Raw genomic sequence first — 262,021 nt, forward strand, 5'->3', positions numbered from 1 at the left:
TCAAGAAGGATATTGCTGCTTTAGAGGCAGTTCAGAGGAGAGCAACCAGACTTATTCCAGGTCTGAAGGGAAAGTCCTACTCGGAGAGACTGAGGGAACTGAACCTTTTCACCCTGGAACAGAGGAGATTACGTGGGGACTTGATCCAAGTCTTCAAAATCATGAAAGGTTCCTCAAACCAGAGGAGCTTTTCCAGATCAGCAGGGACACACGAACCAGGGGACACAAATGGAAATTGGGCTTCAAGGCATTCAAGATGGAAAGTGGTAGAAGCTGAAAGTTTGGGAACATTTAAAAATAGACTGGATAGGATCCATGGATCACTTAGATATTAATGGACACCAAACGAGCATGATGGGTCGAATGGCCTCCTCTCGTTTGTAAACTTTCTTATGTTCTTATGTTCTTATGTTCTTATGTTCTTATGAATGTTCCCTAAGCATGTTTCAAATGTTCCCTAATTTATGTTACAAATGTGCCTTAGCACCTCTCTCTCTCTCTCTCTCTCTCTCTCTCTGTAGATGCATCATAGGGAACATATGTAACAATCTCTCTTTTTGTTTACCAAAAATGAGAGTGAACGTATTTCAAGTGGGTGTTGCCTTGGTTGGAAACGTTTTAAGATTATTTACGAAGTGTAAAGTGGATTTGTCTCAGTTCTCCGTAGTTTTCAATGTATGTGCCATTCAGTAGCGTTCATGTTACAGATGTGCCCTATGCAGTGGTAGGGTCAATAAAATGTCAGTAAAACTTTATTTTAGCAATTATGGAGGGGAAGAACTGCAAATAGAGGGTCCCCACTAATTATCTAACTTACCAACAACGTTTCAAATTAGGTCTTGCGAAGCTGCCAAATAATGCTGTATAATCGTATGTGTCTTCATACACCGGCTGCTATAGTCTGATAGCTTTGATTATATATATATATTTTCTCGTGAACCACAAATGCTATTTGCTTGATTTTTACAGAGTATGTTATAAATACCATTCTTATGAAGCCTGACAAATTGTATGCTGTAATTATGAATATTTTCAAATCATTTGTTTGTTTTTCCTAACATGTTACAAATGTTCCCTATGTGAAAGATGCATTATATCTTAATAACGTCTAAACAATTAAAGATATACAGATTATTATTTTCGGTAAAGTTATAACACATTGCTATTAACTATGTGTGTCAGTAAAAGTTTAAAAAATCCTAACAATTTTTTATTGATCCTGCAAAATAAGTGTTTAGGGAACATTTGTAACATAGTTAGGGTTAGCCACTGGGTAAGGGTTACATCTTCAGCAGTAAGTTTATTCATGTTAATTATTCTCATCAATGTTAAAGAACAATAAGTTCTATCATGTGTGTCGATAAAATGCTGATATTCCATAACGTTTGCTTGTGTATTCTGCAAAACACATATTTAGGGAACATTTGTAACATTAGGGTTACGATTTGCCATAGACGCGGAATGAGTTTGATTGTGATGTTAAATGGGGTTTAAAGACGCAGTCGCCTCGGTGCTGAATACTATTGCTGTGTTTCTCCACTTCTACTCCATGCTTGGGAACGCCCACATCCAGTGACGTCAAAACCGGTGGAAAAGCGGGCCGGTTCAAAAAAGATCAGCTGGATCCCAGGCCGAGCAGCAGCTCCGGCACCAGCACCGGCACCATGTCGCTGGAAAAGCGCTAAGTGAGCTCACAGTGAGCTCAGTGTAATGTCTGCTCTGGTGAGCTCACAGTATGACCTAGTCGTGAGTTCACGTCTTCACTGGGTAGTCCTTGACAACTTAATTGACTCAATTCTTGGGCTTAATTGGTCAAAATGACCATTGCAAATCGATTCTGAAAAGCAGAAGTCAGGCCAGCAACACACAGACACAGCCCGGTAAGCTGTACAACCTTAATTAAACATACAGATGGGCTCCAAACAGCACAGAGGAATTTAACAAAGCAATCAGTTCTACAGAAATAACCAACATCATCAACTCTTTCCTCAGCTCACAGTATCAGCCTGACATCTCAGGACTAAATCTGGCCATAAATGATATCAATCAAATATTTCAAATTGCAGCCACAATGGCAAATCTTAAAAAGACAAAGAAAAAGATAAACCAGAATCACACACACACACAGACATGGTTTGATGATGAGTGTAAATCAATACGAACAAATTTAAGGCACCTATCCAATCAAAAACATCCAGTTCTGGGAAATGTGGAACAATTTAAATTCAACAAAACAACAAGAATTGGCAATACAAAATGGAACCATTTGGAAAAAATACTTTGAAAAGCTTTATAAAGATATCCAACAAAATGATCTGACACACAAACAAATTGAACCCAGGGAAAAACTGAAATTACTCGAACAATCAATTAAAAATAATCAAAACCCAACTGATGCTCCAATCACCCTACAGGAAATATCTAAAAAGCTCCAGGCACTTCCACCCAGAAAAGCCTGCATCCCGGACAGCATCAGCACTGAGATGCTCAAACACAGCAGCGCACAACTGCAGGAGGCTGAGCTTAAATTGTTCAACATGGTCCTCAGCACCCCTGACTTTAACCTGGCAGTGAAGGCACTCAAAGACAAAACAAGAAGAGCTTTCTACACAATCAGAAGAAGAACACACCAAACCACGCATGCAGGGCAGAATTAGGCCGCTACCCAACTCTCATTAATATAAAGAAAAGAGCACTGCAATTCTGGTGCACCTGAAGAAAAGTGAGTCAGACTCACTGCAGTACAAGGTCCTCCAAACCCAAGAGTTCAGCCCTGAAAAGAGTCCCCTGAGTCAGCTGGCCCTGAAGCTCACGGCACTGACCCCCGCTAATACTGCGAACAGAGACCAGCTTCAGGTCAGCACTGCTTACCTGCCCCCAATTAGAGTCAACCAAATCATAAAGATAATCAAAACCTCCTATCTGGAACATTGGAACAATGAAACCAAATTCCCAAAGTAAACTGGATTGCTATCGGGCCCTAAACAGAGAAAACACCCTGACAGAGTATCTCTTCACTGTCAGAGATACGAAGCAGAGACGCATCCTGACCAAGTACAGGCTCAGTGACCACAGCCTGGCCATAGAGACAGGCCGACACAGGCAGAGCTGGCTGCCCAGAGAGGAGCGGCGCTGTGGTCACTGCGAGACAGGAGAGGTCCAGACAGAGATGCACTTCCTCCTCCACTGCAATAAATATGCCAAAATAAGGGACACATTCTTTAATAAATTCATAAATATTGTAAAATCATTTTCTGAATTGATACATGAAAAACAAATAGCTATCCTCCTGGGGGAGGGACACACTGCCCCCCTGGCCGCCCAATATGTAGCCGCCTGCCACAGCCTGAGGGGCTCACTGTGAAAACATACAGGAGCACCAGCTGTAAACTTGTTAAGTATAAATAAAGTAAATGTACATGTCTATTAAGATTTTATTTATACATTATTTTTCTTACCTTTTATTATTTTTCAATTTATGTATATAATATTAACTGCTTTGGCAACACTACGAAACTGTTTGTCATGCTAATAAAGCACCCTTGAATTGAATTGAATTGAATTGAGAGAGAGAGAGAGATTGTGTGAACAGAGCACTGCTGTAATACAGCATGAAAAGAGCCGGTGCAGTGAAGCGATGATTACAATAATGATTATTAAAAGAGTTATATATGATATTAATGATTTAATTGAGGTTATAATGGACAAGTCAAAAGGTTAAAATGTTTGGCTCTATGTAGGTTTCGAGCCGCGCTGTTTGGGGGCCCAGTGCTGCTCCGACGCCGCCGCTCTGATGCTCTGGGCGTTTAACCCGCAGCGCAACCGGAGCAGCACCGTAAAACAACTAGAAGACAGATCTTATAAAGTGTTATTTAGTTGTACATATACTGCACAGCACAAGAAACATTGGGAAAACAAGACAGCTATATGAGTGACATGTAATGTTATATGTACCTTGGATATTTTAGACGTTTTATTAAAGCACTGTCCTGTGCTACTGAAATATCATCAACTATTACAATTTGAAAGCTCCCCAAATCCTTTCAGATGCCTCTCCTAATGAAATGTGTGGAATTCAGATCGGGAATATTTGCCCGTTTGTGATCCATTCGCTTGTTCTACGTGCACATGCTATACAAATGAAAAGAATAGAAACCTATTGTGAATCCAAGGTTGTCTATTAGTGAGTAAGATGTTCATTAGATTCACATTTGAGTTGTATTTCATGTCAGGATGTGAGCGCAGTTGTGAAGGATTCAGAAATCAGTTCTTGGAATCGTATCCTAAACTGAGTGAGGGGCTGGATTTGAACTCATGAAGATTTCAGGATCTTGGATGTTATTCCTTGCCCTGATGAGGGGTACTCATGAAATATTGAAGGGACCCAGAAATCCACATTGGCTCTGCCATGATCTATGTAAGGCCACTACAAAGAGATCTTAATATGGATAAGGTACGAGCTTATTGTTTTTTGTTTTCATGTGTTTCCTAGTGCCAGTACATGATTATTCACCAGTCTTCTGTGCTGGGTTTTGAGGGTTTCACATGAAGCTGTATTGTAAAATTTTATTGCTGTGAATCATGTGACTGCTGCAGTGCATGTTTTAGGTTCCTGTACTGTCCTTATCAACTGGGCCCCTGATGACGTGCCTCTTTTGTGATGGAGAGAGAATCACAGTGATGGCTGTAGCAGCGGGTATACAGTACTACATGATCTATTTTTAAAGTCTTACTTGTAGCAAAATGTATAAATGTGTTTAGTTGGTTACAGGAAATATGCATTCTAATTTAGTCTTACCAAAATAAATGTAATGCTCTCATTAAATGATTTTAAAATGAAGAAAAGCTGATTGGCTGCGATTTGATTTAATATCGTTTAAACTGTGATTATATGGTGTAGAACCGTGTGGGAAATAAGTGGAGAAATCATGGAGATAAAGCAAATAGAACTTTAATCGAGCCGCTCGGAAGCCCCACGTCAGGAATAATTCCTTCAGTGAGAACTTAATGTTTACCAACATGAGTGCAGCTTTATAGGAAAATGACGTAACATCTTATGGCCGTTCATCCAATCAGAAGATACAGGTCCGGGTCCGTTTTATGATCTGTCCTCCCGTGAAGAGGTGATGGATCCAAAGCAGATGTCCGTCTTTGAAGATGCGATCCCACGGTCGTCATTTACCTAGTGTCAATCGCTCGTTAACAGAAACAATTCCTGCCTATCTGGAGAAACGATTAAGTCATAAACAAATTCTCAGCAGACATCTGTAGGCTATTTCGGCACTGTGTGATCTTTCATTACTGACAGGAGTTTCTAACAAACCAACCTTGTTGACCCTTTACTTGTGCTGCTAAATCTAATCTGCTCAGTCTGTATACAAACTACTTCTAATGCTAGTATTAATATAAAACATTATATAGTTATCACAAAACACTTTCTTCAACTTCCTATACAGAGTCTTCATTCTCTGCTGTTTGGCAATAGAGCAAAGCAGAAAGAAGCCAAAAAGTTATGTTTGTCAGTTACAAGCAAATCCCCTTAGGGGTTAGGAAGATTTGACGCTGCGTTTTCAGCTCCTTCATCCCAACCCTTCCCCGTGGGGTGTATATGTGTGTACGGCGAGTGTAAGGGTGTCCCTGCTGTCTGGGAGAGCGATAAGTGTGTGTCCCTAAATGTGAATGTACAGAATGTCCTGAAGGTGTCTCATGGAGCAGAGTGACCTTTGTAATAGTATCTTTCCAATGCATCCTTTGGTTTTCCTTGAGTCATGAGGTTTATTGCCTTTGATACTAAATCCATTTGTCCTCAGTCACATGGAGCCTCCAGAACCAAGGGGATAGAATAAGATTTGTGTCAATGGGTGTGTGAGTTTTGCTCCTCCCGAGTGAGGGACGGTGTCGTTTAGTAGAAATTTAGAGAAAGTCTGCCAACGAGGGTGTTTTAATTGCAGCTGTAACCATAGTAGATACATTATGAGGTTTACAAAGTTGTTGAGATGCTCTTTGAACAGTGTATTTAAGACATAAAAAAGAAACATACAGACATAGCAGAATAGTAACTACCGATATCAATCCATGTAACACAATCATACCCAGATTACCAAAGGTATCAGCAAGCCATCCCCAGAGGGTTTTTCCTCCGGAGGACTGGTGTATCTTTGTAGTTGCTTTGATTATTCTGATCCATCTTTGGTCTAAAGTACCATTCTCCTGTGATGCCTAAGGCATAATCATATGCATACCGTACATTAGAGGCAACTCTAAGTTGTGAATAATCAGAAAATCCTGGAATTGGAATGGGGATCATTGGAACCCCTTTCTTAGTGTCGTGTGGAATGTGGGAACAAACCCAACATTTTGTTTTATTAAGGGCATTTGCATAGGTGCGTGTCATTTGGATACATTTGTTATCTGTCCATGATTCAACTAAGGACATACTCATAATTTTTGATTACTTCTCCTGCTGTTGTTATAAACCCTCTACGTTCCCAGGTTGCCATATAGTCGTGTACTACTCCAAATGCATAGTGACTGTCAGTGAAAATGTTAACTTTAATGTCTTTCGCTATTTTTAATGACTCAGTCAGCGCCACGAGTTCTGCCACTTGGAACTATATGTTGATGGATCCAGGAAAATAAAAGATGGAATTCCCCACACTGGGTGGGCGGTGGTATTGGATGATAGCACCGTCGTAAAATCAGGATCCCTGCCAGGACACTGTTCAGCCCAAGTCAGGGTCTGTGAGGGGTTTTTCTAGGAAGCGACTGTGGTCCTCCTGGAGAACCAGCTCAGAGCATGTATGCTCTTCTCCCTCCCCTAACATCCCATCTGCTGGGTTTACTCGTGTGTCTTTTATTATTTGTATGGATTTATCTCTGGGGAGCAAAACAGCTTCCCATCTAGCTCGTCTACTATCGGAGACTGAACGCAATTTGCCGGTGTGTAATAATTCAACTAACGTGTGTCCTGTGTGCAGAATCAACTGTGTGTTCATTACAAACGAATCGCATGCCTGCACTGCCCAAGAGGCGCAGTCTACTGCTGCCATACAGCGATGCATGCCTGCTGCTACCGTAGGTTGCTTTGTGGAGTAATAGGCGACGGGACGTGTCGGAACTGCTGTATAATAGATCCCATCTTGGGAACAGTAGAGGTGAAATGGTTTAGTATGATCTGGTAACCCGAGGGCGGGGGCATTGCTGAGAGCCTGTTTTATTACACGATAGGCTATTTCCTGTTCATGTCCCCAGTCTATGGGGTCCAAGGGAGCCGGGCTCCCTTTGATTAACGCCTGTATCGGACCTGTGGCTTGTGTGAAATTAGGGATGAAAGTGCGGCAATCATTAAGGAGCCCCATAACTTTACGCACAGCCCTAACATTATGTGGTTTTGGCATATTTAGAATGGCTTCTTGCCTATTATGCGTCATAGATTTTTGTCCTTGTGAAATGTTGTGTCCGAGATATTGAACCTTAATTAAGCCTATTTGTGCTTTCTTAGGGCTTGCTTTAAATCCTGCCTTTTGTAAGACACCGAGGACTCATCAGGAGACGCAATCAAAAGATCATCCACGTACTGGATGATTAAACTATTCCAGGGTGTCAGATCCATTCCTTCTAAGGTCTTGGCCATTGCCTGGTGAAAGAGTGTCGGACTGTTGTGAAATCCCTGTGGCACTCTAGTCCATGTGTACTGTTTGTCACATACAGTAAACGCAAATTTATCTTGGGAATCAGAGTGGAGTGGCAGGCTCCAAAATCCATTGCTAATATCCAGGACGGTAAAAATAGAGTGTTCAGGTTTCAAATCATTTAATATAGTGTTGGGATTGGCTACAATCGGGTGTAACCGGGGTGTAACTTTATTCAATTGTGTGTAATCAATTGTGAGTCACCATGAGCCGTCTGGGTTTGCCACTGGCCAGATTGGAGAATTAGTGGTTGAATGCGTTTCGCGTATTATTCCTTCATTTTGCAATGTTTGAATAATTGTCTGAACTGCTGTAAAAGCTTCTGGTTTAATAGGATACTGTTTATGTGCTTTGTGTACTGGACCTGGGATTACTATAGGTTCAATTTGTGCCAGACCACAATCTAGTTTATGTGTTGCCCAAACATCAGGAAATTCCTGACATACGTGTCCAAGTGGTGTGTCTGGCCATATATGAGGTGTTGACGGTGTGAGTGAGATACTAGCACAATTTGTTGCGTATCTTTGTGTATTCTTTTTATTCCCGTGTGTATTGGTCCATATTATGCAATTATTATTAGCATCCACTAGTGCGCCGGCTTCTCTAAGGATATCTATACCTAATATTGTCCCCTTTTATACAGGTAACGAGCTGAGATTAGGAGCACTCCCTTTAAGAGAGTGCTCCTAATCTCAGCTCATTACCTGTATAAAAGACACCTGTCCACAGAAGCAATCAATCAATCAGATGCCAAACTCTCCACCATGGCCAAAGAGCTGTCCAAGGATGTCAGGGACAAGATTGTAGACCTACACAAGGCTGGAATGGGCTACAAGACCATCACCAAGCAGCTTGGTGAGAAGGTGACAACAGTTGGTGCGATTATTCGCAAATGGAAGAAACACAAAATAACTGTCAGTCTCCCTCGGTCTGGAGCTCCATGCAAGATCTCACCTCGTGGAGTTTCAGTGATCATGAGAACGGTGAGGAATCAGCCCAGAACTACACGGGAGGATCTTGTTAATGATCTCAAGGCAGCTGGGACCATAGTCACCAAGAAAACAATTAGTAACACTACGCAGTGAAGGACTGAAATCCTGCAGCGCCTGCAAGGTCCCCCTGCTCAAGAAAGCACATGTAGAGGCCCGTCTGAAGTTTGCCAATGAACATCTGAATGATTCAGAGGAGAACTGGGTGAAAGTGTTGTGGTCAGATGAGATCAAAATCGAGCTCTTTGGCATCAACTCAACTCGCCGTGTTTGGAGGAGGAGGAATGCTGCCTATGACCCCAAGAACACCATCCCCACCGTCAAACATGGAGGTGGAAACATTATGCTTTGGGGGTGTTTTTCTGCTAAGGGGACAGGACAACTGCACCACATCAAAGGAACGATTGACGGGGCCATGTAGCGTCAAATCTTGGGTGAGAACCTCCTTCCCTCAGCCAGGGCATTGAAAATGGGTCATGGATGGGTATTCCAGCATGACAATGACCCAAAACACACAACCAAGGCAACAAAGGAGTGGCTCAAGAAGAAGCACATTAAGGTCCTGGAGTGGTCTAGCCAGTCTCCAGACCTTAATCCCATAGAAAATCTGTGGAGGGAGCTGAAGGTTCGAGTTGCCAAACGTCAGCCTCGAAACCTTAATGACTTGGAGAGGATGTGCAAAGAGGAGTGGGACAAAATCCCTCCTGAGATGTGTGCAAACCTGGTGGCCAACTACAAGAAACGTCTGACCTCTGTGATTGCCAACAAGGGTTTTGCCACCAAGTACTAAGTCGAAGGGGTCAAATACTTATTTCCCTCATTAACATGCAAATCAATGTATAACTTTTTTGAAATTTTGCGTTTTTCTTGATTTTTTTGTTGTTATTCTGTCTCTCACTGTTAAAATACACCTACCATTACAATTATAGACTGATCATTTCTTTGTGAGTGGGCAAACATACTAAATCAGCAGGGGATCAAATACTTTTTTCCCTCACTGTATATATATATATATGTGATTTGATGTGTATTCTTATTTGATTTCCTCCCTCCTCAGGAATCACTGATAAAACATTGTTATTTGAAGGAGAACCTGACCACTTAATTCCCTCCATATCGGAAGTCCTGCAATGATCCATGTGCTGCTTGGAGGTGCACCAGAAACGGCCAGTCTTGATATTTATGATTGTCCAGATATTGATGTCCGTGAAACAATCAAATTAGTAAGTATTTCAATGGTTGAAACTTGTGTTTGCTCTGTATTCTAAGTTTCTGTGCCTTAGGGAACCTTTGTGACATACTAAAAGGACATACTGGTAAGATGTTGGGCACTTTTCAAACAACAAAAATGGCATTTGGTTAGTTATAAGGGACATTTATACCAGTCTGTGCAAATATCTATGCATATTCCAATGTTTGCTGCAGGACTTACAGATTGAGTGAGGGGGTCAATATGTTTGATTCAGAACTAACCACTGCTTCTTCAATTTTGTTTTAAACATAATTTAAAAGAAAAGTGGGCTATACATTGGTCTTGATAAAAGGAGCAGTGGTCCCTGAAGCAATTATTTTAGTTTTTTGGTCACAATTCCTAAAACCCATTTTCTGTAAAATATGTTATCAACTTGCATTAATATATTATCCAAAGTACAATCATACTAATCATGAAGATGTTCGTATTATTATATTCTAAGGGTTCTAGTCTATTGTGTATTGTGTTTATTATTAGGCCCTTCTCTTATGTTTTACAGTTGTTATTATTATTCCATACAATACAGGGATTAAATTAAGTATTTTAACCACAAACTTGAAGACAAAGTCTTTGAGGAAAGCAGGGCCCTGTTCGTTCCAAGGGTCAAGTTTCTTAAGACTCAAATAGCTATTTAAATGACTTTCGTATTCAGTCGACTTAGTCAATTGTCCAGCTGGATGGCTGGGCACAGGTGGGCATGTGCAGTCTGTAAAGTTCTTTATTTAATAAAGTCCTTTAAAAGAATTCTTCCTACGGCTCAATCTCCTTCTCCCAGTTTAACCCTTCTGTTGCTGGCAAAGACTTAGTTGGTTTCTGGTTCCGGTTCTGGCAACAGAGATACAAGTTGAGCTGTGGCAGCGAGTTACTGGTTTAGGTGAGAGAGAGATAGAGATGCCGTGCGTTATCCTTTATAGCCCTGTCAGATCAATAGGTGATTGGTTCTTTAGTTTGTGAGATTGGATTTCGGTTTCAGCCCCCAGTGTCCTATTGGAGGGGGGCTTGATTTATGACTGATGTCAATCCATGCCATCTTTTGGAAATGCCGGTTGGCACGGGTTCGTAGCTCTGTGTCGGGATTTCGGCTCTCGTCCATTTCAAAGAGTTTTTATTTCCTACAGGCCCCCTTCCCCAGACATCTCACAGCAGGGATTCCAAGCTATTTGGCCCATTCTCGGTGCCATCCTCCCAAGACTGTCACTTTGATGTAAACCAGTTCACATGCTGATGAGTTAAGGAAATCTGATAAATTTGGGGGGGAGAGGTCTTCTTTAGATCAGTGCTTCAGCTCAGAGCTAAAATGCTCTTATCAGAATACACCCAACATAACGCTACACTGGTTAATTCTGTTCTGGGAAAACCACAATCCTGCAGGTTTAATAAGTCTCTCTACACATCAGTCCCTGAGTACCTTCAACCAATGGTCATTTTGACCAATTAAGCCCAAGAATTGAGTCAATTAAGTTGTCAAGGACTACCCAGTGAAGACGTGAACTCACGACTAGGTCACACTGTGAGCTCACCAGAGCAGACATTACACTGAGCTCACTGTGAGCTCACTTAGCGCTTTTCCAGCGACATGGTGCCGGTGCTGGAGCCGGAGCTGCTGCTCGGCCTGGGATCCAGCTGATCTTTTTTGAACCGGCCCGCTTTTCCACCGGTTTTGACGTCACTGGATGTGGGCGTTCCCAAGCATGGAGTAGAAGTGGAGAAACACAGCAATAGTAATCAGCACCGAGGCGACTGCGTCTTTAAACCCCATTTAACATCACAATCAAACTCATTCCGCGTCTATGGCAAATCGTAACCCTAATGTTACAAATGTTCCCTAAACACCTATTTTGCAGGATCAATAAAAAATTATTAGGATTTTTTAAACTTTTACTGACACACATAGTTAATAGCAATGTGTTATAACTTTACCGAAAATAATAATCTGTATATCTTTAATTGTTTAGACGTTATTAAGATATAATGCATCTTTCACATAGGGAACATTTGTAACATGTTAGGAAAAACAAACAAATGATTTGAAAATATTCATAATTACAGCATACAATTTGTCAGGCTTCATAACTGGTATTTATAACATACTCTGTAAAAATCAAGCAAATAGCATTTGTGGTTCACGAGAAAATATATATATATAATCAAAGCTATCAGACTATAGCAGCCGGTGTATGAAGACACATACGATTATACAGCATTATTTGGCAGCTTCGCAAGACCTAATTTGAAACGTTGTTGGTAAGTTAGATAATTAGTGGGGACCCTCTATTTGCAGTTCTTCCCCTCCATAATTGCTAAAATAAAGTTTTACTGACATTTTATTGACCCTACCACTGCATAGGGCACATCTGTAACATGAACGCTACTGAATGGCACATACATTGAAAACTACGGAGAACTGAGACAAATCCACTTTACACTTCATAAATAATCTTAAAACGTTTCCAACCAAGGCAACACCCACTTGAAATACGTTCATTCTCATTTTTGGTAAACAAAAAGAGAGATTGTTACATATGTTCCCTATGATGCATCTACAGAGAGAGAGAGACAGACAGACACTAACTCTCTCTCTCTCTCAGCTGGGAGTGTGTGGGAGGGGTCTGCAGTGAGCGGGAGTGCTGCTGAGAGCTCTGTCCTTTGGCTGCGTTTTTTTGTTGCTTTACTTTTTTCAGTTTGTTTATTTTGTCTTCTGTTTTCAGTGCTTTTCTTATTGTGGGGGAACAGGGGAGGGGAGGGGGGAGTACCGGTAGTTCTTCCCGGGTCGGGGGGTCGGACCCCCTGAATGCGTCTTTTGAAAAACTGACCCGACGCCATGGAGTCAAGATCGCTCCGGTGCAGTTCTGCCCCCTAGAGCAGTGTGTGTTAGCGGTTGGGGAGGTAGCAGGGTGTGAAAATATCAAGTCTGCTGCCATTGTTATCTTCTTAAAAACCACTGATCTGCTCAATCAGCTAGTGGCTAATGGCACAGTGTTAGACGACACTTTCACCCCGGTGTTGCCGCTCGCTGCTCCTGCCCGGAAGGTAACGCTGTCTAACGTCCCTCCGTTCATCCGCACCGGCTCGGGCAGCTGATGTCCGGCATTAAGAGGGTCCCGCTGGGCTGCAAAGCCCCGCAACTGAAACACGTCGTGTCCTTCCGAAGGCAGCTGTATATGATCCTCAATAACATCAATGAGGATCTTAATGTCTCCGAAGTTGGATCTCTCTTGCTGCCACCACCACGAAGATTGCTCTTTAGTAATGTTGGAAAGTCAAAGACAGCAACCGTCAGGGTTCTTGCATATGACGTATTCGTGCTGCACCTCTCTGCAAGGATCCAGGACAGTTTGTCAATGTAAACTCCAGTGCCTGGGAACTTTTCCACCTAAAAGACAATGGTAAATAAAAAACAAGTTTATCCCCAAACTATTCTTATATTATGTTAAGTGGAATACATTATCAGTAAGGCTGTGATTTTGTTACAGAAATGTGTTATTAAAGACCACAGTATGTCTCAATTCTAAGTTTATTAATTTACAGACATAATAAAGTCAGTGAATCTGTGACACCCATAATTCAATTACATTCTTATTATCAACTATAACTATGAATATAACTGATAATGTAGCATCATTAGATTGTTTACAACCAATATTTGTTTTCAATATATATATTTTTACCTTGTCTTTGTAATATTGTAGACCAAGAGTGTTATACCTGTTTTGGTGATTCTTTGTCAGATTCAGAACAATTTGCTGTGGGGCTGTCAGAACCACTTGATGGTGACACACTTTTGTCTTCATTGCTGATCAATGTGGCTTTTGTTACAATTTTTTTCAGATTGTCCAAAAGGTCTGGAATCTCTGGAGAAAAAAACCTTAGTATTAAATGATAATCATTTCTAGTAATATATTTAATACAAAGTGAAAACAAAACCACTCTATGTTATTGGCAAACTGACCTTTTTGTGGGTCATTAACATTAGCTACAAAAAAAATAAAAAAGATAAAATACAAGAATTTCCAGGTCTAATGTAATGCATATAGTCATTAATGTAGGATTATGAAGTTATGTTGAAAAACTTTATTTAATAATCAGTATTATTAAACTATTAGACAGTGCACATTAAGAGTCTGTATTGTGGTTCTAGATAACTTCAGTATGATCAACTATAATACATTACTCTGGAATCTAAATTACTGAAGAATAACATTTATCAAGATAAGGAATTATTTGCTATAAATAAAAAAAACTTACCATCAACCATACGGTTTCGAAGACATTGGTTTTCATTTTTAAGTCTTGTGTTTTCCTTTTCGAGCTGCTTAACTTTTTGCTGTAGCTCAACTTCACTGGACTCTTTAAATGTCTGTAGAATATGACGGGATCTAATTCTTGAAGCTCCATCGGTTTTCTTTCTTATTTTGTGCTGTATTCAGAGAGGAAAAGAGTTTAAAATGAAAATATATATATATATGAATATGATTAAAAAAAAACAATCCTGCAATACATTTATTTAATATTTGCAGTAATTATCTCACCGGTAACTGTGGTTCATCAAGGTCACTATCATCTGAAATTTGAAGTTTTTTGTTTGGTTTAGGTACTCTCTTCATTTTAGGACAGGGCATTTTTGTTAGGTCATTAAGTTTTCTTCTTAGTTCGCCTTCTTTTCCTAAAATAAAAATAAAATAAATAAAACCCTGCATTATGTCCACAGATATTTGGGGATTATATTTATTTGTCATAAAAATACTGTGCTTTGACCATACAAATTAAGATGAACAGCCAACACTGAATCAAAACTGAAGTTAAATTATATCTGGTTTAATTTATTTTGTGATTTGGGGGATTTTATTGTATAGCACAACACACAATAAATCATTCTTACAAATGCCAGTCAAGTATGACGAGTTTTAGCGCCCTCACCACCACCTACCATGTTATAAGAGTATGTTAGAAGTACAACACATTAATAACTTAAACATTCATTTCAAATATACTGTGATTGTATATATCAAATAGCATGTAAAGACTTTAATGTTTTTTTTTTAAATAAACATTGTTACCAGTCATAATGATCTGCGCTTCATGGACAGGCCATCCACCTTTTGGAGGTTTGTTCGTGTCTCTCCACTCTGCTCTGAAGTTTCGAGTCGTCTCTTCGTCATCATCAGCAATGCTGAATAAATCAAAATTGCGAAAGCAAGCAGTGGGAATCACGCTGTAAGAGTCTTTGTCGACCCCGCTTTCCCACTTCACCAACGCGTGCATCACCGCCATACTACCTTCACCTTCTCGTCCGTTTTTTCTGCGCCTTTTTCCCCCGACAAGTCACGGCACAAAAAACAGTCCCGCTCTGCATTCTGGTACTTGGCGTTCTTAATAACACCAACAGGGTGTAATCGCATAGACCACTCGAGTATAAAGTACTACATATCCCATCAGTTACAGTTTTTTTTCATCTTCTGAAACTGCAATTTAGCACTTTCAACTGTTTCTTAGTGATTCCTAGAATTACTAACCGGTATTGTAGTCAATGTGTTTATAACCTTTTTTGTTTAACGATTTGTGTGTTATCCTATGGGATCCCATGGTCTTTGATTTGGTCACGGAAGTGATTTGTCTTTGATTTGTTGATCTAGAGTTGAATTTTAATTAGTTTTTCCCTTTTGTATAATTAGTGTAGTGCTACATTTAGTCTTTGTTTTTAAATAAATTTGACAATTTATATCTTTGGAATTGGTGTCTGCGTCCAATTATTACAGAAATTGAGTTCTACAAGACTCCAGGATTCGTGATAAGGTGATACTATGAATTCACTTCTTTAATTGAAATGTATAAGTGTACCTTACGCTACATATATGTATGTATGTATGTATGTATGTCCAATTGCTTTGACAATACAAATGAATTGAATTGAGAGGGAGAGAGAGAGAGAGAGAGAGAGACAGACAGACAGACTGACAAACAGAAAAACAGACAGACACAGACACACACACACACAGAGCCAGCCAGCCAGCCAGCTCAGCGATGACATCACGAGCCTCTCTCAGCTGACTGCTATGACATCACAGAGCACGTACATTCCGTTGCTTGCCGTCTGTCAACCACTCAGTCACTGCCAGCCAGACTGGCTGGCTGGCTGGATGGGGGGGCTGCTTGCTGCTGCTGCGTACCTTAGCAAGCTTATTTGCTTGACCGGCCTTCCTACTCCTCTGCCCACATGACCACCTATGCCCGATCTGCTGTTCACCTGGATCACAGCTCCGCCCCAACAAGTCAGAGCCCCCCAAGAATGGTACAAACTCACCCACGATCCCCTCCACGGAAAGCTTTAGCAAAAGGCAAAAGCGTTATACGTAATGAAGAGGAACCCGAGTCCAAGACGCATCCGACCAGCCATACATATTTGTGTGTATTAAAGATCACATTTTCTTACATTTAGTTTTTCTGTACTTTATTACATCTTATTGTGATTTATAAAAGTATTGTTTCTTTTCCATATGTATGTATGTATGTGTGTGTGTGTGTGTGTGTGTGTGTGTGTGTCTGTCTCTGTGTGAAAGTTAGTGTGTGTGTCTCTACGTGTGTGCCTGTCTCTGTGTGAAAGTGTGTGTGTGTGTGTGTGTGTGTGTGTGTGTGTATATGTCTCTCTGTGAAAGTGTGTGTGGGTGTGACAGTGTGTGTGAGTGTCTGTCTGTCTGTCTGTCATGTAACTCGCACATCTGTGAGGGCACCATTTTTGCAGAAGAGATGTACACATTTTGGAGCAACATATGCTGCCATCCAGACATCATCTTTTCCAGTGACGTCCCTGCATTTTCAAACAGATCACATTTTATTACACTTTGTTTATCTGTACTTTATTACATCTTATTGTGATTTATACTTGTAATGTTTCTTTTCCATATATATGTATGTACAGTGGGGGAAAAAAGTAATTGATCCCCTGCTGATTTTGTACGTTTGCCCACTGACAAAGAAATGATCAGTCTATAATTTTAATGGTAGGTGTATTTTAGCAGTGAGAGACAGAATAACAACAAGAAAATCCAGAAAAATGCATTTCAAAAAAGTTATAAATTGATTTGCATGTTAATTAGGGAAATAAGTATTTGACCCATTTTCAATGCCCTGGCTTAGGGAAGGAGGTTCTCACCCATGATTTGACGGTACATGGCCCCGTCCATCGTCCCTTTGATGCGGTGCAGTTGTCCTGTCCCCTTAGCAGAAAAACAGCCCCAAAGCATAATGTTTCCACCTCCATGTTTGATGGTGGGAATGGTGTTCTTGGGGTCATTCCTCCTCCTCCAAACACGGCGAGTTGAGTTGATGGCAAAGAGCTTGATTTTGGTCTCATCTGAGACCACTTTCACCCAGTTCTCCTCTGAATCATTCAGATGTTCATTGGCAAACTTCAGACAGGTCTGTACATGTGCTTTCTTGAGCAGGGGGACCTTGCGGGCGCTGCAGGATTTCAGTCCTTCACGGCATAGTGTGTTACCAATTGTTTTCTTGGTGACTATGGTCCCAGCTACCTTGAGATCATTAACAAGATCCTCCCATGTAGTTCTGGGCTGATTCCTCACCGTTCTCATGATCATTGAAACTCCACGAGGTGAGATCTTGCATGGAGCCCCAGACTGAGGGAGACTGACAGTTATTTTGTGTTTCTTCCATTTGCGAATAATCGCACCAACTGTTGTCACCCTCTCACCAAGCTGCTTGGTGATGGTCTTGTAGCCCATTCCAGCCTTGTGTAGGTCTACAATCTTGTCCCTGACATCCTTGGACAGCTCTTTGGCCATGGTGGAGAGTTTGGAATCTGATTGATTGATTGCTTCTGTGGACAGGTGTCTTTTATACAGGTAACGAGCTGAGATTAGGAGCACTCCCTTTAAGAGAGTGCTCCTAATCTCAGCTCGTTACCTGTATGAAAGACACCTGGGAGCCAGAAATCTTGCTGATTGATAGGGGATCAAATACTTATTTCCCTCATTAACATGCAAATCAATTTATAACTTTTTTGAAATGCGTTTTTCTGGATTTTCTTGTTGTTATTCTGTCTCTCACTGCTAAAATACACCTACCATTAAAATTATAGACTGATCATTTCTTTGTCAGTGGGCAAATGTACAAAATCAGCAGGGGATCAAATACTTTTTTCCCTCACTGTATGTATGTATGTATGTATGTATGTAAGTGTGTGTGTGTCTGTCTCTGTGTGAAAGTGTGTGTGTGTGTCTGTCTGTGAAAGTGATTGTGTGTGAAAGTGTGTGTGTCTGTCTGTCTGTCTGTGAAAGTGTGTGTGTGTGTGTGTGTGTGTGTGCGTGTGTCTGTCTGTCTGTGAAAGTGTGTGTTTGTGTGTGTATGGGTGTGACAGTGTGTATGAGTGTCTGTCATGTAACTCGCACATCTGTGAGGGCACCATTTTTGCAGAAAGAGATGTACACATTTTGGAGCAACATATGCTGCCATCCAGACATCGTCTTTTCCAGGGACGTACCTGCATTTTTCAGCAGGATAACGCCAAACCACATTCTGCCCAGATTTCAAGCGCATGGTTGCATAGGCAGAGAGTGCGGGTGCTAGCATGGCCTGCCTGCAGTCCTGACCTGTCTCCGAATTGAGAATGTGTGGCGCACTATGAAGTGCAAATTAAGACAACGAAGGCCCTGTGCAGTTGCGCAGCTGAGGAAATGCATAATGGATGAATGGGGGAAAATCCCGTTTGCTAAACTTAACCAAGTGGTGTCTTCAGTGCCCAAGTGCTTAATAAGTGTTATTAAAAGAAAAGGTGATGTTACATAGTGGTAAACAGTCGACTGTCCCAACTTTCTTGGTTTCTTTTCACTGCTAATGAGATGCTGTAGAGTGAGTTAGTTATATTGCTTTCAGGAGCTCTAATCGTATTGATGAGTTCATGCAGCATTTGTAATTGAATTTCAAAAATAAATCTTTGCTGTCTGGCCTGTGTGTATGAGATGTACTCTGTCAATCTTTGGCTAACAACTGAAACATTGGTAGAACAGAAATGGCAACATAAAAAAGAAAAGTACATTTTAAAAGAGCACATTAAATAGGATGAATATACAGTTTTTTACAATCACTTTGTCACTCATTTCAGAACCTTGATGTCATTTTTCAAAACTAGACACAAAACTCAAAACGGTCATCACTTGTAACACAGGCTGTCCAATGTTCAAAACATTGCATTGTGCATTCATATCTTTAAAGAAACCTAGCACTTGCAGACTTGTTGGTTCAAATAACTCATTTATCATGAAATACCATAGTAACATAGTAACACAGAAGATACCGATAGTTTCACTGTGTAGTTGTTCGTACAATCATTAAATATTGTAGTACAAAATATGTGATACATGTTTCATTATGGTACTACACATAAATACATCACTGTAAAAGGACTAGTAGAGAGAATACTACAGACACAGTGGAATCATTGAACAAAATCTGAAATGTATTGATGCAATACAATCAAATCACACCATAGGTTTCTTTGAATCCATGCAACAATAATTAGCTACAAAAACGAACAAAACTACAGTAAAATGTCAACTGCAGTGTTCCTCACCTGGCTTAGTGTAAAAAGCAAAACAAAGGATTGATTACTGTACTTCTAAATTTCCATCAGCCCTGTGTTCAGGTTCAGGTTCTCACAACCATTTTTCACAAGAGGCATCTTGAAACTGAACATACCTGAACATACTCAGTCATCAGCTGCTTCACTCTGTCTGCATTTCTTCAAAAGGCACACTATACTCTGTGCTACACATTGGTATGCAGTATACAGTCATTTGACAATTGAGAGTAGCCTAATGTTTAGTGCATGCTGAAGACTTGCCGCTTCTCAGTACGGACATTTCTGATGATTGAGGCCACAGTTGATCCTGAGTTGATTCTGAGGTTTGATTGAATCATTGTAGCTGCCTCAGTCATGGTCATGCCATGATTTACAACATGTTCTACAACTATTTCTCGGATTTCACTGGACACTATTTGCTGTTGCTGCCGCTGTCTGGTCCGTGGCCTTGTCCTCTACCACGTTCCCCCAACACCTCTCAAATGAGGCCCATGGCTGCCTCTCTGGTGAGGCCTAAGCCCTCCTCTATGACGAGGCCCACGACCACCTCTCAGAAGGGGTGCATGTCCCCTTCCATTCCTTTGACCTCCACGTCTTCCTCCTCCCACTGCTTGACCTCTATTGTGACCTGGATGACCTGCCGGCTCCATGTTATCACTGTGTTGCTCGGGTGGATAGCACTCATTTCACTCGATACTCGTACCACAATGTGAAATCAATCATCAATAACCAGTTGGCAGTATTGGAAAAGCAATTACAAGGGCCTGCATACATACAGTAATGTCAAATCTGATGTGGAAGAACAATCATCTTCAACCAGGTTGGAGCGTTAGTTGCAATGCCTTTAATACACGCAGCGTGGAGAGGAACAGTGATTCAAGAAGATCCCAAAGTCGCTCTGCCTTCATTTTAACAGTCAGAGCTTTTATACACAAAAATCAAAGAGCTGGTTATAATCAAGTCATTACTATGTTATCTTAAAAGTTAGCTAAGCAGAATTTATATCATTATAGGACAGAGTTCATAGATCAACACATGGATTAGGGAGCAGGCACTTCAATCATACTGTTTGACATTGTCTCCAAGATTCTCATCGTAAATAACAAGCAGAAATCAAACTACCTTCTGGCCTGACCTTCTAGCTTGACCTTATCTTTCTTAAGTATACAAGAGAGAAAAACAGGTATTAGAGAAAGAATTTCTAACTTTCCTTCCACACTGAAAACATGGTGTGGAAAAGTGCTACATGATGATGAATGATGATGAAATATTACATCCATAGATAATGTAGTCCAACTGGTTCATGCTCCTCGGTTATTGGTGTCAATGGATCTCATTATCCTGAAACTTTCATGATCGAAACATGGAATACTGTTCGTCAGTTTCCATAAAACTATGAATTAAGAGTAATGCAACAGTCACTTATCATTTTGAGCAGCTGTATCAATTGATAGTTAGATCTTTGTAATGAAATGAATAGACAGTGATCTCAGATGTAATGTGTGAATTGCATTTTGAAATGGTAATACTTTGACGTTAAGTTGTATCATTTTAGTTCAATGAACAAATGATCTGAGGTTGATGTGTATTGTATCCAAGCAATTGAAAAATGTGCATTTTGATCATCGGGTGTGAGTTTAGTGTCTAGAGTTTTGAAAAATGACATCAAGGTTCTGAAATGAGTGCCAAAGTGATTGTAAAAAAGTGTAATATCAGGGGACAGTGGCTATTACTGATCTGGCCTTCCGTGGCCTCTGTATTAATGTAACAGGTCACATTGTATGTGTACACTGATACTTGATAGTATAATATAGTACAAGTAAAAAACATACATAGGTATCATAGAAGTATTTTGCAGAAATGATTAAGGATAGTTATCAAAATGGAGAGGAAATGCTAAATCCAGTCTCCCCAGGCTGAGCTTCTATTGCTACACCTGCTAAGTGGCTGCTGGCCCCACTATATGGATAGAGCCACACCAAGTACAAGAGTCTCCCCATTGCTATTTATATCTCCCTATCCAGTCTTCTATACGTGTCAGGTATACAAGTGTGTGTGTGTGTGTGTGTGTGTGTGTCTGTCTGTCTGTCTGTGAAAGTGTGTGTGTGTGTGTGTGTGAAAGTGTGTGTGAGTGTCTGTCTGTCTGTCTGTCATGTAACTTGCACATCTGTTAGGGCACCATTAATGCAGAGATGTACACATATTGTTTATTTTCCATATATATGTATGTATGTATGTATGCATGTCCAATTGCTTTGACAATACAAATGCACTGAATTGAGACAGAGAGAGAGAGAGAGAGAGAGAGAGAGAGAGAGAGAGGTGCTAAGGCACATTTGTAACATAAATTAGGGAACATTTGAAACATGCTTAGGGAACATTCATAAGAACATAAGAACATAAGAAAGTTTACAAACGAGAGGAGGCCATTCGACCCATCATGCTCGTTTGGTGTCCATTAATATCTAAGTGATCCATGGATCCTATCCAGTCTATTTTTAAATGTTCCCAAACTTTCAGCTTCTACCACTTTCCATCTTGAATGCCTTGAAGCCCAATTTCCATTTGTTGTCCCCTGGTGCGTGTGTCCCTGCTGATCTGGAAAAGCTCCTCTAGTTTGAGGAACCTTTCATGATTTTGAAGACTTGGATCAAGTCCCCACGTAATCTCCTCTGTTCCAGGGTGAAAAGGTTCAGTTCCCTCAGTCTCTCCGAGTAGGACTTTCCCTTCAGACCTGGAATAAGTCTGGTTGCTCTCCTCTGAACTGTCTCTAAAGCAGCAATATCCTTCTTGAAGTGTGGTGCCCAGAACTGTACACAGTATTCCAGATGAGGTCTAGCGCATTGTACAGTCTTAACATTACTTCCCTTGTTTTAAATTCTACACTTTTGACGATATACCCTAGCATTCTGTATGCCTTTTGTATTGCTTCCCCACATTGTTTGGATGGAGAAAGTGAATCCACATAGATTCCTAGGTCTTTCTCATGCATTACTTCATCTATATCTGTACCTCCCATAGTGTAATTATAGTGGACATTTTTGTTTTACTGCATGTATTACCTTGCACTTGTCCACATTGAATTTCATTTGCCAGGTGTCAGCCCACAACTGAATTTATCTAAGTTCCTCTGAATAGCATGTGCTGCCAAGATTGTATCTGCTAAGCCACCTATTTTAGTATCATCTGCAAATTTGACAAGGTTGCTAAGTATCCCAGAGTCCAGATCATTAATATAGATTAGAAAAAGCAAAGGCCCTAGTACTGATCCCTGTGGAACTCCACTAACAACCTCACTCCAGTTAGAAGTGACTCCTCTAATCTGTTTCCTATACATCAACCAGTTCATAATCCATCTACTTACATGACCCTGAATGCCTACAGCTTCCAATTTGAGGATCAGTCTTTGGTGTGGAACCTTATCAAAAGCTTTTTGGAAATCTAAGTATATCATATCATATGCTTTCACGTGATCTACAGCTGCAGTTGCATGTTCAAAAAAATGTATTAAGTTAGTAAGACATGATCTGCCTCGTCTAAACCCATGTTGACTATCTCCAAGAATATGGTTTTCATTGAGATGCTCCTCTATTTTCTGTCTAATCATTTTTTCCAACATTTTACAGGTGATGCAGGTGAGACTGATTGGTCTGTAATTTCCTGGCTCAGTTTTGTCCCCTTTCTTGTGGATTGGTATGAAATTTGCTGTCTTCCAGTCAGTGGGAACATCCCCTGTTCTAAGTGTCATTTGAAATAATCGAGTTAACGGCCTATACATAATTTCCCTCATTTCTTTAAGTACTGTTTGAAATATCCCATCTGGCCCAGGTGATTTGTTTGATTTTAATTCTGCTAGTCCCTTTAGTACCTCCTCCTCATTTATCCTGATCTCTCTTAGGGTTTGACTGGATTGATTGTCAACCTGTGGCATGTCATCTGTTTTTTCTTTTGTAAAAACCTCTGTGAAATACTCATTTAGAATATTTGCCACATCTTGTTCGTTTTCCAAGATACCTCAATTTTTGCCCTTTATCTGTTTCACCTCCTCCTTAATTGACCGCTTGCTGTTGTAATTTTGAAAAAAGCTCATTGCATTGGTTGTAGCTCCAAGAGCTATGTTTCTTTCTATTTCCCTCTTTGCTTTCCTGATCCCTTTCTTAAGATCTCTTTGCAGCTCAACATATTCTATGTATTTTGTTTCATCACCATCCCTTTTGTATGTGCTATACAACATTTTCTTCCTCTTTATATTTTTTTGCATGCCTCTGGTTTGTATGTATGTATGTATTTATGTATGTATGTATGTATGTATGTATGTATGTGTGGAAGGAAAGTTAGAAATTCTTTTCTCACAACTGTTTTTCTCTCTTGTATACTTAAGAAAGATAAGGTCAAGCTAGAAGGTCAGGAGGCCATAAGGTATTTTGATTTCTCTTTGTTATTTACAATGAGAACCTTGGAGACAATGTCAAACAGAATGACCTACGTGCCTGTTCCCTAATACCATGTATAGACCTATGAACTCTGTTCGATAATGATATATGTTCTGCTTAGTTAGCCTTTAAGATAACATAGTAATGACTTTCTAGCATGTATGTATGTATGTATATATATATATATATATATATATATATGTATGAATGTATGTATGTCCAATTGCTTTTGACAATACAAATGAATTGAGAGGGAGAGAGAGAGAGAGAGAGACAGACAGACAGACAGACTGACAAACAGAAAAACAGACACACACACAAACACACACACACACAGAGCCAGCCAGCCCGCCAGCCAGCCAGTCAGCCAGCCAGCTCAGCGATGACATCACGAGCCTCTCTCAGCTGACTGCTATGACATCACAGAGCACGTACATTCCGTTGCTTGCCGTCTGTCAACCACTCAGTCACTGCCAGCCAGACTGGCTGGCTGGCTGGATGTGGGGGCTGCTTGCTGCTGCTGCGTACCTTAGCAAGCTTATTTGCTTGACCGGCCTTCCTACTCCTCTGCCCACATGCCCACCTATGCCTCTACTCCAAGATACTTATACAATAGAAAAACTATGGTAATAATAATATAGCCCAAGACAAAAAATATTAATCTTTCTAGACTGTATTAAAGTTCAGCACTTCGGAAAAATAGAATTATTTTGTATTTCAATAAAACAAAAATTATTACTGGTATCCACACACCCAACCAATGTAAATGTCACGGACGGTGTTAATTAGCTCCTTAATCACCATTACTTATTATATTTATATTTCACTTCACTTTATGCAATATGGCTTGTGTATTTTGTTTGGTTCTATATTGCCATTATTTTGTGTGTTGATTATCTTTCACTTTATTGTTTAATTTGTTATTCACTTAGTATTATTTTGATTGTTTGCACGCGTGCCTTATTATTTTTGTTTCTTCTTTCTTTCACAACTCACCTGGGTCCACCTGCACTCTTCACACGCGTCCCCACTTAATCACCCTGCCCTGGGAGAGGAGAGGATTATCTGCTGTAGTCCACTTTCCAATGTGGGAGGTCTCTGCGGCTCATATCTCATTCAATTATTTATTCATTTATCCTACATCAAGTTTATTTATTTTCCCACGTTTCATTCAATCACCATCAGAAGCTCTCTGTGCTAAAAGTGGCAGCACATTTGTCTCACACACATCAAACTCACCTTTTCCTGCTTCCCAAGCCTTATCAACTTACTCAGACCCTCGTCAACTTACTCAAACCCTCTTCAACTTTGGTTAACATTGCTCTGCATTCTAACAGCTATTCTTTCTCCTATTCTTAATTTCTTACAAGAAATGTATTCAGGTTTTTTTATCAATATGTTTTATTTATATTTATACAGATGTCACTCCATTATTCGTTTATTGAAGTCATATATGTACCTAACAAAATATTAGCCAATAGGCCATTGATCTCAATAATGATTCCCATAATCCTAGGACACCTTCTCTTTTACTCTCCCTTTCCATTCTTACTTTTCTCCTGTAAAGCATTTTATATTACTTGAGCTTACTTATTCTATAGTTGTAATCTTATACTTCTGCGGTATCTTACCCTTTTCCTACATCACTCATCTTAAAACCATGGTCTACTTTGACTTTCATTTCAGGTATTATATGCTAGGCACCAATAACCAAACATTTTCTGAAAGACTGTAACATGTCACCAGACTGTTTACATTCTCCTGCTTTCACAGGCTGTCAGGGCTGCACCAGGCTCTCTTCTAGCCTTTCGTTTCCTTGAATTTGACTTTTGACAGAGCTTGTCCATAACATGATGTTTAACAAACAAATTCTGGTTCTTCTTGTGGAGACACCATGACTATTTATGTATTACTATTATTATCCATCTGTTTATTCAATGTATATTTTGGATTACTTTTCTTATAATAGTCTTTCTTTCTGATTTCTGATGCTTGAGGCACTCTGTATAGAGCCAAAGATCCTCATGAATATGATAAATCTGTTGTTACATTTTTAAATATAATTCTAAAATGATTGCCAAAACATAGACATTTACCTTATATCACCTTCAAACTATACATATACATAAACACACAAAGCACATACACATTGATATCTAAAGATAATTCAGATATCCGATCTGTGGCATGTTTTATTGACCCTGCAGTGTCTCAAACAGCCCTTATAACTTATTATTTAAGCTTATGATTATTTAGAATAAAATGTCAAATAATCCCACTCGATTATTTCATTATTTCACTATCTCAGTTTTCTTGATCCATTGTGAAAAAGTTCTGTTATTTCCTCCTCATCTGTAGAGGCTACATTAGCCCACTCCCCGGTCTGATATTCTCGTAGTAACTGTATCCAAATGTTGGGCGGACATTTAGCCTTCACGATGATGTGTACATCGTGCGGGTGAAGGAGGTGAATAACCATCTTTTCATCTAGAATATCCCAAAAAGTTGTGTTACCCTGGTTTGGTTTTAATTTTGGGAGGGACGCCCATATCATTTATTTTTCTCCTGGGGAGAAGGGGACATGGGTTTTAGTCGTATAGACTATTGATTGACCTTCCTCTTTACTCTGTCTAGTTTTGACTTGCATGGGTGCAGCTGGGACCGTTTTCAGAGCGGTCAGATCTGGATACAATGTATTATTATAACCAAAATCAGTGATTGATTTATATTCCGGATTATATGGGGGAGGAGCGCTAGCAAAACCTCCTTTTTCATATTCCCATGCTTTGCGATCTAAATCATCCCAATCGGGCCTGTCGTCCTTGGAGTGATCTGTGTCGCGACGCGCTCCTAACACGGCAGCACATCGCGCACCTACACCTTCACCTTTTCTGACCACTTTTCTTGCCCTTCTAATTTGCCTTGTAGTTCTATTAATTCTATCGTATTTTTCACAACTTCTTCTCTCAATTCACATTACTGTTTATGATGATCTTCCATTTCTGTTATTTTCTTTTCTTGATTCTCACCAACCTGACACAATATCACAATTCCTTTCTCTGTCTTATCTGGTTGTTGTTGCTTCCACCAGTCCCGGTGCTCCTTCGGAGACCAGACTTTCTCCCAACTTCCTTCCAACATTTTCTTCTCTACATTCTGTTTTTTTATTTCTCAAAAAACCAATAATGCTGGTGTCACTCACTGTGACGATTTATCTGAAATATTACATTATTATATATTATATTATGTATATATATTATAATAAAAACAAACACTCCAGTAAGGTACGGACACCCGTACATGACACTGGCTAAGGTAAGGGAACCCATAAACAACCATAAGCACCCCCGGACCTAGGACAGCCTGTAACTTGCTAACTTGCTAACTGTTTTGTTTGCTTCTCATCGTTTGCTGCTAGTTGCATGCCAAACGAGTTCGTTCTGTCCAAAATATAAGCTTTTTTTCTTCTAATAAACTCAATAAAAATACAGTGCACTAGCAACTATTTCCCTTTCAAAAGTTGTAGTCCCGTTTCAGTTAAAACAAAATGTGTTCTTCAAACAAAGAAAATACTTGTGTTTCTTTTCCCTCTTTACCTGCTCTTATCACAAAGCTTCTCAACACAATCTCAGGTGCAGGTGCACTCTGCGCTATCCTTTGCCCGAGCTTTGTCCAGGAAAACTCACTGTAGCCATCTTAGTTCAACACGGGCTCTCCTTACCTGCGAGTCACACGGGTCCAGTTCACTTTGCAAGTGAACAGTCTCTTCTCAGAAACAATAAGGAAACTTGGAAAGAAACACAATCCCAGGTCGGTGTTAAAAAAAAGTTCTTTGTTTTCATATTAAAAGAAAACATTTGTATTTTCTCTGCACACTTCACAGCTCCAATTAGCACACTCAACTAATCCCTGCCCCCCTCAGAACCGTCACTAAAGAAAGGTACTCACAGTCATTTTAAATATGACATCCTGTAGTGCTTGTTTTCAAAATATGATCTTATTATCACTTGAACCAAATAAATCCTTTGACCCACTAATACCAAATTACAGTTAGGGGGGCCACAGATGTGATTTGAAAATACGATCTTCCATGTCTTTCTGTTGTGTTTTGACCTGGGGATCTGTAATTGTCCAAGTGGCTACTGCACATGTACTTATTTAATATTAAATGTGTTATTTAATTAGGCTTGGTTCTGGTGAGCATGTACAAGACGTCAGCTTTTTAAATAACTGTGTGTATTGGATCATACACATTTTAGAAATACTCTCTCAAACTTCCCGCATTGGTACCTCACCAGGGAGGTAGAAAACAGCAATAGCATTGAAAAAGTGTGATTGTAGTTCTGCTCTTCTGCAATATATTTCTACAATATCTTTAACATCTTCTTTAACATTGTTTTAAAGGCTGGGACCAATATGGTGGAATATCTCCAACACACGGACATTGAGAGACTCGACCCCTTTGTGCTGCTGCTCAGAGACCAACTCTCAGTTGTCTCTGAGTAGGCTATGGATCAACTTCCTTTCCTAATATGAAGGAGACCATGGATACAAAACCTATGAAAAACAGGTGATTATTGTTATTCTTCTCATTATAAACTACTTAATACATCTCTCCCATAAAGTACAACAGGATAGTGGTGACGTCATTCAGGATTGGATTGCCATTGGTCAAAAGCCCTCTGAGAGAAATTGTGTGGCGACACTCCACACTCTTAGAAGAAATTGTTCTGCACAGAACCATAAAGGGTTCCTCGAGTAATCGCTCTGGTGGATCCCTTTATGGTTCTATGTAGAACCCCTTCAAAGGGGTTACATGAAGAACCCCCAAACATAGCGTTCTACACAGAACCATTCGTTTTAAAATGTTATATATAGAACCCATTCAAAAGGGGGACACGTGCTATACCTGAATTTGTTTTCCAAATACAATCTTTAAAAAATGTATGAGTTCATATATACAAACACACATACACAACGTAGAAATCGCACTACTAGTGAAGTAACTTCATTTACATTATATGCCACAACTCCTCAATTTGGAACGCAAAAACAAGACATCTGATGTAAAAGTGTAAACTAGTTACGAACAGCACTTTTGATTTTTATCTTCAATTCAGGGGCTACTTATTCGAACAGTAAACTGTATTCTCTCTTCAGAGTGACTGGAATGTTTTTGCCTACATTCAACTTAAATATGAAAGTTTCCAAAAACGGCATAGTTTTCTTTAAGGCTATTCAATGCCAAACACAAAATTCTCTCTGCTTTCAGTGCTTGTCCTTCAGCACAATTACACAGGTTCATGATGTTCTCATTTCAATACATTGTTTTCTTATTTAAACTATTTGACTTTGAGCTTACATTGAGAATAAAATCACTTTTGCAAGTAAAACCTGGCCAAGAAAGGAAGCAGCACTACAATAAAACAATACACAGAATACAAAGCAGTTCCTTCAAAAGTGAAAGTGATAAAGAGTGATGTCTGTCAGTAAATTACGTTGAGATACATATTGGTTATTTTGAATTAGGAGTCCAACTTCAATAACTTCTATTAACAAGCCAAAATACAGATCAGAATTACGGGTAATTGAAAATAATATGTAGCGCCTAGGTAAGCTTGGATGTGTTCAGAGAAACACTAAAAACGGACCTTCCTCACACCCGTCTTGTTGTGGTGGACGTGGTCATACAGGTGATGTGGCTGGATGTCTCAGTGGTGTGCCAGGTGGACGTTGGGGAGGAGGGCACATCTTCGGGATACTTCTGCGTTGATGGCCTGGATGATGTGCAGGGGCACGTCTGTGCGGGGCAGCAGTGTGGAGATGGTGATTTTGGCAGTTTGGAATTCCTCTGTGGCTTTCTTTGCCACCTGTCTCAGGGCTGAGGCCACATCGCCCCTGCGGGCACTCAGGTCGTTAGTGCCGGTGTGGATGAGGATGTGTTTGACCTGGCACAGCCTCCTCTTGGAGAGCAGCTCCAGGGCTCTCTGTGCTGTCGGGCACCAAAGCTTTTTCACTTTTCGCCCAGGGAAGAGGCGCCTCTCATCCAGGAACTTCCCATTGGAGTCGCTCAGAATGACCACCTCTGTGTTGACCTGCCACTCCGGGTTTTGCGTCGGGAGTGGTGGGGGCAGCGGGTGTGTTTTAGGGGAGTGGCGTTTCAGGGGTTTGTGTATTAGTGGCAGGTCTGGTGATAGTGGGGGTGTCAGGAGTGGTGGGGAGTGTGGGTGGATCAGTGGGTGCATCAGTGGGTGCGTCAGGGGTTGTAGGTGTTGTGGGGTCAGTGCAGTGCAGTCTCTGTGCTCCTCTCTTAGCTTCTCCAGCTGGCTCTGCAGGCTCCTCAGCTGGCTGTGCTGGGGTGTCCTGGTCAGCTCCTCCCTCGCTCTGTGCAGCTCCGTCCTCAGGGTTTGGCTCTGCTCCTCCTGGTCTCTCACTGCTGCTCTCAGCTCATGGATCTCAGCCTTGTGGTGCATCTTTAGTCCCTGAACTCCGCAAACTTCAGCTCCAGCACTGATAGGCATTCCTTTAGTGTTTTAATGTTGCTGGAGAGTTTTGGGGAGACAGGGGGGCAGTCTGTGGGAGATGGGGCACTGTCTGGCTCCGTGTGGCTGGGGGCAGACTGCAGGGTGGCCGGCTCTGGCTCGTGTTTAACTACCTCAGTCTCCTGCTTTGAGGTGTGGAAGCCGAGAGCTAATTGGTCCAGGCTGCTCTCGCTGTCCTGCACCATGATGGTCCCGTTGTGGTATACATTAAAAGTGAGCATCACACTGTCTGTGTCTTTCTCTACCAGCACTGAGATCTGCCTGCCTCTGCTAATGCCCCTCTTGTTGTTATTGGCGTATGTCTGGCACAGGGTTTTGTGAAAGGCGGTGGGGTACTGAGTGTAGAACAGTAGATTGTTCTTGACCCTGTTTTCTCCTTTACCGGTGTAGTCTAGAATGAGGGTCTCAGGAGATGCTCTCATCACAGCTTGTTTGTAGTCCTTCTTAGCCTGTGCAGAGCGAATGTCTTCAGGGTATCGGATTTCAAAAGGCAGCTCTGCAGTCAGACTGCTGTTCGATAGATTTGTATCAGTCTCAGTGGCAGTTGGGCTCTCTCCTACTGTCACTCTATTCAAATTGGAGCTCTGCATTTTCATTGGCTGAGTCAACTACTGAGAATGCTTATTTATTTTATTAATACATATTTTTTTGTTTAATTATTTGTCTCTATAGGTGAAAGGTCTTACCTCCAATTCTTGTCTTCAGCTTTTCTTTTCTGACTTTTCTTCCTGAACTGTCTCTCTGCTTTCTTCTTTTTGTGTTTCTCTTAAAATTATTATTTTTTGAATACTTTTTCTTCTGAATTTCTATTCCATGTCTTCTGTGTATGTTTATAGTGCTATATATTCATTTGTAAATGACAAATTAAATCCGCTTATGTATAAAAACAAATGTTTTTTAGGAGCTCATATTCCTCTCTCTCTCTCTCTCTCTCTCTCTCTCTCTCTCTCTCTCTCTCTCTCTCTCTCTCTCTCTCTTTCTCTCTCTCCCTCTCAATTCAATTCATTTGTATTGTCAAAGCAATTGGACATACATACATATACATACATACATACATACATACATACATACATACATCTACACGGAAAATAAATAATAGAATTATGAATCACAATAAGATGTAATGAAGTACAGAAAATGAAAATGTAAAAAAATCTGATCTTTAATACATACAAATAAAGAAAATAGCTTTACTATTTCCAGATTCCTTTTTTGAAATACAATGACATGCATAACAAACAAGTATTTACATTATATTTACAGCCGGTGCTCGTGTGTCACTGTGTCCCTCAGGCTGTGGTAGGCGCTGACATATTGGGCAGCCAGGGTGGCTGTGTGTCCCTCCCCCAGGAGGACTGGCGTTTTTCTTTTTTCTCAGTTTTGTCACAGGTTGGGTGGGCATCCATTATGTTGTTACAGAATTTGTCCCTTATTTTGGGCTAAAGCTTTCCGTGGAGGGGAACGTGGATCAGTTTGTACCATTTTTGGGAGAATCTGCCTTGTTGGGGCGGAGCTGTGACCAGGTGAACAGCAGATCGGGCATAGGTGGGCATGTGGGCAGAGGAGTTGGAAGGCCGGTCAAGCAAATAAGCTTGCTAAGGTACGCAGCAGCAGCAAGCATCCCCCACATCCAGCCAGCCAGCCAGTCTGGCTGGCAGTGACTGAGTGGTTGTCAGACGGCAAGCAACGGAATGTACGTGCTCTGTGATGTCATAGCAGTCAGCTGAGAGAGGCTCGTGATGTCATCGCTGAGCTGGCTGGCTGGCTGGCTCTGTGTGTGTGTGTGTATGTCTGTGTGTGTGTGTGTGTGTCTGTTTGTCTGTTTTTCAGTCTGTCTGTCTCTCTCTCTCTCTCTCTCTCTCTCTCTCTCTCTCTCCCTCTCAATTCAATTCATTTGTATTGTCATAGCAATTGGACATACATACATTCATACATACATATATATATATATATATATATATATATATACATACATACATGCATACATGCTAGAAAGTCATTACTATGTTATCTTAAAGGCTAACTAAGCAGAACATATATCATTATAGAACAGAGTCCATAGGTCTACACATGGTTTTAGGGAACAGGCACGTAGGTCATACCGTTTGACATTGTTTCCAAGGTTCTCATCGTAAATAACAAACAGAAATCAAACTAGCTTCTGGCCTGACCTTCTAGCTTGACTCTATCTTTCCGCCTTATATACTTGGTGAATAATTGAGGAAGTAGCACCAAGTGACCACATTAGGCTGCCTGAGGGTTTCTGGGGAGTGTAGTTGTCTAGGGTCGGTTTTCTTCCCTAGAGTGCAGACCTTGCAGCAGACCTGGCCTGACATATCTGCCATGTATGACCCTGCCCCTTGGTTGGTCCCACATCCTCCCCCCCAGCTGCGACCCCATAGGTCGAGCGACAGCCGCAAAAAAGCATGCACCCGGGACAGCCCATCAACATTCCCCATGGCCTTCCCTGGCCTGTGCTGCAGGGTGAAATGAAAATGTTGGAGACTCAAAAACCACCTCATCACACGGGCATTCCTGTCTTTCGAACGATGCATCCAAGTGAGGGGGGCATGGTCAGTGATCAGGGTGAAGTGCCTGCCCAACAAATAGTATCGAAGACTGTCCAAAGCCCACTTCACTGCCAAACATTCTTTTTCAACTACCAAATAATTTATTTCATTGGATTCCAACTTTCTGCTAAGGAACAACACCGGGTGTTCGTGATCACCCATTCTTTGGGACAAAACCACTCCGATCCCCACCTCAGAGGCGTCCGTCTGGACTATAAATTCTTTCTGAAAGTCAGGTACCATTAAAACGGGGTTGCGGCAGAGCGCCTCCTGTAGGCTCCGGAAAGCCCGGTTTGCTGTATCACCCCATCTAACCATATTGGGTTCTGTAGCCTTAGTCATATCAGTCAGAGGGGCCGCTAAGGTAGCATAGTTGGGAATAAACCTCCGGTAATACCCAGTTAACCCTAAAAATGCCCTAACCTGCTTTTTATTGACAGGCCTAGGCCAAGAGTTTATGGCTTCAACCTTGGATATTTGGGGTTTCACCATACCCCTCCCTACTGTATAGCCCAAGTATTTGGCCTCTTCCAACCCCAAATTGCATTTGGTTGGATTAGCCATCAGGCCTGCTGCATGTATTGAATCCAATACCGCTTGGAGCTGAGACAAATGTGATTCCCAATCTGGACTGTGAATGACCACATCATCTAAATATGCTGCCGCATACGTCCTGTGTGGTCTAAGTATGTGGTCCATCAACCTTTGAAAGGTGGCAGGAGCACCATGCAGGCCAAAGGGCATCACTGTGTAGTGAAACAGACCATCTGGGGTTGCAAAGGCTGTTTTTTCTTTGGCACCCGGGGTCAAGGGAATCTGCCAGTAGCCCTTGGCTAAGTCAATAGTTGAAATATAGCGAGCATTCCCAATATTCTCTAACAATTCATCTACTCGGGGCATTGGGTATGCATCAAACTTTGAAATTTCATTAACCTTTCTAAAATCATTACAGAATCTCCAGGAGCCATCAGGTTTGGAAACCATGACTATAGGGCTGGACCACTCACTGTGGGATTCTTCAATAACCCCTGCCTCCAGCATTTCCTTAACCTCATTTCTAATAGTGTTCCTGCGAGCTTCTGGTACCCTGTAAGGCCTCATATTTACCTTCTTTCCTGGGAGAGACACAATGTTGTGAGCGACTAAATGGGTACGCCCCGGTATGCCTGAGAAAACTTCCCTATTACGTATTATCAAGTCGTTCACCTCCTTCAACTGGTCAGGTGACAAGGCAGCTGCAATATTCACCTTCGGTGTCCCTAGTGGCTGAGGGGGGTAAGTCAACATCAACACTTCCCTGTCCTTCCAGGCTTTTATTAAGTTGACATGATATATTTGTTCTGGGGGTCGGCGGCCGGGTTGCTGAACCTTATAGTTCACTTCCCGTATTCGCTCTATAATCTCATAAGGTCCCATCCACGTAGCCAGAAATTTACATTCTACAGTGGGAACCAACACCAACACCCTATCACCAGGCTGGAACACCCTCAGTGTAGCCTGACGATTATAGGCGAATTGTTGGTGTTCCTGTGCCTGCCTTAGGTGCTCTCTCACAATGGGAGTGACTGTGGCTATTCTCTCTTGCATAGCATTGATGTGCTCGACTACACTCCGGAAAGGAGTGGACTCGTGTTCCCACGTTTCACGGGCTATGTCTAATATCCCCCTGGGGTGCCTCCCATATAACAGTTCAAAAGGCGAAAAGCCCAGGGAAGCCTGTGGGACTTCCCTAATGGCAGACATCAAGTAGGGCAGCATGAATTCCCAATTTTTCCCATCCTTATCGATTACCTTTCTTAGCATGGACTTCAGGGTCCTATTAAATCTCTCAACCAACCCATCTGTTTGTGGGTGGTAGACTGATGTTCTCAACTGCTTAACCTGCAACAATTTACACAGATCGGTCATAACCTTAGACATAAAGGGTGTGCCCTGATCTGTTAATATCTCCCTCGGTATCCCCACCCTACTACACATCAACATTAGCTCTTTTGCAATACCTTTTGAAGCCATGGTCCGCAGTGGAATGGCTTCTGGGTACCTGGTGGCATAATCCAAAATAACCAGTATATACTGATGCCCTCTGGCTGATTTCGGGAGAGGTCCCACCACATCCATAGCTATCCTAGCAAAGGGGGTCTCTATGATGGGCAAAGGGACCAGTGGGCATCTGAAGGCTGGTTTAGGAGCATGTAGTTGACATTCAGGACATGAGCTACAATGTTCTGTCACGTCTGCATGTACGCCTGGCCAGTAAAACCTCCTCAGGAGTCTATCCTTGGTTTTGTCCATCCCCAGATGTCCCCCCAGGATATGCCCATGTGCCAGATTGAGAACTGTTCGTCTGAATGGGGTGGGAACTAGCAATTGCTCCACAATGTCCACCCCTATCTTATTTACACGGTACAATAGGTCATTTTTTACCATAAAATAAGGATAAGCTGTTGGCGGGTCTGCAGTAGTCATAGGGGTCCCATTTACTACCTTCACATTTTCTTTAGCATAGTGTAGAGTGAGATCTCGCACCTGTGCGCTGCCAAAATCAGTGGGGAGTCCCTCTAACACTGACACTTCTACATTGTCAGCTTCAGGGGTCTCTATGAATGGATTCTCACCCACCCTGCTAGTGCTGGGTTCCTCACCCTCCATAGGGTCATCTACGTCACTACATTCCACCCCTATGTTTTCAGTTTAATTTTCCCCAACCAAAACCTTCACTGTCGACTCAACTGGAACCAGGTCTACTTTTAGCTCTAGTTGTGGGATCGAGGCAACTTCTGGCTTACAGTTTTCAGTGTGCATTTCCAATTTACTATGTTTTCTATCTAGTTTTCCAAAATTAGGAAAATATCGTCCCAGTATCACATCATATGGCATGTTGGGTACCACACCGACTTCGTAATCTAGTTTCCCGGCCTCTGTCTGTATGTTTACAAGGGCTGTGGGATAGGGGCGTGTGTCACCATGTGTGCATGTGATACTGAGCTCCTGATGTCTATCCAGCTTGTTGGTCGCTACTAATTTTTCTGTGACCAGTGTAACCATACTGCCAGAGTCGAGTAGAGCAGCCACTTCTTTCTCATCGACTATCACTGTACACATGTGTTTTGGATTAGGTACTCCGCCTATGAAAACATCCGTCCCAACAGGGCAGGCATAAAATACCGGTTTCTCTTTCCCCATATCACACACATTACATTGCATTGGTTCCTCTCTACCTGGGCAGTGGGCCGCAATATGTCCTACTTTGTCACAATTGTAGCAGACAATTGGTTGTGATGGTGACCCCCTATAACCCTTAGTCTCGGCTTTAGGCCCCACCTTTGCCCCCCCCAGTCTTGCTCTTTTCTTCCAACCCAGCGCGTCATGTTTCCCAGAGTACTTTGGAACCATCTTACCCGGTCCGCTGGTTCGTCATGGCCTGGGGAACGAGTTTTTAACCTCCGGTACATGCTCTGCTGCTCCGGCTGTATAGAACCGCTCTACAATGGCCACCAAGGTGTCAGCGGACAGCACCTCATTCTGGCCAACCCAGCGTCGAACGTCCTTGGGCAAACAGCGTTGGTAGTTGTCAAGGACTATGGCCTCCACCACCTCGGCTGATGAATGGACCTCTGGCTGTAGCCATTTCCTGGCCAGATGGATCAGATCAAACATCTGCGTTCGGATTGGTTGTCCTGGTTGGTAGGCCCACTGCTGAAACCGATGTGCCCTCACTGCGGTGGTCACGCCCAATCGGGTCATTATCTCCGCTTTCAATTTATCATAGTCCTGGGCGTCCTTCAGCTCCAGATCAAAGTACGCTTTCTGTGCATCCCCTGCCAGATAAGGTGCCACAAGCCCTGCCCAGGAATCTTTTGGCCATCCCTCTCTCTGCTGTCCTCTCAAAGGTCATAAGGAAGGCCTCAACATCGTCCTGTTTTGTCATTTTCTGCAGAAAGTGATTGGTGCGGGGAGTGGAATGGGTTGCAGCCCCCTGTGGCCCAATCCTGGTTGCAAGTGCTTCAACACTCTCTTTCAGCTCTTTAGTCACCTTTTCCTGCTCTTCTCTAAACATTTTATTTGTATCATGCTGGACCTGCAGTGCTTCCTGATGCATCCGCATAGCATCCTGGTGAGCCACCTGCTGCACCCTGGTCGCTTCCTGTTGGGCTATTACAGCCTGTAGTTTTATTTTTTTTGGATAAAAAAATTCACTCAGCCAGTCTGGGTTTCATGAGGTGCTGCCCGCATTCTACACCAAATGTGACAAAACGCCTTGGCTGTACACATGTGCGGGTCTTCTCTGTGATCTTCTTAGGAGTAAAAACCAGTCATGACCCAGGGAGGAGGTTGCAAATACAGGGCTGTGCCTGTATGTTTACTTCAAACAAAACAAATCTGAAAACAAAACCTAACTCACACTGGAGTTGTAACTAATCTTACATAATCATTCTATTTTAAACAAAGTCTGGAATAAATAAGTCTTGGCTTTCTCCTTATGAGCTACCTCTGTTTTCCAGATAACTCACCCTATTGTCTCTCACTTTTCTCTCTCTCAGGCCCGCCTTATATACCTGGTGAATAATTGAGGAAGTAACACCAAGTGACCACATTAGGTGCTAGAATGGCTGCCTGAGGGTTTCTGGGGAGTGTAGTTGCCTAGGGTCGGTATTCTACCCTAGAGTACACACCTTGCAGCAGACCTGGCCTGACATATCTGCCATGTATGACCCTGCCCCTTGTTTGTCACAATACATACATACATACATACATATACACGGAAAATAAATAATAGAATTATGAATCACAATAAGATGTAATGACGTACAGAAAAAGAAAATGTAATAAAATGTGATCTTTAATACATACAAATAAAGAAAATAGGTATACCATTTCCAGATTCCTTTTTTGAAATACAATGACATGCATTACAAACGAGTATTTACATTATATTTACAGCCGGTGCTCGTGTGTCACTGTGTCCCTCAGGCTGTGGTTGGCGCTGACATATTGGGCAGAATGTGTCCCTTATTTTGGGCTAAAGCTTTCTGTGGAGGGGAACGTGGATCAGTTTGTACCATTTTTGGGAGGATCTGCCTTGTTGGGGCGGAGCTGTGATCCAGGTGAACAGCAGATCGGGCATAGGTGGGCATGTGGGCAGAGGAGTAGGAAGGCCGGTCAAGCAAATAAGCTTGCTAAGGTACACAGCAGCAGCAAGCAGCCCCCCCATCCAGCCAGCCAGCCAGTCTGGCTGGCAGTGACTGAGTGGTTGACAGACGGCAAGCAACGGAATGTTCATGCTCTGTGATGTCATAGCAGTCAGCTGAGAGAGGCTTGTGATGTCATCGCTGAGCTGGCTGGCTGGCTGGCTGGCTGGCTGTGTGTGTGTCTGTGTGTGTGTGTGTGTGTGTGTGTGTGTGTGTCTGTTTGTGTTTGTCAGTCTGTCTGTCTCTCTCTCTCTCTCTCTCTCTCCCTCTCAATTCAATTCATTTGTATTGTCAAAGCAATTGGACATACATACATACATACATACATGCTAGAAAATCATTACTATGTTATCTTAAAGGCTAACTAAGCAGAACATATTTCATTATAGAACAGAGTTCATAGATCTACACATGGTTTTAAGGAACAGGCACGTAGGTCATACCATTTGACATTGTCTCCAAGGTTCTCATCGTAAATAACAAACAGAAATCAAACTACCTTATGGCCGCCTGACCTTCTAGCTTGACCTTATCTTTCTTAAGTATACAAGAGAGAAAAACAGGTTTGAGAAAATCATTTCTAACTTTCCTTCCATACAATAATACATACATACATACATACGGAAAATAAATAATAGAATTATGAATCTCAATATAATGTAATGAAGTACAGAAAAAGAAAATGTAATAAAATGTGATCTTTAATACATTCAAATAAAGAAAATAGGTTTACTATTTCCAGATTCCTTTTTGAAATACAATGACATGCATTACAAACGAGTATTTACATTATATTTACAGCCGGTGCTCGTGTGTCACTGTGTCCCTCAGGCTGTGGTAGGCGCTGACATATTGGGCAGAATGTGTCCCTTATTTTGGGCTAAAGCTTTCTGTGGAGGGGAACGTGGATCAGTTTGTACCATTTTTGGGAGGATCTGCCTTGTTGGGGCGGAGCTGTGATCCAGGTGAACAGCAGATCGGGCATAGGTGGGCATGTGGGCAGAGGAGTAGGAAGGCCGGTCAAGCAAATAAGCTTGCTAAGTTACACAGCAGCAGCAAGCAGCCCCCCCATCCAGCCAGCCAGCCAGTCTGGCTGGCAGTGACTGAGTGGTTGACAGACGGCAAGCAACGGAATGTTCATGCTCTGTGATGTCATAGCAGTCAGCTGAGAGAGGCTTGTGATGTCATCGCTGAGCTGGCTGGCTGGCTGGCTGGCTGGCTGTGTGTGTGTGTGTGTGTGTCTGTTTGTGTTTGTCAGTCTGTCTGTCTGTCTGTCTCTCTCTCTCTCTCTCTCTCTCTCTCTCTCTCCCTCTCAATTCAATTCATTTGTATTGTCAAAGCAATTGGACATACATACATACATACATACATGCTAGAAAATCATTACTATGTTATCTTAAAGGCTAACTAAGCAGAACATATTTCATTATAGAACAGAGTTCATAGATCTACACATGGTTTTAAGGAACAGGCACGTAGGTCATACCGTTTGACATTGTCTCCAAGGTTCTCATCGTAAATAACAAACAGAAATCAAACTACCTTATGGCCGCCTGACCTTCTAGCTTGACCTTATCTTTCTTAAGTATACAAGAGAGCAAAACGGGTTTGAGAAAATAATTTCTAACTTTCCTTCCATACAATAATACATACATACATACATACGGAAAATAAATAATAGAATTATGAATCTCAATATAATGTAATGAAGTACAGAAAAAGAAAATGTAATAAAATGTGATCTTTAATACATTCAAATAAAGAAAATAGGTTTACTATTTCCAGATTCCTTTTTGAAATACAATGACATGCATTACAAACGAGTATTTACATTATATTTACAGCCGGTGCTCGTGTGTCACTGTGTCCCTCAGGCTGTGGTAGGCGCTGACATATTGGGCAGCCAGGGTGGCTGTGTGTCCCTCCACCAGGAGGACTGAGCGTTTTTCTTTTTTCTCAGTTTTGTCACAGGTTGGGTGGGCATTCGTTATGTTGTTACAGAATGTGTCCCTTATTTTGGGCTAAAGCTTTCCGTGGAGGGGAACGTGGATCAGTTTGTACCATTTTTGGGAGGATCTGCCTTGTTGGGGCGGAGCTGTGATCCAGGTGAACAGCAGATCGGGCTTAGGTGGGCATTTGGGCATAGGAGTAGGAAGGCCGGTCAGGCAAATTAGCTTGCTAAGATACGCAGCAGCAGCAAGCAGCCCCCCCATCCAGCCAGCCAGCCAGTCTGGCTGGCAGTGACTGAGTGGTTGACAGACGGCAAGCAACGGAATGTACGTGCTCTGTGATGTCATAGCAGTCAGCTGAGAGAGGCTCGTGATGTCATGGCTGAGCTGGCTGGCTGTCTGGCTGGCTGGCTCTGTGTGTGTGTGTGTGTGTGTGTGTGTGTGTGTGTGTGTGTGTGTGTGTGCGTGTGTCTGTCTGTCTGTCAATTCATTTCAATTCAATTCAAAGGTGCTTTATTGGCATGATCTATCACAATATTGCCAAAGCAGATACAAATGTTCTATCAATCAAGACAAAACATTGCAATACAAGATTCAGTGGAACAAATATAGTACACATTGAAATAAAATTAAGTAGGATATAAACCATATTTGTTGTTTGTATCAAAATTTGTGTCATGACATCAGAAAAATCACTGTTTTTATTTTGTTTTGCAAATGGAGTGCCACAGGCTGGTGTCTACACACTGTCTCGCAGGCTGTGGCAGGTGGATACATATTGCGCTGCTAAGAAGGCAGTGCGCTCCTCCTCTCCCAGCAGGACGGGGAGTTTGCAGCAATCGGGGATCATGCTGAACTCAGGGATATGCATTTTTAATATTTTAAAGTATGTCTCCCTGATTTTTGTGTATTTAGGGCAGGACAGCAGGAAATTTGCCTGTGTTTCGACCTCCCCTAGGTCACACTGGCTGCACAGCCGCTCTTCTCTGGCAACCCAGAATTTTCTGTAGCGGCCTTTTTCAATGGCGAGGCTGTGGTCACTGAGCCTGTATTTAGTTAGATTTTGTCTCTCTTTTATATTTTGGATTTTTAAGTATTCAGCCAATGTAATGTTTCTATTCAGGGCCCGGTAGCATTCCAATTTGTTTTGTAATTCTAATTCGTGTCTCTAATCTTTTGTGTATTTGCTTTTCAGGTACATGTCAATTTTCCCAATTGTTGTTGTTTTGGTCATTGTGTGTTCGGGCTCTGTGAGCCTCAGAGCCGTGGGGGCGTTTCTGTGTACGTGTAAGATGTTTTTATTAAATTCTAGGTGGAATATTTCCATGGGGCTTTTGTCCCAATTGTTGTTATTGAGGTTCATGAGGGGACCCCACACTTCGCTCCCATATAGCAGGATTGGTTGGATGATGGAGTTTAATATTTTAATCCAAATAGTTATTGGTATTGTTGTTTTCCCAAATTGTGTCTTTATGGCATAAAATGCCCGGCGTGCCTTGTCTTTTAATGCGTTTATAGCCAGGCTGAAGCTCCCTGACGCACTGATGGTCAGGCCAAGGTAGTTGTATCTGGTGCAGTGCTCTAATCCAGTGCTGCCCAGAGTGAAGCGGTACCTGTTTCCCTGAGATGGGGCTTTTTTCTGGAAAACCATAACTCTGGTCTTGTCCAGATTGACTGCCAGGGCCCATTTCTGACAGTACTGCTCTAGCAGCGCCAGGTTCTGCTGAAGCCCCTGCTCTGTGGGCGACAGCAGCACCAGGTCGTCTGCGTAGAGCAGGAACTTGATCTCTGTGTCATGGAGAGTTAGGCTGCGGGCGTCAGACTGCTCCAACACTGTGGCCAACTCGATGATGTAGATGTTGAACAGTGTTGGACTCAGACTGCAGCCCTGTCTCACTCCCCGCCCCTGAGTGAAGAACTCTGTTCTTGAGTTGCCAATTTGAACTCCGCATTTGTTTTCAGAATACATTGATTTAATGATGTCATAAACTTTACCCCCTACACCACTCTGTAGAAGTTTATAAAATAATCCCTTGTGCCAGATTGAGTCAAATGCCTTTCTAAAGTCTACAAAACAGGCAAATATTTTTCCTTTATTGTTTTGGGTATATTTATTTATGAGGGTGTGTAGAGTGTAAATATGATCGGTTGTGCTGTGTTTTGGTAGGAAGCCAATCTGACTCTTATTCAGGACACTGTGCTTGGTAAGGAAGGCCAGTATCTGGGCGTTGATGATACTGCAGAACACCTTCCCCAGGTTACTGCTCACACAGCTGCCCCAGTAGTTATTGGGGTCTAATTTGTCTCCACTTTTAAAAATCGGGGTGATCAATCCTTGATTCCCGACCTCAGGGAAACACCCAGCTCTCAGCACCAGGTTAAAGAGTTTGAGCAGAGCCTCCTGCAGCTGCGGGCTGCTGTGCTTCAGCATCTCAGGGCTGATGCTGTCGGGGCCGCTGGCTTTCCTGGGTTTGAGGATTTTGAGTTGATGTTTTAGTTCCTGTATTGTAAATGGGTTATCTAAGGGATTTTGGTTATTCTTAATGATTTCTTCCAATTTATTTAGGTTTTTTAATATTTTAACCTGTTCTGGCTTTGGATTGTTTTCAACATTTTGGTAAAGTTTTTCAAAGTGTGTTTTCCAGATTTCTCCATTTTGAATTGGTATTTCATTTTTTGTTTTTGGGGTATTTATTCTGCCCATATAGTGGTCTTTTTTCTTACTGAGGAGTTGCTTGTAGTGCCGCAGGGCCTGGCAGTAGCTGAGGCGAGCCTCCTGGTTGTCGGGCTCTCTGTGTTTAGTGTTGGAGAGATGTCTCAGGTGTTTCCTAGAAGTTTCACACTCCTGGTCACACCACTGTTCTTTTTTTCTTTTAGACGATTTCATATTTTGGTTTTTAATTGTTTTAATGTTTGATTTTAAAGCCAGTCTCTCAAATATTTCATTCAGTGTTTTGGTGGCTGAGTTTATTCCGTTTTGGTTTATTTGATAGTGTGAGGATTGATATCTGTCTAACATGTTTTCAATCTCATCACTATTCAGGGCTCTTGTGTAGTTCTCTGTGCTGGGCTCTGACCATCTCTAACTGGGTGGCAGGGAGACCAGTTTTGTGGGAAGTTTGGCTCTGACTTGTGGCTGCGCTGATCTTTTTAGGTAAAGTGTTATTTGGCTGTGGTCTGATAGTGGAGATTGTTGTCTGACTATAAACGCATTGTTGGCTTGTGGGTCCAGGTCAGTTATGGTGTAGTCCACCACACTGCTGCCCAGAGCCGAGCAGTATGTGAATCTCCCCAGAGAGTACCCCCTAGTCCTGCCATTGATGATATATAGACCCAGGCTTTTACATAGGCGCACTACCTGCTTCCTGCTCTTGTTTACCATGCTGTCGTGGCTGTGTCAGTGTGGAGGTGTGTGTGTGGCACAGCGGGGAGTCTCCGAACAGGTGTGTGTTCCCCTCTGTATTGATGTAGTCCATCTCTCTGCCAGTCCTGGCATTGAGATCGCCACACAGCAGTACAGAGCCCAGGGTCTGGAAGTGGCAGATTTCGTTTTGAAGCTCATGAAAGCCTTCCTCATTATAGTAGGGGGAGTCTGCGGGTGGCATATAAATTGCACATAGGTATATATCTGTGTTATTTTGTAGGGTGTCTTTTCTGATTTTCATCCACAGGTGTGTGTCTCCTCTCTGTACTGGGCATAGGGCTGCTCGGAGCTCCTCCCTGTACCACACGATAATCCCCCACGAGGCCCTGCCACACCTGACTTTGGGTTTTTTATAGGAGGGCACAATCAGCTCCCTGTATCCATTGTATCCATCCAGTGTATAGACATATCTGCACAGCACCAAGTCTCTACAAGAATGAAAACATCTGAACTATTTACAGTGTTGATCAGTTCAGGGCCTGTGCTCTTCATTCCAAAAGTTGAGGAGCGTAAACCCTGCATATTCCAACTGCTTATTTTAAAGGACATGTTAATATATTTTATTATACTTGTCTCTTCTACATAAGAAAGTTTAATTTGTGGTCTACAACTGATATTATATTACTATTAATAATTATATATGGATATACATAATAATCACACAAAGATTTTATCTTTGCATCAAAATATCAGAATAATTAAATCACATTTTTTCTTACTCTCCATCTCCACAACCATATATATGTGTGTTGAGGCTCAGTTAACTCAGCAGTGTGGTACAGATGACACTGAGGAGTTGCCTTATCTGGGCCAGCTGGGCAGCATCGGGCCTCCAGGCTCTGGAAGCCGCTGCTGCGTGGCTGTGTGGCTGTGCTGGTCCCCGGCTGTCCGCTCTGCTGTGCTGGACGGGCCCTCTGGGGATGGGGGGGTGGGGAATGGGGCCGCGGGGTCTCAGGGGCTGGGGCTGGGGTGGAGCCGGTGGCTGGGGATGTGGCCGGGGGCTGGGGGGTTTGCTCCTGGTCTCGAGGTGGGGGTGTGTGGGGTTTCGGCCCAGGGTTGTGTCCTTGAGGACCTTTGAGATGATCCTCACACCCGTCTTGTTGAGGTGGACGTGGTCATACAGGTGATGTGGCTGGATGTCTCAGTGGTGTGCCAGGTGGACGTTGGGGAGGAGGGCACATCTTCGGGACACTTCTGCGTTGATGGCCTGGATGATGTGCAGGGGCACGTCTGTGCGGGGCAGCAGTGTGGAGATGGAAATTTTGGCAGTTGGGAATTCCTCTGTGGCTTTCGTTGCTACCTGTCTCAGGGCTGAGGCCACATCGCCCCTGCGGGCACTCAGGTCGTTAGTGCCGGTGTGGATGAGGATGTGTTTGACTTGGCAAAGCCTCCTCTTGGAGAGAAAGCTCCAGGGCTCTCTGTGCTGTGGAGCACCAAAGCTTTTTCACTTTTCGCCCAGGGAAGAGGCGCCTCTCAACCAGGAACTTCCCATTGGATTCGCTCAGAATGACCACCTCTGCGTTGACCTGCCACTCCGGGTTTGCGTCGGGAGTGGTGGGGGCAGCGGGTGTGTTTTGGGGGAGTGGCGTTTCAGGGGGTTGTGTATTAGTGGCAGGTCTGGTGATAGTGGGTGTGTCAGGAGTGGTGGGGAGTGTGGGGGGAGTGTGGGTGGATCAGTGGGTGCGTCAGGGGTTGGAGGTGTTGTGGGGTCAGTGCAGTGCAGTCTCTGTGCTCCAGTGATGTGTAGCTCCTCTCTTAGCTCCTCCAGCTGGCTCTGCAGGCTCCTTAGCTGGCTGTGCTGGGGTGTCCTGGTCAGCTCCTCCCTCGCTCTGCGCAGCTCCGTCCTCAGGGTTTGGCTCTGCTCCTCCAGGTCTCTCACTGCTGCTCTCAGCTCATGGATCTCAGCCTTGTGCTGCATCTTTAGTCTGTGCATCTCATCCCGGAGCTGATCGCACAAGGAGGTCTGGGCCAGGGTGCTCAAGGTCTGCTCCCTGAACTCCGCAAACTCCAGCTCCAGCACTGATAGGCATTCCTTTAGTGTTTTAATGTTGCTGGAGAGTTTTGGGGAGACAGGGGGGCAGTCTGTGGGAGATGGGGCACTGTCTGGCTCCGTGTGGCTGGGGGCAGACTGCAGGGTGGCCGGCTCTGGCTCTTGTTTCTCTACCTCAGTCTGCTGCTTTGAGGTGTGGAAGCCGAGAGCTAATTGGTCCAGGCTGCTCTCGCTGCCCTGCACCATGATGGTCCCGTTGTGGTATACATTAAAAGTGAGCATCACACTGTCTGTGTCTTTCTCTACCAGCACTGAGATCTGCCTGCCTCTGCTAATGCCCCTCTTGTTGTTATTGGGGTATGTCTGGCACAGGGTTTTGTGAAAGGCGGTGTAGAACAGTAGATTGTTCTTGACCCTGTTTTCTCCTTTACCGGTGTAGTCTAGGATGAGGGTCTAAGGAGATGCTCTCATCACAGCTTGTTTGTAGTCCTTCTTAGCCTGTGCAGAGCGAATGTCTTCAGGGTATCGGATTTCAAAAGGCAGCTCTGCAGTCAGACTGCTGTTCGATAGATTTCTATCAGTCTCAGTGGCAGTTGGGCTCTCTCCTACTGTCACTCTATTCAAATCGGAGCTCTGCATTTTCATTGGCTGAGTCAACTACTGAGAATGCTTATTTATTTTATTAATACATATTTTTTTGTTTAATTATTTGTCTCTTACCTCCAATTCTTGTCTTCAGCTTTTCTTTTCTGAACTGTCTCTCTGCTTTCTTCTTTTTGTGTTTCTCTTAAAATTATTATTTTTTGAATACTTTTTCTTCTGAATTTCTATTCCATGTCTTCTGTGTATGTTTATAGTGCTATATATTCATTTGTAAATCACAAATTAAATCCGCTTATGTATAAAAACAAATGTTTTTTAGGAGCTCATATTCCTCTCTCTCTCTCTCTCTCTCTCTCTCTCTCTCTCTCTCTCTCTCTCTCTCTCAATTCATTTCATTTGTATTGTCAAAGCAATTGGACATACATACACATACATACATATACACTCACCTAAAGGATTATTAGGAACACCTGTTCAATTTCTCATTAATGCAATTATCTAATCAACCAATCACATGGCAGTTGCTTCAATGCATTTAGGGGTGTGGTCCTGGTCAAGACAATCTCCTGAACTCCAAACTGAATGTCTGAATGGGAATGAAAGGTGATTTAAGCAATTTTGAGCGTGGCATGGTTGTTGGTGCCAGACGGGCCGTTCTGAGTATTTCACAATCTGCTCAGTTACTGGGATTTTCACGCACAACCATTTCTAGGGTTTACAAAGAATGGTGTGAAAAGGGAAAAACATCCAGTATGCGGCAGTCCTGTGGGCGAAAATGCCTTGTTGATGCTAGAGGTCAGAGGACAATGGGCCGACTGATTCAAGCTGATAGAAGAGCAACTTTGACTGAAATAACCACTCGTTACAACCGAGGTATGCAGCAAAGCATTTGTGAAGCCACAACACGTACAACCTTGAGGCGGATGGGCTACAACAGCAGAAGACCCCACCGGGTACCACTCATCTCCACTACAAATAGGAAAAAGAGGTGAGACATTCAGATGGTAGAGTCAGAATTTGGCGTAAACAGAATGAGAACATGGATCCATCATGTCTTGTTACCACTGTGCAGGCTGGTGGTGGTGGTGTAATGGTGTGGGGGATGTCTTCTTGGCACACTTTAGGCCCCTTAGTGCCAATTGGGCATCGTTTAAATGCTACGGCCTACCTGAGCATTGTTTCTGACCATGTCCATCCCTTTTTGACCACCATGTACCCATCCTCTGATGGCTACTTCCAGCAGGATAATGCACCATGTCACAAAGGTCGAATCATTTCAAATTGGTTTCTTGAACATGACAATGAGTTCACTGTACTAAACTGGCCCCCACAGTCACCAGATCTCAACCCAATAGAGCATCTTTGGGATGTGGTGGAACGGGAGCTTCGTGCCCTGGATGTGCATCCCACAAATCTCCATCAACTGCAAGATGCTATCCTATCAATATGGGCCAACATTTCTAAAGAATGCTTTCAGCACCTTGTTGAAGCAATGCCACGTAGAATTAAAGCAGTTCTGAAGGCGAAAGGGGGTCAAACACAGTATTAGTATGGTGTTCCTAATAATCCTTTAGGTGAGTTCATCGTAGCTCTTAAAACTCTCTTTCTGTCTGGAGGAGATATAATTGAAGTATTGTACACGTACCCGGCTACTTTCAACACCCTTTCCTGCACTGATATTTTTCCCTCCATTTTCCTTTTTTTTTTGTTTTTTTTTCCTGGAAGTTCCGTCAATACCCGCCAGCCTTTAAGAGACATCATGCAGCCAGGCCTCTTGGCTTGTGGCCACACCGTCCTGAATGCGCCCAATCTCGTCAGATTTCGGAAGTTAAACGGGGCAGGGCCTGGTCAGTACTTGGATGGGAGACCTCCTAGAAATACCAGGTGCTGCAAGCTTTTTACGTCTCCTGGGTAACTTCATCGTAGCTCTTAATACTCTCTTTCTGTCTCCAGGAGATATAATTGAAGAAGTGTACACGTACCCGGCTACTTTCAACACCCTTTCCTGCACTGATATTTTTCCCTCCTTTTTTCTTTTTTTTTTTTTTTTTTCTTGCTGGAAATTCCGTCAATACCCGCCAGCCTTTAAGAGACATCATGCAGCCAGACATCTCCTCTTGCGGCCACACCGTCCTGAACGTGCCCGATCTTGTCAGATCTCGGAAGCTAAACGGGGCAGGACCTGGTCAGTACTTAAATGTGAGACATCCAGGAAATACCAGGTGCTGCCAGCTTTTTACGTCTCCTGGGGAACTTCATCGTAGCTCTTTATACTCTCTTTCTGTCTGGAGAAGATATAATTGAAGAATTGTACACGTACCCGGCTACTTTCAACACCCTTTGCTGCACTGGTATTTTTCCCTCCTTTTTTCTTTTTTTTTTTTTTTTTTCTTGGTGGAAATTCCGTCAATACCCGCCAGCCTTTAAGAGACATCATGCAGCCAGACATCTCCTCTTGCGGCCACACCGTCCTGAACGTGCCCGATCTTGTCAGATCTCGGAAGCTAAACGGGGCAGGACCTGGTCAGTACTTAAATGTGAGACCTCCAGGAAATACCAGGTGCTGCCAGCTTTTTACGTCTCCTGGGGAACTTCATCGTAGCTCTTTATACTCTCTTTCTGTCTGGAGAAGATATAATTGAAGAATTGTACACGTACCCGGCTACTTTCAACACCCTTTGCTGCACTGGTATTTTTCCCTCTATTTTTCTTTTTTTTTTTTGCTGCCAGTTCCGTCAATACCCGCCAGCCTTTAAGAGACATCATGCAGCCAGGCCTCTCGGCTTGCGGCCACACCATCCTGAACGCGCCCGATCTCGTCAGATCTCGGAAGCTAAACGGGGCAGGACCTGGTCAGTACATGAATGTGAGACCTCCTGGAAATACCTCGTGCTGCAAGCTTTTACGTCTCCTGGGTAACTTTATCGTAGCTCTTAATACTCTCTATCTGTCTGGAGGAGATATAATTGAAGAATTGTACACGTACCCGGCTACTATCAACACCCTTTCCTGCACTGATATTTTTCCCTCCATTTTTCATTTTTTTTTTTTTTTTTTTTGCTGGAAATTCCGTCAATACCCGCCAGCCTATAAGAGACATCATGCAGCCAGGCATCTCGGCTTGCGGCCACACCATCCTGAACTCGCCCGATCTCGTCAGATCTTGGAAGCTAAACGGGGCAGGACCTGGTCAGTACTTAGATGGGAGACCTCCTGGAAATACCTGGTGCTGCAAGCTTTTTACGTCTCCTGTGAAACTTCATCGTAGCTCTTAATACTCTCTATCTGTCTGGAGGAGATATAATTGAAGTATTGTACACGTACCCGGCTACTTTCAACACCCTTTCCTGCACTGATATTTTTCCCTCCATTTTCCTTTTTTTTTTGTTTTTTTTTGCTGGAAGTTCCGTCAATACCCGCCAGCCTTTAAGAGACATCATGCAGCCAGGCCTTTTGGCTTGCGGCCACACCGTCCTGAACGCGCCCGATCTCGTCAGATCTCGGAAGGTAAAAGGGGCAGGGCCTGGTCAGTACTTGGATGGGTGACCTCCTGGAAATACCTGGTGCTGCAAGCTTTTTTGTCTCCTGGGTAACTTCATCGTAGCTCTTAGTACTCTCTTTCTGTCTGGAGGAGATATAATTGAAGTATTGTACACGTACCTGGCTACTTTCAACAGCCTTTGCTGCACTGATATTTTTCCCTCCATTTTTCTTTTTTTTTTTGCTGGAAGTTCCGTCAATATCCGCCAACCATTAAGAGACATCATGCAGCCAGGCCTCTCGGCTTGTGGCCACACCGTCCTGAATGCGCCCGATCTCGTAAGATCTCGGAAGCTAAACGGGGCAGGGCCTGGTCAGTACTTGGATGGGTGACCTCCTGGAAATGCCAGGTGCTGCAAGCTTTTTACGTCTCCTGGGTAACTTCATCGTAGCTCTTAATACTCTCTTTCTGTCTGGAGGAGATATAATTGAAGAATTGTACACGTACCCGGCTACTTTCAACACCCTTTCCTGCACTGGTATATTTCCCTCTATTTTTCTTTTTTTTTTTTGCTGGCAGTTCCGTCAATACCCGCCAACCTTTAAGAGACATCATGCAGCCAGGCCTTTCGGCTTGTGGCCACACCGTCCTGAATGCGCCCGATCTCGTCAGATCTCGGAAGCTTAACGGGGCAGGGCCTGGTCAGTACTTGGATGGGAGACCTCCTAGAAATACCAGGTGCTGCAAGCTTTTTACGTCTCCTGGGTAACTTCATCGTAGCTCTTAATACTCTCTCTCTGTCTGGAGGAGATATAATTGAAGTATTGTACACGTATCCAGCTACTTTCAACACCCTTTCCTGCACTGATATTTTTCCCTCCATTTTTCAATTTTTTTTTTTTTTTTTTTTGCTGGAAATTCCGTCAATACCCGCCAGCCTTTAAGAGACATCATGCAGCCATGCATCTCGGCTTGCGGCCACACCATCCTGAACGCGCCCGATCTCGTCAGATCTCGGAAGCTAAACGGGGCAGGACCTGGTCAGTACATGAATGTGAGACCTCCTGGAAATACCTGGTGCTGCAAGCTTTTACGTCTTCTGGGTAACTTTATCGTAGCTCTTAATACTCTCTATCTGTCTGGAGGAGATATAATTGAAGTATTGTACACGTACCCAGCTACTGTCAACACCCATTGCTGCACTGATATTTTTCCATCCATTTTTCTTTTTTTTTTTTTTTTTTGCTGGAAGTTCCGTCAATACCCGCCAACCTTTAAGAGACATCATGCAGCCAGGCCTCTCGGCTTGCGGCCACACCGTCCTGAATGCGCCCGATCTCGTCAGATCTCGGAAGCTAAACGGGGCAGGACCTGGTCAGTACTTGGATGGGAGACCTCCTAGAAATACCAGGTGCTGCAAGCTTTTTACGTCTCCTGGGTAACTTCATCGTAGCTCTTAATACTCTCTCTCTGTCTGGAGGAGATATAATTGAAGTATTGTACACGTATCCAGCTACTGTCAACACCCTTTGCTGCACTGATATTTTTCCATCCATTTTTCTTTTTTCTTTTTTTCTTTTTTTTTTTTTGCTGGAAGTTCCGTCAATACCCGCCAACCTTTAAGAGACATCATGCAGCCAGGCCTTTCGGCTTGTGGCCACACCGTCCTGAATGCGCCCGATCTCGTCAGATCTCGGAAGCTTAACGGGGCAGGGCCTGGTCAGTACTTGGATGGGAGACCTCCTAGAAATACCAGGTGCTGCAAGCTTTTTACGTCTCCTGGGTAACTTCATCGTAGCTCTTAATACTCTCTTTCTGTCTCCAGGAGATATAATTGAAGAATTGTACACGTACCCGGCTACTTTCAACACCCTTTGCTGCACTGATATTTTTCCATCCATTTTTCTTTTTTTTTTTTTTTTTTGCTGGCAGTTCCGTCAATACCCGCCAACCTTTAAGAGACATCATGCAGCCAGGCCTCTCGGCTTGCGGCCACACCGTCCTGAATGCGCCCGATCTCGTCAGATCTCGGAAGCTAAACGGGGCAGGACCTGGTCAGTACTTGGATGGGAGACCTCCTAGAAATACCAGGTGCTGCAAGCTTTTTACGTCTCCTGGGTAACTTCATCGTAGCTCTTAATACTCTCTCTCTGTCTGGAGGAGATGTAATTGAAGAATTGTACACGTACCCGGCTACTTTCAACACCCTTTGCTGCACTGGTATATTTCCCTCTATTTTTCTTTTTTTTTTTGCTGGCAGTTCCGTCAATACCCGCCAGCCTTTAAGAGACATCATGCAGCCAGGCATCTCGGCTTGCGGCCACACCATCCTGAACGCGCCCGATCTCGTCAGATCTCGGAAGCTAAACGGGGCAGAGCCTGGTCAGTACTTGGATGGGAGACCTCCTAGAAATACCAGGTACTGCAAGCTTTTTACGTCTCCAGGGTAACTTCATCGTAGCTCTTAATACTCTCTTTCTGTCTCCAGGAGATATAATTGAAGAATTGTACACGTACCCGTCTACTTTCAACACCCTTTGCTGCACTGGTATTTTTCCCTCTATTTTTATTTTTTTTTTTGCTGGCAGTTCCGTCAATACCCGCCAGCCTTTAAGAGACATCATGCAGCCAGGCATCTCGGCTTGCGGCCACACCATCCTGAACGCGCCCGATCTCGTCAGATCTCGGAAGCTAAACGGGGCAGGACCTGGTCAGTACATGAATGTGAGACCTCCTGGAAATACCTTGTGCTGCAAGCTTTTACGTCTCCTGGGTAACTTTATCGTAGCTCTTAATACTCTCTATCTGTCTGGAGGAGATATAATTGAAGTATTGTACACGTACCCAGCTACTGTCAACACCCTTTGCTGCACTGATATTTTTCCATCCATTTTTTTTTTTTTTTTTGCTGGAAGTTCCGTCAATACCCGCCAACCTTTAAGAGACATCATGCAGGCAGGCCTTTCGGCTTGTGGCCACACCGTCCTGAATGCGCCCGATCTCGTCAGATATCGGAAGCTAAACGGGTCAGGGCCTGGTCTGTAATTGGATGGGAGACCTCCTAGAAATACCAGGTGCTGCAAGCTTTTTACGTCTCCTGGGTAACTTCATCGTAGCTCTTAATACTCTCTTTCTGTCTCCAGGTGATATAATTGAAGAATTGTACACGTACCCGGCTACTTTCAACAGCCTTTCCTGCACTGATATTTTTCCCTCCATTTTTCTATTTTTTTTTTTTTTTTTTTGCTGGAAATTCCGTGAATACCCGCCAGCCTTTAAGAGACATCATGCAGCCAGGCATCTCGGCTTGCGGCCACACCATCCTGAACTCGCCCGATCTCGTCAGATCTTGGAAGCTAAACGGGGCAGGACCTGGTCAGTACATGAATGTGAGACCTCCTGGAAATACCTGGTGCTGCAAGCTCTTACGTCTCCTGGGTAACTTTATCGTAGCTCTTAATACTCTCTATCTGTCTGGAGGAGATATAATTGAAGAATTGAACACGTACCCGGCTACCTTCAACACGCTTTGCTGCACTGATATTTGTCCCTCCATTTTTCTTTTTTCTTTTGTTTTTTGCTGGAAGTTCCATCAATACCCTCCAGCCTTTAAGAGACATCATGCAGCCAGGCTTCTTAGCTTGCGGCCACACCGTCCTGAACGCGCCCGATCTCGTCAGATCTCGGAAGCTAACGGGGCAGGGCCTGGTCAGTACTTGGATGGGTGACCTCCTGGAAATACCAGGTGCTGCAAGCTTTTTACGTCTCCTGGGTAACTTTATCGTAGCTCTTAATACTCTCTTTCAGTCTGCAGGAGATATTATTGAAGAATTGTACACGTACCCGGCTACTTTCAACACCCTTTCCTGCACTGATATTTTTCCCTCCATTTTTCTATTTTTTTTTTTTTTTTTTTGCTGGAAGTTCCGTCAATACCCGCCAACCTTTAAGAGACATCATGCAGCCAGGCCTTTCGGCTTGTGGCCACACCGTCCTGAATGCGCCTGATTTCGTCAGATCTCGGAAGCTAAACGGGGCAGGGCCTGGTCAGTACTTGGATGGGAGACCTCCTAGAAATACCAGGTGCTGCAAGCTTTTTACGTCTCCTGGGTAACTTCATCGTAGCTCTTAATACTCTCTTTCTGTCTCCAGGAGATATAATTGAAGAATTGTACACGTACCCGGCTACTTTCAACACCCTTTGCTGCACTGGTATATTTCCCTCTATTTTTCTTTTTTTTTTTTGCTGGCAGTTCCGTCAATACCCGCCAGCCTTTAAGAGACATCATGCAGCCAGGCATCTCGGCTTGCGGCCACACCATCCTGAACGCGCCCGATCTCGTCAGATCTCGGAAGCTAAACGGGGCAGGACCTGGTCAGTACATGAATGTGAGACCTCCTGGAAATACCTAGTGCTGCAAGCTTTTACGTCTCCTGGGTAACTTTATCGTAGCTCTTAATACTCTCTCTCTGTCTGGAGGAGATATAATTGAAGTATTCTACACGTATCCAGCTACTGTCAACACCCTTTGCTGCACTGATATTTTTCCATCCATTTTTCTTTTTTCTTTTTTTTTTTTTTTTTTTTGCTGGAAGTTCCGTTAATACCCGCCAACCTTTAAGAGACATCATGCAGCCAGGCCTTTCGGCTTCTGGCCACACCATCCTGAATGCGCCCGATCTCGTCAGATCTCGGAGGCTAAACGGGGCAGGACCTGGTCAGTACTTGGATGGGAGACCTCCTAGAAATACCAGGTGCTGCAAGCTTTTTATGTCTCCTGGGTAACTTCATCGTAGCTCTTAATACTCTCTTTCAGTCTGGAGGAGATATAATTGAAGAATTGTACACGTACCCGGCTACTTTCAACAGCCTTTGCTGCACTGGTATTTTTCCCTCTATTTTTCTTTTTATTTTTGCTGGCAGTTCCGTCAATACCCGCCAGCCTTTAAGAGACATCATGCAGCCAGGCCTCTCGGCTTGCGGCCACACCGTCCTGAACGCGCCCGATCTCGTCAGATCTCGGAATTTAAACGGGGCAGGGCCTGGTCAGTACTTTTATAGGTGACCTTCTGGAAATACGAGGTGCTGCAAACTTTTTACGTCTCCTGGGTAACTTCATCGTAGCTCTTAATACTCTCTTTCTGTCTCCAGGAGATATAATTGAAGAATTGTACACGTACCCGGCTACTTTCAACACCCTTTGCTGCACTGGTATATTTCCCTCTATTTTTCTTTTTTTTTTTTGCTGGCAGTTCCGTCAATACCCGCCAGCCTTTAAGAGACATCATGCAGCCAGGCATCTCAGCTTGCGGCCACACCATCCTGAACTCGCCCGATCTCGTCAGATCTTGGAAGCTAAACGGGGCAGGACCTGGTCGGTACATGAATGTGAGACCTCCTGGAAATACCTGGTGCTGCAAGCTTTTACGTCTCCTGGGTAACTTTATCGTAGCTCTTAATACTCTCTATCTGTCTGGAGGAGATATAATTGAAGTATTGTACACTTACCCAGCTACTGTCAACACCCTTTGCTGCACTGATATTTTTCCATCCATTTTTTTTTTTTTTTTTTTTTTTGCTGGAAGTTCCGTCAATACCCGCCAACCTTTAAGAGACATCATGCAGCCAGGCCTCTCGGCTTGCGGCCACACCGTCCTGAATGCGCCCGATCTCGTCAGATCTCGGAAGCTAAACGGGGCAGGGCCTGGTAAGTACTTGGATGGGAGACCTCCTAGAAATACCAGGTGCTGCAAGCTTTTTACGTCTCCTGGGTAACTTCATCGTAGCTCTTAATACTCTCTTTCTGTCTTCAGGAGATATAATTGAAGAATTGTACACTTACTAGGCTACTTTCAACACCCTTTGCTGCACTGATATTTTTCCCTCCATTTTTCTTTTTATTTTATTTTTTTGCTGGAAGTTCCGTCAATATCCGCCAGCCTTTAAGAGACATCATGCAGCCAGGCCTCTTGGCTTGTAGTCACACCGTCCTGAACGCGCCCGATCATATCAGATTTCGGAAGCTAAACGGGGCAGGGCCTGGTCAGTACTTGGATGTGTGACCTCCTGGAAATACCAGGTGCTGCAAGCTTTTTACGTCTCCTGGGTAACTTCATCGTAGCTCTTAATACTCTCTTTCTGTCTCCAGGAGATATAATTGAAGAATTGTACACGTACCCGGCTACTTTCAACACCCTTTGCTGCACTGGTATATTTCCCTCTATTTTTCTTTTTTTTTTTTGCTGGCAGTTCCGTCAATACCCGCCAGCCTTTAAGAGACATCATGCAGCCAGGCATCTCGGCTTGCGGCCACACCATCTTGAACGCGCCCGATCTCGTCAGATCTCGGAAGCTAAACGGGGCAGGACCTGGTCAGTACATGAATGTGAGACCTCCTGGAAATACCTCGTATTGCAAGCTTTTACGTCTCCTGGGTAACTTTATCGTAGCTCTTAATACTCTCTATCTGTCTGGAGGAGATATAATTGAAGTATTGTACACGTACCCAGCTACTGTCAACACCCTTTGCTGCACTGATATTTTTCCATCCATTTTTTTTTTTTTTTTTTTTTTTTTTTTTGTTCCTGGAAATTCCGTCAATACCCGCCATCCTTTAAGAGACATCGTGCAGCCAGGCATCTCGGCTTTCGGCCACACCATACTGAACGCGCCCGATCTCGTCAGATCTCGGAAGCTAAACGGGGCAGGACCTGGTTAGTACATGAATGTGAGACCTCCTGGAAATACCTAGTGCTGCAAGCTTTTACGTCTCCTGGGTAACTTTATCGTAGCTCTTAATACTCTCTCTCTGTCTGGAGGAGATATAATTGAAGAATTGTACATGTACCCGGCTACTTACAACACCCTTTGCTGCACTGATATTTTTCCCTCCCTTTTTCTATTTTTTTTTTTTTTTTTTTTGCTGGAAGTTCCGTCAATACTTGCCAGCCTTTAAGAGACATCATGCAGCCAGGTCTCTTGGCTTGCGGCCACACCATCCTGAACGCGCCTGATCTCATCATATCTCGGAAGCAAAACGGGGCAGGGTCTGGTCAGTACTTGGTTGGGTGACCTCCTGGAAATGCCAGGTGCTGCAAGCTTTTTACGTCTCCTGGGTAACTTCATCGTAGCTCTTAATACTCTCTTTCTGTCTGGAGGAGATATAATTGAAGAATTGTACACGTACCCGGCTACTTTCAAAACCCATTACTGCACTGATATTTTTCCCTCCATTTTTCTTTTTCTTTTTTTTTTTTTTTTTTTTTGCTGGAAGTTCCATCAATACCCGCCAGCCATTAAGAGACATCATACAGCCAGGCCTCTTGGCTTGCGGCCACATTGTCCTGAACGTGCCTGATCTCGTTAGATCTCGGAAACTAAACGGGGCAGGGCCTGATCAGTTATTGGATGGGAGACCTCCAGGAAATACCTGGTGCTGCAAGCTTTTTACGTCTCCTGGGAAACTTAATCGTAGCTCTTAATACTCTCTATCTGTCTGGAGGTGTTATAATTGAGGAATTGTACACGTACCCGGCTACTTTCATCAGCCTTTGCTGCACTGGTATTTCTCCCTCTATTTTTCTTTTTTTTTTTTGCTGGAAGTTCCGTCAATACCCGCCAGCCTTTAAGAGACATCATGCAGCCAGGCGTCTCGGCTTGCGGCCACACCATCCTGAACGCGCCCGATCTCGTCAGATCTCGGAAGCTAAACGGGGCGGGACCTGGTCAGTACTTGAATGTGAGACCTCCTGGAAATACCTGGTGCTGCAAGCCTTTTACGTCTCCTGGGTAACTTCATCGTAGCTCTTAATACTCTCTTTCTGTCTGGAGGAGATATAATTGAAGAATTGTACACGTACCCGGCTACTTTCAACACCCTTTCCTGCACTGATATTTTTCCCTCCATTTTTCTATTTTTTTTTTTTTTTTTATTTGCTGGAAATTCCGTCAATACCCGCCAGCCTTTAAGAGACATCATGCAGCCAGGCCTCTCGGCTTGTGGCCACACCGTCCTGAATGCGCCCGATCTCGTAAGATCTCGGAAGCTAAACGGGGCAGGGCCTGGTCAGTACTTGGATGGCTGACCTCCTAGAAATACCAGGTGCTGCAAGCTTTTTACGTCTCCTGGGTAACTTCATCGTAGCTCTTAATACGCTCTTTCTGTCTGGAGGAGATATAATTCAAGTATTGTACACGTACCCGGCTACTTTCAACACCCTTTGCTGCACTGGTATTTCTCCCTCCATTTCTCTTTTTTTTTATTGCTGGCAGTTCCGTCAATACCCGCCAGCCTTTAAGAGACATCATGCAGCCAGGCATCTCGGCTTGCGGCCACACCGTCCTGAACGCGTCCGATCTCGTAAGATCTCGGAAACTGAGTGGGGCAGGGCCTGGTCAGTACTTGGATGGGAGACCTCCTGGAAATACCAGGTGCTGCAAGCTTTTTACGTCTGCTGGGTAAGTTTATCGTAGCTCTTAATACTCTCTTTCTGTCTGGAGGAGATATAATTGAAGTATTGTACACGTACCCGGCTACTTTCAACACCCATTGCTGCACTGATATTTTTCCCTCCATTTTTCTTTTTTTTTTTTTTTGCTGGAAGCTCCGTCAATACCCGCCAACCATTAAGACACATCATGCAGCCAGGCCTCTCGGCTTGCGGCCACACCGCCCTGAACACCCCCAATCTCGTCAGACCTCGGAAGCTGAACGGGGCAGTGCCTGTTCAGTACTTGCATGGGAGACCTGCTGGAAATAAAAGGTGCTGCAAGCATCTTACGTCTCCTGAGTAACTTCATCGTAGCTTTTAATACTCTCTTTCTGTCTGGAAGAGATATAATTGAAGAATTGTACACGTACCCGGCTACTTTCAACACCCTTTGCTGCACTGATATTTTTCCCTCCATTTTTCTTTTTTCTTTTTTTTTTGCTGGCAGTTCCGTCAATACCCGCCAGCCTTTAAGAGACATCATGCAGCCAGGCGTCTCGGATTGCGGCCACACCATCCTGAACGCGCCCGATCTCGTCAGATCTCGGAGGCTAAACGGGGCAGGACCTGGTCAGTACTTGGATGGGAGACCTCCTAGAAATACCAGGAGCTGCAAGCTTTTTATGTCTCCTGGGTAACTTCATCGTAGCTCTTAATACTCTTTTTCAGTCTGGAGGAGATATAATTGAAGAATTGTACACGTACCCGGCTACTTTCAACAGCCTTTGCTGCACTGGTATTTTTCCCTCTATTTTTCTTTTTATTTTTGCTGGCAGTTCCGTCAATACCCGCCAGCCTTTAAGAGACATCATGCAGCCAGGCCTTTCGGCTTGCGGCCACACCGTCCTGAACGCGCCCGATCTCGTCAGATCTCGGAATTTAAACGGGGCAGGGCCTGGTCAGTACTTTTATAGGTGACCTTCTGGAAATACGAGGTGCTGCAAACTTTTTACGTCTCCTGGGTAACTTCATCGTAGCTCTTAATTCTCTCTTTCTGTCTGGAGGAGATATAATTGAAGAATTGTACATGTACCTGGCTACTTTCAACACCCTTTGCTGCACTGATATTTTTACCACCATTTCTCTTTTTTTTTATTTGCTGGCTGTTCCGTCAATACCCGCCAACCATTAAGAGACATCATGCAGCCAGGCATCTCGGCTTGCGGCTACACCATCCTGAACACGCCCGATCTCGTCAGATCTCGGAAGCTAAACGGGGCAGAACCTGGTCAGTACTTGAATGTGAGACCTCCTGGAAATACCTGGTGCTGCAAGCTTTTACGTCTCCTGGGTAACTTTATCGTAGCTCTTAATACTCTCTTTCAGTCTGGAGGAGATATAATTGAAGAATTGTACACGTACCCGGCTACTTTCAACACCATTTCCTGCACTGATATTTTTCCCTCCATTTTTCTATTTTTTTTTTTTTTTTTTATGCTGGAAATTCCGTCAATACCCGCCAGCCTTTAAGAGACATCATGCAGCCAGGCGTCTCGGCTTGTGGCCACACCGTCCTGAACGCGCCCGATCTCGTCAGATCTCGGAAACTAAACGGGGCAGGACCTGGTCAGTACATGAAAGTGAGACCTCCTGGAAATACCTAGTGCTGCAAGCTTTTACGTCTCCTGGGTAACTTTATCGTAGCTCTCAATACTCTCTCTCTGTCTGGAGGAGATATAATTGAAGTATTGTACACGTATCCAGCTACTGTCAACACCCTTTGCTGCACTGATATTTTTCCATCCATTTTTCTTTTTTCTTTTTTTCTATTTTTTTTTTGCTGGAAGTTCCGTCAATACCCGCCAACCTTTAAGAGACATCATGCAGCCAGGCCTTTCGGCTTGTGGCCACACCGTCCTGAATGCGCCCGATCTCGTCAGATCTCGGAAGCTAAACGGGGCAGGGCCTTGTCAGTACTTGGATGGGAGACCTCCTAGAAATACCAGGTGCTGCAAGCTTTTTACGTCTCCTGGGTAACTTCATCGTAGCTCTTAATACTCTCTTTCTGTCTCCAGGAGATATAATTGAAGAATTGTACACGTACCCGGCTACTTTCAACACCCTTTGCTGCACTGGTATATTTCCCTCTATTTTTCTTTTTTTTTTTGCTGGAAGTTCCGTCAATACCCGCCAACCTTTAAGAGACATCATGCAGCCAGGCATCTCGGCTTGCGGCCACACCGTCCTGAATGCGCCCGATCTCGTCAGATCTCGGAAGCTAAACGGGGCAGGGCCTGGTCAGTACTTGGATGGGAGACCTCCTAGAAATACCAGGTGCTGCAAGCTTTTTACGTCTCCTGGGTAACTTCATCGTAGCTCTTAATACTCTCTTTCTGTCTCCAGGAGATATAATTGAAGAATTGTACACGTACCCGGCTACTTTCAACACCCTTTGCTGCACTGGTATATTTCCCTCTATTTTTCTTTTTTTTTTTTGGTGGCAGTTCCGTCAATACCCGCCAGCCTTTAAGAGACATCATGCAGCCAGGCATCTCGGCTTGCGGCCACACCATCCTGAACGCGCCCGATCTCGTCAGATCTCGGAAGCTAAACGGGGCAGGACCTGGTCAGTAAATGAAAGTGAGACCTCCTGGAAATACCTAGTGCTGCAAGCTTTTACGTCTCCTGGGTAACTTTATCGTAGCTCTCAATACTCTCTATCTGTCTGGAGGAGATATAATTGAAATATTGTACACGTACCCAGCTACTGTCAACACCCTTTCCTGCACTGATATTTTTCCCTCCATTTTTCTATTTTTTTTTTTTTTTTTTTTTGCTGGAAGTTCCGTCAATACCCGCCAACCTTTAAGAGACATCATGCAGCCAGGCTTCTCGGCATGCGGCCAAACCGTCCTGAACGTGCCCGATCTCGTAAGATCTCGGAAGCTAAACGGGGCAGGACCTGGTCAGTACTTGGATGGGAGACCTGCTGGAAATACCTGGTGCTGCAAGATTTTACGTCTCCTGGGTAACTTTATCGTAGCTCTTAGTTCTTTCTTTCTGTCTGGAGGAGATATAATTTAAGAATTGTACACGTACCCAGCTACTGTCAACACCCTTTGCTGCACTGATATTTTTCCATCCATTTTTCTTTTTTTTTTTTTTTTTTTTTTTTTTGCTGGAAGTTCTGTCAATACCCGCCAACCTTTAAGAGACATCATGCAGCCAGGCCTTTCGGCTTGTGGCCACACCGTCCTGAATGCGCCCGATCTCGTCAGATCTCGGAAGCTAAACGGGGCAGGGCCTGGTCAGTACATGAATGTGAGACCTCCTGGAAATACCTGGTGCTGCAAGCTTTTACGTCTCCTGGGTAACTTTATCGTAGCTCTTAATACTCTCTTTCTGTCTCCAGGAGATATAATTGAAGAATTGTACACGTACCCGGCTACTTTCAACACCCTTTCCTGCACTGATATTTTTCCCTCCAGTTTTCTATTTTTTTTTTTTTTTTTTTTGCTGGAAATTCCGTCAATACCCGCCAGCCTTTAAGAGACATCATGCAGCCAGGCATCTCGGCTTGCGGCCACACCATCCTGAACTCGCCCGATCTCGTCAGATCTTGGAAGCTAAACGGGGCAGGACCTGGTCAGTACATGAATGTGAGACCTCCTGGAAATACCTGGTGCTGCAAGCTTTTACGTCTCCTGGGTAACTTTATCGTAGCTCTTAATACTCTCTATCTGTCTGGAGGAGATATATTTGAAGAATTGTACACGTACCCGGCTACTTTCAACACCCTTTCCTGCACTGATATTTCTCCATCCATTTTTCTTTTTTTTTTTTTTTTTTGCTGGAAATTCCGTCAATACACGCCAGCCTTTAAGAGACATCATGCAGCCAGAAATCTCGGCTTGCGGCCACACCGTCCTGAACGCGCCCGATCTCGTCAGATCTCGGAAGCTAAACGGGGCAGGACCTGGTCAGTACATGAATGTGAGACCTCCTGGAATTACCTGGTGCTGCAAGCTTTTACGTCTCCTGGGTAACTTTATCGTAGCTCTTAATACTCTCTATCTGTCTGGAGGAGATATAATTGAAGAATTGTACACGTACCCGGCTACTTTCAACACCCTTTCCTGCACTGATATTTTTCCCTCCAGTTTTCTATTTTTTTTTTTTTTTTTTTTGCTGGAAATTCCGTCAATACCCGCCAGCCTTTAAGAGACATCATGCAGCCAGGCATCTCGGCTTGCGGCCACACCATCCTGAACTCGCCCGATCTCGTCAGATCTTGGAAGCTAAACGGGGCAGGACCTGGTCAGTACATGAATGTGAGACCTCCTGGAAATACCAGGTGCTGAAAGCTTTTTACATCTCCTGGGTAACTTCAGCGTAGCTCTTAATACTCTCATTCAGTCTGGAGGAGATATAATTGAAGAATTGTACATGTACCCGGCTACTTTCAACACCCTGTCCTGCACTGATATTTTTCCCTCCATTTTTCTATTTATTTATTTTTTATTTTTTGCTGGAAGTTCCGTCAATACCCGCCAGCCTTTAAGAGACATCATGCAGCCAGGCCTCTTGGCTTGCGGCCACACCGTCCTGAACACGCCCGATCTCATCAGATCTTGGAAGCTAAGCGGGGCAGGGCCTGGTCAGTACTTGGATGGGAGACCTCCTGGAAATACCTGGTGCTGCAAGCTTTTTACGTCTCCTGGGAAACTTCATCGTAGCTCTTAATACTCTCTATCTGTCTGGAGGAGATATAATTGAAGTATTGTACACGTACCCGGCTACTTTCAACAGCCTTTGCTGCACTGATATTTTTCCCTCCATTTTCCATTTTTTTTTTTTTTTTTTTTTGCTGGAAGTTCCGTCAATACCCGCCAGCCTTTAAGAGGAATCATGCAGCCGGGCCTCTTGGCTTTCGGCCACACCGTCCTGAACGCGCATGATATCGTCAGATCTCGGAAGCTAAACGGGCAGGACCTGGTCAGTACTTGAATGTGAGACCTCCTGGAAATACCAGGTGCTGCAAGCTTTTACGTCTCCTGGGTAACTTTATCGTAGCTCTTAATACTCTCTTTCAGTCTGCAGGAGATATAATTGAAGAATTGTACACGTACCCGGCTACTTTCAACACCCTTTCCTGCACTGATATTTTTCCCTCCATTTTTCTATTTTTTTTTTTTTTTTTTTTTGCTGGAAGTTCCGTCAATACCCGCCAACCTTTAAGAGACATCATGCAGCCAGGCCTTTCGGCTTGTGGCCACACCGTCCTGAATGCGCCCGATCTCGTCAGATCTCGGAAGCTAAACGGGGCAGGGCCTGGTCAGTACTTGGATGGGAGAGCTCCTAGAAATACCAGGTGCTGCAAGCTTTTTACGTCTCCTGGGTAACTTCATCGTAGCTCTTAATACTCTCTATCTGTCTGGAGGAGATATAATTGAAGTATTGTACACGTACCCAGCTACTGTCAACACTATTTGCTGCACTGATATTTTTCCATCCATTTTTCTTTTTTTTTTTTTTTTTTGCTGGCAGTTCCGTCAATACCCGCCAGCCTTTAAGAGACATCATGCAGCCAGGCATCTTGGCTTGCGGCCACACCATCCTGAACGCGCCCGATCTCGTCAGATCTCGGAAGCAAAACGGGGCAGGGCCTGGTCAGTACTTTGATGGGAGACCTCCTGGAAATACCAGGTCCTGCAAGCTTTTTACGTCTCCTGGGTAACTTCATCGTAGCTCTTAATACTCTCTTTCTGTCTCCAGGAGATATAATTGAAGAATTGTACACGTACGTACCCGGCTACTATCAACACCCTTTCCTGCACTGATATTTTTCCCTCCATTTTTCTTTTTTTTTTTTTTTTTTTTTGCTGGAAATTCCGTCAATACCCGCCAGCCTTTAAGAGACATCATGCAGCCAGACATCTCGGCTTGCGGCCACACCGTCCTGAACGCGCCCGATCTTGTCAGATCTCGGAAGCTAAACGGGGCAGGACCTGGTCAGTACATGAATGTGAGACCTCCTGGAAATACCTCGTGCTGCAAGCTTTTACGTCTCCTGGGTAACTTTATCGTAGCTCTTAATACTCTCTATCTGTCTGGAGGAGATATAATTGAAGTATTGTACACGTACCCGGCTACTTTCAACACCCTTTGCTGCACTGGTATATTTCCCTCTATTTTTCTTTTTTTTTTTGCTGGCAGTTCCGTCAATACCCGCCAGCCTTTAAGAGACATCATGCAGCCAGGCATCTCGGCTTGCGGCCACACCATCCTGAACGCGCCCGATCTCGTCAAATCTCGGAAGCTAACGGGGCAGGTCCTGGTCAGTACTTGGATGGGAGACCTCCTAGAAATACCAGGTGCTGCAAGCTTTTTACGTCTCCTGGGTAACTTCATCATAGCTCTTAATACTCTCTTTCAGTCTGTAGGAGATATTATTGAAGAATTGTACACGTACCCGGCTACTTTCAAAACCCTTTGCTGCACTGATATTTTTCCCTCCATTTTTCTTTTTTCTTTTTTTTTTTGCTGGAAGTTCCGTCAATACCCGCCAGCCTTAAAGAGACATCATGCAGCTGGGCCTCTCGGCTTTCGGCCACACCGTCCTGAATGCGCATGATATCGTCAGATCTCGGAAGCTAAGCGGGGCAGGACCTGGTCAGTACTTGAATGTGAGACCTCCTGGAAATACCAGGTGCTGCAAGCTTTTACGTCTCCTGGGTAACTTTATCGTAGCTCTTAATACTCTCTTTCAGTCTGCAGGAGATATAATTGAAGAATTGTACACGTACCCGGCTACTTTCAACACCCTTTCCTGCACTGATATTTTTCCCTCCATTTTTCTATTTTTTTTGTTTTTCTTTTTGCTGGAAGTTCCGTCAATACCCGCCAACCTTTAAGAGACATCATGCAGCCAGGCCTTTTGGCTTGTGGCCACACCGTCCTGAATGCGCCCGATCTCGTCAGATCTCGGAAGCTAAACGGGGTAGGGCCTGGTCAGTACTTGGATGGGAGACCTCCTAGAAATACTAGGTGCTGCAAGCTTTTTACGTCTCCTGGGTAACTTCATCGTAGCTCTTAATACTCTCTTTCTGTCTCCAGGAGATATAATTGAAGAATTGTACACGTACCCGGCTACTTTCAACACCCTTTGCTGCACTGGTATATATCCCTCTATTTTTCTATTTTTTTTTTGCTGGCAGTTCCGTCAATACCCGCCAACCTTTAAGAGACATCATGCAGCCAGGCCTTTCGGCTTGTGGCCACACCGTCCTGAATGCGCCCGATCTCGTCAGATCTCGGAAGCTAAACGCGGCAGGACCTGGTCAGTACATGAAAGTGAGACCTCCTGGAAATACCTAGTGCTGCAAGCTTTTACGTCTCCTGGGTAACTTTATCGTAGCTCTTAATACTCTCTCTCTCTCTGGAGGAGATATAATTGAAGTATTGTACACGTACCCAGCTACTGTCAACACCCTTTGCTGCACTGATATTTTTCCATCCATTTTTCTTTTTTCTTTTTTTCTTTTTTTTTTTTGCTGGAAGTTCCGTCAATACCCGCCAACCTTTAAGAGACATCATGCAGCTGGGCCTCTCGGCTTTCGGCCACACCGTCCTGAATGCGCATGATATCGTCAGATCTCGGAAGCTAAACGGGGCAGGACCTGGTCAGTACTTGAATGTGAGATCTCCTGGAAATACCAGGTGCTGCAAGCTTTTACGTCTCCTGGGTAACTTTATCGTAGCTCTTAATACTCTCTTTCAGTCTGCAGGAGATATAATTGAAGAATTGTACACGTACCCGGCTACTTTCAACACCCTTTCCTGCACTGATATTTTTCCTTCCATTTTTCTATTTTTTTTTTTTTTTCTTTTTGCTGGAAGTTCCGTCAATACCCGCCAACCTTTAAGAGACATCATGCAGCCAGGCCTTTTGACTTGTGGCCACAACGTCCTGAATGCTCCCGATCTCGTCAGATCTCGGAAGCTAAACGGGGCAGGGCCTGGTCAGTACTTGGATGGGAGACCTCCTAGAAATACCAGGTGCTGCAAGCTTTTTACGTCTCCTGGGTAACTTCATCGTAGCTCTTAATACTCTCTTTCTGTCTCCAGGAGATGTAATTGAAGAATTGTACACGTACCCGGCTACTTTCAACACCCTTTGCTGCACTGGTATATTTCCCTCTATTTTTCTTTTTTTTTTTTGCTGGCAGTTCCGTCAATACCCGCCAGCCTTTAAGAGACATCATGCAGCCAGGCATCTTGGCTTACGGCCACACCATCCTGAACGCGCCCGATCTCGTCAGATCTCGGAAGCTAAACGGGGCAGGACCTGGTCAGTACATGAAAGTGAGACCTCCTGGAAATACCTAGTGCTGCAAGCTTTTACGTCTCCTGGGTAACTTTATCGTAGCTCTTAATACTCTCTATCTGTCTGGAGGAGATATAATTGAAGTATAGTACACGTACCCAGCTACTGTCAACACCCTTTGCTGCACTGATATTTTTCCATCCATTTTTTTTTTTTTTTTTTTTTTTTGCTGGAAGTTCCGTCAATACCCGCCAACCTTTAAGAGACATCATGCAGCCAGGCCTCTTGGCTTGCGGCCACACCATCCTGAACGCGCCCGATCTCGTCAGATCTCGGAAACTAAACGGGGCAGGGCCTGGTCAGTACTTGGATGGGAGACCTCCTAGAAATACCTGGTGCTGCAAGCCTTTTACGTCTCCTGGGTAACTTCATCGTAGCTCTTAATACTCTCTTTCTGTCTCCAGGAGATATAATTGAAGAATTGTACACGTACCCGGCTACTTTCAACACCCTTTGCTGCACTGATATGTTTCCCTCCATTTTTCTATTTTTTTTTTTTTTTTTTTTGCTGGAAATTCCGTCAATACCCGCCAGCCTTTAAGAGACATCATGCAGCCAGGCCTCTTGGCTTGCGGCCACACCGTCCTGAACGCGCCCGATCTCGTCAGATCTCGGAAGCTAAACGGGGCAGGGCCTGGTCAGTACTTGGATGGGTGACCTCCTAGAAATACCAGGTGCTGCAAGCTTTTTACGTCTCCTGGGTAACTTCATCGTAGCTCTTAATACTCTCTTTCTGTCTCCAGGAGATGTAATTGAAGAATTGTACACGTACCCGGCTACTTTCAACACCCTTTGCTGCACTGGTATATTTCCCTCTATTTTTCTTTTTTTTTTTTGCTGGCAGTTCCGTCAATACCCGCCAGCCTTTAAGAGACATCATGCAGCCAGGCATCTCGGCTTACGGCCACACCATCCTGAACGCGCCCGATCTCGTCAGATCTCGGAAGCTAAACGGGGCAGGACCTGGTCAGTACATGAAAGTGAGACCTCCTGGAAATACCTAGTGCTGCAAGCTTTTACGTCTCCTGGGTAACTTTATCGTAGCTCTTAATACTCTCTCTCTGTCTGGAGGAGATATAATTGAAGTATTGTACACGTATCCAGCTACTGTCAACACCCTTTGCTGCACTGATTTTTTTCCATCCATTTTTCTTTTTTCTTTTTTTCTTTTTTTTTTTTGCTGGAAGTTCTGTCAATACCCGCCAACCTTTAAGAGACATCATGCAGCCAGGCCTTTCAGCTTGTGGCCACACCGTCCTGAATGCGCCCGATCTCGTCAGATCTCGGAAGCTAAACGGGGCAGGGCCTGGTCAGTATTTGGATGGGAGACCTCCTAGAAATACCAGGTGCTGCAAGCTTTTTACGTCTCCTGGGTAACTTCATCGTAGCTCTTAATACTCTCTTTCTGTCTCCAGGAGATATAATTGAAGAATTGTACACGTACCCGGCTACTTTCAACACCCTTTGCTGCACTGGTATATTTCCCTCTATTTTTCTTTTTTTTTTTGCTGGCAGTTCCGTCAATACCCGCCAGCCTTTAAGAGACATCATGCAGCCAGACATCTCGGCTTGCGGCCACACAATCCTGAAAGCGCCCGATCTCGTCAGACCTCGGAAGCTAAACGAGGCAGGGCCTGGTCAGTACTTGGATGGGAGACCTCCTAGAAATACCAGGTGCTGCAAGCTTTTTACGTCTCCTGGGTAACTTCATCGTAGCTCTTAATACTCTCTTTCTGTCTCCAGGAGATATAATTGAAGAATTGTACACGTACCCGGCTACTTTCAACACCCTTTGCTGCACTGGTATATTTCCCTCTATTTTTCTTTTTTTTTTTTCGCTGGCAGTTCCGTCAATACCCGCCAGCCTTTAAGAGACATCATGCAGCCAGGCATCTCGGCTTGCGGCCACACCATCCTGAACGCGCCCGATCTCGTCACATCTCGGAAGCTAAACGGGGCAGGACCTGGTCAGTACATGAAAGTGAGACCTCCTGGAAATACCTAGTGCTGCAAGCTTTTACGTCTCCTGGGTAACTTTATCGTAGCTCTTAATACTCTCTTTCTGTCTCCAGGAGATATAATTGAAGAATTGTACACGTACCCGGCTACTTTCAACACCCTTTCCTGCACTGATATTTTTCCCTCCATTTTTCTATTTTTTTTTTTTTTTTTTTTGCTGGAAATTCCGTCAATACCCGCCAGCCTTTAAGAGACATCATGCAGCCAGGCCTCTTGGCTTGCGGCCACACCGTCCTGAACGCGCCCGATCTCGTCAGATCTCGGAAGCTAAACGGGGCAGGGCCTGGTCAGTACTTGGATGGGAGACCTCCTAGAAATACCAGGTGCTGCAAGCTTTTTACGTCTCCTGGGTAACTTCAACGTAGCTCTTAATACTCTCTTTCTGTCTCCAGGAGATGTAATTGAAGAATTGTACACGTACCCGGCTACTTTCAACACCCTTTGCTGCACTGGTATATTTCCCTCTATTTTTCTTTTTTTTTTTTTGCTGGCAGTTCCGTCAATACCCGCCAGCCTTTAAGAGACATCATGCAGCCAGGCATCTTGGCTTACGGCCACACCATCCTGAACGCGCCCGATCTCGTCAGATCTCGGAAGCTAAACGGGGCAGGACCTGGTCAGTACATGAAAGTGAGACCTCCTGGAAATACCTAGTGCTGCAAGCTTTTACGTCTCCTGGGTAACTTTATCGTAGCTCTTAATACTCTCTATCTGTCTGGAGGAGATATAATTGAAGTATAGTACACGTACCCAGCTACTGTCAACACCCTTTGCTGCACTGATATTTTTCCATCCATTTTTTTTTTTTTTTTTTTTTTTGCTGGAAGTTCCGTCAATACCCGCCAACCTTTAAGAGACATCATGCAGCCAGGCCTCTTGGCTTGCGGCCACACCATCCTGAACGCGCCCGATCTCGTCAGATCTCGGAAGCTAAACGGGGCAGGGCCTGGTCAGTACTTGGATGGGAGACCTCCTAGAAATACCTGGTGCTGCAAGCCTTTTACGTCTCCTGGGTAACTTCATCGTAGCTCTTAATACTCTCTTTCTGTCTCCAGGAGATATAATTGAAGAATTGTACACGTACCCGGCTACTTTCAACACCCTTTCCTGCACTGATATTTTTCCCTCCATTTTTCTATTTTTTTTTTTTTTTTTTTTGCTGGAAATTCCGTCAATACCCGCCAGCCTTTAAGAGACATCATGCAGCCAGGCCTCTTGGCTTGCGGCCACACCGTCCTGAACGCGCCCGATCTCGTCAGATCTCGGAAGCTAAACGGGGCAGGGCCTGGTCAGTACTTGGATGGGAGACCTCCTAGAAATACCAGGTGCTGCAAGCTTTTTACGTCTCCTGGGTAACTTCATCGTAGCTCTTAATACTCTCTTTCTGTCTCCAGGAGATGTAATTGAAGAATTGTACACGTACCCGGCTACTTTCAACACCCTTTGCTGCACTGGTATATTTCCCTCTATTTTTCTTTTTTTTTTTTTGCTGGCAGTTCCGTCAATACCCGCCAGCCTTTAAGAGACATCATGCAGCCAGGCATCTCGGCTTACGGCCACACCATCCTGAACGCGCCCGATCTCGTCAGATCTCGGAAGCTAAACGGGGCAGGACCTGGTCAGTACATGAAAGTGAGACCTCCTGGAAATACCTAGTGCTGCAAGCTTTTACGTCTCCTGGGTAACTTTATCGTAGCTCTTAATACTCTCTCTCTGTCTGGAGGAGATATAATTGAAGTATTGTACACGTATCCAGCTACTGTCAACACCCTTTGCTGCACTGATTTTTTTCCATCCATTTTTCTTTTTCTTTTTTTCTTTTTTTTTTTTGCTGGAAGTTCTGTCAATACCCGCCAACCTTTAAGAGACATCATGCAGCCAGGCCTTTCAGCTTGTGGCCACACCGTCCTGAATGCGCCCGATCTCGTCAGATCTCGGAAGCTAAACGGGGCAGGGCCTGGTCAGTACTTGGATGGGAGACCTCCTAGAAATACCAGGTGCTGCAAGCCTTTTACGTCTCCTGGGTAACTTCATCGTAGCTCTTAATACTCTCTTTCTGTCTCCAGGAGATATAATTGAAGAATTGTACACGTACCCGGCTACTTTCAACACCCTTTCCTGCACTGATATTTTTCCCTCCATTTTTCTATTTTTTTTTTTTTTTTTTTTGCTGGAAATTCCGTCAATACCCGCCAGCCTTTAAGAGACATCATGCAGCCAGGCCTTTTGGCTTGCGGCCACACCGTCCTGAACGCGCCCGATCTCGTCAGATCTCGGAAGCTAAACGGGGCAGGGCCTGGTCAGTATTTGGATGGGAGACCTCCTGGAAATACCTAGTGCTGCAAGCTTTTACGTCTCCTGGGTAACTTTATCGTAGCTCTTAATACTCTCTCTCTGTCTGGAGGAGATATAATTGAAGTATTGTACACGTATCCAGCTACTGTCAACACCCTTTGCTGCACTGATTTTTTTCCATCCATTTTTCTTTTTTCTTTTTTTCTTTTTTTTTTTGCTGGAAGTTCTGTCAATACCCGCCAACCTTTAAGAGACATCATGCAGCCAGGCCTTTCAGCTTGTGGCCACACCGTCCTGAATGCGCCCGATCTCGTCAGATCTCGGAAGCTAAACGGGGCAGGGCCTGGTCAGTATTTGGATGGGAGACCTCCTAGAAATACCAGGTGCTGCAAGCTTTTTACGTCTCCTGGGTAACTTCATCGTAGCTCTTAATACTCTCTTTCTGTCTCCAGGAGATATAATTGAAGAATTGTACACGTACCCGGCTACTTTCAACACCCTTTGCTGCACTGGTATATTTCCCTCTATTTTTCTTTTTTTTTTTGCTGGCAGTTCCGTCAATACCCGCCAGCCTTTAAGAGACATCATGCAGCCAGACATCTCGGCTTGCGGCCACACAATCGTGAAAGCGCCCGATCTCGTCAGACCTCGGAAGCTAAACGAGGCAGGGCCTGGTCAGTACTTGGATGGGAGATCTCCTAGAAATACCAGGTGCTGCAAGCTTTTTACGTCTCCTGGGTAACTTCATCGTAGCTCTTAATACTCTCTTTCTGTCTCCAGGAGATATAATTGAAGAATTGTACACGTACCCGGCTACTTTCAACACCCTTTGCTGCACTGGTATATTTCCCTCTATTTTTCTTATTTTTTTTGCTGGCAGTTCCGTCAATACCCGCCAGCCTTTAAGAGACATCATGCAGCCAGACATCTCGGCTTGCGGCCACACAATCCTGAAAGCGCCCGATCTCGTCAGACCTCGGAAGCTAAACGAGGCAGGGCCTGGTCAGTACTTGGATGGGAGACCTCCTAGAAATACCAGGTGCTGCAAGCTTTTTACGTCTCCTGGGTAACTTCATCGTAGCTCTTAATACTCTCTTTCTGTCTCCAGGAGATATAATTGAAGAATTGTACACGTACCCGGCTACTTTCAACACCCTTTGCTGCACTGGTATATTTCCCTCTATTTTTCTTTTTTTTTTTTCGCTGGCAGTTCCGTCAATACCCGCCAGCCTTTAAGAGACATCATGCAGCCAGGCATCTCGGCTTACGGCCACACCATCCTGAACGCGCCCGATCTCGTCAGATCTCGGAAGCTAAACGGGGCAGGACCTGGTCAGTACATGAAAGTGAGACCTCCTGGAAATACCTAGTGCTGCAAGCTTTTACGTCTCCTGGGTAACTTTATCGTAGCTCTTAATACTCTCTCTCTGTCTGGAGGAGATATAATTGAAGTATTGTACACGTATCCAGCTACTGTCAACACCCTTTGCTGCACTGATTTTTTTCCATCCATTTTTCTTTTTCTTTTTTTCTTTTTTTTTTTTGCTGGAAGTTCTGTCAATACCCGCCAACCTTTAAGAGACATCATGCAGCCAGGCCTTTCAGCTTGTGGCCACACCGTCCTGAATGCGCCCGATCTCGTCAGATCTCGGAAGCTAAACGGGGCAGGGCCTGGTCAGTACTTGGATGGGAGACCTCCTAGAAATACCAGGTGCTGCAAGCCTTTTACGTCTCCTGGGTAACTTCATCGTAGCTCTTAATACTCTCTTTCTGTCTCCAGGAGATATAATTGAAGAATTGTACACGTACCCGGCTACTTTCAACACCCTTTCCTGCACTGATATTTTTCCCTCCATTTTTCTATTTTTTTTTTTTTTTTTTTTGCTGGAAATTCCGTCAATACCCGCCAGCCTTTAAGAGACATCATGCAGCCAGGCCTTTTGGCTTGCGGCCACACCGTCCTGAACGCGCCCGATCTCGTCAGATCTCGGAAGCTAAACGGGGCAGGGCCTGGTCAGTATTTGGATGGGAGACCTCCTGGAAATACCTAGTGCTGCAAGCTTTTACGTCTCCTGGGTAACTTTATCGTAGCTCTTAATACTCTCTCTCTGTCTGGAGGAGATATAATTGAAGTATTGTACACGTATCCAGCTACTGTCAACACCCTTTGCTGCACTGATTTTTTTCCATCCATTTTTCTTTTTTCTTTTTTTCTTTTTTTTTTTTGCTGGAAGTTCTGTCAATACCCGCCAACCTTTAAGAGACATCATGCAGCCAGGCCTTTCAGCTTGTGGCCACACCGTCCTGAATGCGCCCGATCTCGTCAGATCTCGGAAGCTAAACGGGGCAGGGCCTGGTCAGTATTTGGATGGGAGACCTCCTAGAAATACCAGGTGCTGCAAGCTTTTTACGTCTCCTGGGTAACTTCATCGTAGCTCTTAATACTCTCTTTCTGTCTCCAGGAGATATAATTGAAGAATTGTACACGTACCCGGCTACTTTCAACACCCTTTGCTGCACTGGTATATTTCCCTCTATTTTTCTTTTTTTTTTTGCTGGCAGTTCCGTCAATACCCGCCAGCCTTTAAGAGACATCATGCAGCCAGACATCTCGGCTTGCGGCCACACAATCCTGAAAGCGCCCGATCTCGTCAGACCTCGGAAGCTAAACGAGGCAGGGCCTGGTCAGTACTTGGATGGGAGATCTCCTAGAAATACCAGGTGCTGCAAGCTTTTTACGTCTCCTGGGTAACTTCATCGTAGCTCTTAATACTCTCTTTCTGTCTCCAGGAGATATAATTGAAGAATTGTACACGTACCCGGCTACTTTCAACACCCTTTGCTGCACTGGTATATTTCCCTCTATTTTTCTTTTTTTTTTTGCTGGCAGTTCCGTCAATACCCGCCAGCCTTTAAGAGACATCATGCAGCCAGACATCTCGGCTTGCGGCCACACAATCCTGAATGCGCCCGATCTCGTCAGATCTCGGAAGCTAATCGGGGCAGGACCTGGTCAGTACATGAATGTGAGACCTCCTGGAAATACCTGGTGCTGCAAGCTTTTACGTCTCCTGGGAAACTTTATCGTAGCTCTTAATACTCTCTTTCTGTCTCCAGGAGATATAATTGAAGAATTGTACACGTACCCAGCTACTGTCAACACCCTTTGCTGCACTGATATTTTTCCATCCATTTTTCTTTTTATTTTTTCTTTTTTTGCTGGAAATTCCGTCAATACCCGCTAGCCTTTAAGAGACATCATGCAGCCAGACATCTCGGCTTGCCGGCCACACCGTCCTGAACGCGCCCGATCTTGTCAGATCTCGGAAGCTAAACGGGGCAGGACCTGGTCAGTACTTAAATGTGAGACCTCCTGGAAATACCAGGTGCTGCCAGCTTTTTACGTCTCCTGGGGAACTTCATCGTAGCTCTTAATACTCTCTTTCTGTCTGGAGAAGATATAATTGAAGAATTGTAAACGTACCCGGCTACTTTCAACACCCTTTGCTGCACTGGTATATTTCCCTCTATTTTTCTTTTTTTTTTTTGCTGGCAGTTCCGTCAATACCCGCCAGCCTTTAAGAGACATCATGCAGCCAGGCATCTTGGCTTGCGGCCACACCATCCTGAACGCGCCCGATCTCATCAGATCTCAGAAGCTAAACGGGGCAGGACCTGGTCAGTACATGAAAGTGAGACCTCCTGGAAATACCTAGTGCTGCAAGCTTTTACGTCTCCTGGGTAACTTTATCGTAGCTCTTAATACTCTCTCTCTGTCTGGAGGAGATATAATTGAAGTATTGTACACGTACCCAGCTACTGTCAACACCCTTTGCTGCACTGATATTTTTCCATCCATTTTTCTTTTTTTTTTTTTTTTTTGCTGGAAGTTCCGTCAATACCCGCCAACCTTTAAGAGACATCATGCAGCCAGGCCTCTCGGCTTGCGGCCACACCGTCCTGAATGCGCCCGATCTCGTCAGATCTCGGAAGCTAAACGGGGCAGGGCCTGGTCAGTACTTGGATGGGAGACCTCCTAGAAATACCAGGTGCTGCAAGCCTTTTACGTCTCCTGCGTAACTTCATCGTAGCTCTTAATACTCTCTTTCTGTCTCCAGGAGATATAATTGAAGAATTGTACACGTACTAGGCTACTTTCAACACCCTTTGCTGCACTGATATTTTTCCCTCCATTTTTCTTTTTATTTTATTTTTTTGCTGGAAGTTCCGTCAATATCCGCCAGCCTTTAAGAGACATCATGCAGCCCGGCCTCTTGGCTTGTAGTCACACTGTCCTGAATGCGCCCGATCATATCAGATTTCGGAAGCTGAACGGGGCAGGGCCTGGTCAATACTTGGATGTGTGACCTCCTGGAAATACCAGGTGCTGCAAGCTTTTTACGTCTCCTGGGTAACTTCATCGTAGCTCTTAATACTCTCTTTCTGTCTCCAGGAGATATAATTGAAGAATTGTACACGTACCCGGCTAATTTCAACACCCTTTGCTGCACTGGTATATTTCCCTCTATTTTTCTTTTTTTTTTTGCTGGCAGTTCCGTCAATACCCGCCAGCCTTTAAGAGACATCATGCAGCCAGGCGTCTCGGATTGCGGCCACACCATCCTGAACGCGCCCGATCTCGTCAGATCTCGAAAGCTAAACGGGGCAGGACCTGGTCAGTACTTGGATGGGAGACCTCCTAGAAATACCAGGTGCTGCAAGCTTTTTATGTCTCCTGGGTAACTTCATCGTAGCTCTTAATACTCTCTTTCAGTCTGGAGGAGATATAATTGAAGAATTGTACAAGTACCCGGCTACTTTCAACAGCCTTTGCTGCACTGGTATTTTTCCCTCTATTTTTCTTTTTATTTTTGCTGGCAGTTCCGTCAATACCCGCCAGCCTTTAAGAGACATCATGCAGCCAGGCCTCTCGGCTTGCGGCCACACCGTCCTGAACGCGCCCGATCTCGTCAGATCTCGGAATTTAAACGGGGCAGGGCCTGGTCAGTACTTTTATAGGTGACCTTCTGGAAATACGAGGTGCTGCAAACTTTTTACGTCTCCTGGGTAACTTCATCGTAGCTCTTAATTCTCTCTTTCTGTCTGGAGGAGATATAATTGAAGAGTTGTACACGTACCCGGCTACTTTCAACAGCCTTTGCTGCACTGATATTTTTCCCTCCATTTCTCTTTTTTTTTTTTGCTGGCTGTTCCGTCAATACCCGCCAGCCTTTAAGAGACATCATGCAGCCAGGCATCTTGGCTTGCGGCCACACCATCCTGAACGCGCCCGATCTCGTCAGATCTCGGAAGCCAAACGGGGCAGGGCCTGGTCAGTACTTGGATGGGTGTCCTCCTGGAAATACCAGGTGCTGCAAGCTTTTTACGTCTCCTGGGTAACTTCATCGTAGCTCTTAATACTCTCTTTCAGTCTGGAGGAGATATAATTGAAGAATTGTACATGTACCTGGCTACTTTCAACACCCTTTGCTGCACTGATATTTTTACCACCATTTCTCTTTTTTTTTATTTGCTGGATGTTCCGTCACAACCCGCCAACCATTAAGAGACATCATGCAGCCAGGCCTCTCGGCTTGCAGCCACACCGTCCTGAACGCCCCCGATCTCATCAGATCTTGGAATTTAAACGGGGCAGGGCCTGGTCAGTACTTGGATGGGTGACCTCCTGGAAATGCCAGGTGCTGCAAGCTTTTTACGTCTCCTGGGTAACTTCATCGTAGCTCTTAATACTCTCTTTCTGTCTGGAGGAGATATAATTGAAGAATTGTACACGTACCCGGCTACTTTCAAAACCCATTACTGCACTGATATTTTTCCCTCCATTTTTCTTTTTCTTTCTTTATTTTTTTTTTTTTTGCTGGAAGTTCCGTCAATACCCGTCAGCCTTTAAGAGACATCATGCAGCCAGGCCTCTTGGCTTGCGGCCACATTGTCCTGAACGCGCCCTATCTCGTCAGATCTCGGAAGCTAAACGGGGCAGGGCCTGATCAGTACTTGGATGGGAGACCTCCAGGAAATACCTGGTGCTGCAAGCTTTTAACGTCTCCTGGGTATCTTCATCGTAGCTCTTAATTCTCTCTTTCTGTCTGGAGGAGATATAATTGAAGTATTGTACACGTACCCGTCTACTTTCAACACCCTTTGCTGCACTGATATTTTTCCCTCCATTTTTCTTTTTCTTTTTATTTTTTTATTTTTTTTTGCTGGAAGTTCCGTCAATACCCGCCAGCCTTTAAGAGACATCATGCAGCAAGGCCTCTTGGCTTGCGGCCACACCGTCCTGAACGCGCCCGATCTCGTCAGATCTCGGAATTTAAACGGGGCAGGGCCTGGTCAGTACTTTTATGGGTGACCTTCTGGAAATACGAGGTGTTGCAAACTTTTTACGTCTCCTGGGTATCTTCATCGTAGCTCTTAATTCTCTCTTTCTGTCTGGAGGAGATATAATTGAAGAATTGTACACGTACCAGGCAACTTTCAACACCCTTTGCTGCACTGATATTTTTCCCTCCATTTTTCTATTTTTTTTTTTTTTTTTTTTGCTGGAAATTCCGTCAATACCCGCCAGCCTTTAAGAGACATCATGCAGCCAGGCCTCTTGGCTTGCGGCCACACCGTCCTGAACGCGCCCGATCTCGTCAGATCTCGGAAGCTAAACGGGGCAGGGCCTGGTTAGTACTTGGATGGGAGACCTCCTAGAAATACCAGGTGCTGCAAGCTTTTTACGTCTCCTGGGTAACTTCATCGTAGCTCTTAATACTCTCTTTCTGTCTCCAGGAGATGTAATTGAAGAATTGTACACGTACCCGGCTACTTTCAACACCCTTTGCTGCACTGGTATATTTCCCTCTATTTTTCTTTTTTTTTTTTTGCTGGCAGTTCCGTCAATACCCGCCAGCCTTTAAGAGACATCATGCAGCCAGGCATCTTGGCTTACGGCCACACCATCCTGAACGCGCCCGATCTCGTCAGATCTCGGAAGCTAAACGGGGCAGGACCTGGTCAGTACATGAAAGTGAGACCTCCTGGAAATACCTAGTGCTGCAAGCTTTTACGTCTCCTGGGTAACTTTATCGTAGCTCTTAATACTCTCTATCTGTCTGGAGGAGATATAATTGAAGTATAGTACACGTACCCAGCTACTGTCAACACCCTTTGCTGCACTGATATTTTTCCATCCATTTTTTTTTTTTTTTTTTTTTTTGCTGGAAGTTCCGTCAATACCCGCCAACCTTTAAGAGACATCATGCAGCCAGGCCTCTTGGCTTGCGGCCACACCATCCTGAACGCGCCCGATCTCGTCAGATCTCGGAAGCTAAACGGGGCAGGGCCTGGTCAGTACTTGGATGGGAGACCTCCTAGAAATACCTGGTGCTGCAAGCCTTTTACGTCTCCTGGGTAACTTCATCGTAGCTCTTAATACTCTCTTTCTGTCTCCAGGAGATATAATTGAAGAATTGTACACGTACCCGGCTACTTTCAACACCCTTTCCTGCACTGATATTTTTCCCTCCATTTTTCTATTTTTTTTTTTTTTTTTTTTGCTGGAAATTCCGTCAATACCCGCCAGCCTTTAAGAGACATCATGCAGCCAGGCCTCTTGGCTTGCGGCCACACCGTCCTGAACGCGCCCGATCTCGTCAGATCTCGGAAGCTAAACGGGGCAGGGCCTGGTCAGTACTTGGATGGGAGACCTCCTAGAAATACCAGGTGCTGCAAGCTTTTTACGTCTCCTGGGTAACTTCATCGTAGCTCTTAATACTCTCTTTCTGTCTCCAGGAGATGTAATTGAAGAATTGTACACGTACCCGGCTACTTTCAACACCCTTTGCTGCACTGGTATATTTCCCTCTATTTTTCTTTTTTTTTTTTTGCTGGCAGTTCCGTCAATACCCGCCAGCCTTTAAGAGACATCATGCAGCCAGGCATCTCGGCTTACGGCCACACCATCCTGAACGCGCCCGATCTCGTCAGATCTCGGAAGCTAAACGGGGCAGGACCTGGTCAGTACATGAAAGTGAGACCTCCTGGAAATACCTAGTGCTGCAAGCTTTTACGTCTCCTGGGTAACTTTATCGTAGCTCTTAATACTCTCTCTCTGTCTGGAGGAGATATAATTGAAGTATTGTACACGTATCCAGCTACTGTCAACACCCTTTGCTGCACTGATTTTTTTCCATCCATTTTTCTTTTTCTTTTTTTCTTTTTTTTTTTTGCTGGAAGTTCTGTCAATACCCGCCAACCTTTAAGAGACATCATGCAGCCAGGCCTTTCAGCTTGTGGCCACACCGTCCTGAATGCGCCCGATCTCGTCAGATCTCGGAAGCTAAACGGGGCAGGGCCTGGTCAGTACTTGGATGGGAGACCTCCTAGAAATACCAGGTGCTGCAAGCCTTTTACGTCTCCTGGGTAACTTCATCGTAGCTCTTAATACTCTCTTTCTGTCTCCAGGAGATATAATTGAAGAATTGTACACGTACCCGGCTACTTTCAACACCCTTTCCTGCACTGATATTTTTCCCTCCATTTTTCTATTTTTTTTTTTTTTTTTTTTGCTGGAAATTCCGTCAATACCCGCCAGCCTTTAAGAGACATCATGCAGCCAGGCCTTTTGGCTTGCGGCCACACCGTCCTGAACGCGCCCGATCTCGTCAGATCTCGGAAGCTAAACGGGGCAGGGCCTGGTCAGTATTTGGATGGGAGACCTCCTGGAAATACCTAGTGCTGCAAGCTTTTACGTCTCCTGGGTAACTTTATCGTAGCTCTTAATACTCTCTCTCTGTCTGGAGGAGATATAATTGAAGTATTGTACACGTATCCAGCTACTGTCAACACCCTTTGCTGCACTGATTTTTTTCCATCCATTTTTCTTTTTTCTTTTTTTCTTTTTTTTTTTTGCTGGAAGTTCTGTCAATACCCGCCAACCTTTAAGAGACATCATGCAGCCAGGCCTTTCAGCTTGTGGCCACACCGTCCTGAATGCGCCCGATCTCGTCAGATCTCGGAAGCTAAACGGGGCAGGGCCTGGTCAGTATTTGGATGGGAGACCTCCTAGAAATACCAGGTGCTGCAAGCTTTTTACGTCTCCTGGGTAACTTCATCGTAGCTCTTAATACTCTCTTTCTGTCTCCAGGAGATATAATTGAAGAATTGTACACGTACCCGGCTACTTTCAACACCCTTTGCTGCACTGGTATATTTCCCTCTATTTTTCTTTTTTTTTTTGCTGGCAGTTCCGTCAATACCCGCCAGCCTTTAAGAGACATCATGCAGCCAGACATCTCGGCTTGCGGCCACACAATCCTGAAAGCGCCCGATCTCGTCAGACCTCGGAAGCTAAACGAGGCAGGGCCTGGTCAGTACTTGGATGGGAGACCTCCTAGAAATACCAGGTGCTGCAAGCTTTTTACGTCTCCTGGGTAACTTCATCGTAGCTCTTAATACTCTCTTTCTGTCTCCAGGAGATATAATTGAAGAATTGTACACGTACCCGGCTACTTTCAATACCCTTTGCTGCACTGGTATATTTCCCTCTATTTTTCTTTTTTTTTTTTCGCTGGCAGTTCCGTCAATACCCGCCAGCCTTTAAGAGACATCATGCAGCCAGGCATCTCGGCTTGCGGCCACACCATCCTGAACGCGCCCGATCTCGTCACATCTCGGAAGCTAAACGGGGCAGGACCTGGTCAGTACATGAAAGTGAGACCTCCTGGAAATACCTAGTGCTGCAAGCTTTTACGTCTCCTGGGTAACTTTATCGTAGCTCTTAATACTCTCTTTCTGTCTCCAGGAGATATAATTGAAGAATTGTACACGTACCCGGCTACTTTCAACACCCTTTCCTGCACTGATATTTTTCCCTCCATTTTTCTATTTTTTTTTTTTTTTTTTTTGCTGGAAATTCCGTCAATACCCGCCAGCCTTTAAGAGACATCATGCAGCCAGGCCTCTTGGCTTGCGGCCACACCGTCCTGAACGCGCCCGATCTCGTCAGATCTCGGAAGCTAAACGGGGCAGGGCCTGGTCAGTACTTGGATGGGAGACCTCCTAGAAATACCAGGTGCTGCAAGCTTTTTACGTCTCCTGGGTAACTTCATCGTAGCTCTTAATACTCTCTTTCTGTCTCCAGGAGATGTAATTGAAGAATTGTACACGTACCCGGCTACTTTCAACACCCTTTGCTGCACTGGTATATTTCCCTCTATTTTTCTTTTTTTTTTTTTGCTGGCAGTTCCGTCAATACCCGCCAGCCTTTAAGAGACATCATGCAGCCAGGCATCTTGGCTTACGGCCACACCATCCTGAACGCGCCCGATCTCGTCAGATCTCGGAAGCTAAACGGGGCAGGACCTGGTCAGTACATGAAAGTGAGACCTCCTGGAAATACCTAGTGCTGCAAGCTTTTACGTCTCCTGGGTAACTTTATCGTAGCTCTTAATACTCTCTATCTGTCTGGAGGAGATATAATTGAAGTATAGTACACGTACCCAGCTACTGTCAACACCCTTTGCTGCACTGATATTTTTCCATCCATTTTTTTTTTTTTTTTTTTTTTTGCTGGAAGTTCCGTCAATACCCGCCAACCTTTAAGAGACATCATGCAGCCAGGCCTCTTGGCTTGCGGCCACACCATCCTGAACGCGCCCGATCTCGTCAGATCTCGGAAGCTAAACGGGGCAGGGCCTGGTCAGTACTTGGATGGGAGACCTCCTAGAAATACCTGGTGCTGCAAGCCTTTTACGTCTCCTGGGTAACTTCATCGTAGCTCTTAATACTCTCTTTCTGTCTCCAGGAGATATAATTGAAGAATTGTACACGTACCCGGCTACTTTCAACACCCTTTCCTGCACTGATATTTTTCCCTCCATTTTTCTATTTTTTTTTTTTTTTTTTTTGCTGGAAATTCCGTCAATACCCGCCAGCCTTTAAGAGACATCATGCAGCCAGGCCTCTTGGCTTGCGGCCACACCGTCCTGAACGCGCCCGATCTCGTCAGATCTCGGAAGCTAAACGGGGCAGGGCCTGGTCAGTACTTGGATGGGAGACCTCCTAGAAATACCAGGTGCTGCAAGCTTTTTACGTCTCCTGGGTAACTTCATCGTAGCTCTTAATACTCTCTTTCTGTCTCCAGGAGATGTAATTGAAGAATTGTACACGTACCCGGCTACTTTCAACACCCTTTGCTGCACTGGTATATTTCCCTCTATTTTTCTTTTTTTTTTTTTGCTGGCAGTTCCGTCAATACCCGCCAGCCTTTAAGAGACATCATGCAGCCAGGCATCTCGGCTTACGGCCACACCATCCTGAACGCGCCCGATCTCGTCAGATCTCGGAAGCTAAACGGGGCAGGACCTGGTCAGTACATGAAAGTGAGACCTCCTGGAAATACCTAGTGCTGCAAGCTTTTACGTCTCCTGGGTAACTTTATCGTAGCTCTTAATACTCTCTCTCTGTCTGGAGGAGATATAATTGAAGTATTGTACACGTATCCAGCTACTGTCAACACCCTTTGCTGCACTGATTTTTTTCCATCCATTTTTCTTTTTCTTTTTTTCTTTTTTTTTTTTGCTGGAAGTTCTGTCAATACCCGCCAACCTTTAAGAGACATCATGCAGCCAGGCCTTTCAGCTTGTGGCCACACCGTCCTGAATGCGCCCGATCTCGTCAGATCTCGGAAGCTAAACGGGGCAGGGCCTGGTCAGTACTTGGATGGGAGACCTCCTAGAAATACCAGGTGCTGCAAGCCTTTTACGTCTCCTGGGTAACTTCATCGTAGCTCTTAATACTCTCTTTCTGTCTCCAGGAGATATAATTGAAGAATTGTACACGTACCCGGCTACTTTCAACACCCTTTCCTGCACTGATATTTTTCCCTCCATTTTTCTATTTTTTTTTTTTTTTTTTTTGCTGGAAATTCCGTCAATACCCGCCAGCCTTTAAGAGACATCATGCAGCCAGGCCTTTTGGCTTGCGGCCACACCGTCCTGAACGCGCCCGATCTCGTCAGATCTCGGAAGCTAAACGGGGCAGGGCCTGGTCAGTATTTGGATGGGAGACCTCCTGGAAATACCTAGTGCTGCAAGCTTTTACGTCTCCTGGGTAACTTTATCGTAGCTCTTAATACTCTCTCTCTGTCTGGAGGAGATATAATTGAAGTATTGTACACGTATCCAGCTACTGTCAACACCCTTTGCTGCACTGATTTTTTTCCATCCATTTTTCTTTTTTCTTTTTTTCTTTTTTTTTTTTGCTGGAAGTTCTGTCAATACCCGCCAACCTTTAAGAGACATCATGCAGCCAGGCCTTTCAGCTTGTGGCCACACCGTCCTGAATGCGCCCGATCTCGTCAGATCTCGGAAGCTAAACGGGGCAGGGCCTGGTCAGTATTTGGATGGGAGACCTCCTAGAAATACCAGGTGCTGCAAGCTTTTTACGTCTCCTGGGTAACTTCATCGTAGCTCTTAATACTCTCTTTCTGTCTCCAGGAGATATAATTGAAGAATTGTACACGTACCCGGCTACTTTCAACACCCTTTGCTGCACTGGTATATTTCCCTCTATTTTTCTTTTTTTTTTTGCTGGCAGTTCCGTCAATACCCGCCAGCCTTTAAGAGACATCATGCAGCCAGACATCTCGGCTTGCGGCCACACAATCGTGAAAGCGCCCGATCTCGTCAGACCTCGGAAGCTAAACGAGGCAGGGCCTGGTCAGTACTTGGATGGGAGATCTCCTAGAAATACCAGGTGCTGCAAGCTTTTTACGTCTCCTGGGTAACTTCATCGTAGCTCTTAATACTCTCTTTCTGTCTCCAGGAGATATAATTGAAGAATTGTACACGTACCCGGCTACTTTCAACACCCTTTGCTGCACTGGTATATTTCCCTCTATTTTTCTTATTTTTTTTGCTGGCAGTTCCGTCAATACCCGCCAGCCTTTAAGAGACATCATGCAGCCAGACATCTCGGCTTGCGGCCACACAATCCTGAAAGCGCCCGATCTCGTCAGACCTCGGAAGCTAAACGAGGCAGGGCCTGGTCAGTACTTGGATGGGAGACCTCCTAGAAATACCAGGTGCTGCAAGCTTTTTACGTCTCCTGGGTAACTTCATCGTAGCTCTTAATACTCTCTTTCTGTCTCCAGGAGATATAATTGAAGAATTGTACACGTACCCGGCTACTTTCAACACCCTTTGCTGCACTGGTATATTTCCCTCTATTTTTCTTTTTTTTTTTTCGCTGGCAGTTCCGTCAATACCCGCCAGCCTTTAAGAGACATCATGCAGCCAGGCATCTCGGCTTACGGCCACACCATCCTGAACGCGCCCGATCTCGTCAGATCTCGGAAGCTAAACGGGGCAGGACCTGGTCAGTACATGAAAGTGAGACCTCCTGGAAATACCTAGTGCTGCAAGCTTTTACGTCTCCTGGGTAACTTTATCGTAGCTCTTAATACTCTCTCTCTGTCTGGAGGAGATATAATTGAAGTATTGTACACGTATCCAGCTACTGTCAACACCCTTTGCTGCACTGATTTTTTTCCATCCATTTTTCTTTTTCTTTTTTTCTTTTTTTTTTTTGCTGGAAGTTCTGTCAATACCCGCCAACCTTTAAGAGACATCATGCAGCCAGGCTTTTCAGCTTGTGGCCACACCGTCCTGAATGCGCCCGATCTCGTCAGATCTCGGAAGCTAAACGGGGCAGGGCCTGGTCAGTACTTGGATGGGAGACCTCCTAGAAATACCAGGTGCTGCAAGCCTTTTACGTCTCCTGGGTAACTTCATCGTAGCTCTTAATACTCTCTTTCTGTCTCCAGGAGATATAATTGAAGAATTGTACACGTACCCGGCTACTTTCAACACCCTTTCCTGCACTGATATTTTTCCCTCCATTTTTCTATTTTTTTTTTTTTTTTTTTTGCTGGAAATTCCGTCAATACCCGCCAGCCTTTAAGAGACATCATGCAGCCAGGCCTTTTGGCTTGCGGCCACACCGTCCTGAACGCGCCCGATCTCGTCAGATCTCGGAAGCTAAACGGGGCAGGGCCTGGTCAGTATTTGGATGGGAGACCTCCTGGAAATACCTAGTGCTGCAAGCTTTTACGTCTCCTGGGTAACTTTATCGTAGCTCTTAATACTCTCTCTCTGTCTGGAGGAGATATAATTGAAGTATTGTACACGTATCCAGCTACTGTCAACACCCTTTGCTGCACTGATTTTTTTCCATCCATTTTTCTTTTTTCTTTTTTTCTTTTTTTTTTTTGCTGGAAGTTCTGTCAATACCCGCCAACCTTTAAGAGACATCATGCAGCCAGGCCTTTCAGCTTGTGGCCACACCGTCCTGAATGCGCCCGATCTCGTCAGATCTCGGAAGCTAAACGGGGCAGGGCCTGGTCAGTATTTGGATGGGAGACCTCCTAGAAATACCAGGTGCTGCAAGCTTTTTACGTCTCCTGGGTAACTTCATCGTAGCTCTTAATACTCTCTTTCTGTCTCCAGGAGATATAATTGAAGAATTGTACACGTACCCGGCTACTTTCAACACCCTTTGCTGCACTGGTATATTTCCCTCTATTTTTCTTTTTTTTTTTGCTGGCAGTTCCGTCAATACCCGCCAGCCTTTAAGAGACATCATGCAGCCAGACATCTCGGCTTGCGGCCACACAATCCTGAAAGCGCCCGATCTCGTCAGACCTCGGAAGCTAAACGAGGCAGGGCCTGGTCAGTACTTGGATGGGAGATCTCCTAGAAATACCAGGTGCTGCAAGCTTTTTACGTCTCCTGGGTAACTTCATCGTAGCTCTTAATACTCTCTTTCTGTCTCCAGGAGATATAATTGAAGAATTGTACACGTACCCGGCTACTTTCAACACCCTTTGCTGCACTGGTATATTTCCCTCTATTTTTCTTTTTTTTTTTGCTGGCAGTTCCGTCAATACCCGCCAGCCTTTAAGAGACATCATGCAGCCAGACATCTCGGCTTGCGGCCACACAATCCTGAATGCGCCCGATCTCGTCAGATCTCGGAAGCTAATCGGGGCAGGACCTGGTCAGTACATGAATGTGAGACCTCCTGGAAATACCTGGTGCTGCAAGCTTTTACGTCTCCTGGGAAACTTTATCGTAGCTCTTAATACTCTCTTTCTGTCTCCAGGAGATATAATTGAAGAATTGTACACGTACCCAGCTACTGTCAACACCCTTTGCTGCACTGATATTTTTCCATCCATTTTTCTTTTTATTTTTTCTTTTTTTGCTGGAAATTCCGTCAATACCCGCTAGCCTTTAAGAGACATCATGCAGCCAGACATCTCGGCTTGCCGGCCACACCGTCCTGAACGCGCCCGATCTTGTCAGATCTCGGAAGCTAAACGGGGCAGGACCTGGTCAGTACTTAAATGTGAGACCTCCTGGAAATACCAGGTGCTGCCAGCTTTTTACGTCTCCTGGGGAACTTCATCGTAGCTCTTAATACTCTCTTTCTGTCTGGAGAAGATATAATTGAAGAATTGTAAACGTACCCGGCTACTTTCAACACCCTTTGCTGCACTGGTATATTTCCCTCTATTTTTCTTTTTTTTTTTTGCTGGCAGTTCCGTCAATACCCGCCAGCCTTTAAGAGACATCATGCAGCCAGGCATCTTGGCTTGCGGCCACACCATCCTGAACGCGCCCGATCTCATCAGATCTCAGAAGCTAAACGGGGCAGGACCTGGTCAGTACATGAAAGTGAGACCTCCTGGAAATACCTAGTGCTGCAAGCTTTTACGTCTCCTGGGTAACTTTATCGTAGCTCTTAATACTCTCTCTCTGTCTGGAGGAGATATAATTGAAGTATTGTACACGTACCCAGCTACTGTCAACACCCTTTGCTGCACTGATATTTTTCCATCCATTTTTCTTTTTTTTTTTTTTTTTTGCTGGAAGTTCCGTCAATACCCGCCAACCTTTAAGAGACATCATGCAGCCAGGCCTCTCGGCTTGCGGCCACACCGTCCTGAATGCGCCCGATCTCGTCAGATCTCGGAAGCTAAACGGGGCAGGGCCTGGTCAGTACTTGGATGGGAGACCTCCTAGAAATACCAGGTGCTGCAAGCCTTTTACGTCTCCTGCGTAACTTCATCGTAGCTCTTAATACTCTCTTTCTGTCTCCAGGAGATATAATTGAAGAATTGTACACGTACTAGGCTACTTTCAACACCCTTTGCTGCACTGATATTTTTCCCTCCATTTTTCTTTTTATTTTATTTTTTTGCTGGAAGTTCCGTCAATATCCGCCAGCCTTTAAGAGACATCATGCAGCCCGGCCTCTTGGCTTGTAGTCACACTGTCCTGAATGCGCCCGATCATATCAGATTTCGGAAGCTGAACGGGGCAGGGCCTGGTCAATACTTGGATGTGTGACCTCCTGGAAATACCAGGTGCTGCAAGCTTTTTACGTCTCCTGGGTAACTTCATCGTAGCTCTTAATACTCTCTTTCTGTCTCCAGGAGATATAATTGAAGAATTGTACACGTACCCGGCTAATTTCAACACCCTTTGCTGCACTGGTATATTTCCCTCTATTTTTCTTTTTTTTTTGCTGGCAGTTCCGTCAATACCCGCCAGCCTTTAAGAGACATCATGCAGCCAGGCGTCTCGGATTGCGGCCACACCATCCTGAACGCGCCCGATCTCGTCAGATCTCGAAAGCTAAACGGGGCAGGACCTGGTCAGTACTTGGATGGGAGACCTCCTAGAAATACCAGGTGCTGCAAGCTTTTTATGTCTCCTGGGTAACTTCATCGTAGCTCTTAATACTCTCTTTCAGTCTGGAGGAGATATAATTGAAGAATTGTACAAGTACCCGGCTACTTTCAACAGCCTTTGCTGCACTGGTATTTTTCCCTCTATTTTTCTTTTTATTTTTGCTGGCAGTTCCGTCAATACCCGCCAGCCTTTAAGAGACATCATGCAGCCAGGCCTCTCGGCTTGCGGCCACACCGTCCTGAACGCGCCCGATCTCGTCAGATCTCGGAATTTAAACGGGGCAGGGCCTGGTCAGTACTTTTATAGGTGACCTTCTGGAAATACGAGGTGCTGCAAACTTTTTACGTCTCCTGGGTAACTTCATCGTAGCTCTTAATTCTCTCTTTCTGTCTGGAGGAGATATAATTGAAGAGTTGTACACGTACCCGGCTACTTTCAACAGCCTTTGCTGCACTGATATTTTTCCCTCCATTTCTCTTTTTTTTTTTTGCTGGCTGTTCCGTCAATACCCGCCAGCCTTTAAGAGACATCATGCAGCCAGGCATCTTGGCTTGCGGCCACACCATCCTGAACGCGCCCGATCTCGTCAGATCTCGGAAGCCAAACGGGGCAGGGCCTGGTCAGTACTTGGATGGGTGTCCTCCTGGAAATACCAGGTGCTGCAAGCTTTTTACGTCTCCTGGGTAACTTCATCGTAGCTCTTAATACTCTCTTTCAGTCTGGAGGAGATATAATTGAAGAATTGTACATGTACCTGGCTACTTTCAACACCCTTTGCTGCACTGATATTTTTACCACCATTTCTCTTTTTTTTTATTTGCTGGATGTTCCGTCACAACCCGCCAACCATTAAGAGACATCATGCAGCCAGGCCTCTCGGCTTGCAGCCACACCGTCCTGAACGCCCCCGATCTCATCAGATCTTGGAATTTAAACGGGGCAGGGCCTGGTCAGTACTTGGATGGGTGACCTCCTGGAAATGCCAGGTGCTGCAAGCTTTTTACGTCTCCTGGGTAACTTCATCGTAGCTCTTAATACTCTCTTTCTGTCTGGAGGAGATATAATTGAAGAATTGTACACGTACCCGGCTACTTTCAAAACCCATTACTGCACTGATATTTTTCCCTCCATTTTTCTTTTTCTTTCTTTATTTTTTTTTTTTTTGCTGGAAGTTCCGTCAATACCCGTCAGCCTTTAAGAGACATCATGCAGCCAGGCCTCTTGGCTTGCGGCCACATTGTCCTGAACGCGCCCTATCTCGTCAGATCTCGGAAGCTAAACGGGGCAGGGCCTGATCAGTACTTGGATGGGAGACCTCCAGGAAATACCTGGTGCTGCAAGCTTTTAACGTCTCCTGGGTATCTTCATCGTAGCTCTTAATTCTCTCTTTCTGTCTGGAGGAGATATAATTGAAGTATTGTACACGTACCCGTCTACTTTCAACACCCTTTGCTGCACTGATATTTTTCCCTCCATTTTTCTTTTTCTTTTTATTTTTTTATTTTTTTTTGCTGGAAGTTCCGTCAATACCCGCCAGCCTTTAAGAGACATCATGCAGCAAGGCCTCTTGGCTTGCGGCCACACCGTCCTGAACGCGCCCGATCTCGTCAGATCTCGGAATTTAAACGGGGCAGGGCCTGGTCAGTACTTTTATGGGTGACCTTCTGGAAATACGAGGTGTTGCAAACTTTTTACGTCTCCTGGGTATCTTCATCGTAGCTCTTAATTCTCTCTTTCTGTCTGGAGGAGATATAATTGAAGAATTGTACACGTACCAGGCAACTTTCAACACCCTTTGCTGCACTGATATTGTTGCCTCCGTTTTTCTTTTTTTTTTTTTTTTGCTGGAAATTCCGTCAATACCCGCCAGCCTTTAAGAGACATCATGCAGCCAGGCATCTCGGCTTGCGGCCACACCATCCTGAACACGCCCGATCTCGTCAGATCTCGGAAGCTAAACGGGGCAGGACCTGGTCAGTACTTGAATGTGAGACCTCCTGGAAATACCTGGTGCTGCAAGCTTTTACGTCTCCTGGGTAACTTTATCGTAGCTCTTAATACTCTCTTTCAGTCTGGAGGAGATATAATTGAAGAATTGTACACGTACCCGGCTACTTTCAACACCATTTCCTGCACTGATATTTTTCCCTCCATTCTTCTATTTTTTTTTTTTTTTTTTATGCTGGAAATTCCGTCAATACCCGCCAGCCTTTAAGAGACATCATGCAGCCAGGCGTCTCGGCTTGTGGCCACACCGTCCTGAACGCGCCCTATCTCGTCAGATCTCGGAAACTAAACGGGGCAGGACCTGGTCAGTACTTGGATGGGAGACCTCCTGGAAGTACCAGGTGCTGCAAGCTTTTTACGTCACCTGGGGAACTTCGTCGTAGCTTTTAATACTCTCTTTCTGTCTGGAGGAGATTAATTGAAGAATTGTACACGTACCCGGCTACTTTCAACACCCTTTCCTGCACTGATATTTTTCCCTCCATTTTTCCTTTTTCTTTTTTTTTTTTGCTGGAAGTTCCGTCAATACCCTCCAGCCTTTAAGAGACATCATGCAGCCAGGCATCTCGGCTTGCGGCCACACCATCCTGAACGCGCCCGATCTCGTCACATCTCGGAAGCTAAACGGGGCAGGACCTGGTCAGTACATGAAAGTGAGACCTCCTGGAAATACCTAGTGCTGCAAGCTTTTACGTCTCCTGGGTAACTTTATCGTAGCTCTCAATACTCTCTCTCTGTCTGGAGGAGATATAATTGAAGTATTGTACACGTATCCAGCTACTGTCAACACCCTTTGCTGCACTGATATTTTTCCATCCATTTTTCTTTTTTCTTTTGCTGGAAGTTCCGTCAATACCCGCCAACCTTTAAGAGACATCATGCAGCCAGGCCTCTTGGCTTGCGGCCACACCGTCCTGAATGCGCCCGATCTCGTCAGATCTCGGAAGCTAAACGGGGCAGGGCCTTGTCAGTACTTGGATGGGAGACCTCCTAGAAATACCAGGTGCTGCAAGCTTTTTACGTCTCCTGGGTAACTTCATCGTAGCTCTTAATACTCTCTTTTTGTCTCCAGGAGATATAATTGAAGAATTGTACACGTACCCGGCTACTTTCAACACCCTTTGCTGCACTGGTATATTTCCCTCTATTTTTCTTTTTTTTTTTGCTGGAAGTTCCGTCAATACCCGCCAACCTTTAAGAGACATCATGCAGCCAGGCCTCTTGGCTTGCGGCCACACCGTCCTGAATGCGCCCGATCTCGTCAGATCTCGGAAGCTAAACAGGGCAGGGCCTGGTCAGTACTTGGATGGGAGACCTCCTAGAAATACCAGGTGCTGCAAGCTTTTTACGTCTCCTGGGTAACTTCATCGTAGCTCTTAATACTCTCTTTCTGTCTCCAGGAGATATAATTGAAGAATTGTACACGTACCCGGCTACTTTCAACACCCTTTGCTGCACTGGTATATTTCCCTCTATTTTTCTTTTTTTTTTTTTAGTGGCAGTTCCGTCAATACCCGCCAGCCTTTAAGAGACATCATGCAGCCAGGCATCTCGGCTTGCGGCCACACCATCCTGAACGCGCCCGATCTCGTCAGATCTCGGAAGCTAAACGGGGCAGGACCTGGTCAGTACATGAAAGTGAGACCTCCTGGAAATACCTAGTGCTGCAAGCTTTTACGTCTCCTGGGTAACTTTATCGTAGCTCTCAATACTCTCTCTCTGTCTGGAGGAGATATAATTGAAGTATTGTACACGTATCCAGCTACTGTCAACACCCTTTGCTGCACTGATATTTTTCCATCCATTTTTCTTTTTTCTTTTTTTCTTTTTTTTTTTTGCTGGAAGTTCCGTCAATACCCGCCAACCTTTAAGAGACATCATGCAGCCAGGCCTTTCGGCTTGTGGCCACACCGTCCTGAATGCGCCCGATCTCGTCAGATCTCGGAAGCTAAACGGGGCAGGGCCTTGTCAGTACTTGGATGGGAGACCTCCTAGAAATACCAGGTGCTGCAAGCTTTTTACGTCTCCTGGGTAACTTCATCGTAGCTCTTAATACTCTCTTTCTGTCTCCAGGAGATATAATTGAAGAATTGTACACGTACCCGACTACTTTCAACACCCTTTGCTGCACTGGTATATTTCCCTCTATTTTTCTTTTTTTTTTTGCTGGCAGTTCCGTCAATACCCGCCAGCCTTTAAGAGACATCATGCAGCCAGACATCTCGGCTTGCGGCCACACCATCCTGAACGCGCCCGATCTTGTCAGATCTCGGAAGCTAAACGGGGCAGGACCTGGTCAGTACTTGGATGGGAGACCTCCTAGAAATACCAGGTGCTGCAAGCTTTTTACGTCTCCTTGGTAACTTCATCGTAGCTCTTAATACTCTCTTTCTGTCTCCAGGAGATATAATTGAAGAATTGTACACGTACCCGGCTACTTTCAACACCCTTTGCTGCACTGGTATATTTCCCTCTATTTTTCTTTTTTTTTTTTGCTGGCAGTTCCGTCAATACCCGCCAGCCTTTAAGAGACATCATGCAGCCAGACATCTCGGCTTGCGGCCACACCATCCTGAACGCGCCCGATCTCGTCAGATCTCGGAAGCTAAACGGGGCAGGACCTGGTCAGTACATGAAAGTGAGACCTCCTGGAAATACCTAGTGCTGCAAGCTTTTACGTCTCCTGGGTAACTTTATCGTAGCTCTTAATACTCTCTATCTGTCTGGAGGAGATATAATTGAAATATTGTACACGTACCCAGCTACTGTCAACACCCTTTGCTGCACTGATATTTTTCCATCCATTTTTCTTTTTTTTTTTTTTTTTTTGCTGGAAGTTCCGTCAATACCCGCCAACCTTTAAGAGACATCATGCAGCCAGGCTTCTCGGCTTGCGGCCACACCGTCCTGAACGTGCCCGATCTCGTAAGATCTCGGAAGCTAAACGGGGCAGGACCTGGTCAGTACTTGGATGGGAGACCTCCTGGAAATACCTGGTGCTGCAAGATTTTACGTCTCCTGGGTAACTTTATCGTAGCTCTTAGTTCTTTCTTTCTGTCTGGAGGAGATATAATTTAAGAATTGTACACGTACCCAGCTACTGTCAACACCCTTTGCTGCACTGATATTTTTCCATCCATTTTTCTTTTTTTTTTTTTTTTTTTTTTTTTGCTGGAAGTTCTGTCAATACCCGCCAACCTTTAAGAGACATCATGCAGCCAGGCCTTTCGGCTTGTGGCCACACCGTCCTGAATGCGCCCGATCTCGTCAGATCTCGGAAGCTAAACGGGGCAGGGCCTGGTCAGTACTTGGCTGGGAGACCTCCTAGAAATACCAGGTGCTGGAATCTTTTTACGTCTCCTGGGTAACTTCATCGTAGCTCTTAATACTCTCTTTCTGTCTCCAGGAGATATAATTGAAGAATTGTACACGTACCCGGCTACTTTCAACACCCTTTCCTGCACTGATATTTTTCCCTCCAGTTTTCTATTTTTTTTTTTTTTTTTTTTGCTGGAAATTCCATCAATACCCTCCAGCCTTTAAGAGACATCATGCGGCCAGGCATCTCGGCTTGCGGCCACACCATCCTGAACTCGCCCGATCTCGTCAGATCTTGGAAGCTAAACGGGGCAGGACCTGGTCAGTACATGAATGTGAGACCTCCTGGAAATACCTGGTGGTGCAAGCTTTTACGTCTCCTGGGTAACTTTATCGTAGCTCTTAATACTCTCTATCTGTCTGGAGGAGATATATTTGAAGAATTGTACACGTACCCGGCTACTTTCAACACCCTTTCCTGCACTGATATTTTTCCATCCATTTTTCTTTTTTTTTTTTTTTTTGCTGGAAATTCCGTCAATACACGCCAGCCTTTAAGAGACATCATGCAGCCAGACATCTCGGCTTGCGGCCACACCGTCCTGAACGCGCCCGATCTCGTCAGATCTCGGAAGCTAAACGGGGCAGGACCTGGTCAGTACTTGAATGTGAGACCTCCTGGAAATACCTGGTGCTGCAAGCTTTTACGTCTCCTGGGTAACTTTATCGTAGCTCTTAATACTCTCTATCTGTCTGGAGGAGATATAATTTAAGAATTGTACACGTACCCGGCTACCTTCAACACGCTTTGCTGCACTGATATTTTTCCCTCCATTTTTCTTTTTTCTTTTGTTTCTTGCTGGAAGTTCCATCAATACCCTCCAGCCTTTAAGAGACATCATGCAGCCAGGCCTCTTGGCTTGAGGCCACACCGTCCTGAAGACGCAAGATCTCGTCAGATCTCGGAAGAAAAACTGGGCAGGGCCTGGTCAGTAATTGGATGGGAGACCTCCTAGAAATACCAGGTGCTGCAAGCTTTTTACGTCTCCTTGGTAACTTCATCGTAGCTCTTAATACACTCTTTCTGTCTCCAGGAGATATAATTGAAGAATTGTACACGTACCCGGCTACTTTCAACACCCTTTGCTGCACTGGTATATTTCCCTCTATTTTTCTTTTTTTTTTTTGCTGGCAGTTCCGTCAATACCCGCCAGCCTTTAAGAGACATCATGCAGCCAGGCATCTCGGCTTGCGGCCACACCATCCTGAACGCGCCCGATCTCGTCAGATCTCGGAAGCTAAACGGGGCAGGACCTGGTCAGTACATGAAAGTGAGACCTCCTGGAAATACCTAGTGCTGCAAGCTTTTACGTCTCCTGGGTAACTTTATCGTAGCTCTTAATACTCTCTATCTGTCTGGAGGAGATATAATTGAAATATTGTACACGTACCCAGCTACTGTCAACACCCTTTGCTGCACTGATATTTTTCCATCCATTTTTCTTTTTTTTTTTTTTTTTTTGCTGGAAGTTCCGTCAATACCCGCCAACCTTTAAGAGACATCATGCAGCCAGGCTTCTCGGCTTGCGGCCACACCGTCCTGAACGTGCCCGATCTCGTAAGATCTCGGAAGCTAAACGGGGCAGGACCTGGTCAGTACTTGGATGGGAGACCTCCTGGAAATACCTGGTGCTGCAAGATTTTACGTCTCCTGGGTAACTTTATCGTAGCTCTTAGTTCTTTCTTTCTGTCTGGAGGAGATATAATTTAAGAATTGTACACGTACCCAGCTACTGTCAACACCCTTTGCTGCACTGATATTTTTCCATCCATTTTTCTTTTTTTTTTTTTTTTTTTTTTTTTTGCTGGAAGTTCTGTCAATACCCGCCAACCTTTAAGAGACATCATGCAGCCAGGCCTTTCGGCTTGTGGCCACACCGTCCTGAATGCGCCCGATCTCGTCAGATCTCGGAAGCTAAACGGGGCAGGGCCTGGTCAGTACTTGGCTGGGAGACCTCCTAGAAATACCAGGTGCTGGAATCTTTTTACGTCTCCTGGGTAACTTCATCGTAGCTCTTAATACTCTCTTTCTGTCTCCAGGAGATATAATTGAAGAATTGTACACGTACCCGGCTACTTTCAACACCCTTTCCTGCACTGATATTTTTCCCTCCAGTTTTCTATTTTTTTTTTTTTTTTTTTTGCTGGAAATTCCATCAATACCCTCCAGCCTTTAAGAGACATCATGCGGCCAGGCATCTCGGCTTGCGGCCACACCATCCTGAACTCGCCCGATCTCGTCAGATCTTGGAAGCTAAACGGGGCAGGACCTGGTCAGTACATGAATGTGAGACCTCCTGGAAATACCTGGTGGTGCAAGCTTTTACGTCTCCTGGGTAACTTTATCGTAGCTCTTAATACTCTCTATCTGTCTGGAGGAGATATATTTGAAGAATTGTACACGTACCCGGCTACTTTCAACACCCTTTCCTGCACTGATATTTTTCCATCCATTTTTCTTTTTTTTTTTTTTTTTGCTGGAAATTCCGTCAATACACGCCAGCCTTTAAGAGACATCATGCAGCCAGACATCTCGGCTTGCGGCCACACCGTCCTGAACGCGCCCGATCTCGTCAGATCTCGGAAGCTAAACGGGGCAGGACCTGGTCAGTACTTGAATGTGAGACCTCCTGGAAATACCTGGTGCTGCAAGCTTTTACGTCTCCTGGGTAACTTTATCGTAGCTCTTAATACTCTCTATCTGTCTGGAGGAGATATAATTGAAGAATTGTACACGTACCCGGCTACCTTCAACACGCTTTGCTGCACTGATATTTTTCCCTCCATTTTTCTTTTTTCTTTTGTTTCTTGCTGGAAGTTCCATCAATACCCTCCAGCCTTTAAGAGACATCATGCAGCCAGGCCTCTTGGCTTGAGGCCACACCGTCCTGAAGACGCAAGATCTCGTCAGATCTCGGAAGAAAAACTGGGCAGGGCCTGGTCAGTAATTGGATGGGAGACCTCCTAGAAATACCAGGTGCTGCAAGCTTTTTACGTCTCCTTGGTAACTTCATCGTAGCTCTTAATACTCTCTTTCTGTCTCCAGGAGATATAATTGAAGAATTGTACACGTACCCGGCTACTTTCAACACCCTTTGCTGCACTGGTATATTTCCCTCTATTTTTCTTTTTTTTTTTTGCTGGCAGTTCCGTCAATACCCGCCAGCCTTTAAGAGACATCATGCAGCCAGGCATCTCGGCTTGCGGCCACACCATCCTGAACGCGCCCGATCTCGTCAGATCTCGGAAGCTAAACGGGGCAGGACCTGGTCAGTACATGAAAGTGAGACCTCCTGGAAATACCTAGTGCTGCAAGCTTTTACGTCTCCTGGGTAACTTTATCGTAGCTCTTAATACTCTCTATCTGTCTGGAGGAGATATAATTGAAATATTGTACACGTACCCAGCTACTGTCAACACCCTTTGCTGCACTGATATTTTTCCATCCATTTTTCTTTTTTTTTTTTTTTTTTTGCTGGAAGTTCCGTCAATACCCGCCAACCTTTAAGAGACATCATGCAGCCAGGCTTCTCGGCTTGTGGCCACACCGTCCTGAACGTGCCCGATCTCATAAAATCTCGGAAGCTAAACGGGGCAGGACCTGGTCAGTACTTGGATGGGAGACCTCCTGGAAATACCTGGTGCTGCAAGATTTTACGTCTCCTGGGTAACTTTATCGTAGCTCTTAGTTCTTTCTTTCTGTCTGGAGGAGATATAATTTAAGAATTGTACACGTACCCAGCTACTGTCAACAACCTTTGCTGCACTGATATTTTTCCATCCATTTTTCTTTTTTTTTTTTTTTTTTGCTGGAAGTTCTGTCAATACCCGCCAACCTTTAAGAGACATCATGCAGCCAGGCCTTTCGGCTTGTGGCCACACCGTCCTGAATGCGCCCGATCTCGTCAGATCTCGGAAGCTAAACGGGGCAGGGCCTGGTCAGTACTTGGATGGGAGACCTCCTAGAAATACCAGGTGCTGGAAACTTTTTACGTCTCCTGGGTAACTTCATCGTAGCTCTTAATACTCTCTTTCTGTCTCCAGGAGATATATTTGAAGAATTGTACACGTACCCGGCTACTTTCAACACCCTTTCCTGCACTGATATTTTTCCCTCCAGTTTTCTATTTTTTTTTTTTTTTTTTTTGCTGGAAATTCCGTCAATACCCGCCAGCCTTTAAGAGACATCATGCAGCCAGGCATCTCGACTTGCGGCCACACCATCCTGAACTCGCCCGATCTCGTCAGATCTTGGAAGCTAAACGGGGCAGGACCTGGTCAGTACATGAATGTGAGACCTCCTGGAAATACCTGGTGCTGCAAGCTTTTACGTCTCCTGGGTAACTTTATCGTAGCTCTTAATACTCTCTATCTGTCTGGAGGAGATATATTTGAAGAATTGTACACGTACCCGGCTACTTTCAACACCCTTTCCTGCACTGATATTTTTCCATCCATTTTTCTTTTTTTTTTTTTTTTTGCTGGAAATTCCGTCAATACACGCCAGCCTTTAAGAGACATCATGCAGCCAGACATCTCGGCTTGCGGCCACACCGTCCTGAACGCGCCCGATCTCGTCAGATCTCGGAAGCTAAACGGGGCAGGACCTAGGCAGTACTTGAATGTGAGACCTCCTGGAAATACCTGGTGCTGCAAGCTTTTTACGTCTCCTGGGAAACTTCATCGTAGCTCTTAATACTCTCTATCTGTCTGGAGGAGATATAATTGAAGTATTGTACACGTACCCGGCTACTTTCAACAGCCTTTGCTGCACTGATATTTTTCCCTCCATTTTCCATTTTTTTTTTTTTTTTTTTCTGGAAGTTCCGTCAATACCCGCCAGCCTTTAAGAGACATCATGCAGCCAGGCCTCTTGGCTTGCGGCCACACCGTCCTGAACGCGCCCGATGTCGTCAGATCTCGGAAGCTAACGGGGCAGGGCCTGGTCAGTACTTGGATGGGTGACCTCCTGGAAATACCAGGTGCTGCAAGCTTTTTACGTCTCCTGGGTAACTTCATCATAGCTCTTAATACTCTCTTTCAGTCTGTAGGAGATATTATTGAAGAATTGTACACGTACCCGGCTAGTTTCAAAACCCTTTGCTGCACTGATATTTTTCCCTCCATTTTTCTTTTTTCTTTTTTTTTTTGCTGGAAGTTCCGTCAATACCCGCCAGCCTTAAAGAGACATCATGCAGCCGGGCCTCTTGGCTTTCGGCCACACCGTCCTGAACGCGCATGATATCGTCAGATCTCGGAAGCTAAACGGGCAGGACCTGGTCAGTACTTGAATGTGAGACCTCCTGGAAATACCAGGTGCTGCAAGCTGTTACGTCTCCTGGGTAACTTTATCGTAGCTCTTAATACTCTCTTTCAGTCTGCAGGAGATATAATTGAAGAATTGTACACGTACCCGGCTACTTTCAACACCCTTTCCTGCACTGATATTTTTCCCTCCATTTTTCTATTTTTTTTTTTTTTTTTTTTTTGCTGGAAGTTCCGTCAATACCCGCCAACCTTTAAGAGACATCATGCAGCGAGGCCTTTCGGCTTGTGGCCACACCGTCCTGAATGCGCCCGATCTCGTCAGATCTCGGAAGCTAAACGGGGCAGGGCCTGGTCAGTACTTGGATGGGAGACCTCCTAGAAATACCAGGTGCTGCAAGCTTTTTACGTCTCCTGGGTAACTTCATCGTAGCTCTTAATACTCTCTATCTGTCTGGAGGAGATATAATTGAAGTATTGTACACGTACCCAGCTACTGTCATCACTATTTGCTGCACTGATATTTTTCCATCCATTTTTCTTTTTCTTTTTTTTTTTTTGCTGGCAGTTCCGTCAATACCCGCCAGCCTTTAAGAGACATCATGCAGCCAGGCATCTTGGCTTGCGGCCACACCATCCTGAACGCGCCCGATCTCGTCAGATCTCGGAAGCTAAACGGGGCAGGGCCTGGTCAGTACTTTGATGGGAGACCTCCTGGAAATACCAGGTCCTGCAAGCTTTTTACGTCTCCTGGGTAACTTCATCGTAGCTCTTAATACTCTCTTTCTGTTTTCAGGAGATATAATTGAAGAATTGTACACGTACGTACCCGGCTACTTTCAACACCCTTTCCTGCACTGATATTTTTCCCTCCATTTTTCTTTTTTTTTTTTTTTTTTTTTGCTGGAAATTCCGTCAATACCCGCCAGCCTTTAGGAGACATCATGCAGCCAGACATCTCGGCTTGCGGCCACACCGTCCTGAACGCGCCCGATCTTGTCAGATCTCGGAAGCTAACGGGGCAGGACCTGGTCAGTACATGAATGTGAGACCTCCTGGAAATACCTCGTGCTGCAAGCTTTTACGTCTCCTGGGTAACTTTATCGTAGCTCTTAATACTCTCTATCTGTCTGGAGGAGATATAATTGAAGTATTGTACACGTACCCGGCTACTTTCAACACCCTTTGCTGCACTGGTATATTTCCCTCTATTTTTCTTTTTTTTTTTGCTGGCAGTTCCGTCAATACCCGTCAGCCTTTAAGAGACATCATGCAGCCAGGCATCTCGGCTTGCGGCCACACCATCCTGAACGCGCCCGATCTCGTCAAATCTCGGAAGCTAACGGGGCAGGTCCTGGTCAGTACTTGGATGGGAGACCTCCTAGAAATACCAGGTGCTGCAAGCTTTTTACGTCTCCTGGGTAACTTCATCATAGCTCTTAATACTCTCTTTCAGTCTGTAGGAGATATTATTGAAGAATTGTACACGTACCCGGCTACTTTCAAAACCCTTTGCTGCACTGATATTTTTCCCTCCATTTTTCTTTTTTCTTTTTTTTTTTGCAGGAAGTACCGTCAATACCCGCCAGCCTTAAAGAGACATCATGCAGCCGGGCCTCTCGGCTTTCGGCCACACCGTCCTGAATGCGCATGATATCGTCAGATCTCGGAAGCTAAACGGGGCAGGACCTGGTCAGTACTTGAATGTGAGACCTCCTGGAAATACCAGGTGCTGCAAGCTTTTACGTCTCCTGGGTAACTTTATCGTAGCTCTTAATACTCTCTTTCAGTCTGCAGGAGATATAATTGAAGAATTGTACACGTACCCGGCTACTTTCAACACCCTTTCCTGCACTGATATTTTTCCCTCCATTTTTCTATTTTTTTTGTTTTTCTTTTTGCTGGAAGTTCCGTCAATACCCGCCAACCTTTAAGAGACATCATGCAGCCAGGCCTTTTGGCTTGTGGCCACACCGTCCTGAATGCGCCCGATCTCGTCAGATCTCGGAAGCTAAACGGGGTAGGGCCTGGTCAGTACTTGGATGGGAGACCTCCTAGAAATACTAGGTGCTGCAAGCTTTTTACGTCTCCTGGGTAACTTCATCGTAGCTCTTAATACTCTCTTTCTGTCTCCAGGAGATATAATTGAAGAATTGTACACGTACCCGGCTACTTTCAACACCCTTTGCTGCACTGGTATATATCCCTCTATTTTTCTATTTTTTTTTTGCTGGCAGTTCCGTCAATACCCGCCAACCTTTAAGAGACATCATGCAGCCAGGCCTTTCGGCTTGTGGCCACACCGTCCTGAATGCGCCCGATCTCGTCAGATCTCGGAAGCTAAACGCGGCAGGACCTGGTCAGTACATGAAAGTGAGACCTCCTGGAAATACCTAGTGCTGCAAGCTTTTACGTCTCCTGGGTAACTTTATCGTAGCTCTTAATACTCTCTCTCTGTCTGGAGGAGATATAATTGAAGTATTGTACACGTACCCAGCTACTGTCAACACCCTTTGCTGCACTGATATTTTTCCATCCATTTTTCTTTTTTCTTTTTTTCTTTTTTTTTTTTGCTGGAAGTTCCGTCAATACCCGCCAACCTTTAAGAGACATCATGCAGCTGGGCCTCTCGGCTTTCGGCCACACCGTCCTGAATGCGCATGATATCGTCAGATCTCGGAAGCTAAACGGGGCAGGACCTGGTCAGTACTTGAATGTGAGATCTCCTGGAAATACCAGGTGCTGCAAGCTTTTACGTCTCCTGGGTAACTTTATCGTAGCTCTTAATACTCTCTTTCAGTCTGCAGGAGATATAATTGAAGAATTGTACACGTACCCGGCTACTTTCAACACCCTTTCCTGCACTGATATTTTTCCTTCCATTTTTCTATTTTTTTTTTTTTTTCTTTTTGCTGGAAGTTCCGTCAATACCCGCCAACCTTTAAGAGACATCATGCAGCCAGGCCTTTTGACTTGTGGCCACAACGTCCTGAATGCTCCCGATCTCGTCAGATCTCGGAAGCTAAACGGGGCAGGGCCTGGTCAGTACTTGGATGGGAGACCTCCTAGAAATACCAGGTGCTGCAAGCTTTTTACGTCTCCTGGGTAACTTCATCGTAGCTCTTAATACTCTCTTTCTGTCTCCAGGAGATGTAATTGAAGAATTGTACACGTACCCGGCTACTTTCAACACCCTTTGCTGCACTGGTATATTTCCCTCTATTTTTCTTTTTTTTTTTTGCTGGCAGTTCCGTCAATACCCGCCAGCCTTTAAGAGACATCATGCAGCCAGGCATCTTGGCTTACGGCCACACCATCCTGAACGCGCCCGATCTCGTCAGATCTCGGAAGCTAAACGGGGCAGGACCTGGTCAGTACATGAAAGTGAGACCTCCTGGAAATACCTAGTGCTGCAAGCTTTTACGTCTCCTGGGTAACTTTATCGTAGCTCTTAATACTCTCTATCTGTCTGGAGGAGATATAATTGAAGTATAGTACACGTACCCAGCTACTGTCAACACCCTTTGCTGCACTGATATTTTTCCATCCATTTTTTTTTTTTTTTTTTTTTTTTGCTGGAAGTTCCGTCAATACCCGCCAACCTTTAAGAGACATCATGCAGCCAGGCCTCTTGGCTTGCGGCCACACCATCCTGAACGCGCCCGATCTCGTCAGATCTCGGAAACTAAACGGGGCAGGGCCTGGTCAGTACTTGGATGGGAGACCTCCTAGAAATACCTGGTGCTGCAAGCCTTTTACGTCTCCTGGGTAACTTCATCGTAGCTCTTAATACTCTCTTTCTGTCTCCAGGAGATATAATTGAAGAATTGTACACGTACCCGGCTACTTTCAACACCCTTTCCTGCACTGATATGTTTCCCTCCATTTTTCTATTTTTTTTTTTTTTTTTTTGCTGGAAATTCCGTCAATACCCGCCAGCCTTTAAGAGACATCATGCAGCCAGGCCTCTTGGCTTGCGGCCACACCGTCCTGAACGCGCCCGATCTCGTCAGATCTCGGAAGCTAAACGGGGCAGGGCCTGGTCAGTACTTGGATGGGAGACCTCCTAGAAATACCAGGTGCTGCAAGCTTTTTACGTCTCCTGGGTAACTTCATCGTAGCTCTTAATACTCTCTTTCTGTCTCCAGGAGATGTAATTGAAGAATTGTACACGTACCCGGCTACTTTCAACACCCTTTGCTGCACTGGTATATTTCCCTCTATTTTTCTTTTTTTTTTTTTGCTGGCAGTTCCGTCAATACCCGCCAGCCTTTAAGAGACATCATGCAGCCAGGCATCTCGGCTTACGGCCACACCATCCTGAACGCGCCCGATCTCGTCAGATCTCGGAAGCTAAACGGGGCAGGACCTGGTCAGTACATGAAAGTGAGACCTCCTGGAAATACCTAGTGCTGCAAGCTTTTACGTCTCCTGGGTAACTTTATCGTAGCTCTTAATACTCTCTCTCTGTCTGGAGGAGATATAATTGAAGTATTGTACACGTATCCAGCTACTGTCAACACCCTTTGCTGCACTGATTTTTTTCCATCCATTTTTCTTTTTCTTTTTTTCTTTTTTTTTTTTGCTGGAAGTTCTGTCAATACCCGCCAACCTTTAAGAGACATCATGCAGCCAGGCCTTTCAGCTTGTGGCCACACCGTCCTGAATGCGCCCGATCTCGTCAGATCTCGGAAGCTAAACGGGGCAGGGCCTGGTCAGTACTTGGATGGGAGACCTCCTAGAAATACCAGGTGCTGCAAGCCTTTTACGTCTCCTGGGTAACTTTATCGTAGCTCTTAATACTCTCTTTCTGTCTCCAGGAGATATAATTGAAGAATTGTACACGTATCCAGCTACTGTCAACACCCTTTGCTGCACTGATTTTTTTCCATCCATTTTTCTTTTTTCTTTTTTTCTTTTTTTTTTTTGCTGGAAGTTCTGTCAATACCCGCCAACCTTTAAGAGACATCATGCAGCCAGGCCTTTCAGCTTGTGGCCACACCGTCCTGAAAGCGCCCGATCTCGTCAGACCTCGGAAGCTAAACGAGGCAGGGCCTGGTCAGTACTTGGATGGGAGACCTCCTAGAAATACCAGGTGCTGCAAGCTTTTTACGTCTCCTGGGTAACTTCATCGTAGCTCTTAATACTCTCTTTCTGTCTCCAGGAGATATAATTGAAGAATTGTACACGTACCCGGCTACTTTCAACACCCTTTGCTGCACTGGTATATTTCCCTCTATTTTTCTTTTTTTTTTTTCGCTGGCAGTTCCGTCAATACCCGCCAGCCTTTAAGAGACATCATGCAGCCAGGCATCTCGGCTTGCGGCCACACCATCCTGAACGCGCCCGATCTCGTCACATCTCGGAAGCTAAACGGGGCAGGACCTGGTCAGTACATGAAAGTGAGACCTCCTGGAAATACCTAGTGCTGCAAGCTTTTACGTCTCCTGGGTAACTTTATCGTAGCTCTTTATACTCTCTTTCTGTCTCCAGGAGATATAATTGAAGAATTGTACACGTACCCGGCTACTTTCAACACCCTTTGCTGCACTGGTATATTTCCCTCTATTTTTTTTTTTTTTTTTTGCTGGCAGTTCCGTCAATACCCGCCAGCCTTTAAGAGACATCATGCAGCCAGGCATCTTGGCTTACGGCCACACCATCCTGAACGCGCCCGATCTCGTCAGATCTCGGAAGCTAAACGGGGCAGGACCTGGTCAGTACATGAAAGTGAGACCTCCTGGAAATACCTAGTGCTGCAAGCTTTTACGTCTCCTGGGTAACTTTATCGTAGCTCTTAATACTCTCTATCTGTCTGGAGGAGATATAATTGAAGTATAGTACACGTACCCAGCTACTGTCAACACCCTTTGCTGCACTGATATTTTTCCATCCATTTTTTTTTTTTTTTTTTTTTTTGCTGGAAGTTCCGTCAATACCCGCCAACCTTTAAGAGACATCATGCAGCCAGGCCTCTTGGCTTGCGGCCACACCATCCTGAACGCGCCCGATCTCGTCAGATCTCGGAAGCTAAACGGGGCAGGGCCTGGTCAGTACTTGGATGGGAGACCTCCTAGAAATACCTGGTGCTGCAAGCCTTTTACGTCTCCTGGGTAACTTCATCGTAGCTCTTAATACTCTCTTTCTGTCTCCAGGAGATATAATTGAAGAATTGTACACGTACCCGGCTACTTTCAACACCCTTTCCTGCACTGATATTTTTCCCTCCATTTTTCTATTTTTTTTTTTTTTTTTTTGCTGGAAATTCCGTCAATACCCGCCAGCCTTTAAGAGACATCATGCAGCCAGGCCTTTTGGCTTGCGGCCACACCGTCCTGAACGCGCCCGATCTCGTCAGATCTCGGAAGCTAAACGGGGCAGGGCCTGGTCAGTATTTGGATGGGAGACCTCCTGGAAATACCTAGTGCTGCAAGCTTTTACGTCTCCTGGGTAACTTTATCGTAGCTCTTAATACTCTCTCTCTGTCTGGAGGAGATATAATTGAAGTATTGTACACGTATCCAGCTACTGTCAACACCCTTTGCTGCACTGATTTTTTTCCATCCATTTTTCTTTTTTCTTTTTTTCTTTTTTTTTTTTGCTGGAAGTTCTGTCAATACCCGCCAACCTTTAAGAGACATCATGCAGCCAGGCCTTTCAGCTTGTGGCCACACCGTCCTGAATGCGCCCGATCTCGTCAGATCTCGGAAGCTAAACGGGGCAGGGCCTGGTCAGTATTTGGATGGGAGACCTCCTAGAAATACCAGGTGCTGCAAGCTTTTTACGTCTCCTGGGTAACTTCATCGTAGCTCTTAATACTCTCTTTCTGTCTCCAGGAGATATAATTGAAGAATTGTACACGTACCCGGCTACTTTCAACACCCTTTGCTGCACTGGTATATTTCCCTCTATTTTTCTTTTTTTTTTTGCTGGCAGTTCCGTCAATACCCGCCAGCCTTTAAGAGACATCATGCAGCCAGACATCTCGGCTTGCGGCCACACAATCCTGAAAGCGCCCGATCTCGTCAGACCTCGGAAGCTAAACGAGGCAGGGCCTGGTCAGTACTTGGATGGGAGACCTCCTAGAAATACCAGGTGCTGCAAGCTTTTTACGTCTCCTGGGTAACTTCATCGTAGCTCTTAATACTCTCTTTCTGTCTCCAGGAGATATAATTGAAGAATTGTACACGTACCCGGCTACTTTCAACACCCTTTGCTGCACTGGTATATTTCCCTCTATTTTTCTTTTTTTTTTTGCTGGCAGTTCCGTCAATACCCGCCAGCCTTTAAGAGACATCATGCAGCCAGACATCTCGGCTTGCGGCCACACAATCCTGAATGCGCCCGATCTCGTCAGATCTCGGAAGCTAATCGGGGCAGGACCTGGTCAGTACATGAATGTGAGACCTCCTGGAAATACCTGGTGCTGCAAGCTTTTACGTCTCCTGGGTAACTTTATCGTAGCTCTTAATACTCTCTATCTGTCTGGAGGAGATATAATTGAAGTATTGTACACGTACCCAGCTACTGTCAACACCCTTTGCTGCACTGATATTTTTCCATCCATTTTTCTTTTTTCTTTTTTCTTTTTTTGCTGGAAATTCCGTCAATACCCGCTAGCCTTTAAGAGACATCATGCAGCCAGACATCTCGGCTTGCCGGCCACACCGTCCTGAACGCGCCCGATCTTGTCAGATCTCGGAAGCTAAACGGGGCAGGACCTGGTCAGTACTTAAATGTGAGACCTCCTGGAAATACCAGGTGCTGCCAGCTTTTTACGTCTCCTGGGGAACTTCATCGTAGCTCTTAATACTCTCTTTCTGTCTGGAGAAGATATAATTGAAGAATTGTAAACGTACCCGGCTACTTTCAACACCCTTTGCTGCACTGGTATATTTCCCTCTATTTTTCTTTTTTTTTTTTGCTGGCAGTTCCGTCAATACCCGCCAGCCTTTAAGAGACATCATGCAGCCAGGCATCTTGGCTTGCGGCCACACCATCCTGAACGCGCCCGATCTCATCAGATCTCGGAAGCTAAACGGGGCAGGACCTGGTCAGTACATGAAAGTGAGACCTCCTGGAAATACCTAGTGCTGCAAGCTTTTACGTCTCCTGGGTAACTTTATCGTAGCTCTTAATACTCTCTCTCTGTCTGGAGGAGATATAATTGAAGTATTGTACACGTACCCAGCTACTGTCAACACCCTTTGCTGCACTGATATTTTTCCATCCATTTTTCTTTTTTTTTTTTTTTTTTGCTGGAAGTTCCGTCAATACCCGCCAACCTTTAAGAGACATCATGCAGCCAGGCCTCTCGGCTTGCGGCCACACCGTCCTGAATGCGCCCGATCTCGTCAGATCTCGGAAGCTAAACGGGGCAGGGCCTGGTCAGTACTTGGATGGGAGACCTCCTAGAAATACCAGGTGCTGCAAGCCTTTTACGTCTCCTGCGTAACTTCATCGTAGCTCTTAATACTCTCTTTCTGTCTCCAGGAGATATAATTGAAGAATTGTACACGTACTAGGCTACTTTCAACACCCTTTGCTGCACTGATATTTTTCCCTCCATTTTTCTTTTTATTTTATTTTTTTGCTGGAAGTTCCGTCAATATCCGCCAGCCTTTAAGAGACATCATGCAGCCAGGCCTCTTGGCTTGTAGTCACACTGTCCTGAATGCGCCCGATCATATCAGATTTCGGAAGCTGAACGGGGCAGGGCCTGGTCAATACTTGGATGTGTGACCTTCTGGAAATACCAGGTGCTGCAAGCTTTTTACGTCTCCTGGGTAACTTCATCGTAGCTCTTAATACTCTCTTTCTGTCTCCAGGAGATATAATTGAAGAATTGTACACGTACCCGGCTAATTTCAACACCCTTTGCTGCACTGGTATATTTCCCTCTATTTTTCTTTTTTTTTTTGCTGGCAGTTCCGTCAATACCCGCCAGCCTTTAAGAGACATCATGCAGCCAGGCGTCTCGGATTGCGGCCACACCATCCTGAACGCGCCCGATCTCGTCAGATCTCGAAAGCTAAACGGGGCAGGACCTGGTCAGTACTTGGATGGGAGACCTCCTAGAAATACCAGGTGCTGCAAGCTTTTTATGTCTCCTGGGTAACTTCATCGTAGCTCTTAATACTCTCTTTCAGTCTGGAGGAGATATAATTGAAGAATTGTACAAGTACCCGGCTACTTTCAACAGCCTTTGCTGCACTGGTATTTTTCCCTCTATTTTTCTTTTTATTTTTGCTGGCAGTTCCGTCAATACCCGCCAGCCTTTAAGAGACATCATGCAGCCAGGCCTCTCGGCTTGCGGCCACACCGTCCTGAACGCGCCCGATCTCGTCAGATCTCGGAATTTAAACGGGGCAGGGCCTGGTCAGTACTTTTATAGGTGACCTTCTGGAATTACCAGGTGCTGCAAGCTTTTTACGTCTCCTGGGTAACTTCATCGTAGCTCTTAATACTCTCTTTCAGTCTGGAGGAGATATAATTGAAGAATTGTACATGTACCTGGCTACTTTCAACACCCTTTGCTGCACTGATATTTTTACCACCATTTCTCTTTTTTTTTATTTGCTGGATGTTCCGTCACAACCCGCCAACCATTAAGAGACATCATGCAGCCAGGCCTCTCGGCTTGCAGCCACACCGTCCTGAACGCCCCCGATCTCATCAGATCTTGGAATTTAAACGGGGCAGGGCCTGGTCAGTACTTGGATGGGTGACCTCCTGGAAATGCCAGGTGCTGCAAGCTTTTTACGTCTCCTGGGTAACTTCATCGTAGCTCTTAATACTCTCTTTCTGTCTGGAGGAGATATAATTGAAGAATTGTACACGTACCCGGCTACTTTCAAAACCCATTACTGCACTGATATTTTTCCCTCCATTTTTCTTTTTCTTTATTTATTTATTTTTTTTTTGCTGGAAGTTCCGTCAATACCCGTCAGCCTTTAAGAGACATCATGCAGCCAGGCCTCTTGGCTTGCGGCCACATTGTCCTGAACGCGCCCTATCTCGTCAGATCTCGGAAGCTAAACGGGGCAGGGCCTGGTCAGTACTTTTATGGGTGACCTTCTGGAAATACGAGGTGTTGCAAACTTTTTACGTCTCCTGGGTATCTTCATCGTAGCTCTTAATTCTCTCTTTCTGTCTGGAGGAGATATAATTGAAGAATTGTACACGTACCAGGCAACTTTCAACACCCTTTGCTGCACTGATATTGTTGCCTCCGTTTTTCTTTTTTTTTTTTTTTTGCTGGAAATTCCGTCAATACCCGCCAGCCTTTAAGAGACATCATGCAGCCAGGCATCTCGGCTTGCGGCCACACCATCCTGAACACGCCCGATCTCGTCAGATCTCGGAAGCTAAACGGGGCAGGACCTGGTCAGTACTTGAATGTGAGACCTCCTGGAAATACCTGGTGCTGCAAGCTTTTACGTCTCCTGGGTAACTTTATCGTAGCTCTTAATACTCTCTTTCAGTCTGGAGGAGATATAATTGAAGAATTGTACACGTACCCGGCTACTTTCAACACCATTTCCTGCACTGATATTTTTCCCTCCATTTTTCTATTTTTTTTTTTTTTTTTTATGCTGGAAATTCCGTCAATACCCGCCAGCCTTTAAGAGACATCATGCAGCCAGGCGTCTCGGCTTGTGGCCACACCGTCCTGAACGCGCCCGATCTCGTCAGATCTCGGAAACTAAACGGGGCAGGACCTGGTCAGTACTTGGATGGGAGACCTCCTGGAAGTACCAGGTGCTGCAAGCTTTTTACGTCACCTGGGGAACTTCGTCGTAGCTTTTAATACTCTCTTTCTGTCTGGAGGAGATTAATTGAAGAATTGTACACGTACCCGGCTACTTTCAACACCCTTTCCTGCACTGATATTTTTCCCTCCATTTTTCCTTTTTCTTTTTTTTTTTTGCTGGAAGTTCCGTCAATACCCTCCAGCCTTTAAGAGACATCATGCAGCCAGGCATCTCGGCTTGCGGCCACACCATCCTGAACGCGCCCGATCTCGTCACATCTCGGAAGCTAAACGGGGCAGGACCTGGTCAGTACATGAAAGTGAGACCTCCTGGAAATACCTAGTGCTGCAAGCTTTTACGTCTCCTGGGTAACTTTATCGTAGCTCTCAATACTCTCTCTCTGTCTGGAGGAGATATAATTGAAGTATTGTACACGTATCCAGCTACTGTCAACACCCTTTGCTGCACTGATATTTTTCCATCCATTTTTCTTTTTTCTTTTTTTCTATTTTTTTTTTGCTGGAAGTTCCGTCAATACCCGCCAACCTTTAAGAGACATCATGCAGCCAGGCCTTTCGGCTTGTGGCCACACCGTCCTGAATGCGCCCGATCTCGTCAGATCTCGGAAGCTAAACGGGGCAGGGCCTTGTCAGTACTTGGATGGGAGACCTCCTAGAAATACCAGGTGCTGCAAGCTTTTTACGTCTCCTGGGTAACTTCATCGTAGCTCTTAATACTCTCTTTCTGTCTCCAGGAGATATAATTGAAGAATTGTACACGTACCCGGCTAATTTCAACACCCTTTGCTGCACTGGTATATTTCCCTCTATTTTTCTTTTTTTTTTTGCTGGAAGTTCCGTCAATACCCGCCAACCTTTAAGAGACATCATGCAGCCAGGCCTCTTGGCTTGCGGCCACACCGTCCTGAATGCGCCCGATCTCGTCAGATCTCGGAAGCTAAACAGGGCAGGGCCTGGTCAGTACTTGGATGGGAGACCTCCTAGAAATACCAGGTGCTGCAAGCTTTTTACGTCTCCTGGGTAACTTCATCGTAGCTCTTAATACTCTCTTTCTGTCTCCAGGAGATATAATTGAAGAATTGTACACGTACCCGGCTACTTTCAACACCCTTTGCTGCACTGGTATATTTCCCTCTATTTTTCTTTTTTTTTTTTAGTGGCAGTTCCGTCAATACCCGCCAGCCTTTAAGAGACATCATGCAGCCAGGCATCTCGGCTTGCGGCCACACCATCCTGAACGCACCCGATCTCGTCAGATCTCGGAAGCTAAACGGGGCAGGACCTGGTCAGTACATGAAAGTGAGACCTCCTGGAAATACCTAGTGCTGCAAGCTTTTACGTCTCCTGGGTAACTTTATCGTAGCTCTCAATACTCTCTCTCTGTCTGGAGGAGATATAATTGAAGTATTGTACACGTATCCAGCTACTGTCAACACCCTTTGCTGCACTGATATTTTTCCATCCATTTTTCTTTTTTCTTTTTTTCTTTTTTTTTTTTGCTGGAAGTTCCGTCAATACCCGCCAACCTTTAAGAGACATCATGCAGCCAGGCCTTTCGGCTTGTGGCCACACCGTCCTGAATGCGCCCGATCTCGTCAGATCTCGGAAGCTAAACGGGGCAGGGCCTTGTCAGTACTTGGATGGGAGACCTCCTAGAAATACCAGGTGCTGCAAGCTTTTTACGTCTCCTGGGTAACTTCATCGTAGCTCTTAATACTCTCTTTCTGTCTCCAGGAGATATAATTGAAGAATTGTACACGTACCCGGCTACTTTCAACACCCTTTGCTGCACTGGTATATTTCCCTCTATTTTTCTTTTTTTTTTTGCTGGCAGTTCCGTCAATACCCGCCAGCCTTTAAGAGACATCATGCAGCCAGACATCTCGGCTTGTGGCCACACCATCCTGAACGCGCCCGATCTTGTCAGATCTCGGAAGCTAAACGGGGCAGGACCTGGTCAGTACTTGGATGGGAGACCTCCTAGAAATACCAGGTGCTGCAAGCTTTTTACGTCTCCTTGGTAACTTCATCGTAGCTCTTAATACTCTCTTTCTGTCTCCAGGAGATATAATTGAAGAATTGTACACGTACCCGGCTACTTTCAACACCCTTTGCTGCACTGGTATATTTCCCTCTATTTTTCTTTTTTTTTTTTGCTGGCAGTTCCGTCAATACCCGCCAGCCTTTAAGAGACATCATGCAGCCAGGCATCTCGGCTTGCGGCCACACCATCCTGAACGCGCCCGATCTCGTCAGATCTCGGAAGCTAAACGGGGCAGGACCTGGTCAGTACATGAAAGTGAGACCTCCTGGAAATACCTAGTGCTGCAAGCCTTTTACGTCTCCTGGGTAACTTCATCGTAGCTCTTAATACTCTCTTTCTGTCTCCAGGAGATATAATTGAAGAATTGTACACGTACCCGGCTACTTTCAACACCCTTTCCTGCACTGATATTTTTCCCTCCATTTTTCTATTTTTTTTTTTTTTTTTTTTGCTGGAAATTCCGTCAATACCCGCCAGCCTTTAAGAGACATCATGCAGCCAGGCCTCTTGGCTTGCGGCCACACCGTCCTGAACGCGCCCGATCTCGTCAGATCTCGGAAGCTAAACGGGGCAGGGCCTGGTCAGTACTTGGATGGGAGACCTCCTAGAAATACCAGGTGCTGCAAGCTTTTTACGTCTCCTGGGTAACTTCATCGTAGCTCTTAATACTCTCTTTCTGTCTCCAGGAGATGTAATTGAAGAATTGTACACGTACCCGGCTACTTTCAACACCCTTTGCTGCACTGGTATATTTCCCTCTATTTTTCTTTTTTTTTTTTTGCTGGCAGTTCCGTCAATACCCGCCAGCCTTTAAGAGACATCATGCAGCCAGGCATCTCGGCTTACGGCCACACCATCCTGAACGCGCCCGATCTCGTCAGATCTCGGAAGCTAAACGGGGCAGGACCTGGTCAGTACATGAAAGTGAGACCTCCTGGAAATACCTAGTGCTGCAAGCTTTTACGTCTCCTGGGTAACTTTATCGTAGCTCTTAATACTCTCTATCTGTCTGGAGGAGATATAATTGAAATATTGTACACGTACCCAGCTACTGTCAACACCCTTTGCTGCACTGATATTTTTCCATCCATTTTTCTTTTTTTTTTTTTTTTTTTGCTGGAAGTTCCGTCAATACCCGCCAACCTTTAAGAGACATCATGCAGCCAGGCTTCTCGGCTTGCAGCCACACCGTCCTGAACGTGCCTGATCTCGTAAGATCTCGGAAGCTAAACGGGGCAGGACCTGGTCAGTACTTGGATGGGAGACCTCCTGGAAATACCTGGTGCTGCAAGATTTTACGTCTCCTGGGTAACTTTATCGTAGCTCTTAGTTCTTTCTTTCTGTCTGGAGGAGATATAATTTAAGAATTGTACACGTACCCAGCTACTGTCAACACCCTTTGCTGCACTGATATTTTTCCATCCATTTTTCTTTTTTTTTTTTTTTTTTTTTTTTTGCTGGAAGTTCTGTCAATACCCGCCAACCTTTAAGAGACATCATGCAGCCAGGCCTTTCGGCTTGTGGCCACACCGTCCTGAATGCGCCCGATCTCGTCAGATCTCGGAAGCTAAACGGGGCAGGGCCTGGTCAGTACTTGGCTGGGAGACCTCCTAGAAATACCAGGTGCTGGAATCTTTTTACGTCTCCTGGGTAACTTCATCGTAGCTCTTAATACTCTCTTTCTGTCTCCAGGAGATATAATTGAAGAATTGTACACGTACCCGGCTACTTTCAACACCCTTTCCTGCACTGATATTTTTCCCTCCAGTTTTCTATTTTTTTTTTTTTTTTTTTTGCTGGAAATTCCATCAATACCCTCCAGCCTTTAAGAGACATCATGCGGCCAGGCATCTCGGCTTGCGGCCACACCATCCTGAACTCGCCCGATCTCGTCAGATCTTGGAAGCTAAACGGGGCAGGACCTGGTCAGTACATGAATGTGAGACCTCCTGGAAATACCTGGTGGTGCAAGCTTTTACGTCTCCTGGGTAACTTTATCGTAGCTCTTAATACTCTCTATCTGTCTGGAGGAGATATATTTGAAGAATTGTACACGTACCCGGCTACTTTCAACACCCTTTCCTGCACTGATATTTTTCCATCCATTTTTCTTTTTTTTTTTTTTTTTGCTGGAAATTCCGTCAATACACGCCAGCCTTTAAGAGACATCATGCAGCCAGACATCTCGGCTTGCGGCCACACCGTCCTGAACGCGCCCGATCTCGTCAGATCTCGGAAGCTAAACGGGGCAGGACCTGGTCAGTACTTGAATGTGAGACCTCCTGGAAATACCTGGTGCTGCAAGCTTTTACGTCTCCTGGGTAACTTTATCGTAGCTCTTAATACTCTCTATCTGTCTGGAGGAGATATAATTGAAGAATTGTACACGTACCCGGCTACCTTCAACACGCTTTGCTGCACTGATATTTTTCCCTCCATTTTTCTTTTTTCTTTTGTTTCTTGCTGGAAGTTCCATCAATACCCTCCAGCCTTTAAGAGACATCATGCAGCCAGGCCTCTTGGCTTGAGGCCACACCGTCCTGAAGACGCAAGATCTCGTCAGATCTCGGAAGAAAAACTGGGCAGGGCCTGGTCAGTAATTGGATGGGAGACCTCCTAGAAATACCAGGTGCTGCAAGCTTTTTACGTCTCCTTGGTAACTTCATCGTAGCTCTTAATACTCTCTTTCTGTCTCCAGGAGATATAATTGAAGAATTGTACACGTACCCGGCTACTTTCAACACCCTTTGCTGCACTGGTATATTTCCCTCTATTTTTCTGTTTTTTTTTTTGCTGGCAGTTCCGTCAATACCCGCCAGCCTTTAAGAGACATCATGCAGCCAGGCATCTCGGCTTGCGGCCACACCATCCTGAACGCGCCCGATCTCGTCAGATCTCGGAAGCTAAACGGGGCAGGACCTGGTCAGTACATGAAAGTGAGACCTCCTGGAAATACCTAGTGCTGCAAGCTTTTACGTCTCCTGGGTAACTTTATCGTAGCTCTTAATACTCTCTATCTGTCTGGAGGAGATATAATTGAAATATTGTACACGTACCCAGCTACTGTCAACACCCTTTGCTGCACTGATATTTTTCCATCCATTTTTCTTTTTTTTTTTTTTTTTTTGCTGGAAGTTCCGTCAATACCCGCCAACCTTTAAGAGACATCATGCAGCCAGGCTTCTCGGCTTGTGGCCACACCGTCCTGAACGTGCCCGATCTCATAAAATCTCGGAAGCTAAACGGGGCAGGACCTGGTCAGTACTTGGATGGGAGACCTCCTGGAAATACCTGGTGCTGCAAGATTTTACGTCTCCTGGGTAACTTTATCGTAGCTCTTAGTTCTTTCTTTCTGTCTGGAGGAGATATAATTTAAGAATTGTACACGTACCCAGCTACTGTCAACACCCTTTGCTGCACTGATATTTTTCCATCCATTTTTCTTTTTTTTTTTTTTTTTTTTTTTTTGCTGGAAGTTCTGTCAATACCCGCCAACCTTTAAGAGACATCATGCAGCCAGGCCTTTCGGCTTGTGGCCACACCGTCCTGAATGCGCCCGATCTCGTCAGATCTCGGAAGCTAAACGGGGCAGGGCCTGGTCAGTACTTGGATGGGAGACCTCCTAGAAATACCAGGTGCTGGAAACTTTTTACGTCTCCTGGGTAACTTCATCGTAGCTCTTAATACTCTCTTTCTGTCTCCAGGAGATATATTTGAAGAATTGTACACGTACCCGGCTACTTTCAACACCCTTTCCTGCACTGATATTTTTCCCTCCAGTTTTCTATTTTTTTTTTTTTTTTTTTTGCTGGAAATTCCGTCAATACCCGCCAGCCTTTAAGAGACATCATGCAGCCAGGCATCTCGACTTGCGGCCACACCATCCTGAACTCGCCCGATCTCGTCAGATCTTGGAAGCTAAACGGGGCAGGACCTGGTCAGTACATGAATGTGAGACCTCCTGGAAATACCTGGTGCTGCAAGCTTTTACGTCTCCTGGGTAACTTTATCGTAGCTCTTAATACTCTCTATCTGTCTGGAGGAGATATATTTGAAGAATTGTACACGTACCCGGCTACTTTCAACACCCTTTCCTGCACTGATATTTTTCCATCCATTTTTCTTTTTTTTTTTTTTTTTGCTGGAAATTCCGTCAATACACGCCAGCCTTTAAGAGACATCATGCAGCCAGACATCTCGGCTTGCGGCCACACCGTCCTGAACGCGCCCGATCTCGTCAGATCTCGGAAGCTAAACGGGGCAGGACCTAGGCAGTACTTGAATGTGAGACCTCCTGGAAATACCTGGTGCTGCAAGCTTTTACGTCTCCTGGGTAACTTTATCGTAGCTCTTAATACTCTCTATCTGTCTGGAGGAGATATAATTGAAGAATTGTACACGTACCCGGCTACCTTCAACACGCTTTGCTGCACTGATATTTTTCCCTCCAATTTTCTTTTTTCTTTTGTTTCTTGCTGGAAGTTCCATCAATACCCTCCAGCCTTTAAGAGACATCATGCAGCCAGGCCTCTTGGCTTGAGGCCACACCGTCCTGAAGACGCAAGATCTCATCAGATCTCGGAAGAAAAACTGGGCAGGGCCTGGTCAGTAATTGGATGGTTGACCTCCTGGAAATACCAGGTGCTGAAAGCTTTTTACATCTCCTGGGTAACTTCAGCGTAGCTCTTAATACTCTCATTCAGTCTGGAGGAGATATAATTGAAGAATTGTACATGTACCCGGCTACTTTCAACACCCTGTCCTGCACTGATATTTTTCCCTCCATTTTTCTATTTATTTATTTTTTATTTTTTGCTGGAAGTTCCGTCAATACCCGCCAGCCTTTAAGAGACATCATGCAGCGAGGCCTCTTGGCTTGCGGCCACACCGTCCTGAACACGCCCGATCTCATCAGATCTTGGAAGCTAAGCCGGGCAGGGCCTGGTCAGTACTTGGATGGGAGACCTCCTGGAAATACCTGGTGCTGCAAGCTTTTTACGTCTCCTGGGAAACTTCATCGTAGCTCTTAATACTCTCTATCTGTCTGGAGGAGATATAATTGAAGTATTGTACACGTACCCGGCTACTTTCAACAGCCTTTGCTGCACTGATATTTTTCCCTCCATTTTCCATTTTTTTTTTTTTTTTTTTTTGCTGGAAGTTCCGTCAATACCCGCCAGCCTTTAAGAGACATCATGCAGCCAGGCCTCTTGGCTTGCGGCCACACCGTCCTGAACGCGCCCGATGTCGTCAGATCTCGGAAGCTAACGGGGCAGGGCCTGGTCAGTACTTGGATGGGTGACCTCCTGGAAATACCAGGTGCTGCAAGCTTTTTACGTCTCCTGGGTAACTTCATCATAGCTCTTAATACTCTCTTTCAGTCTGTAGGAGATATTATTGAAGAATTGTACACGTACCCGGCTACTTTCAAAACCCTTTGCTGCACTGATATTTTTCCCTCCATTTTTCTTTTTTCTTTTTTTTTTTGCTGGAAGTTCCGTCAATACCCGCCAGCCTTAAAGAGACATCATGCAGCCGGGCCTCTTGGCTTTCGGCCACACCGTCCTGAACGCGCATGATATCGTCAGATCTCGGAAGCTAAACGGGCAGGACCTGGTCAGTACTTGAATGTGAGACCTCCTGGAAATACCAGGTGCTGCAAGCTGTTACGTCTCCTGGGTAACTTTATCGTAGCTCTTAATACTCTCTTTCAGTCTGCAGGAGATATAATTGAAGAATTGTACACGTACCCGGCTACTTTCAACACCCTTTCCTGCACTGATATTTTTCCCTCCATTTTTCTATTTTTTTTTTTTTTTTTTTTTGCTGGAAGTTCCGTCAATACCCGCCAACCTTTAAGAGACATCATGCAGCCAGGCCTTTCGGCTTGTGGCCACACCATCCTGAATGCGCCCGATCTCGTCAGATCTCGGAAGCTAAACGGGGCAGGGCCTGGTCAGTACTTGGATGGGAGACCTCCTAGAAATACCGGGTGCTGCAAGCTTTTTACGTCTCCTGGGTAACTTCATCGTAGCTCTTAATACTCTCTATCTGTCTGGAGGAGATATAATTGAAGTATTGTACACGTACCCAGCTACTGTCAACACTATTTGCTGCACTGATATTTTTCCATCCATTTTTCTTTTTCTTTTTTTTTTTTTGCTGGCAGTTCCGTCAATACCCGCCAGCCTTTAAGAGACATCATGCAGCCAGGCATCTTGGCTTGCGGCCACACCATCCTGAACGCGCCCGATCTCGTCAGATCTCGGAAGCTAAACGGGGCAGGGCCTGGTCAGTACTTTGATGGGAGACCTCCTGGAAATACCAGGTCCTGCAAGCTTTTTACGTCTCCTGGGTAACTTCATCGTAGCTCTTAATACTCTCTTTCTGTTTTCAGGAGATATAATTGAAGAATTGTACACGTACGTACCCGGCTACTTTCAACACCCTTTCCTGCACTGATATTTTTCCCTCCATTTTTCTTTTTTTTTTTTTTTTTTTTTGCTGGAAATTCCGTCAATACCCGCCAGCCTTTAGGAGACATCATGCAGCCAGACATCTCGGCTTGCGGCCACACCGTCCTGAACGCGCCCGATCTTGTCAGATCTCGGAAGCTAACGGGGCAGGACCTGGTCAGTACATGAATGTGAGACCTCCTGGAAATACCTCGTGCTGCAAGCTTTTACGTCTCCTGGGTAACTTTATCGTAGCTCTTAATACTCTCTATCTGTCTGGAGGAGATATAATTGAAGTATTGTACACGTACCCGGCTACTTTCAAAACCCTTTGCTGCACTGGTATATTTCCCTCTATTTTTCTTTTTTTTTTTGCTGGCAGTTCCGTCAATACCCGCCAGCCTTTAAGAGACATCATGCAGCCAGGCATCTCGGCTTGCGGCCACACCATCCTGAACGCGCCCGATCTCGTCAAATCTCGGAAGCTAACGGGGCAGGTCCTGGTCAGTACTTGGATGGGAGACCTCCTAGAAATACCAGGTGCTGCAAGCTTTTTACGTCTCCTGGGTAACTTCATCATAGCTCTTAATACTCTCTTTCAGTCTGTAGGAGATATTATTGAAGAATTGTACACGTACCCGGCTACTTTCAAAACCCTTTGCTGCACTGATATTTTTCCCTCCATTTTTCTTTTTTCTTTTTTTTTTTGCTGGAAGTACCGTCAATACCCGCCAGCCTTAAAGAGACATCATGCAGCCGGGCCTCTCGGCTTTCGGCCACACCGTCCTGAATGCGCATGATATCGTCAGATCTCGGAAGCTAAACGGGGCAGGACCTGGTCAGTACTTGAATGTGAGACCTCCTGGAAATACCAGGTGCTGCAAGCTTTTACGTCTCCTGGGTAACTTTATCGTAGCTCTTAATACTCTCTCTCTGTCTGGAGGAGATATAATTGAAGTATTGCACACGTATCCAGCTACTGTCAACACCCTTTGCTGCACTGATATTTTTCCATCCATTTTTATTTTTTCTTTTTTTATTTTTTTTTTTTGCTGGAAGTTCCGTCAATACCCGCCAACCTTTAGAGACATCATGCAGCCAGGCCTTTCGGCTTGTGGCCACACCGTCCTGAATGCGCCTGATCTCGTCAGATCTCGGAAGCTAAACGGGGCAGGGCCTGGTCAGTGCTTGGATGGGAGACCTCCTAGAAATACCTGGTGCTGCAAGCTTTTTACGTCTCCTGGGTAACTTCATCGTAGCTCTTAATACTGTCTTTCTGTCTCCAGGAGATATAATTGAAGAATTGTACACGTACCCGGCTACTTTCAACACCCTTTGCTGCACTGGTATATTTCCCTCTATTTTTCTTTTTTTTTTTGCTGGCAGTTCCGTCAATACCCGCCAGCCTTTAAGAGACATCATGCAGCCAGGCATCTCGGCTTGCGGCCACACCATCCTGAACGCGCCCGATCTCGTCAAATCTCGGAAGCTAACGGGGCAGGTCCTGGTCAGTACTTGGATGGGAGACCTCCTAGAAATACCAGGTGCTGCAAGCTTTTTACGTCTCCTGGGTAACTTCATCGTAGCTCTTAATACTCTCTATCTGTCTGGAGGAGATATAATTGAAGTATTGTACACGTACCCAGCTACTGTCAACACCCTTTGCTGCACTGATATTTTTCCATCCATTTTTCTTTTTTATTTTTTATTTTTTTGCTGGAAATTCCGTCAATACCCGCTAGCCTTTAAGAGACATCATGCAGCCAGACATCTCGGCTTGCCGGCCACACCGTCCTGAACGCGCCCGATCTTGTCAGATCTCGGAAGCTAAACGGGGCAGGACCTGGTCAGTACTTAAATGTGAGACCTCCTGGAAATACCAGGTGCTGCCAGCTTTTTACGTCTCCTGGGGAACTTCATCGTAGCTCTTAATACTCTCTTTCTGTCTCCAGGAGATATAATTGAAGTATTGTACACGTATCCAGCTACTGTCAACACCCTTTGCTGCACTGATATTTTTCCATCCATTTTTTTTTTTTTTTTTTTTTTGCTGGAAGTTCCGTCAATACCCGCCAACCTTTAAGAGACATCATGCAGCCAGGCCTTTTGGCTTGCGGCCACACCGTCCTGAATGCGCCCGATCTCGTCAGATCTCGGAAGCTAAACGGGGCAGGGCCTGGTCAGTACTTGGATGGGAGACCTCCTAGAAATACCAGGTGCTGCAAGCCTTTTACGTCTCCTGGGTAACTTCATCGTAGCTCTTAATACTCTCTTTCTGTCTCCAGCAGATATAATTGAAGAATTGTACACGTACCCGGCTACTTTCAACACCCTTTCCTGTACTGATATTTTTCCCTCCATTTTTCTATTTTTTTTTTTTTTTTTTTTGCTGGAAATTCCGTCAATACCCGCCAGCCTTTATGAGATTTATCATGCAGCCAGGCCTCTTGGCTTGCGGCCACACCATCCTGAACTCGCCCGATCTCGTCAGATCTTGGAAGCTAACGGGGCAGGGCCTGGTCAGTACTTGGATGGGTGACCTCCTGGAAATACCAGGAGCTGCAAGCTTTTTACGTCTCCCGGGTAACTTCATCATAGCTCTTAATACTCTCTTTCAGTCTGTAGGAGATATTATTGAAGAATTGTACACGTACCCGGCTACTTTCAAAACCCTTTGCTGCACTGGTATATTTCCCTCTATTTTTCTTTTTTTTTTTGCTGGCAGTTCCGTCAATACCCGCCAGCCTTTAAGAGACATCATGCAGCCAGGCATCTCGGCTTGCGGCCACACCATCCTGAACGCGCCCGATCTCGTCAGATCTCGGAAGCTAATCGGGGCAGGACCTGGTCAGTACATGAATGTGAGACCTCCTGGAAATACCTGGTGCTGCAAGCTTTTACGTCTCCTGGGTAACTTTATCGTAGCTCTTAATACTCTCTATCTGTCTGGAGGAGATATAATTGAAGTATTGTACACGTACCCAGCTACTGTCAACACCCTTTGCTGCACTGATATTTTTCCATCCATTTTTCTTTTTTATTTTTATTTTTTTTGCTGGAAATTCCGTCAATACCCGCTAGCCTTTAAGAGACATCATGCAGCCAGATATCTCGAATTGCCGGCCACACCGTCCTGAACGCGCCCGATCTTGTCAGATCTCGGAAGCTAAACGGGGCAGGACCTGGTCAGTACTTAAATGTGAGACCTCCTGGAAATACCAGGTGCTGCCAGCTTTTTACGTCTCCTGGGGAACTTCATCGTAGCTCTTAATACTCTCTTTCTGTCTGGAGAAGATATAATTGAAGAATTGTACACGTACCCGGCTACTTTCAACACCCTTTGCTGCACTGGTATATTTCCCTCTATTTTTCTTTTTTTTTTTGCTGGCAGTTCCGTCAATACCCGCCAGCCTTTAAGAGACATCATGCAGCCAGGCATCTCGGCTTGCGGCCACACCATCCTGAACGCGCCCGATCTCGTCAGATCTCGGAAGCTAAACGGGGCAGGACCTGGTCAGTACATGAAAGTGAGACCTCCTGGAATTACCTAGTGCTGCAAGCTTTTACGTCTCCTGGGTAACTTTATCGTAGCTCTTAATACTCTCTCTCTGTCTGGAGGAGATATAATTGAAGTATTGTACACGTATCCAGCTACTGTCAACACCCTTTGCTGCACTGATATTTTTCCATCCATTTTTCTTTTTTCTTTTTTTTTTTTTTTTTTTTGCTGGAAGTTCCGTCAATACCCGCCAACCTTTAAGAGACATCATGCAGCCAGGCCTTTCGGCTTGTGGCCACACCGTCCTGAATGTGCCCGATCTCGTCAGATCTCGGAAGCTAAACGGGGCAGGGCCTGGTCAGTACTTGGATGGGAGACCTTCTAGAAATACCAGGTGCTGCAAGCTTTTTACGTCTCCTGGGTAACTTCATCGTAGCTCTTAATACTCTCTTTATGTCTGGAGAAGATATAATTGAAGAATTGTAAACGTACCCGGCTACTTTCAACACCCTTTGCTGCACTGGTATTTTTCCCTCTATTTTTCTTTTTTTTTTTTGCTGGCAGTTATGTCAAAACCCGCCAGCCTTTAAGAGACATCATGCAGCCAGGCATCTCGGCTTGCGGCCACACCATCCTGAACGCGCCCGATCTCGTCAGATCTCGGAAGCTAAACGGGGCAGGACCTGGTCAGTACGTGAAAGTGAGACCTCCTGGAAATACCTAGTGCTGCAAGCTTTTACATCTCCTGGGTAACTTTATCGTAGCTCTTAATACTCTCTCTCTGTCTGGAGGAGATATAATTGAAGTATTGTACACGTATCCAGCTACTGTCAACACCCTTTGCTGCACTGATATTTTCCATCCATTTTTCTTTTTTCTATTTTTCGTTTTTTTTTTTGCTGGAAGTTCCGTCAATACCCGCCAACCTTTAGAGACATCATGCAGCCAGGCCTTTCGGCTTGTGGCCACACCGTCCTGAATGCGCCCGATCTCGTCAGATCTCGGAAGCTAAACGGGGCAGGGCCTGGTCAGTGCTTGGATGGGAGACCTCCTAGAAATACCAGGTGCTGCAAGCTTTTTACGTCTCCTGGGTAACTTCATCGTAGCTCTTAATACTCTCTTTCTGTCTCCAGGAGATATAATTGAAGAATTGTACACGTACCCGGCTACTTTCAACACCCTTTGCTGCACTGGTATTTTTCCCTCTATTTTTCATTTTTTTTTTTGCTGGCAGTTATGTCAATACCCGCCAGCCTTTAAGAGACATCATGCAGCCAGGCATCTCGGCTTGTGGCCACACCATCCTGAACGCGCCCGATCTCGTCAGATCTCGGAAGCTAAACGGGGCAGGGCCTGATCAGTGCTTGGATGGGAGACCTCCTAGAAATACCAGGTGCTGCAAGCTTTTTACGTCTCCTGGGTAACTTCATCGTAGCTCTTAATACTCTCTATCTGTCTCCAGGAGATATAATTGAAGAATTGTACACGTACCCGGCTACTTTCAACACCCTTTGCTGCACTGGTATTTTTCTTTTTTTTTTTTGCTGGCAGTTATGTCAATACCCGCCAGCCTTTAAGAGACATCATGCAGCCAGGCATCTCGGCTTGCGGCCACACCATCCTGAACGCGCCCGATCTCGTCAGATCTCGGAAGCTAAACGGGGCAGGACCTGGTCAGTACATGAATGTGAGACCTCCTGGAAATACCTGGTGCTGCAAGCTTTTACGTCTCCTGGGTAACTTTATCGTAGCTCTTAATACTCTCTATCTGTCTGGAGGAGATATAATTGAAGTATTGTACACGTACCCAACTACTGTCAACACCCTTTGCTGCACTGATATTTTTCCATCCATTTTTCTTTTTTCTTTTTTATTTTTTTGCTGGAAATTCCGTCAATACCCGCTAGCCTTTAAGAGACATCATGCAGCCAGACATCTCGGCTTGCCGGCCACACCGTCCTGAACGCGCCCGATCTTGTCAGATCTCAGAAGCTAAACGGGGCAGGACCTGGTCAGTACTTAAATGTGAGACCTCCTGGAAATACCAGGTGCTGCCAGCTTTTTACGTCTCCTGGGGAACTTTATCGTAGCTCTTAATACTCTCTTTATGTCTGGAGAAGATATAATTGAAGAATTGTAAACGTACCTGGCTACTTTCAACACCCTTTGCTGCACTGGTATTTTTCCCTCTATTTTTCTTTTTTTTTTTTGCTGGCAGTTATGTCAATACCCGCCAGCCTTTAAGAGACATCATGCAGCCAGGCATCTCGGCTTGCGGCCACACCATCCTGAACGCGCCCGATCTCGTCAGATCTCGGAAGCTAAACGGGGCAGGACCTGGTCTGTACACGAATGTGAGTCCTCCTGGAAATACCTAGTGCTGCAAGCTTTTACGTCTCCTGGGTAACTTTATCGTAGCTCTTAATACTCTCTATCTGTCTGGAGGAGATTTAATTGAAGTATTGTACATGTACCCAGCTACTGTCAACACCCTTTGCTGCACTGATATTTTTCCATCCATTTTTTTTTTTTTTTTTTGCTGGAAGTTCCGTCAATACCCGCCAACCTTTAAGAGACATCATGCAGCCAGGCCTTTCGGCTTGTGGCCACACCGTCCTGAATGCGCCCGATCTCGTCAGATCTCGGAAGCTAAACGGGGCAGGACCTGGTCAGTACATGAATGTGAGTCCTCCTGGAAATACCTGGTGCTGCTAGCTTTTTCGTCTCCTGGGTAACTTTATCGTAGCTCTTAATACTCTCTATCTTTCTGGAGGAGATATAAATGAAGTATTGTACACGTACCCAGCTACTGTCAACACCCTTTGCTGCACTGATATTTTTCCATCCATTTTTCTTTTTTTTTTTTTTTTTTGCTGGAAGTTCCGTCAATACCCGCCAATCTTTAAGAGACATCATGCAGCCAGGCCTCTCGGCTTGCGGCCACACCGTCTTGAACGTGCCCGATCTCGTAAGATCTCGGAAGCTAAACGGGGCTGGACCTGGTCAGTACTTGGATGGGAGACCTCCTGGAAATACCTGGTGCTGCAAGCTTTTACGTCTCCTGGGTAACTTTATCGTAGCTCTTAATTCTCTCTATCTGTCTGGAGGAGATATAATTGAAGAATTGTACACGTACCCAGCTACTGTCAACACCCTTTGCTGCACTGATATTTTTCCATCCATTTTTCTTTTTTTTTTTTTTTTGCTGGAAGTTCCGTCAATACCTGCCAACCTTTAAGAGACATCATGCAGCCAGGCCTTTCGGCTTGTGGCCACACCGTCCTGAATGCGCCCGATCTCGTCAGATCTCGGAAGCTAAACGGGGCAGGGCCTGGTCAGTACTTGGATGGGAGACCTCCTAGAAATACCAGGTGCTGCAAGCTTTTTACGTCTCCTGGGTAACTTCATCGTAGCTCTTAATACTCTCTTTCTGTCTCCAGGAGATATAATTGAAGAATTGTACACGTACCCGGCTACTTTCAACACCCTTTCCTGCACTGATATTTTTCCCTCCATTTTTCTTTTTTTTTTTTTTTTTTTTTGCTGGAAATTCCGTCAATACCCGCCAGCCTTTAAGAGACATCATGCAGCCAGACATCTCGGCTTGCGGCCACACCGTCCTGAACGCGCCCGATCTTGCCCGATCTTGTCAGATCTCGGAAGCTAAACGGGGCAGGACCTGGTCAGTACTTAAATGTGAGACCTCCTGGAAATACCAGGTGCTGCCAGCTTTTTATGTCTCCTGGGGAACTTCATCGTAGCTCTTAATACTCTCTTTCTCTCTGGAGAAGATATAATTGAAGAATTGTACACGTACCCGGCTACTTTCAACACCCTTTGCTGCACTGGTATATATCCCTCTATTTTTCTTATTTTTTTTGCTGGCAGTTCCGTCAATACCCGCCAGCCTTTAAGAGACATCATGCAGCCAGGCATCTCGGCTTGCGGCCACACCATCCTGAACGCGCCCGATCTTGCCCGATCTTGTCAGATCTCGGAAGCTAAACGGGGCAGGACCTGGTCAGTACTTAAATGTGAGACCTCCTGGAAATACCAGGTGCTGCCAGCTTTTTATGTCTCCTGGGGAACTTCATCGTAGCTCTTAATACTCTCTTTCTCTCTGGAGAAGATATAATTGAAGAATTGTACACGTACCCGGCTACTTTCAACACCCTTTGCTGCACTGGTATACACTCACCTAAAGGATTATTAGGAACACCATACTAATACTGTGTTTGACCCCCTTTCGCCTTCAGAACTGCCTTAATTCTACGTGGCATTGATTCAACAAGGTGCTGAAAGCATTCTTGAGAAATGTTGGCCCATATTGATAGGATAGCATCTTGCAGTTGATGGAGATTTGTGGGATGCACATCCAGGGCACGAAGCTCCCGTTCCACCACATCCCAAAGATGCTCTATTGGGTTGAGATCTGGTGACTGTGGGGGCCAGTTTAGTACAGTGAACTCATTGTCATGTTCAAGAAACCAATTTGAAATGATTCGACCTTTGTGACATGGTGCATTATCCTGCTGGAAGTAGCCATCAGAGGATGGGTACATGGTGGTCATAAAGGGATGGACATGGTCAGAAACAATGCTCAGGTAGGCCGTGGCATTTAAACGATGCCCAATTGGCACTAAGGGGCCTAAAGTGTGCCAAGAAAACATCCCCCACACCATTACACCACCACCACCAGCCTGCACAGTGGTAACAAGGCATGATGGATCCATGTTCTCATTCTGTTTACACCAAATTCTGACTCTACCATCTGAATGTCTCAACAGAAATCGAGACTCATCAGACCAGGCAACATTTTTCCAGTCTTCAACTGTCCAATTTTGGTGAGCTTGTGCAAATTGTAGCCTCTTTTTCCTATTTGTAGTGGAGATGAGTGGTACCCGGTGGGGTCTTCTGCTGTTGTAGCCCATCCGCCTCAAGGTTGTACGTGTTGTGGCTTCACAAATGCTTTGCTGCATACCTCGGTTGTAACGAGTGGTTATTTCAGTCAAAGTTGCTCTTCTATCAGCTTGAATCAGTCGGCCCATTCTCCTCTGACCTCTAGCATCAACAAGGCATTTTTGCCCACAGGACTGCCACATACTGGATGTTTTTCCCTTTTCACACCATTCTTTGTAAACCCTAGAAATGGTTGTGCGTGAAAATCCCAGTAACTGAGCAGATTGTGAAATACTCAGACCGGCCCGTCTGGCACCAACAACCATGCCACGCTCAAAATTGCTTAAATCACCTTTCTTTCCCATTCAGACATTCAGTTTGGAGTTCAGGAGATTGTCTTGACCAGGACCACACCCCTAAATGCATTGAAGCAACTGCCATGTGATTGGTTGGTTAGATAATTGCATTCATGAGAAATTGAACAGGTGTTCCTAATAATCCTTTATGTGAGTGTATATCCATCTATTTTTCTTTTTTTTTTGCTGGCAGTTCCGTCAATACCCGCCAGCCTTTAAGAGACATGATGCTGCCAGGCATCTCGGCTTGCGGCCACACCATCCTGAACGCGCCCGATCTCGTCAGATCTCGGAAGCTAAACGGGGCAGGACCTGGTCAGTACATGAATGTGAGACCTCCTGGAAATACCTGGTGCTGCAAGCTTTTACGTCTCCTGGGTAACTTTATCGTAGCTCTTAATACTCTCTATCTGTCTGGAGGAGATATAATTAAAGTATTGTACACGTACCCAGCTACTGTCAACACCCCTTGCTGCACTGATATTTTTCCATCCATTTTTTTTTTTTTTTTTTGCTGGAAGTTCCGTCAATACCCGCCAACCTTTAAGAGACATCATGCAGCCAGCCCTTTTGGCTTGTGGCCACACCGTCCTGAATGTGCCTGATCTCGTCAGATCTCGGAAGCTAAACGGGGCAGGGCCTGGTCAGTACTTGGATGGGAGACCTCCTAGAAATACCAGGTGCTGCAAGCTTTTTACGTCTCCAGGGTAACTTCATCGTAGCTCTTAATACTCTCTTTCTGTCTCCAGGAGATATAATTGAAGAATTGTACACGTACCCGGCTACTTTCAACACCCTTTCCTGTACTGATATTTTTCCCTCCATTTTTCTATTTTTTTTTTTTTTTTTTTTGCTGGAAATTCCATCAATACCCGCCAGCCTTTAAGAGACATCATGCAGCCAGACATCTCGGCTTGCGGCCACACCGTCCTGAACGCGCCCGATCTCGTCAGATCTCGGAAGCTAAACGGGGCAGGACCTGGTCAGTACTTGAATGTGAGACCTCCTGGAAATACCTGGTGCTGCAAGCTTTTACGTCTCCTGGGTAACTTTATCGTAGCTCTTAATACTCTCTATCTGTCTGGAGGAGATATAATTGAAGAATTGTACACGTACCCGGCTACCTTCAACACGCTTTGCTGCACTGATATTTTTCCCTCCATTTTTCTTTTTTCTTTTGTTTTTTGCTGGAAGTTCCATCAATACCCTCCAGCCTTTAAGAGACATCATGCAGCCAGGCCTCTTGGCTTGAGGCCACACCGTCCTGAAGACGCAAGATCTCGTCAGATCTCGGAAGAAAAACTGGGCAGGGCCTGGTCAGTAATTGAATGGGTGACCTCCTGGAAATACCAGGTGCTGAAAGCTTTTTACATCTCCTGGGTAACTTCAGCGTAGCTCTTAATACTCTCATTCAGTCTGGAGGAGATATAATTGAAGAATTGTACATGTACTCGGCTACTTTCAACACCCTGTCCTGCACTGATATTTTTCCCTCCATTTTTCTATTTATTTATTTTTTATTTTTTGCTGGAAGTTCCGTCAATACCCGCCAGCCTTTAAGAGACATCATGAAGCCAGGCCTCTTAGCTTGCGGCCACACCGTCCTGAACGCGCCCGATCTCATCAGATCTCGGAAGCTAACGGGGCAGGGCCTGGTCAGTACTTGGATGTGAGACCTCCTGGAAATACCAGGTGCTGCAAGCTTTTTACGTCTCCTGGGTAACTTCATCATAGCTCTTAATACTCTCTTTCAGTCTGTAGGAGATATTATTGAAGAATTGTACACGTACCCGGCTACTTTCAAAACCCTTTGCTGCACTGATATTTTTCCCTCCATTTTTCTTTTTTCTTTTTTTTTTTGCTGGAAGTTCCGTCAATACCCGCCAGCCTTAAAGAGACATCATGCAGCCGGGCCTCTCGGCTTTCGGCCACACCGTCATGAATGCGCATGATATCGTCAGATCTCGGAAGCTAAACGGAGCTGGACCTGGTCAGTACTTGAATGTGAGACCTCCTGGAAATACCAGGTGCTGCAAGGTTTTACGTCTCCTGGGTATCTTTATCGTAGCTCTTAATACTCTCTTTCAGTCTGCAGGAGATATAATTGAAGAATTGTACACGTACCCGGCTACTTTCAACACCCTTTCCTGCACTGATATTTTTCCCTCCATTTTTCTATTTTTTTTTTTTTTTTTTTGCTGGAAATTCCGTCAATACCCGCCAGCCTTTAAGAGACATCATGCAGCCAGACATCTCGGCTTGCGGCCACACCGTCCTGAACGCGCCCGATCTCGTCAGATCTCGGAAGCTAAACGGGGCAGGACCTGGTCATTTCTTGAATGTGAGACCTCCTGGAAATACCTGGTGCTGCAAGGTTTTACGTCTCCTGGGTAACTTTATCGTAGCTCTTAATACTCTCTATCTGTCTGGAGGAGATATAATTGAAGAATTGTACACGTACCCGGCTACCTTCAACACGCTTTGCTGCACTGATATTTTTCCCTCCATTTTTCTTTTTTCTTTTGTTTTTTGCTGGAAGTTCCATCAATACCCTCCAGCCTTTAAGAGACATCATGCAGCCAGGCCTCTTGGCTTGAGGCCACACCGTCCTGAAGACGCAAGATCTCGTCAGATCTCGGAAGAAAAACTGGGCAGGTCCTGGTCAGTAATTGGATGGGTGACCTCCTGGAAATACCAGGTGCTGAAAGCTTTTTACATCTCCTGGGTAACTTCAGCGTAGCTCTTAATACTCTCATTCAGTCTGGAGGAGATATAATTGAAGAATTGTACATGTACCCGGCTACTTTCAACACCCTGTCCTGCACTGATATTTTTCCCTCCGTTTTTCTATTTATTTATTTTTTATTTTTTGCTGGAAGTTCCGTCAATACCCGCCAGCCTTTAAGAGACATCATGCAGCCCGGCCTCTTGGCTTGCGGCCACACCGTCCTGAACACGCCCGATCTCGTCAGATCTCGGAAGCTAAACGGGGCACGGCCTCGTCAGTACTTGGATGGGAGACCTCCTGGAAATACCTGGTGCTGCAAGCTTTTTACGTCTCCTGGGAAACTTCATCGTAGCTCTTAATACTCTCTATCTGTCTGGAGGAGATATAATTGAAGTATTGTACACGTACCCGGCTACTTTCAACAGCCTTTGCTGCACTGATATTTTTCCCTCCATTTTCCATTTTTTTTTTTTTTTTTTTTTGCTGGAAGTTCCGTCAATACCCGCCAGCCTTTAAGAGACATCATGCAGCCAGGCATCTCGGCTTGCGGTCACACCATCCTGAACGCGCCCGATCTCGTCAGATCTCGGAAGCTAAACGGGGCAGGACCTGGTCAGTACATGAATGTGAGACCTCCTGGAAATACCTAGTGCTGCAAGCTTTTACGTCTCCTGGGTAACTTTATCGTAGCTCTTAATACTCTCTCTCTGTCTGGAGGAGATATAATTGAAGTATTGTACACGTATCCAGCTACTGTCAACACCCTTTGCTGCACTGATATTTTTCCATCCATTTTTCTTTTTTCTTTTTTTCTTTTTTTTTTTTTCTGGAAGTTCCGTCAATACCCGCCAACCTTTAAGAGACATCATGCAGCCAGGCCTCTCGGCTTGCGGCCACACCATCCTGAATGCGCCCGATCTCGTCAGATCTCGGAAGCAAAACGGGGCAGGGCCTGGTCAGTACTTGGATGGGAGACCTCCTAGAAATACCAGGTGCTGCAAGCTTTTTACGTCTCCTGGGTAACTTCATCGTAGCTCTTAATACTCTCTTTCTGTCTCCAGGAGATATAATTGAAGAATTGTACACGTACCCGGCTACTTTCAACACCCTTTGCTGCACTGGTATATTTCCCTCTATTTTTCTTTTTTTTTTTTGCTGGCAGTTCCGTCAATACCCGCCAGCCTTTAAGAGACATCATGCAGCCAGGCATCTCGGCTTGCGGCCACACCATCCTGAACGCGCCCGATCTCGTCAGATCTCGGAAGCTAAACGGGGCAGGACCTGGTCAGTACATGAATGTGAGACCTCCTGGAAATACCTGGTGCTGCTAGCTTTTACGTCTCCAGGGTAACTTCATCGTAGCTCTTAATACTCTCTTTCTGTCTCCAGGAGATATAATTGAAGAATTGTACACGTACCCGGCTACTTTCAACACCCTTTCCTGCACTGATATTTTTCCCTCCATTTTTCTATTTTTTTTTTTTTCTTTTTTGCTGGAAATTCCATCAATACCCGCCAGCCTTTAAGAGACATCATGCAGCCAGACATCTCGGCTTGCGGCCTCACCGTCCTGAACGCGCCCGATCTCGTCAGATCTCGGAAGCTAAACGGGGCAGGACCTGGTCAGTACTTGAATGTGAGACCTCCTGGAAATACCTGGTGCTGCAAGCTTTTACGTCTCCTGGGTAACTTTATCGTAGCTCTTAATACTCTCTATCAGTCTGGAGGAGATATAATTGAAGAATTGTACACGTACCCGGCTACCTTCAACACGCTTTGCTGCACTGATATTTTTCCCTCCATTTTTCTTTTTTCTTTTGTTTTTTGCTGGAAGTTCCATTAATACCCTCCAGCCTTTAAGAGACATCATGCAGCCAGGCCTCTTGGCTTGAGGCCACACCGTCCTGAAGACGCAAGATCTCGTCAGATCTCGGAAGAAAAACTGGGCAGGGCCTGGTCAGTAATTGAATGGGTGACCTCCTGGAAATACCAGGTGCTGAAAGCTTTTTACATCTCCTGGGTAACTTCAGCGTAGCTCTTAATACTCTCATTCAGTCTGGAGGAGATATAATTGAAGAATTGTACATGTACCCGGCTACTTTCAACACCCTGTCCTGCACTGATATTTTTCCCTCCATTTTTCTATTTATTTATTTTTTATTTTTTGCTGGAAGTTCCGTCAATACCCGCCAGCCTTTAAGAGTCATCATGCAGCCAGGCCTCTTGGCTTGCGGCCACACCGTCCTGAACGCGCCCGATCTCATCAGATCTCGGAAGCTAACGGGGCAGGGCCTGGTCAGTACTTGGATGTGAGACCTCCTGGAAATACCAGGTGCTGCAAGCTTTTTACGTCTCCTGGGTAACTTCATCATAGCTCTTAATACTCTCTTTCAGTCTGTAGGAGATATTATTGAAGAATTGTACACGTACCCGGCTACTTTCAAAACCCTTTGCTGCACTGATATTTCTCCCTCCATTTTTCTTTTTTCTTTTTTTTTTGCTGGAAGTTCCGTCAATACCCGCCAGCCTTAAAGAGACATCATGCAGCCGGGCCTCTCGGCTTTCGGCCACACCGTCCTGAATGCGCATGATATCGTCAGATCTCGGAAGCTAAACGGGGCAGGACCTGGTCAGTACTTGAATGTGAGACCTCCTGGAAATACCAGGTGCTGCAAGCTTTTACGTCTCCTGGGTAACTTTATCGTAGCTCTTAGTACTCTCTCTCTGTCTGGAGGAGATATAATTGAAGTATTGTACACGTATCCAGCTACTGTCAACACCCTTTGCTGCACTGATATTTTTCCATCCATTTTTCTTTTTTCTTTTTTTATTTTTTATTTTTTCTGGAAGTTCCGTCAATACCCGCCAACCTTTAAGAGACATCATGCAGCCAGGCATTTCGGCTTGCGGCCACACCATCCTGAACTCGCCCGATCTCGTCAGATCTTGGAAGCTAAACGAGGCAGGGCCTGGTCAGTACTTGGATGGGAGACCTCCTAGAAATACCAGGTGCTGCAAGCCTTTTACGTCTCCTGGGTAACTTCATCGTAGCTCTTAATACTCTCCTTCTGTCTCCAGGAGATATAATTGAAGAATTGTACACGTACCCGGCTACTTTCAACACCCTTTCCTGCACTGATATTTTTCCCTCCATTTTTCTATTTTTTTTTTTTTTTTTTTGCTGGAAATTCCGTCAATACCCGCCAGCCTTTAAGAGACATCATGCAGCCAGACATCTCGGCTTGCGGCCACACCGTCCTGAACGCGCCCGATCTCGTCAGATCTCGGAAGCTAAACGGGGCAGGACCTGGTCATTTCTTGAATGTGAGACCTCCTGGAAATACCTGGTGCTGCAAGCTTTTACGTCTCCTGGGTAACTTTATCGTAGCTCTTAATACTCTCTATCTGTCTGGAGGAGATATAATTGAAGAATTGTACACGTACCCGGCTACTTTCAACAGCCTTTGCTGCACTGATATTTTTCCCTCCATTTTTCTTTTTTTTTTTTTTTTTTGCTAGAAGTTCCGTCAATACCCTCGTGCCTTTAAGATACATCATGCAGCCAGGCTTCTCGGCTTGCGGCCACAGCGTCCTGAACGCGCCCGATCTCGTCAGATCTCGGAAGCTAAACGGGGCAGGTCCTGGTCAGTACTTGGATGGGTGACCTCCTGGAAATACCAGGTGCTGCAAGCTTTTTACGTCTCCTGGGTAACTTCATCGTAGCTCTTAATACTCTCTTTAAATCTGGAGGAGATATAATTGAAGAATTGTACACGTACCCGGCTACTTTCAGCACCCTTTGCTGCACTGATATTTTTCCCTCCGTTTTTCTGTTTTTTTTAATTTTTTTTTTTTTTTTGCTAGAAGTTCCGTCAATACCCTCGTGCCTTTAAGATACATCATGCAGCCAGGCTTCTCGGCTTGTGGCCACAGCGTCCTGAACGCGCCCGATCTCGTCAGATCTCGGAAGCTAAACGGGGCAGGTCCTGGTCAGTACTTGGATGGGTGACCTCCTGGAAATACCAGGTGCTGCAAGCTTTTTACGTCTCCTGGGTAACTTCATCGTAGCTCTTAATACTCTCTTTAAATCTGGAGGAGATATAATTGAAGAATTGTACACGTACCCGGCTACTTTCAGCACCCTTTGCTGCACTGATATTTTTCCCTCCGTTTTTCTGTTTTTTTTAATTTTTTTTTTTTTTTTGCTAGAAGTTCCGTCAATACCCGCCAGCCTTTAAGAGACATCATGCAGCCAGGCTTTTTGGCTTGCGGCCACACCGTCCTGAATGCGCCCGATCTCGTCAGATCTCGGAAGCTAAACGGGGCAAGGTCTGGTCAGTACTTGGATGGGTGACCTCCTGGAAATACCTGGTGCTGCAAGCTTTTTACGTCTCCTGGGTAACTTCATCGTAGCTCTTAATATTGTCTTTCAGTCTGGAGGAGATATAATTGAAGAATTGTACACGTACCCGGCTACTTTCAACACCCTTTGCTGCACTGATATTTTTCCCTCCATTTTAATATTTTTTCTTTTTTTCTTTTTTTAGATGGAAATTCCGTCAATACCCGCCAGCCTTTTGGGGACATCATGCAGCCAGACCGCTTGGCTTTCGGCCACACCATCCTGAACGCGCCTGATCTCGTCAGATCTCGGAAGCTAAACGGGACAGGACCTGGTTAGTGCTTGAATGAGTGACCTCCTGGAAATGCCAGGTGCTGCTAGCTTTTTACGTCTACTGGGTAACTTCATCGTAGCTCTTAATACTCTCTTTCTGTCTGGAGGAGATATAATTGAAGAAAAATACACGTACAAGGCTACTTTCAACACCCTTTGCTGCACTGATATTTTTCCCTCGATTTTTCTTTTTTCTTTTTTTTTTTGCTGGAAGTTCCGTCAATACCCTCGTGCCTTTAAGATACATCATGCAGCCGGGCTTCTTGGCTTGCGGCCACAGCGTCCTGAACGCGCCCGATCTCGTCAGATCTCGGAAGCTAATCGGGGCAGGGCCTGGTCATTACTTGAATGTGAGACCTCCTGGAAATACCTGGTGCTGCAAGCTTTTTACGTCTCCTGGGTAACTTTATCGTAGCTCTTAATACTCTCTTTCTGACTGGAGGAGATATAATTGAATTGTTGTACACGTACCCGGCTACTTTCAACACCCTTTGCTGCACTGATATTTTTCCCTCCATTTTTATATTTTTTCTTTTTTTCTTTTTTTAGCTGGAAATTCAGTCAATACCCGCCAGCCTTTAGGGGACATCATGCAGCCAGACCGCTTGGCTTTCGGCCACACCATCCTGAACGCGCCTGATCTTGTCAGATCTCGGAAGCTAAACGGGACAGGACCTGGTTAGTGCTTGAATGAGTGACCTCCTGGAAATGCCAGGTGCTGCTAGCTTTTTACGTCTACTGGGTAACTTCATCGTTGCTCTTAATACTCTCTTTCTGTCTGGAGGAGATATAATTGAAGAAAATTACACGTACCTGGCTACTTTCAACACCCTTTGCTGCATTGATATTTTTCCCTCGATTTTTCTTTTTTCTTTTTTTTTTTGCTGGAAGTTCCGTCATAACCCGCCAGCCTTTAAGAGACATCATGCAGCCTGGCCTCTTGGCTTGAGGCCACACCGTCCTGAAGACGCCCAATCTCGTCAGATCTCAGACGATAAACGGGGCAGGGCCTGGTCAGTACTTGGATGGGTGACCTCCTGGAAATACCAGGTGCTGCAAGCTTTTTACGTCTCCTGGGTAACTTCATCGTAGCTCTTAATACTCTCTATCTGTCTGGAGGTGTTATAATTGAAGAATTGTACACGTACCCGGCTACTTTCAACACCCTTTGCTGCACTGATATTTTTCCCTCCATTTTTATATTTTTTAATTTTTTTTTTTTTTTGCTAGAAGTTCCGTCAATACCCGCCAGCCTTTAAGAGACTTCATGCAGGCAGACTTTTTGGCTTGCGGCCACACCATCCTGAACGCGCCCGATCTCATCAGGTCTCGGAAGCTAAAGGGTACAGGGCCTGGTTACGACTTGGATGGGTGACCTCCTGGAAATACCAGGTGCTGCAAGCTTTTTACGTCTCCTGGGTAACTTCATCGTAGCTCTTAATACTCTCTATCTGTCTGGAGGTGTTATAATTGAGGAATTGTACACGTACCCAGCTACTATCAACAGCCTTTGCTGCACTGATATTTTTCCCTCCATTTTTCTTTTTTTTTTTTTTTTTTTGCTGGAAGTTCCGTCATTACCCTCCAGCCTTTAAGAGACATCATGCAGCCAGGCCGCTTGGCTTGCGGCCACACCGTCCTGAACGCGCCCGTTCTTGTTAGATCTTGGAAGCAAAACGTGGCAGGGCCTGGTCAGTATTTGGATGGGTGACCTCCTGGAAAAACCAGGTACTGCAAGCTTTTTATGTCTCCTGGGTAACTTCATCGTAGCTCTTAATACTCTCTTTCTTTCTGAAGGAGATATGATTGAAGTAATGAACACGTACCCGGCTACTTTCAACACCCTTTACTGCACTGATATTTTTCCCTCCGTTTTTCTTTTTTCTTTTTTTTTTTTTTTTTTGGATGTTCCGTCAATACCCGCCAGCCTTTAAGAGACATCATGCAGCCAGACATCTCGGATTGCGGCCACACCGTCCTGAACGTGCCCGATCTCGTCATATCTCGGAAGCTAAACGGGGCAGGACCTGGTCAGTACTTGAATGTGAGACCTCCTGGAAATACCTGGTGCTGCAAGCTTTTACGTCTCCTGGGTAACTTTATTGTAGCTCTTAATACTCTCTATCTGTCTGGAGGAGATATAATTGAAGTATTGTACACGTACCCAGCTACTGTCAACACCCTTTGCTGCACTGATATTTTTCCATCCATTTTTCTTTTTTCTTTTTTTTTTTTTTTTTTTTTGCTGGAAGTTCCGTCAATACCCGCCAACCTTTAAGAGACATCATGCAGCCAGGCCTCTCGGCTTGTGGCCACACAGTCCTGAATGCGCCCGATCTCGTCAGATCACGGAAGCTAAACGGGGCAGGGCCTGGTCAGTACTTGGATTGGAGACCTCCAAGAAATACCAGGTGCTGCAAGCTTTTTACGTCTCCTGGGTAACTTCATCGTAGCTCTTAATACTCTCTTTCTGTCTGCAGGAGATATAATTGAAGAATTGTACACGTACCCAGCTGCTTTCAACACCCTTTGCTGCACTGATATTTTTCCCTCCATTTTTCTATTTTTTTTTTTTTTTTTTCTTGCTGGAAGTTCCATCAATTCCCTCCAGCGTTTAAGAGACATCATGCAGCCAGGCCTCTTGGCTTGCAACCACACCGTCCTGAACGCGCCCCATTTCGTCAGATCTCGGAAGCTAAACGGGGCAGGGCCTGGTCATTACTTGAATGTGGGACCTCCTGGAAATACCTGGTGCTGCAAACTTTTTACGTCTCCTGGGTAACTTTATCGTAGCTCTTAATACTCTCTATGTGTCTGGAGGAGATATAATTGATGTATTGTACACGTACCAGGCTACTTTCAACACCCTTTGCTGCACTGATATTTTTCCCTCCATTTTTATTTTTTTTATTTTTCTTGCTGGAAGTTCAGTCAATACCCGCCAGCCTTTAAGAGACATCATGCAGCCAGGCCTCTTGGCTTGCGGCCACACCGTCCTGAACGCGCCCGATCTCGTCAGATCTCGGAAGCTAAACGGGGCAGGACCTGGTCAGTACTTGAATGTGAGACCTCCTGGAAATACCAGGTGCTGCAAGCTTTTTACGTCTCCTGGGTAACTTCATCGTAGCTCTTAATACTCTCTTTCAGTCTGGAGGAGATATTATTGAAGAATTGTACACGTACCCGGCTACTTTCAACACCCTTTGCTTGCTCTGATATTTTTCCCTCCATTTTTCTTTTTTCTTTTGTTCTTTGCTGGAAGTTCCGTCAATACCCTCCAGCCTTTAAGAGACATCATGCAGCCAGACCTCTTGGCTTGCAGCCACACCGTCCTGAACGTGCCCGATCTCGTCAGATCTCGGAAACTAAACGGGGCAGGGCCTGGTCAGTACTTGGATGGAAGACCTCCTGGAAATACCAGGTGCTGCAAGCTTTTTACGTCTCCTGGGTAACTTCATCGTAGCTCTTAATACTCTCTTTCAGTCTGGAGGAGATATTATTGAAGAATTGTACACATACCCGGCTACTTTCAACACCCTTTGCTGCACTGATATTTTTCCCTCCATTTTTCTTTTTTCTTTTGTTCTTTGCTGGAAGTTCCGTCTATACCCTCCAGCCTTTAAGAGACATCATGCAGCCAGGACTCTCGGCTTGCGGCCACACCGTCCTGAACGCGCCCGATCTCGTCAGATCTCGGAAGCTAAACGGGCCAGGGCTTGGTCAGTACTTTAATGGGTGACCTCCTGGAAATACCTGGTGCTGCAAGCTTTTTACGTCTCCTGGGTAACTTCATCGTAGCTCTTAGTACTCTCTTTCTGTCTGGAGGAGATATATTTGAAGTATTGTACACGTACCCGGCTACGTTCAACACCCTTTGCTGCACTGATCTTCTTCCCTCCATTTTTCTAATTATTTATTAATTTTTTTTTGCTGGAAGTTCCGTCAATACCCTCCAGCCTTTAAGAGACATCATGCAGCCAGACCTCTTGGCTTGCAGCCACACCGTCCTGAACGCGCCCGATCTCGTCAGATCTCGGAAACTAAACGGGGCAGGGCCTGGTCAGTACTTGGATGGAAGACCTCCTGGAAATACCAGGTGCTGCAAGCTTTTTACGTCTCCTGGGTAACTTCATCGTAGCTCTTAATACTCTCTTTCAGTCTGGAGGAGATATTATTGAAGAATTGTACACGTACCCGGCTACTTTCAACACCCTTTGCTTGCTCTGATATTTTTCCCTCCATTTTTCTTTTTTCTTTTGTTCTTTGCTGGAAGTTCCGTCAATACCCTCCAGCCTTTAAGAGACATCATGCAGCCAGGACTCTCGGCTTGCGGCCACACCGTCCTGAACGCGCCCGATCTCGTCAGATCTCGGAAGCTAAACGGGCCAGGGCTTGGTCAGTACTTTAATGGGTGACCTCCTGGAAATACCTGGTGCTGCAAGCTTTTTACGTCTCCTGGGTAACTTCATCGTAGCTCTTAATACTCTCTATCTGTCTGGAGGTGTTATAATTGAGGAATTGCACACGTACCCAGCTACATTCAACAGCCTTTGCTGCACTGATATTTTTACCTCCATTTTTCTTTTTTTATGTTTTTCTTTGCTGGAAGTTCTGTCAATACCCGCCAGCCTTTAAGAGACATCATGCAGCCAGGCATCTCGGCTTGCGGCCACACCGTCCTGAACGCGCCCGATCTCGTCAGATCTTGGAAGCTAAACGGGGCAGGGCCTGGTCACTACTTGGATGGGTGACCTACTGGAAATACCAGGTGCTGCAAGCTTTTTCGTCTCCTGGGTAACTTCATCGTAGCTCTTAGTACTCTCTTTCTGTCTGGAGGAGATATATTTGAAGTATTGTACACGTACCCGGCTACTTTCAACACCCTTTGCTGCACTGATCTTTTTCCCTCCATTTTTCTAATTATTTATTAATTTTTTTTTGCTGGAAGTTCCGTCAATACCCTCCAGCCTTTAAGAGACATCATGCAGCCAGACCTCTTGGCTTGCAGCCACACCGTCCTGAACGCGCCCGATCTCGTCAGATCTCGGAAACTAAACGGGGCAGGGCCTGGTCAGTACTTGGATGGAAGACCTCCTGGAAATACCAGGTGCTGCAAGCTTTTTACGTCTCCTGGGTAACTTCATCGTAGCTCTTAATACTCTCTTTCAGTCTGGAGGAGATATTATTGAAGAATTGTACACGTACCCGGCTACTTTCAACACACTTTGCTGCACTGATATTTTTCCCTCAATTTTTCTTTTATCTTTTTTTTTTTTGCTGGAAGTTCCGTCAATACCCGCCAGACTTTAAGAGACATCATGCAGCCAGGCATCTTGGCTTGCGGCCACACCGTCCTGAACGTGCCCGATCTTGTCAGATCTCGGAAGCTAAACAGGGCAGGGCCTGGTCAGTACTTGGATGGGTAATCTCCTGGAAATACCAGGTGCTGCAAGCTTTTTCGTCTCCTGGGTAACTTCATCGTAGCTCTTAATACTCTCTTTCTGTCTGGAGGAGATATAATTGAAGTATTGTACACGTACCCGGCTACTTTCAACACCCTTTGCTGCACTGATATTTTTCCCTTCATTTTTCTTTTTTCTTTTGTTCTTTGCTGGAAGTTCCGTCAATACCCTCCAGCCTTTAAGAGACATCATGCAGCCAGACCTCTTGGCTTGCAGCCACACCGTCCTGAACGCGCCCGATCTCATCAGATCTCAAAAGCTAAACGGGACAGGGCCTGGTCAGTACTTGGATGGGTGACCTCCTGGAAATACCAGGTGCTGCAAGCTTTTTACGGCTCCTGGGTAACTTCATCGTAGCTCTTAATACTCTCTTTCTGTCTGGAGGAGATAAATTTGAAGAATTGTACAAGTACCCGAATACTTTCAACTCCCTTTGCTGCACTGATATTTTTCCCTCCATTTTTCTTTTACTTTCTTATTTTTTCTGGAAGTTCGTCAATACCCGCCAGCCTTTAAGAGACATCATGCAGCCAGGCCTCTTGGCTTGCGGCCACACCGTCCTGAACGCGCCCGATCTTGTCAGATCTTAGAAGCAAAACGTGGCAGGGCCTGGTCATTATTTGGATGGGTGACATCCAGGAAATACCAGGTGCTGCAAGCTTCTTACGTCTCCTGGGTAACTTCATCGTAGCTCTTAATACTCTCTTTCTGTCTGGAGGAGATATAATTTAAGTATTGTACACGTACCCAGCTACTGTCAACACCCTTTGCTGCACTGATATTTTTCCATCCATTTTTCTTTTTTTTTTTTTTTTTTTTTTTGCTGGAAGTTTCATCAATACCCGCCAACCTTTAAGAGACATCATGCTGCCAGGCCTCTCGGCTTGTGGCCACACTGTCCTGAATGCGCCCGATCTCGTCAGATCTCGGTAGCTAAACGGGGCAGGGCCTGGTCAGTACTTGGATGGGTGAACTACTAGAAATACCAGGTGCTGCAAGCTTTTAACGTTTCCTGGGTAACTTCATCGTAGCTCTTAATACTCTCTTTCAGTCTGGAGGATAAATAATTGAAGAATTGTACACGTACCCGGCTACATTCAACACCCTTTGCTGCACTGATATTTTTCCCTCCATTTTTCATTTTTCTTTTTTTTTCTGCTGGAAGTTCCGTCAATACCCGCCAGCCTTTAAGAGACATCATGCAGCCAGGCCTCTTGGTTTGCGGCCACACCGTCCTGAACGCGCCCAATCTCATCAGATCTCGGAAGCTAAACGGGACAGGGTCTGGTCAGTATTTGGGTGGGTGACCTCCTGGAAATACCAGGTGCTGCAAGCTTTTTACGTCTCCTGGGTAACTTCATCGTAGCTCTTAATACTCTCTTTCAGTCTGGAGGAGATATAATTGAAGTATTGCACACGTACCCGGCTACTTTCAACACCCTTTGCTGCACTGATATTTTTCCATCCATTTTTCTTTTTCTTTTTTTTTTTTTCTGCTGGAAGTTCCGTCAATACCCGCCAACCTTTAAGAGACATCATGCAGCCAGGCCTTTCGGCTTGTGGCTTCACCGTCCTGAATGCGCCCGATCTCGTCAGATCTCGGAAGCTAAACGGGGCAGGGCCTGGTCAGTACTTAAATGGGAGACCTCCTGGAAATACCAGGTGCTGCAAGCTTTTTACTTCTCCTGGGTAACTTTATCGTAGCTCTTAATACTCTCTTTCTGTCTGGAGGAGATATAATTGAGGTATTGTACACGTAGCCGGCAACTTTCAACACCCATTGCTGCACTGATATTTTTGCCTCCATTTTTCTTTTTCTTTTTTTTTTTCTGCTGGAAGTTCCGTCAATACCCACCAACCTTTAAGAGACATCATGCAGCCAGGCGTCTTGAATTGTGGCCACACCGTCCTGAATGCGTCCGATCTCGTCAGATCTCGGAAGCTAAATGGGGCAGGGCCTGGTCAGTACTTGGATGGGTGACCTCCTGGAAATACCAGGTGCTGCAAGCTTTTTACTTCTCCTGGGTAACTTTATCGTAGCTCTTAATACTCTCTTTCTGTCTGGGGGAGATATAATTGAAGTATTGTACACGTACCCGGCAACTTTCAACACCCTTTGCTGCACTGATATTTTTGCCTCCGTTTTTCTTTTTTTTTTTTTTTTTGCTAGAAGTTCCGTCAATACCCGCCAGCCTTAAAGAGACATCATGCAGCCAGGCCTCTTGGCTTGCGGCCACACCGTCCTAAACGCCCCCAATCTCGTCAGATCTCGGAAGCTAAACGGGGCAGGGCCTGGTCAGTACTTGGATTGTTGACCTCCTGGAAATACCAGGTGCTGCAAGCTTTTTACGTCTCCTGGGTAACTTCATCGTAGCTCTTAATACTCTCTTTCAGTCTGGAGGAGATATAATTGAAGAATTGTACACGTACCCGGCTACTTTCAACACCCTTTCCTGCACTGATATTTTTCCCTCCATTTTTCTATTTTTTTTTTTTTTTTTTTATGCTGGAAATTCCGTCAATACCCGCCAGCCTTTAAGAGACATCATTCAGCCAGGCGTCTCGGCTTGTGGCCACACCGTCCTGAACGCGCCCGATCTCGTCAGATCTCGGAAACTAAACGGGGCAGGACCTGGTCAGTACTTGGATGGGAGACCTCCTGGAAGTACCAGGTGCTGCAAGCTTTTTACGTCACCTGGGGAACTTCGTTGTAGCTTTTAATACTCTCTTTCTGTCTGGAGGAGATTTAATTGAAGAATTGTACACGTACCCGGCTACTTTCAACACCCTTTACTGCACAGATATTTTTCCCTCCATTTTTCTTTTTTCGTTTTTTTTTGCTGGAAGTTCCGTCAATACCCTCCAGCCTTTAAGAGACATCATGCAACCAGGCCTCTTGGCATGCGGACACATTGTCCCGAATGCGCCCGATCTCATCAGATCTCGGAAGCTAAACGGGGCAGGGCCTGGTCAGTACTTGAGTGTGAGAACTCGTGGAAATACCTGGTGCTGCAAGCTTTTTACGTCTCCTGGGTAACTTCATCGTAGCTCTTAATACTCTCTTTCTGTCTGGAGGAGATATAATTGAAGAATTGTACACGTACCCGGCTACTTTCGACAGCCTTTGCTGCACTGATATTTTTCCCTCCATTTTTCTTTTTTTTGCTTGAAGTTCCGTCAATACCCGCCAGCCTTTAAGAGACATCATGCAGCCAGGCTTTTTGGCTTGCGGCCACACCGTCCTGAACGAGCCCGATCTTGTCATATCTTGGAAGCAAAACGTGGCAGGGCCTGGTCAGTATTTGGATTGGTGACCTCCTGGAAAAACTAGGTACTGCAAGCTTATTACGTCTCTTGGGTAACTTCATCGTAGCTGTTAATAATCTCTTTCTGTCTGGTGGAGATACAATTGAAGAAATGTACACGTACCCGGCAACTTTCTAACACCCTTTGCTGCACTGATATTTTTCCCTCCATTTTTCTTTTTTCTTTTTTTTTTGCTGGAAGGTCCGTCAATACCCGCCAGCCTTTAAGAGACATCAGGCAGCCAGGCTTCTCGGTTTGCGGCCACACCGTCCTGAACGCGCCCGATCTCGTCAGATCTCGGAAGCTAAACGGGACAGGGCCTGGTTAGTGCTTGAATGGGTGACCTCCTGGAAATACCAGCTGCTGCAAGCTTTTTACGTCTACTGGGTAACTTCATCGTAGCTCTTAATACTCTCTTTCTGTCTGGAGGAGATATAATTGAAGAATTGTACACGTACCCGGCTACTTTCAACACCCTTTGCTGCACTGATATTTTTCCCTCCATTTTTCTTTTTTCTTTTTTTTTTGCTGGAAGTTCCGTCAATACCCTCCAGCCTTTAAGAGACATCATGCAGCCAGGCCTCTTGGTTTGCGGCCACACCGTCCTGAACGCGCCCGATCTCGTCATATCTCAGATTCTAAACAGGGCAGGGCCTGGTCAGTACTTGGATGGGTGACCTCCTGGAAATACCAGGTGCTGCGAGCTTTTTACGTCTCCTGGGTAACTTCATCGTAGCTCTTAATACTCTCTTTCAGTCTGGAGGAGATATAATTGAAGAATTGTACACGTACCCGGCTAATTTCAACACCCATTGCTGCACTAATATTTTTCCCTCCATTTTTCTTTTTTCTTTTTTTTTTTGCTGGAAGTTCCGTCAATACCCTCCAGCCTTTAAGACACATCATGCAGCCTGGCGTCTCGGCTTGCGGCCACACCGTCCTGAACGCGCCCGATCTCGTCAGATCTCGGAAGCTAAACGGGGCAGGACCTGGTCAGTACTTGAATGTGAGACCTCCTGGAAATACCTGGTGCTGCAAGCTTTTACGTCTCCTAGGTAACTTTATCGTAGCTCTTAATACTCTCTATCTGTCTGGAGGAGATATAATTGAAGTATTGTACACGTACCCAGCTACTGTCAACACCCTTTGCTGCACTGATATTTTTCCATCCATTTTTCTTTTTTTTCTTTTTTTTTTTTTTTTTTCTGCTGGAATTTCCGTCAATACCCTCCAGCCTTTTAGAGACATCATGCAGCCAGGCCTCTTGGCTTGTGGCCACACCGTCCTGAACTTGCCCGATCTCGTCAGACCTTGGAAACTAAACGGGCCAGGGCCTGGTTAGTACTTGGATGGGTGACCTCCAGGAAATACCAGGTGATGCAAGCTTTTTACGTCTCCTGGGTAACTTCATCGTAGCTCTTAATACTCTTTATCTGTCTGGTGGAGATATAATTGAAGTATTGTACACTTTGTCTTAGGGACAGTCTGGCTAGCAGTGACTGAGTGGTTGACAGACGACAAGCAACGGAATGTACGTGCTCTGTGATGTCATAGCAGTCAGCTGAGAGAGGCTCGTGATGTCATCGCTGAGCTGTCTGTCTGTCTGTCTGTCTCTCTCTCTCTCTTTCTCTCTCTCTCTCTCTCTCTCTTCCTCTCAATTCAATTCATTTGTATTGTCAAAGCAATTGGACATACATACATACATATATATATATATATATATATATATATATATATATATATATACATACATACATACATCCATACATGCTAGAAAGTCATTACTATGTTATCTTAAAGGCTAACTAAGCAGAACATATATCATTATAGAACAGAGTTCATAGGTCAACACATGGTTTTAGGGAACAGGCACGTAGGTCATACCGTTTGACATTGTCTCCAAGGTTCTCATCGTAAATAACAAACAGAAATCAAACTATCTTCTGGGCTGACCTTCTAGCTTGACCGTATCTTTCTTAAGTATACAAGAGAGAAAAACAGGTGTAAGAAAATAATTTCTAATTTTCCTTCTACACATATATACATACATACATACATATGTAGCGTTATGTTGGGTGTATTTGGATAAGAGCATTTGGGCTCTGAGCTGAAGCACTGTTCTAAAGAAGACCTCTCCCCCCCCAAAGTTATCAGATTTCCTTAGCTCATCAGCTTGGAACTGGTTTGCATCAAAGTGACAGTTTTGGGGAGGATGGCACCGAGAAGAGGCCAAATAGTTTGGAATTCTGCTATGAGATGTCTGGAGAAAGGGGCCTGTAGGTGATAAAAACTCTTTGAAGTGGATGAGAGCCGAAATCCCGACATAGAGCTACGAACCCAGGCCAACCGGCATTTCCAAAAGATGGCATGGATTGACATCAGTCATAAATAAAGCCTCCCTCCAATAGGACACTGGGGGCTGAAACCGAAATCCAATCTCAAGAACTCAGGGACCAATCACCTACTGATCTGACAGACTATAAGGAACAGCGGACAGTCTTTCTCTCTCTCTCTCTCTCACCTGAACCAGAAACTCGCTGCCACAGCTCAACCTGTAGCTCTGTTGCCAGAACCGGAATCAGAAACCAACCAAGTCTTTGCCGGCAACAGAAGAGTTAAACTGGGAGAAGGAGATTGAGCGAATAATTATTTTAAAGGACTTTATTAAATAAATAACTTTACAGACCCACCTGATCAGTGGAGTTTTACAGCTGGACAATTGACTAAGTCGACTGAATACCAAAGTGTCAGTCACTTAAATAGCTATTTGAGTCTTAAGAAACTTGACCCTTGGAACAAACAGGGCCCTGCTTTCCTCAAAGACTTCGTCTTCAAGTAACTACGGTGGAACCCTGCTTACAAAGAAGATTTTGTGCACAACCTTGGAGCCTTCAAACCAATGGAAAATCTGTTTGGAAAAGACTCTACATTGGCGAAACCCCAACTTCCAGGTGCATCGACTGAGTGGAAGTTCTTGGACAAAGCCGAACCGGACTGCCTTTGTTCCAAACCACACGGACCTCGTGCCGTGTGCTGTTATCTGAGCCCGAAGCCAGAGAGGCCTCTCTGCGACGAAGTTCACATAAGTTTAACAGTTTGGAGTTTGTGATTCATGACATTTGAGAAATCAATTAGAAATGTTAATCTGTGATTCATAACTCTAGAATGTGTAATATCATTTAGTTTTCTTAAATATAAATGTGAGTTGCATTCAACTGTTTTGTTGATAATTTTAGAAATAAAATCTGTCAACGCCGAGAAATATCTTCTCATTCCTGTTTAACTGTTTAGTCTGAAATTGACACAAGTTAATAGACATTAGATTATTGGTGGCCCTGCCTATCCTTAATCATTGAATAATAATCAGTTAAGGGAAATTGTGGTAACAAATAGGATCTTTCTCGGCACCTAAACGTAAATGAGACTGATATATATATAACGAGAAGTTACCTGACATAAATACTAACCTGCGTAGTTATTTAATGTCTGACTAATAATACTAACGAGAGACTCACCTTCGTCTTACTAACCGGTATTGTAGTCAATGTGTTTATAACCTTTTTTGTTTAACGATTTGTTAAACGGAATGTACGTGCTCTGTGATGTCATAGCAGTAAGCTGAGAGAGGCTCGTCATGTCATCGCTGAGCTGGCTGGCTGGCTCTGTGTGTGTGTGTGTGTGTGTGTGTGTGTGTGTCTCTCTGTCTGTCTGTCTGTCTGTCTCTCTCTCTCTCTCTTACTCTCTCTCTCTCCCTCTCAATTCAATTCATTTGTATTGTCAAAGCAATTGGACATGCATACATACATACATACATATATATGGAAAATAAACAATATGTGTACATCTCTTTCTGCATTAGTGGTGCCCTCACAGATGTGCAAGTTACATGACAGACAGACAGACAGACACACACACACTTTCACACACAGACAGACAGACACAGACACACACAGACACACACACACATACTTTGACAGACAGACAGACAGACACACGCATATTATGGGTCTTTGTTGGGTAGTGAAATGGGTAGCATCAGTCGCAGTGTGGGTAATGTCAGGGAGCCAATCATAGTCCCCGTTATTTGCATATTGTGGCGCAAAGCATTCTGGGAAAAGCAACTAAACACGTTTAGTCATGTATTTGTCCATAGTTTACACATGAGATGAAAGAGACAGTATGACGTGTTGAGCACCTAGGATTCCTCATGTGTATGTGAGGGGCAGAGGAACCGGATCCCAAGTGTGCGTCCCAGGTGCTATAGGTTTCAAAGCATGCAGGGGAATAGGCACCCCACCCTGACACCTATAGAAGACTGGATAGGGAGATATAAATAGCAATGGGGAGACTCTTGTACTTGGTGTGGCTCTATCCATATAGTGGGGCCAGCAGGTGCAGCAATAGAAGCTCAGCCTGGGGAGACTGGATTTAGCATTTCCTCTCCATTTTGATAACTATCCATAATCATTTCTGCAAAATACTTCTATGATACCTATGTATGTTTTTTACTTGTACTATATTATACTATCAAGTATCAGTGTACACATACAATGTGACCTGTTACATTAATACAGAGGCCACGGAAGGCCAGATCACTAATAGCCACTGTCCCCTGATATTACACTTTTTTACAATCACTTTGGCACTCATTTCAGAATCTTGATGTCATTTTTCAAAACTCTAGACACTAAACTCACACCCGATGATCAAAATGCACATTTTTCAAAACTCTAACACTTTTTTACAATTGCTTGGATACAATACACATCAACCTCAGATCATTTGTTCATTGAACTAAAATGACACAACTTAACATCAAAGTATTACCATTTCAAAATGCAATTCACACATTACATCTGAGATCACTGTCTATTCATTTCATTACAAAGATCTAACTATCAATTGATACAGCTGCTCAAAATGATAAGTGACTGTTGCATTACTCTTAATGCATAATTTTATGGAAACTGACAAACAATATTCCATGTTTCGATCATGAAAGTTTCAGGATAATGAGATCCATTGACATCAATAAACGAGGAGCATGAACCAGTTGGACTACATTATCTATGGATGTAATATTTCATCATCATTCATCATCATGTAGCACTTTTCCACACCATGTTTGCAGTGTGGAAGGAAAGTTAGAATTTTTTTCTCTAATACCTGTTTTTCTCTCTTGTATACTTAAGAAAGATAAGGTCAAGCTAGAAGGTCAGGCCAGAAGGTAGTTTGATTTCTGTTTGTTATTTACGATGAGAATCTTGGAGACAATGTCAAACAGTATGATTGAAGTGCCTGCTCCCTAATCCATGTGTTGATCTATGAACTCTGTCCTATAATGATATAAATTCTGCTTAGCTAACTTTTAAGATAACATAGTAATGACTTTCTGATTATAACCAGCTCTTTGATTTTTGTGTATAAAAGCTCTGACTGTTAAAATGAAGGCAGAGCGACTTTGGGATCTACTTGAGTCACTGTTCCTCTCCACGCTGCGTGTATTAAAGGCATTGCAACTAACGCTCCAACCTGGTTGAAGATGATTGTTCTTCCACATCAGATTTGACATTACTGTATGTATGCAGGCCCTTGTAATTGCTTTTCCAATACTGCCAACTGGTTATTGATGATTGATTTCACATTGTGGTACGAGTATCGAGTGAAATGAGTGCTATCCACCCCAGCAACACAGTGATAACATGGAGCCGGCAAGTCATCCAGGTCACAATAGAGGTCAAGCAGTGGGAGGAGGAAGACGTGGTGGTCAAAGGAATGGAAGGGGACATGCACCCCTTCTGAGAGGTGGTCGTGGGCCTCGTCATAGAGGAGGGCTTAGGCCTCACCAGAGAGGCAGCCATGGGCCTCATTTGAGAGGTGTTGGGGGAACGTGGTAGAGGACAAGGCCACGGACCAGACAGCGGCAGCAACAGCAAATAGTGTCCAGTGAAATCCGAGAAATAGTTGTAGAGCATGTTGTAAATCATGGCATGACCATGACTGAGGCAGCTACAATGATTCAATCAAACCTCAGAATCAACTCAGGATCAACTGTGGCCTCAATCATCAGAAATTTCCGTACTGAGAAGCGGCAAGTCTTCAGCATGCACTAAACATTAGGCTACTCTCAATTGTCAAATGACTGTATACTGCATACCAATGTGTAGCACAGAGTATAGTGTGCCTTTTGAAAGAAATGCAGACAGAGTGAAGCAGCTGATGACTGAGTATGTTCAGGTATGTTCAGTTTCAAGATGCCTCTTGTGAAAAATGGTTGTGAGAACCTGAACCTGAACACAGGGCTGATGGAAATTTAGAAGTACAGTAATCAATCCTTTGTTTTGCTTTTTACACTAAGCCAGGTGAGGAACACTGCAGTTGACATTTTACTGTAGTTTTGTTCTTTTTTGTAGCTAATTATTGTTGCATGGATTCAAAGAAACCTATGGTGTGATTTGATTGTATTGCATCAATACATTTCAGATTTTGTTCAATGATTCCACTGTGTCTGTAGTATTCTCTCTACTAGTCCTTTTACAGTGATGTATTTATGTGTAGTACCATAATGAAACATGTATCACATATTTTGTACTACAATATTTAATGATTGTACGAACAACTACACAGTGAAACTATCGGTATCTTCTGTGTGGGTGATCTAAATAAATGTTACTATGGTATTTCATGATAAATGAATTATTTGAACCAACAAGTCTGCAAGTGCAAGGTTTCTTTAAAGATATGAATGCACAATGCAATGTTTTGAACATTGGACAGCCTGTGTTACAAGTGATGACCGTTTTGAGTTTTGTGTCTAGAGTTTTGAAAAATGACATCAAGGTTCTGAAATTAGTGACAAAGTGATTGTAAAAAACTGTATATTCATCCTATTTAATGTGCTCTTTTAAAATGTACTTTTCTTTTTTATGTTGCCATTTCTGTTCTACCAATGTTTCAGTTGTTAGCCAAAGATTGACAGAGTACATCTCATACACACAGGCCAGACAGCAAGGATTTCTTTTTGAAATTCAATTACAAATGCTGCATGAACTCATCAATACGATTAGAGCTCCTGAAAGCAATATAACTAACTCACTCTACAGCATCTCATTAGCAGTGAAAAGAAACCAAGAAAGTTGGGACAGTCGACTGTTTACCACTATGTAACATCACCTTTTCTTTTAATAACACTTATTAAGCACTTGGGCACTGAAGGCACCACTTGGTTAAGTTTAGCAAGCGGGATTTCCCCCCATTCATCCATTATGCATTTCCTCAGCTGCGCAACTGCACAGGGCCTTCGTTGTCTTAATTTGCACTTCATAGTGCGCCACACATTCTCAATTCGGAGACAGGTCAGGACTGCAGGCAGGCCATGCTAGCACCCGCACTCTCTGCCTACGCAACCATGCGCTTGTAATCTGGGCAGAATGTGGTTTGGCGTTATCCTGCTGAAAAATGCAGGGACGTCCCTGGAAAAGACGATGTCTGGATGGCAGCATATGTTGCTCCAAAATGTGTACATCTCTTTCTGCAAAAATGGTGCCCTCACAGATGTGCGAGTTACATGACAGACAGACACTCATACACACTGTCACACCCACACACACACACACACTTTCACAGACAGACACACGCACACACACTCACTTTCACACAGAGACAGACACACAAACACAGAGACAGACACACACACTTACAGACACACACACACACACTCACTTTCACACAGAGACACACAAACACATACACTTTCACACAGACACACACACACATACATACATACATATATAAGGAAAAGAAACAATACATTTAAAAATCACAAAAAAATGTAATAAAGTACAGAAAATCTAAATGTAATAAAATGTGATCTTTAATACACACAAATATGTATGGCTGGTCGGATGCGTCTTGGACTCGGGTTCCTCTTCATTACGTATAATGCTTTTGCCTTTTGCTATAGCTTTCCGTGGAGGGGATCGTGGGTGAGTTTGTACCATTCTTGGGAGGCTCTGCCTTGTTGGGGCGGAGCTGTGATCCAGGTGAACAGCAGATCGGACATAGGTGGGCATGTGGGCGGAGGAGGAAGGCCGGTCAAGCAAATAAGCTTGCTAAGGTACGCAGCAGCAGCAAGCAGCCCCACCATCCAGTCAGCCAGCCAGTCTGGCTGGCAGTGACTGAGTGGTTGACAGACGGCAAGCAACGGAATGTACGTGCTCTGTGATGTCATAGGAGTCACCTGAGAGAGATGTTTGTGATGTCATCGCTGAGCTGGCTGGCTCTGTGTGTCTTGCTGGCTGTGTGTGTGTGTGTGAGAGAGAGAGAGACTTTTTGACTTTTATCAGACTTCATTGCCTGTTTGCAACACGCAATAATTCATACAAAAGAAAATAAATAAATAAATAAAAAATAGTGTTCCCCTTTGTTTGTCTCCCCCCAACAAGCATTAACTCCGCCACTGATCTGTACACTTTTAAAGAAAGCAACCCAATACACACAACAAAACAACCATCAAATACTAAACCCTATAAATGAATTACATAATAAAAACCAACTCCCCGTCATACAATTCACAAAGGGCATCATTAATACACCAGACCTGTTCAAAACTCTCCAAATCATTCATCAGCCTGTAATAGTTAAACTCTAGTCTGACTCTGCACTTGACCAGCATGGCAAACACTCTCACTGCATCCTCACTGCCCTCCCCACACACTCTGTTCTTCCTAGTCTTATAGACGGCCATTTTAGCCTGGCCCAGCAAGAAGTTTACCAGCTGGTCCACATGTTTGGTCTTTCTGGTGTATCGCGCCCCTAAAATAAAAACCTTTGTGTTAAAAATCAGGTTAAGATCAGTAAAAAGACGAGTTAAAAGACTAAAAATGGGTGACAACCGAGAGCAAGTGCTGAAACAGTGAAACACGGTCTCTCTCTGAGCACAGAATGGGCAGGCGTCGGACACAGCAGGGTTAAGAACAGTAATAAAAGAATTGACAGCAATAATGGTGTGTAACACCCTCCACTGCAGATTGCCAGCTCTCTTATTGAGGGGGGCTTGTACAGGCTTCTCCAGGCGGGCGCAGTGTCTTCCCCCAGCCCCAGCCTGTAAAGTAATTTTAGGAATCACAAAGAAACAGTTGAAAGTGCTAAATAAGTATTTTGATGCACCATATTAATTTAGGAAATTTACATGTTGTTTTTCATCAGCTTCTGTATCTGATGGCTCCACATCACTGGCTGGATTGACAGCAACGACACTCTAAAAAAAGAAGTGTTAAGTTTGAGCATTCAGGACTTGTTTTGAAGATCCTGAATATCACTGGTCCACAATTTATCTGTGAAACTATGGGTTAATCTCCATATACAAAATACCTTTCACACACACTTTAAATTTACAACTAAATTCACATGTTGATGTCTTTCGTCAGCTTCTGTATTTGATGGCTCAATATAACTGGTTGCATTAACAGCAACGGCACACTACAAGAAAATAACATTATATTTAAACATTCAGGACTGGTTTAGCATCACCTCGAATATCCCTAGCCCTTGAGGTCGATTGTTATTGTGGTCTTCAAGACCAGTGCTTCTCAACCTTAGTCCTGGAGGAGGCCCACTGTCTGCTGATTTTCATTACAACAACATTGTAGGTTATATCAGTGACTGTGGTCCTAAAGTACCCCTATGCCTGCTGTTTTTTTTCCAGTTGAGCTCTTAATTACCTAATTGGCTTAACTGAAACCATTTAACCCTTTTCCCAGGTCTTTGGTTGTTGATGAGTTACAAAGAGCTGGATTGTGGCCCGCCATGACTGGAAGTGAAGAACACTCACTCTAGGCCTTTAACTTAATGTTCATATGTAGGGGCCTATCCATCTGATTTGTTTTTGCACATTTATTAACAGAAAAATTGATGGTATGTGAAATCATCTGAGCTGAAAAATATAATGTTCCACCAATAATAAAATAAATGTATTAATTAAAATTATAGAGATAATAGAATGTTCACAGATTATTAGTTCAGAAAACAAAATATTTTTTTATATCTTAAATAGAATTAACACTCAAATCAGTTGTAGGGTAAACAAGGTCTATTTTTTGGATTGATTTTATAATTATACATGTATGGCTGCATGAAGCTTACCTGAGAATCTGATATTTTAGTAACTTTGTTGCTTCTTGTTGGGTAGTCCACGTTTGCCTCCGTTCTTTTTCTGTAAATGTAAATCAAAAGGCAATAATTACATACTGTAATTAAAATACAAAAAGTATAAACATTGTATTATTATTTTTTTATCCTGTTTCTCCATCTCGATGCTGTTCTTTTTGGAATTGCATATCTAGGTTTACTTAAATACTGTTTATAAGATTGTAAACTCATCATCCAAATTTCTTCATTTGCCAAACTTTATGTAGTGCGCTTGCAGTTTCAGAAGAAGAAAAAAAACTGTAACAGATGGGATATGTAGTACTTTATACTCGAGTGGTCTATGCGATTACACCCTGTTGGTGTTATTAAGAACGCCAAGTACCAGAATGCAGAGCGGGACTGTTTTTTGTGCCGTGACTTGTCGGGGGAAAAACGCGCAGAAAAAACGGACGAGAAGGTGAAGGTAGTATGGCGGTGATGCACGCGTTGGTGAAGTGGGAAAGCGGGGTCGACAAAGACTCTTACAGCGTGATTCCCACTGCTTGCTTTCGCAATTTTGATTTATTCAGCATTGCTGATGATGACGAAGAGACGACTCGAAACTTCAGAGCAGAGTGGAGAGACACGAACAAACCTCCAAAAGGTGGATGGCCTGTCCATGAAGCGCAGATCATTATGACTGGTAACAATGTTTATTTAAAAAAAAAAAACATTAAAGTCTTTACATGCTATTTGATATATACAATCACAGTATATTTGAAATGAATGTTTAAGTTATTAATGTGTTGTACTTCTAACATACTCTTATAACATGGTAGGTGGTGGTGAGGGCGCTAAAAACTCGTCATACTTGACTGGCATTTGTAAGAACGATTTATTGGGTGTTGTGCTTTACAATAAAATCCCCCAAATCACAAAATAAATTAAACCAGATATAATTTAACTTCAGTTTTGATTCAGTGTTGGCTGTTCATCTTAATTTGTATGGTCAAAGCACAGTATTTTTATGACAAATAAATATAATCCCCAAATATCTGTGGACATAATGCAGGGTTTTATTTATTTTATTTTTATTTTAGGAAAAGAAGGCGAACTAAGAAGAAAACTTAATGACCTAACAAAAATGCCCTGTCCTAAAATGAAGAGAGTACCTAAACCAAACAAAAAACTTCAAATTTCAGATGATAGTGACCTTGATGAACCACAGTTACCGGTGAGATAATTACTGCAAATATTAAATAAATGTATTGCAGGATTGTTTTATTTAAATCATTTTCATATATATATATATATATATTCATTTTAAACTCTTTTCCTCTCTGAATACAGCACAAAATAAGAAAGAAAACCGATGGAGCTTCAAGAATTAGATCCCGTCATATTCTACAGACATTTAAAGAGTCCAGTGAAGTTGAGCTACAGCAAAAAGTTAAGCAGCTCGAAAAGGAAAACACTTAAAAAGACCTTACCTTGATAAATGTTATTCTTCAGTAATTTAGATTCCAGAGTAATGTATTATAGTTGATCATACTGAAGTAATCTAGAACCACAATACAGACTCTTAATGTGCACTGTCTAATAGTTTAATAATACTGATTATTAAATAAAGTTTTTCAACATAACTTCATAATCCTACATTAATGACTATATGCATTACATTAGATCTGGTAATTCTTGTATTTTATCTCTTTTATTTTTTTGTAGCTAATGTTAATGACCCACAAAAAGGTCAGTTTGCCAATAACATAGAGCAAGTCTCTCAAGTATAATTGCAGGCATTGATGGTTTTGTTTTCACTTTGTATTAAATATATTACTAGAAATGATTATCATTTAATACTAAGGTTTTTTTCTCCAGAGATTCCAGACCTTTTGGACAATCTGAAAAAAATTGTAACAAAAGCCACATTTATCAGCAATGAAGACAAAAGTGTGTCACCATCAAGTGGTTCTGACAGCCCCACAGCAAATTGTTCTGAATCTGACAAAGAATCACCAAAACAGGTATAACACTCTTGGTCTACAATATTAGAAAGACAAGGTAAAAATATATATATTGAAAACAAATATTGGTTGTAAACAATCTAATGATGCTACATTATCAGTTATATTCATAGTTATAGTTGATAATAAGAATGTAATTGAATTATGGGTGTCACAGATTCACTGACTTTATTATGTCTGTAAATTAATAAACTTAGAATTGAGACATACTGTGGTCTTTAATAACACATTTCTGTAACAAAATCACAGCCTTACTGATAATGTATTCCACTTAACATAATATAAGAATAGTTTGGGGATAAACTTGTTTTTTATTTACCATTGTCTTTTAGGTGGAAATATTCCCAGGCACTGGAGTTTACATTGACAAACTGTCCTGGATCCTTGCAGAGAGGTGCAGCACGAATACGTCATATGCAAGAACCCTGACGGTTGCTGTCTTTGACTTTCCAACATTATTAAAGAGCAATCTTCGTGGTGGTGGCAGCAAGAGAGATCCAACTTCGGAGAAAAAGACACCTCTGGATCGCTTAAAGGTGGAAGCCATATATGGTATGTAAATGCTGTTGTACAAAATTTCTAACTCTCCTTTTTAACTGTATAGAACACAAAGGGTTAGCATTTGAAATGTTCCTTTGGCCTTTGTTTTAGTTTCAGAGACTAGAGTTAATTTATTAATAAATAATAATACCTTACATGTAGCAGCTGGAAAGATCCCAAAGTGCTCTACAGACTCACTTCACCCACCACCCTCTGGGGTGCAGCCATTTTGTACCAGCAGATTACTACACAGCAGTAAAGGTGGAGTCATAACAAATTTGTTAGACCTGATTGAGGGAAGCCTGACTTAGAATTCAGCCACGTCACTCTTTCAACAACACCTTGTAAATCACCTTGGATTAATGCTTCAGACATATTAATACATAATAATAATGAATAGTGCCATGGGATCCTTGACAATATAAACTTTCATGTCTCATTTAAATTTGACTTTTGAGCAAATACTTCACATTTCAGTCCAGTTGTGCCACATCAATGTAATGCTTAAGCAAGGTATTAATGGAGAAAAGACTGCCTTTGCATAGCTGCTTCGCCAAGTACAGATTTTACTATGAACTAGTGTAAGACAAGTTTAAGAGCATACACCAAAACGTTTAAATACACCCACACACAAAAATGTTGATTTACTGTGGCAATATGTAACTAATGAACCCTTCTCAAAGATATGTGGTATGTTTATTAAAAGATTTTTATATATCTATGTGCAAGTCATTAAATCTATGTGATACATGTTTTTTAGGGGCTACCTTGAAAAAATTGCCCAGTACCCCAAAGAGTGTAATTGGTGGTGCAATTAACAGCAAGATAAATGAACTACGACACAGAATGAAACCAGAGTGAAGATTTGAAGAACCAGATCTGTATTTTTTGTTTTGTTTTCAACAGGGTTGGGGTCAATTCCAATTCAATTTTTAATTCCCTTTTCAATTCAATTCCAATAAAGAATATTCTGTGAATGCAAAAAGTAATTGCAATTTTGAATTGATTTGTAGGAGGAATTGGAATTGAAAAACAGGAATTGACCCCAACCATGGTTTTCAGTGAGTGTTGTACAAATTGATAGGTCAGGGTTTCTGTAAAAACTTAATAGAGGCCAGCAGGCGTGCACGATCTGGGAAAAACTGCTCCACTACAACAGACCTCTTTCCCTTCGTTTTCTCTAAAAACCTCCTGATATCCTTCACTGCAGCTCTGACTCACCGAGGACGAGGAGGCGAGAGAGGAATCCGTGAAGCCGCCCTCACTGTCACTCCGAGCCGCGATGCTCCAGCGTGTAGCCGGACCTTTCCCCACCAAGCCGCTCGCTACCCCAGCTTCACTACTGTGCCACCACTTCTTTTACTGCCACTATTTACCAACACCGTCCGTGCTCCCTCCCAGCACCTTCTTAGTGCGTTTTTTCCACCCGGCGCCTCGGCTTGTACCGCCGAGCCTGGCCCTGCCTCCTCCTCGGCTACACCCTGTGTGTCTGTCCGCCCGTCTGCTGGCTGCTGAGGTTGTTCCTCGTCACTAACCAGCGCCCCGTGCACCGCCTCAACACCATCTCCCCCCGGCGTCTCGGTCGTCACTATCCCCCGCTGCCTCGACCCCGTCCCCCAGCTGTGCGTCATCGCCTCCGGGCAGCTCTTCCCCCGTCACGGCATCAGTGGTACCATCGGTCCGACCGGCGACTGTCTCCTCCGCCGGGGCTCGATCTCTGTCTGCCCGCTGCATCTGTGGCTGTGGGCCGGTGTCTCTATTCCTCCCCGCGTCGCCCCGCTCCTCCTCCCGCTCCCTGTCCTGCTCGGGACAGTTCCTCACGACATGCCCCTCGCTCCCACACCTGAAACACTTCATGGACTCCGAAGTAGCGAACACGACGTAGTCGGTATTGTCGATCTTAAATTTAAAAATGACATTAAGATCCTCATTGATGTTATTGAGGATCATATACAGCTGCCTTCGGAAGGACACGACGTGTTTCAGTTGCGGGGCTTTGCAGCCCAGCGGGACCCTCTTAATGCCGGACATCAGCTGCCCGAGCCGGTGCGGATGAACGGAGGGACGTTAGACAGCGTTACCTTCCGGGCAGGAGCAGCGAGCGGCAACACCGGGGTGAAAGTGTCGTCTAACACTGTGCCATTAGCCACTAGCTGATTGAGCAGATCAGTGGTTTTTAAGAAGATAACAATGGCAGCAGACTTGATATTTTCACACCCTGCTACCTCCCCAACCGCTAACACACACTGCTCTAGGGGGCAGAACTGCACCGGAGCGATCTTGACTCCATGGCGTCGGGTCAGTTTTTCAAAAGACGCATTCAGGGGGTCCGACCCCCCGACCCGGGAAGAACTACCGGTACTCCCCCCTCCCCTCCCCTGTTCCCCCACAATAAGAAAAGCACTGAAAACAGAAGACAAAATAAACAAACTGAAAAAAGTAAAGCAACAAAAAAACGCAGCCAAAGGACAGAGCTCTCAGCAGCACTCCCGCTCACTGCAGACCCCTCCCACACACTCCCAGCTGAGAGAGAGAGAGAGTTAGTGTCTGTCTGTCTCTCTCTCTCTGTAGATGCATCATAGGGAACATATGTAACAATCTCTCTTTTTGTTTACCAAAAATGAGAATGAACGTATTTCAAGTGGGTGTTGCCTTGGTTGGAAACGTTTTAAGATTATTTATGAAGTGTAAAGTGGATTTGTCTCAGTTCTCCGTAGTTTTCAATGTATGTGCCATTCAGTAGCGTTCATGTTACAGATGTGCCCTATGCAGTGGTAGGGTCAATAAAATGTCAGTAAAACTTTATTTTAGCAATTATGGAGGGGAAGAACTGCAAATAGCGGGTCCCCACTAATGATCTAATTTACCAACAACGTTTAAAATTAGGTCTTGCGAAGCTGCCAAATAATGCTGTATAATCGTATGTGTCTTCATACACCGGCTGCTATAGTCTGATAGCTTTGATTATATATACATATTTTCTCGTGAACCACAAATGCTATTTGCTTGATTTTTACAGAGTATGTTATAAATACCATTCTTATGAAGCCTGACAAATTGTATGCTGTAATTATGAATATTTTCAAATCATTTGTTTGTTTTTCCTAACATGTTACAAATGTTCCCTATGTGAAAGATGCATTATATCTTAATAACGTCTAAACAATTAAAGATATACAGATTATTATTTTCGGTAAAGTTATAACACATTGCTATTAACTATGTGTGTCAGTAAAAGTTTAAAAAATCCTAATAATTTTTTATTGATCCTGCAAAATAGGTGTTTAGGGAACATTTGTAACATTAGGGTTACGATTTGCCATAGACGCGGAATGAGTTTGATTGTGATGTTAAATGGGGTTTAAAGACGCAGTCGCCTCGGTGCTGATTACTATTGCTGTGTTTCTCCACTTCTACTCCATGCTTGGGAACGCCCACATCCAGTGACGTCAAAACCGGTGGAAAAGCGGGCCGGTTCAAAAAAGATCAGCTGGATCCCAGGCCGAGCAGCAGCTCCGGCTCCAGCACCGGCACCATGTCGCTGGAAAAGCGCTAAGTGAGCTCACAGTGAGCTCAGTGTAATGTCTGCTCTGGTGAGCTCACAGTGTGACCTAGTCGTGAGTTCACGTCTTCACTGGGTAGTCCATGACAACTTAATTGACTCAATTCTTGGGCTTAATTGGTCAAAATGACCATTGGTTGAAGGTACTCAGGGACTGATGTGTAGAGAGACTTATTAAACCTGCAGGATTGTGGTTTTCCCAGAACAGAATTAACCAGTGTAGCGTTATGTTGGGTGTATTCTGATAAGAGCATTTTAGCTCTGAGCTGAAGCACTGATCTAAAGAAGACCTCTCCCCCCAAATTTATCAGATTTCCTTAACTCATCAGCATGTGAACTGGTTTACATCAAAGTGACAGTCTTGGGAGGATGGCACCGAGAATGGGCCAAATAGCTTGGAATCCCTGCTGTGAGATGTCTGGGGAAGGGGGCCTGTAGGAAATAAAAACTCTTTGAAATGGACGAGAGCCGAAATCCCGACACAGAGCTACGAACCCGTGCCAACCGGCATTTCCAAAAGATGGCATGGATTGACATCAGTCATAAATCAAGCCCCCCTCCAATAGGACACTGGGGGCTGAAGCCGAAATCCAATCTCACAAACTAAAGAACCAATCACCTATTGATCTGACAGGCGTATAAAGGGTAACGCACGGCATCTCTCTCTCTCTCTCACCTAAACCAGTAACTCGCTGCCACAGCTCAACTTGTATCTCTGTTGCCAGAACCGGAACCATAAACCAACTAAGTCTTTACCAGCAACAGAAGGGTTAAACTGGGAGAAGGAGATTGAGCCGTACGAATAATTATTTTAAAGGACTTTATTAAATAAAGAACTTTAAAGACTGCGCTGCCCGCCTGTGCCCAGCCATCCAGCTGGACAATTGACTAAGTCGACTGAATACGAAAGTCATTTAAATAGCTATTTGAGTCTTAAGAAACTTGACCCTTGGAACGAACAGGGCCCTGCTTTCCTCAAAGACTTTGTCTTCAAGTAACTACGGTGGAACCCTGCTTACAAAGAAGATTTTGTGCACAACCTTGGAGCCTTCAAACCAGTGGAAAATCTGTTTGGAAAAGACTCTACATTCGCGAAACCCCAACTTCCAGGTGCATCGACTGAGTGGAAGTTCTTGGACAAAGCCGAACCGGACTGCCTTTGTTCCAAACCACACGGACCTCGTGCCGTGTGCTGTTATCTGAGCCCGAAGCCAGAGAGGCCTCTCTGCGACGAAGTTCAGATAAGTTTAACAGTTTGGAGTTCATGATTCATGACATTTGAGAAATCAATTAGAAATGTTAATCTGTGATTCATAACTCTAGAATGTGTAATATCATTTAGTTTTCTTAAATATAAATGTGTGTTGCATTCAACTGTTTTGTTGATAATTTTAGAAATAAAATCTGTCAACGCCGAGAAATATCTTCTCATTCCTGTTTAACTGTTTAGTCTGAAATTGACACAAGTTAATAGACACCAGATTATAGGTGGCCCTGCCTATCCTTAATCATTGAATAATAATCAGTTAAGGGAAATTGTGGTAACAAGTAATGATAGGATCTTTCTCTCCACCTAAACGTTAATGAGACTGATATATATATAACGAGAAGTTACCTGACATAAATACTAACCTGCGTAGTTATTGAATGTCTGACTAACAATACTAATGAGAGACTCACCTTCGTCTTACTAACCGGTATTGTAGTCAATGTGTTTATAACCTTTTTTGTTTAATGATTTGTGTGTTATCATATGCGATCCCATGGTCTTTGATTTGGTCACGGAAGTGATTTGTCTTTGATTTGTTGATCTAGAGTTGAATTTTAATTAGTTTTTCCCTTTTGTATAATTAGTGTAGTGCTACATTTAGTCTTTGTTTTTGAATAAATTTGACAATTTATATCTTTGGAATTGGTGTCTGCGTCCAATTATTACAGAAATTGAGTTCTACAAGATTCCAGGATTCGTGATAAGGTGATACTATAAATTCACTTCTTTAATTGAATTTTATAAGTGTACCTTACGCTACACCTTTGACCACCACGTCTTCCTCCTCCCACTGCTTGACCTCTATTGTGACCTGGATCACCTGTCGGCTCCATGTTATCGCTGTGTTGTTGAGGTGGATAGCACGCATTTCACTCGATACTCGTACCACAATGTGAAATCAATCATCAATAACCAGTTGGCAGTATTGGAAAAGCAATTACAAGGGCCTGCATACATACAGTAATGTCAAATCTGATGTGGAAGAACAATTCCTTTATCCCTCTGTTCTCCACCAGGGTTGTGCTGATCGCCTCGATTGGCAAGTTTGCAGTGTGAGGAGTGGATCCATGTCGTCGTTCCTAGGCACTTCACAGCTGTGTGGGTGGTCAGGAGCACCTGGTAGGGCCCTGTCCACCTGGGCTGTTGGGAGGACTTTCTCTTGTGTGCTTTGATATACACAGTCATCTTGCTGGAAGGGGTGGTAAACCTGCTGGGATGGTTCAGTCTGGGCGGCTTTCATCTGTGAATGGACAGCTTCGAAAGCACGTGTTAGTCCCATACAAAAAGACAACATAGCATCATCCATCAAGTGGATGTCCATTTCCCTTACAGACAATGGAGGAGTGATGGAGAGTCTCATAAGTCATCCCATAATAATCTCACACGGAGAAAGACCTGTTTTTCTCAATTTGCTGACGATTTCATTGTCATTAGGACTATAGGAAGGGGATCTGGACGTTTGAGTCCTGTTTGTTTGCATATATTAGACAGCTTATTCTTTAATATCCCATTTTGTTTCTCCACTGCTCCAGCTGACTGAGCCTGATGGGGCAGTGAAAATGTTGTTTACCTCGCAGGGCTTTGCATAGTTCCTGCACTATTGTCCCAGTGAAGTGAGTGTTCCTATCACTGGAAATTTCCCTGGAATGCGAAATCTACATATAACATCCCTTAACTGTATTTTTGCTACTTTTACTACTTCAGCCTTCCTACGGGATAGGCTTCAACCCATTTAGAACACCTATATATTATTACAAGTATATATTCATATCCACAACATTTAAGCTTTTGAACACAATCTATTTGCATATTGCAGGATTATGAGCTTGACAAATGTGGCAAGTTCTACAATATTGCTAAGCTGTTACTATAAAACCTGGGGCAAACCAATTTAAAAGACTGATGCACACATCCCCCCTTTGCCCGTGTGGCCAACACCATGCGCCACATGGGCAAACCAGGGAAAGAGTGCCTGTGAGGCAACCAATGCATTAGCAAATGTTTGAGCTCTCTTATGGAAGGTGCAGTGGCCAGTTGCAATTTCCTGGAGCTTTTACAGGGCATCTCAAATTAAATTTCATCCAGCCCCAGGTCATAAAAGTCAAACCCTAGTTACGACATACATAACACATACATTTTGTTGCTTCAAAGAGAATACAAAAGTCAGCAAAACATTCTTTTTTACAAATTCAGTTTGTAAACTGTATTGTACATATATTTGTTGCGTTTTGATTTATAAACATTATACATTGTACAAATCTTAAGTGAAGGGCAATGGACTGATTCTGACTTCATGGCTGTCATTCTATTCATTTGAATAATGTGACATCTCCACTAATAGTACATTATAAATTAAACTATCAATAGAAGAATATGTGCTACTGCGGACGTCATCTGAGCAGTTTCACAATATATTGTAGATTCCTATAATCTGGAAAACCTTTAATTATAGTATTTTAACTTATTTCTCCACTGAGTCAAGCATCACTTCAGCGTAGTGGACCTCAGCATTGGTCTGTTCAAGTTGCTGTGAGGCTGTCTTTAAAGCCGCGCCCTCGGCCTACTGTGTCTCAACAAGAACACCAGCATCTTCTCCATATGGGTCAGACATCGGTTCCTTCAGGACACGATTCATAATATGCATATCTGCCATGTGGAATAAATCAGTCTGAAGACACAATGTGTGGTTCACACAACATCAGAGATCGTCCTTATAAAAGGCATCTCTATCACATTAGTTGACATTCGCACAATCTATAAGGTTTCTAGTAAAGGGACAATTCAAAATAATAATAATCTTGATTCCAATTTATCTCATTTATCAAATTATTTCAGTACAGCACTCAGCTGTCGTCAGCAGCATCATATCTCCTGTGTTTATTGAATCAGCTTTACTTCCTAGTGTAGATACTCTTTTTGTGTGGAGTTGTCAAAGTTTCAAAACAATGTGCTTATCTTTGTCCTTTTATCTAACTTAAATACCTGAGAACATTACAATAACTATTACAGCAGCTCCTTCAACACCATAGTTAATAGTAGTTGGGTAAATGATGGCAGTTATTAATCTTTGTTTCTCAATTCATTTTTTACCAATAAACCATAATTTGAAATTATTTCCATACTCCTATTATTCCTATTTTCATTATTATTAGTTTTATGCGGTTGTCATCTAGTATGTGATGTATTCGTCTGTATCAACATCAATATTATTATCATTATTAATACAAGCAGTGTAAATTACCATTCATTACACTCTTGCTCTGTTTGTAATAAGTTATGAACCCTTACACGTACTTACAGTCTCTGCCTTGTCTCTGACTTCTCTCTCTCTCTCTCTCTCTCTCTCTCTCTCTCTCTCTCTCTCTCTCATCTCAGGCTGCTTGTCTGCTCAGGCGAACAGGGGGAGCAGAGGAGCACATACGGCCCTTGCCCCCTGCCCCCCTCTTCCTAATTGATAGGGTATTTCTGTTTGTGAAAGGACTATTTCCAAACAGTTTTATAACTTGCCATGACTATGTTTCATTAAATTAGTTATGTTACACCTTTAGTTATACCTGTAGTAACTTCATTATTTTCCCTCATATTCCAGTCAATCACCATCAGAGTCTCTCGTGGCAGTACATTTGTCTCACACAGAACAAACTCTCCTTTCTCAACCGCTTTCAATTTTGGATAACATCGCACTGCATCCCAACAGCTGTTCTTTCTCCTATTCCTAATTTCTTACAAGAAAATGCAAGTTATATTTGATCGATTTGTATTATTACTATTTATATACATTTCACTACATTATTGTAGTTAATGAATGTATTTAATCTTTGGAAAATAAGCCTTTTCATTGATCTCAATAATGATGTCCAGGTACTTCAGGAAAGCACATTTTCAAAAAATGTGTCCAGTCAATGATTTCCCCAACTAAGAACCTGCGTGGGCACTAAGACTGTCCTCCTGCGCGGCTCATGTCTTTATTGTGACACTTCCTCCTATTGAAGTCCAATCTACACCAGTACAGGTTCAGAAGAACTGTTCCCGAATCCAGATTGAACTGATCAATAGTTAATTTCTTACCTACACATTGTATTTAGGGATCTATTTCTAGGGATTTAAAAACTCTTCATTGTGGAACTCATAGCTTCCAAATGAGCACATCGTTAATTTCCTGGAGTATCTGGTTATCTATTTATCAATATGTAAGAAACCTTCACCGAATGTTTGTGGTTGCCTCGGATTCCTATTTCTAAATTTGGCTCTAATTCCATTTCTAACATGTTACTTTTAACTTCTGTATTCGTAAGACCTATTTAAATAACTTAATTTTGTATTATTATTTCTGTTTGCAATAGCATTCTGTGTACAGTTAAATGCTGACTTTCTTGTAGGTCTGTTATTACAACATATTTAACTGGCGTTTTTTAGCTATCATTCTGTAACTATTTGTGACTTATGACTCTCTTAGTCATATTCTGGACTATACAGTACATGAAAAAGTCAAAATATGGACATTTACCTTGCGCAAACTGAAAACGTACAAACATACAAAGAGACACATATTAATTTATATCCATAGTAAATTCAGATACCATGGTTTTGGTTGGCATGTTATATTGACCTGCAGTGTCTCAAACTACCCTTATTTATTACTTATCTAGTAATTTTCCTTCAGTATCTTGAGGACTGTCATTTATACTGAAAAACATATATATATATATTTTTAATTTGTCTTCGGGGCATTCAGATTGAATTATGCCTGTTGTCTTTTCTTTCTTTTCTCTAACAAATGTTTTAAGATAGCTAGCTTTGGTTTCTCATTTCTTAATGCTTTGTATTCCTATTTTGCAAAACCGTTTTTAGGTGCTCAAGTCTATCTGAATCAAAAGTCCCATCTTCTGGAAACCTTAATTTTCTGTCACCTATTGTCCAGTCAAACGCACCGCTTCACTCCATAGTTATCATACATGTACCTTACATGTGTACCTTTAAGTGGCGGGTCGCCCATCTTACTAGAGCTGTTCCCACACAGTAACACGTTTTCCCATTTTCTATGTATCGTTTTGTACACAACAACCAAGGCATGCAAGCCCGCAAAATAACAATAAACGACAGGGGAGAAAAAATAGCAAAAAACAAGAAAACACAAATAATACTAAATCCTATATAGGAATAACAACAAACATGCTTTTCAATGTTTGCATTTATAGAACTTGTATATAACTTAATGACTTTTCTTCATTTACCATAAACACTATAAACTTCTATAAACTATAAACACGTTATTTTATATTATCACCGGCGTATCAGATATTGAACAATTAATTAGCGCTCCTTTTTTTTTTTTTTTCTAATAGTAGGTCAAACCCACTTAAGCCTGCGGGAACCCAGACAGGAAAACACAGTCCTGTTCCTTCACAAACAAGAAGACACAGTCAAGTCTATGGTAACCCTAAGAAACCATGCTCCTCGGTTATTGGTGTCAATGGATCTCATTATCCTGAAACTTTCATGATCGAAACATGGAATACTGTTTGTCAGTTTCCATAAAACTATGCATTAAGAGTAATGCAACAGTCACTTATCATTTTGAGCAGCTGTATCAATTGATAGTTAGATCTTTGTAATGAAATGAATAGACAGTGATCTCAGATGTAATGTGTGAATTGCATTTTGAAATGGTAATACTTTGATGTTAAGTTGTGTCATTTTAGTTCAATGAACAAATGATCTGAGGTTGATGTGTATTGTATCCAAGCAATTGTAAAAAAGTGTTAGAGTTTTGAAAAATGTGCATTTTGATCATCGGGTGTGAGTTTAGTGTCTAGAGTTTTGAAAAATGACATCAAGGTTCTGAAATGAGTGCCAAAGTGATTGTAAAAAAGTGTAATATCAGGGGACAGTGGCTATTAGTGATCTGGCCTTCCGTGGCCTCTGTATTAATGTAACAGGTCACATTGTATGTGTACACTGATACTTGATAGTATAATATAGTACAAGTAAAAAACATACATAGGTATCATAGAAGTATTTTGCAGAAATGATTATGGATAGTTATCAAAATGGAGAGGAAATGCTAAATCCAGTCTCCCCAGGCTGAGCTTCTATTGCTGCACCTGCTAAGTGGCTGCTGGCCCCACTATATGGATAGAGCCACACCAAGTACAAGAGTCTCCCCATTGCTATTTATATCTCCCTATCCAGTCTTCTATAGGTGTCAGGGTGGGGTGCCTATTCCCCTGCATGCTTTGAAACCTATAGCACCTGGGACGCACACTTGGGATCCGGTTCCTCTGCCCCTCACATACACATGAGGAATCCCAGGTGCTCAATACGTCATACTGTCTCTTTCATCTCATGTGTAAACTATGGACAAATACATGACTAAACGTGTTTAGTTGCTTTTCCCAGAAAGCTTTGCGCCACGATATGCAAATAACGGGGACTATGATTGGCTCCCTGACATTACCCACACTGCGACTGATGCTACCCATTTCACTACCCAACAAAGACCCATAATATGCATGTGTCTGTTTGTCTGTCTGTCTGTCAAAGTATGTGTGTCTGTGTCTGTTTGTGTGTGTTTGTGTGTCTGTCTCTGTGTGAAAATGTGCCTGTCTCTGTGTGAAAGTGAGTGTGTCTGTGTCTGTGTCTGTCTGTCTGTGAAAGTGAGTGTGTGAAAGTGTGTGTGAGTGTCTGTCTGCCTGTCTGTCTTTGAAAGTGTGTGTGAGTGTCTGTCTGTCATGTAACTTGCACATCTGTTAGGGCACCATATGCAGAGATGTACACATATTGTTCCTTTTCCATATACACTCACCTAAAGGATTATTAGGAACACCATACTAATACTGTGTTTGACCCCCTTTCGCCTTCAGAACTGCCTTAATTCTACGTGGCATTGATTCAACAAGGTGCTGAAAGCATTCTTTAGAAATGTTGGCCCATATTGATAGGATAGCATCTTGCAGTTGATGGAGATTTGTGGGATGCACATCCAGGGCACGAAGCTCCCGTTCCACCTGTAGCGTAAGGTACACTTATAAATTTCAATTAAAGAAGTGAATTTATAGTATCACCTTATCACGAATCCTGGAATCTTGTAGAACTCAATTTCTGTAATAATTGGACGCAGACACCAATTCCAAAGATATAAATTGTCAAATTTATTCAAAACAAAGACTAAATGTAGCACTACACTAATTATACAAAAGGGAAAAACTAATTAAAATTCAACTCTATATCAACAAATCAAAGACAAATCACTTCCGTGACCAAATCAAAGACCATGGGATCGCATATGATAACACAAATCGTTAAACAAAAGAGGTTATAAACACATTGACTACAATACCAGTTAGTAACATGAAGGTGAGTCTCTTGTTAGTATTATTAGTCAGACATTAAATAACTACGCAGGTTAGTATTTATGTCAGGTAACTTCTCGTTATATATATATCAGTCTCATTAACGTTTAGGTGGAGAGAAAGATCCTATCATTACTTGTTACCACAATTTCCCTTAACTGATTATTATTCAATGATTAAGGATAGGCAGGCAGGCCACCTATAATCTGGTGTCTATTAACTTGTGTCAATTTCAGACTAAACAGTTAAACAGGAATGAGAAGATATTTCTCGGCGTTGACAGATTTTATTTCTAAAATTATCAACAAAACAGTTTAATGCAACACACATTTATATTTAAGAAAACTAAATGATATTACACATTCTAGAGTTATGAATCACAGATTAACATTTCTTATTGATTTCTCAAATGTCATGAATCATGAACTCCAAACTGTTAAACTTATCTGAACTTCGTAGCAGAGAGGCCTCTCTGCCTTCGGGCTCAGATAACAGCACACGGCACGAGGTCCGTGTGGTTTGGAACAAAGGCAGTCCGGTTCGGCTTTGTCCAAGAACTTCCACTCAGTCGATGCACCTGGAAGTTGGGGTTTCGCGAAAGTAGAGTCGTTTCCAAACAGATTTTCCACTGGTTTGAAGGCTCCAAGGTTGTGCACAAAATCTTCTTTGTAAGCAGGGTTCCACCGTAGTTACTTGAAGACAAAGTCTTTGAGGAAAGCAGGGCCCTGTTTGTTCCAAGGGTCAAGTTTCTTAAAACTCAAATAGCTATTTAAATGACTGACACTTTCGTATTCAGTCGACTTAGTCAATTGTCCAGCTGTAAAACTCCACTGATCAGGTGGGTCTGTAAAGTTATTTATTTAATAAAGTCCTTTAAAAGAATTCTTCGCTCAATCTCCTTCTCCCAGTTTAACTCTTCTGTTGCCGGCAAAGACTTGGTTGGTTTCTGGTTCCGGTTCGGGCAACAGAGCTACAGGTTGAGCTGTGGCAGCGAGTTACTGGTTCAGGTGAGAGAGAGAGAGAAAGAAAGGCCGTGTTTGTCCTTTATAGTCTGTCAGATCAATAGGTGATTGGTTCCTGCGTTCTTGAGATTGGATTTTGGTTTCAGCCCCCAGTGTCCTATTGGAGGGGGGCTTGATTTATGACTGATGTCAATCCATGCCATCTTTTGGAAATGCCGGTTGGCCTGGGTTCGTAGCTCTATGTCGGGATTTCGGCTCTCATCCACTTCAAAGAGTTTTTATCACCCACAGGCCCCTTTCTCCAGACATCTCATAGCAGAATAACAAACTATTTGGCCTCTTCTCGGTGCCATCCTCCCCAAAACTGTCACTTTGATGCAAACCAGTTCCAAGCTGATGAGCAAAGGAAATCTGATAACTTTGGGGGGGAGAGGTCTTCTTTAGATCCGTGCTTCAGCTCAGAGCCCAAATACTCTTATCCAAATACACCCAACATAACGCTACACACCCCATCCCAAAGATGCTCTATTGGGTTGAGATCTGGTGACTGTGGGGGCCAGTTTAGTACAGTGAACTCATTGTCATGTTCAAGAAACCAATTTGAAATAATTCGACCTTTGTGACATGGTGCATTATCCTGCTGGAAGTAGCCATCAGAGGATGGGTACATGGTGGTCATAAAGGGATGGACATGGTCAGAAACAACGGGCCGTGGCATTTAAACGATGCCCAATTGGCACTAAGGGGCCTAAAGTGTGCCAAGAAAACATCCCCCACACCATTACACCACCACCACCAGCCTGCACAGTGGTAACAAGGCATGATGGATCCATGTTCTCATTCTGTTTACGCCAAATTCTGACTCTGAAATCGAGACTCATCAGACCAGGCAACATTTTTCCAGTCTTCAACTGTCCAATTTTGGTGAGCTTGTGCAAATTGTAGCCTCTTTTTCCTATTTGTAGTGGAGATGAGTGGTACCCAGTGGGGTCTTCTGCTGTTGTAGCCCATCCGCCTCAAGGTTGTACGTGTTGTGGCATCACAAATGCTTTGCTGCATACCTCGGTTGTAGCGAGTGGTTATTTCAGTCAAAGTTGCTCTTCTATCAGCTTGAATCGAGTCGGCCCATTCTCCTCTGAGCTCTAGCATCAACAAGGCATTTTCGCCCACAGGACTGCCGCATACTGGATGTTTTTCCCTTTTCACACCATTCTTTGTAAACCCTAGAAATGGTTGTGCGTGAAAATCCCAGTAACTGAGCAGATTGTGAAATACTCAGACCGGCCCGTCTGGCACCAACAACCATGCCACGCTCAAAATTGCTTAAATCACCTTTCATTCCCATTCAGACATTCAGTTTGGAGTTCAGGAGATTGTCTTGACCAGGACCACACCCCTAAATGCATTGAAGCAACTGCCATGTGATTGGTTGATTAGATAATTGCATTAATGAGAAATTGAACAGGTGTTCCTAATAATCCTTTAGGTGAGTGTATATGTATGTATGTATGTATGCATGTCCAATTGCTTTGACAATTCAAATGCACTGAATTGAGAGAGAGAGAGAGAGAGAGAGAGAGAGAGAGAGAGAGAGAGTTGTAGTCCAGACCACTGCAAAATTCCTGCTGAAGTGATCTGGATCACCACCCAATGGCCCAAGGACCACTGCAGACTTGGATTTCAATGTATTTGTGTAATCTGTGTTGCAATAGCACCTACTATGTTCCTTTGTGGTGATCTGGTTAATTCTGATCTGGGAAAACCACAATCCTGCAGGTTTAATAAGTCTCTCTACACATCAGTCCCTGAGTACCTTCAACCAATGGTCATTTTGACCAATTAAGCCCAAGATTTGAGTCAATTAAGTTGTCAAGGACTACCCAGTGAAGACGTGAACTCACGACTAGGTCACACTGTGAGCTCACCAGAGCAGACATTACACTGAGCTCACTGTGAGCTCACTTAGCGCTTTTCCAGCGACATGGTGACGGTGCTGGAGCCGGAGCCGCTGCCCTTAGCCGGTGGCTAACCCACCTCTATGTTACAAATGTTCCCTAAACACTTATTTTGCAAGATCAATAAAAATCCTTTAGGAAATTTAAACTTTTACTGACACACATAGTTAATAGCAATGTATTATAACTTTACCAAAAATAATAATCTGTATATCTTTAATTGTTTAGACGTTATTAAGATATAATGCATCTTTCACATAGGGAACATTTGTAACATGTTAGGAAAAACAAACAAATGATTTGAAAATATTCATAATTACAGCATACAATTTGTCAGGCTTCATAAGAATGGTATTTATAACATACTCTGTAAAAATCAAGCAAATAGCACTTGTGGTTCACGAGAAAATATATATATATAATCAAAGCTATCAGACTATAGCAGCCGGTGTATGAAGACACATACGATTATACAGCATTATTTGGCAGCTTCGCAAGACCTAATTTGAAACGTTGTTGGTAAGTTAGATAATTAGTGGGGACCCTCTATTTGCAGTTCTTCCCCTCCATAATTGCTAAAATAAAGTTTTACTGACATTTTATTGACCCTACCACTGCATAGGGCACATCTGTAACATGAACGCTACTGAATGGCACATACATTGAAAACTACGGAGAACTGAGACAAATCCACTTTACACTTCATAAATAATCTTAAAACGTTTCCAACCAAGGCAACACCCACTTGAAATACGTTCATTCTCATTTTTGGTAAACAAAAAGAGAGATTGTTACATATGTTCCCTATGATGCATCTACAGAGAGAGAGAGACAGACAGACACTAACACTCTCTCTCTCTCTCTCTCTCTCTCTCTCTCTCAGCTGGGAGTGTGTGGGAGGGGTCTGCAGTGAGCGGGAGTGCTGCTGAGAGCTCTGTCCTTTGGCTGCGTTTTTTTGTTGCTTTACTTTTTTCAGTTTGTTTATTTTGTCTTCTGTTTTCAGTGCTTTTCTTATTGTGGGGGAACAGGGGAGGGGAGGGGGGAGTACCGGTAGTTCTTCCCGGGTCGGGGGGTCGGACCCCCTGAATGCGTCTTTTGAAAAACTGACCCGACGCCATGGAGTCAAGATCGCTCCGGTGCAGTTCTGCCCCCTAGAGCAGTGTGTGTTAGCGGTTGGGGAGGTAGCAGGGTGTGAAAATATCAAGTCTGCTGCCATTGTTATCTTCTTAAAAACCACTGATCTGCTCAATCAGCTAGTGGCTAATGGCACAGTGTTAGACGACACTTTCACCCCGGTGTTGCCGCTCGCTGCTCCTGCCCGGAAGGTAACGCTGTCTAACGTCCCTCCGTTCATCCGCACCGGCTCGGGCAGCTGATGTCCGGCATTAAGAGGGTCCCGCTGGGCTGCAAAGCCCCGCAACTGAAACACGTCGTGTCCTTCCGAAGGCAGCTGTATATGATCCTCAATAACATCAATGAGGATCTTAATGTCATTTTTAAATTTAAGATCGACAATACCGACTACGTCGTGTTCGCTACTTCGGAGTCCATGAAGTGTTTCAGGTGTGGGAGCGAGGGGCATGTCGTGAGGAACTGTCCCGAGCAGGACAGGGAGCGGGAGGAGGAGCGGGGCGACGCGGGGAGGAATAGAGACACCGGCCCACAGCCACAGATGCAGCGGGCAGACAGAGATCGAGCCCCGGCGGAGGAGACAGTCGCCGGTCGGACCGATGGTACCACTGATGCCGTGACGGGGGAAGAGCTGCCCGGAGGCGATGACGCACAGCTGGGGGACGGGGTCGAGGCAGCGGGGGATAGTGACGACCGAGACGCCGGGGGGAGATGGTGTTGAGGCGGTGCACGGGGCGCTGGTTAGTGACGAGGAACAACCTCAGCAGCCAGCAGACGGGCGGACAGACACACAGGGTGTAGCCGAGGAGGAGGCAGGGCCAGGCTCGGCGGTACAAGCCGAGGCGCCGGGTGGAAAAAACGCACTAAGAAGGTGCTGGGAGGGAGCACGGACGGTGTTGGTAAATAGTGGCAGTAAAAGAAGTGGTGGCACAGTAGTGAAGCTGGGGTAGCGAGCGGCTTGGTGGGGAAAGGTCCGGCTACACGCTGGAGCATCGCGGCTCGGAGTGACAGTGAGGGCGGCTTCACGGATTCCTCTCTCGCCTCCTCGTCCTCGGTGAGTCAGAGCTGCAGTGAAGGATATCAGGAGGTTTTTAGAGAAAACGAAGGGAAAGAGGTCTGTTGTAGTGGAGCAGTTTTTCCCAGATCGTGCACGCCTGCTGGCCTCTATTAAGTTTTTACAGAAACCCTGACCTATCAATTTGTACAACACTCACTGAAAACCATGGTTGGGGTCAATTCCTGTTTTTCAATTCCAATTCCTCCTACAAATCAATTCAAAATTGCAATTACTTTTTGCATTCACAGAATATTCTTTATTGGAATTGAACTGAAAAGGGAATTAAAAATTGAATTGGAATTGACCCCAACCCTGTTGAAAACAAAACAAAAAATACAGATCTGGTTCTTCAAATCTTCACTCTGGTTTCATTCTGTGTCGTAGTTCATTTATCTTGCTGTTAATTGCACCACCAATTACACTCTTTGGGGTACTGGGCAATTTTTTCAAGGTAGCCCCTAAAAAACATGTATCACATAGATTTAATGACTTGCACATAGATATATAAAAATCTTTTAATAAACATACCACATATCTTTGAGAAGGGTTCATTAGTTACATATTGCCACAGTAAATCAACATTTTTGTGTGTGGGTGTATTTAAACGTTTTGGTGTATGCTCTTAAACTTGTCTTACACTAGTTCATAGTAAAATCTGTACTTGGCGAAGCAGCTATGCAAAGGCAGTCTTTTCTCCATTAATACCTTGCTTAAGCATTACATTGATGTGGCACAACTGGACTGAAATGTGAAGTATTTGCTCAAAAGTCAAATTTAAATGAGACATGAAAGTTTATATTGTCAAGGATCCCATGGCACTATTCATTATTATTATGTATTAATATGTCTGAAGCATTAATCCAAGGTGATTTACAAGGTGTTGTTGAAAGAGTGACGTGGCTGAATTCTAAGTCAGGCTTCCCTCAATCAGGTCTAACAAATTTGTTATGACTCCACCTTTACTGCTGTGTAGTAATCTGCTGGTACAAAATGGCTGCACCCCAGAGGGTGGTGGGTGAAGTGAGTCTGTAGAGCACTTTGGGATCTTTCCAGCTGCTACATGTAAGGTATTATTATTTATTAATAAATTAACTCTAGTCTCTGAAACTAAAACAAAGGCCAAAGGAACATTTCAAATGCTAACCCTTTGTGTTCTATACAGTTAAAAAGGAGAGTTAGAAATTTTGTACAACAGCATTTACATACCATATATGGCTTCCACCTTTAAGCGATCCAGAGGTGTCTTTTTCTCCGAAGTTGGATCTCTCTTGCTGCCACCACCACGAAGATTGCTCTTTAATAATGTTGGAAAGTCAAAGACAGCAACCGTCAGGGTTCTTGCATATGACGTATTCGTGCTGCACCTCTCTGCAAGGATCCAGGACAGTTTGTCAATGTAAACTCCAGTGCCTGGGAATATTTCCACCTAAAAGACAATGGTAAATAAAAAACAAGTTTATCCCCAAACTATTCTTATATTATGTTAAGTGGAATACATTATCAGTAAGGCTGTGATTTTGTTACAGAAATGTGTTATTAAAGACCACAGTATGTCTCAATTCTAAGTTTATTAATTTACAGACATAATAAAGTCAGTGAATCTGTGACACCCATAATTCAATTACATTCTTATTATCAACTATAACTATGAATATAACTGATAATGTAGCATCATTAGATTGTTTACAACCAATATTTGTTTTCAATATATATATTTTTACCTTGTCTTTCTAATATTGTAGACCAAGAGTGTTATACCTGTTTTGGTGATTCTTTGTCAGATTCAGAACAATTTGCTGTGGGGCTGTCAGAACCACTTGATGGTGACACACTTTTGTCTTCATTGCTGATCAATGTGGCTTTTGTTACAATTTTTTTCAGATTGTCCAAAAGGTCTGGAATCTCTGGAGAAAAAAACCTTAGTATTAAATGATAATCATTTCTAGTAATATATTTAATACAAAGTGAAAACAAAACCATCAATGCCTGCAATTATACTTGAGAGACTTGCTCTATGTTATTGGCAAACTGACCTTTTTGTGGGTCATTAACATTAGCTACAAAAAAATAAAAGAGATAAAATACAAGAATTACCAGATCTAATGTAATGCATATAGTCATTAATGTAGGATTATGAAGTTATGTTGAAAAACTTTATTTAATAATCAGTATTATTAAACTATTAGACAGTGCACATTAAGAGTCTGTATTGTGGTTCTAGATTACTTCAGTATGATCAACTATAATACATTACTCTGGAATCTAAATTACTGAAGAATAACATTTATCAAGGTAAGGAATTATTTGCTATAAATAAAAAACCTTACCATCAACCATACGGTTTCGAAGACATTGGTTTTCATTTTTAAGTCTTGTGTTTTCCTTTTCGAGCTGCTTAACGTTTTGCTGTAGCTCAACTTCACTGGACTCTTTAAATGTCTGTAGAATATGACGGGATCTAATTCTTGAAGCTCCATCGGTTTTCTTTCTTATTTTGTGCTGTATTCAGAGAGGAAAAGAGTTTAAAATGAAAATATATATATATATGAATATGATTAAAAAAAAACAATCCTGCAATACATTTATTTAATATTTGCAGTAATTATCTCACCGGTAACTGTGGTTCATCAAGGTCACTATCATCTGAAATTTGAAGTTTTTTGTTTGGTTTAGGTACTCTCTTCATTTTAGGACAGGGCATTTTTGTTAGGTCATTAAGTTTTCTTCTTAGTTCGCCTTCTTTTCCTAAAATAAAAATAAAATAAATAAAACCCTGCATTATGTCCACAGATATTTGGGGATTATATTTATTTGTCATAAAAATACTGTGCTTTGACCATACAAATTAAGATGAACAGCCAACACTGAATCAAAACTGAAGTTAAATTATATCTGGTTTAATTTATTTTGTGATTTGGGGGATTTTATTGTAAAGCACAACACACAATAAATCGTTCTTACAAATGCCAGTCAAGTATGACGAGTTTTAGCGCCCTCACCACCACCTACCATGTTATAAGAGTATGTTAGAAGTACAACACATTAATAACTTAAACATTCATTTCAAATATACTGTGATTGTATATATCAAATAGCATGTAAAGACTTTAATGTTTTTTTTTTTAAATAAACATTGTTACCAGTCATAATGATCTGCGCTTCATGGACAGGCCATCCACCTTTTGGAGGTTTGTTCGTGTCTCTCCACTCTGCTCTGAAGTTTCGAGTCGTCTCTTCGTCATCATCAGCAATGCTGAATAAATCAAAATTGCGAAAGCAAGCAGTGGGAATCACGCTGTAAGAGTCTTTGTCGACCCCGCTTTCCCACTTCACCAACGCGTGCATCACCGCCATACTACCTTCACCTTCTCGTCCGTTTTTTCTGCGCCTTTTTCCCCCGACAAGTCACGGCACAAAAAACAGTCCCGCTCTGCATTCTGGTACTTGGCGTTCTTAATAACACCAACAGGGTGTAATCGCATAGACCACTCGAGTATAAAGTACTACATATCCCATCAGTTACAGTTTTTTTTCATCTTCTGAAACTGCAATTTAGCACTTTCAACTGTTTCTTAGTGATTCCTAGAATTACTAACCGGTATTGTAGTCAATGTGTTTATAACCTTTTTTGTTTAACGATTTGTGTGTTATCCTATGGGATCCCATGGTCTTTGATTTGGTCACGGAAGTGATTTGTCTTTGATTTGTTGATCTAGAGTTGAATTTTAATTAGTTTTTCCCTTTTGTATAATTAGTGTAGTGCTACATTTAGTCTTTGTTTTTAAATAAATTTGACAATTTATATCTTTGGAATTGGTGTCTGCGTCCAATTATTACAGAAATTGAGTTCTACAAGACTCCAGGATTCGTGATAAGGTGATACTATGAATTCACTTCTTTAATTGAAATTTAAAAGTGTACCTTACGCTACATATATATATATATATATATATATATATATATATATATATATATATATATATATATATATATATATATGTATGTATGTCCAATTGCTTTGACAATACAAATGAATAGAATTGAGAGGGAGAGAGAGAGAGACAGACAGACAGACTGACAAACAGAAAAACAGACAGACATAGACACACACTCACCCACGATCCCCTCCACGGAAAGCTTTAGCAAAAGGCAAAAGCGTTATACGTAATGAAGAGGAACCCGAGTCCAAGACGCATCCGACCAGCCATACATATTTGTGTGTATTAAAGATCACATTTTCTTACATTTAGTTTTTCTGTACTTTATTACATCTTATTGTGATTTATAAATGTATTGTTTCTTTTCCATATGTATGTATGTATGTATGTGTGTGTGTGTGTGCCTGTCTCTGTGTGAAAGTAAGTGTGTGTGTGTGTGTGTATGTCTGTCTGTCTGTGAAAGTGTGTGTGTGTGGGTGTGAGTGTCTGTCTGTCTGTCTGTCATGTAACTCGCACATCTGTGAGGGCACCATTTTTGCAGAAGAGATGTACACATTTTGGAGCAACATATGCTGCCATCCAGACATCATCTTTTCCAGTGACGTCCCTGCATTTGCAAAAAGATCACATTTTATTACATTTTGTTTATCTGTACTTTATTACATCTTATTGTGATTTATACTTGTAATGTTTCTTTTCCATATATATGTATGTACAGTGGGGGAAAAAAGTATTTGATCCCCTGCTGTTTTTGTACGTTTGCCTTGAGATCATTAACAAGATCCTCCCATGTAGTTCTGGGCTGATTCCTCACCGTTCTCATGATCATTGAAACTCCACGAGGTGAGATCTTGCATGGAGCCCCAGACTGAGGGAGACTGACAGTTATTTTGTGTTTCTTCCATTTGCGAATAATCGCACCAACTGTTGTCACCTTCTCACCAAGCTGCTTGGTGATGGTCTTGTAGCCCATTCCAGCCTTGTGTAGGTCTACAATCTTGTCCCTGACATCCTTGGACAGCTCTTTGGCCATGGTGGAGAGTTTGGAATCTGATTGATTGATTGCTTCTGTGGACAAGTGTCTTTTATACAGGTAACGAGCTGAGATTAGGAGCACTCCCTTTAAGAGAGTGCTCCTAATCTCAGCTCGTTACCTGTATGAAAGACACCTGGGAGCCAGAAATCTTGCTGATTGATAGGGGATCAAATACTTATTTCCCTCATTAACATGCAAATCAATTTATAACTTTTTTGAAATGCGTTTTTCTGGATTTTTTGGCTGTTATTCTGTCTCTCACTGTTAAAATACACCTACCATTAAAATTATAGACTGATCATTTCTTTGTGAGTGGGCAAACGCACAAAATCAGCAGGGGATCAAATACTTTTTTCCCTCACTGTATGTATGTATGTATGTATGTATGTATGTATGTATGTAAGTGTGTGTGTGTCTGTCTCTGTGAAAGTGTGTGTGTGTGTGTGTGTGTCTGTGAAAGTGTGTGTGTGTGTGCATGTGTCTGTCTGTGAAAGTGTGTGTGTGTGTGTGGGTGTGACAGTGTGTATGAGTGTCTGTCTGTCATGTAACTCGCACATCTGTGAGGGCACCATTTTTGCAGAAAGAGATGTACACATTTTGGAGCAACATATGCTGCCATCCAGACATCATCTTTTCCAGGGACGTCCCTGCATTTTTCAGCAGGATAACGCCAAACCACATTCTGCCCAGATTTCAAGCGCATGGTTGCATAGGCAGAGAGTGCGGGTGCTAGCATGGCCTGCCTGCAGTCCTGACCTGTCTCCGAATTGAGAATGTGTGGCGCACTATGAAGTGCAAATTAAGACAACGAAGGCCCTGTGCAGTTGCGCAGCTGAGGAAATGCATAATGGATGAATGGGGGAAAATCCCGCTTGCTAAACTTAACCAAGTGGTGTCTTCAGTGCCCAAGTGCTTAATAAGTGTTATTAAAAGAAAAGGTGATGTTACATAGTGGTAAACAGTCGACTGTCCCAACTTTCTTGGTTTCTTTTCACTGCTAATGAGATGCTGTAAAGTGAGTTTTCAGGAGCTCTAATCGTATTGATGAATTCATGCAGCATTTGTAATTGAATTTCAAAAAGAAATCCTTGCTGTCTGGCCTGTGTGTATGAGATGTACTCTGTCAATCTTTGGCTAACAACTGAAACATTGGTAGAACAGAAATGGCAACATAAAAAAGAAAAGTACATTTTAAAAGAGCACATTAAATAGGATGAATATACAGTTTTTTACAATCACTTTGTCACTAATTTCAGAACCTTGATGTCATTTTTCAAAACTCTAGACACAAAACTCAAAACGGTCATCACTTGTAACACTGCACAATACAATGTTTTGAACATTGGACAGCCTTTCATATCTTTAAAGAAACCTTGCACTTGCAGACTTGTTGGTTCAAATAACTCATTTATCATGAAATACCATAGTAACATAGTAACACAGAAGATACCGATAGTTTCACTGTGTAGTTGTTCGTACAATCATTAAATATTGTAGTACAAAATATGTGATACATGTTTCATTATGGTACTACACATAAATACATCACTGTAAAAGGACTAGTAGAGAGAATACTACAGACACAGTGGAATCATTGAACAAAATCTGAAATGTATTGATGCAATACAATCAAATCACACCATAGGTTTCTTTGAAGCCATGCAACAATAATTAGCTACAAAAAAGAACAAAACTACAGTAAAATGTCAACTGCAGTGTTCCTCACCTGGCTTAGTGTAAAACAAAGGATTGATTACTGTACTTCTGAATTTCCATCAGCCCTGTGTTCAGGTTCAGGTTCTCACAACCATTTTTCACAAGAGGCATCTTGAAACTGAACATACCTGAACATACTCAGTCATCAGCTGCTTCACTCTGTCTGCATTTCTTTCAAAAGGCACACTATACTCTGTGCTACACATTGGTATGCAGTATACAGTCATTTGACAATTGAGAGTAGCCTAATGTTTAGTGCATGCTGAAGACTTGCCGCTTCTCAGTACGGAAATTTCTGATGATTGAGGCCACAGTTGATCCTGAGTTGATTCTGAGGTTTGATTGAATCATTGTAGCTGCCTCAGTCATGGTCATGCCATGATTTACAACATGCTCTACAACTATTTCTCGGATTTCACTGGACACTATTTGCTGTTGCTGCCGCTGTCTGGTCCGTGGCCTTGTCCTCTACCACGTTCCCCCAACACCTCTCAAATGAGGCCCATGGCTGCCTCTCTGGTGAGGCCTAAGCCCTCCTCTATGACGAGGCCCACGACCACCTCTCAGAAGGGGTGCATGTCCCCTTCCATTCCTTTGACCACCACGTCTTCCTCCTCCCACTGCTTGACCTCTATTGTGACCTGGATGACTTGCCGGCTCCATGTTATCACTGTGTTGCTGGGGTGGATAGCACTCATTTCACTCGATACTCGTACCACAATGTGAAATCAATCATCAATAACCAGTTGGCAGTATTGGAAAAGCAATTACAAGGGCCTGCATACATACAGTAATGTCAAATCTGATGTGGAAGAACAATCATCTTCAACCAGGTTGGAGCGTTAGTTGCAATGCCTTTAATACACGCAGCGTGGAGAGGAACAGTGACTCAAGTAGATCCCAAAGTCGCTATGCCTTCATTTTAACAGTCAGAGCTTTTATACACAAAAATCAAAGAGCTGGTTATAATCAGAAAGTCATTACTATGTTATCTTAAAAGTTAGCTAAGCAGAATTTATATAATTATAGGACAGAGTTCATAGATCAACACATGGATTAGGGAGCAGGCACTTCAATCATACTGTTTGACATTGTCTCCAAGATTCTCATCGTAAATAACAAACAGAAATCAAACTACCTTCTGGCCTGACCTTCTAGCTTGACCTTATCTTTCTTAAGTATACAAGAGAGAAAAACAGGTATTAGAGAAAGAATTTCTAACTTTCCTTCCACACTGAAAACATGGTGTGGAAAAGTGCTACATGATGATGAATGATGATGAAATATTACATCCATAGATAATGTAGTCCAACTGGTTCATGCTCCTCGGTTATTGGTGTCAATGGATCTCATTATCCTGAAACTTTCATGATCGAAACATGGAATATTGTTTGTCAGTTTCCATAAAATTATGCATTAAGAGTAATGCAACAGTCACTTATCATTTTGAGCAGCTGTATCAATTGATAGTTAGATCTTTGTAATGAAATGAATAGACAGTGATCTCAGATGTAATGTGTGAATTGCATTTTGAAATGGTAATACTTTGATGTTAAGTTGTGTCATTTTAGTTCAATGAACAAATGATCTGAGGTTGATGTGTATTGTATCCAAGCAATTGTAAAAAAGTGTTAGAGTTTTGAAAAATGTGCATTTTGATCATCGGGTGTGAGTTTAGTGTCTAGAGTTTTGAAAAATGACATCAAGGTTCTGAAATGAGTGCCAAAGTGATTGTAAAAAAGTGTAATATCAGGGGACAGTGGCTATTAGTGATCTGGCCTTCCGTGGCCTCTGTATTAATGTAACAGGTCACATTGTATGTGTACACTGATACTTGATAGTATAATATATTACAAGTAAAAAACATACATAGGTATCATAGAAGTATTTTGCAGAAATGATTATGGATAGTTATCAAAATGGAGAGGAAATGCTAAATCCAGTCTCCCCAGGCTGAGCTTCTATTGCTGCACCTGCTAAGTGGCTGCTGGCCCCACTATATGGATAGAGCCACACCAAGTACAAGAGTCTCCCCATTGCTATTTATATCTCCCTATCCAATCTTATATACGTGTCAGGGTGGGGTGCCTATTCCCCTGCATGCTTTGAAACCTATAGCACCTGGGACGCACACTTGGGATCCGGTTCCTCTGCCCCTCACATACACATGAGGAATCCTAGGTGCTCAATACGTCATACTGTCTCGTTCATCTCATGTGTAAACTATGGACAAATACATGACTAAACGTGTTTAGTTGCTTTTCCCAGAATGCTTTGCACGATATGCAAATAACGGGGACTATGATTGGCTCCCTGACATTACCCACACTGCGACTGATGCTACCCATTTCACTACCCAACAAAGACCCATAATATGCGTGTGTCTGTCTGTCTGTCTGTCTGTCTGTGTGTGAAAGTGTGTGTGTGTCTGTCTGTCTGTCTGTCATGTAACTTGCACATCTGTGAGGGCACCACTAATGCCGAAAGAGATGTACACATATTGTTTATTTTCCATATATATGTATGTATGTATGTATGCATGTCCAATTGCTTTGACAATACAAATGAATTGAATTGAGAGGGAGAGAGAGAGAGAGAGAGACAGACAGACAGACAGACAGAGAGACACACATACACACACACACACACACACACAGAGAGCCAGCCAGCCAGCCAGCCAGCTCAGCGATGACATGACGAGCCTCTCTCAGCTTACTGCTATGACAGCACAGAGCACGTACATTCCGTTTAACAAATCGTTAAACAAAAAAGGTTACAAACACATTGACTACAATACCGGTTAGTAAGACGAAGGTGAGTCTCTCGTTAGTATTATTAGTCAGACATTAAATAACTACGCAGGTTAGTATTTATGTCGGGTAACTTCTCGTTATATATATATCAGTCTCATTTACGTTTAGGTGCCGAGAAAGATCCTATTTGTTACCACAATTTCCCTTAACTGATTATTATTCAATGATTAAGGATAGGCAGGGCCACCAATAATCTAATGTCTATTAACTTGTGTCAATTTCAGACTAAACAGTTAAACAGGAATGAGAAGATATTTCTCGGGGTTGACAGATTTTATTTCTAAAATTATCAACAAAACAGTTTAATGCAACACACATTTATATTTAAGAAAACTAAATGATATTACACATTCTAGAGTTATGAATCACAGATTAACATTTCTAATTGATTTCTCAAATGTCATGAATCACAAACTCCAAACTGTTAAACTTATGTGAACTTCGTCGCAGAGAGGCCTCTCTGGCTTCGGGCTCAGATAACAGCACTCGGCACGAGGTCTGTGTGGTTTGGAACAAAGGCAGTCTGGTTCGGCTTTGTCCAAGAACTTCCACTCAGTCGATGCACCTGTAAGTTGGGGTTTCGGGAATGTAGAGTCTTTTCCAAACAGATTTTCCACTGGTTTGAATGCTCCAAGGTTGTGCACAAAATCTTCTTTGTAAGCAGGCTTCCACCGTAGTTACTTGAAGACAAAGTCTTTGAGGAAAGCAGGGCCCTGTTTATTCCAAGGGTCAAGTTTCTTAAGACTCAAATAGCTATTTAAGTGACTGACACTTTCGTATTCAGTCGACTTAGTCAATTTTCCAGCTGTAAAACTCCACTGATCAGGTGGGTCTGTAAAGTTATTTATTTAATAAAGTCCTTTAAAAGAATTCTTCGTACGGCTCAATCTCCTTCTCCCAGTTTAACTCTTCTGTTGCCGGCAAAGACTTGGTTGGTTTCTGATTCCGGTTCTGGCAACAGAGCTACAGGTTGAGCTGTGGCAGCGAGTTTCTGGTTCAGGTGAGAGAAAGAGAGAGAGAAAGACTGTCCGCTGTTCCTTAAAGTCTGTCAGATCAGTAGGTGATTGGTCCCTGAGTTCTTGAGATTGGATTTCGGTTTCAGCCCCCAGTGTCCTATTGGAGGGGGGCTTGATTTATGACTGATGTCAATCCATGCCATCTTTTGGAAATGCCGGTTGGCCCGGGTTCGTAGCTCTATGTCGGGATTTCGGCTCTCGTCCACTTCAAAGAGTTTTTATCACCTACAGGCCCCTTTCTCCAGACATCTCATAGCAGAATTCCAAACTATTTGGCCTCTTCTCGGTGCCATCCTCCCCAAAACTGTCACTTTGATGCAAACCAGTTCCAAGCTGATGAGCTAAGGAAATCTGATAACTTTGGGGGGGGGAGAGGTCTTCTTTAGATCCGTGCTTCAGCTCAGAGCCCAAATGCTCTTATCCAAATACACCCAACATAACGCTACATATGTATGTATGTATGTATATATGTGTAGAAGGAAAATTAGAAATTATTTTCTTACACCTGTTTTTCTCTCTTGTATACTTAAGAAAGATACGGTCAAACTAGAAGGTCAGCCCAGAAGATAGTTTGATTTCTGTTTGTTATTTACGATGAGAACCTTGGAGACAATGTCAAACGGTATGACCTACGAGCCTGTTCCCTAAAACCATGTGTTGACCTATGAACTCTGTTCTATAATGATATATGTTCTGCTTAGTTAGCCTTTAAGATAACATAGTAATGACTTTCTAGCATGTATGGATGTTTGTATGTATGTATATATATATATATATATATATATATATATATATATATATATATGTATATATGTATGTATGTATGTATGTATGTCCAATTGCTTTGACAATACAAATGAATTGAATTGAGAGGAAGAGAGAGAGAGAGAGAGAGAGAGAGAGAGAGAGACAGACAGACAGACAGACAGCTCAGCGATGACATCACGAGCCTCTCTCAGCTGACTGCTATGACATCACAGAGCACGTACATTCCGTTGCTTGCCGTCTGTCAACCACTCAGTCACTGCTAGCCAGACTGGCTGGCTGGCTGGATGGGGGGGCTGCTTGCTGCTGCTGCGTACCTTAGCAAGCTTATTTGCTTGACCGGCCTTCCTACTCCTCTGCCCACATGCCCACCTATGCCCGATCTGCTGTTCACCTGGATCACAGCTCCGCCCCAACAAGGCAGATCTTCCCAAAAATGGTACAAACTGATCCACGTTCCCCTCCACGGAAAGCTTTAGCCCAAAATAAGGGACACATTCTGTAACAACATAATGGATGCCCACCCAACCTGTGACAAAACTTAGAAAAAAGAAAAACGGTCAGTCCTCCTGGGGGAGGGACACACAGCCACCCTGGCTGCCCAATATGTCAGCGCCTACCACAGCCTGAGGGACACAGTGACACACGAGCACCGGCTGTAAATATAATGTAAATACTCATTTGTAATGCATGTCATTGTATTTCAAAAAAGGAATCTGGAAATAGTAAACCAATTTTCTTTATTTGTATGTATTTAAGATCACATTTTATTACATTTTCTTTTTCTGTACTTGATAACATCTTATTGTGATTCAAAATTCTATTATTTATTTTCCGTATGTATTTATGTATGTATGTATGTATGTATGTATGTATGTATGTATGGAAGGAAAGTTAGAAATTCTTTTCTCACACCTGTTTTTCTCTCTTGTATACTTAAGAAAGATTAGGTCAAGCTAGAAGGTCAGGCCAGAAGGTAGTTTGAATTTTGTTTGTTATTCACGATGAGAACCTTGGAGACAATGTCAAACGGTATGATGGCAGCATCACTTACAATTTTGACAGCCGGAAGTCCCGCCCTCCCTACGTACCATAGACCGGAAGGCCCACCTCACCTTCCGGTTACCCCCACCTTTGAACCGGAACTTCTCTCTCCTTCCCATCACCCCCAGGGTTACCCTTTTACCCTCCCTTGTCAGCCATCTTGGATGATATCGGCCATATTGGATGTCAGCCATTTGTAAGGTCATAGGTCATCTGGTAAGATGGGAGCCATTTTGTTACCATTTGTAAGGTCATAGGTCATTTGGTAAGATGGTAGCCATTTTGCTAGGGTGACATCCATCATGGTGAGGGTCCGAGTGTACCTCACCCTGCTTGTGTGGAGGTGTAATGTTTTATAGCATAAACTGTGTTTTTAAGGTTATATTGTCTTATGATACTGTTTTAGTAAATTAAAAAATACAAGTTTTAAATACACACATATATATTGGACTTGGTCATGATAGGGATGGTGTTTCCAAAAGAACTCTGGAGAACTTTTTGAACAGCTGTAAAAGCAGTTACACCAGGACGTGGATCTTTATACAGCATTCTCTTGAGCATGTTGGGGAGGGCATCCACTGTTTTCACAATATTCTCAACCAGCAATGTCACATTAGGATTACCAGTGTCATACAAATCACCAAACTTGTGAGCTATTAGAGTGAGGATGGCATCTTCAAGCAGAGATTCCTCAAACATACGTATACATAAACCCACGGCAGCAGGAGTTTTCTTTCTCTGGAAAAAATATATATAATGTCTTATTGCAAAACAAATTTGTAAAACATCTTATAAGGCTTGTTATTTATAACCTTCTCAATTAATTGTATCACTTACTCATCTACACTTTCCAACAAGTCACTTAACCATCTCGAAGGTAGAGTGCATGTTTCTAAGCTATGCAAAAGAGATTTCACTTCTTTCTCAGTCTGTCTGGTGATGCATAGCCCACATAGGGCACGTGCAACACATAACACAACATTTAGAAAGTGGGTGACACTTATTTTGTTACATATAAGAGCGACACTACTCCTGACACTCCCTTGCTCGTGATCTAAAGTTAGACAGAGATGCTGTGCTTGGCTGGGGTCACCTATCAGACAGGCCTCACACTTATCAACTAATTCACGGCCAATACAATGTTGTAACACTAGCGCAATAATGCCCTTTATGGTGTGTGTCATCACTAGTGTTACATGATCATCATAGTTTTTACAATTATATCTCGGAACTTCCCTGTCTGAATCAAAACTCTTGTGGGTTCTAGCAAGGCAAGAACAGAAGCATGCAATGTTCAATCTTGTTCGGGGTCTTAAAGAGTTGACAGAGGAATCCATATCACTGGTGTCTGGTACTCCACTATTCTAATGAAGAGAAAAGAAAATAACACTTAAAACTGTAATGTGTGTCGGTCAGTAAAGAAGTACACAACTATACACAGTTGTAGGACCTCTATATTTACCTCTCTTTCCATTGATGGTCCAACTCCATCATCAGTGTCTGAGGTTTTATCCTCCCTGCCATGTTCATGGTCCTTGTCATCATCTTCAGACTCATCACCAGTGTTGACACCTTCGTCTTCATCAGACATTGGGAGAGCATCCCTGGGGCTCGGAGGAGGAGCGCTGACACTATTCTTTTGATAAACATACAAAGAAGAAAACATGCATTTAAATTCACTTTGCATTGAAATGTATATATACACACATACGGCCTAACAGCATGTAAACACCGGCATACGTTTAAAATTAATAATAATATTCTAAACACGTTTTTAAAGTAAAATAAAGTGTTACCTCTTTTGGGTCCCTGTCTTCCGACCATCTTAATTTTGTGTTAGGTGCCCCCGCATCTTCATCAGCAGCGTGGTCGCTAGGGGGTGTCTTCTTAGCTGGTGTAGCCATAGTGCACTATGGGGGTTTCCACCAGTTACCGCAGACCTGTTCTGTCCCAAACGGGTGACATGTTTTCTGTGTTTACCAGCATGCTCTTTATACTGTAAATGGTGGCCGGCGGCTCTACAGAGGAGGCGGGGTGTGGGTGGGGTTGGGGGCGTGTGTGGGGACACGTGGGTAAATGGGGGGCAGTGGCTCTACAGAGGAGGAGGAGTGTGGGCGGAGTTGGGTGCGTGTATGGGTGCCACGTGGGTACAGTCATTTGTACCCATTAGGCTCGTGTCCATAACAAATATGTGATAACAATTTATCTCTCCAAATGGTCACCTCACCCAGTGTGTACACGTTGTTTTGAACGTGAGACCATGACCATAGCACGCATAGATACAGATGTCTGTTGGAGATCAACTTTATCGGAGTGAAATAGACACCCCAACATACCGCCCCAACTGAATTCTGTAATAAGAACAACATTTTTGGCGGTTTCCTGGTATGTTATGTGGAATACAATTTTGTGTGATTCTTAGAAAAATTATGAAATACCATTTTGCCCCCCCATAAATAAGCCGCTCCAAGCAGTTAATTTTACACATCCAATATAATATATGAAGGGACACACTCTTCATAATGGCATCTGACTGGGGTCCATTTGATGAGGAAGAGCTAGTAAATGCGTTATCATGTATTGATGGTAAGAATGTTTTTTATAGTAATAGAGTTGGGTTTAAAAGTGTTAGTATATCATGCATAGTTCATGGTTTGTATAATTTAAGGTGAGAGAGAACCGAGATATTACAGCACAGAATAACAGAGCCGAGACTGTCGGGCCGAGCACCCCGCAGGGGACCACGGAGAGTGGAACTCGCAACCCCCAACGCCTACGTCCCGAACAGCGCCTTCCAAACCGCAGGAGACACGTGTTCTGAAGGTGGGCCAAAGCAATGTGTTTAATGGCCAGTTTTATTCAGATTTCATGGTATGCCATAGAACAAGTTGTTACATATTATGAATTAATTACATCTTCTAAAACATAATATCGTGTACATTTATGTTTGTTATGTTTGTTTTTTGATTTGACAGTTGTTTAACCCACATAACTACACACTCCCCCACCCACCCCAAGTCACAGAGCAAACTTTGAATGGAGGTGTGTAACATTCACCGTTTTTACCAATGTTATTAATAATAATAATAATAATAATATATTTTGTATTTGTTCGAAATGTAGTGAAAAGTCACTGTATAAAGTGTAATTGACATGTTTGTTTTATTATAGCTAAAAATGCGGCACAGCCTGCATTGCCCTGCTTGAGAGGCTTGTCAAGTGGAAAACAGGTGAAGAGATCCGATTGTGCTGATAAAGGGAGGTCCGTTCTACAGCGGGGGAGACAGCCACCAGTCACACAAAGGGGAAACACAGCGCCCAGAAAAGCCCTGAGTAAGACAAACCGGGTGGCACACGACACCACCGATGTGGGGGTGCAATGTGTGAAAGTGAACCGACCGAGCTCCGCTACTGTAAAAAGAGGTAAACGGGGTAAAAGCACGGATAAAGCCACCACTAGTGGGGATACTGAGATGAAATGTGATCAATCACCCTGTGTTGACATACAGACCCCTGGTGATTGTAGGACCCTGGTGTTTAGCAAGATATGCAGTCAGCTTGTGGAGGCGTTAAACACCGCTCAGTGCATAATACATGTTTTGACAAATTTGTTAAAACAAATAGGGAATTGCCCCGTTTCTGATGAGAGTTTGATGAATCTGTAATTCACACTGTGAATCAATCAGTCTCTGCAAGATCGAGAAGGGTTGTTACAAAAAACAACCAATTCTGAAAACAACAATTGACAAACAATGAAAAAGGAGAAGCACAAAATCTGTCAGTCTGCTTGTGTAATTAGGGGGGTAATGCGAAATAAAATTAATGCTGCGAAAAGAATGCTGCGTAGGCTTAAATTTAGAACAAATGTGTCACAATTAGCACGGTCACAGACACTGTTGCACACTCTCCAGACGGGAGGCCATCCGGTAAACTTGGAAATTCAGGAATATATAGATCAGGATGTATCTAAGGAACTAGCATCGGTAGCTAATAACAATGATAATCAGATCGGGGGTGGTGATGCTGCAATGTTAGAGATGAATAATGAAAATGATGAACAAATGGCTGAGGGTGGCGTTGGCGGGGACCCTCCTCGGGGGTTTTTGGAGATTATTCGTCGCTATGACCGAGAAATTAATAGGTTTCGGGGTATGGAGTTTTATGAAGAATTCAGGTTTGTGAACCTGGATCTGGTACAATCTTATATGAATGCTGTCCGTATTGTGCATGGAGCTGTGCAAGGATTGCTAAATGAAATATCACACAATGTGGGTCCTAATGATTTTGTACAGCTGAGACCGAGCTCGGGGTCATTAAATAATCCTTTCTAATCGAGGAGGCGAAATGTGGGGGAGCTGGACGCTGCAGATTTCTTAGAGAGCATAGCTAATTTACTACAAAGTCACAACAAAATTCTATCACATTTGAGTTTGCGAATAACGGTCACTGTGATTAGAAATATGCAAGGTGGTGGTGGTGCGCGGAGGCGCTTAAAAGGTATTTTATTTAGTAAAATAATAGACATAAACCAAGGTAACAATTTATGTTTTGCTGCCAGTGTGTACCGCCTGTGGAAGGGTAAAGAATGCACAGATTCCGAAATGTTAGATGGTGCCAAACGAATGCATAGCCAGCTAGGGTTTTCAATTCAGAAAAAAAAAATGTTTTTCAGATATTCAGGCATTTGAAAGACTATTGGGGGTCATTATCAAAGTATTGTACCATGAAAACGGATGGGAATATTTTACTACGGGGCCTACACCTATAAATTCTAAGTATCCGTTGCTCTTATCCTGTATCAAGTGTTGCTCATTGCTTCGCTGTCCTCGTCCTGTACCCTCAGTGTTTTCAGAGCCCGTTCTTGATCTTGTAGAAATATATTGCAGAAGAGCAGAACTACAATCACACTTTTTCAATGCTATTGCTTTTTTCTACCTCCCTGGTGAGGTACCAATGCGGGAAGTTTGAGAGAGTATTTCTAAAATGTGTATGATCCAATACACACAGTTATTTAAAAAGCTGACGTCTTGTACATGCTCACCAGAACCAAGCCTAATTAAATAACACATTTAATATAAAATAAGTACATGTGCAGTAGCCACTTGGACAATTACAGATCCCCAGGTCAAAACACAACAGAAAGACATGGAAGATCGTATTTTCAAATCACACCTGTGGCCCCCCTAACTGTAATTTGGTATTAGTGGGTCAAAGGATTTATTTAGTTCAAGTCATAATAAGATTATATTTTGAAAGGAAACACTACAGGATGTAATATTTAAAATGACTGTGAGTACCTTTCATTAACATTGTTTTAAAGGCTGGGACCAATATGGTGGAATATCTCCAACACACGGACATTGAGAGACTCGACCCCTTTGTGCTGCTGCTCAGAGACCAACTCTCAGTTGTCTCTGAGTAGGCTATGGATCAACTTCCTTTCCTAATATGAAGGAGACAATGGATACAAAACCTATAGGCAACTATGAAAAACAGGTGATTATTGTTATTCTTCTCATTATAAACTACTTAATACATCTCTCGCATAAAGTACAACAGGATAGTGGTGATGTCATTCAGGATTGGATTGCCATTGGTCAAAAGCCCTCTGAGAGAAATTGTGTGGCGACACTCCACACTCTTAGAAGAAATTGTTCTGCACAGAACCATAAAGGGTTCCTCGAGTAATCGCTCTGGTGGATCCCTTTATGGTTCTATGTAGAACCCCTTCAAAGGGGTTACATGAAGAACCCCCAAACATAGCGTTCTATACAGAACCATTCGTTTTAAAATGTTATATATAGAACCCATTCAAAAGGGGGACACGTGCTATACCTGAATTTGTTTTCCAAATACAATCTTTAAAAAATGTATGAGTTCATATATACAAACACACATACACAACGTAGAAATCGCACTACTAGTGAACTAACTTCATTTACATTATATGCCACAACTCCTCAATTTGGAACGCAAAAACAAGACATCTGATGTAAAAGTGTAAACTAATTACGAACAGCACTTTTGATTTTTATCTTCAATTCAGGGGCTACTTATTCGAACAGTAAACTGTATTCTCTCTTCAGAGTGACTGGAATGTTTTTGCCTACATTCAACTTAAATATGAAAGTTTCCAAAAACGGCATAGTTTTCTTTAAGGCTATTCAATGCCAAACACAAAATTCTCTCTGCTTTCAGTGCTTGTCCTTCAGCACAATTACACAGGTTCATGATGTTCTCATTTCAATACATTGTTTTCTTATTTAAACTATTTGACTTTGAGCTTACATTGAGAATAAAATCACGTTTGCAAGTAAAACCTGGCCAAGAAAGGAAGCAGCACTACAATAAAACAATACACAGAATACAAAGCAGTTCCTTCAAAAGTGAAAGTGATAAAGAGTGATGTCTGTCAGTAAATTACGTTGAGATCTATTGCATAATCTACAACACCTTATACATCAAACCCAATTTACTAATATTATTGTTATGCATTAATTTGTCACATCTGCCTTTGTTGGTTAGGATAACAGTACAGGATCATCAATATGTACTGAAACGAAACCTGTCCTAGTAAGGTCGTGTCCTAACTGGATTTGACAGAGGAGCGTGTAGCTGCCACCACCTTTGGTTTACCGGACGGTCCGGTCGAATAACCCTGGAAGCTAAAATTAGTGATGTAAAGGGAGAGTGAAAAGCCAAGAGGAAGTATATAACCAAGTCTTTTTAATAACCAATTTAATACGCTGGGTACACAATGTGCAATTTAGGCAAATAGAATAACAATCACAGTATCACTAAACAATCCATAAAAAGTCAATATCCATTAAACAGTTAAGTTAATTTCTCCCTCAAATACATACGACCAATTATTATAATAAAACCGCAATTGACCTTCATTAAAGAAATACTAAAAAAAAACATACAATAAACACCAATGTAAGTGAAAAGAAACCACAATATAAACATCAGATAAACCATACAATAAACACACCAATATAAGTTACCACAATTACAACAGCAATTTCAACTAAAAAAGGACACAATACAAACTCTTCAATGTAAAGCCAAAATTCACAACAAGCCAAAAAAAAAAAAAAGACAGAATAAAAGTATGAATGTTGTGTTGATGTGCTGCGTATGATGACATTGTCCCGGTGCTCCCGTTTGGTGCAGCACACACACCTCAACACAACATTCAGTCAGTGCGAGTGGTGCGGCCGAGCAGTGTGGCGAAAAAAAAATACGATCTTCCAACCGCAATTTCAACTACAAAAGAACACAATACAAACTCTTCAATGTAAAGCCAAAATTCACAACAAGCCAAAAAAAAACAAAAAAAAACGGGTTAATTGCTGTTTTAGATCAATTGATTGGAATATAGCTAATAGGATCAGCAAAATCCAATCAATCAATCACTCACTTGGCCCTGTTACACAGACTGATTAATAGCAGTATGTTTAAGTCTAACCATAAATTCATAAATTAAAGCAAAGACATTGTTACTATTGGCAAGGACTTGTATAAAACCAAGTTTAAACAATGAAAACATGTAATCAAATACACATAATCCCACAAACAAACACATATAGATTTAAAATAGAGTCAGAGAGCTCCCGTCAACTGAACAGCTCCCCAGTGGCTCCAGAGGTTCAGCTCCAGGCTGGATCTAAACATTTAACTGTATATAGAGTGCATATAGAGTGCATAAGGCATCACAAATTATAAATAAATTATATATTCTATTATGAGAATAATGTTAAAGTAATACACAATATACACTAAATAATAAAAATAAAGTAATAATAAAGTAAATAAATAGTAATGGTGTCGTCTAAGACCCAGAAGGACAAGGATTTGTTTGTTAAAAATCATATTATGGACAAATTCTATAAAGTCAAATTAAAGGGAAATGAAAGGCTGAAATCCACAGGAGCAGCACTCTGGTGCAGCCCTGACAGCCTGATGTAAAATCCAGGCAGGAGAATGTAAACAGAATAGTGATATATTATAGTCTTATTTTCAGAAAATGTTTGGGGCCAGCATAAAATACCTGAAATAAATTAGACCTTGGATTTAAGATGAGTGAAGTAGTCAAAGGGTACGAATTTGAAGGATACAATAGAAATATAAAATGACAAGCATTGAAGAAGTGAGCTAAATTAACATTGAACCATTTAAAGGAGAAAATAAAAATAAAATACTATTTTACAACCCAGAAATACAAAATAAAATGTTGGAAATTGAATTTGAGCTAATTTCTGAAATGGGAATCTGAGGAAACAGTAAAATATGGTGAAGATATGAATACATAGATGTAGAACCGTCTCGGAAATAAGTGGAGAAATCGTGGAGATAAAGCAAATAGAACTTTAATCAAGCCGCTCGGAAGCCCCACGTCAGGAATAATTCCTTCAGTGAGAACTTAATGTTTACCAACATGAGTGCAGCTTTATAGGAAAATGACGTAACATCTTATGGCCGTTCATCCAATCAGAAGATACAGGTCCGGGTCCGTTTTATGATCTGTCCTCCCGTGAAGAGGTGATGGATCCAAAGCAGATGTCCGTCTTTGATGTGCACTAGGAAGATGCGATCCCACGGTCGTCATTTACCTAGTGTCAATCGCTCGTTAACAGAAACAATTCCTGCCTATCTGGAGAAACGATTAAGTCATAAACAAATTCTCAGCAGACATCTGTAGGCTATTTCGGCACTGGGTGATCTTTCATTTCTGACAGGAGTTTCTAACAAACCAACCTTGTTGACCCTTTACTTGTGCTGCTAAATCTAATCTGCTCAGTCTGTATACAAACTACTTCTAATGCTAGTATTAATATAAAACATTATATAATTATCACAAAACACTTTCTTCAACTTCCTATACAGAGTCTTCAATAGATAACCAGATACTCCAGGAAATTAAAGGGTCGTTTGGTAGCTGTGAGTTCCACAATGAAGAGTTTTTGAAATTCCCAGATATAAGATCCCTAAATACAATGTGTAGGTAAGAAATTAACTATTGATCAGTTCAACCTAGTTTCGGGAACAGTTCTTCTGAACATGTACCGGTGTAGATTGGACTTCAATAGGAGGAAGTTGACACAATAAGGACATATGAGCCGCGCAGGTGGACAGTCTTAGTGCCCACGCAAACTCTTCATTGGGGAAATCATTGACTGGACACATTTTTTGAAACTTTGTTTTCCTGAGGTACCTGGGAATCATTATTGAAATCAATTAAAAGGCTTATTTTCTAAAAGATATTTTGTTAAGTAAATATTTTAGTTAAAATAATGGAGTGAAATGTGTGTATAAATAGTAATAATACATGTCAATAAATATAACTTGAATTTTCTTGTAAGAAATTAGGAAAAGGAGAAAGAACAGCTGTTAGGATACAGAGCAATTTAGTGGGTCTGAGCGATGTTGAGGAAGGTTTGAGGAAGTTGACGACGGGTTTAAGAGTTAATAAGGCTTGGGAAGCTGGAAAAAGGGAGTTTGATATGTGTGAAAGACATGTGCTGCCACTTTCAGCATGAGAGTTGTGATGGTGGTTGAATGGAATATGAGGGAAAATAAGGAAGTTACTGAAGGTATAACTTAATGTAAAATAAATAAATCATTGAATGAGATATAGTTTAAAGTCTAAAGTCATGAAATTGTATGGAAATAGTCCTTTCACTAACAGAAATACCCTATCAATTAGGAAGGGATTCACCCCCCAGGAAGGAGGGGGGGGTCAGTGAAAGTGTCTGTGAGCTCAGCTGGGAAATTGAGAATAGTTACATTACTAATGCTAATAATATTGATGTTGATAGTCTTTGGCAAGATGGGCAAGATGGGCACTGCCTGTGGTATCTGTTCCAACAGAGCTCTCGATTGCTTAATTGAACCTTAATCAGAGCATTTTCATTATTTTTAACTGTAGAGGGTTTAAGTTAAGCATAGAATTGTATGAATAACATATTAAAGAACCAACTCTTTTTTACACAATTTGAAAAGTACAATCTAAGCCGGTTGTTCATTCAATGGAGTCATTGAGTGTCCGGTTGAACAGAAAGCAGCAGGTCGGGGCCTAACCGATGAGCCGCTGCCCTCTGCTCAAACCTGCAGCTCGCCAGGCAGGCGAGCAGATCCAACACGATTCATATTAAAGATGCGACTCGGGTCCGAGACCGGCAGCAGCCAATGAGAGTCGAGCACATCCACGAAAACAAGTTACATTATTTTGAGTTTTTGATTTTGACTTTCATAAGTATTGATTCAAATACCTCAAATAACAATAGTTGTTTTGGGGCATCATGATGCAAAAGACCTAAATTCCGTGAAATCCTGCCTGTCGTTAAATGTGAGCAGCCCACCATTTTAAATATCGTCTGGGATTTAAAGAATCGCGTTAGCGTGGGTCTAGCTTTAATTTCAACACTTGTCAAGACACTTTTGGACTTTTGCACTTTTTTTACACAACATGAAATGAAAGCTTTTACTTTGCAGAACAATCTGAAGCAGAGTGACCATGATTTCACTTTGCTGTAAAATCATGGTTGCTCTGCGTCAGATTGTTGTGCAGAGTAAAAGTGTGGAAGTGGAAACAGTGTAGCTCATTGCCAGAGCCAGGGATCGGACCTGGGGCTTCATACCTTCAGTCTGACGCGCTCCCGACTGAGCTACTCGGGCAACTCCGGAAAGACCCGGAAGAGCGCTATTAACTGTGCGCTGTTTCTGCTGTCACTCATCTCCTGCAACAGGCCCGTAGCCAGCCTAGTGGAAGGGGGTTCTTTTTTTCAAAAAGTGGACCTTTTTGCAGTTTTTCCCCTCATTTTGTATTCAATTATGAGGTTTAAATACTTCATTTTGGTTACTTTTTATGCACTAATTTGTGCTGGATTTGTCTGCTGGTATCTTAACGAGGACGCTTTTTGATGCACCGAAAATATTTACTACAATGTTGTCAAATTGCTTACCAAGATCATGTACCACCTTTTTCAGTCCAAACACACGCATGCACGCACGCAGACACACAGACACATGCGCACACACACACACACACACACGTGAATGGAGCGCCGACACATCACACATATTCAGGGTAAAAATCTTCTGAATCGGTCACTGTAGCTAGCTAGTCCCACTGGATGGATAATGGTCAGAATTTACTGTGTTCTTCCTTGACCCATGCTACACCCCTCCACTGAGTTTCGTGAAAATCGGTCTTGTAGTTTTTGTGTAATCTGACAGACACAGACACACACGAGTAAAAACATTAGCTACCTTCTGCGTGGAGTTGACGACTGTTTGCTAGCACGTAGTTAGCGTTATCTATCTCAACTGTTAGATTAGGTAGTAAATATAACAACCTTACCCTGTTTGGCAGTGTTTTTGAACATATGTTCAATATTCTGCGACAATGACGCTGCTGCCTGCTTTCTCTCCCGTCTGTCCTGCTCTTTTCACCCCATACTCACTATCCAGCTTGATGTCGTTTGCATAACGTCAGTTGCTGCGCACAGGGCCAATTTGGTGCCCTAGGCAAGATTTTAAGTGGTGCCCCCTGCATCGCAGGGTCATTGTGTTCATACACTCACAGACTGCATAGCTTTATGTCTTTGAGATCTTCTTTATTTTAGAAACAAAACCCCCACACAAACAGTATAAAAACAGTATTAAAGAAACAAGTGACATAAAATGAATTATAAATACAGTATTATAAAAGTATTGCACGAAAAAACGATATTACAGACACCTTAGTGCAATATGCATAATGTAGCAATGTTCTACAGCAGGGGTAGTCAATTATGTTGTGTCAGGGTCCACATTTCTTGGTCAAGGTATAATCAAGGTCCAGACATGGACTAAATCTGTGAATTAGTCACTTACCCCGTTGCTTATATTTAGTACATTCATTTCACAAAGTACAAAAATCAACTGGTTAAATAAATGTATATATTTGTATTAAAACGGTTTCAGACCACTTACATTTTAATTTGTTAAAGATTATTGTAGTCATATAGATAAACATAATAGAAACTTTCAAGCATTTTGTGTCTTATTAGATTAAAGTCTGTACCATTTCCCTTTGTCCCACTGTGCACTGCACAAAATTAGTGTTGAAAAATGAGGGCGAAGACGATTGAGTAATTCAGGGTGCGGGTTCTGGGGAAGATGTTAACAACTGGAGACAAGTCAAAAAACAGCTCAAAATCTCCATGAAATCAGGCAGATTTGGACTCAAACATATCTTTGCTTCACAACCACACATCAGCAGCGGAAAATCCCATATCAAGCAACATTATATATGCAAACTGGACGCGGTGCCGGTGGGTGTGATGGAAACGTGTCGCTGCTGAAACGCGTCTGCACTGAAATCCGCTGCGTCCGCCGCTGCCGGACGAGTTTCTAGGTGAACACAAGCTATGGCACCGTGACCCCCGGTCGTGTGCGCACTTTTATATTTTAGAGGCGAGGTTGACAATGTCCAATTTGAGCTGCTTATGTATAGAAATCAGCAAAACCCAATAGCTGTGTTTGTGTTGTTTTTGACAGTACAAAGTGCCGCTGTTGCCCAGTGCAACTCACTGACTGACTCCCTAACAGCAGCTCTATACAGGACATCCCATATTAACACTCACATCCTATTGGCTAATAACCAGGAATTGCTGTGACTTGGTTCCACACAATAACAAGCACTGAGTGCAACAAACCTCCGTACAAATGTTCACTCTTTCGGGCGCCCCTAGCATTTGCCTGTTCCGATAGGGCCGGCCTTGGCTTCGCATGTAATACTCCTGTAAAGGATCATTTTAATGAAGACAAAAAAACGGACTTTGGCTACAGGCATGTGCAATGCCGTGTTTATGTGAGAGCTGTGACGCGCTGTAGCAGCAACTACATGTTTTCTACATCTCATCTCTAATGTGAGACAATAAATACATGCATGTGCAAATAGTGCTACATGTTCAATGAATCGCCAACATTGGAATCGGCAGGGACATGTATCTATGTATTTAATATTGGTTTAGTTATTTATTCCTGTAGTGTAAAATAAAAACCGCAAGAGTAGAAAAAGCATTTTTGCACGACCACGGTGTATTTCTGCGCTCGATCATTGTAGCAGTGAATGACGTCATACAAGCCCGCTGTGTCAATCACAGCCAGTGGGCGGTGTCCAGTGCGCTTATTGGCCGACATTATACTTCAGCGTTTAGTGTCACCGTCTCACAAACACTGAAACCCCAGAGGAGATGAGATGTAGTAAACATGTAGTTGCTGCTACAGCGCGTCACAGCTCTCACATAAACACGGCATTGCAGGAGATGAGTGACGGCAGAAACAGCGCACACTTAATAGCGCCCTTCCGCGCCGATGCTCCGTTGCCGGAGTAGCTCAGCTGGAGAGCAGCAGGGTGACGATCCGGAGGATCCGGGTTCGAGGTCTGGCCCGGCAATGTGTGACTTGACATCCAGCCAATGTTTTTTTATTTGCAGGACGATGTCAAGCAGCGACCATGATTGCACTGCGCTGTATAAGTCATGCTCGCACTGTCCCGGGCCTTTGCTTTTGTATGCAGGATAATCCATGCCAGAATTAAAAATGAATACACAGAGAAAATCATCAATGAATCAATACATGTTGAAATAAATAAATGAATACATCAATAAATAAATAGACATTTAGACAATAGACATAGGTCAATATGCAGCGGCTCGTTTGGAAAACCGAGCTCAACATCCTTCCCCAACAAATAGGCCACGACTTGCCGCAGCCCTGTAGACGGGGCGTCCATTTTCCACATGAATTTACTAGCTAAGAGTTGTATTGTTGTGCAGAAGCTATTTTTGACTTTGTTCTGAATCGCACTGTCTGTTACACGTGGCTCGAAGCCCAATGTTTGCGCTACAATGTTAACGTTCATATTTCACACTTTCTATGTTTGTCTTTTTTTTAGCCCAAGTGTCCAGGCTTTTCGCGCATGTAGACGATGTGCAAAAAGAAGCGCACTTTCCCGCTCCAGCGCCGCGCTGTTATGTCATGCTGTAAATATAGTAGTACTGTGATGAGCCAGTCGGCTCTGTCACTGATTGAATTGGCTCTTATTAACCCTAATTGGACTGAGCATTGCGACCAATCACGGGATGTCATACCGGGAGCAGATGGGGATATAAGCAGTGCTCAGAAGACACAAGAGAGACTCTTTCTACGGCTAGCATTGCTTGTGTTGGTTTGTGTGCAGATAATAGGGGGCTGCTTGTTTTTACATGTGCAGTGTGCAGTGTGCAGTGTGCAGTGTGCAGTGTGCAGTGTGCAGTGTGCAGTGTGCAGTGTGCAGTGTGCAGTGTGCAGTGTGCAGTGTGCGCCAAATGCTGGGGAGCTGTTCAGTTGACGGGAGCTCTCGGACTCTATTTTAAATCTATATGTGTTTGTTTGTGGGATTATGTGTATTTGATTACATGTTTTCATTGGGCAAGGACTTGTATAAAACCAAGTTTAAACATAGTAACAGTTTCTTTGCTCTAATTTATGAATTTATGGTTAGACTTAAACATACTGCTATTAATCAGTCTGTGTAACGGGGCCAAGTGAGTGATTGATTGATTGGATTTTGCTGATCCTATTAGCTATATTCCAATCAATTGATCTAAAACAACAATTAACCCGTTTTTTGTTTTTTTTTGGCTTTACATTGAAGAGTTTGTATTTTGCTTTTATAGTTGAAATTGCTGTTGTAATTGTGGTAACGTATATTGGTGTGTTTATTGTATGGTTTATCTGATGTTTATATTGTGGTTTCTTTTCACTTACATTGGTGTTTATTGTATGGTTTATTTTAGTATTTCTTTAATGAAGGTCAATTGCGGTTTTATTATATTAATTGGTCGTATGTATTTGAGGGAGAAATTAACTTAACTGTTTAATGGATATTGACTTTTTATGGATTGTTTAGTGATACTGTGATTGTTATTCTATTTGCCTAAATTGCACATTGTGTACCCAGCGTATTAAATTGGTTATTAAAAAGACTTGGTTATATACTTCCTCTTGGCTTTTCACTCTCCCTTTAACATCACTAATTTTAGCTTCCAGGGTTATTCGACCAGACCGTCCGGTAAACCAAAGGTGGTGGCAGCTACACGCTCCTCTGTCAAATCCAGTTAGGACACGACCTTACTAGGACAGGTTTCGTTACAGTACATTTTGATGATCCTGTACTGTTATCCTTACCAGCAAAGGCAGATGTGACAAATGAATGCATAACAATAATATTAGTAAATTGGGTTTGATGTATAAGGTGTTGTAGATTATGCAATAGAGGGCGGTGACGTGCACTAGGAGACTATACTATTTTGTGCATATGGCTCTCCTAATATTTTCGGTCAGCTTATTACCCAAAATATCAAATACTCTTCAGGATTGCATTCCACAAATGAAGCCAATCCGTTTTTAGTGTTTCTCTGAACACATCCAAGCTTACCTAGGCGCTACATATTCTTTTCAATTACCCGTAATTCTGATTTGTATTTTGGCTTGTTAATAGAAGTTATTGAAGTTGGACTCCTAATTCAAAATAACCAATATGTATCTCAACGTAATTTACTGACAGACATCACTCTTTATCACTTTCACTTTTGAAGGAACTGCTTTGTATTCTGTGTATTGTTTTATTGTAGTGCTGCTTCCTTTCTTGGCCAGGTTTTACTTGCAAAAGTGATTTTATTCTCAATGTAAGCTCAAAGTCAAATAGTTTAAATAAGAAAACAATGTATTGAAATGAGAACATCATGAACCTGTGTAATTGTGCTGAAGGACAAGCACTGAAAGCAGAGAGAATTTTGTGTTTGGCATTGAATAGCCTTAAAGAAAACTATGCCGTTTTTGGAAACTTTCATATTTAAGTTGAATGTAGGCAAAAACATTCCAGTCACTCTGAAGAGAGAATACAGTTTACTGTGCGAATAAGTAGCCCCTGAATTGAAGATAAAAATCAAAAGTGCTGTTCGTAATTAGTTTACACTTTTACATCAGATGTCTTGTTTTTGCTTTCCAAATTGAGGAGTTGTGGCATATAATGTAAATGAAGTTACTTCACTAGTAGTGTGATTTCTACGTTGTGTATGTGTGTTTGTATATATGAACTCATACATTTTTTAAAGATTGTATTTGGAAAACAAATTCAGGTATAGCACGTGTCCCCCTTTTGAATGGGTTCTATATATAACATTTTAAAACGAATGGTTCTGTATAGAACGCTATGTTTGGGGGTTCTTCATGTAACCCCTTTGAAGGGGTTCTACATAGAACCATAAAGGGATCCACCAGAGCGATTACTCGAGGAACCCTTTATGGTTCTGTGCAGAACAATTTCTTCTAAGAGTGTGGAGTGTCGCCACACAATTTCTCTCAGAGGGCTTTTGACCAATGGCAATCCAATCCTGAATGACGTCACCACTATCCTGTTGTACTTTATGCGAGAGATGTATTAAGTAGTTTATAATGAGAAGAATAACAATAATCGCCTGTTTTTCATAGTTGCCTATAGGTTTTGTATCCATTGTCTCCTTCATATTAGGAAAGGAAGTTGATCCATAGCCTACTCAGAGACAACTGAGAGTTGGTCTCTGAGCAGCAGCACAAAGGGGTCGAGTCTCTCAATGTCCGTGTGTTGGAGATATTCCACCATATTGGTCCCAGCCTTTAAAACAATGTTAAAGAAGATGTTAAAGATATTGTAGAAATATATTGCAGAAGAGCAGAACTACAATCACACTTTTTCAATGCTATTGCTGTTTTCTACCTCCCTGGTGAGGTACCAGTGCGGGAAGTTTGAGAGAGTATTTCTAAAATGTGTATGATCCAATACACACAGTTATTTAAAAAGCTGACGTCTTGTACATGCTCACCAGAACCAAGCCTAATTAAATAACACATTTAATATTAAATAAGTACATGTGCAGTAGCCACTTGGACAATTACAGATCCCCAGGTCAAAACACAACAGAAAGACATGGAAGATTGTATTTTCAAATCACATCTGTGGCCCCCCTAACTGTAATTTGGTATTAGTGGGTCAAAGGATTTATTTGGTTCAAGTGATAATAAGATCATATTTTGAAAACAAGCACTACAGGATGTCATATTTAAAATGACTGTGAGTACCTTTCTTTAGTGACGGTTCTGAGGGGGGCAGGGATTAGTTGAGTGTGCTAATTGGAGCTGTGAAGTGTGCAGAGAAAATACAAATGTTTTCTTTTAATATGAAAACAAAGAACTTTTTTTTAACACCGACCTGGGATTGTGTTTCTTTCCAAGTTTCCTTATTGTTTCTGAGAAGAGACTGTTCACTTGCAAAGTGAACTGGACCCGTGTGACTCGCAGGTAAGGAGAGCCCGTGTTGAACTAAGATGGCTACAGTGAGTTTTCCTGGACAAAGCTCGGGCAAAGGATAGCGCAGAGTGCACCTGCACCTGAGATTGTGTTGAGAAGCTTTGTGATAAGAGCAGGTAAAGAGGGAAAAGAAACACAAGTATTTTCTTTGTTTGAAGAACACATTTTGTTTTAACTGAAACGGGACTACAACTTTTGAAAGGGAAATAGTTGCTAGTGCACTGTATTTTTATTGAGTTTATTAGAAGAAAAAAAGCTTATATTTTGGACAGAACGAACTCGTTTGGCATGCAACTAGCAGCAAACGATGAGAAGCAAACAAAACAGTTAGCAAGTTAGCAAGTTACAGGCTGTCCTAGGTCCGGGGGTGCTTATGGTTGTTTATGGGTTCCCTTACCTTAGCCAGTGTCATGTACGGGTGTCCGTACCTTACTGGAGTGTTTGTTTTTATTATAATATATATACATAATATATAATAATGTAATATTTCAGATAAATCGTCACAGTGAGTGACACCAGCATTATTGGTTTTTTGAGAAATAAAAAAACAGAATGTAGAGAAGAAAATGTTGGAAGGAAGTTGGGAGAAAGACTGGTCTCCGAAGGAGCACCGGGACTGGTGGAAGCAACAACAACCAGATAAGACAGAGAAAGGAATTGTGATATTGTGTCAGGTTGGTGAGAATCAAGAAAAGAAAATAACAGAAATGGAAGATCATCATAAACAGTAATGTGAATTGAGAGAAGAAGTTGTGATAGAATTAATAGAACTACAAGGCAAATTAGAAGGGCAAGAAAAGTGGTCAGAAAAGGTGAAGGTGTAGGTGCGCGATGTGCTGCCGTGTTAGGAGCGCGTCGCGACACAGATCACTCCAAGGACGACAGGCCCGATTGGGATGATTTAGATCGCAAAGCATGGGAATATGAAAAAGGAGGTTTTGCTAGCGCTCCTCCCCCATATAATCCGGAATATAAATCAATCACTGATTTTGGTTATAATAATACATTGTATCCAGATCTGACCGCTCTGAAAACGGTCCCAGCTGCACCCATGCAAGTCAAAACTAGACAGAGTAAAGAGGAAGGTCAATCAATAGTCTATACGACTAAAACCCATGTCCCCTTCTCCCCAGGAGAAAAAGAAATGATATGGGCGTCCCTCCCAAAATTAAAACCAAACCAGGGTAACACAACTTTTTGGGATATTCTAGATGAAAAGATGGTTATTCACCTCCTTCACCCGCACGATGTACACATCATCGTGAAGGCTAAATGTCCGCCCAACATTTGGCTACAGTTACTACGAGAATATCAGACCGGGGAGTGGGCTAATGTAGCCTCTACAGATGAGGAGGAAATAACAGAACTTTTTCACAATGGATCAAGAAAACTGAGATAGTGAAATAATGAAATAATCGAGTGGGATTATTTGACATTTTATTCTAACTAATCATAAGCTTAAATAATAAGTTATAAGGGCTGTTTGAGACACTGCAGGGTCAATAAAACATGCCACAGATCGGATATCTGAATTATCTTTAGATATCAATGTGTATGTGCTTTGTGTGTTTATGTATATGTATAGTTTGAAGGTGATATAAGGTAAATGTCTATGTTTTGGCAATCATTTTAGAATTATATTTAAAAATGTAACAACAGATTTATCATATTCATGAGGATCTTTGGCTCTATACAGAGTGCCTCAAGCATCAGAAATCAGAAAGAAAGACTATTATAAGAAAAGTAATCCAAAATATACATTGAATAAACAGATGGATAATAATAGTAATACATAAATAGTCATGGTGTCTCCACAAGAAGAACCAGAATTTGTTTGTTAAACATCATGTTATGGACAAGCTCTGTCAAAAGTCAAATTCAAGGAAACGAAAGGCTAGAAGAGAGCCTGGTGCAGCCCTGACAGCCTGTGAAAGCAGGAGAATGTAAACAGTCTGGTGACATGTTACAGTCTTTCAGAAAATGTTTGGTTATTGGTGCCTAGCATATAATACCTGAAATGAAAGTCAAAGTAGACCATGGTTTTAAGATGAGTGATGTAGGAAAAGGGTAAGATACCGCAGAAGTATAAGATTACAACTATAGAATAAGTAAGCTCAAGTAATATAAAATGCTTTACAGGAGAAAAGTAAGAATGGAAAGGAAGAGTAAAAGAGAAGGTGTCCTAGGATTATGGGAATCATTATTGAGATCAATGGCCTATTGGCTAATATTTTGTTAGGTACATATATGACTTCAATAAACGAATAATGGAGTGACATCTGTATAAATATAAATAAAACATTGATAAAAAAACCTGAATACATTTCTTGTAAGAAATTAAGAATAGGAGAAAGAATAGCTGTTAGAATGCAGAGCAATGTTGACCAAAGTTGAAGAGGGTTTGAGTAAGTTGACGAGGGTCTGAGTAAGTTGATAAGGCTTGGGAAGCAGGAAAAGGCGAGTTTGATGTGTGTGAGACAAATGTGCTGCCACTTTTAGCACAGAGAGCTTCTGATGGTGATTGAATGAAACGTGGGAAAATACGGACGTTACTGAAGATATAACTTGATGTAGAATAAATGAATAAATAATTGAATGAGATATGAGTTAGTTTAAAGTCTAATGTCATGAAACTTTGACTGTATGGAAATAGTTCTTTCACAAACAGTAATACCCTATCAATTAGGAAGGAAGTCCATAAATAAACCAGTGTAAGGGATTGAGATTAGGGAACTGCCTTATGAGTAAATGCAAGTGTTCTACTACAAACGGTGCAACAGTGTCTATAAACTAATGTCCTGGGATATAAGGAATGGTTACATTACTAGACGCAACACCACTTTTGCAACAGGGCCTAACCATCCTCACTGCTCCCTGGACAAGTCGGTGGCTCCCCCTGTCCAGTCCACGGTCCCTGTCACCCCCTGTGTCTGGACCGGACGGACCCCCACTTCTACCATGTCTGGATATCGGAACTGGAATGTCGCCTCATCCTCAGTGATAATGTCCTGCTGGTCTATACGGGAGAGTCTAGCCAGTGGGCAGCGCTGGGGCACATCTACAGGGTAGGGGAAAAGATTTAACACTGGCAACGGGACCCTACCCTGGCATACCCACGTGATGGTCCGTGCCACCTGCCGCTCTCGCTCCTCATCCCAAGCCTCGATCAGGACACAGTATTCCGCTATGTGGGGGAACTCTGGCACCTGTGCCCACAGCACCATCTCACTGCAGGGCGGAATCTGGACAGTGGACTGCCGGGTCAGCCTCGTTAACGTTAATGTTAACCCTCTTCTCGCTTTCTCTGTTTGCCGGTTTCCCTGTTTGCCGGTTTCCAGCTGCCCTGCCCACTGCATGGAGGAATACCCAAGCAACACAGCGCCCAGGTTAGTAGGTCCAGTATGTAAACAGACACTGTAATGTTCAATGTCTTTCCTCGATCGCTTATAATCCAAGGAGGGGAGAGGGGTGGGCACAGCAGGAAATCACTCGCAGCTTGGCGTCTTAAACTTCTCTACGTTTCCACACTCCATGGAAATCAGCGAAACCAAAGGTGCACTCACTGTAGCCTCCAGAGGAATCCATCTCTCTCTGCTTCTGTCCTAGTGATGGGAATTCCGGCTGGTTTCAGTGAGCCAGACCATTTGGCTCAATTCAGCAATAAGAGCCGGCTCTTTCGGCTCCCAAATGGCTCTTCATTTAGTACCACTTCTGGCTTTTATAATTCAGGCAAATTTAGCAATGTTTGGACCTATGATTGGTATGTGTGCACATACATCACTTATTCAATGTAATTATACTTAATCTTATAATTTCCAGAATACCATAATTTACATGTTTTGTATTAAAAAAAAAAACGTAAATCATGTGAAAACATCAAACACTATTACACATGTGTATTGAACGTTTTATTTATATTGAACTATCCAAAACACAAACCATTCCAAGCAAACCACACTCAAAATGGAACCATATAACAAATAAAAAATGAATTACAATGCGCATAACGGCAGCATCCAACAGTTCTAGATGTATATATTACCAGTGACCTTGTCTTTAGTGCAGACTGACATTAAGAAAGTCTAAGTGCCTCAGCTTACAGGGGCTGATCCGGTTTCTGTTATTATCTGCCCTGTTTTGGAGAAGATTCTTTCTGAAGGGACTGATGTTGCTACGATGCAGAGTCTCCCTGCCATCACCTTGACCAGTCGTGGGTAGACTGAAGCCTCGGTCTCCCACCAGCTCAGCGGGTCTGTGGCTCTTTGGATAAGGGGCTCTTCAAGATAGGATCTTACTTCCAGTATAGCATCTGCTGTGGGATTCCTTCTTGCAGTGTCTCCTGTTGCTCTTTCATCAAAGAACCTCCAAACAGCAGACGTTTGTGGCTCCACTTCTAGTGCCCCTGCTCCCTCTTCTCCCTCTTGGCCTCCTAGTGGTGTAGCCTGCTGGCTGCTGGGGCTGCATCTTGCTGCTGCTGTTACTCTTTGAGGTGCCTCATCAACAGCTCTGTTGTCATTGAAGGACAGCTGTTTGAACCTTGGGTCCATTATGGTGGTTTCTGAGAGAACGGTATTGTATTCCATTCTGTGGAACTTTCTTTCCATAGATGCACAGAGAGCAGTCACCAACTCTCTCTCTTTCCCTTTGGTTACTGTTCCTCCTGTCTGGTGGTGGGCTGTTATTCTCTGCAGACCCTTGCACAGGAGTAGCATTTTGGAGGCTGTCACGTAGCTGAAAAAAAAGAGAAAACTCAGAATTATGCTTTGTTTTATTATGTGGTATATGGACTTTGTTCAGTTTATTCTTGTCTATTATTACTGCCATTCCCCTCTAATATGCACCTCAAATATGCAATTATGTAATACTAATGTAAAAACAGTTGTCCATTGTACCTGTCTGCACTGATCTCCACAGTGACTGCTCAAAGGGTTCCTGAACAGTGCATGTCTCTCGCACTTCCTCCCACTCTTCTTGGCTCAGAGCATCAACAGGTGCATTGATAATGGCCAAGGTAGAGATGATTGCATCCTTGGACTCCAGAACCCGTTTCAGCATATGAAATGTTGAATTCCACCTTCTTGTTTGGACCTCAGCTCAGGCATACCCATCTGGCGTTGAGAAGACTTCAGCTTCTCTGTGGCTCGTGTGCTCTTATGGAAGAATTCCCGCATCGCCTTCACTTTGTTCACAGTGGGCTTCATCACCTTCAGGGCATCTCTTACAACCAGGTTGATTGTGTGCACGAGACATGGGTGGTGGGTCCATTTCAAGATGTTAAAAAGCTTTGGTGATGTTAGCTGCGTTGTCAGTAACACAGCAATCCACTTTGTTTTCTACTTGCCACCCTTTTTTTGCACTCTTAGCAGTCCCTCTGCCAAGTTATCTGAAGTGTGTCTGCCACTAAACTCAAAACAGTCCAGAAGATTGGACACCATTTTTTATAATTTTCAATGAAGTGACATGTAGCAGACATGAAGGAAGTGGTGGCTCTGGATGTCCAGCAGTCAGTTGTCAGGCAAAGTGCTGTAGCCTTTTTAACCCTTTCTTGCAGTGAAGCACATTGTCTGTCATACAGTCTTGGAATAGTTGTTTGGGAGAGTGTTTTCCTGCTTGGAAGAACATACATTGGATTGAGAGCATGGGTGTAGCTTCTAAATCCCTTGTCCTCCACGACTGAGAATGGTTGGAATTCCCTTGCAATAATTTTAGCCAATACCTCATCAATTGTGTTTGGTCTTGCTGGGGTCATGGCCTTTGGCATAAATTGGCTTATAGAACTATGGGTTGCAATAGGTCGCAGTACCTGATGCCTGAGGGGTGGCTGTGAGCACTGCAGCAGCAATGGTTCCAGTAATCGCACAGGTATTTTCATTTTCAGTAGCAGGCATGCTAGCTTGCCTGTTTTCTTCCAACTGCATTGATGGATTTATAATTCTAATGTGTCTGTGAAGGTTGTTAGTAGACCCTGCTTGATATGATACTTTACAATTTTTACATTCTGCCTTTGTTGTTTATATTATCAAAATGCATCCAAATGCTACTTCGTTTGTGCCTGTCACTCATCTTGTTTTCTGACCCGTAATTAAAGATGAACTTTTCGCCACACTGCTCGGCCGCACCACTCGCACTGACTGAATGTTGTGTTGAGGTGTGTGTGCTGCACCAAACGGGAGCACCGGGACAATGTCATCATACGCAGCACATCAACACAACATTCATACTTTTATTCTGTCTTGTATTCATTTATAAGAAATAAAAACATAAGAACAGACATCCTTTCTCAGATGGGACCCGGCACATTCGCGAACGACATCACTATTCTGTCCCTGTGCGCCGTGTTGATCTGGGTCCTGCTCCCAGGTCTGCCACCTCCCCTCCTGTCTGCTGAAGTCCACTTTCCAATGTGGGAGGTCTCTGCGGCTCGTATCAGACGCTCCCTCCTCTCCTCTCCCAGGGCAGGGTGATTAAGTGGGGACGCGTGTGAAGAGTGCAGGTGGACCCAGGTGAGTTGTGCGGTGGTGATTGGCTCAAAGAAACACAAATAATAAGGCACGCGTGCAAACAATCAAAATAATACTAAGTGAATAACAAATTAAACAATAAAGTGAAAGATAATCAACACACAAAATAATGGCAATATAGAACCAAACAAAATACACAAGCCATATTGCATAAAGTGAAGTGAAATATAAATATAATAAGTAATGGTGATTAAGGAGCTAATTAACACCGTCCGTGACATTTACATTGGTTGGGTGTGTGGATACCAATAATTATTTTTGTTTTATTGAAATACAAAATAATTCTATTTTTCCGAAGTGCTGAACTTTAATACAGTCTAGAAAGATTAATATTTTTTGTCTTGGGCTATATTATTATTACCATAGTTTTTCTATTGTATAAGTATCTTGGAGTAGGGGCATCTCACCTGTCCTGTAAGATTTGGGAGGGTAGGAATAGTGTAGTTATTTTCTCTGTTTACTTGTTGTGTGCCCCATTACTGTTAGTTCAGGTAGCCACTGTGAATTTAAATCCTGAACCCTACTTTGCCAAATAAGGTCACAGCTTTACTTTGGTATGTAAAAAAAAAAAGAAATAAGAAAGAAAAGAAAACGCAGGATAGGCACATACCTCAAATTTGGCACATACCCCCTGTGGCCCCCCTAACTGGCACCGTGGACAAAACACTGTCAGCACCCCCCCCACCACTAACATCATGGACAATACACCCCCCCGATGATGGCCCCGCTACGATTACAACTGGCCCCAGCCATGCCCCCCGAGATGAAAGGGGCTAGAACCACCGCTGAATGGCTTGTTAGTGAGTTTGACTTAGGATCATGTTTTTAGTTGTTTAATATCTGCAATATGAATAGCCTACAATCATTACACATAAGTTTGATTTAAAATAACTAATTAAAGGTTAGATATACTGTATAACTTTGAATACTATTCTATACGGAGACATTATGTATTCTTACCATGGCAACTTCGATATTCTTGTTTCTATTAACTTTTGCATGTAAAGATTACATATTGTGGTTATGGGATACTTCGTTGCATTTTTTGGCATGTTGTTGTTTTCTTTTATGTGTGACTTTTAACTTTATACCCTATAGGATCCAATAACTTTAAACAGTATAACAATAATAATATTATAAGAGAAGACCAGCTAATGTATTGTTTACATGCAAAACCTTGGAAAAACATACTATAGTAAGCAAATGTAAACTATGAGGAAATATAATATTTGCACCCACAGTATAATGGACTGGGGGATAATCAGTATTTAAAAACTTTAAACTTTCAATATTTCCTTAAGTGACATTACGTGTACATCTAGATTGGTGATTGTTTCGTTACTCTGTAGTATTTCCTTCTTTGCGTCATCCTGCCGAGCTCATGAATTCTTGCCAAGGATGTTTTTCCTTGACTCCTTTGTCTCCGCAGTGAGGCTGACTGGGACGAAGTATGGCTGTGGAGATGGGGGTGTGGGGCCTGCACGGTCATGGTCTCGCAATACCAGCCCCAGTCCAAGAGGATACTGTATATTTTCTGTGACATCTTCCGAGGAACAGTGCCTTCATTGAAACTGTGGCGACATAGAAACTAAAGCAATCTTCTGTCCTGTCTCGAAGCAGTACAAGGAGAAGCTGACATGGGAGACGTCAAACAGCAGTTAGATTATTTATTATTATTTGTAAACCTAATAAACTGCCTGGCTTGAAATGTCTCTATGGTGACATAGTGAAAAAAGGTGTTACGAGTTGGACGCCATGGCGTAACAAACTGAAAAAAACAGTTTTCGGCTAGAGAACATTTGACAGTACCTGATATTATGGCAACTGCCCTGTTTTGGAAATTACAACATTTAATATCTTTGGTTTATATTTACAATAGGGCTATTTTGAAACATTAAGGCAGATTGCATGCTTCTCCTGAAACCTCCGAAGTTTTCCTGTCCTGTCTTCCTGTCATGCGATATGTTTATATTGTATATTGTTCAGCTCGGCTACTATTTCTGATTAGCCAGCTATGTATTATATTGTATTTTTCTCATTGGGTCTGTGACCCGCTCCTATTGGATCAGGGGTCCACTGCCATGATATTGCGCGGAGGCCGCACAAGTGCTTGATTGCCTACACCAGACATTGTGCAAGTAGATTACGGCCTCGCTCCTAGCTGCACTAGTAGAGCAGCCGGCCTTGTTCTTGTAAGTGGAGGGCATAAGAGTTAACCTCTGTAGCCCCGCTTTGTATATGCAGATAGCAGACAGCTCCCGGTAGAGCGTGACTATGGTCCTCGCTCCTGGACGGCTCAGGTGCGGCCCTACGGGATCCCTGAGGTAACTGTCTGGAGTTGTGTTGCCTAGGCACCCTTGCGGTGCACCTCGTGGCAGGCTCCCTTATCAGCTCGCTGCCTCCGCCCCTGCGACGGCTTTGTTATACAGCAACCCCTCCCCCTTGGGCAGTGCTTCCGACTTGAAAGATAACGATAGGTTGCGTATGCAATACAGTACACACAAACCATTATTTGAATAGGCACACAAAGCGCCAACTAAGCATGAATGATAGTATAAATGAAAAACACTTGTGGCTTTTGCTTTTTCATGTACAGGGCATAGCAGTTTGCAATAAAGTTTATTCATACATGTAGTAAACACACATACACACAGGCATCCAAATGTGTAAAGTATGCTTCCAACAAGGCCGACTTCATCTCCGCCTTCGCCTCCCACCACTCTCTGGATTTCCTCGCTCTCACTGAGACATGGATCTCCCCGGAGAACTCATCCACCCCTGCTGCCTTATCCTCTGTGTTTGTCCTGTCCCACTCCCCCTGTCTTACTGGGTGGGGGGGGAATAGGGCTCCTGCTCTCCCCTTCTCTGCTATTCTCTGTGCCACCCCCCTCTCTCTCCTCTATCGCCTCCAACAGCTTTGAATTCCCTCTCACCTCTTTCTTCTAGTTCTCTACTGTCCTCCTGGTTCACTCACCACCTTCCTGGATGAACTCGACTTTCTTCTCTCCTCCCTCCCCTCGCTGTCCTCACCTACCATCCTCTCCAAACCCTCCCACTCTGCCGGATTTCTTCCTCTCTTTTACTCCTTTAACTTCTCTCTCTCCGTCTCCACCCACTCACAGTGCAGGCTGCCAGTTAGACCTCATCTTGTCTAGAGGCTGTTCCCCTTCGCAACTCTTCGTGACACCCCTGGACATCTCAGACTCAGAATCACCACCGAGACGGCTCTCCTGGCAGTCACTGACTCCCCCCGGTGTGCTCGGGCGGCCTCCCTCTCCTCAGTCCTCATCCTCCTTGATCTCTCTGCAGCATTTGACACTGTCGATCACTCCATCCTCCTCTCCTACCTCGCTGACCTCGGTATCTCTGGAACTGCTCTCACCTGGATCTCCTCCTACCTCAACGACTGGACCTACCAAGTGACATGGCAAGGTTCCTCATCCACCCCCCAACCTCTCCTCATAGACGTACCCCAAGGCTCCATCCTGGGCCCGCTCCTGTTCTCTCTCTACACTCGCTCCCTGGGCCCCCTCATCGCATCCCATGGTTTCTCCTACCACTTCTATGCAGATGATGCCCAGATCTTCCTGTCTTTTCCCTCTTCTGACCCTCTCATCCCTTCTCGCATCTCTTCCTGTTTGTCTGCTATCTCCGCCTGGATGCAGTCACACCACCTCAAGCTCAACCTCTCTAAATCGGATCTCCTCTTTTTCCCCCACTCTTCCTCACCTTCTGCTGATCTCCCCATCTCAATCCCCTTGGAATCCACCACACTTTCTCCTGCTTCTTCCGCTAAAAATCTAGGAGTCATTCTTGATCCTGCGCTCTCCTACACCCAGCACATCACCACACTGACAGGCACCTGCAGATTCTTCCTGAGCAACATACGCCGAATCCGTCCCTTCCGCACCAACTTCTTGACTCAGCTGCTCGTCCAGTCACTGGTCCTCTCCCGCCTGGACTACTGCAACTCCCTCCTGGCCGGCCTGCCTGCAATTACTACCCGCCGCTCCAGCTCATCCAGAACTCTGCGGCTCGCCTGGTAATCTCTTTCCCTCGCACACACTACTCCACTGCTCCGCTCCCGCCACTGGCTCCCGATACCGACACAATATTATTATTATTTTTTTTATTTCTTGGCAGACGCCCTTATCCAGGGCGACTTATAAAATAAGTGCAATACAAAGTGCAAGAATACAGTTAAATACAAGGCATCAAACATTACAGATTCAAATTTACATTAAACAAAGCAATTCAAGATATAATACATTTTACAACTTCCAATTTATACAGTTAAGTGCAGTAAGTGCGGACATACATCCTGGAAAGTAAAGCTAAGTGCTGTCAAGATGTAAGGTACAGTCAAGGGTTACAGGAAAGGGAGCAAGGAGGAAAATCAATCAATAATCCAAGAAGCATGACAAAATGCTATGAAGTGCTATCTAACGGGGATTAAAGGGACTAATATTACAAGTACTGTCTGAAAAGATGTCTTGAGTTAGCGCCGGAAGGATATATTAGTTGTAATATTAGTCCCTTTACTCTCCTGTAAGGTAGCACTTCACAACATTTTACCATGCTTCTTGCCTTGTATTACTAATACTTGTATTATTGATTTCCCCCTTGCTCCCTTTCCCGTAGCCCTTGACTGGGACCTAACATCTTGACAGCACTTAGCTTTCACTTTCCAGGATGTATGACTTTACTTATTGTATTTACTTGTGTAAATTGGAAGTTGTAAAATGTATTATGTTTTGAATTGCCTTGTATAATGTAAATTTGAATTTGTAATGTTTGATGCCTTGTACTGAATTGTATTCTTGCACTTTGTATTGCGCTTCTATTTTGTAAGTCGCCCTGGATAAGAGCGTCTGCCAAGAAATAAAAATAATACTAATAATGTGTATTCCCGAACATACAGTGAGGGGAAAAAAGTATTTGATCCCCTGCTGATTTTGTACGTTTGCCCACTGACAAAAAAATGATCAGTCTATAATTTTAATGGTAGGTGTATTTTAACAGTGAGAGACAGAATAACAACAAAAAAATCCAGAAAAACGCATTTCAAAAAAGTTATAAATTGATTTGCATGTTAATGAGGGAAATAAGTATTTGATCCCCTATCAATCAGCAAGATTTCTGGCTCCCAGGTGTCTTTAATACAGGTAATGAGCTGAGGTTAGGAGCACTCTCTTAAAGGGAGCACTCTCTTAAACGTACAAAATCAGCAGGGAATCAAATACTTTTTTCCCTCACTGTAACCCATTATCAATACAAATAAGGGGAATGTTTTTTTTTCTTTCTCTCAATGTTCTAACACTCCTCAAACAACAAAAATGCAGTAGAAGAAAAGACATTTGTGCTAGGAAAAAGAACAGAAAAAATTAGGCTACATCTCACCTTCTTTGTGGGTCTGGCCATAAGACTTCATCCACATCACATGCGATGTTGTCTTGAGCCAGGCAGCATGGAAAGTATCGCTTGGAGTGCCATATCCAGGCCTGGCATGACCCCTGATCGATGTCTCCACAAGCCTCCTCCATTGCCTGTAGAAGGGGTATGCGTTGGTGGGGCTGGCGATCATACACCTTCCAACGTCATACAGAGAAGAATTCTTCAATAGGATTCAAGAACGCAGATTATGGGGGCGATTGAGTTTGATGAAAAGTGGGTGACCTGTGAACCAATTGCGGACCACAGCAGCCCGGTGGAAACTAACATTGTCCCAGATGATAACGTACCTGGGCTTTTCTGGCACCCAGTCATTAGGGATTAGTCTGTTTGTGGAGGGTGTCCAGAAATGTGATGATGTGTGCAGTGTTGTATGGGCCAAGGATTGCATGATGGTGAAGGACCGCACACATTGTTACGTTGCCACCACGTTGTCCTGGGATGTTGATGATTGCACGGTGTCCGATGATATTTCTGCCGTGGCCGCTTGTTTTTGCAAGATTGAAACCTGCCTCGTCCACATATATTAGCTCACGATGCACTGAATCTGCTTCTAGCTCCATGACAAAACAATGTAGCACAGTATGAAAAGACAGGGATCAGTCAATATGATGTAGCACCGTGCACTTCCAGATCCAGTACCAATGATAGGATAGTATAGCTTACGTGCAGATATTCATATCTCAGTTGTTTTACACGGTCTGAGTTTTGTTCGAAAGGAACTCTGTATAGCTGCTTCATCCCAATTCTATTAAGTTTCAGTAGACGAGAGAGTGCCGAGAGACTCACTCTGTTGATGTTGTGGAATGTGTGTTATCTGCCATTATGTGGTCCTGCAGTTCTCTGAGTGTGATGCAGTTATTTTATATTTACAATGTGCGTTTCCTGCTCTGGGGTGAACAGTCGACCAGATACTGGTTTTCTTGCAGTTCTCTAAAAACATTTGAATGGTTTTATAGTTTTTCCCAATTGCATACACACTATTATACCACAATACTCCTAAACTGTTAACACAATGCCCATAATAAAAAGTCACATCTGCTAAACACACACAGGGGAAAATTCTGGCCTAAAAACTATATACACAGCCCTCAAAATCAAAGAATTGGGTCAGAATCACACACACATACATCATATCTGTTTCTCACACTGAGCATTAAGAATACACTGTGTTTAGAAAAATAAAACTCTCTCCTCAAAATGGAAGATTCATGTAGGAAAACAAAAAGAATCCATCAACACAGACAGTAAAGAACTTTATATTATACAATGTTTGATCCTGGCCAGTCGTGGCACAGTGGTGTGTTGCCTTACAGCTCTAGGGGTCCCAGGTTCAAGACCCAGCTTGGGTTGCCTGTCTGTATGGAGTTTGCATGTTTTCCCCGGGTACATGTGGGTTTCCTCCCACCATCCAACGACATGTGGGTTAGCTTAATTGACCATACTAAATTGCCCTGTATGTGTGTGTGTGTGTTGCCCAGTGCTGGCCTGGCATCCTGCCCTGGGTGTGTTCCTGCCTTGCACCCTATGCGTGCTAGGATCAGCTCCAGCTTCCCTGCGACCCTAAGTGGTTTTGAAAATGGATGGATGCATGGATGATCCTGCCTACCCAAAAATTATCAATGTATTTATATATAACAAGCAACAAAATGCAATGACTGATAGCAGCCCACATGGTTATGTTTCCACCCCTTTGGCCAGGGACCTGCTCGCTGGCCAATGATGTTCCTTCCCCAGCACCGCCTCTTGAATCCTACCTCGTCCACATAGATGAACTCAATGTGGTCATCGCTGGCATCAAGCTTGAGTATTCTCTGATCATGTAGGAACAGTGATTAGAACATGGTGCATTACTGCACTTCCTGGACCTCTGTCTCTTCCAAGTGCACAATAGTACTGGAAACAGTTTCATACTCACTTGCATGTAAAAGTAGCACATCTCTTTCACACGATCAGAGTTCCTCTCAAATGGTACACGATATATTTGCTTCATGCTCATCCTGTGCCTTCTCAGCAAACGATCAATAGTGGATATTGAAACATGGTCTATGTTCTGAAACATCCCATTATCCTCTATTATACACGTTTGGATTTCTCTGAGTCTAATCGCATTATTTGCCATGTGCCGTGTGGGTTTTCTCCAGGCTCTGCAGTTTCCTCCCACTGTCCAAAGACATGCAGTTTAGGTTATGTTAAATTGCTGTGTATATGTTGCCCAGCGATGGCCTGGCATCCTGTCCTGGTTGTATTCCTGCCTTGTGCCCTATCACTGCCGGGATCGGCTCTGGCTGCCCCGCGACCCTCACAGGAATTGTGTGTTTTGAAAATGGATGGATGGGTTTGCAGACGTGAAGTGTGTTGTAGTACATTAGCACTTTGAGTTTTGTCTGATGACTCATGTATTGCACAAAAGGTACAGGTGTTTTCTCAATGACAATTGTGCCAACACATTGAGAGTTGCGAGTAATGTTTTGCAACATGAGTGAACTGGACTCACCAATTGAGTTGAAGAAAGGTGAAGGTGTGCATAGTCCTGCAGAAGTGGTTCTGGGATGTTAGCTTGAACCTCGGATCACTCTGTGCATGCTTTCGGTCACAGTGTATAAACGACTGAGAAACTGTAGTGAGAGATCCTTCTCATTATGAAAGTACAGTACATATTACTGTACCAGTAAGACTACAGCACTTACCGGTTTCCATCTCAAAATATCCCAATTATACCTGCAACAGTATAACAGCTCATATTTGATTGAACCCATTGCTCACTTGTTAAATACATTGCCTAAAAGTGTTAATTATTTCAGAGATAGTACTTCAAGAATCACTGTTAGTGTTTAAGCATTCAGAAAAACCTGAAAATTGTCACGAGTGGCAGTGAACAGTGGGTCCAGGGGTGTCGCAAATGGGAAACCCCACCATGCTCTCCCTGGCTTCACCATCAGGATTTATTTTGCCTGGGGCCCCCACATACCCTAGAATCACCTCTGACTGGGTCGCATGAAGTCTCGCTACGCCATCCCAACTGAGTTACGCGAGGTGGGGACTCGCTCCCACTCACTTATTTCCCCCTGCAGGTAAGGTCCCAGGACAGACGTCACCAGTAAATAAGAAAGGTCTTATTCTAGTCCATTAAATAAAATTCACCATGTACAATACAACAGGGGCAACTAGCAGGGCACGAAATCTGACCGTTCTCTCAATGTTTTTTTTACAATTAAAATTGCCTTTAATCACCTGGGCAAAAATAAAAATACAGAAACCTATACAAAAGCTGAAAATATAATAAACTATACTAAATTCCCAAATAAAACTAAGCCCAGACAATACCCCCTATATTCACAATCAAAAAACGTATGTATGAAACGATGGAGAATGGCGAGAGAATGGTCTCAATTACACAGTCCCAACCCGGCTCGGCCTCCGGTTCCGTCCCAGGCTAGAGATCCTCACAAACGAGCAGCTCGTCCGCACAAGCAGCCCCAATCCAGGACAAAGAGCAGTCTCAGGAGGAGGACACGCTCGCTCACTGGCAAGTGCTGCGATCACAAGCTCACAGGGATATTGAGCGCGTCCCTCTCACCCGTCCGCTATGTGCTTCTCCCTCCGGCTGCTGGTCCGGAGCCCCAAAGTGCCGTCTATCGCCGAGAAGCTGGAAACCGCAGAGCCAAGAAGGCAAGTCCAGGAATACAGTCTTGTAGAAGCCAAGTCAATGTCTCTGGCCAGTAATAGTCCCTTAGATCCTCTTGTCGCTGTCGAGTCACTGCGTCCAGCGGCTAATGTTTCTCCAGGCAGCTCCCGATCTGCAGGGACCCGCTCCGACCCTGCGAGGAGTTAGTGCCTACCGGCTGGCACCCTCACAGCCGATATCCTCTCCTCTGTAACCCGTCCCGCAGTCACTGTCCCTGCTGGTGCTCCGCCGTGCCCCTTTGTTCTGGCAGGGCAGCCTTTATCTCCAGCTGAGTGTCCACAGGTGTAGTGGCCATGAGGGAAGGCGGCCGCTGCTCAGTGATACAGGTGCGCCGCATTGGGGATCAAAGCTTCTGCCTGTTCAATAATAGTGAATATCAATTAATGTCAATCAATCAGTGAATACAATCAATGAAAACAAACAATTTGAGAACACGACTCAATCAGTGAATAATTAAAATTAAATCAAATAAACAATAATAACAGTATAAGTGCAATAAAGAATCACATGGAGCCTTGGTACAGTCTGTGATTAATGCAACACTGTGGAGTAGTGCTTAGGGCTCTGGACTCATATTGTGGGTTTTGGGTTCAAATCCCAGGTGGGGCAGTGCTGTTGTACCCTTGAGCAAGGTACTTCACTTAGATTGCTCCAGTAAAATACCCAGTTGTATAGACCAACTCTGCCTCCTCCAGAACCGCTCCTTCTCATCCCTGGCACCTAAATGGTGGAACGACCTGCCCACCGAAGTCAAAACAGCAGAGTCCTTGACCTCATTCCGGCACTTACTCAAGACGCATCTCTTCCGACAGCACTTGTAATATTAGTCCTCTATCCCTGCTAGATAGCACTTCACAGTTGTATTATGCTTCTCGCGTTCTTGATTGTTTTCCTCCTTGCTCCCTTTCCCGTAGCCCTTGACTGTGACCCTACATCTTGACAGCACTTAGCTTTCACTGTCAAGGATGTAGGATGTCACTTACTGTACTTGTGTAAATTGTAAATTGAAAATTGTAAAATGTATTATTTTGAATTGCTGTTTTAGCTAAATTTAATTTGTAATGATTGATTGCCTTGTAGGAGGAGTAGAATTAGACACACGGAAAGGAACATAGAAACTCGCTGCCTAAATCCCACTGCTATTCATAAATTCACTACCCTGTTGCCAAATGCTAGCTTTATCAAAAGAAGGATCTGCAGATGAATTATTAAATAATTTCAACAATACACTAAGCACTGCTTTAGTAGCCCCATTAAGGACACGACAAATAAAAACCAACAAAACACTCACCGTGGTTTGACGAACACACTCGCTCACTTAAAACAGAATGCCGTAGATGTGAGCGTAAATGGAGAGAATCAAAACTAGAGGTCTTCACATGGCATGGAATGACAGTATAATAAGATACAAGCAGGCCCTGTCCTCTGCTAGGTCTGCCTACTACTCCAATTTAATAGAGACGCATAAGAATAACCCGCGTTTTCTTTCTAATACAATAGCGACACTTACTAACCAGAAGGTAAAGCCTTCAGAGGTCATCCCCCCAATTTCACCTGTAGTGACTTCATGGATCATTTCAATAGCAAAGTTAACAGCATTAGAAAACAGATAGAACAGGAAACATACACAGATACTATAGCTGACACATGCAGTCCTTCACAGCCCCTGCCTACCTTGGACTCATTTAACGTAGTAAATCACCAGGAATTGGTCTCCTTAATTACTAAAATGAAAACAACAACCTGCGCACTAGACCCTATACGCACTAAACTGCTAAAACAATCTCTGCCATGAATTATTCACAGAATACACAATATTATCAATGTCTCTTTATTCTCAGGATCTGTTCCTGAATCATTTAAAATAGCTGTAATTAAACCACTTCTTAAGAAACCCAGTGTCGACCCTAACCAACTTAAACACTATCGACCTATCTCAAACCTTCCCTTCCTTTCTAAGGTTCTAGAGAAAGTAGTTGAAAACCAACTGCAAGCTTTTTTAACCAATAATCATCTTTATGAAGAATTTCAATCAGGCTTCCGTTCCGGCCTTAGTACAGAAACGGCCCTGTTAAAAGTATTGAATGACGTGTTTCAGTCCTCCAATGTAGGGCACACCAGTGTTATTATTTTATTAGACTTAAGTGCTGCTTTTGACACAATCGACCACAAAATCTTGATACACCGCTTAGAAAACAGTATTGGCCTATCTCGCAATGTGCTTTCATGGTTTAAATCATATCTGTCAAACAGACTCCAATATGCACAGATTAACGAGAACCACTCAAATTTAACTGAGGTTAAGTACGGAGTCCCACAGGGCTCAGTCCTCGGACCTATACTTTTTTCATTGTACATGCTCCCTTTAGGTGATATCATTCGACGACATAATATTAACTTTCACAGTTACGCAGACGACACACAATTATATCTGTCAGTAAATCCTAACAACACCATAGACCTAGAAAAACGAATCTGCTGTCTGTCTGAGATTAAAACATGGATGAGAAAAAAAAATCTTATGCTTAATTCTGACAAAACAGAAGTCATAATTTTAGGAGACAAAAATCGAACTGTTCATCATTCACTAACAAAACTGAGTAATGATAACTTTAATTTCTCCCCTAAGGGGATGGCATGAAACCTGGGTGTCATCTGTGATCATAATCTATCTTTTGAATCACACATTCAGAATGTGTCGAGATCTTCCTTCCTCCAGCTTAGAAACATTGCTAGACTAAGACAATTCCTCTCGTTACAGGACACTGAGAAATTGATACACGCATTTGTTACATCTAGATTGGACTACTGTAATGCCATTCTGTCAGGCAGCACAAACAGAGCTATTTGTGCACTTCAGTCCAAAATGCTGCTGCAAGAATCCTAACAAAAACATAAAAACATGAACACATCACTCCAGTATTGGCTTCTCTTCACTGGCTGCCCGTGCACTACAGGATAGACTTTAAAGTGCTCTTATTAACATTTAAAGCACTAAAGGGACTGGCACCTCCCTACCCGTCTGATGAGGCACAACCCATCCCAGAAGCACCTCACAATGGAGGGTCAACGGGGCATCCACACCCAAGGTTTGATGAGCCATCGCAACCCAAAGCCTATTGATGGTCCAAACCCTCCACCCCCGATGGCCAGCGAGAGGCCTCCTCCACAGGGAAGACCACAGCCAGCAGCACCGATAAAGAACTTTCTGATCTCCTTGCTGCTGTAATAAGTATACTGCCTGGAGGGGAGGCAACCATTAGGCCTAGGCCCTAGGCCGTGGACCCCCAGAGATTCATTTTCTCCTACATGCCATCCTTAGGAGTTTTCTTGTTTTTCTCTCCTCCGTTCCTAAATGCTTTATTTACTTAAATGTTCACTCACTTTATTCTAGATCATGTAAAATGTTTACAGGTCTATATTTGATTTTATTGTATTTATGTTTTTTATTTTGCTGTACGTTTGTTGTATGTTTACCAGTCTGTAAAGCACTCTGTGGCTACCCTGCGAAGGGCGCTATACAAATAAAAATGGATTGATTGATTGATTGTACTTCACTGTATTTTTGCAGTTATGTTGTAAGTCGCCCTGGATAAGGGCGTCTGCCAAGAAATAAAAATATTAATAATAATAATAATAATAATAATAATAATAATAATAATAATAATAATAAATGGGTACAAATGTAAGTCGCCCTGGATAAGAGCGTCTGCTAAATGACAAATAATGTAATGTAAACTCTGCCACCTACTGTTTGACATGTTAAATAGATAAATTCTGTGATCAAATTGCATTTCAACGATACAAACCAAGACCAGTTAGGGGAATTAAGAATTAAATATTTGAGACCCAAAGAAAGTAGAGATTAACTTTAAAGCTTTCCTTTTATACAAGTTAAAATGGTATTTCCACAACACAGTCCTAAATTCCTGTCATTTCTTTGGGGATTGTGTGCTGGAAATATATCACATTGACCATTTATAATGTGCTCTTTTTAGGGGTTTTAACAACTGGTACAGAAAACATTGTCAATAATGTATAATATCCTTACAAAAATGAATTATCTATAGCTGTACTTTAAGATTTACTTGCTTATTTATTTGGTGATCCTATTTTTTAACCCAGAAACATTGTGGAAATATCTCAGGTTCATGTTTAACTTACAGTTTCTCTGCTGTTCCTATGGATGTTTTACACCATCCCCCTTAAAGTATTCTTTATTTATTAATATGCTGTAAATGCATTGTTTGCTAGGGCTGTTAAGAGGGACATGAAGTCTTTGAAAATTGATATGTTTCACTGACTATTCAAAATGTATCAACACTATTTTCCTGGAAATTACACACAATTAAAGGTGAAAAATGCACGTTACTGAGACTAATGTGTTAATATATTTCTATATTGGATAATAATAATCATAGTAATGCAGTAAACTAGGTATTTTGAATAGATGAGTAATGCATTACATGCATTTGCTGGCAGTTTGTAATAGCAGGACTTTCTTTATGTTTGTACACTTATGTCCTCATTACTGGCCTATTTCCACTGAGGAGCTGTTTCCAATTGTCAACGGTGACTGTTGGGGTAAAATTGCCTCCTATGTATTGTATATACCCACTGTATAACTGTTAGAAAATATAGGAAACTTTCCAGTAAGTTACTAGTTAGGAACTGTGAGTTATTCATAACTTTACTTATTATCTATGTCTTATGCACACTGCTGAAATAGCTTGCAGAACTGCTTGTAATCCAAGCAGCTGTGGCAGACACAAAACATGTTGTTCGTACAGTATGTGCTACATTTTCCCCTTCCCGAAACACAAATATATTATGGGTTACACACATCCTCGGACAATAACATTCCCACGAGGCATGACATGTGTACCTGCTTGTGGGAACACTGCAAAATCAGTACTATTATGGTGTGTAACTACATATCGGAACTGCCCCGTAACTATCACTGAAGATGTTTGTTAGACTGTATAAAGGCTGTGTGAAACTTTAAATAAACTGAAGATAAACGAACGGACTACTTCTGTGTCTGTGCATTTTTCTTCCCGAGCGCTCGTCTCCTGCTGAAAAGTCTCCCCTGTAGCTGAAACGCTGACTGGCCTGACTGCCCGATTCACTGGGATCCGAAGGGCTGCTTCAACTGAAGCGTTGTACCTTAACAGTGACCTTGACAGATTTCCCTTCAAATAACCGAGATGTTAGATAGAGTCAGAGGGACATTAGTTATAGAATCAATAGCAAACTGTGATCACAATATGGTCATCTTTGAGGCATTCTTTCTAGAAACAAGGCCCAAGTCTAAAGCAATGGTCTACAATTTTAGAAAAGCAAACCTTGAAGGTATGAGGCGACACTTGGAAGAGGTAGACTGGAGCACACTGGATCAGATTCAGTTGAAAATGGATGGGTATATTTAAGAATATACTACTTGAGGCTCAGGAGAAATTTATACCAAAACTTAGCAAATTGAGGACCAAAAAACATTGGCCAAAATGGTTTAATGGAAGTATGCAAAAAAATTTGAAGAGAGAGAAAATGTGGTATAGCGCATACAAAAGGGATAGAGACTAAACAAAATACAAAGAATATGGTGAACTGCAAATAGATCTTAAGAAAGGGATCAGGAAAGCAAAGAGGGAAATAGAAAGAAACATAGCTCTATAACGAATGCAAAGAGCTTTTTTCAATACTACAACAGCAAGAGGTCAATAAAGGATGAAGTGAAACAGATAGAGGGCAAAAATTGAAGAATTTTGGAAAATGAACAAGATATGGGGTGGGGGTGTGTGGGGTTTCGGCCCAGGGTTGTGTCCTTGAGGACCTTTGCGAAGATCCTCACACCCGTCTTGTTGAGGTGGACGTGGTCATACAGGTGATGTGGCTGGATGTCTCAGTGGTGTGCCAGGTGGACGTTGGGGAGGAGGGCACATCTTCGGGACACTTCTGCGTTGATGGCCTGGATGATGTGCAGGGGCACGTCTGTGCGGGGCAGCAGTGTGGAGATGGTGATTTTGGCAGTTGGGAATTCCTCTGTGGCTTTCGTTGCCACCTGTCTCAGGGCTGAGGCCACATCGCCCCTGCGGGCACTCAGGTCGTTAGTGCCGGTGTGGATGAGGATGTGTTTGACCTGGCACAGCCTCCTCTTGGAGAGCAGCTCCAGGGCTCTCTGTGCTGTCGGGCACCAAAGCTTTTTCACTTTTCACCCAGGGAAGAGGCGCCTCTCATCCAGGAACTTCCCATTGGAGTCGCTCAGAATGACCACCTCTGTGTTGACCTGCCACTCCGGGTTTGCGTCGGGAGTGGTGGGGGCAGCGGGTGTGTTTTGGGGGAGTGGCGTTTCAGGGGGTTGTGTATTAGTGGCAGGTCTGGTGATAGTGGGGGTGTCAGGAGTGGTGGGGAGTGTGGGTGGATCAGTGGGTGCATCAGTGTTGGAGGTGTCAGGGGTTGGAGGTGTTGTGGGTTCAGTGCAGTGCAGTCTCTGTGCTCCAGTGATGTGTAGCTCCTCTCTTAGCTCCTCCAGCTGGCTCTGCAGGCTCCTTAGCTGGCTGTGCTGGGGTGTCCTGGTCAGCTCCTCCCTCGCTCTGCGCAGCTCCGTCCTCAGGGTTTGTCTCTGCTCCTCCAGGTCTCTCACTGCTGCTCTCAGCTCATGGATCTCAGCCTTGTGCTGCATCTTTAGTCCCTGAACTCCGCAAACTCCAGCTCCAGCACTGATAGGCATTCCTTTAGTGTTTTAATGTTGCTGGAGAGTTTTGGGGAGACAGGGGGGCAGTCTGTGGGAGATGGGGCACTGTCTGGCTCCGTGTGGCTGGGGGCAGACTGCAGGGTGGCTGGCTCTGGCACGTTTCTCTACCTCAGTCTGCTGCTTTGAGGTGTGGAAGCCGAGAGATAATTGGTCCAGGCTACTCTCGCTGCCCTGCACCATGATGGTCCCGTTGTGGTATACATTAAAAGTGAGCATCACACTGTCTGTGTCTTTCTCTACCAGCACTGAGATCTGCCTGCCTCTGCTAATGCCCCTCTTGTTGTTATTGGGGTATGTCTGGCACAGGGTTTTGTGAAAGGCGCTGTAGAACAGTAGATTGTTCTTGACCCTGTTTTCTCCTTTACCGGTGTAGTCTAGGATGAGGGTCTCAGGAGATGCTCTCATCACAGCTTGTTTGTAGTCCTTCTTAGCCTGTGCAGAGCGAATGTCTTCAGGGTATCGGATTTCAAAAGGCAGCTCTGCAGTCAGACTGCTGTTCGATAGATTTGTATCAGTCTCAGTGGCAGTTGGGCTCTCTCCTACTGTCACTCTATTCAAATCGGAGCTCTGCATTTTCATTGGCTGAGTCAACTACTGAGAATGCTTATTTATTTTATTAATATATATTGTTTTGTTTAATAATTTGTCTCTATAGGTGAAAGGTCTTACCTCCAATTCTTGTCTTCAGCTTTTCTTTTCTCACTTTTCTTCCAGAACTGTCTCTCTGCTTTCTTCTTTTTGTGTTTTTCTTAAAATTATTATTTTTTGAATACTTTTTCTTCTGAATTTCTATTCCATGTCTTCTGTGTATGTTTATAGTGCTATATATTCATTTGTAAATGACAAATTAAATCTGCTTATGTATAAAAACAAATGTTTTTAAGAGCTCATATTCCTCTCTCTCTCTCTCTATTTCTCTCTCTCCCTCTCAATTCAATTCATTTGTATTGTCAAAGCAATTGGACATACATACATATACATATATATATATATATATATATATATATATATACACACACATACATACATATATACATATACACGGAAAATGAATAATAGAATTATGAATCATGTAATCAAGTACAGAAAAAGAAAATGTAATAAAATGTGATCTTTAATCTTTATTCTTTAATATCTTTAATACATACACATAAAGAAAATAGGTTTACTATTTCCAGATTCCTTTTTTGAAATACAACGACATGCATTACAAACGAGTATTTACATTATATTTACAGCCGGTGCTCGTGTGTCACTGTGTCCCTCAGGCTGTGGTAGGCGCTGACATATTGGGCAGCCAGGGTGACTGTGTGTCCCTCCCCCAGGAGGACTGAGTGTTTTTCTTTTTTCTCAGTTTTGTCACAGGTTGGGTGGGCATCCATTATGTTGTTACAGAATGTGTCCCTTATTTTGGGCTAAAGTTTTCCGTGGAGGGGAACGTGGATCAGTTTGTACCATTTTTGGGAGGATCTGCCTTGTTGGGGCGGAGCTGTGATCCAGGTGAACAGCAGATCGGGCATAGGTGGGCATGTGGGCAGAGGAGTAGGAAGGCCGGTCAAGCAAATAAGCTAGCTAAGGTACGCAGCAGCAGCAAGCAGCCCCCCCATCCAGACAGCCAGCCAGTCTGGCTGGCAGTGACTGAGTGGTTGACAGACGGCAAGCAACGGAATGTACGTGCTCTGTGATGTCATAGCAGTCAGCTGAGAGAGGCTCGTGATGTCATGGCTGAGCTGGCTGGCTGGCTGGCTGGCGGGCTGGCTGGCTCTGTGTGTGTGTGTGTTTGTGTGTGTGTCTGTTTTTCTGTTTGTCAGTCTGTCTGTCTGTCTCTCTCTCTCTCTCTCTCCCTCTCAATTCATTTGTATTGTCAAAGCAATTGGACATACATACATTCATACATATATATATATACATACATGCTAGAAAGTCATTACTATGTTATCTTAAAGGCTAACTAAGCAGAACATATATCATTATAGAACAGAGTTCATAGGTCTACACATGGTATTAGGGAACAGGCACATAGGTCATTCTGTTTGACATTGTCCTGACCTTCTAGCTTGACCTTATCTTTCTTAAGTATACAAGAAAGAAAAACAGTTGTGAGAAAAGAATTTCTAACTTTCCTTCCACACATACATACATACATACATACATACATTAATACATACATACATACATACATACATACATACAAACCAGAGGCATGCAAAAAAATATAAAGAGGAAGAAAATGTTGTATAGCACATACAAAAGGGATGGTGATGAAACAAAATACATAGAATATGTTGAGCTGCAAAGAGATCTTAAGAAAGGGATCAGGAAAGCAAAGAGGGAAATAGAAAGAAACATAGCTCTTGGAGCTACAACCAATGCAATGAGCTTTTTTCAAAATTACAACAGCAAGCGGTCAATTAAGGAGGAGGTGAAACAGATAAAGGGCAAAAATTGAAGAATTTTGGAAAATGAACAAGATATGGGGTGGGGGTGTGTGGGGTTTCGGCCCAGGGTTGTGTCCTTGAGGACCTTTGCGAAGATCCTCACACCCGTCTTGTTGAGGTGGACGTGGTCATACAGGTGATGTGGCTGGATGTCTCAGTGGTGTGCCAGGTGGACGTTGGGGAGGAGGGCACATCTTCGGGACACTTCTGCGTTGATGGCCTGGATGATGTGCAGGGGCACGTCTGTGCGGGGCAGCAGTGTGGAGATGGTGATTTTGGCAGTTGGGAATTCCTCTGTGGCTTTCGTTGCCACCTGTCTCAGGGCTGAGGCCACATCGCCCCTGCGGGCACTCAGGTCGTTAGTGCCGGTGTGGATGAGGATGTGTTTGACCTGGCACAGCCTCCTCTTGGAGAGCAGCTCCAGGGCTCTCTGTGCTGTCGGGCACCAAAGCTTTTTCACTTTTCACCCAGGGAAGAGGCGCCTCTCATCCAGGAACTTCCCATTGGAGTCGCTCAGAATGACCACCTCTGTGTTGACCTGCCACTCCGGGTTTGCGTCGGGAGTGGTGGGGGCAGCGGGTGTGTTTTGGGGGAGTGGCGTTTCAGGGGGTTGTGTATTAGTGGCAGGTCTGGTGATAGTGGGGGTGTCAGGAGTGGTGGGGAGTGTGGGTGGATCAGTGGGTGCATCAGTGTTGGAGGTGTCAGGGGTTGGAGGTGTTGTGGGTTCAGTGCAGTGCAGTCTCTGTGCTCCAGTGATGTGTAGCTCCTCTCTTAGCTCCTCCAGCTGGCTCTGCAGGCTCCTTAGCTGGCTGTGCTGGGGTGTCCTGGTCAGCTCCTCCCTCGCTCTGCGCAGCTCCGTCCTCAGGGTTTGTCTCTGCTCCTCCAGGTCTCTCACTGCTGCTCTCAGCTCATGGATCTCAGCCTTGTGCTGCATCTTTAGTCCCTGAACTCCGCAAACTCCAGCTCCAGCACTGATAGGCATTCCTTTAGTGTTTTAATGTTGCTGGAGAGTTTTGGGGAGACAGGGGGGCAGTCTGTGGGAGATGGGGCACTGTCTGGCTCCGTGTGGCTGGGGGCAGACTGCAGGGTGGCTGGCTCTGGCACGTTTCTCTACCTCAGTCTGCTGCTTTGAGGTGTGGAAGCCGAGAGATAATTGGTCCAGGCTACTCTCGCTGCCCTGCACCATGATGGTCCCGTTGTGGTATACATTAAAAGTGAGCATCACACTGTCTGTGTCTTTCTCTACCAGCACTGAGATCTGCCTGCCTCTGCTAATGCCCCTCTTGTTGTTATTGGGGTATGTCTGGCACAGGGTTTTGTGAAAGGCGCTGTAGAACAGTAGATTGTTCTTGACCCTGTTTTCTCCTTTACCGGTGTAGTCTAGGATGAGGGTCTCAGGAGATGCTCTCATCACAGCTTGTTTGTAGTCCTTCTTAGCCTGTGCAGAGCGAATGTCTTCAGGGTATCGGATTTCAAAAGGCAGCTCTGCAGTCAGACTGCTGTTCGATAGATTTGTATCAGTCTCAGTGGCAGTTGGGCTCTCTCCTACTGTCACTCTATTCAAATCGGAGCTCTGCATTTTCATTGGCTGAGTCAACTACTGAGAATGCTTATTTATTTTATTAATATATATTGTTTTGTTTAATAATTTGTCTCTATAGGTGAAAGGTCTTACCTCCAATTCTTGTCTTCAGCTTTTCTTTTCTCACTTTTCTTCCAGAACTGTCTCTCTGCTTTCTTCTTTTTGTGTTTTTCTTAAAATTATTATTTTTTGAATACTTTTTCTTCTGAATTTCTATTCCATGTCTTCTGTGTATGTTTATAGTGCTATATATTCATTTGTAAATGACAAATTAAATCTGCTTATGTATAAAAACAAATGTTTTTAAGAGCTCATATTCCTCTCTCTCTCTCTCTATTTCTCTCTCTCCCTCTCAATTCAATTCATTTGTATTGTCAAAGCAATTGGACATACATACATATACATATATATATATATATATATATATATATATATATACACACACATACATACATATATACATATACACGGAAAATGAATAATAGAATTATGAATCATGTAATCAAGTACAGAAAAAGAAAATGTAATAAAATGTGATCTTTAATCTTTATTCTTTAATATCTTTAATACATACACATAAAGAAAATAGGTTTACTATTTCCAGATTCCTTTTTTGAAATACAACGACATGCATTACAAACGAGTATTTACATTATATTTACAGCCGGTGCTCGTGTGTCACTGTGTCCCTCAGGCTGTGGTAGGCGCTGACATATTGGGCAGCCAGGGTGACTGTGTGTCCCTCCCCCAGGAGGACTGAGTGTTTTTCTTTTTTCTCAGTTTTGTCACAGGTTGGGTGGGCATCCATTATGTTGTTACAGAATGTGTCCCTTATTTTGGGCTAAAGTTTTCCGTGGAGGGGAACGTGGATCAGTTTGTACCATTTTTGGGAGGATCTGCCTTGTTGGGGCGGAGCTGTGATCCAGGTGAACAGCAGATCGGGCATAGGTGGGCATGTGGGCAGAGGAGTAGGAAGGCCGGTCAAGCAAATAAGCTAGCTAAGGTACGCAGCAGCAGCAAGCAGCCCCCCCATCCAGACAGCCAGCCAGTCTGGCTGGCAGTGACTGAGTGGTTGACAGACGGCAAGCAACGGAATGTACGTGCTCTGTGATGTCATAGCAGTCAGCTGAGAGAGGCTCGTGATGTCATGGCTGAGCTGGCTGGCTGGCTGGCTGGCGGGCTGGCTGGCTCTGTGTGTGTGTGTGTTTGTGTGTGTGTCTGTTTTTCTGTTTGTCAGTCTGTCTGTCTGTCTCTCTCTCTCTCTCTCTCCCTCTCAATTCATTTGTATTGTCAAAGCAATTGGACATACATACATTCATACATATATATATATACATACATGCTAGAAAGTCATTACTATGTTATCTTAAAGGCTAACTAAGCAGAACATATATCATTATAGAACAGAGTTCATAGGTCTACACATGGTATTAGGGAACAGGCACATAGGTCATTCTGTTTGACATTGTCCTGACCTTCTAGCTTGACCTTATCTTTCTTAAGTATACAAGAAAGAAAAACAGTTGTGAGAAAAGAATTTCTAACTTTCCTTCCACACATACATACATACATACATACATACATACATACATACATACATACATACATACAAACCAGAGGCATGCAAAAAAATATAAAGAGGAAGAAAATGTTGTATAGCACATACAAAAGGGATGGTGATGAAACAAAATACATAGAATATGTTGAGCTGCAAAGAGATCTTAAGAAAGGGATCAGGAAAGCAAAGAGGGAAATAGAAAGAAACATAGCTCTTGGAGCTACAACCAATGCAATGAGCTTTTTTCAAAATTACAACAGCAAGCGGTCAATTAAGGAGGAGGTGAAACAGATAAAGGGCAAAAATGGAGGTATCTTGGAAAACGAACAAGATGTGGCAAATATTCTAAATGAGTATTTCACAGAGGTTTTTACAAAAGAAAAAACAGATGACATGCCACAGGTTGACAATCAGTCCAGTCAAACCCTAAGAGAGATGAGGATAAATAAGGAGGAGGTACTAAAGGGACTAGCAGAATTAAAATCAAACAAATCACCTGGGCCAGATGGGATATTTCCAACAGTACTTAAAGAAATGAGGGAAATTATGTATAGGCCGCTAACTCGATTATTCCAAATGACACTTAGAACAGGGGATGTTCCCACTGACTGGAAGACAGCAAATTTCATACCAATCCACAAGAAAGTGGAGAAAATAGAGGAGCATCTCAATGAAAAACATATTCTTGGAGATAGTCAACATGGGTTTAGACGAGGCAGATCATGTCTTACTAACTTAATAAATTTTTTTGAACATGCAACTGCAGCTGTAGATCACGTGAAAGCATATGATATGATATACTTAGATTTCCAAAAAGCTTTTGATAAGGTTCCACACCAAAGACTGATCCTCAAATTGGAAGCTGTAGGCATTCAGGGTCATGTAAGTAGATGGATTATGAACTGGTTGATGTATAGGAAACAGATTAGAGGAGTCACTTCTAACTGGAGTGAGGTTGTTAGTGGAGTTCCACAGGGATCAGTACTAGGGCCTTTGCTTTTTCTAATCTATATTAATGATCTGGACTCTGGGATACTTAGCAACCTTGTCAAATTTGCAGATGATACTAAAATAGGTGGCTTAGCAGATACAATCTTGGCAGCACATGCTATTCAGAGGAACTTAGATAAATTCAGTTGTGGGCTGACACCTGGCAAATGAAATTCAATGTGGACAAGTGCAAGGTAATACATGCAGGAAACAAAAATGTCCACTATAATTACACTATGGGAGGTACAGATCTAGATGAAGTAATGCATGAGAAAGACCTAGGAATCTATGTGGATTCACTTTCTCCATCCAAACAATGTGGGGAAGCAATACAAAAGGCATACAGAATGCTAGGGTATATCGTCAAAAGTGTAGAATTTAAAACAAGGGAAGTAATGTTAAGACTGTACAATGCGCTAGACCTCATCTGGAATACTGTGTACAGTTCTGGGCACCACACTTCAAGAAGGATATTGCTGCTTTAGAGGCAGTTCAGAGGAGAGCAACCAGACTTATTCCAGGTCTGAAGGGAAAGTCCTACTCGGAGAGACTGAGGGAACTGAACCTTTTCACCCTGGAACAGAGGAGATTACGTGGGGACTTGATCCAAGTCTTCAAAATCATGAAAGGTTCCTCAAACCAGAGGAGCTTTTCCAGATCAGCAGGGACACACGAACCAGGGGACACAAATGGAAATTGGGCTTCAAGGCATTCAAGATGGAAAGTGGTAGAAGCTGAAAGTTTGGGAACATTTAAAAATAGACTGGATAGGATCCATGGATCACTTAGATATTAATGGACACCAAACGAGCATGATGGGTCGAATGGCCTCCTCTCGTTTGTAAACTTTCTTATGTTCTTATGTTCTTATGTTCTTATGAATGTTCCCTAAGCATGTTTCAAATGTTCCCTAATTTATGTTACAAATGTGCCTTAGCACCTCTCTCTCTCTCTCTCTCTCTCTCTCTCTCTCTGTAGATGCATCATAGGGAACATATGTAACAATCTCTCTTTTTGTTTACCAAAAATGAGAGTGAACGTATTTCAAGTGGGTGTTGCCTTGGTTGGAAACGTTTTAAGATTATTTACGAAGTGTAAAGTGGATTTGTCTCAGTTCTCCGTAGTTTTCAATGTATGTGCCATTCAGTAGCGTTCATGTTACAGATGTGCCCTATGCAGTGGTAGGGTCAATAAAATGTCAGTAAAACTTTATTTTAGCAATTATGGAGGGGAAGAACTGCAAATAGAGGGTCCCCACTAATTATCTAACTTTCCAACAACGTTTCAAATTAGGTCTTGCGAAGCTGCCAAATAATGCTGTATAATCGTATGTGTCTTCATACACCGGCTGCTATAGTCTGATAGCTTTGATTATATATATATATTTTCTCGTGAACCACAAATGCTATTTGCTTGATTTTTACAGAGTATGTTATAAATACCATTCTTATGAAGCCTGACAAATTGTATGATTATGAATATTTTCAAATCATTTGTTTGTTTTTCCTAACATGTTACAAATGTTCCCTATGTGAAAGATGCATTATATCTTAATAACGTCTAAACAATTAAAGATATACAGATTATTATTTTCGGTAAAGTTATAACACATTGCTATTAACTATGTGTGTCAGTAAAAGTTTAAAAAATCCTAACAATTTTTTATTGATCCTGCAAAATAAGTGTTTAGGGAACATTTGTAACATAGTTAGGGTTAGCCACTGGGTAAGGGTTACATCTTCAGCAGTAAGTTTATTCATGTTAATTATTCTCATCAATGTTAAAGAACAATAAGTTCTATCATGTGTGTCGATAAAATGCTGATATTCCATAACGTTTGCTTGTGTATTCTGCAAAACACATATTTAGGGAACATTTGTAACATTAGGGTTACGATTTGCCATAGACGTGGAATGAGTTTGATTGTGATGTTAAATGGGGTTTAAAGACGCAGTCGCCTCAGTGCTGATTACTATTGCTGTGTTTCTCCACTTCTACTCCATGCTTGGGAACGCCCACATCCAGTGACGTCAAAACCGGTGGAAAAGCGGGCCGGTTCAAAAAAGATCAGCTGGATCCCAGGCCGAGCAGCAGCTCCGGCTCCAGCACCGGCACCATGTCGCTGGAAAAGCGCTAAGTGAGCTCACAGTGAGCTCAGTGTAATGTCTGCTCTGGTGAGCTCACAGTGTGACCTAGTCGTGAGTTCACGTCTTCACTGGGTAGTCCTTGACAACTTAATTGACTCAATTCTTGGGCTTAATTGGTCAAAATGACCATTGCAAATCGATTCTGAAAAGCAGAAGTCAGGCCAGCAACACACAGACACAGCCCGGTAAGCTGTACAACCTTAATTAAACATACAGATGGGCTCCAAACAGCACAGAGGAATTTAACAAAGCAATCAGTTCTACAGAAATAACCAACATCATCAACTCTTTCCTCACCTCACAGTATCAGCCTGACATCTCAGGACTAAATCTGGCCATAAATGATATCAATCAAATATTTCAAATTGCAGCCACAATGGCAAATCTTAAAAAGACAAAGAAAAAGATAAACCAGAATCACACACACACACAGACATGGTTTGATGATGAGTGTAAATCAATACGAACAAATTTAAGGCACCTATCCAATCAAAAACATCCAGTTCTGGGAAATGTGGAACAATTTAAATTCAACAAAACAACAAGAATTGGCAATACAAAATGGAACCATTTGGAAAAAATACTTTGAAAAGCTTTATAAAGATATCCAACAAAATGATCTGACACACAAACAAATTGAACCCAGGGAAAAACTGAAATTACTCGAACAATCAATTAAAAATAATCAAAACCCAACTGATGCTCCAATCACCCTACAGGAAATATCTAAAAAGCTCCAGGCACTTCCACCCAGAAAAGCCTGCATCCCGGACAGCATCAGCACTGAGATGCTCAAACACAGCAGCGCACAACTGCAGGAGGCTGAGCTTAAATTGTTCAACATGGTCCTCAGCACCCCTGACTTTAACCTGGCAGTGAAGGCACTCAAAGACAAAACAAGAAGAGCTTTCTACACAATCAGAAGAAGAACACACCAAACCACGCATGCAGGGCAGAATAAGGCCGCTACCCAACTCTCATTAATATAAAGAAAAGAGCACTGCAATTCTGGTGCACCTGAAGAAAAGTGAGTCAGACTCACTGCAGTACAAGGTCCTCCAAACCCAAGAGTTCAGCCCTGAAAAGAGTCCCCTGAGTCAGCTGGCCCTGAAGCTCACGGCACTGACCCCCGCTAATACTGCGAACAGAGACCAGCTTCAGGTCAGCACTGCTTACCTGCCCCCAATTAGAGTCAACCAAATCATAAAGATAATCAAAACCTCCTATCTGGAACATTGGAACAATGAAACCAAATTCCCAAAGTAAACTGGATTGCTATCGGGCCCTAAACAGAGAAAACACCCTGACAGAGTATCTCTTCACTGTCAGAGATACGAAGCAGAGACGCATCCTGACCAAGTACAGGCTCAGTGACCACAGCCTGGCCATAGAGACAGGCCGACACAGGCAGAGCTGGCTGCCCAGAGAGGAGCGGCGCTGTGGTCACTGCGAGACAGGAGAGGTCCAGACAGAGATGCACTTCCTCCTCCACTGCAATAAATATGCCAAAATAAGGGACACATTCTTTAATAAATTCATAAATATTGTAAAATCATTTTCTGAATTGATACATGAAAAACAAATAGCTATCCTCCTGGGGGAGGGACACACTGCCCCCCTGGCCGCCCAATATGTAGCCGCCTGCCACAGCCTGAGGGGCTCACTGTGAAAACATACAGGAGCACCAGCTGTAAACTTGTTAAGTATAAATAAAGTAAATGTACATGTCTATTAAGATTTTATTTATACATTATTTTTCTTACCTTTTATTATTTTTCAATTTATGTATATAATATTAACTGCTTTGGCAACACTACGAAACTGTTTGTCATGCTAATAAAGCACCCTTGAATTGAATTGAATTGAATTGAGAGAGAGAGAGAGAGATTGTGTGAACAGAGCACTGCTGTAATACAGCATGAAAAGAGCCGGTGCAGTGAAGCGATGATTACAATAATGATTATTAAAAGAGTTCTATATGATATTAATGATTTAATTGGGGTTATAATGGACAAGTCAAAAGGTTAAAATGTTTGGCTCTATGTAGGTTTCGAGCCGCGCTGTTTGGGGGCCCAGTGCTGCTCCGACGCCGCCGCTCTGATGCTCTGGGCGTTTAACCCGCAGCGCCACCGGAGCAGCACCGTAAAACAACTAGAAGACAGATCTTATAAAGTGTTATTTAGTTGTACATATACTGCACAGCACAAGAAACATTGGGAAAACAAGACAGCTATATGAGTGACATGTAATGTTATATGTACCTTGGATATTTTAGACGTTTTATTAAAGCACTGTCCTGTGCTACTGAAATATCATCAACTATTACAATTTGAAAGCTCCCCAAATCCTTTCAGATGCCTCTCCTAATGAAATGTGTGGAATTCAGATCGGGAATATTTGCCCGTTTGTGATCCATTCGCTTGTTCTACGTGCACATGCTATACAAATGAAAAGAATAGAAACCTATTGTGAATCCAAGGTTGTCTATTAGTGAGTAAGATGTTCATTAGATTCACATTTGAGTTGTATTTCATGTCAGGATGTGAGCGCAGTTGTGAAGGATTCAGAAATCAGTTCTTGGAATCGTATCCTAAACTGAGTGAGGGGCTGGATTTGAACTCATGAAGATTTCAGGATCTTGGATGTTATTCCTTGCCCTGATGAGGGGTACTCATGAAATATTGAAGGGACCCAGAAATCCACATTGGCTCTGCCATGATCTATGTAAGGCCACTACAAAGAGATCTTAATATGGATAAGGTACGAGCTTATTGTTTTTCGTTTTCATGTGTTTCCTAGTGCCAGTACATGATTATTCACCAGTCTTCTGTGCTGGGTTTTGAGGGTTTCACATGAAGCTGTATTGTAACATTTTTTTTGCTGTGAATCATGTGACTGCTGCAGTGCATGTTTTAGGTTCCTGTACTGTCCTTATCAACTGGGCCCCTGATGACGTGCCTCTTTTGTGACGGAGAGAGAATCACAGTGATGGCTGTAGCAGCGGGTATACAGTACTACATGATCTATTTTTAAAGTCTTACTTGTAGCAAAATGTATAAATGTGTTTAGTTGGTTACAGGAAATATGCATTCTAATTTAGTCTTACCAAAATAAATGTAATGCTCTCATTAAATGATTTCAAAATGAAGAAAAGCTGATTGGCTGCGATTTGATTTAATATCGTTTAAACTGTGATTATATGGTGTAGAACCGTGTGGGAAATAAGTGGAGAAATCGTGGAGATAAAGCAAATAGAACTTTAATCGAGCCGCTCGGAAGCCCCACGTCAGGAATAATTCCTTCAGTGAGAACTTAATGTTTACCAACATGAGTGCAGCTTTATAGGAAAATGACGTAACATCTTATGGCCGTTCATCCAATCAGAAGATACAGGTCCGGGTCCGTTTTATGATCTGTCCTCCCGTGAAGAGGTGATGGATCCAAAGCAGATGTCCGTCTTTGATGTGCACTAGGAAGATGCGATCCCACGGTCGTCATTTACCTAGTGTCAATCGCTCGTTAACAGAAACAATTCCTGCCTATCTGGAGAAACGATTAAGTCATAAACAAATTCTCAGCAGACATCTGTAGGCTATTTCGGCACTGTGTGATCTTTCATTTCTGACAGGAGTTTCTAACAAACCAACCTTGTTGACCCTTTACTTGTGCTGCTAAATCTAATCTGCTCAGTCTGTATACAAACTACTTCTAATGCTAGTATTAATATAAAACATTATATAGTTATCACAAAACACTTTCTTCAACTTCCTATACAGAGTCTTCATTCTCTGCTGTTTGGCAATAGAGCAAAGCAGAAAGAAGCCAAAAAGTTATGTTTGTCAGTTACAAGCAAATCCCCTTAGGGGTTAGGAAGATTTGACGCTGCGTTTTCAGCTCCTTCATCCCAACCCTTCCCCGTGGGGTGTATATGTGTGTACGGCGAGTGTAAGGGTGTCCCTGCTGTCTGGGAGAGCGATAAGTGTGTGTCCCTAAATGTGAATGTACAGAATGTCCTGAAGGTGTCTCATGGAGCAGAGTGACCTTTGTAATAGTATCTTTCCAATGCATCCTTTGGTTTTCCTTGAGTCATGAGGTTTATTGCCTTTGATACTAAATCCATTTGTCCTCAGTCACATGGAGCCTCCAGAACCAAGGGGATAGAATAAGATTTGTGTCAATGGGTGTGTGAGTTTTGCTCCTCCCGAGTGAGGGACGGTGTCGTTTAGTAGAAATTTAGAGAAAGTCTGCCAACGAGGGTGTTTTAATTGCAGCTGTAACCATAGTAGATACATTATGAGGTTTACAAAGTTGTTGAGATGCTCTTTGAACAGTGTATTTAAGACATAAAAAAGAAACATACAGACATAGCAGAATAGTAACTACCGATATCAATCCATGTAACACAATCATACCCAGATTACCAAAGGTATCAGCAAGCCATCCCCAGAGGGTTTTTCCTCCGGAGGACTGGTGTATCTTTGTAGTTGCTTTGATTATTCTGATCCATCTTCGGTCTAAAGTACCATTCTCCTGTGATGCCTAAGGCATAATCATATGCATACCGTACATTAGAGGCAACTCTAAGTTGTGAATAATCAGAAAATCCTGGAATTGGAATGGGGATCATTGGAACCCCTTTCTTAGTGTCGTGTGGAATGTGGGAACAAACCCAACATTTTGTTTTATTAAGGGCATTTGCATAGGTGCGTGTCATTTGGATACATTTGTTATCTGTCCATGATTCAACTAAGGACATACTCATAATTTTTGATTACTTCTCCTGCTGTTGTTATAAACCCTCTACGTTCCCAGGTTGCCATATAGTCGTGTACTACTCCAAATGCATAGTGACTGTCAGTGAAAATGTTAACTTTAATGTCTTTCGCTATTTTTAATGACTCAGTCAGCGCCACGAGTTCTGCCACTTGGGCTGAACAGTGTCCTGGCAGGGATCCTGTTTTTACGACGGTGCTATCATCCAATACCACCGCCCACCCAGTGTGGGGAATTCCATCTTTTATTTTCCTGGATCCATCAACATATAGTTCCAAGTCAGGGTCTGTGAGGGGGTTTTCTAGGAAGCGACTGTGGTCCTCCTGGAGAACCAGCTCAGAGCATGTATGCTCTTCTCCCTCCCCTAACATCCCATCTGCTGGGTTTACTCGTGTGTCTTTTATTATTTGTATGGATTTATCTCTGGGGAGCAAAACAGCTTCCCATCTAGCTCGTCTACTATCGGAGACTGAACGCAATTTGCCGGTGTGTAATAATTCAACTAACGTGTGTCCTGTGTGCAGAATCAACTGTGTGTTCATTACAATCGAATCGCATGCCTGCACTGCCCAAGAGGCGCAGTCTACTGCTGCCATACAGCGATGCATGCCTGCTGCTACCGTAGGTTGCTTTGTGGAGTAATAGGCGACGGGACGTGTCGGAACTGCTGTATAATAGATCCCATCTTGGGAACAGTAGAGGTGAAATGGTTTAGTATGATCTGGTAACCCGAGGGCGGGGGCATTGCTGAGAGCCTGTTTTATTACACGATAGGCTATTTCCTGTTCATGTCCCCAGTCTATGGGGTCCAAGGGAGCCGGGCTCCCTTTGATTAACGCCTGTATCGGACCTGTGGCTTGTGTGAAATTAGGGATGAAAGTGCGGCAATCATTAAGGAGCCCCATAACTTTACGCACAGCCCTAACATTATGTGGTTTTGGCATATTTAGAATGGCTTCTTGCCTATTATGCGTCATAGATTTTTGTCCTTGTGAAATGTTGTGTCCGAGATATTGAACCTTAGTTAAGCCTATTTGTGCTTTCTTAGGGCTTGCTTTAAATCCTGCCTTTTGTAAGACACCGAGGACTCATCAGGAGACGCAATCAAAAGATCATCCACGTACTGGATGATTAAACTATTCCAGGGTGTCAGATCCATTCCTTCTAAGGTCTTGGCCATTGCCTGGTGAAAGAGTGTCGGACTGTTGTGAAATCCCTGTGGCACTCTAGTCCATGTGTACTGTTTGTCACATACAGTAAACGCAAATTTATCTTGGGAATCAGAGTGGAGTGGCAGGCTCCAAAATCCATTGCTAATATCCAGGACGGTAAAAATAGAGTGTTCAGGTTTCAAATCATTTAATATAGTGTTGGGATTGGCTACAATCGGGTGTAACCGGGGTGTAACTTTATTCAATTGTGTGTAATCAATTGTGAGTCACCATGAGCCGTCTGGTTTTGCCACTGGCCAGATTGGAGAATTAGTGGTTGAATGCGTTTCGCGTATTATTCCTTCATTTTGCAATGTTTGAATAATTGTCTGAACTGCTGTAAAAGCTTCTGGTTTAATAGGATACTGTTTATGTGCTTTGTGTACTGGACCTGGGATTACTATAGGTTCAATTTGTGCCAGACCACAATCTAGTTTATGTGTTGCCCAAACATCAGGAAATTCCTGACATACGTGTCCAAGTGGTGTGTCTGGCCATATATGAGGTGTTGACGGTGTGAGTGAGATACTAGCACAATTTGTTGCGTATCTTTGTGTATTCTTTTTATTCCCGTGTGTATTGGTCCATATTATGCAATTATTATTAGCATCCACTAGTGCGCCGGCTTCTCTAAGGATATCTATACCTAATATTGTCCCCTTTTATACAGGTAACGAGCTGAGATTAGGAGCACTCCCTTTAAGAGAGTGCTCCTAATCTCAGCTCATTACCTGTATAAAAGACACCTGTCCACAGAAGCAATCAATCAATCAGATTCCAAACTCTCCACCATGGCCAAAGAGCTGTCCAAGGATGTCAGGGACAAGATTGTAGACCTACACAAGGCTGGAATGGGCTACAAGACCATCACCAAGCAGCTTGGTGAGAAGGTGACAACAGTTGGTGCGATTATTCGCAAATGGAAGAAACACAAAATAACTGTCAGTCTCCCTCGGTCTGGAGCTCCATGCAAGATGTCACCTCGTGGAGTTTCAGTGATCATGAGAACGGTGAGGAATCAGCCCAGAACTACATGGGAGGATCTTGTTAATGATCTCAAGGCAGCTTGGACCATAGTCACCAAGAAAACAATTAGTAACACTATGCAGTGAAGGACTGAAATCCTGCAGCGCCTGCAAGGTCCCCCTGCTCAAGAAAGCACATGTAGAGGCCCGTCTGAAGTTTGCCAATGAACATCTGAATGATTCAGAGGAGAACTGGGTGAAAGTGTTGTGGTCAGATGAGATCAAAATCGAGCTCTTTGGCATCAACTCAACTCGCCGTGTTTGGAGGAGGAGGAATGCTGCCTATGACCCCAAGAACACCATCCCCACCGTCAAACATGGAGGTGGAAACATTATGCTTTGGGGGTGTTTTTCTGCTAAGGGGACAGGACAACTGCACCACATCAAAGGGACGATTGACGGGGCCATGTAGCGTCAAATCTTGGGTGAGAGCCAGTCTCCAGACCTTAATCCCATAGAAAATCTGTGGAGGGAGCTGAAGGTTCGAGTTGCCAAACGTCAGCCTCGAAACCTTAATGACTTGGAGAGGATCTGCAAAGAGGAGTGGGACAAAATCCCTCCCGAGATGTGTGCAAACCTGGTGGCCAACTACAAGAAACGTCTGACCTCTGTGATTGCCAACAAGGGTTTTGCCACCAAGTACTAAGTCGAAGGGGTCAAATACTTATTTCCCTCATTAACATGCAAATCAATGTATAACTTTTTTGAAATGCGTTTTTCTTGATTTTTTTGTTGTTATTCTGTCTCTCACTGTTAAAATACACCTACCATTACAATTATAGACTGATCATTTCTTTGTGAGTGGGCAAACATACTAAATCAGCAGGGGATCAAATACTTTTTTCCCCTCACTGTATATATATATATGTGATTTGATGTGTATTCTTATTTGATTTCCTCCCTCCTCAGGAATCACTGATAAAACATTGTTATTTGAAGGAGAACCTGACCACTTAATTCCCTCCATATCGGAAGTCCTGCAATGATCCATGTGCTGCTTGGAGGTGCACCAGAAACGGCCAGTCTTGATATTTATGATTGTTTCACGGACATCAATATCTGGACAATCAAATTAGTAAGTATTTCAATGGTTGAAACTTGTGTTTGCTCTGTATTCTAAGTTTCTGTGCCTTAGGGAACCTTTGTGACATACTAAAAGGACATACTGGTAAAATGTTGGGCACTTTTCAAACAACAAAAATGGCATTTGGTTAGTTATAAGGGACATTTATACCAGTCTGTGCAAATATCTATGCATATTCCAATGTTTGCTGCAGGACTTACAGATTGAGTGAGGGGGTCAATATGTTTGATTCAGAACTAACCACTGCTTCTTCAATTTTGTTTTAAACATAATTTAAAAGAAAAGTGGGCTATACATTGGTCTTGATAAAAGGAGCAGTGGTCCCTGAAGCAATTATTTTAGTTTTTTGGTCACAATTCCTAAAACCCATTTTCTGTAAAATATGTTATCAACTTGCATTAATATATTATCCAAAGTACAATCATACTAATCATGAAGATGTTCGTATTATTATATTCTAAGGGTTCTAGTCTATTGTGTATTGTGTTTATTATTAGGCCCTTCTCTTATGTTTTACAGTTGTTATTATTATTCCATACAATACAGGGATTAAATTAAGTATTTTAACCACAAACTTGAAGACAAAGTCTTTGAGGAAAGCAGGGCCCTGTTCGTTCCAAGGGTCAAGTTTCTTAAGACTCAAATAGCTATTTAAATGACTTTCGTATTCAGTCGACTTAGTCAATTGTCCAGCTGGATGGCTGGGCACAGGCGGGCAGCGCAGTCTGTAAAGTTCTTTATTTAATAAAGTCCTTTAAAAGAATTCTTCGTACGGCTCAATCTCCTTCTCCCAGTTTAACCCTTCTGTTGCTGGCAAAGACTTAGTTGGTTTCTGGTTCCGGTTCTGGCAACAGAGATACAAGTTCAGCTGTGGCAGCGAGTTACTGGTTTAGGTGAGAGAGAGATAGAGATGCCGTGCGTTATCCTTTATAGGCCTGTCAGATCAATAGGTGATTGGTTCTTTAGTTTGTGAGATTGGATTTCGGTTTCAGCCCCCAGTGTCCTATTGGAGGGGGGCTTGATTTATGACTGATGTCAATCCATGCCATCTTTTGGAAATGCCGGTTGGCACGGGTTCGTAGCTCTGTGTCGGGATTTCGGCTCTCGTCCATTTCAAAGAGTTTTTATTTCCTACAGGCCCCCTTCCCCAGACATCTCACAGCAGGGATTCCAAGCTATTTGGCCCATTCTCGGTGCCATCCTCCCAAGACTGTCACTTTGATGTAAACCAGTTCACATGCTGATGAGTTAAGGAAATCTGATAAATTTGGGGGGGAGAGGTCTTCTTTAGATCAGTGCTTCAGCTCAGAGCTAAAATGCTCTTATCAGAATACACCCAACATAACGCTACACTGGTTAATTCTGTTCTGGGAAAACCACAATCCTGCAGGTTTAATAAGTCTCTCTACACATCAGTCCCTGAGTACCTTCAACCAATGGTCATTTTGACCAATTAAGCCCAAGAATTAAGTCAATTAAGTTGTCAAGGACTACCCAGTGAAGACGTGAACTCACGACTAGGTCACACTGTGAGCTCACCAGAGCAGACATTACACTGAGCTCACTGTGAGCTCACTTAGCGCTTTTCCAGCGACATGGTGCCGGTGCTGGAGCCGGAGCTGCTGCTCGGCCTGGGATCCAGCTGATCTTTTTTGAACCGGCCCGCTTTTCCACCGGTTTTGACGTCACTGGATGTGGGCGTTCCCAAGCATGGAGTAGAAGTGGAGAAACACAGCAATAGTAATCAGCACCGAGGCGACTGCGTCTTTAAACCCCATTTAACATCACAATCAAACTCATTCCGCGTCTATGGCAAATCGTAACCCTAATGTTACAAATGTTCCCTAAATATGTGTTTTGCAGAATACACAAGCAAACGTTATGGAATATCAGCATTTTATCGACACACATGATAGAACTTATTGTTCTTTAACATTGATGAGAATAATTAACATGAATAAACTTACTGCTGAAGATGTAACCCTTACCCAGTGGCTAACCCTAACTATGTTACAAATGTTCCCTAAACACTTATTTTGCAGGATCAATAAAAAATTGTTAGGATTTTTTAAACTTTTACTGACACACATAGTTAATAGCAATGTGTTATAACTTTACCGAAAATAATAATCTGTATATCTTTAATTGTTTAGACGTTATTAAGATATAATGCATGTTTCACATAGGGAACATTTGTAACATGTTAGGAAAAACAAACAAATGATTTGAAAATATTCATAATTACAGCATACAATTTGTCAGGCTTCATAAGAATGGTATTTATAACATACTCTGTAAAAATCAAGCAAATAGCACTTGTGGTTCACGAGAAAATATATATATATAATCAAAGCTATCAGACTATAGCAGCCGGTGTATGAAGACACATACGATTATACAGCATTATTTGGCAGCTTCGCAAGACCTAATTTGAAACGTTGTTGGTAAGTTAGATAATTAGTGGGGACCCTCTATTTGCAGTTCTTCCCCTCCATAATTGCTAAAATAAAGTTTTACTGACATTTTATTGACCCTACCACTGCATAGGGCACATCTGTAACATGAACGCTACTGAATGGCACATACATTGAAAACTACGGAGAACTGAGACAAATCCACTTTACACTTCATAAATAATCTTAAAACGTTTCCAACCAAGGCAACACCCACTTGAAATACGTTCATTCTCATTTTTGGTAAACAAAAAGAGAGATTGTTACATATGTTCCCTATGATGCATCTACAGAGAGAGAGAGACAGACAGACACTAACTCTCTCTCTCTCTCAGCTGGGAGTGTGTGGGAGGGGTCTGCAGTGAGCGGGAGTGCTGCTGAGAGCTCTGTCCTTTGGCTGCGTTTTTTTGTTGCTTTACTTTTTTCAGTTTGTTTATTTTGTCTTCTGTTTTCAGTGCTTTTCTTATTGTGGGGGAACAGGGGAGGGGAGGGGGGAGTACCGGTAGTTCTTCCCGGGTCGGGGGGTCGGACCCCCTGAATGCGTCTTTTGAAAAACTGACCCGACGCCATGGAGTCAAGATCGCTCCGGTGCAGTTCTGCCCCCTAGAGCAGTGTGTGTTAGCGGTTGGGGAGGTAGCAGGGTGTGAAAATATCAAGTCTGCTGCCATTGTTATCTTCTTAAAAAACACTGATCTGCTCAATCAGCTAGTGGCTAATGGCACAGTGTTAGACGACACTTTCACCCCGGTGTTGCCGCTCGCTGCTCCTGCCCGGAAGGTAACGCTGTCTAACGTCCCTCCGTTCATCCGCACCGGCTCGGGCAGCTGATGTCCGGCATTAAGAGGGTCCCGCTGGGCTGCAAAGCCCCGCAACTGAAACACGTCGTGTCCTTCCGAAGGCAGCTGTATATGATCCTCAATAACATCAATGAGGATCTTAATGTCATTTTTAAATTTAAGATCGACAATACCGACTACGTCGTGTTCGCTACTTCGGAGTCCATGAAGTGTTTCAGGTGTGGGAGCGAGGGGCATGTCGTGAGGAACTGTCCCGAGCAGGACAGGGAGCGGGAGGAGGAGCGGGGCGACGCGGGGAGGAATAGAGACACCGGCCCGCAGCCACAGATGCAGCGGGCAGACAGAGATCGAGCCCCGGCGGAGGAGACAGTCGCCGGTCGGACCGATGGTACCACTGATGCCGTGACGGGGGAAGAGCTGCCCGGAGGCGATGACGCACAGCTGGGGGACGGGGTCGAGGCAGCGGGGGATAGTGACGACCGAGACGCCGGGGGGAGATGGTGTTGAGGCGGTGCACGGGGCGCTGGTTAGTGACGAGGAACAACCTCAGCAGCCAGCAGACGGGCGGACAGACACACAGGGTGTAGCCGAGGAGGAGGCAGGGCCAGGCTCGGCGGTACAAGCCGAGGCGCCGGGTGGAAAAAACGCACTAAGAAGGTGCTGGGAGGGAGCACGGACGGTGTTGGTAAATAGTGGCAGTAAAAGAAGTGGTGGCACAGTAGTGAAGCTGGGGTAGCGAGCGGCTTGGTGGGGAAAGGTCCGGCTACACGCTGGAGCATCGCGGCTCGGAGTGACAGTGAGGGCGGCTTCACGGATTCCTCTCTCGCCTCCTCGTCCTCGGTGAGTCAGAGCTGCAGTGAAGGATATCAGGAGGTTTTTAGAGAAAACGAAGGGAAAGAGGTCTGTTGTAGTGGAGCAGTTTTTCCCAGATCGTGCACGCCTGCTGGCCTCTATTAAGTTTTTACAGAAACCCTGACCTATCAATTTGTACAACACTCACTGAAAACCATGGTTGGGGTCAATTCCTGTTTTTCAATTCCAATTCCTCCTACAAATCAATTCAAAATTGCAATTACTTTTTGCATTCACAGAATATTCTTTATTGGAATTGAATTGAAAAGGGAATTAAAAATTGAATTGGAATTGACCCCAACCCTGTTGAAAACAAAACAAAAAATACAGATCTGGTTCTTCAAATCTTCACTCTGGTTTCATTCTGTGTCGTAGTTCATTTATCTTGCTGTTAATTGCACCACCAATTACACTCTTTGGGGTACTGGGCAATTTTTTCGAGGTAGCCCCTAAAAAACATGTATCACATAGATTTAATGACTTGCACATAGATATATAAAAATCTTTTAATAAACATACCACATATCTTTGAGAAGGGTTCATTAGTTACATATTGCCACAGTAAATCAACATTTTTGTGTGTGGGTGTATTTAAACGTTTTGGTGTATGCTCTTAAACTTGTCTTACACTAGTTCATAGTAAAATCTGTACTTGGCGAAGCAGCTATGCAAAGGCAGTCTTTTCTCCATTAATACCTTGCTTAAGCATTACATTGATGTGGCACAACTGGACTGAAATGTGAAGTATTTGCTCAAAAGTCAAATTTAAATGAGACATGAACGTTTATATTGTCAAGGATCCCATGGCACTATTCATTATTATTATGTATTAATATGTCTGAAGCATTAATCCAAGGTGATTTACAAGGTGTTGTTGAAAGAGTGACGTGGCTGAATTCTAAGTCAGGCTTCCCTCAATCAGGTCTAACAAATTTGTTATGACTCCACCTTTACTGCTGTGTAGTAATCTGCTGGTACAAAATGGCTGCACCCCAGAGGGTGGTGGGTGAAGTGAGTCTGTAGAGCACTTCGGGATCTTTCCAGCTGCTACATGTAAGGTATTATTATTTATTAATAAATTAACTCTAGTCTCTGAAACTAAAACAAAGGCCAAAGGAACATTTCAAATGCTAACCCTTTGTGTTCTATACAGTTAAAAAGGAGAGTTAGAAATTTTGTACAACAGCATTTACATACCATATATGGCTTCCACCTTTAAGCGATCCAGAGGTGTCTTTTTCTCCGAAGTTGGATCTCTCTTGCTGCCACCACCACGAAGATTGCTCTTTAATAATGTTGGAAAGTCAAAGACAGCAACCGTCAGGGTTCTTGCATATGACGTATTCGTGCTGCACCTCTCTGCAAGGATCCAGGACAGTTTGTCAATGTAAACTCCAGTGCCTGGGAATATTTCCACCTAAAAGACAATGGTAAATAAAAAACAAGTTTATCCCCAAACTATTCTTATATTATGTTAAGTGGAATACATTATCAGTAAGGCTGTGATTTTGTTACAGAAATGTGTTATTAAAGACCACAGTATGTCTCAATTCTAAGTTTATTAATTTACAGACATAATAAAGTCAGTGAATCTGTGACACCCATAATTCAATTACATTCTTATTATCAACTATAACTATGAATATAACTGATAATGTAGCATCATTAGATTGTTTACAACCAATATTTGTTTTCAATATATATATTTTTACCTTGTCTTTGTAATATTGTAGACCAAGAGTGTTATACCTGTTTTGGTGATTCTTTGTCAGATTCAGAACAATTTGCTGTGGGGCTGTCAGAACCACTTGATGGTGACACACTTTTGTCTTCATTGCTGATAAATGTGGCTTTTGTTACAATTTTTTTCAGATTGTCTAAAAGGTCTGGAATCTCTGGAGAAAAAAACCTTAGAATTAAATGATAATCATTTCTAGTAATATATTTAATACAAAGTGAAAACAAAACCATCAATGCCTGCAATTATACTTGAGAGACTTGCTCTATGTTATTGGCAAACTGACCTTTTTGTGGGTCATTAACATTAGCTACGAAAAAAATAAAAAAGATAAAATACAAGAATTACCAGGTCTAATGTAATGCATATAGTCATTAATGTAGGATTATGAAGTTATGTTGAAAAACTTTATTTAATAATCAGTATTATTAAACTATTAGACAGTGCACATTAAGAGTCTGTATTGTAGTTCTAGATTACTTCAGTATGATCAACTATAATACATTACTCTGGAATCTAAATTACTGAAGAATAACATTTATCAAGGTAAGGAATTATTTGCTATAAATAAAAAAACTTACCATCAACCATACGGTTTCGAAGACATTGGTTTTCATTTTTAAGTCTTGTGTTTTCCTTTTCGAGCTGCTTAACTTTTTGCTGTAGCTCAACTTCACTGGACTCTTTAAATGTCTGTAGAATATGACGGGATCTAATTCTTGAAGCTCCATCGGTTTTCTTTCTTATTTTGTGCTGTATTCAGAGAGGAAAAGAGTTTAAAATGAAAATATATATATATATGAATATGATTAAAAAAAAACAATCCTGCAATACATTTATTTAATATTTGCAGTAATTATCTCACCGGAAATGATATCTCAACTGTGGTTCATCAAGGTCACTATCATCTGAAATTTGAAGTTTTTTGTTTGGTTTAGGTACTCTCTTCATTTTAGGACAGGGCATTTTTGTTAGGTCATTAAGTTTTCTTCTTAGTTCGCCTTCTTTTCCTAAAATAAAAATAAAATAAATAAAACCCTGCATTATGTCCACAGATATTTGGGGATTATATTTATTTGTCATAAAAATACTGTGCTTTGACCATACAAATTAAGATGAACAGCCAACACTGAATCAAAACTGAAGTTAAATTATATCTGGTTTAATTTATTTTGTGATTTGGGGGATTTTATTGTAAAGCACAACACACAATAAATCGTTCTTACAAATGCCAGTCAAGTATGACGAGTTTTTAGCGCCCTCACCACCACCTACCATGTTATAAGAGTATGTTAGAAGTACAACACATTAATAACTTAAACATTCATTTCAAATATACTGTGATTGTATATATCAAATAGCATGTAAAGACTTTAATGTTTTTTTTTTAAATAAACATTGTTACCAGTCATAATGATCTGCGCTTCATGGACAGGCCATCCACCTTTTGGAGGTTTGTTCGTGTCTCTCCACTCTGCTCTGAAGTTTCGAGTCGTCTCTTCGTCATCATCAGCAATGCTGAATAAATCAAAATTGCGAAAGCAAGCAGTGGGAATCACGCTGTAAGAGTCTTTGTCGACCCCGCTTTCCCACTTCACCAACGCATGCATCACCGCCATACTACCTTCACCTTCTCGTCCGTTTTTTCTGCGCCTTTTTCCCCCGACAAGTCACGGCACAAAAAACAGTCCCGCTCTGCATTCTGGTACTTGGCGTTCTTAATAACACCAACAGGGTGTAATCGCATAGACCACTCGAGCATAAAGTACTACATATCCCATCTGTTACAGTTTTTTTTCATCTTCTGAAACTGCAATTTAGCACTTTCAACTGTTTCTTAGTGATTCCTAGAATTACTAACCGGTATTGTAGTCAATGTGTTTATAACCTTTTTTGTTTAACGATTTGTGTGTTATCCTATGGGATCCCATGGTCTTTGATTTGGTCACGGAAGTGATTTGTCTTTGATTTGTTGATCTAGAGTTGAATTTTAATTAGTTTTTCCCTTTTGTATAATTAGTGTAGTGCTACATTTAGTCTTTGTTTTTAAATAAATTTGACAATTTATATCTTTGGAATTGGTGTCTGCGTCCAATTATTACAGAAATTGAGTTATACAAGACTCCAGGATTCGTGATAAGGTGATACTATGAATTCACTTCTTTAATTGAAATGTATAAGTGTACCTTACGCTACATATATGTATGTATGTATGTATGTATGTCCAATTGCTTTGACAATACAAATGAATTGAATTGAGAGGGAGAGAGAGAGAGAGAGAGAGAGAGAGAGAGAGAGACAGACAGACAGACTGACAAACAGAAAAACAGACAGACACAGACACACACACACACAGAGCCAGCCAGCCAGCCAGCTCAGCGATGACATCACGAGCCTCTCTCAGCTGACTGCTATGACATCACAGAGCACGTACATTCCGTTGCTTGCCGTCTGTCAACCACTCAGTCACTGCCAGCCAGACTGGCTGGCTGGCTGGATGGGGGGGCTGCTTGCTGCTGCTGCGTACCTTAGCAAGCTTATTTGCTTGACCGGCCTTCCTACTCCTCTGCCCACATGCCCACCTATGCCCGATCTGCTGTTCACCTGGATCACAGCTCCGCCCCAACAAGGCAGAGCCCCCCAAGAATGGTACAAACTCACCCACGATCCCCTCCACGGAAAGCTTTAGCAAAAGGCAAAAGCGTTATACGTAATGAAGAGGAACCCGAGTCCAAGACGCATCCGACCAGCCATACATATTTCTGTGTATTAAAGATCACATTTTCTTACATTTAGTTTTTCTGTACTTTATTACATCTTATTGTGATTTATAAAAGTATTGTTTCTTTTCCATATGTATGTATGTATGTGTGTGTGTGTGTGTGTGTGTGTGTGTGTCTGTCTCTGTGTGAAAGTTAGTGTGTGTGTCTGTACGTGTGTGTGCCTGTCTCTGTGTGAAAGTGTGTGTGTGTGTGTGTGTGTGTGTGTGTGTGTATATGTCTCTCTGTGAAAGTGTGTGTGTGGGTGTGACAGTGTGTGTGAGTGTCTGTCTGTCTGTCTGTCATGTAATTCGCACATCTGTGAGGGCACCATTTTTGCAGAAGAGATGTACACATTTTGGAGCAACATATGCTGCCATCCAGACATCATCTTTTCCAGTGACGTCCCTGCATTTTCAAACAGATCACATTTTATTACACTTTGTTTATCTGTACTTTATTACATCTTATTGTGATTTATACTTGTAATGTTTCTTTTCCATATATATGTATGTACAGTGGGGGAAAAAAGTAATTGATCCCCTGCTGATTTTGTACGTTTGCCCACTGACAAAGAAATGATCAGTCTATAATTTTAATGGTAGGTGTATTTTAGCAGTGAGAGACAGAATAACAACAAGAAAATCCAGAAAAATGCATTTCAAAAAAGTTATAAATTGATTTGCATGTTAATGAGGGAAATAAGTATTTGACCCATTTTCAATGCCCTGGCTTAGGGAAGGAGGTTCTCACCCATGATTTGACGGTACATGGCCCCGTCCATCGTCCCTTTGATGCGGTGCAGTTGTCCTGTCCCCTTAGCAGAAAAACAGCCCCAAAGCATAATGTTTCCACCTCCATGTTTGATGGTGGGAATGGTGTTCTTGGGGTCATTCCTCCTCCTCCAAACACGGCGAGTTGAGTTGATGGCAAAGAGCTTGATTTTGGTCTCATCTGAGACCACTTTCACCCAGTTCTCCTCTGAATCATTCAGATGTTCATTGGCAAACTTCAGACGGGTCTGTACATGTGCTTTCTTGAGCAGGGGGACCTTGCGGGCGCTGCAGGATTTCAGTCCTTCACGGCATAGTGTGTTACCAATTGTTTTCTTGGTGACTATGGTCCCAGCTACCTTGAGATCATTAACAAGATCCTCCCATGTAGTTCTGGGCTGATTCCTCACCGTTCTCATGATCATTGAAACTCCACGAGGTGAGATCTTGCATGGAGCCCCAGACTGAGGGAGACTGACAGTTATTTTGTGTTTCTTCCATTTGCGAATAATCGCACCAACTGTTGTCACCTTCTCACCAAGCTGCTTGGTGATGGTCTTGTAGCCCATTCCAGCCTTGTGTAGGTCTACAATCTTGTCCCTGACATCCTTGGACAGCTCTTTGGCCATGGTGGAGAGTTTGGAATCTGATTGATTGATTGCTTCTGTGGACAAGTGTCTTTTATACAGGTAACGAGCTGAGATTAGGAGCACTCCCTTTAAGAGAGTGCTCCTAATCTCAGCTCGTTACCTGTATGAAAGACACCTGGGAGCCAGAAATCTTGCTGATTGATAGGGGATCAAATACTTATTTCCCTCATTAACATGCAAATCAATTTATAACTTTTTTGAAATGCGTTTTTCTGGATTTTCTTGTTGTTATTCTGTCTCTCACTGCTAAAATACACCTACCATTAAAATTATAGACTGATCATTTCTTTGTCAGTGGGCAAACGTACAAAATCAGCAGGGGATCAAATACTTTTTCCCTCACTGTATGTATGTATGTATGTATGTATGTAAGTGTGTGTGTGTCTGTCTCTGTGTGAAAGTGTGTGTGTGTGTCTGTCTGTGAAAGTGATTGTGTGTGAAAGTGTGTGTGTCTGTCTGTCTGTCTGTGAAAGTGTGTGTGTGTGTGTGTGTGTGTGCGTGTGTCTGTCTGTGAAAGTGTGTGTTTGTGTGTGTATGGGTGTGACAGTGTGTATGAGTGTCTGTCATGTAACTCGCACATCTGTGAGGGCACCATTTTTGCAGAAAGAGATTTACACATTTTGGAGCAACATATGCTGCCATCCAGACATCGTCTTTTCCAGGGACGTACCTGCATTTTTCAGCAGGATAACGCCAAACCACATTCTGCCCAGATTTCAAGCGCATGGTTGCATAGGCAGAGAGTGCGGGTGCTAGCATGGCCTGCCTGCAGTCCTGACCTGTCTCCGAATTGAGAATGTGTGGCGCACTATGAAGTGCAAATTAAGACAACGAAGGCCCTGTGCAGTTGCGCAGCTGAGGAAATGCATAATGGATGAATGGGGGAAAATCCCGCTTGCTAAACTTAACCAAGTGGTGTCTTCAGTGCCCAAGTGCTTAATAAGTGTTATTAAAAGAAAAGGTGATGTTACATAGTGGTAAACAGTCGACTGTCCCAACTTTCTTGGTTTCTTTTCACTGCTAATGAGATGCTGTAGAGTGAGTTAGTTATATTGCTTTCAGGAGCTCTAATCGTATTGATGAGTTCATGCAGCATTTGTAATTGAATTTCAAAAAGAAATCTTTGCTGTCTGGCCTGTGTGTATGAGATGTACTCTGTCAATCTTTGGCTAACAACTGAAACATTGGTAGAACAGAAATGGCAACATAAAAAAGAAAAGTACATTTTAAAAGAGCACATTAAATAGGATGAATATACAGTTTTTTACAATCACTTTGTCACTAATTTCAGAACCTTGATGTCATTTTTCAAAACTCTAGACACAAAACTCAAAACGGTCATCACTTGTAACACAGGCTGTCCAATGTTCAAAACATTGCATTGTGCATTCATATCTTTAAAGAAACCTAGCACTTGCAGACTTGTTGGTTCAAATAACTCATTTATCATGAAATACCATAGTAACATAGTAACACAGAAGATACCGATAGTTTCACTGTGTAGTTGTTCGTACAATCATTAAATATTGTAGTACAAAATATGTGATACATGTTTCATTATGGTACTACACATAAATACATCACTGTAAAAGGACTAGTAGAGAGAATACTACAGACACAGTGGAATCATTGAACAAAATCTGAAATGTATTGATGCAATACAATCAAATCACACCATAGGTTTCTTTGAATCCATGCAACAATAATTAGCTACAAAAAAGAACAAAACTACAGTAAAATGTCAACTGCAGTGTTCCTCACCTGGCTTAGTGTAAAAAGCAAAACAAAGGATTGATTACTGTACTTCTAAATTTCCATCAGCCCTGTGTTCAGGTTCAGGTTCTCACAACCATTTTTCACAAGAGGCATCTTGAAACTGAACATACCTGAACATACTCAGTCATCAGCTGCTTCACTCTGTCTGCATTTCTTTCAAAAGGCACACTATACTCTGTGCTACACATTGGTATGCAGTATACAGTCATTTGACAATTGAGAGTAGCCTAATGTTTAGTGCATGCTGAAGACTTGCCGCTTCTCAGTACGGACATTTCTGATGATTGAGGCCACAGTTGATCCTGAGTTGATTCTGAGGTTTGATTGAATCATTGTAGCTGCCTCAGTCATGGTCATGCCATGATTTACAACATGTTCTACAACTATTTCTCGGATTTCACTGGACACTATTTGCTGTTGCTGCCGCTGTCTGGTCCGTGGCCTTGTCCTCTACCACGTTCCCCCAACACCTCTCAAATGAGGCCCATGGCTGCCTCTCTGGTGAGGCCTAAGCCCTCCTCTATGACGAGGCCCACGACCACCTCTCAGAAGGGGTGCATGTCCCCTTCCATTCTTTTGACCACCACGTCTTCCTCCTCCCACTGCTTGACCTCTATTGTGACCTGGATGACCTGCCGGCTCCATGTTATCACTGTGTTGCTGGGGTGGATAGCACTCATTTCACTCGATACTCGTACCACAATGTGAAATCAATCATCAATAACCAGTTGGCAGTATTGGAAAAGCAATTACAAGGGCCTGCATACATACAGTAATGTCAAATCTGATGTGGAAGAACAATCATCTTCAACCAGGTTGGAGCGTTAGTTGCAATGCCTTTAATACACGCAGCGTGGAGAGGAACAGTGACTCAAGAAGATCCCAAAGTCGCTCTGCCTTCATTTTAACAGTCAGAGCTTTTATACACAAAAATCAAAGAGCTGGTTATAATCAGAAAGTCATTACTATGTTATCTTAAAAGTTAGCTAAGCAGAATTTATATCATTATAGGACAGAGTTCATAGATCAACACATGGATTAGGGAGCAGGCACTTCAATCATACTGTTTGACATTGTCTCCAAGATTCTCATCGTAAATAACAAGCAGAAATCAAACTACCTTCTGGCCTGACCTTCTAGCTTGACCTTATCTTTCTTAAGTATACAAGAGAGAAAAACAGGTATTAGAGAAAGAATTTCTAACTTTCCTTCCACACTGAAAACATGGTGTGGAAAAGTGCTACATGATGATGAATGATGATGAAATATTACATCCATAGATAATGTAGTCCAACTGGTTCATGCTCCTCGGTTATTGGTGTCAATGGATCTCATTATCCTGAAACTTTCATGATCGAAACATGGAATACTGTTCGTCAGTTTCCATAAAACTATGAATTAAGAGTAATGCAACAGTCACTTATCATTTTGAGCAGCTGTATCAATTGATAGTTAGATCTTTGTAATGAAATGAATAGACAGTGATCTCAGATGTAATGTGTGAATTGCATTTTGAAATGGTAATACTTTGACGTTAAGTTGTATCATTTTAGTTCAATGAACAAATGATCTGAGGTTGATGTGTATTGTATCCAAGCAATTGAAAAATGTGCATTTTGATCATCGGGTGTGAGTTTAGTGTCTAGAGTTTTGAAAAATGACATCAAGGTTCTGAAATGAGTGCCAAAGTGATTGTAAAAAAGTGTAATATCAGGGGACAGTGGCTATTAGTGATCTGGCCTTCCGTGGCCTCTGTATTAATGTAACAGGTCACATTGTATGTGTACACTGATACTTGATAGTATAATATAGTACAAGTAAAAAACATACATAGGTATCATAGAAGTATTTTGCAGAAATGATTAAGGATACTTATCAAAATGGAGAGGAAATGCTAAATCCAGTCTCCCCAGGCTGAGCTTCTATTGCTACACCTGCTAAGTGGCTGCTGGCCCCACTATATGGATAGAGCCACACCAAGTACAAGAGTCTCCCCATTGCTATTTATATCTCCCTATCCAGTCTTCTATACGTGTCAGGTATACAAGTGTGTGTGTGTGTGTGTGTGTGTGTGTCTGTCTGTCTGTCTGTCTGTGAAAGTGTGTGTGTGTGTGTGTGTGTGTGAAAGTGTGTGTGAGTGTCTGTCTGTCTGTCTGTCATGTAACTTGCACATCTGTTAGGGCACCATTAATGCAGAGATGTACACATATTGTTTATTTTCCATATATATGTATGTATGTATGTATGCATGTCCAATTGCTTTGACAATACAAATGCACTGAATTGAGACAGAGAGAGAGAGAGAGAGAGAGAGAGAGGTGCTAAGGCACATTTGTAACATAAATTAGGGAACATTTGAAACATGCTTAGGGAACATTCATAAGAACATAAGAACATAAGAACATAAGAAAGTTTACAAACGAGAGGAGGCCATTCGACCCATCATGCTCGTTTGGTGTCCATTAATATCTAAGTGATCCATGGATCCTATCCAGTCTATTTTTAAATGTTCCCAAACTTTCAGCTTCTACCACTTTCCATCTTGAATGCCTTGAAGCCCAATTTCCATTTGTTGTCCCCTGGTGCGTGTGTCCCTGCTGATCTGGAAAAGCTCCTCTGGTTTGAGGAACCTTTCATGATTTTGAAGACTTGGATCAAGTACCCACGTAATCTCCTCTGTTCCAGGGTGAAAAGGTTCAGTTCCCTCAGTCTCTCCGAGTAGGACTTTCCCTTCAGACCTGGAATAAGTCTGGTTGCTCTCCTCTGAACTGTCTCTAAAGCAGCAATATCCTTCTTGAAGTGTGGTGCCCAGAACTGTACACAGTATTCCAGATGAGGTCTAGCGCATTGTACTGTCTTAACATTACTTAAATTCTACACTTTTGACGATATACCCTAGCATTCTGTATGCCTTTTGTATTGCTTCCCCACATTGTTTGGATGGAGAAAGTGAATCCACATAGATTCCTAGGTCTTTCTCATGCATTACTTCATCTAGATCTGTACCTCCCATAGTGTAATTATAGTGGACATTTTTGTTTCCTGCATGTATTACCTTGCACTTGTCCACATTGAATTTCATTTGCCAGGTGTCAGCCCACAACTGAATTTATCTAAGTTCCTCTGAATAGCATGTGCTGCCAAGATTGTATCTGCTAAGCCACCTATTTTAGTATCATCTGCAAATTTGACAAGGTTGCTAAGTATCCCAGAGTCCAGATCATTAATATAGATTAGAAAAAGCAAAGGCCCTAGTACTGATCCCTGTGGAACTCCACTAACAACCTCACTCCAGTTAGAAGTGACTCCTCTAATCTGTTTCCTATACATCAACCAGTTCATAATCCATCTACTTACATGACCCTGAATGCCTACAGCTTCCAATTTGAGGATCAGTCTTTGGTGTGGAACCTTATCAAAAGCTTTTTGGAAATCTAAGTATATCATATCATATGCTTTCACGTGATCTACAGCTGCAGTTGCATGTTCAAAAAAATGTATTAAGTTAGTAAGACATGATCTGCCTCGTCTAAACCCATGTTGACTATCTCCAAGAATATGGTTTTCATTGAGATGCTCCTCTATTTTCTGTCTAATCATTTTTTCCAACATTTTACAGGTGATGCAGGTGAGACTGATTGGTCTGTAATTTCCTGGCTCAGTTTTGTCCCCTTTCTTGTGGATTGGTATGAAATTTGCTGTCTTCCAGTCAGTGGGAACATCCCCTGTTCTAAGTGTCATTTGAAATAATCGAGTTAACGGCCTATACATAATTTCCCTCATTTCTTTAAGTACTGTTGGAAATATCCCATCTGGCCCAGGTGATTTGTTTGATTTTAATTCTGCTAGTCCCTTTAGTACCTCCTCCTCATTTATCCTGATCTCTCTTAGGGTTTGACTGGATTGATTGTCAACCTGTGGCATGTCATCTGTTTTTTCTTTTGTAAAAACCTCTGTGAAATACTCATATAGAATATTTGCCACATCTTGTTCGTTTTCCAAGATACCTCCATTTTTGCCCTTTATCTGTTTCACCTCCTCCTTAATTGACCGCTTGCTGTTGTAATTTTGAAAAAAGCTCATTGCATTGGTTGTAGCTCCAAGAGCTATGTTTCTTTCTATTTCCCTCTTTGCTTTCCTGATCCCTTTCTTAAGATCTCTTTGCAGCTCAACATATTCTATGTATTTTGTTTCATCACCATCCCTTTTGTATGTGCTATACAACATTTTCTTCCTCTTTATATTTTTTTGCATGCCTCTGGTTTGTATGTATGTATGTATGTATGTATGTATGTATGTATGTATGTATGTGTGGAAGGAAAGTTAGAAATTCTTTTCTCACAACTGTTTTTCTCTCTTGTATACTTAAGAAAGATAAGGTCAAGCTAGAAGGTCAGGAGGCCATAAGGTAGTTTGATTTCTCTTTGTTATTTACAATGAGAACCTTGGAGACAATGTCAAACAGAATGACCTACGTGCCTGTTCCCTAATACCATGTATAGACCTATGAACTCTGTTCGATAATGATATATGTTCTGCTTAGTTAGCCTTTAAGATAACATAGTAATGACTTTCTAGCATGTATGTATGTATGTATATATATATATATATATATATATATATATGTATGAATGTATGTATGTCCAATTGCTTTTGACAATACAAATGAATTGAGAGGGAGAGAGAGAGAGAGAGAGACAGACAGACAGACTGACAAACAGAAAAACAGACACACACACAAACACACACACACACAGAGCCAGCCAGCCCGCCAGCCAGCCAGCCAGCCAGCCAGCTCAGCGATGACATCACGAGCCTCTCTCAGCTGACTGCTATGACATCACAGAGCACGTACATTCCGTTGCTTGCCGTCTGTCAACCACTCAGTCACTGCCAGCCAGACTGGCTGGCTGGCTGGATGTGGGGGCTGCTTGCTGCTGCTGCGTACCTTAGCAAGCTTATTTGCTTGACCGGCCTTCCTACTCCTCTGCCCACATGCCCACCTATGCCTCTACTCCAAGATACTTATACAATAGAAAAACTATGGTAATAATAATATAGCCCAAGACAAAAAATATTAATCTTTCTAGACTGTATTAAAGTTCAGCACTTCGGAAAAATAGAATTATTTTGTATTTCAATAAAACAAAAATTATTACTGGTATCCACACACCCAACCAATGTAAATGTCACGGACGGTGTTAATTAGCTCTTTAATCACCATTACTTATTATATTTATATTTCACTTCACTTTATGCAATATGGCTTGTGTATTTTGTTTGGTTCTATATTGCCATTATTTTGTGTGTTGATTATCTTTCACTTTATTGTTTAATTTGTTATTCACTTAGTATTATTTTGATTGTTTGCACGCGTGCCTTATTATTTTTGTTTCTTCTTTCTTTCACAACTCACCTGGGTCCACCTGCACTCTTCACACGCGTCCCCACTTAATCACCCTGCCCTGGGAGAGGAGAGGATTATCTGCTGTAGTCCACTTTCCAATGTGGGAGGTCTCTGCGGCTCATATCTCATTCAATTATTTATTCATTTATCCTACATCAAGTTTATTTATTTTCCCACGTTTCATTCAATCACCATCAGAAGCTCTCTGTGCTAAAAGTGGCAGCACATTTGTCTCACACACATCAAACTCACCTTTTCCTGCTTCCCAAGCCTTATCAACTTACTCAGACCCTCGTCAACTTACTCAAACCCTCTTCAACTTTGGTTAACATTGCTCTGCATTCTAACAGCTATTCTTTCTCCTATTCTTAATTTCTTACAAGAAATGTATTCAGGTTTTTTTATCAATATGTTTTATTTATATTTATACAGATGTCACTCCATTATTCGTTTATTGAAGTCATATATGTACCTAACAAAATATTAGCCAATAGGCCATTGATCTCAATAATGATTCCCATAATCCTAGGACACCTTCTCTTTTACTCTTCCTTTCCATTCTTACTTTTCTCCTGTAAAGCATTTTATATTACTTGAGCTTACTTATTCTATAGTTGTAATCTTATACTTCTGCGGTATCTTACCCTTTTCCTACATCACTCATCTTAAAACCATGGTCTACTTTGACTTTCATTTCAGGTATTATATGCTAGGCACCAATAACCAAACATTTTCTGAAAGACTGTAACATGTCACCAGACTGTTTACATTCTCCTGCTTTCACAGGCTGTCAGGGCTGCACCAGGCTCTCTTCTAGCCTTTCGTTTCCTTGAATTTGACTTTTGACAGAGCTTGTCCATAACATGATGTTTAACAAACAAATTCTGGTTCTTCTTGTGGAGACACCATGACTATTTATGTATTACTATTATTATCCATCTGTTTATTCAATGTATATTTTGGATTACTTTTCTTATAATAGTCTTTCTTTCTGATTTCTGATGCTTGAGGCACTCTGTATAGAGCCAAAGATCCTCATGAATATGATAAATCTGTTGTTACATTTTTAAATATAATTCTAAAATGATTGCCAAAACATAGACATTTACCTTATATCACCTTCAAACTATACATATTCATAAACACACAAAGCACATACACATTGATATCTAAAGATAATTCAGATATCCGATCTGTGGCATGTTTTATTGACCCTGCAGTGTCTCAAACAGCCCTTATAACTTATTATTTAAGCTTATGATTATTTAGAATAAAATGTCAAATAATCCCACTCGATTATTTCATTATTTCACTATCTCAGTTTTCTTGATCAATTGTGAAAAAGTTCTGTTATTTCCTCCTCATCTGTAGAGGCTACATTAGCCCACTCCCCGGTCTGATATTCTCGTAGTAACTGTATCCAAATGTTGGGCGGACATTTAGCCTTCACGATGATGTGTACATCGTGCGGGTGAAGGAGGTGAATAACCATCTTTTCATCTAGAATATCCCAAAAAGTTGTGTTACCCTGGTTTGGTTTTAATTTTGGGAGGGACACCCATATCATTTCTTTTTCTCCTGGGGAGAAGGGGACATGGGTTTTAGTCGTATAGACTATTGATTGACCTTCCTCTTTACTCTGTCTAGTTTTGACTTGCATGGGTGCAGCTGGGACCGTTTTCAGAGCGGTCAGATCTGGATACAATGTATTATTATAACCAAAATCAGTGATTGATTTATATTCCGGATTATATGGGGGAGGAGCGCTAGCAAAACCTCCTTTTTCATATTCCCATGCTTTGCGATCTAAATCATCCCAATCGGGCCTGTCGTCCTCGGAGTGATCTGTGTCGCGACGCGCTCCTAACACGGCAGCACATCGCGCACCTACACCTTCACCTTTTCTGACCACTTTTCTTGCCCTTCTAATTTGCCTTGTAGTTCTATTAATTCTATCGTATTTTTCACAACTTCTTCTCTCAATTCACATTACTGTTTATGATGATCTTCCATTTCTGTTATTTTCTTTTCTTGATTCTCACCAACCTGACACAATATCACAATTCCTTTCTCTGTCTTATCTGGTTGTTGTTGCTTCCACCAGTCCCGGTGCTCCTTCGGAGACCAGTCTTTCTCCCAACTTCCTTCCAACATTTTCTTCTCTACATTCTGTTTTTTTATTTCTCAAAAAACCAATAATGCTGGTGTCACTCACTGTGACGATTTATCTGAAATATTACATTATTATATATTATATATATATATATATATATATATATATATATATATATATATATATATATATATATATATAATAAAAACAAACACTCTAGTAAGGTACGGACACCCGTACATGACACTGGCTAAGGTAAGGGAACCCATAAACAACCATAAGCACCCCCGGACCTAGGACAGACTGTAACTTGCTAACTTGCTAACTTGCTAACTGTTTTGTTTGCTTCACATCGTTTGCTGCTAGTTGCATGCCAAACGAGTTCGTTCTGTCCAAAATATAAGCTTTTTTCTTCTAATAAACTCAATAAAAATACAGTGCACTAGCAACTATTTCCCTTTCAAAAGTTGTAGTCCCGTTTCAGTTAAAACAAAATGTGTTCTTCAAACAAAGAAAATACTTGTGTTTCTTTTCCCTCTTTACCTGCTCTTATCACAAAGCTTCTCAACACAATCTCAGGTGCAGGTGCACTCTGCGCTATCCTTTGCCCGAGCTTTGTCCAGGAAAACTCACTGTAGCCATCTTAGTTCAACACGGGCTCTCCTTACCTGCGAGTCACACGGGTCCAGTTCACTTTGCAAGTGAACAGTCTCTTCTCAGAAACAATAAGGAAACTTGGAAAGAAACACAATCCCAGGTCGGTGTTAAAAAAAAGTTCTTTGTTTTCATATTAAAAGAAAACATTTGTATTTTCTCTGCACACTTCACAGCTCCAATTAGCACACTCAACTAATCCCTGCCCCCCTCAGAACCGTCACTAAAGAAAGGTACTCACAGTCATTTTAAATATGACATCCTGTAGTGTTTCTTTTCAAAATATGATCTTATTATCACTATTACTATCAATATTACCCACTAATACCAAATTACAGTTAGGGGGGCCACAGGTGTGATTTAAAAATACGATCTTCCATGTCTTTCTGTTGTGTTTTGACCTGGGGATCTGTAATTGTCCAAGTGGCTACTGCACATGTACTTATTTAATATTAAATGTGTTATTTAATTAGGCTTGGTTCTGATGAGCATGTACAAGACGTCAGCTTTTTAAATAACTGTGTGTATTGGATCATACACATTTTAGAAATACTCTCTCAAACTTCCCGCATTGGTACCTCACCAGGGAGGTAGAAAACAGCAATAGCATTGAAAAAGTGTGATTGTAGTTCTGCTCTTCTGCAATATATTTCTACAATATCTTTAACATCTTCTTTAACATTG

General features: G+C 43.1%; 80 non-coding genes and 202 pseudogenes across 80 annotated transcripts; 279 read left to right on the forward strand and 3 right to left on the reverse strand.

The window, feature by feature from the left end:
• Nucleotides 1-16,190: 16,190 nt before the first annotated feature.
• Nucleotides 16,191-16,305, reverse strand: LOC136736106 (U5 spliceosomal RNA). The gene has a single exon (XR_010811545.1). It is a non-coding gene; the product is annotated as a U5 spliceosomal RNA (small nuclear RNA).
• Nucleotides 16,306-48,004: 31,699 nt separating this feature from the next.
• On the forward strand, nucleotides 48,005-48,123 carry LOC136736302 (uncharacterized; annotated as a pseudogene).
• A 219-nt stretch (nucleotides 48,124-48,342) lies between these two features.
• Nucleotides 48,343-48,461, forward strand: LOC136736085 (uncharacterized; annotated as a pseudogene).
• Nucleotides 48,462-48,680: 219 nt separating this feature from the next.
• On the forward strand, nucleotides 48,681-48,799 carry LOC136736626 (uncharacterized; annotated as a pseudogene).
• Nucleotides 48,800-49,009: 210 nt separating this feature from the next.
• Nucleotides 49,010-49,128, forward strand: LOC136736506 (uncharacterized; annotated as a pseudogene).
• Nucleotides 49,129-49,346: 218 nt separating this feature from the next.
• Nucleotides 49,347-49,465, forward strand: LOC136736240 (uncharacterized; annotated as a pseudogene).
• A 218-nt stretch (nucleotides 49,466-49,683) lies between these two features.
• Nucleotides 49,684-49,802, forward strand: LOC136736159 (5S ribosomal RNA). The gene has a single exon (XR_010811597.1). It is a non-coding gene; the product is annotated as a 5S ribosomal RNA (ribosomal RNA).
• A 208-nt stretch (nucleotides 49,803-50,010) lies between these two features.
• Nucleotides 50,011-50,129, forward strand: LOC136736136 (5S ribosomal RNA). The gene has a single exon (XR_010811574.1). It is a non-coding gene; the product is annotated as a 5S ribosomal RNA (ribosomal RNA).
• A 210-nt stretch (nucleotides 50,130-50,339) lies between these two features.
• Nucleotides 50,340-50,458, forward strand: LOC136736215 (uncharacterized; annotated as a pseudogene).
• A 220-nt stretch (nucleotides 50,459-50,678) lies between these two features.
• LOC136736360 (uncharacterized) lies at nucleotides 50,679-50,797 on the forward strand (annotated as a pseudogene).
• Nucleotides 50,798-51,012: 215 nt separating this feature from the next.
• Nucleotides 51,013-51,131, forward strand: LOC136736142 (5S ribosomal RNA). The gene has a single exon (XR_010811580.1). It is a non-coding gene; the product is annotated as a 5S ribosomal RNA (ribosomal RNA).
• A 226-nt stretch (nucleotides 51,132-51,357) lies between these two features.
• LOC136736216 (uncharacterized) lies at nucleotides 51,358-51,476 on the forward strand (annotated as a pseudogene).
• A 216-nt stretch (nucleotides 51,477-51,692) lies between these two features.
• LOC136736143 (5S ribosomal RNA) lies at nucleotides 51,693-51,811 on the forward strand. Its single transcript, XR_010811581.1, has one exon. It is a non-coding gene; the product is annotated as a 5S ribosomal RNA (ribosomal RNA).
• A 209-nt stretch (nucleotides 51,812-52,020) lies between these two features.
• On the forward strand, nucleotides 52,021-52,139 carry LOC136736245 (uncharacterized; annotated as a pseudogene).
• Nucleotides 52,140-52,348: 209 nt separating this feature from the next.
• LOC136736495 (uncharacterized) lies at nucleotides 52,349-52,467 on the forward strand (annotated as a pseudogene).
• Nucleotides 52,468-52,675: 208 nt separating this feature from the next.
• On the forward strand, nucleotides 52,676-52,794 carry LOC136736339 (uncharacterized; annotated as a pseudogene).
• Nucleotides 52,795-53,013: 219 nt separating this feature from the next.
• Nucleotides 53,014-53,132, forward strand: LOC136736513 (uncharacterized; annotated as a pseudogene).
• A 215-nt stretch (nucleotides 53,133-53,347) lies between these two features.
• Nucleotides 53,348-53,465, forward strand: LOC136736150 (5S ribosomal RNA). The gene has a single exon (XR_010811588.1). It is a non-coding gene; the product is annotated as a 5S ribosomal RNA (ribosomal RNA).
• Nucleotides 53,466-53,684: 219 nt separating this feature from the next.
• On the forward strand, nucleotides 53,685-53,803 carry LOC136736231 (uncharacterized; annotated as a pseudogene).
• A 210-nt stretch (nucleotides 53,804-54,013) lies between these two features.
• Nucleotides 54,014-54,132, forward strand: LOC136736475 (uncharacterized; annotated as a pseudogene).
• A 224-nt stretch (nucleotides 54,133-54,356) lies between these two features.
• Nucleotides 54,357-54,475, forward strand: LOC136736401 (uncharacterized; annotated as a pseudogene).
• Nucleotides 54,476-54,684: 209 nt separating this feature from the next.
• Nucleotides 54,685-54,803, forward strand: LOC136736524 (uncharacterized; annotated as a pseudogene).
• Nucleotides 54,804-55,013: 210 nt separating this feature from the next.
• LOC136736581 (uncharacterized) lies at nucleotides 55,014-55,132 on the forward strand (annotated as a pseudogene).
• Nucleotides 55,133-55,346: 214 nt separating this feature from the next.
• On the forward strand, nucleotides 55,347-55,465 carry LOC136736133 (5S ribosomal RNA). The gene has a single exon (XR_010811571.1). It is a non-coding gene; the product is annotated as a 5S ribosomal RNA (ribosomal RNA).
• A 216-nt stretch (nucleotides 55,466-55,681) lies between these two features.
• LOC136736423 (uncharacterized) lies at nucleotides 55,682-55,800 on the forward strand (annotated as a pseudogene).
• Nucleotides 55,801-56,010: 210 nt separating this feature from the next.
• Nucleotides 56,011-56,129, forward strand: LOC136736002 (uncharacterized; annotated as a pseudogene).
• Nucleotides 56,130-56,352: 223 nt separating this feature from the next.
• LOC136736009 (uncharacterized) lies at nucleotides 56,353-56,471 on the forward strand (annotated as a pseudogene).
• A 219-nt stretch (nucleotides 56,472-56,690) lies between these two features.
• On the forward strand, nucleotides 56,691-56,809 carry LOC136736446 (uncharacterized; annotated as a pseudogene).
• A 225-nt stretch (nucleotides 56,810-57,034) lies between these two features.
• Nucleotides 57,035-57,153, forward strand: LOC136736522 (uncharacterized; annotated as a pseudogene).
• A 210-nt stretch (nucleotides 57,154-57,363) lies between these two features.
• On the forward strand, nucleotides 57,364-57,482 carry LOC136736280 (uncharacterized; annotated as a pseudogene).
• A 221-nt stretch (nucleotides 57,483-57,703) lies between these two features.
• On the forward strand, nucleotides 57,704-57,822 carry LOC136736220 (uncharacterized; annotated as a pseudogene).
• Nucleotides 57,823-58,032: 210 nt separating this feature from the next.
• On the forward strand, nucleotides 58,033-58,151 carry LOC136736439 (uncharacterized; annotated as a pseudogene).
• Nucleotides 58,152-58,364: 213 nt separating this feature from the next.
• LOC136736069 (uncharacterized) lies at nucleotides 58,365-58,483 on the forward strand (annotated as a pseudogene).
• A 215-nt stretch (nucleotides 58,484-58,698) lies between these two features.
• LOC136736341 (uncharacterized) lies at nucleotides 58,699-58,817 on the forward strand (annotated as a pseudogene).
• A 209-nt stretch (nucleotides 58,818-59,026) lies between these two features.
• Nucleotides 59,027-59,145, forward strand: LOC136736525 (uncharacterized; annotated as a pseudogene).
• A 211-nt stretch (nucleotides 59,146-59,356) lies between these two features.
• Nucleotides 59,357-59,475, forward strand: LOC136736454 (uncharacterized; annotated as a pseudogene).
• Nucleotides 59,476-59,694: 219 nt separating this feature from the next.
• LOC136736040 (uncharacterized) lies at nucleotides 59,695-59,813 on the forward strand (annotated as a pseudogene).
• Nucleotides 59,814-60,037: 224 nt separating this feature from the next.
• LOC136736233 (uncharacterized) lies at nucleotides 60,038-60,156 on the forward strand (annotated as a pseudogene).
• Nucleotides 60,157-60,365: 209 nt separating this feature from the next.
• Nucleotides 60,366-60,484, forward strand: LOC136736388 (5S ribosomal RNA). The gene has a single exon (XR_010811665.1). It is a non-coding gene; the product is annotated as a 5S ribosomal RNA (ribosomal RNA).
• Nucleotides 60,485-60,694: 210 nt separating this feature from the next.
• On the forward strand, nucleotides 60,695-60,813 carry LOC136736582 (uncharacterized; annotated as a pseudogene).
• A 220-nt stretch (nucleotides 60,814-61,033) lies between these two features.
• On the forward strand, nucleotides 61,034-61,152 carry LOC136736443 (uncharacterized; annotated as a pseudogene).
• Nucleotides 61,153-61,375: 223 nt separating this feature from the next.
• LOC136736342 (uncharacterized) lies at nucleotides 61,376-61,494 on the forward strand (annotated as a pseudogene).
• A 219-nt stretch (nucleotides 61,495-61,713) lies between these two features.
• Nucleotides 61,714-61,832, forward strand: LOC136736514 (uncharacterized; annotated as a pseudogene).
• A 215-nt stretch (nucleotides 61,833-62,047) lies between these two features.
• On the forward strand, nucleotides 62,048-62,166 carry LOC136736498 (uncharacterized; annotated as a pseudogene).
• Nucleotides 62,167-62,385: 219 nt separating this feature from the next.
• On the forward strand, nucleotides 62,386-62,504 carry LOC136736003 (uncharacterized; annotated as a pseudogene).
• A 221-nt stretch (nucleotides 62,505-62,725) lies between these two features.
• On the forward strand, nucleotides 62,726-62,844 carry LOC136736121 (5S ribosomal RNA). The gene has a single exon (XR_010811560.1). It is a non-coding gene; the product is annotated as a 5S ribosomal RNA (ribosomal RNA).
• Nucleotides 62,845-63,402: 558 nt separating this feature from the next.
• Nucleotides 63,403-63,521, forward strand: LOC136736244 (uncharacterized; annotated as a pseudogene).
• Nucleotides 63,522-63,737: 216 nt separating this feature from the next.
• LOC136736199 (5S ribosomal RNA) lies at nucleotides 63,738-63,856 on the forward strand. The gene has a single exon (XR_010811637.1). It is a non-coding gene; the product is annotated as a 5S ribosomal RNA (ribosomal RNA).
• Nucleotides 63,857-64,079: 223 nt separating this feature from the next.
• Nucleotides 64,080-64,198, forward strand: LOC136736594 (uncharacterized; annotated as a pseudogene).
• A 208-nt stretch (nucleotides 64,199-64,406) lies between these two features.
• LOC136736464 (uncharacterized) lies at nucleotides 64,407-64,524 on the forward strand (annotated as a pseudogene).
• A 216-nt stretch (nucleotides 64,525-64,740) lies between these two features.
• Nucleotides 64,741-64,859, forward strand: LOC136736041 (uncharacterized; annotated as a pseudogene).
• A 219-nt stretch (nucleotides 64,860-65,078) lies between these two features.
• LOC136736154 (5S ribosomal RNA) lies at nucleotides 65,079-65,197 on the forward strand. Its single transcript, XR_010811592.1, has one exon. It is a non-coding gene; the product is annotated as a 5S ribosomal RNA (ribosomal RNA).
• Nucleotides 65,198-65,407: 210 nt separating this feature from the next.
• On the forward strand, nucleotides 65,408-65,526 carry LOC136736025 (uncharacterized; annotated as a pseudogene).
• A 224-nt stretch (nucleotides 65,527-65,750) lies between these two features.
• Nucleotides 65,751-65,869, forward strand: LOC136736047 (uncharacterized; annotated as a pseudogene).
• A 220-nt stretch (nucleotides 65,870-66,089) lies between these two features.
• LOC136736317 (uncharacterized) lies at nucleotides 66,090-66,208 on the forward strand (annotated as a pseudogene).
• A 210-nt stretch (nucleotides 66,209-66,418) lies between these two features.
• LOC136736010 (uncharacterized) lies at nucleotides 66,419-66,537 on the forward strand (annotated as a pseudogene).
• A 215-nt stretch (nucleotides 66,538-66,752) lies between these two features.
• Nucleotides 66,753-66,871, forward strand: LOC136736162 (5S ribosomal RNA). Its single transcript, XR_010811600.1, has one exon. It is a non-coding gene; the product is annotated as a 5S ribosomal RNA (ribosomal RNA).
• Nucleotides 66,872-67,091: 220 nt separating this feature from the next.
• Nucleotides 67,092-67,210, forward strand: LOC136736144 (5S ribosomal RNA). Its single transcript, XR_010811582.1, has one exon. It is a non-coding gene; the product is annotated as a 5S ribosomal RNA (ribosomal RNA).
• Nucleotides 67,211-67,420: 210 nt separating this feature from the next.
• Nucleotides 67,421-67,539, forward strand: LOC136736011 (uncharacterized; annotated as a pseudogene).
• Nucleotides 67,540-67,763: 224 nt separating this feature from the next.
• On the forward strand, nucleotides 67,764-67,882 carry LOC136736200 (5S ribosomal RNA). Its single transcript, XR_010811638.1, has one exon. It is a non-coding gene; the product is annotated as a 5S ribosomal RNA (ribosomal RNA).
• Nucleotides 67,883-68,091: 209 nt separating this feature from the next.
• Nucleotides 68,092-68,210, forward strand: LOC136736303 (uncharacterized; annotated as a pseudogene).
• Nucleotides 68,211-68,421: 211 nt separating this feature from the next.
• Nucleotides 68,422-68,540, forward strand: LOC136736070 (uncharacterized; annotated as a pseudogene).
• A 219-nt stretch (nucleotides 68,541-68,759) lies between these two features.
• Nucleotides 68,760-68,878, forward strand: LOC136736457 (5S ribosomal RNA). The gene has a single exon (XR_010811672.1). It is a non-coding gene; the product is annotated as a 5S ribosomal RNA (ribosomal RNA).
• A 211-nt stretch (nucleotides 68,879-69,089) lies between these two features.
• LOC136736012 (uncharacterized) lies at nucleotides 69,090-69,208 on the forward strand (annotated as a pseudogene).
• A 214-nt stretch (nucleotides 69,209-69,422) lies between these two features.
• Nucleotides 69,423-69,541, forward strand: LOC136736283 (5S ribosomal RNA). The gene has a single exon (XR_010811655.1). It is a non-coding gene; the product is annotated as a 5S ribosomal RNA (ribosomal RNA).
• A 220-nt stretch (nucleotides 69,542-69,761) lies between these two features.
• Nucleotides 69,762-69,880, forward strand: LOC136736469 (5S ribosomal RNA). Its single transcript, XR_010811673.1, has one exon. It is a non-coding gene; the product is annotated as a 5S ribosomal RNA (ribosomal RNA).
• Nucleotides 69,881-70,091: 211 nt separating this feature from the next.
• On the forward strand, nucleotides 70,092-70,210 carry LOC136736013 (uncharacterized; annotated as a pseudogene).
• A 223-nt stretch (nucleotides 70,211-70,433) lies between these two features.
• On the forward strand, nucleotides 70,434-70,552 carry LOC136736610 (5S ribosomal RNA). Its single transcript, XR_010811688.1, has one exon. It is a non-coding gene; the product is annotated as a 5S ribosomal RNA (ribosomal RNA).
• Nucleotides 70,553-70,772: 220 nt separating this feature from the next.
• On the forward strand, nucleotides 70,773-70,891 carry LOC136736538 (5S ribosomal RNA). The gene has a single exon (XR_010811680.1). It is a non-coding gene; the product is annotated as a 5S ribosomal RNA (ribosomal RNA).
• Nucleotides 70,892-71,114: 223 nt separating this feature from the next.
• On the forward strand, nucleotides 71,115-71,233 carry LOC136736212 (5S ribosomal RNA). The gene has a single exon (XR_010811648.1). It is a non-coding gene; the product is annotated as a 5S ribosomal RNA (ribosomal RNA).
• A 209-nt stretch (nucleotides 71,234-71,442) lies between these two features.
• Nucleotides 71,443-71,561, forward strand: LOC136736391 (uncharacterized; annotated as a pseudogene).
• Nucleotides 71,562-71,770: 209 nt separating this feature from the next.
• LOC136736304 (uncharacterized) lies at nucleotides 71,771-71,889 on the forward strand (annotated as a pseudogene).
• Nucleotides 71,890-72,100: 211 nt separating this feature from the next.
• Nucleotides 72,101-72,219, forward strand: LOC136736014 (uncharacterized; annotated as a pseudogene).
• A 223-nt stretch (nucleotides 72,220-72,442) lies between these two features.
• On the forward strand, nucleotides 72,443-72,561 carry LOC136736622 (5S ribosomal RNA). The gene has a single exon (XR_010811689.1). It is a non-coding gene; the product is annotated as a 5S ribosomal RNA (ribosomal RNA).
• A 220-nt stretch (nucleotides 72,562-72,781) lies between these two features.
• Nucleotides 72,782-72,900, forward strand: LOC136736550 (5S ribosomal RNA). The gene has a single exon (XR_010811681.1). It is a non-coding gene; the product is annotated as a 5S ribosomal RNA (ribosomal RNA).
• A 224-nt stretch (nucleotides 72,901-73,124) lies between these two features.
• Nucleotides 73,125-73,243, forward strand: LOC136736225 (5S ribosomal RNA). Its single transcript, XR_010811650.1, has one exon. It is a non-coding gene; the product is annotated as a 5S ribosomal RNA (ribosomal RNA).
• A 209-nt stretch (nucleotides 73,244-73,452) lies between these two features.
• On the forward strand, nucleotides 73,453-73,571 carry LOC136736387 (uncharacterized; annotated as a pseudogene).
• Nucleotides 73,572-73,780: 209 nt separating this feature from the next.
• On the forward strand, nucleotides 73,781-73,899 carry LOC136736540 (uncharacterized; annotated as a pseudogene).
• A 217-nt stretch (nucleotides 73,900-74,116) lies between these two features.
• LOC136736600 (uncharacterized) lies at nucleotides 74,117-74,236 on the forward strand (annotated as a pseudogene).
• Nucleotides 74,237-74,446: 210 nt separating this feature from the next.
• Nucleotides 74,447-74,565, forward strand: LOC136736604 (uncharacterized; annotated as a pseudogene).
• Nucleotides 74,566-74,780: 215 nt separating this feature from the next.
• On the forward strand, nucleotides 74,781-74,899 carry LOC136736155 (5S ribosomal RNA). Its single transcript, XR_010811593.1, has one exon. It is a non-coding gene; the product is annotated as a 5S ribosomal RNA (ribosomal RNA).
• A 216-nt stretch (nucleotides 74,900-75,115) lies between these two features.
• On the forward strand, nucleotides 75,116-75,234 carry LOC136736029 (uncharacterized; annotated as a pseudogene).
• A 209-nt stretch (nucleotides 75,235-75,443) lies between these two features.
• LOC136736276 (uncharacterized) lies at nucleotides 75,444-75,562 on the forward strand (annotated as a pseudogene).
• Nucleotides 75,563-75,771: 209 nt separating this feature from the next.
• Nucleotides 75,772-75,890, forward strand: LOC136736526 (uncharacterized; annotated as a pseudogene).
• A 210-nt stretch (nucleotides 75,891-76,100) lies between these two features.
• LOC136736098 (5S ribosomal RNA) lies at nucleotides 76,101-76,219 on the forward strand. Its single transcript, XR_010811538.1, has one exon. It is a non-coding gene; the product is annotated as a 5S ribosomal RNA (ribosomal RNA).
• A 211-nt stretch (nucleotides 76,220-76,430) lies between these two features.
• LOC136736224 (uncharacterized) lies at nucleotides 76,431-76,549 on the forward strand (annotated as a pseudogene).
• Nucleotides 76,550-76,775: 226 nt separating this feature from the next.
• On the forward strand, nucleotides 76,776-76,894 carry LOC136736413 (uncharacterized; annotated as a pseudogene).
• Nucleotides 76,895-77,121: 227 nt separating this feature from the next.
• Nucleotides 77,122-77,240, forward strand: LOC136736477 (uncharacterized; annotated as a pseudogene).
• Nucleotides 77,241-77,460: 220 nt separating this feature from the next.
• On the forward strand, nucleotides 77,461-77,579 carry LOC136736336 (5S ribosomal RNA). The gene has a single exon (XR_010811660.1). It is a non-coding gene; the product is annotated as a 5S ribosomal RNA (ribosomal RNA).
• A 211-nt stretch (nucleotides 77,580-77,790) lies between these two features.
• Nucleotides 77,791-77,909, forward strand: LOC136736015 (uncharacterized; annotated as a pseudogene).
• Nucleotides 77,910-78,123: 214 nt separating this feature from the next.
• Nucleotides 78,124-78,242, forward strand: LOC136736295 (5S ribosomal RNA). Its single transcript, XR_010811656.1, has one exon. It is a non-coding gene; the product is annotated as a 5S ribosomal RNA (ribosomal RNA).
• Nucleotides 78,243-78,462: 220 nt separating this feature from the next.
• On the forward strand, nucleotides 78,463-78,581 carry LOC136736481 (5S ribosomal RNA). The gene has a single exon (XR_010811674.1). It is a non-coding gene; the product is annotated as a 5S ribosomal RNA (ribosomal RNA).
• Nucleotides 78,582-78,792: 211 nt separating this feature from the next.
• On the forward strand, nucleotides 78,793-78,911 carry LOC136736016 (uncharacterized; annotated as a pseudogene).
• Nucleotides 78,912-79,134: 223 nt separating this feature from the next.
• Nucleotides 79,135-79,253, forward strand: LOC136736008 (5S ribosomal RNA). Its single transcript, XR_010811528.1, has one exon. It is a non-coding gene; the product is annotated as a 5S ribosomal RNA (ribosomal RNA).
• A 220-nt stretch (nucleotides 79,254-79,473) lies between these two features.
• On the forward strand, nucleotides 79,474-79,592 carry LOC136736563 (5S ribosomal RNA). Its single transcript, XR_010811682.1, has one exon. It is a non-coding gene; the product is annotated as a 5S ribosomal RNA (ribosomal RNA).
• Nucleotides 79,593-79,816: 224 nt separating this feature from the next.
• LOC136736236 (5S ribosomal RNA) lies at nucleotides 79,817-79,935 on the forward strand. Its single transcript, XR_010811651.1, has one exon. It is a non-coding gene; the product is annotated as a 5S ribosomal RNA (ribosomal RNA).
• A 209-nt stretch (nucleotides 79,936-80,144) lies between these two features.
• On the forward strand, nucleotides 80,145-80,263 carry LOC136736305 (uncharacterized; annotated as a pseudogene).
• Nucleotides 80,264-80,474: 211 nt separating this feature from the next.
• On the forward strand, nucleotides 80,475-80,593 carry LOC136736071 (uncharacterized; annotated as a pseudogene).
• Nucleotides 80,594-80,812: 219 nt separating this feature from the next.
• On the forward strand, nucleotides 80,813-80,931 carry LOC136736492 (5S ribosomal RNA). The gene has a single exon (XR_010811675.1). It is a non-coding gene; the product is annotated as a 5S ribosomal RNA (ribosomal RNA).
• Nucleotides 80,932-81,142: 211 nt separating this feature from the next.
• LOC136736017 (uncharacterized) lies at nucleotides 81,143-81,261 on the forward strand (annotated as a pseudogene).
• A 214-nt stretch (nucleotides 81,262-81,475) lies between these two features.
• LOC136736307 (5S ribosomal RNA) lies at nucleotides 81,476-81,594 on the forward strand. Its single transcript, XR_010811657.1, has one exon. It is a non-coding gene; the product is annotated as a 5S ribosomal RNA (ribosomal RNA).
• A 220-nt stretch (nucleotides 81,595-81,814) lies between these two features.
• Nucleotides 81,815-81,933, forward strand: LOC136736504 (5S ribosomal RNA). The gene has a single exon (XR_010811677.1). It is a non-coding gene; the product is annotated as a 5S ribosomal RNA (ribosomal RNA).
• Nucleotides 81,934-82,144: 211 nt separating this feature from the next.
• LOC136736018 (uncharacterized) lies at nucleotides 82,145-82,263 on the forward strand (annotated as a pseudogene).
• A 223-nt stretch (nucleotides 82,264-82,486) lies between these two features.
• Nucleotides 82,487-82,605, forward strand: LOC136736019 (5S ribosomal RNA). Its single transcript, XR_010811529.1, has one exon. It is a non-coding gene; the product is annotated as a 5S ribosomal RNA (ribosomal RNA).
• Nucleotides 82,606-82,825: 220 nt separating this feature from the next.
• On the forward strand, nucleotides 82,826-82,944 carry LOC136736576 (5S ribosomal RNA). The gene has a single exon (XR_010811684.1). It is a non-coding gene; the product is annotated as a 5S ribosomal RNA (ribosomal RNA).
• Nucleotides 82,945-83,168: 224 nt separating this feature from the next.
• LOC136736248 (5S ribosomal RNA) lies at nucleotides 83,169-83,287 on the forward strand. Its single transcript, XR_010811652.1, has one exon. It is a non-coding gene; the product is annotated as a 5S ribosomal RNA (ribosomal RNA).
• Nucleotides 83,288-83,496: 209 nt separating this feature from the next.
• Nucleotides 83,497-83,615, forward strand: LOC136736392 (uncharacterized; annotated as a pseudogene).
• A 209-nt stretch (nucleotides 83,616-83,824) lies between these two features.
• On the forward strand, nucleotides 83,825-83,943 carry LOC136736306 (uncharacterized; annotated as a pseudogene).
• Nucleotides 83,944-84,154: 211 nt separating this feature from the next.
• On the forward strand, nucleotides 84,155-84,273 carry LOC136736020 (uncharacterized; annotated as a pseudogene).
• A 223-nt stretch (nucleotides 84,274-84,496) lies between these two features.
• Nucleotides 84,497-84,615, forward strand: LOC136736031 (5S ribosomal RNA). The gene has a single exon (XR_010811530.1). It is a non-coding gene; the product is annotated as a 5S ribosomal RNA (ribosomal RNA).
• A 220-nt stretch (nucleotides 84,616-84,835) lies between these two features.
• LOC136736588 (5S ribosomal RNA) lies at nucleotides 84,836-84,954 on the forward strand. Its single transcript, XR_010811686.1, has one exon. It is a non-coding gene; the product is annotated as a 5S ribosomal RNA (ribosomal RNA).
• Nucleotides 84,955-85,178: 224 nt separating this feature from the next.
• Nucleotides 85,179-85,297, forward strand: LOC136736260 (5S ribosomal RNA). The gene has a single exon (XR_010811653.1). It is a non-coding gene; the product is annotated as a 5S ribosomal RNA (ribosomal RNA).
• Nucleotides 85,298-85,506: 209 nt separating this feature from the next.
• On the forward strand, nucleotides 85,507-85,625 carry LOC136736389 (uncharacterized; annotated as a pseudogene).
• Nucleotides 85,626-85,834: 209 nt separating this feature from the next.
• On the forward strand, nucleotides 85,835-85,953 carry LOC136736542 (uncharacterized; annotated as a pseudogene).
• A 217-nt stretch (nucleotides 85,954-86,170) lies between these two features.
• Nucleotides 86,171-86,290, forward strand: LOC136736601 (uncharacterized; annotated as a pseudogene).
• A 210-nt stretch (nucleotides 86,291-86,500) lies between these two features.
• LOC136736605 (uncharacterized) lies at nucleotides 86,501-86,619 on the forward strand (annotated as a pseudogene).
• Nucleotides 86,620-86,834: 215 nt separating this feature from the next.
• On the forward strand, nucleotides 86,835-86,953 carry LOC136736166 (5S ribosomal RNA). The gene has a single exon (XR_010811605.1). It is a non-coding gene; the product is annotated as a 5S ribosomal RNA (ribosomal RNA).
• A 216-nt stretch (nucleotides 86,954-87,169) lies between these two features.
• Nucleotides 87,170-87,288, forward strand: LOC136736032 (uncharacterized; annotated as a pseudogene).
• A 208-nt stretch (nucleotides 87,289-87,496) lies between these two features.
• LOC136736277 (uncharacterized) lies at nucleotides 87,497-87,615 on the forward strand (annotated as a pseudogene).
• A 209-nt stretch (nucleotides 87,616-87,824) lies between these two features.
• Nucleotides 87,825-87,943, forward strand: LOC136736528 (uncharacterized; annotated as a pseudogene).
• A 210-nt stretch (nucleotides 87,944-88,153) lies between these two features.
• LOC136736103 (5S ribosomal RNA) lies at nucleotides 88,154-88,272 on the forward strand. Its single transcript, XR_010811542.1, has one exon. It is a non-coding gene; the product is annotated as a 5S ribosomal RNA (ribosomal RNA).
• Nucleotides 88,273-88,483: 211 nt separating this feature from the next.
• Nucleotides 88,484-88,602, forward strand: LOC136736226 (uncharacterized; annotated as a pseudogene).
• A 226-nt stretch (nucleotides 88,603-88,828) lies between these two features.
• On the forward strand, nucleotides 88,829-88,947 carry LOC136736414 (uncharacterized; annotated as a pseudogene).
• A 227-nt stretch (nucleotides 88,948-89,174) lies between these two features.
• Nucleotides 89,175-89,293, forward strand: LOC136736479 (uncharacterized; annotated as a pseudogene).
• Nucleotides 89,294-89,507: 214 nt separating this feature from the next.
• On the forward strand, nucleotides 89,508-89,626 carry LOC136736273 (uncharacterized; annotated as a pseudogene).
• A 219-nt stretch (nucleotides 89,627-89,845) lies between these two features.
• On the forward strand, nucleotides 89,846-89,964 carry LOC136736444 (uncharacterized; annotated as a pseudogene).
• A 216-nt stretch (nucleotides 89,965-90,180) lies between these two features.
• On the forward strand, nucleotides 90,181-90,299 carry LOC136736072 (uncharacterized; annotated as a pseudogene).
• Nucleotides 90,300-90,507: 208 nt separating this feature from the next.
• Nucleotides 90,508-90,626, forward strand: LOC136736191 (5S ribosomal RNA). The gene has a single exon (XR_010811629.1). It is a non-coding gene; the product is annotated as a 5S ribosomal RNA (ribosomal RNA).
• A 209-nt stretch (nucleotides 90,627-90,835) lies between these two features.
• Nucleotides 90,836-90,954, forward strand: LOC136736451 (5S ribosomal RNA). The gene has a single exon (XR_010811671.1). It is a non-coding gene; the product is annotated as a 5S ribosomal RNA (ribosomal RNA).
• Nucleotides 90,955-91,165: 211 nt separating this feature from the next.
• On the forward strand, nucleotides 91,166-91,284 carry LOC136736556 (uncharacterized; annotated as a pseudogene).
• Nucleotides 91,285-91,508: 224 nt separating this feature from the next.
• Nucleotides 91,509-91,627, forward strand: LOC136736234 (uncharacterized; annotated as a pseudogene).
• Nucleotides 91,628-91,836: 209 nt separating this feature from the next.
• LOC136736210 (5S ribosomal RNA) lies at nucleotides 91,837-91,955 on the forward strand. The gene has a single exon (XR_010811647.1). It is a non-coding gene; the product is annotated as a 5S ribosomal RNA (ribosomal RNA).
• Nucleotides 91,956-92,165: 210 nt separating this feature from the next.
• LOC136736557 (uncharacterized) lies at nucleotides 92,166-92,284 on the forward strand (annotated as a pseudogene).
• A 216-nt stretch (nucleotides 92,285-92,500) lies between these two features.
• On the forward strand, nucleotides 92,501-92,619 carry LOC136736269 (uncharacterized; annotated as a pseudogene).
• Nucleotides 92,620-92,841: 222 nt separating this feature from the next.
• Nucleotides 92,842-92,960, forward strand: LOC136736396 (uncharacterized; annotated as a pseudogene).
• Nucleotides 92,961-93,180: 220 nt separating this feature from the next.
• LOC136736614 (uncharacterized) lies at nucleotides 93,181-93,299 on the forward strand (annotated as a pseudogene).
• A 214-nt stretch (nucleotides 93,300-93,513) lies between these two features.
• On the forward strand, nucleotides 93,514-93,632 carry LOC136736264 (uncharacterized; annotated as a pseudogene).
• A 215-nt stretch (nucleotides 93,633-93,847) lies between these two features.
• On the forward strand, nucleotides 93,848-93,966 carry LOC136736623 (uncharacterized; annotated as a pseudogene).
• A 210-nt stretch (nucleotides 93,967-94,176) lies between these two features.
• Nucleotides 94,177-94,295, forward strand: LOC136736559 (uncharacterized; annotated as a pseudogene).
• A 216-nt stretch (nucleotides 94,296-94,511) lies between these two features.
• LOC136736270 (uncharacterized) lies at nucleotides 94,512-94,630 on the forward strand (annotated as a pseudogene).
• Nucleotides 94,631-94,853: 223 nt separating this feature from the next.
• LOC136736397 (uncharacterized) lies at nucleotides 94,854-94,972 on the forward strand (annotated as a pseudogene).
• A 220-nt stretch (nucleotides 94,973-95,192) lies between these two features.
• On the forward strand, nucleotides 95,193-95,311 carry LOC136736615 (uncharacterized; annotated as a pseudogene).
• A 214-nt stretch (nucleotides 95,312-95,525) lies between these two features.
• LOC136736265 (uncharacterized) lies at nucleotides 95,526-95,644 on the forward strand (annotated as a pseudogene).
• Nucleotides 95,645-95,859: 215 nt separating this feature from the next.
• LOC136736624 (uncharacterized) lies at nucleotides 95,860-95,978 on the forward strand (annotated as a pseudogene).
• Nucleotides 95,979-96,188: 210 nt separating this feature from the next.
• On the forward strand, nucleotides 96,189-96,307 carry LOC136736560 (uncharacterized; annotated as a pseudogene).
• A 216-nt stretch (nucleotides 96,308-96,523) lies between these two features.
• Nucleotides 96,524-96,642, forward strand: LOC136736424 (uncharacterized; annotated as a pseudogene).
• A 215-nt stretch (nucleotides 96,643-96,857) lies between these two features.
• On the forward strand, nucleotides 96,858-96,976 carry LOC136736367 (uncharacterized; annotated as a pseudogene).
• A 220-nt stretch (nucleotides 96,977-97,196) lies between these two features.
• Nucleotides 97,197-97,315, forward strand: LOC136736579 (uncharacterized; annotated as a pseudogene).
• A 214-nt stretch (nucleotides 97,316-97,529) lies between these two features.
• Nucleotides 97,530-97,648, forward strand: LOC136736349 (uncharacterized; annotated as a pseudogene).
• Nucleotides 97,649-97,865: 217 nt separating this feature from the next.
• On the forward strand, nucleotides 97,866-97,983 carry LOC136736344 (uncharacterized; annotated as a pseudogene).
• Nucleotides 97,984-98,538: 555 nt separating this feature from the next.
• On the forward strand, nucleotides 98,539-98,657 carry LOC136736124 (5S ribosomal RNA). Its single transcript, XR_010811563.1, has one exon. It is a non-coding gene; the product is annotated as a 5S ribosomal RNA (ribosomal RNA).
• Nucleotides 98,658-98,874: 217 nt separating this feature from the next.
• Nucleotides 98,875-98,993, forward strand: LOC136736157 (5S ribosomal RNA). Its single transcript, XR_010811595.1, has one exon. It is a non-coding gene; the product is annotated as a 5S ribosomal RNA (ribosomal RNA).
• Nucleotides 98,994-99,216: 223 nt separating this feature from the next.
• On the forward strand, nucleotides 99,217-99,334 carry LOC136736079 (uncharacterized; annotated as a pseudogene).
• A 208-nt stretch (nucleotides 99,335-99,542) lies between these two features.
• LOC136736465 (uncharacterized) lies at nucleotides 99,543-99,660 on the forward strand (annotated as a pseudogene).
• A 216-nt stretch (nucleotides 99,661-99,876) lies between these two features.
• Nucleotides 99,877-99,995, forward strand: LOC136736063 (uncharacterized; annotated as a pseudogene).
• Nucleotides 99,996-100,214: 219 nt separating this feature from the next.
• LOC136736156 (5S ribosomal RNA) lies at nucleotides 100,215-100,333 on the forward strand. Its single transcript, XR_010811594.1, has one exon. It is a non-coding gene; the product is annotated as a 5S ribosomal RNA (ribosomal RNA).
• A 210-nt stretch (nucleotides 100,334-100,543) lies between these two features.
• LOC136736026 (uncharacterized) lies at nucleotides 100,544-100,662 on the forward strand (annotated as a pseudogene).
• A 224-nt stretch (nucleotides 100,663-100,886) lies between these two features.
• LOC136736048 (uncharacterized) lies at nucleotides 100,887-101,005 on the forward strand (annotated as a pseudogene).
• A 220-nt stretch (nucleotides 101,006-101,225) lies between these two features.
• On the forward strand, nucleotides 101,226-101,344 carry LOC136736319 (uncharacterized; annotated as a pseudogene).
• Nucleotides 101,345-101,554: 210 nt separating this feature from the next.
• LOC136736021 (uncharacterized) lies at nucleotides 101,555-101,673 on the forward strand (annotated as a pseudogene).
• A 215-nt stretch (nucleotides 101,674-101,888) lies between these two features.
• Nucleotides 101,889-102,007, forward strand: LOC136736163 (5S ribosomal RNA). Its single transcript, XR_010811601.1, has one exon. It is a non-coding gene; the product is annotated as a 5S ribosomal RNA (ribosomal RNA).
• A 219-nt stretch (nucleotides 102,008-102,226) lies between these two features.
• Nucleotides 102,227-102,345, forward strand: LOC136736516 (5S ribosomal RNA). The gene has a single exon (XR_010811678.1). It is a non-coding gene; the product is annotated as a 5S ribosomal RNA (ribosomal RNA).
• Nucleotides 102,346-102,556: 211 nt separating this feature from the next.
• On the forward strand, nucleotides 102,557-102,675 carry LOC136736022 (uncharacterized; annotated as a pseudogene).
• Nucleotides 102,676-102,898: 223 nt separating this feature from the next.
• On the forward strand, nucleotides 102,899-103,017 carry LOC136736042 (5S ribosomal RNA). Its single transcript, XR_010811531.1, has one exon. It is a non-coding gene; the product is annotated as a 5S ribosomal RNA (ribosomal RNA).
• Nucleotides 103,018-103,242: 225 nt separating this feature from the next.
• On the forward strand, nucleotides 103,243-103,361 carry LOC136736192 (5S ribosomal RNA). The gene has a single exon (XR_010811630.1). It is a non-coding gene; the product is annotated as a 5S ribosomal RNA (ribosomal RNA).
• A 211-nt stretch (nucleotides 103,362-103,572) lies between these two features.
• On the forward strand, nucleotides 103,573-103,691 carry LOC136736073 (uncharacterized; annotated as a pseudogene).
• Nucleotides 103,692-103,900: 209 nt separating this feature from the next.
• On the forward strand, nucleotides 103,901-104,019 carry LOC136736023 (uncharacterized; annotated as a pseudogene).
• Nucleotides 104,020-104,233: 214 nt separating this feature from the next.
• Nucleotides 104,234-104,352, forward strand: LOC136736318 (5S ribosomal RNA). Its single transcript, XR_010811658.1, has one exon. It is a non-coding gene; the product is annotated as a 5S ribosomal RNA (ribosomal RNA).
• A 219-nt stretch (nucleotides 104,353-104,571) lies between these two features.
• On the forward strand, nucleotides 104,572-104,690 carry LOC136736599 (5S ribosomal RNA). Its single transcript, XR_010811687.1, has one exon. It is a non-coding gene; the product is annotated as a 5S ribosomal RNA (ribosomal RNA).
• A 224-nt stretch (nucleotides 104,691-104,914) lies between these two features.
• LOC136736271 (5S ribosomal RNA) lies at nucleotides 104,915-105,033 on the forward strand. Its single transcript, XR_010811654.1, has one exon. It is a non-coding gene; the product is annotated as a 5S ribosomal RNA (ribosomal RNA).
• A 209-nt stretch (nucleotides 105,034-105,242) lies between these two features.
• On the forward strand, nucleotides 105,243-105,361 carry LOC136736308 (uncharacterized; annotated as a pseudogene).
• Nucleotides 105,362-105,570: 209 nt separating this feature from the next.
• On the forward strand, nucleotides 105,571-105,689 carry LOC136736543 (uncharacterized; annotated as a pseudogene).
• Nucleotides 105,690-105,907: 218 nt separating this feature from the next.
• Nucleotides 105,908-106,027, forward strand: LOC136736602 (uncharacterized; annotated as a pseudogene).
• A 210-nt stretch (nucleotides 106,028-106,237) lies between these two features.
• LOC136736521 (uncharacterized) lies at nucleotides 106,238-106,356 on the forward strand (annotated as a pseudogene).
• A 215-nt stretch (nucleotides 106,357-106,571) lies between these two features.
• On the forward strand, nucleotides 106,572-106,690 carry LOC136736177 (5S ribosomal RNA). The gene has a single exon (XR_010811616.1). It is a non-coding gene; the product is annotated as a 5S ribosomal RNA (ribosomal RNA).
• A 216-nt stretch (nucleotides 106,691-106,906) lies between these two features.
• LOC136736044 (uncharacterized) lies at nucleotides 106,907-107,025 on the forward strand (annotated as a pseudogene).
• A 209-nt stretch (nucleotides 107,026-107,234) lies between these two features.
• LOC136736278 (uncharacterized) lies at nucleotides 107,235-107,353 on the forward strand (annotated as a pseudogene).
• A 209-nt stretch (nucleotides 107,354-107,562) lies between these two features.
• On the forward strand, nucleotides 107,563-107,681 carry LOC136736459 (uncharacterized; annotated as a pseudogene).
• Nucleotides 107,682-107,892: 211 nt separating this feature from the next.
• Nucleotides 107,893-108,011, forward strand: LOC136736227 (uncharacterized; annotated as a pseudogene).
• A 226-nt stretch (nucleotides 108,012-108,237) lies between these two features.
• LOC136736006 (uncharacterized) lies at nucleotides 108,238-108,356 on the forward strand (annotated as a pseudogene).
• Nucleotides 108,357-108,570: 214 nt separating this feature from the next.
• On the forward strand, nucleotides 108,571-108,689 carry LOC136736274 (uncharacterized; annotated as a pseudogene).
• Nucleotides 108,690-108,908: 219 nt separating this feature from the next.
• On the forward strand, nucleotides 108,909-109,027 carry LOC136736255 (uncharacterized; annotated as a pseudogene).
• A 216-nt stretch (nucleotides 109,028-109,243) lies between these two features.
• On the forward strand, nucleotides 109,244-109,362 carry LOC136736074 (uncharacterized; annotated as a pseudogene).
• A 224-nt stretch (nucleotides 109,363-109,586) lies between these two features.
• Nucleotides 109,587-109,705, forward strand: LOC136736235 (uncharacterized; annotated as a pseudogene).
• Nucleotides 109,706-109,914: 209 nt separating this feature from the next.
• On the forward strand, nucleotides 109,915-110,033 carry LOC136736569 (5S ribosomal RNA). Its single transcript, XR_010811683.1, has one exon. It is a non-coding gene; the product is annotated as a 5S ribosomal RNA (ribosomal RNA).
• A 210-nt stretch (nucleotides 110,034-110,243) lies between these two features.
• Nucleotides 110,244-110,362, forward strand: LOC136736507 (uncharacterized; annotated as a pseudogene).
• A 224-nt stretch (nucleotides 110,363-110,586) lies between these two features.
• On the forward strand, nucleotides 110,587-110,705 carry LOC136736238 (uncharacterized; annotated as a pseudogene).
• Nucleotides 110,706-110,914: 209 nt separating this feature from the next.
• On the forward strand, nucleotides 110,915-111,033 carry LOC136736261 (uncharacterized; annotated as a pseudogene).
• Nucleotides 111,034-111,243: 210 nt separating this feature from the next.
• Nucleotides 111,244-111,362, forward strand: LOC136736544 (uncharacterized; annotated as a pseudogene).
• Nucleotides 111,363-111,582: 220 nt separating this feature from the next.
• LOC136736527 (5S ribosomal RNA) lies at nucleotides 111,583-111,701 on the forward strand. The gene has a single exon (XR_010811679.1). It is a non-coding gene; the product is annotated as a 5S ribosomal RNA (ribosomal RNA).
• Nucleotides 111,702-111,912: 211 nt separating this feature from the next.
• Nucleotides 111,913-112,031, forward strand: LOC136736024 (uncharacterized; annotated as a pseudogene).
• Nucleotides 112,032-112,247: 216 nt separating this feature from the next.
• Nucleotides 112,248-112,366, forward strand: LOC136736347 (uncharacterized; annotated as a pseudogene).
• Nucleotides 112,367-112,588: 222 nt separating this feature from the next.
• LOC136736398 (uncharacterized) lies at nucleotides 112,589-112,707 on the forward strand (annotated as a pseudogene).
• Nucleotides 112,708-112,927: 220 nt separating this feature from the next.
• On the forward strand, nucleotides 112,928-113,046 carry LOC136736616 (uncharacterized; annotated as a pseudogene).
• A 214-nt stretch (nucleotides 113,047-113,260) lies between these two features.
• LOC136736266 (uncharacterized) lies at nucleotides 113,261-113,379 on the forward strand (annotated as a pseudogene).
• A 215-nt stretch (nucleotides 113,380-113,594) lies between these two features.
• On the forward strand, nucleotides 113,595-113,713 carry LOC136736625 (uncharacterized; annotated as a pseudogene).
• A 211-nt stretch (nucleotides 113,714-113,924) lies between these two features.
• LOC136736561 (uncharacterized) lies at nucleotides 113,925-114,043 on the forward strand (annotated as a pseudogene).
• Nucleotides 114,044-114,259: 216 nt separating this feature from the next.
• LOC136736425 (uncharacterized) lies at nucleotides 114,260-114,378 on the forward strand (annotated as a pseudogene).
• A 222-nt stretch (nucleotides 114,379-114,600) lies between these two features.
• On the forward strand, nucleotides 114,601-114,719 carry LOC136736368 (uncharacterized; annotated as a pseudogene).
• A 220-nt stretch (nucleotides 114,720-114,939) lies between these two features.
• Nucleotides 114,940-115,058, forward strand: LOC136736580 (uncharacterized; annotated as a pseudogene).
• A 214-nt stretch (nucleotides 115,059-115,272) lies between these two features.
• Nucleotides 115,273-115,391, forward strand: LOC136736350 (uncharacterized; annotated as a pseudogene).
• A 215-nt stretch (nucleotides 115,392-115,606) lies between these two features.
• LOC136736078 (uncharacterized) lies at nucleotides 115,607-115,725 on the forward strand (annotated as a pseudogene).
• A 221-nt stretch (nucleotides 115,726-115,946) lies between these two features.
• Nucleotides 115,947-116,065, forward strand: LOC136736132 (5S ribosomal RNA). Its single transcript, XR_010811570.1, has one exon. It is a non-coding gene; the product is annotated as a 5S ribosomal RNA (ribosomal RNA).
• Nucleotides 116,066-116,285: 220 nt separating this feature from the next.
• Nucleotides 116,286-116,403, forward strand: LOC136736345 (uncharacterized; annotated as a pseudogene).
• A 554-nt stretch (nucleotides 116,404-116,957) lies between these two features.
• Nucleotides 116,958-117,076, forward strand: LOC136736145 (5S ribosomal RNA). Its single transcript, XR_010811583.1, has one exon. It is a non-coding gene; the product is annotated as a 5S ribosomal RNA (ribosomal RNA).
• A 217-nt stretch (nucleotides 117,077-117,293) lies between these two features.
• On the forward strand, nucleotides 117,294-117,412 carry LOC136736158 (5S ribosomal RNA). Its single transcript, XR_010811596.1, has one exon. It is a non-coding gene; the product is annotated as a 5S ribosomal RNA (ribosomal RNA).
• A 223-nt stretch (nucleotides 117,413-117,635) lies between these two features.
• Nucleotides 117,636-117,753, forward strand: LOC136736080 (uncharacterized; annotated as a pseudogene).
• Nucleotides 117,754-117,961: 208 nt separating this feature from the next.
• LOC136736466 (uncharacterized) lies at nucleotides 117,962-118,079 on the forward strand (annotated as a pseudogene).
• A 216-nt stretch (nucleotides 118,080-118,295) lies between these two features.
• On the forward strand, nucleotides 118,296-118,414 carry LOC136736064 (uncharacterized; annotated as a pseudogene).
• A 223-nt stretch (nucleotides 118,415-118,637) lies between these two features.
• LOC136736281 (uncharacterized) lies at nucleotides 118,638-118,756 on the forward strand (annotated as a pseudogene).
• Nucleotides 118,757-118,965: 209 nt separating this feature from the next.
• On the forward strand, nucleotides 118,966-119,083 carry LOC136736467 (uncharacterized; annotated as a pseudogene).
• A 219-nt stretch (nucleotides 119,084-119,302) lies between these two features.
• On the forward strand, nucleotides 119,303-119,422 carry LOC136736603 (uncharacterized; annotated as a pseudogene).
• Nucleotides 119,423-119,636: 214 nt separating this feature from the next.
• Nucleotides 119,637-119,755, forward strand: LOC136736188 (5S ribosomal RNA). The gene has a single exon (XR_010811627.1). It is a non-coding gene; the product is annotated as a 5S ribosomal RNA (ribosomal RNA).
• Nucleotides 119,756-119,977: 222 nt separating this feature from the next.
• LOC136736380 (uncharacterized) lies at nucleotides 119,978-120,095 on the forward strand (annotated as a pseudogene).
• Nucleotides 120,096-120,304: 209 nt separating this feature from the next.
• On the forward strand, nucleotides 120,305-120,423 carry LOC136736407 (uncharacterized; annotated as a pseudogene).
• Nucleotides 120,424-120,642: 219 nt separating this feature from the next.
• On the forward strand, nucleotides 120,643-120,761 carry LOC136736618 (uncharacterized; annotated as a pseudogene).
• Nucleotides 120,762-120,970: 209 nt separating this feature from the next.
• LOC136736005 (uncharacterized) lies at nucleotides 120,971-121,089 on the forward strand (annotated as a pseudogene).
• A 224-nt stretch (nucleotides 121,090-121,313) lies between these two features.
• LOC136736175 (5S ribosomal RNA) lies at nucleotides 121,314-121,432 on the forward strand. Its single transcript, XR_010811614.1, has one exon. It is a non-coding gene; the product is annotated as a 5S ribosomal RNA (ribosomal RNA).
• Nucleotides 121,433-121,642: 210 nt separating this feature from the next.
• LOC136736555 (uncharacterized) lies at nucleotides 121,643-121,761 on the forward strand (annotated as a pseudogene).
• A 222-nt stretch (nucleotides 121,762-121,983) lies between these two features.
• LOC136736206 (5S ribosomal RNA) lies at nucleotides 121,984-122,102 on the forward strand. The gene has a single exon (XR_010811643.1). It is a non-coding gene; the product is annotated as a 5S ribosomal RNA (ribosomal RNA).
• A 210-nt stretch (nucleotides 122,103-122,312) lies between these two features.
• LOC136736232 (uncharacterized) lies at nucleotides 122,313-122,431 on the forward strand (annotated as a pseudogene).
• Nucleotides 122,432-122,629: 198 nt separating this feature from the next.
• On the forward strand, nucleotides 122,630-122,748 carry LOC136736361 (uncharacterized; annotated as a pseudogene).
• Nucleotides 122,749-122,966: 218 nt separating this feature from the next.
• On the forward strand, nucleotides 122,967-123,086 carry LOC136736055 (uncharacterized; annotated as a pseudogene).
• Nucleotides 123,087-123,296: 210 nt separating this feature from the next.
• Nucleotides 123,297-123,415, forward strand: LOC136736597 (uncharacterized; annotated as a pseudogene).
• Nucleotides 123,416-123,624: 209 nt separating this feature from the next.
• LOC136736536 (uncharacterized) lies at nucleotides 123,625-123,743 on the forward strand (annotated as a pseudogene).
• Nucleotides 123,744-123,958: 215 nt separating this feature from the next.
• On the forward strand, nucleotides 123,959-124,077 carry LOC136736198 (5S ribosomal RNA). The gene has a single exon (XR_010811636.1). It is a non-coding gene; the product is annotated as a 5S ribosomal RNA (ribosomal RNA).
• A 213-nt stretch (nucleotides 124,078-124,290) lies between these two features.
• Nucleotides 124,291-124,409, forward strand: LOC136736125 (5S ribosomal RNA). Its single transcript, XR_010811564.1, has one exon. It is a non-coding gene; the product is annotated as a 5S ribosomal RNA (ribosomal RNA).
• A 219-nt stretch (nucleotides 124,410-124,628) lies between these two features.
• On the forward strand, nucleotides 124,629-124,757 carry LOC136736036 (uncharacterized; annotated as a pseudogene).
• Nucleotides 124,758-124,966: 209 nt separating this feature from the next.
• Nucleotides 124,967-125,095, forward strand: LOC136736033 (uncharacterized; annotated as a pseudogene).
• A 1,431-nt stretch (nucleotides 125,096-126,526) lies between these two features.
• LOC136736362 (uncharacterized) lies at nucleotides 126,527-126,645 on the forward strand (annotated as a pseudogene).
• Nucleotides 126,646-126,854: 209 nt separating this feature from the next.
• Nucleotides 126,855-126,973, forward strand: LOC136736208 (5S ribosomal RNA). Its single transcript, XR_010811645.1, has one exon. It is a non-coding gene; the product is annotated as a 5S ribosomal RNA (ribosomal RNA).
• Nucleotides 126,974-127,193: 220 nt separating this feature from the next.
• Nucleotides 127,194-127,312, forward strand: LOC136736267 (uncharacterized; annotated as a pseudogene).
• A 215-nt stretch (nucleotides 127,313-127,527) lies between these two features.
• LOC136736075 (uncharacterized) lies at nucleotides 127,528-127,646 on the forward strand (annotated as a pseudogene).
• A 221-nt stretch (nucleotides 127,647-127,867) lies between these two features.
• LOC136736289 (uncharacterized) lies at nucleotides 127,868-127,985 on the forward strand (annotated as a pseudogene).
• Nucleotides 127,986-128,538: 553 nt separating this feature from the next.
• Nucleotides 128,539-128,657, forward strand: LOC136736587 (uncharacterized; annotated as a pseudogene).
• A 215-nt stretch (nucleotides 128,658-128,872) lies between these two features.
• LOC136736095 (uncharacterized) lies at nucleotides 128,873-128,991 on the forward strand (annotated as a pseudogene).
• Nucleotides 128,992-129,212: 221 nt separating this feature from the next.
• LOC136736369 (uncharacterized) lies at nucleotides 129,213-129,331 on the forward strand (annotated as a pseudogene).
• Nucleotides 129,332-129,551: 220 nt separating this feature from the next.
• Nucleotides 129,552-129,670, forward strand: LOC136736501 (uncharacterized; annotated as a pseudogene).
• Nucleotides 129,671-129,894: 224 nt separating this feature from the next.
• LOC136736140 (5S ribosomal RNA) lies at nucleotides 129,895-130,013 on the forward strand. The gene has a single exon (XR_010811578.1). It is a non-coding gene; the product is annotated as a 5S ribosomal RNA (ribosomal RNA).
• Nucleotides 130,014-130,223: 210 nt separating this feature from the next.
• Nucleotides 130,224-130,342, forward strand: LOC136736449 (uncharacterized; annotated as a pseudogene).
• Nucleotides 130,343-130,561: 219 nt separating this feature from the next.
• LOC136736346 (uncharacterized) lies at nucleotides 130,562-130,680 on the forward strand (annotated as a pseudogene).
• Nucleotides 130,681-130,895: 215 nt separating this feature from the next.
• Nucleotides 130,896-131,014, forward strand: LOC136736076 (uncharacterized; annotated as a pseudogene).
• A 221-nt stretch (nucleotides 131,015-131,235) lies between these two features.
• Nucleotides 131,236-131,353, forward strand: LOC136736291 (uncharacterized; annotated as a pseudogene).
• A 215-nt stretch (nucleotides 131,354-131,568) lies between these two features.
• LOC136736067 (uncharacterized) lies at nucleotides 131,569-131,687 on the forward strand (annotated as a pseudogene).
• A 224-nt stretch (nucleotides 131,688-131,911) lies between these two features.
• On the forward strand, nucleotides 131,912-132,030 carry LOC136736299 (uncharacterized; annotated as a pseudogene).
• A 219-nt stretch (nucleotides 132,031-132,249) lies between these two features.
• LOC136736500 (uncharacterized) lies at nucleotides 132,250-132,368 on the forward strand (annotated as a pseudogene).
• Nucleotides 132,369-132,583: 215 nt separating this feature from the next.
• On the forward strand, nucleotides 132,584-132,702 carry LOC136736202 (5S ribosomal RNA). The gene has a single exon (XR_010811640.1). It is a non-coding gene; the product is annotated as a 5S ribosomal RNA (ribosomal RNA).
• A 226-nt stretch (nucleotides 132,703-132,928) lies between these two features.
• Nucleotides 132,929-133,047, forward strand: LOC136736252 (uncharacterized; annotated as a pseudogene).
• Nucleotides 133,048-133,273: 226 nt separating this feature from the next.
• On the forward strand, nucleotides 133,274-133,392 carry LOC136736172 (5S ribosomal RNA). Its single transcript, XR_010811611.1, has one exon. It is a non-coding gene; the product is annotated as a 5S ribosomal RNA (ribosomal RNA).
• Nucleotides 133,393-133,615: 223 nt separating this feature from the next.
• Nucleotides 133,616-133,734, forward strand: LOC136736573 (uncharacterized; annotated as a pseudogene).
• Nucleotides 133,735-133,950: 216 nt separating this feature from the next.
• On the forward strand, nucleotides 133,951-134,069 carry LOC136736499 (uncharacterized; annotated as a pseudogene).
• A 223-nt stretch (nucleotides 134,070-134,292) lies between these two features.
• Nucleotides 134,293-134,411, forward strand: LOC136736007 (uncharacterized; annotated as a pseudogene).
• Nucleotides 134,412-134,627: 216 nt separating this feature from the next.
• Nucleotides 134,628-134,746, forward strand: LOC136736523 (uncharacterized; annotated as a pseudogene).
• Nucleotides 134,747-134,969: 223 nt separating this feature from the next.
• On the forward strand, nucleotides 134,970-135,088 carry LOC136736456 (uncharacterized; annotated as a pseudogene).
• Nucleotides 135,089-135,305: 217 nt separating this feature from the next.
• LOC136736519 (uncharacterized) lies at nucleotides 135,306-135,424 on the forward strand (annotated as a pseudogene).
• A 220-nt stretch (nucleotides 135,425-135,644) lies between these two features.
• LOC136736578 (uncharacterized) lies at nucleotides 135,645-135,763 on the forward strand (annotated as a pseudogene).
• A 225-nt stretch (nucleotides 135,764-135,988) lies between these two features.
• Nucleotides 135,989-136,107, forward strand: LOC136736593 (uncharacterized; annotated as a pseudogene).
• Nucleotides 136,108-136,328: 221 nt separating this feature from the next.
• Nucleotides 136,329-136,447, forward strand: LOC136736084 (uncharacterized; annotated as a pseudogene).
• Nucleotides 136,448-136,662: 215 nt separating this feature from the next.
• LOC136736258 (uncharacterized) lies at nucleotides 136,663-136,781 on the forward strand (annotated as a pseudogene).
• A 217-nt stretch (nucleotides 136,782-136,998) lies between these two features.
• Nucleotides 136,999-137,117, forward strand: LOC136736149 (5S ribosomal RNA). The gene has a single exon (XR_010811587.1). It is a non-coding gene; the product is annotated as a 5S ribosomal RNA (ribosomal RNA).
• A 216-nt stretch (nucleotides 137,118-137,333) lies between these two features.
• LOC136736160 (5S ribosomal RNA) lies at nucleotides 137,334-137,452 on the forward strand. Its single transcript, XR_010811598.1, has one exon. It is a non-coding gene; the product is annotated as a 5S ribosomal RNA (ribosomal RNA).
• A 221-nt stretch (nucleotides 137,453-137,673) lies between these two features.
• LOC136736196 (5S ribosomal RNA) lies at nucleotides 137,674-137,792 on the forward strand. Its single transcript, XR_010811634.1, has one exon. It is a non-coding gene; the product is annotated as a 5S ribosomal RNA (ribosomal RNA).
• A 217-nt stretch (nucleotides 137,793-138,009) lies between these two features.
• Nucleotides 138,010-138,128, forward strand: LOC136736161 (5S ribosomal RNA). The gene has a single exon (XR_010811599.1). It is a non-coding gene; the product is annotated as a 5S ribosomal RNA (ribosomal RNA).
• Nucleotides 138,129-138,345: 217 nt separating this feature from the next.
• LOC136736239 (uncharacterized) lies at nucleotides 138,346-138,464 on the forward strand (annotated as a pseudogene).
• Nucleotides 138,465-138,684: 220 nt separating this feature from the next.
• On the forward strand, nucleotides 138,685-138,803 carry LOC136736197 (5S ribosomal RNA). The gene has a single exon (XR_010811635.1). It is a non-coding gene; the product is annotated as a 5S ribosomal RNA (ribosomal RNA).
• A 217-nt stretch (nucleotides 138,804-139,020) lies between these two features.
• LOC136736230 (uncharacterized) lies at nucleotides 139,021-139,139 on the forward strand (annotated as a pseudogene).
• Nucleotides 139,140-139,354: 215 nt separating this feature from the next.
• Nucleotides 139,355-139,473, forward strand: LOC136736134 (5S ribosomal RNA). Its single transcript, XR_010811572.1, has one exon. It is a non-coding gene; the product is annotated as a 5S ribosomal RNA (ribosomal RNA).
• A 215-nt stretch (nucleotides 139,474-139,688) lies between these two features.
• LOC136736058 (uncharacterized) lies at nucleotides 139,689-139,807 on the forward strand (annotated as a pseudogene).
• Nucleotides 139,808-140,028: 221 nt separating this feature from the next.
• On the forward strand, nucleotides 140,029-140,147 carry LOC136736428 (uncharacterized; annotated as a pseudogene).
• Nucleotides 140,148-140,363: 216 nt separating this feature from the next.
• On the forward strand, nucleotides 140,364-140,482 carry LOC136736147 (5S ribosomal RNA). The gene has a single exon (XR_010811585.1). It is a non-coding gene; the product is annotated as a 5S ribosomal RNA (ribosomal RNA).
• A 219-nt stretch (nucleotides 140,483-140,701) lies between these two features.
• On the forward strand, nucleotides 140,702-140,820 carry LOC136736214 (uncharacterized; annotated as a pseudogene).
• A 217-nt stretch (nucleotides 140,821-141,037) lies between these two features.
• LOC136736320 (uncharacterized) lies at nucleotides 141,038-141,156 on the forward strand (annotated as a pseudogene).
• A 215-nt stretch (nucleotides 141,157-141,371) lies between these two features.
• LOC136736491 (uncharacterized) lies at nucleotides 141,372-141,490 on the forward strand (annotated as a pseudogene).
• Nucleotides 141,491-141,711: 221 nt separating this feature from the next.
• LOC136736256 (uncharacterized) lies at nucleotides 141,712-141,830 on the forward strand (annotated as a pseudogene).
• A 215-nt stretch (nucleotides 141,831-142,045) lies between these two features.
• LOC136736415 (uncharacterized) lies at nucleotides 142,046-142,164 on the forward strand (annotated as a pseudogene).
• Nucleotides 142,165-142,705: 541 nt separating this feature from the next.
• LOC136736259 (uncharacterized) lies at nucleotides 142,706-142,824 on the forward strand (annotated as a pseudogene).
• A 215-nt stretch (nucleotides 142,825-143,039) lies between these two features.
• On the forward strand, nucleotides 143,040-143,158 carry LOC136736568 (uncharacterized; annotated as a pseudogene).
• Nucleotides 143,159-143,374: 216 nt separating this feature from the next.
• On the forward strand, nucleotides 143,375-143,493 carry LOC136736268 (uncharacterized; annotated as a pseudogene).
• Nucleotides 143,494-143,719: 226 nt separating this feature from the next.
• On the forward strand, nucleotides 143,720-143,838 carry LOC136736448 (uncharacterized; annotated as a pseudogene).
• A 6,527-nt stretch (nucleotides 143,839-150,365) lies between these two features.
• LOC136736113 (U5 spliceosomal RNA) lies at nucleotides 150,366-150,480 on the forward strand. Its single transcript, XR_010811552.1, has one exon. It is a non-coding gene; the product is annotated as a U5 spliceosomal RNA (small nuclear RNA).
• A 26,026-nt stretch (nucleotides 150,481-176,506) lies between these two features.
• LOC136736117 (U5 spliceosomal RNA) lies at nucleotides 176,507-176,620 on the reverse strand. Its single transcript, XR_010811556.1, has one exon. It is a non-coding gene; the product is annotated as a U5 spliceosomal RNA (small nuclear RNA).
• A 73,203-nt stretch (nucleotides 176,621-249,823) lies between these two features.
• On the reverse strand, nucleotides 249,824-249,938 carry LOC136736105 (U5 spliceosomal RNA). Its single transcript, XR_010811544.1, has one exon. It is a non-coding gene; the product is annotated as a U5 spliceosomal RNA (small nuclear RNA).
• Between the last annotated feature and the right edge of the window lie 12,083 nt (nucleotides 249,939-262,021).

This window comes from Amia ocellicauda, unplaced genomic scaffold (assembly GCF_036373705.1).
Source record: "Amia ocellicauda isolate fAmiCal2 unplaced genomic scaffold, fAmiCal2.hap1 HAP1_SCAFFOLD_46, whole genome shotgun sequence".
NCBI lineage: Eukaryota > Metazoa > Chordata > Actinopteri > Amiiformes > Amiidae > Amia > Amia ocellicauda.